The 278867-nt window shown below is 43.1% G+C and overlaps 6 protein-coding genes across 24 annotated transcripts; 4 read left to right on the top strand and 2 right to left on the bottom strand.

Annotated features, from left to right (window-relative positions):
- Positions 1–55491: 55491 nt before the first annotated feature.
- On the bottom strand, positions 55492–68627 carry C10H1orf116 (chromosome 10 C1orf116 homolog). Of its 2 annotated transcripts, none has more exons than XM_075987841.1 (4): positions 68448–68627; positions 62641–62832; positions 58997–59177; positions 55492–57832 (listed from the first exon to the last, which is right to left on the bottom strand). In XM_075987841.1, the coding sequence occupies exons 2-4, from the start codon at positions 62743–62745 to the stop codon at positions 56316–56318; spliced, it is 1803 nt and encodes a 600-aa protein (XP_075843956.1). In that variant the 5' UTR covers positions 62746–62832; positions 68448–68627; the 3' UTR covers positions 55492–56315. The 2 variants fall into 2 exon arrangements, with proteins under 2 accessions (XP_075843956.1, XP_075843957.1); XM_075987842.1 differs by having other exon boundaries at positions 55493–57832; positions 58997–59174; positions 68448–68626.
- A 7124-nt stretch (positions 68628–75751) lies between these two features.
- On the bottom strand, positions 75752–82679 carry Yod1 (YOD1 deubiquitinase). The gene is made up of 2 exons (XM_075987840.1): positions 82259–82679; positions 75752–81359 (listed from the first exon to the last, which is right to left on the bottom strand). The coding sequence occupies exons 1-2, from the start codon at positions 82584–82586 to the stop codon at positions 80656–80658; spliced, it is 1032 nt and encodes a 343-aa protein (XP_075843955.1). The 5' UTR covers positions 82587–82679; the 3' UTR covers positions 75752–80655.
- A 93-nt stretch (positions 82680–82772) lies between these two features.
- On the top strand, positions 82773–110304 carry Pfkfb2 (6-phosphofructo-2-kinase/fructose-2,6-biphosphatase 2). Of its 18 annotated transcripts, XM_075987823.1 has the most exons (18): positions 82773–83386; positions 84012–84156; positions 85320–85451; positions 91912–92037; positions 92516–92612; positions 92986–93052; positions 93185–93259; positions 93604–93660; positions 94760–94884; positions 97660–97867; positions 98240–98386; positions 99223–99327; positions 99967–100096; positions 100780–100842; positions 101267–101331; positions 101914–102093; positions 102707–102773; positions 108427–110304. In XM_075987823.1, the coding sequence occupies exons 2-18, from the start codon at positions 84129–84131 to the stop codon at positions 108447–108449; spliced, it is 1695 nt and encodes a 564-aa protein (XP_075843938.1). In that variant the 5' UTR covers positions 82773–83386; positions 84012–84128; the 3' UTR covers positions 108450–110304. The 18 variants fall into 18 exon arrangements, with proteins under 18 accessions (XP_075843938.1, XP_075843943.1, XP_075843949.1 ...); XM_075987822.1 differs by lacking the exon at positions 82773–83386 and having other exon boundaries at positions 84007–84156; positions 102703–102773; XM_075987833.1 differs by lacking the exons at positions 82773–83386; positions 84012–84156 and adding an exon at positions 84164–84244.
- A 1968-nt stretch (positions 110305–112272) lies between these two features.
- Positions 112273–123831, top strand: C4bpb (complement component 4 binding protein beta). The gene is made up of 6 exons (XM_075987400.1): positions 112273–112738; positions 113250–113420; positions 114839–115015; positions 115565–115658; positions 122963–123089; positions 123627–123831. The coding sequence occupies exons 1-6, from the start codon at positions 112687–112689 to the stop codon at positions 123780–123782; spliced, it is 777 nt and encodes a 258-aa protein (XP_075843515.1). The 5' UTR covers positions 112273–112686; the 3' UTR covers positions 123783–123831.
- A 9898-nt stretch (positions 123832–133729) lies between these two features.
- On the top strand, positions 133730–156682 carry LOC142858512 (C4b-binding protein-like). The gene is made up of 9 exons (XM_075987819.1): positions 133730–133911; positions 137949–138119; positions 138946–139128; positions 141188–141287; positions 142218–142303; positions 142456–142650; positions 145935–146117; positions 155718–155893; positions 156220–156682. Exons 2-9 carry the CDS (start codon positions 137954–137956, stop codon positions 156379–156381), a joined length of 1251 nt encoding a protein of 416 aa, XP_075843934.1. The 5' UTR covers positions 133730–133911; positions 137949–137953; the 3' UTR covers positions 156382–156682.
- Positions 156683–172101: 15419 nt separating this feature from the next.
- On the top strand, positions 172102–209416 carry LOC142858216 (zona pellucida sperm-binding protein 3 receptor-like). Its single transcript, XM_075987399.1, has 11 exons — positions 172102–172258; positions 173324–173503; positions 176996–177095; positions 186344–186429; positions 186602–186796; positions 188735–188923; positions 192587–192784; positions 199942–200142; positions 201178–201258; positions 208352–208557; positions 209207–209416. The coding sequence occupies exons 1-11, from the start codon at positions 172102–172104 to the stop codon at positions 209414–209416; spliced, it is 1803 nt and encodes a 600-aa protein (XP_075843514.1).
- The last annotated feature ends 69451 nt before the right edge of the window (positions 209417–278867 follow it).

The following is a 278867-nucleotide window of genomic DNA, read 5'->3' as shown; positions in this document are numbered from 1 at the left end:
CCTTGTTCAATTATATCTTCACCAGTTTTCCATCCTTTACTGCCTAAATTTGGCTGTCTTTGAAACTGAATCTCTAGACCAGACTGGCCCCAAATTCAGAGAACTGCCTGCTTCTGCCTTCCCAGTGCTGGGATTAAAGGTGTCCCCACCACACCCAGCTCTATGCTTTTCTTTAGTTGTTTTCACAAGTTGGAACTGAGCTGGGTGGGATCTTGCCCTGAGGTCACCACTCCCTATTTTCTATTTCTTAATCCATTTATCTCCTTGGACACAGAATTTGGCTCCATTCCACTTCCTGGTACTCTTTTTCTCCTCAAAATTTATATATGTAATTTGCCTTGCTCAGCTTGCTACTTTTCATTATAATTCTTAATAAGCATGAACCCTAGTATAGACATGATGGTCTATACTAGGCTGGTTTGGGATTTCTTCCGCTAACAGAATTAATCCAAAATTCTTCACTTCAGCCTCAGGCAGACTTTTCAGACAAGGACAAAAAACAAAAACCAAAAAACAAATAAAAAAAAACCCAACCACTTTCTTCAACAAAACATCACAAGAATGATCTCTAGGCAACATACTAAAATTCTCTGTAACCTCTTGAGTGAACCCCCCGACAGTTCAAATAACTCTTAGCACCTCTGTCTTTCATATTCCTATTAGTATAGCCCATTAAGCAGTGCTTCTAGCATTCAACTGCTTTCATAACCCAAAGTACCAATGCTTAAATTTTTCCAAATAAAAACATGGTCTGGCCTGTCACAACATTACCCCTGTCCCTGGTACCAGTTTCTGTCTTAGTTTTTATGGCTGTAAAGAGACACCATGACCATAGCAACTCTTATGAAGAAAACATTTAATTGGGGTGACTTACTTGCAGTTTCAGATATTTAATCTATTATGATCATGACAAGGAACATGGGAGCAAGCAGGCAGACGTGGTACTGGACTAGCTGAAATTCCTATATCTTACAGGCAGCAGGAAGCCAACTGAGACACTAGACAGTATCCTGAGCATAGGAAACCTCCAAGCCCAGCATCACAGTGACAGACTTCTTCCAACAAGGCCATACCCACTCCAAGAAAGCCACACTTCCTAGTCATAATCTCATCCCTATGGGATTATGGGGGCCAGTTACATTCAAACTACCATAGCCTTCAAGCTCTCCATTGACTTAACCCAAGAAGGCAAATTACTATTATAGATTGCTACTGTTAAGTCTTCATTTAACCATGTTTTTCTTTCTCATTTTAACCACCTAATCATAGGATGGTTATGAAAACAGATAGTTTAGTTCAGCATTTATACATTCTTTAAAAGAAAAAATAAGGACTTCTGAAGGAAGAGAAAAAAACGTAATGGTCCAGAGTGGTTAGGAAAGAATTTTCAATGATTCACAGGTTGTTAAGGAATTTTAAATAGGAATCCTTAGTTTACTTAAAGCACAATATATTTAAAGACTTATCTTTTAAAAAAATGGGGGAGGCAACTTTAGTTTGATTTTCTCCAGTGACAGGGAACTAAAAACCAAGTTTATTTTTATGAACAAGATTTTAAGAAATCCTACTTCATTTTAATTCCTACCTGTTGTATTGATACTACTTGTGTCTTTTGGAATGAGAAACATAAAATTAATTCTTTTCACTCTACCCCCACCCTAATAACCTTTAAAATAATTCTCAAGAGTTTCCTGTTTGTTTTCCCAAACATTCTCATTCTTCTGGATGAAAAATCCTAAGTATTATTGATGTGAGTAGCTATGTTGATTTCCCGTCTGCCAAATGTCTGCTTATACTACCCGTATCTAATTTTAGCCTTGCAGGAGTCATAAATCATTATTGCTGCCCCTACTACAGATATGAACCCTGAAGCTTCAGTCCCTCACCATCATCTGAGTTGTTCCTTTCTAGATGAATCGGTTTGACAATATATCTGAAAAACATTTGGGAATTGACATTGTGAAGTGGTTTTTAAGCAGGGCGGTTGACAGTAGACACCCACATTAGAAGAAAAACATTTGAAAAATGAAAACCTGTTAGAAATCTGTGGCAAAATCAGAGATGATAAGTTGGGACAGTTAGCTCAAAATCAGCATGATATCCTCTTGGTTTGGGAGGAGAGAGATCTAGGAAGGGGTGAAAAGAGACTTGAGGGGGAGCATGAGGTTTTAAGTATTTGTCAAGAATGGCTGTGCGCCATGCTGAGTGCTCAGAGTGTGTAGTTATCAGGATAAATGCATCCATTCTAATGATGAGGCCCATGGTCTGGTGGGGAGACAGATACAACCAGCACAGAAGCTGGGGTGCACAAATGGTTCTGGAAATTATTAGGAAGGGAAAGAGCAAGCACCCAGGAAAGTGACCTGCGACAGGTCTGAAACAGAAGAGCGTTCTTTGTGACCCTAGGAACGGCTGGCCATTCTAATCATGAGAAACCCAGCTCCTTGGTCCAGGTTCTTACTCCATGCAGTAATCACACAGCTTTACCCTTCTGGGAGTTTGGATGGCCCAGTCATGTTAAGGAAAGAAAGTTGGTGGCTTGAAAAGAGGAGATGTTGGGGGAGTAGACAGCACCATTATTTTCTTAGACCAAAGACTTATGCCGGCAGAATTTGGTATGCTTACAGTGAGACCTCTTGGGTGACCCAGAGTACATACTGACTGTCCAGCTAGCTCCATGGCAGCCTGGAGCTCCCCCATTGCCCTATATGCGCTCATTTGTTTTCTTCTCACAAAAACTAAATAGAAAGTTACCAGAGAACTTTGTTTTACAGGTATGGACACTGAGGTACTGAGGATGGTTTAACTACGGTTACACAGTTCACAAGTGGCCAAGAACAGAAACTACAGTCCTGCCACCATCCCTACACACCAACAGATCTCTGTGCTCCTGTGTAAACTCGGTGTGACTAGTATGTGCGTGGTTCAGCTATTTTTCTATTAAAATATACATATATGTATATTTTATTATATATTATAAATGTATTATACACACACACACATATATATATATATACATGTTATATATGTATTTGGATTTTCAAGACTGGATTTCTCTGTAGTTTTTGGTGCCTGTCCTGGAACTAGCTCTTGTAGACCAGGCTGGCCTCTGACTCACAGAGATCTGCCTGCCTCTGCCTCCGGAGTGCTGGGATTAAAGGCGTGCGCCACCACCGCCCAGCTATTTATATAATTTATGAAATTTTATATATTATATATTATAGTTCTCCTCCAAGCCACCTCCATCCTCTAGGAATTCTGCCTCTTGGTGTGAACACAGGGTCTCCCTAGTTCATCCCCACTGCCTTTTTCCTTCTAGCCCATCTCTACTCCTTTGTAACTCCTGCTAACCCACAGAAACACTCCCTACTAGGGACGCTCAGTTGCCACCGCCGGCTGACACCCAAACAGGAGACTTTTATCCTCTTTCATATTTTCCACTCTGGTACCAGACTCACCCTTAGTCCTGCGGCAGCTTGCCCCTTGGGATTTGGTCTCTTGGGGCAGACTCAAGGTCTCCTTATTTCTTCCCCTCTATCCTTTTCAGCCTCCTTTTATCTCACACCCTTTTCTTTGTAACTTCCCACCAACCCACAGAACAGATCTCTACCAGGCACCCCGCATGTGGCTGGGACTCAGGGACCCCATAGCTGCAACACATAGCTGGGACTCAGAGTAGTCAATAGCAACCAAAGAATGAAACACCCACCTAACAAAGATGAGATCAGATATCACAAAGGATCACTTCAAACATCGTAACTGCAGATGCCCACATCCCAGTGCAAAAACAGAAACATGAACAGCCATATATAACCATATGCCTCTCTGAGAAGTCAGAAACCCTACTGTGATGGGCCCCAAGAAAAACAGTTTAGCTGAAGCACAAGACAAGGACTTTAAAATAACAATTATGAATATGTTTAAGAACCTTAAAGAGAACCAGGCAGTGGTGGCACACCCCTTTAGTCCCAGCACTTGGGAGGCAGAAACAAGTGGATCTCTTGAGTTTGAGGCCAGTTCAGTCTACAGAGTGAGTTCCAAGACGGTTAGGGATACACAAAGAAACCCTGTCTCAAAAAACAAAAACAAACAAACAAACAAAAACTCAAAACCAAAACCAAACCAAAACAACAACAAAAAGAACCTTAAAGAGAGCTGGGCCAGGGCTGGAAGGGTGGCTCAGAGGATAAGAGTATTGGCTGCTTTTCCAGATGTCCTGAGTTCAATTCCCAGCAACTGCACAGTGACTGATAACCATTTATAATGTGATCTGGTGCCCTCTTCTGATGTGCCAGCATACATGTAGGCAGAACATGGCATACATAATAAATAAATAATTTTTAAAATACAATAAATAAATAAATATAAACTTTACATTAAAAAAAGAGCTGAATGGTGGTGGTACCTGCCTTTAGTCCCAACACTCAGGATGCAGACACAGGCGAATCTCTGTGAGTTTTAGACCAGCCTGGTCTACAGAGTGAGTTCCAGGACAGGCACCAAAGCTACAGAGAAACCCTGTTTCAAAAAACAAGAGAGAGAGAGAGAGAGAGAGAGAGAGAGAGAGAGAGAGAGAGAGAGAGAGAGAGAGAGAGAATATGAACAAATGCTTTAATGAAGACTGGGAAAACATGCATGAAAACAATTCAAGATATAAAGTAAAATTTAAGAAATAGCATCACTAAAGAAAACCTAAACTGAAATAATCCTGGAAATGAAAAAGTTTCACCAACATATTAAAAGGCATAGAAGAAAGGTTGAAGACAGGTTGGAGAAATGGAAATCAAGTCTAAAAAAATTTAAATCTAAAAAAATATTCAGGCATAAAACATCAAGGAAGTCTTGGACACCATGAAAAGACCAAAAAATAATAATAGGTGTTAGGTCTCAAAAGCTGTCTGCATGTTCAGAAGTGAGTTTAAATTGGATTATAGGAGGATTTCTGGCCATTAGGAAAAAACAGCATTCCACAGGAACTTGTGAAACTGGTTCCAATATGCCAAAGGAAGTCATTTCCCTTACCTCTGACAAAAGGGACATATGACTCTCTGTTGACAGGTACTGTGGTTGCATATCAAAACCCATGCCGGACTCTAGGATCCCTACTCAAAAGTACTTGTTATACATTTCAAAGTCCATGCTATCCTCCAACGTCCTTATCCTCATTATTCTCACTATACTGTACCATCTCTCTCTCTCTCTCTCTCTCTCTCTATCTATCTATCTATCTATCTATCTATCTATCTATCTATCTATCTATCTATTATCTGTCTGTCTGTCTATCTGTCTATCATCTATCTATCTATTATCTGTCTATCAATCTATTTATTATCTATCTATTATATATTATCATCTATCTATAATCTATCTATCTATTATCTACCTATCATCCATCCATTTATCATCTATCTATGTATCTATCTATCTATCATCTCTCTATTATCTATCTATCTATCTACCTGTCTATCTATCTATCTATCTATCTATCTATCTATCTATCTATCTATCTATCTCTTTCTGTCCTCTTGCTCTCTCACTATGTGCTATTCTCTCTTCTCTTGAAGATATCCCAGGCCATGTCCAATCTGCTGACTGCGTTCAATCTGTTTTCTTTTCTCTACATTCTGAATTCCTTCAGATGGCTCTGGGTATTTTCTTTCTCTTATGCACAATAAAAACCTTCTCCTTAACCATACCATGGAGTGATCCTGATAGCATATTCTTTACTACGCTCCTTTGTATACAATAGATATAGAAGTAGAAGAAACCCAGGTCAAAACACATAGAATATTTCGAACAAAAATCACTGTATAAAATCCCATCAATCTAATAAAAGGAGACACCTATCAAGGTATAAGAGGCATACAGACCAAATAGACAGGTCCAGAAAAGAAACTTCATATGATACAAAATAATCAAAACACTAAAAATACAGAACAAAGAAGGGATAGTATAGCTGCAAGGGAAAAAAGACCAAGTCACATATAAAGGCAGGCCCATTAGAGCAACACTCAACTTTGTGATGGGGACTCTGAAAGCCAGGACAGGGATGGATTTTCTACAAGCTATGAGAGACCACAGATGCCAGCCCAGACTCAACTACCCATAAAAACTACCAATCACAATTGACAGAGAAAGAAAAACATTTCATAATAAAACAAATTTACCAAATTCTGTCCACCAATACAGCTCTGTAGAAGGCATTAGAAAGAGAACGTCAGTCTAAAGAGGTTGACTAAATCCAAGAGGACAAAAGGAATAAATAATTTAGAACAGATAATCAAAAGAGGAGGAAAAACCCCATATCATCACAACAAAATAACAATAATCAACAAACACTGCTCATTAATAAGTCTTAATATTAATATTAATGGTCTTGTTTTTCTTTGCACAAAGTGGAACAGATTATCAGTCTATTCCTGTTTAGAGAAGGAAAATGCTACCTTCCGTAAGGCCAGTTTTACTATGATGTACATTTTGGGGGGGGGGTCAGAAAATTCATTTTCAGATTTTTTACACTGTTACTGTTCTGCTGTTAAATGATCCCCGTCCTCTACAATGTATGAGGTTGTAACATGATGGATATTGGAAATGTAAAATCCCTGTCCTATCATGTTTATGTGGAACATAAAAGGAGGGGGAAACTAATGCTTTGCAATAAAAGTTCAAAATACACCAGAAAAAGCAAGAAAGTTCTCTCCTCTGCCTGCAGCCTAAAGCGTTTTCCTAAAGGAGTTTGAGGTTTCAGTTATGGTTTCTGAACCGTTTTGAATTGATTTTTCTGTAGCGGAGACAAGGGAGGCTCAGCTTTCTTTTACAACCATTTGCCTAAAGGTTGATAAAGAAACCAAAACAAAGTGATAGATAAATCAAGTCTGCTTCTGATAAGGCCAAGCAAAGCCAGAGACAAAACGAGGTGACGCAACCCAGGCGACTTTATCTCTTGTGAGAGTGTGAGAGAATGGGGGAGGGCGGAGGGAGTGGGGAGGGAGACCGCGCTTGCGCGCACTTGCACTTGCGTGCGTTTGTGTGCGGTGTGTTGTGTGTGTGTGTGTGTGTGCGTGTGTGCGTGCGTGCGCGCGCGCGCAAGCATGCCCACGCTGATGTGGCTGGGATCATGTGGGGTGTTGGCAGGGGTTTGTCCCCCAATCTTCCATCCAAGTTTCCATCAGGGACCAACTCCTCCATTTCCTGTTGCTGTCCCCTCGATACTCTCTAGCAGAGGTCCACAAGCTGCTGGCAGGGCTTGAATTGTGGGCCGCTGCTGCCTCCTTGTGTCAGAACCCTCCATGGCCAGAGAGACTGTGGTGTCACGGACGCGACCAAGACTGAGCTTGGTCTACACTGGGAGCTTGCAATCATTGTATTGGGGTAGCAGGTGTAACTCAGGACTATCCCAGGGAGTCCTCTAAGAACAATGGAAGACAAGGCTTTGTTGCCGAATATTAGTTTACACTGTGAAGATGTGTCTTTGCCAAGGCGTCTTCTGACTGGCTTAATAAAGAACTAAATGGCCAACAGCTAGACAGGAAGAGGTTAGGTGGGACTTCCAAGGAAAGAAAGGACTCTGGGAAGAGGAAAGGTGGAGACCGCAGCCACCGTGAATGAAACTGTATGAGCAGTACAGAAAGATGAGGTGAAGAGCTACACAACAAAATGTAGATAAGCTGTTTGTGGAGAGGTGGTGCATGCCTTTAACTCCAGCACTCGGGAAGCAAAGTTGGTGGATCTCTATGAGTGTGAGTTCAAAGCCAGCCTGGTCTAAAAGAGCTAGTTCCAGGTTCCAGGACTGGCTCCAAAGCTACAGAGAAATCCTGTCTCTAAAAGCACACACACACACACACACACACACACACACACACACACACACACACACACACACAAAGCAGATAAAATGAAATGGATTAATTTAATATTAATAATTTAAGTTATAAGAATTATGGGACAAGCCTAAGCTAAGGCTGAGCTTTCATGATTTATAATAAGCTTCTGTGTCATTATTTGGGAGCTGGCTGGCAGGACAGAAAGAGACTCATTATATATGGCATCCAACATGGGGACACATATTTTCACATAGAACCCAAGAAAGCTTTTTTAAAAAGTTCTAAAAACACAAACACAGAGATAAGGTATTGCAACAAAATGTAGATCAAAATAAAGGGATTTATTTAAGTTATGAGTTAGTGGGACTAAGCCTAAGCTAAGGCCAAGTTTCATAAGTGATAATAAGTGTCCATGTCATTTGCAGGCTGATGGTGCTGATGAGAAAATATCGCTACAAGGCTTTGCTGGGGAAAATGGGGCAGGGTTTCCTTATTTTCTAAAATTTCTTCCCGGCATGAAGCCTCCTCTACTACCTTGGCCATCCTATGCCTCATACAGTGTTAACCGTATATGAAAGACCTTTGAGTTCTTCTGACACACACAAAAAATAAAGAAATCACAATTATGACTACTTAAAAAAAAAGACTTTCTATACTGCATGGGGACAAAGCAGATACCAAATACAGTTGCTTTGCTTTGACTTTAAAGCTGCACTTTAAATCAACGAAGCACCAAAGAGCCCAGGAGGGGGGCCAACAACGCCTTTCCATAGATGGGTGCTCAGCGGAAGACAAATCAGAAGGAACCAGACAACCTGAAAGCCTCCAGCCCGAGAGTGGGTGGTCAGGGAGGAAATGGAAATGGGGGTCTATGCGGAAAACGACGCAAGGTTTTAAATGCTAAATGTTCCTAAGGACTTGTGGCAGGAAGAAACAAGGAGTAATTAAGGCTGCTATTCAAAAGTTAGCTTAGCTTTCATTTTTGTGTTTTTAAATAAAAAAAAGAATCCTAGAAAATCGGTCTCCCCAGTCGTGTGTGTGTGTGTGTGTGTGTGTGTGTGTGTGTGCATGTGTGTGTGTGTGTGTGTGTGCATGTGCATGTATGCTGGTATTTTCAAAACTGCCATATATGGAAAGTTAAGATAAAAGTTTGTATTCGAAATGAGACTAAATGTTAAATTTTGTTCCAGTATATCAGTTAATAGAAAAAAATCTTTTATTTTCTTCGTTTTCTTACATGAAGCTTAAACTGTTATCAGCCTGGAGGATTCTGTCTTACTTCTTCTTTTGGTGGTGTCTGGGTGCATGTGATTGCTTAGGTGTCACCCCTGTCCTTCCTAGACTCTGCTGACTAGTCATGTGATGTCTGATGAGTTCATCTCTGGAGAATTCACCTCTGCCGTAGATCCTATCTGGCCTGGTAAACTGAGCATGAGATGATGACTATCTCACACTGAACTTCCTAAATAACATCTATCCTATTTCTATTGTCTTCCAGTCCCTGATATATGCGGGGACCTCAGCTGCCAATAACCGAGTCTCCCTGTTGTTCCATATGAGTGAGTCCATTGGGGATGTTGTCCTTATATTGCCCTGGTCCATACAGCACAACTCTTAAGAATGGATGGGTACAGCTGGGCGGTGTTGGCGCATGCCTTTAATCCCAGTACTCGGGAGAAAGAGGCAAGAGGATCTCTGTGAGTTCAAGGCCAGCCTGGTCTACAAGAGCTAGTTCCAGGACAGGCTCCAAAGCTACAGAGAAACCCTGTCTTGAAAAAAAAAAGATTCTATGGTGATATGCAAGATATTCATCAGTATGGCAATAGGATAGGGTCATTTCAGGTTCCCTATCCTTAGCTGCCCCAGGAACTAACTGGTGACATCGCTCTGGGCACCTGGGAGCCCCTCTAGGGCCAAGTCTCTTGCCAACCCTAAGATGGCTCCCTTAATTAAGATATGTGCTTCCCTGCTCCCATATCCAACCTTCCTTTATCCCAATCATCCCGTTATCCCGTTTCCCCAAGTTCCCCCCATCCTTCCCTTCTCACTTTTCTCTCCCCATCTCCCCTTACCCCCCTCCCACCCCATCCCAAGATCCCAATTTTTTGCCCTGGTGATGGATGGAGATAGAGACAGAGACCCACACTGGAGCACCGGATTGAGCTCCCAAGGTCCCAATGAGGAGCAGAAGGAGGGAGAACATGAGCAAAGAAGTCAGGACCACAAGGGGTGCACCCACCCACGGAGACAGTGGGGCTGATCTATTGGGAGCTCACCAAGGCCAGCTGGACTGTGACTGAAAAAGCATGGGATAAAACCAGACTCTCTGAATATGGCAGACAATGAGGGCTGCTGAGAAGCCAAGGACAATGGCACTGGGTTTTGATCCTACTTCATGTTCTGGCTTTGTGGGAGCCTAGCCAGTTTGGATGTTCACCTTCCTAGACCAGGATGGAAGGGGGAGGACTTTGGACTTTCCACAGGGCAGGGAACCCTGACTGCTCTTCAGACTGGAGAGGGAGGGGGAGAGGAGTGGGAGGAGGGAGAGGGAAATGGGAGGCTGGGAGGAGGCGGAAATTTTTTTTCAATAAAAATAAAAATTAAAAAAAAAAGAAAGAAAAAAAGAATGGATGAGTGGATGAGTACTTATATTATTTGAATGTTCTGCTGTTTTCTGCTTTCATAGCACTTATATTGATCTGTTCCCATGTCCTGCAGCATCGGTAGCCACTCTATCCTAGCTCAGCAATCGAGGTGCCAAGTACCCGCTGTCCTCATATACTGTGCTTGTGTGCTCCATCTCGTGCTGATTCGCAGATTTCACATTCTTTTCTATGGAACATCTGGCCTGAGGGGTCTTCCATTGCTTCTGGCATGTATTCTTCTTCCTTACTCCTTGATTCTTCCCTCAGGGACAGGATTTAGATCCCAGGAAGGTCTCTGGAGCACAGACATAACCTGCATTCTCTTTTCCTTCTGTCACCTTAGCCATAAAGAGACTCCATCCTCTCCCCTGTCTGACTTACCTTCTGGGTTAGAGGCTCATTGACGGACGCTAGTCACATTCCTTTTCCCATTGTAATTCCTCTTTGCAGTTCAGCTCCAGCTGCGCATCTTACCATACAGCAGTGGCTTTGTAACCACTGTCAACACTTGTCCTTTATGTGGTACTCTCAGAGACTGTAACGCTTCCTTTAAACCTTCACCATTCTCAGGGCATCTCTATGCTTGTGTAACAGACCCCACTCAGCAAGCAAACATAACACACCACACCACAGACGAAGATGGCCAGCCTGTGATCTCTCCATGGACACTCCACTTCCCAAAGGTTCAGCTTTAGTTATAGCTCTCAGGATCCATAGTGAGACTCATGCATCCAGTGACACAGTAAAAAACACACTAGTGCACATCAGATAGGGAAAGATGGTCATACCGGGATTCTCCCCATAGACGTCCCACCCTCAGTTACGTGCCTTGCTACCTGTAGGGAACCATGCAGCCTAGTCTGTCCAACAGGTTTCCTCGGGACAAGGCACCCGCGGAAACAGACTCTCATTTGGCAAGGACTTGCAGTCCACGGGACAGCATAGGAATTTGCAAAATTCGTAGCGCTTGCAGGTTCTTTTCTCTCATTATATTGTGGATTCTTTGGGTGGTTTTTAGTTTTATTTTGTCAGTTGCACATGCAGCAGCTATAATTTTCCCTGGAAATTCTGTTTTTTTTTCTCAAATATTTTCCCCTAAGATTCAGCAGGGGAATAATGCTTCTCAGTATCTTATCTGGAATTACTAATGACAACTCCTAATCCTGGGAACTTGGCTGACTCAGTAGAGACAATGAGGTACATATGAGAAAAAAAAACACTTGGAACATCCACCATGACTCATAGTTCTGGAACGGAGAGTAAAGCATTCATACATAGAATAGGGAAAAGGTCTCAGGAATACACATAGGGCCAACTGTTGAAAGTAAGTTCCCTGGAAACCAAGTATGTAGAATCAATGACAGAATCTAGTATGCGCCAATGGGGGAAAATACAATGTAAAATATGGGATGGACCAGCAACTGATGGAAGCAGATGCAGAGATTCATAGCTAAGTACTAGTCTGAGCTTCTGGGGACTGGTCAAAGAGAGGGAGGAGCGATAATATGAGCAAAGGAGTCAAGACCATGATGGGGACACCACAGACACAGCTGACCTGAGCTAATGGGAACTCACTGACTCTGGGCTGATAGTGGAGAAATCTGCTTAGGCTCAAACTAGGCCCTCTGAATGTGGGTGACAGTTGTGTGGCTTGGGCAGTCTGTGGGGCCATTGGTCATGGAGCCAGGATTTATCCCCAGGATTTGAACTGGGTCTCTGGAGCCCATTTTTTTGGAAGGATACCTTCCTTGCTCAGCCTATATATAGGGAGAAGGCCTTGGTCCTGCTTCAAAGTGAAGTGTCAGACTTTGTCGACTACCCATGGGAAGCCTTACCCTCGGGGAGGAGGGATGGAGAGGGGTGTAGGGGGAAGGTGGAGAGAGTGGGAGGAGGGGAGGGAGTGGGAACTGGGATAGGTGTGTAAAATGAGAAAAGATTGTTTTAAAAATAAATAAAAATAGAATAAAAATATGACATGAAGAAATTCGTATTTACCATACACAGTTGCTTATATTGGTGGAAGATACATGGTATAGTGGAATGGGAAAGAGCGCCTTCTCAGAGTCTGCCTTTTACAGAGAGATGGAGACACGGGACCCTTTTGTGGAAAAGGGAACTGTATAAAAGCATGCCTTGCAGACATGAAAGAATGGTTTGGGTTTGACTATTGTTGTCCTTAAACATTACTTTTTAATTTCATAACTGCAGGTAGCAAACGGTCAGCTGGCATAAGTGCGGCAAAAGCAGGCTGTGTCTGGGTCGGTATTTAGCTCAGTCTGCAAAAACGTGAAACTCTAGGCGTAGAATAAGGTTTTTTAGGGGGTGGAAAAGTATATTTGAGGAAGCATAAAGGGGAACAATGGGGGCTTTCATAACGATTATGGTATATTTCTTAAAAGATGATATATTTTTTTAAAAGTCAAAAATAGGGGCCAGAAATAAAACTGTTTATGTAAGTCTGGTAGGAAAAACTCTGTTAAAGTCTAAGTATAGATGGCTCGAGTTATTGGGGCCACATGAGTGCAATCCACTCTGCTTCTCCCATCTCAGGTCCTGAACCTGACCGAGGCTAGACCCTGGCTGCTACCCATAGCCAGTACCATGCAATTCACTCCTCCCAAATCATCTTTGGTTCCCTCGGTCCCTGTTTGGGTGTCAATTACGTTGTGTGACACTATTCCTAGGAAATCACAAACACATTCCTATCCACCTCAGATAGGGGACCAATGACAGATCAAAGTAAGGGTGCCACCAGAGTCAAACTTGGTGAACCAGTAAGTATTACTGGGGTTCATTCCTGGAGCTTAACTGACTCACAGACAGCTACATCATCAAAAGCTCACCCCAGCATGGTGATGGCATATAAAAGCTGGGAACCTGGAGCGCGCTGCATGACCTTAGGGCAGCTGGACAGGTTGGAGAGTATCTTCTCTAGGTTGTTCAGTCTGTCCGAGTTCTCCCAGACAGCTGGGTTGGTCGGAGAGTGTCACTCAGCAGTCCTTCCTCTTTACATATGCTTGTGGAGGGGGAGACCTAGTGACTCTGGTCAGTTTTAGGGATTTCCTGAAACTATTGAGTTGTTTCCTGTGCTTAAGGAGTTTCCCTGTAGGATGGAATGTTTCACCAGTACCTGAGTGATGGAAGCAGGGAGATGGGGAGATCTAAGCCAGTGAGACCCCATCTTAAAAAGTCATTATCAAAAGAATAGCTTTGTAGTTATATTTAGAATATACCAAGACCCAGAGAATAATTTGTCTATCCCTCTGTCATTTAAAGACACAGTCTGAGCACTCAAGGTTTATTTCACAAAATTGAAACAACCTGTAATAATTCATGCCTCCTGAGCCCAGATGGCGGCACTCCCTACTTCAACTCCTTCCCCTGTCTCTGGGACCTCTCCACAGCTACTTCTCCACATCATCTGCATTTTCCTGGGGGAGTGACAAACTTGTCAACAACATCCAAAGAATACTGACATCCTGATGAAGGCAGTAGGAGATGTGGAAGCCAGCCATGATAACCTAAGTATGGGCAGGTCACCCCCCCCAAAAGTTCTTTACTTCCAACCATTATCACCTGCCAGAGAAGAACTTGGCCATCGATAAATTTAATAAGAGGCCCGAGTCTGAATAGCTTACGCTGAGGCAATGCCTGGTTGCTGGAGGAACCACAAACTGAGATTACCAACCACCACCCAAGAACAGACCATTCAAAGGAAACACCTAACATTCCAACCGCTGTAGATAGATCACCTGCCAGTGCACTCACCAGGACGCCCCTAGACAAATGTCAGCCAATCAGGGGTCTTAAAACCTCAGAACCCCCCACCCCCATCTTTACTACTATAAAAACCCAATTTTAACTGAGCTTGGGGCTCTCCATTTATTCCAATACATTGGACATGTGGAGAGACCAATTTTGCAAACTTGCTTAAAATAAAGGCTCTTAACATGGAGCTCAGTCTCCCTGTTGGCTTTTGAGGGCATAATAGGAGACAGTACAAAGAATAAATGATGGTTGGATACTCACCAGGATGCCCCTAGACAAATGTCAGCCAATCAGGGGTCTTAAAACCTCAGAAACCCCCACCCCCATCTTTACTACTATAAAAACCCAATTTTAACTGAGCTTGGGGCTCTCCATTTATTCCAATACATTGGACCTTGGAAGGGCGTCTCAATGAGGGATATCTAGATCAGGCTGGCCTGTGTGCATCTGTAGGGGAGGGGGAAGAGTGTCTTGATCGCCTTAACTGAAGTGTGAGGACCCAGTCTGAAAGTGAGTCGCACCATTGTTTGGGATCCCGAACTGTGTAAGAATAGATAGAGCCAGCTGAGTACTAACATGCATGCGTTCTTCCTCTCAATCTTCTTAACCAAAGAAGTGGCCAGCTGCCTCGAGTTCCCTGTCCCTTCTCCTCCCTCCTGTCGAGGGTCACCTGGAAGTGTGGGATAAAGTAAACTCTTTCCTAAGCTGTCCCCCCCCCCCCCCACAGGGTGCTTTATCACAGCAAAGAGATGAAGCTGACAATGCTAATTAATATATAACTAGACATCAGGATTGCCTATAGAGGGTGCCATTGTTCCTACACAGCCCTGCTGTTTCAGCTCTGCTTCCAAAGTCAGAGCACACATTGATGCCATATAAGTTTCTCAGTTACTGATTCTCAAGATGACTAAAATGGCATTACTTGTAGATTTGGTACATGAATGATTATTCCCCCATGACAAAATTTAAAAAGAGTTTATTGGATTGCTTTTTAAATTTTTTTTTCATGGAAGCTTTGTTTAATTGAGATATGGAAGGTTTTCATTCTATCGACTATGTTACCTGGTAAAGTGAGTTTAGTTTAGAGTTGCTTTGAATTGTTGGCTAAATTATTTGCATGGGCCACTAGGGGGAGACCAGCAGAAAGAAAAGGTTTGGCATCTTTGCAAGGTAGGTGATAGAAGACAAAAGACTTGCTCTGGCTACTTTTTAGTTAACATATAATTTACTCAGCAGCTCGCTGGCAAACTGGAACACTCTAGAGAATGCACATAGCTTAATATAAATATGATCAGAAGCAAGTAATCTTACCAATTGTAGACAAGTGAGTCACGGTTATTTATTTTCACTTTATGTATATGAGTATTTGCCTGTATGTATGTAAATATACCTTAGAAAAGGGTACCAGATTCCCTGGAACTAGAGTTACAGACAGCTTTAAGCTGACATTGGATGCTTATATATTAAATTAAATTAACCCATTTCTATTAATCTGTGTATCGCCACGAGGTTGTGGCTTACTGGGTAAGACTTTCTGGCGTCTCCCTGACTCTGCCTACTCTCTCTGTATATCCCTTCCAGCCTGGCTATATTCTGCCATGCCATAGGCCAAAGCAGCTTGTTTGCTTTTAATGCTTCCAATAATAGATATTATTGTCTCTACTAAAAGTACTTGAAGGCTGGCAAGAAAATTCAGTATCTAAAGTTCTTGTCACAGAGGCTTGATGACCTGAATTTGCTCAACTCTCAGAGTCCATGTAAAGGTAGAAAGAGAGAACCAACTCCCAAATTTTATCCTCTGATTTCCACACATATACCCTTCACACACACACATGAGAGAGAGAGAGAGAGAGAGAGAGAGAGAGAGAGAGAGAGAGAGAGAGAGAGAGAATCAAGTTAAAGCTAAAAGCTTGCGTTTAGATTTATAACATTCTTATTCTTTTGTTCTGGGAAGCTTAATAAATCAATGGCTTGCTACAAAAAGAGTCTTCTAGCCCTGTTTCCATTTGTCCCTGATTTGACTTGTTCATTGATTTCTTTGCCATCTCCTCTGACAGTTAGGGAGCATTCCACCATAGGCCCAAACCTCAAATGGTTTAATCAATCCCTTAATGGTTAGTAATAAATCTCTTTTGCTAATATAAATGGTTTCACTGAATGTCTGCATTGATTTGCCTTTTTTGTATCTTTTACCAGGAGTTATGGCGGTCGGATGCTTAAAAGACATCCCACACTAGCTCAGAAATAAGAAATTGATAGGCATTTATTAAGGGGTAAATTCATGAATCAGAATTCTCTGCTTGACCAGTTGTAAAGACCTCTATGCATAGTTAACTAGAGTGTACACACACACACACACACACACACACACACACACACACACATTGCCATTGTCCAATTCCAACATCATCCTGTGGTTTAAAATAGAGAAAGTGGGCCCAGTCAGAAAACCATTCATTTCTTTCCCACATGTATTTTTTTTGTTTATGTAGGCCTTCTTCAATAGTTTTTCCACAAATTATGTTTTTTCTATATTAAAGCCTTACATTCTTCTTTTTAGAGTCATTTTTTAGGTTCTTTAAAAAATATTGTTTATTATTTGTATAAAATGAATTAAAGCTATAGTATTAAAGATAAAACCAATATTTGCATTATTTGTTTACATTAGTCACTGCACCATATTTTTTAAATTATTTAAATGGATATGTAAATTATTGGAGTGAATATGTAAATTACTTGGTGTTCCCTATGTGGGATTCATATCATTGACAAATAACAAAAGGTTTCTTCTTAATATTTAGAGATTTTTTTTTTATTTTGTACGCATGGGTGTTTTGCCTGCATGTGTGCATGTGTACTATTTGCATACCCAGTGCCCTTGGAGGCTAGAAAAGGTTGTCAGATCTCCTGGGATTAGAGTTACAGACAGTTCTGAACTGTCATTTGGTTACTAGGAATCAAACCTGGCTCCTCTTCAAGAGCAACAAGTGTTCTTAACCTCTGAGCCAGGTCTGCTCCCCCCTCCCCCGCCAAAGTTTTCTTTTCTATTTCAAAACTATTATATTTTTTCTTATTATATTGAGCTGGCTGAAAGGTCTACTGTAAACTCTGCTTGCTCAAAATGAAGCAAAAATAAAAGTATCCTAAAACAACAGGACCAAAATTTGAATGCTGCCAGCATGAGAGTCTATGCGTTTTGTTTTTGCTTTTGTTTGAGAGAAAGTCTTGCCTTGCAGTTCAGGTTGGCCTTGGTCTTGCATATACTGTGTAGCTCATGCTGGCCTTGATCTTGCATGTACTATGTAGCTCACGCTGGCCTTGGTCTTGCATGCACTGTTTATCCAAGGCTGGTCTTGTATTTACAGCAATCTTCTCATGTCAGTCTTTTGAGCACTGGGGTATGTGCCAACCCTGGCATGGGCATGACATGACTGGACTGCAGTAGAGGTCTTAACTACACATTTACTAGAGTTATTAAGAAAGCATAGTAAAGTAGTCAAATGTAAAAAAATGACATTGACAAGAGTATGAAAGTCTTTCATGTAGGAAAAAACACATTTGGGAAAAATATGAGAGAAGCCCTAACTGAATAGAAAAACAATATATGTTCCTTTCCCACTAAAATATTATGAATCAAGAACCAGGCTGTCGATAGGTGCTGGGTCTTCTACTGTGTTAACCCTGGATCTCCACTGACAGTAACTGAGAAAAATAAACTTCTTGAGATAATTCACAGATGAAATGAGATGATATTTGAATACACTAATAGAGCATACATTTGAATCCATTGGATATTTTGACATTGCTTATTAAAGTATGCCCTGAAGTGAAGGGAAATAAACTTCAAACCAGGAGAATATTTGGAGTATTTAGCTATGGCAAAAGCAAAATGTAGGAAAATTTACCACAAGCCAGTGAGAAAAATGAAAACAAAGTGAAGTTGCCAGAAGACATTTTACTTTCCAACAGAGAGAACCTTAAAAGGCCTCAAAGAATGGGAGATGAATAAACAATAAATAACAAAAATACCACTTCAAAGCACAAAGAGATGATCTTGCCCACTCACTGAATTACCTAACATTTGCAGAGATATGATAATGTGTGTATATGGTACAAGAAACTGTATCTCTTAAATGCTGAAAACAGAAGTAGTTATTAGAATGAAGTTTTGGAAAAAAATTCAGCATTAACTATTATACTAACACTGAAATGGTATAAGAACTCATTGATTCCACCTTTTGGCATGTACAATCATTCTACACTGTCAATAAAGGATTGGCTCTACACACCACTCCCCAGTCACATGGATACTGAAGCTCTGTGAGAGTGACAGGCCACGACAGGGTATGTCTAAATATCACTTCATTCATAATAGATTCAGTGTGGTTCTTGGTTTGTGGCACATGTAATTTTGTATTTTGAAATTTTGGGCTTAAAAATATTTGAGTGGCTGATTTTTTAATAGTAACTTTGAAAGCCAGAACAGTTTGGATCTTTCAGCAACTTCTGAAAGAAGGCCATGGATGCCAGGTGTCAGAAGATATTATTATACCTAGCAAAACTATCTGTCACAAACAGAAGAAAGAACATGATAAGAACAGGTTAAAGGAATTTCTGACCATGGAGTCGGTTATACAAAGGATGCTGGAAGGAATACTTTAGTCTTTATTTTTTAAACAATCTTTTTCCATTTCACAGATCCACCTCCCTCTTTTCCTCCTGCTCCCACTATTACCCCCCCCCACCCCACCCGATCCACTCCTCAGAGGAGGTGAGGCTTCCCATGGGGAGTCAACAAAGTCTGTCACATCACTTGAGGTAGGACCAAGGCTCTCTTACCCTGTATTTAGGCTGAGCAAGGTATCCCTCCATAGGGAATGGGCTCCAAAAAAGCCAGTTCATGCACTAGCGATAAATACTGGTTCCACTGCCAGTGGTCCCACAAACTGCTCAAGCCACATAATAGTCACCCACATTCAGAGGGCCTAGTTTGGTCCTAGGCAGGTTTCCTAGCTGTCATTCCAGAGCCACTGAGCTTCTATTAACTCGAGTCAGCTGTTTCTGTGGGTTTCCCTGTCCTGGTCTTGACCCCTTTGCTCATATTATTGTTCCTCCCTCTCTATGATTGGACTCCAGGAACTCAATCCAGTGCTTAGCTGTGGATCTCTGCATCTGCTCCCATCAGTTACTGGATGAAGATTCTGTGATGATAATTAAGGTAGTCGTCAATTTGATTACAGGGGAAGGGCAGTTCAGGCACCCGCTCCACTATTGCTTAGATACTTAGCTGGGGTCATCCTTGTGGAGTCTTGGGAGTTTTCCTAGTGCCAGGATTCTTGATAACCCCATAATGGTTCTCTCTATCAAGACAGCTTTTTCCTTGCTCTCCTTCTCTGACCTTCCCCCAACTTGACCTTCCTAATCCTTCATGTTCTCCTTCCCCTTCCTCTTCTTTTCTCCCCACTCCCCTTCCACTCCCCTCCCCCTCTATGCTCCCAATTTACTCAGGAGATCTTGTCTATTTTCCCTTTCTAGAGATTTCGTGTATGTTTCTCTTAGGGTCCTCCTTGTTTCCTGGCTTCTCTGGAGTTGTGGACTGTAGGCTGGTTTTCTTTTACTTTATGTCTAATATCTACTTACGAGTGAGTACATACCATGTTTGTCTTTCTGGGTCTGGGTTACCTCAATAAGAATTTTTTTCTAGTTCTATTTGCCTGCAAATCTCCTGACATCATTGTTTTTTTACCTCTGAGTAAGTGAGTAAATGTACCACATTTTCTTTATCCATTCTTTGGTTGAGGGGCATCTATATTGTTTTCAGGTACTGGCTATTATGAATAATGCTGCTATGAACATAGTTGAGCAAATGTCCTTGTGGTATGAATATATATCTTTTGAGTGTATGCCCAAGAGTGGTATTACTGGGTCTTGAGGTAGATTGATTCCCAATTTTTTGAGAAACTGCTTGGCTGATTTCCAAAGCAGCTGTACAAGTTTGCACTCCCATCAGCAATGGGAGTTCCCCTTGCTCCACATCCTTTCCAGCACAAGCTGTCATTAGAGTTTTTGATCTTAGCCGGTCTGACAGGTGTAAGATGGTATCTCAGAGTTGTTTTGATTTGTATTTCCCTGATGGCTAAGGATGTTGAGCAATTCCTTAAGTGCCTTTTGGCCATTTGAGGTTCCTCTGTTAAGAATTCTATGTTTAGATCTGCATCCAATTTTTAAATTGGATTATTTGGTTTCTTGATGTCTCCAGGTGCAGTCAAGGCCAATGCTCAGGTGGTCACAGATGCAGTGACAGATGGTACTTTCCTTTTCAGAGAAGAAGTGCACCTAAGAGGTCACAGAGAGTAAACCAACAATCCCAGAACAATTAATCAAAGGAGGTCTAATAAAACACCACCACAACAAAAGAATGACAGGAATCAATACATAACCTGAATGTTAGCAGTTTTAATTCCCCAATAAAGACTAGCAGACGAGCAGAGTGGATTAGAAGACCCCAGTAGTAAAGGCATTAAGACCAACAACTGACAAATGGGACCTCATTAAAAGTTTCTGCAGAGCAAGGAACACCATCATCTGAGTGAAGAAGCAGTTTACAGAATGGGAAAAAAATTCTTTACCAGTTACGTATTGGACAAAGGGTTAGTGTCTAGAATACACAAAGAACCCAGAAAACTAAACATCAAGAAATAAACAGTGTAATTTTAAAATGGGGCATGGAACTAACCAGGCTTCTCAAAAGAAGAAATGCAAATGAGTGAGAAATGTTTTTTTTAAGTGGTCAGTGGGGTTGGAGAGATGGGTCAGTGTTTCGGGCCCCTGTTGTTCTTGCAGAAGACCAGGTTCTGTCCTCAGCACCCACATGATGGCTCACAACCATTTATAACTCCAGTTCCGGGGATCCAACACCCTCTGCTGGCCTCCACTGGCACTCAGTATGCATATGATAAACACATATATGTAGGTAAAACACTCATGCACATAAAATAAAACGATATGTCTAAAAATCATTTAATGTTTGATATACTTTTCCATCAGGAGAATGCAAATTAAAAGCGCTTGGAGATTCCATCTTACCCCAGTCAGGATGGCTAAGATCAAACAGACAAATGACAACAAATGCTTGATGGGGATTTGGGGAAAGGGGAATATTTAATCCCTGTTGGTGCCAGTGCAGAGTGCTGAAACTGCCGTGGAAATCAGTGTGGAGGTCCCTCAAAGACCAGAAATAGATGTTTTATGATAGACCTAAGGCAGTGTTGGGAATATGCCCGAGGGACTGTCTCCTACAACAGAGACCCTTTCTCACCCATGGTCATTGCTGCTGTATTCACAATGGGTAGGAAACGGAAGCAGCTTGGCAGTTCTTCACCTGATATTGGATAAAAACATGGTGTGCTTAAGCAGTGGAATATTATTCAGCAGTTAAGAAAATTGTGAAATTTGCAGCTAAAGGGGCAACACTAGAAATAATCACTGAGTGAGGGAAACTAGACCCAGGAAGACAAAGTCCACATGTTCTCTCTCATATGCAGCAGCTTGCTTTGATTCCATATGTGTGCTTAAACTGTGGTGCCTATGGAAGCCAGGAAACTAGTAAGGGGTGGGCTTTGAAGGGAGAGAGATACCAGGTAGTACGAAGGGGAAATGGGGAATAATGGAGCAGGAAGAGTTAAATAGGGGAGGGTGATGGGAAAGCAGGGTAGCCACGGTGTGGAGGGAAGGATAACTAACATTACCACTTTTGAAAATGCAATATGGAATCTATTACTGTAGACGCTTCTTAAAATATACATATATAGTAAGAGTTTAAATGAAATAACCCTGCAACCAATTGGGATTGTTGGGGACAGGGCCTCTCCCAGAAAACATGGGTTATCAAATCAAAAGCACAATGTGAGGTCACCTCTTTTTGAGTTGCTGGTCAGTAGGAGTACTATAGTGCCCCCAAACATTTCGGGTTATTGCTATTACTCTTGATTATCCTCCAGAACTTGACAGTATGACCCTCTTGCTGAAGGTGCCGCATATCTGAATCACAGAACATGGAGAAATGGTACCAGCCTAGCTGTCACAGTGCTAGAGGGCACAGGGAGAAAAGTCACCAACAGTCTTATCCAGCTGTGAACTCGGAGCTAGAACAACTACAGGCCTGGCAATACTGTGGCAATGGTAGCACGAATGTTATGGGAGCAACCGGCCATTTCTGATTGGATTTAAGGCCCATGCCACAGGATGAAACCTATACCTGGGTCCATCACTGGGGCAAGAACCTGTGGCTAGAGAGGTCATAGGCCCTAGGAGAGACAATACTACTACGTTTCTGCTAAACGGATATAGTATTAAACTGACTTCTAATGACGTATAATTATACACTTACCCATAGATTAATGCATCACTCAACCTTCATCAGAGATGCTTCTTTATGTAGTAAATGGTGATTAACACGGAGGCCTGCCCCTGGTCAAGGTGCAAAGAATAAGAGACTGTGGAACAGTCATATCTAACTGGGACATCTATATCACGCCCTTCCTCCAAAGGCTCCGGGATCACACGGGGTGGGTGTGTGGAGGGATTGTAAGATCCAGAGGTTGGGGGTTAAAGTGGAAGTCTTTTCCAGACACTTAGGAACTCTCAGAGGCTGCAACTGCATGCACAACACCTGGGCAGTATCAAGCCACTGAAAATTCCAACATGGATGAGAAAGATTTTAGGAAGTTTGAGCCCTAGCTGAGGAGTCATTGGTGATTGGTCGCTGCTGTGAGAGGGAGCCAGTTTTCGTTTGGGGTGCAGCACTTGTCTGGAGTTGCCTTCTTTACCACTCCGAAACCTGGGCAATGAGACTCTCCTCAGAAAAGTGGCTGAATGTGTTTGAGATGGCTTATCTCAGGAGGATTCTAGGTGTCACACACACAGATAGGCTGCACAATGATGACATTAAGAAACAGCTCCATCTACAGAAGGAAGTAAACGACGGGATACAGCCAACGGCATTTGAGATACGTCAGCCATGTTGTGAGAATGAGTGGCAGGTACCTGAAGATAGCACTGCTTGGAGGAGTGCACGGAATAAGGTGAAGAGAAAGGCCCGAAAAATGCTGGATAGACAGCATAAAGGAAGACTGTGGAACCTTAGGTATGACAATAACACAAGCATCTAGGACTGCCCAGGATAGGAACATCTGGAGAACCACCGTATATGGGCTGCTCGTGCATGCTTAGCATTGCCGGGCATCAGTAGTGAGTGTGATGAGAACCTGAGAGGCCATCCATTCTCCAGTAGATGGCGCTAGACCCATTCAGCACTACGTGGATTCTGAGGTTTAAAATAAAACCAATAAAATTGGGATGGAATATTGGTGGGTGGGATAGACAAAAATTTGGAGGGAGACAGTTGGCGTAGATTTAATCTATATATCTATCATCTATCTATCTATCTATCATCTATCATTTGTGTGTGTGTGTGTGTGTGTGTATATATATATATATATATATATATATATATATATATATATATATTGTAACTCTCAAATAAATAACAAAATTTATTTTCATTCTGCAGTTAGTTGAGCGTGGAGATGTAGACTTTTGCAGCTAAGAAGGCTGACTATACTCTGAACCCACAGAAGAATGTTTCTAGAAACATTGTGTGTAACAGAGAAAGACTGGGACTGACTTATCAACGTCTATCAATGATAGAATGCATTTATAAAGTACAGTATATATAAAGATGGATTACCAGCAGTCATAGACAGCAATACGAATGCATCTAAAAGCACCTAGGAGTTCCTCAGGGTTTCTGTTTGGGAACGTGAAATGGTGCGGTCACTTTGGAAACCATTCTGGCAGGTCAACAGAAAGCTAAACGTAGAGTATCCACGTGTCCCGGTACATTTTGTGAGATCTGCGTATATGAATGGACAGAGGCACGCTTGCAGGCACAGAGGAAACACAGTGGCTATCTGGACCATGCTGAACAGGACTGGAGAGCGGTAGTAAGTGAGCGTTGTATAACTGTTTCTGTATGAGCAATGAAAATGTCTGTAAGTGAATGATGGGTGCAAAACTTTATGAATATACCAAAAAAAAAAACCCATTGGGCACAACCACTGGGCTGTGCACGTCTAAGGAAGGAATGTTGGCTGTGCATGCAGCAGTAAAACTAGTAAAGCTATAATTAAATAAACATAGATGGCCTTGACGATGCGGTCCTGGAGTCACAACTGCTTGAACAGCTGAGGCAGGAGGATCACACATCTGAGGCCAGCCTGACCCATCTCAAAATTAAAAAGATAACAGAGGGTGTGGCTAGGAGATAGAATATTTTCCAAGCATGGATGAGGGCCTAGGTTCAGTCCCCAACACTATGAAGACAAAACAAAATCAGAGAAAGAAACCACACAACACCCCCCAAACAAAGCATAATATTGTGGGGTGAGGGGAGTGACTTGGCCAACAGAGCGGGAGGAAAATATTCCCCAGGTATTCATCTGACAGATTAATATCTGCAATATATAAGAACTCAAAAATCAAACACTAAAAGAGCAAATAAATCCATTGTCAAGTGGTCAAATGAATTGAATGGATATTTTCTAAGTGAAGATGTACAAATGACGAGTAAATACATAAAAATTGTTTAAAGGAAATGCAAATCAAAATGACATAGAGGTTTCCCAGGACCTGGTCAGAATGCCTGTATTTGAAAACAAATAGTCAGATGGCTCAGCAGGCAAAGGCACTTGCCACACAATCCTGGTGACCTGAGTTCAATACCTGGAACCTGTGTAAAGGTGAAAGGAGAGAAATGACTCCACAAACATACCATGACATGTGTACCAACCTATACATGCACACAGTAAAACTTAGCTCAAAATGAAACAGGCGAGCAAATAAACAAAAGGAAACACTGGTGAGGATGTGAGGGCCGAAGAGCCCGGCACAACACTCCTGTAATATACGCAAGTCAGTGCAGCTACTCCGGAAGTCAGTATGGACAGTCCTCAAACAGTTAAAAGCAGAATTACTTTGTCATAGACAGAATCTGAAAACAACCTTCTAAAATGCATTTCTTTCACATATATTATAAATGAGAGACATCATCCTTTACAATAGCCATAAATACCATAAGATATTTTGGAGTAACTCTAACCAAACAAATGGAAAACCGTGTATGATAAGAACTTTAAATCTTTGAAGAAAGAAATTGAGGACATCAGAAAATGGAAAGATCTTTTATTTTCTTGTGAAGATAAAACCAACATAGCAAAAATGACAATTTTATTGAAATTAATCTACAGATTTAATGTAAATGCCCGTTAAAATTATAGTAAAAGTTTTTACAGACCATGAAAGAACAATTCTCAGTTTTGTAAGAAAAGATAAAAACTCAGGATAGCCTAAACAATCTTAAAATCCTGTATAATTAAGGACCTTTTGAACGCACCATAATCTCTGACTTTAAAACTTTACTACAAAGCCATAGTATTGAAATTAATCCACCTTGGATACAAATTTACATGCCTACAAACAGCAGATTTTTGACAAAGAAGCAAAAAATCGTGAAATGGAAAAGAAGCTTATTTAACCTGGTTATTTATTTTTGATTGTCCTGAAGCTGTAGCTCTCTGAGGCTATCTTATTTTAAACCTGTCTTTTAGCTTCTAGTTGAGCTGTGCCGCATGGCAGGGGGTGGGGCATAGGCTCTCTCAGGCAGTCTGCTATCCCGAGCTCTGGCAGGGGGTGGGGCATAGGCTCTCTCCTTCAGTCTGCTATCCCAGCTCTGGCGGGCCTAGTTGTGTTGATTTTTAACTTTTTTTTTTTCCATTTTAACTTGTAATCATAAAATTAAGAGAATTTTTGAATCCTCTCTGCTGTTTTATTGACTTGTGGGATTAAATTTGTTTTCTAAACTTACTTTGTCTCTTGCTTGCCTTTCCCCTCAGGTGGGTTAGATTTAGCTGTCTATTGTGTGCACGTGGCGCCTCAATCTCAGCGGTAACCTAGGCGATTTTTAAAAATTTTTTTTTTACCTGTTTAGCAAGTGATAAAAGTTGTATCTCTGTGTCTACTACGCTTACAGATTTTAAATATTTTTCTCATTGTTTTTGTTTTATTTTAACATTTTAGCTATTAACATATATAACTGAATACTCTTCTTTGTCCACTTTATTATAGTTTTTTATTATAGTTTTTTAATTTATTTTTTATTTTTGAGTGTTTATTATTTACGTATCCACCTGTGGTGAAATTTTTTTGGTTTTTTTTTTACGGCTTTTTTTGGTACTTTTTTTCTTGTTTTTTGGGGTTTGTGGATTAGCTCCACGTTGGGCACCATTATATGGGGTGCAGTGCTAACCCTGACCATAAATTATTTCTCTGGACCAGACCCCAACATAAACTATCTCTCTTTGGGCCAACATGGAGGCGCGGGAATAAACAAACAACTCACATGGCTTTATCAGGAGGGAGCTTTTTAGTGATCCGTTATGAAATTTTGAGTTTACATCCTGGAGAATTTTTTTGTTTATTTTTAACAGCCTTATATATCAAAACTTAAACTGAGGAGGAAATCTATTAGTATTTTGTGTCCTAGGTAACCATGTGAATGACTTTTACTCACGTCCACACCTACCTGTGCTTGCTGTCACATTTTTTGGTCAGTATGCTAGCTCAGTCACGTAGGCTTGAATTAGCATCTCTATTTAGGCATCCTCCAAATTATAGGGAAAGGAGCAAAACAGCATCCTGACCTTTTGTTAGGGTAGCGACAGCCTGTCTAAAGATTACATGGCCACTTCAGATACTAACTGTGGCTTTAGAGCCTGGCTGCCATACCATATAAAAATATGGGAACCAGCTGCTCTACTGAGTACAAACCTGAGGGAATCCCAGTCAGGTAACTATAGAGACGCCTCACAGTCACATCTACCATAACATCGGTGACAATAGTCACACTGTAGAATCAGCTCAGTGGCCCATCATTGATGAATAAAGATAACGTGGTGAAAATAGTTTAATCCATCCTAAAAGAATCGTGGCGTTACGCTGTTTGCAGGAAGGTAGATGGAACTGGCCATGGTGGTGTGACATGTAATTCCAGCACTCAGGAGGCTGATGCAGGAGGATCATGCATATGAACTAGGCTACATAGTGTGTGCAAATGATGCTGCTTAGGCTCCGTAGTGAATTCCAGGCCAGCCAGCCCTACCCAGAGGGATCGTCTTCAAACACATAAGCAAATAAGCAAAATAATTGGATCTGGTGCATTATGTTTATTGAAATAAGCAGTCTCCCCAAGACAAGTATTGTGTGCTTCTGTTCATGTGTATGATCTATGGGTGAGGGGGCATATGAAAATAAAAAGAGGCTGGACTATCGGGAGAGGTAATAGATGATCAAAGTACATTGTGTACATATGAAAATGTCATAATAGAACATATTACCTTATATAGTTAATATATGATAATAAAAAGTGGCACTGGAAAATGTGCAAAATTACTTCATTTGTATGAAGAAAACATTTAAAAATCATCTGAGGGTTGTTTATAATAATAGGTATAAAAAAATTATTGGATCTGCCTGAGTCTGCCTCCCAAGTGTTGGGATTAGAGGCAGGGAAATCTCTGTGAGTGAGTTCCAGGACAGGCAGGGCTACACAGAGAAACCTTGTCTTGAAACAAAACAAGTAGAAGGGGATAATTAGCACAGTTTGAGACAGTGGTTACTTTAGCAAGAGTGAAAGATGTAAGGATGTGATCAGGGCCGGCCACTGAGAGTCACAAAGATGAGGTTGTCATAGCCTCTCTCTCTCTCTCTCTCTCTCTCTCTCTCTCTCTCTCTCTCTCTCTCTCTCTCTCTGTGTGTGTGTGTGTGTGTGAAGTGCATACTCACATGCTATAGAGATGCGTGTGGAAGTCAGAGGACAGTTTTTAGAAATTGATTCTCTCTGCTGAACCAGCTCACTGACCCTTGAGCTGATATATTTTAGTTCTTTATTATGGTTTAGAAAGATCATTTAGGTGGAGGAGGAAATACGATTAGTAAGTCTGTCGCTTTAAGTGATAGGTTGGGCTACTTTTCAAATAAATATGATAGCAAAACTTATAATGTTTACTGAATGCTGACTTAGGGTTAGGTACTAGTCTAGAACTTTGCATGGATTATTTTCTCTGTTTTCACAGCAGCTTTCTGAACCAAGTACTCTTATGTCTTCTTGTTTTGTAGATGAGGAAACCGAGAGACAGTGGTGATAAATAGCTTGCCCCAGATCTCAGAGACAAGGAAGCAGCAGAACCAGGATGTGAGGTCAGCCAGCCTGAACCCAGGAGCTCCACAAAGTCACCACCCTGAAGGTCCTGTAAACAGCGGAGGTAGGTGAGAGGGTAAGAGGCTAAAAGGGAGTAACACCTACACCACACTGGAGAGCTCAGTGAAGCAGCCTCCTTAGCTGGGAGGACAGACGCAGCCGGAAAGTCTCCCGCACCACACTGGAGAGCTCAGTGAAGCAGCCTCCTTAGCTGGGAGGACAGACGCAGCCGGAAAGTCTCCCGCACCACACTGGAGAGCTCAGTGAAGCAGCCTCCTTAGCTGGGAGGACAGACGCAGCCGGAAAGTCTCCCGCACCACACTGGAGAGCTCAGTGAAGCAGCCTCCTTAGCTGGGAGGACAGACGCAGCCGGAAAGTCTCCCGCACCACACTGGAGAGCTCAGTGAAGCAGCCTCCTTAGCTGGGAGGACAGACGCAGCCGGAAAGTGGAAAATGTCTCCCCACAGTTAGACAACGGCTGTGGGTGGTGTGAAGCCCACTTTCCGAGTGACTTCTCCAGCAGTGACCCTGACTACTCTGAGATGCCCCTCACAATCCCAAAGCAGGATCCCCAACTTTCCCCAAGAGGCATCTCCTACTGAGCTCTGTTGTTCACTCTTCTGGGACACCCTTCCTCATTGCATGGAGTCAACCGATTAATCTAATTTTGTCAGACTACATGTGTGACTGATGGTCTCTGCTGTTTGGCTATCACGTATATATGTGAATTCTTAAAGATTCATTTACTTGGCTTAAATTTGACTTTCTTTCTTTTTTTTCTGTTTTTTCGAAAAAGATTTCTCTGTGTAGCTTTGGAACATGTCCTGATACTCACTCTGTAGACCAGGCTGGCCTCAAATTCACACAGATCCGGCTGCTTCTGCCTCCTAAGTCCTGCAATTAAAGGCGCCCACCACCTCTGCCTGGCTAAATTTGACTTTCTAAATATGTGGAACACCTTAATGCAAACCTTGCCAGAAGCCAGAGTGATGAAAGAATCCCATAATTCCAGTGCTCTGATGACCGAGGCAGGAGGATCAAGAGTTTGAAATTCTGTCTCAAACAAATAAATAAATACAACGAAAGAAAACCGAGCAAATGCGACAACTTAGGCAGGTTAAAGTGTTTTGCCATCCAAGCACGGTGACCTGAATTCAGTGCCTGGAACCTTCATGATTGGCACGCATCTGTAATTCCTGCTTTCTCACAGAGAGACAGGAAGCAGAAACAGGGAGACTGGGCAGACGCTCACAGGCCAACATCACCACAAAACACAGCAACCTGAGGGTGTATGTATCTACCCAGTCTTCTGACTGGCCTTGGCCCCTTTCTTGTCTGCTTTCTGGGTACCAAATCCTTCCAAGAATCTTAATTTTAGATGTCAGTTTAAATCCTGTTTGGGCTGCTGCGACTGTCATTTCTGAGGTGATGATTACCTCCTCCTACTTCCTTCAGAAATACCTGCGGTGGCTCCAGTCACATGGCGCTTTAGAGTATGCATGCCTCAGCGGAAAGAGGGTGGTGTGGCCCGCTGGAGCATGCAATGTCCTCATTCTAAGCAACATAACTAAGAACTGAGCCTCTGCCTGTCCCTGACTGCCTTAGGGTTGGGGACAGGAGGATAAATCATCAGTGGGGAACCCAAGCTGTGTGCACTATGTTCTGAGCTCTTGTCTAGGAGTCCTTTGATGCCATAGTGAATCGCATGCCACTGGACAGAATTATTAGTATATGTAGTTGTTGTCACCGTTGACATTGTCGCTGAGACGTCTCCCAGTTGGCGGTGTATTTTAACTTTTCTCAGACTGGCCGCTTCATCTCTTCCCTTTCATCTCCTCATCTCACATTTGAAGAAAACAGCCAGAGAGGCTGTGGGTTTTGTCTACAGTAAAGTAGACAAGTAAACCCAAGCAAAGAGTCATTACAGTTCCTCGCTGGAAGAAAACCCTGACCACTGAGTGTTGGGGACTCATCTGACTCTGGGTGTCCGTGCTGTGGACATGCTCAAGGGTCGTGATGTACGGGCCAGTAGAACTGGAAACTGCTTTTTATTTCCACATCTGGAACTGAGACCTACCTATTAGCCCCTCCTCCGGAAGCCACCCAGCCCTGACAGGGGAATGGAACCATGCCCTGGACTGCGTTATGTAAGTGGTGGCTAGGCTGCTGCCAACTGTCTGGGCAGGGAGGGTAGAGGTGGGCCCCTAACCTCCTGAGGGTGAATGTGGGCACAGGAATGTGGTGAGGCCACTCGGAGTTAGGTGGGATGGGCCTTTGCAACCTGGGGACAGTGGGAAGACAGGTTCAAACCAGTTCAACCAGTGACTTAGCCTACACTTCAAAATGGGGTGGACATGACATTTTTCTACCGCTCCCCGAGTAGCTGTCCCACTGGAAGGAGGACATGGGGCAGCATAGTGTGTGCCAGGAAGATTGATGCTCAGCTGCTCTGAGCACCTCAGGCCCATGAACGCTGCAGACGCTTTAGTGGGCGTGGTTTAGACTCCTGTTTTCAACCCCTTCTCTTCTCTCAACTCTGCCCTTGCTCTTTCGGCTATTCTTTAGTCAAAATAAGCTTCTAAAATCTCATGTCTGATCGTGTCACTTCTCTGACCACCATCCCACACTGTAGAGCATATCCAAATCCTAGGCATGACCAACAAGGCCCGCAGGCAGCCGCACTCTGCTCCGTTTTCTGACTGCTAGGCAAGCCAGCTCAAGTTCTTGGCAAGGACCCTGCATTGCCTTGCCTCAGACCTTTGCACCTGCCGCTCCACAGCCTAGAGAAGCTCTCCTACCTCCACTCCTATGGCCTAGAGAAGCTCTCCTACCTCCACTCCTATGGTCTAGAGAAGCTCTCCTACCTCCACTCCTATGGCCTAGAGAAGCTCTCCTACCTCCACTCCTATGGCCTAGAGAAGCTCTCCTACCTCCACTCCTATAGCCTAGAGAAGCTCTCCTACCTCCACTCCTATGGTCTAGAGAAGCTCTCCTACCTCCACTCCTATGGCCTAGAGAAGCTCTCCTATCTCCACTGCTACAGCCTAGTGGGGTTCTCCCACCTCGACTCCTTCCTACACTTTGTTCCCATCTGCATAATTCCAGTATGACCACAGCATCTTCTTTCAGAGTTCTCTACCCACACACGGTATCCCACTTTAGGTTCTTAACATGCGTGCCCCATGCTCCACACTAAGCCTTCTCTGTATTTGTCGTAAGTGAATGAGGCAGCTGCTGTATTTGGTGGCAGTCTCACAGTGGGCTAAAGCGACTGCTTCACGAGGGACCAAAGCTCACTGTAGTTCTCCTCATTGTAGCTTCTCTCTTGGTGTGTGTGTGTGTGTGTGTGTGTGTGTGTGTGTGTGTGTGTGTGTGTGAGAATCCAGGGCTCAGATTCAGCAAAGACTTACCAGGTACCTCTATGTGTCCAACATTGTATCCAACATGCTATACCTTCACATAGACTCTTAATTAATTAATTTAATTTCCATATACTTCATGCCAGAGCTCGGCATTCTAGCGCAAAGCTGTCACACGTGTGTACACATGTATACATTCTTTGGGAATTTCATACTTTGGTTTTTGGTCATATGTAGCACCCTCCTCTAACTCCTCCCAGATCCACCCCTTTCCCTACCCTCTCAACTTGATGTCATCATTTTTTTTAAGCCATTGAGTTCAATTAGTGCTGCCTGTATAGTCCTGAGTGTGTGGCCACCCAGTGAAGTGTGTTTGACCTGCCAGGTACTACACCCTTAAAGAAAAACTAGCTCTCCCTCTCTGGGCAGCTGTTAATGACCAATAACTCTTTAGCCAGGGATAGGGTTTGTAACCACCTCCCTCCACCCCTCTATTTAGGGTTTCGTCTGGCTTAGCTTGTACAGGTCCTGTATACGTGCCCACGGCTGCTGCATCTTCCCTGTTGCATCTGGCCGCAGTCATCCACCATCTCTGGCTCTTACACTCTTTCTGCATCTGTACCACACTCACTCCTTACATTGAGATTTTGAAGGCTCGATAAACTCATACATTTGGAAAGCACTGGCTTGGTACATAGTATGTGTTCAGTGAATGTTTACTCAAAGGACAGAGCATTCTTCTGATGAAGTTGAACGGTTCCTTTCTAGCTGAGAAGTATGACATTCTCCAGCTCACAGGAGATGCTAGAGCGAGGGGTTGGTTTCAGGTCTGGAGGTGTGAGTTCAGATCTAATTCAGAGTCCCCAACACAAACGGCTCTGACTCTTTCAGGAGGTCTGGCTACAGAGCATTTAAATGGGGTCTGTGAGCAGCGTGTTACAAATTGCTCAATGGTGACAGATCCGCTGCCACCCTGGATCTGGGGTGGAGAGACTGGCTCTCAGAGACAGTAAACATGCCTCCGCCAATGTCCTCCCATTAGGGAAATCAAGGAAAATCAGAGGCTGTGGTTTGTCTTCAAGGACCCTTCGGGAAAGTGGATAATAAAAAGATATCAGCACAATAAACAACATGAAGGCATGGATCATGCTACAAAAGTTGACATGGCCAGTAAGTGAAACTGGAAATCTCTGAGCAGAGAGATCTCTAGAGAAAAGAGGGAAGCCTCGGGTTAGAGAGATAGGAAAGAGCACCCCAAGAATGAGATTATTGAATCTGGAGCAGAATTAAGTCATCAGGAAGAACCCCTTGTAACATGAAGTCCTGTTTGTTGGAGTTTCTGTCCTGCCTGGTTCCCACAGTCATTAGGTCCCAAAGAAAAATCACACAGAGAGTCTATATTAATGATAAACTGATTGGCCCATTAGCTCAGGCTTCTTATTAGCTCTTGTAACTTATATTAACCCATTATTCTTATCTATGTTAGCCACATGGCTCAGTACCTTTTTCAGCAGGGCAGGTCACATCTTGCTTCTTTGGTGGTCTGGCAGGACTGTGGAAAGAGCTTCCTTCTTCTCAGAATTCTCCTGTTCTCATCGCCCCACCTCTACTTCCTGTCAGGTTTTCCTGCCTATACTTCCTGCCAGGCTATCTGCCAACCAACGTTTATTTAAAACATAATTGACAGATACAGAATTGTTTCACACAAACCCCTCACCATCATGTTGAGCAGGTAGGAAAGGGGGTGGTTCTGAGAGGAGTTAGAGGAAGGGGATACCTATGGCCAAAACACAAAGTATGAAATTCTTAAAGATTTGATACATGTGTACACACACACAGAACACCACTTGTGTGTTCTGAAGAACAGGTGGGGGAGTCTGAAGGACAGGGCAAGCTGGAGGGCCCAGCATGGCAGACAGAGATGGCCACTGGACTTGGCAATGGGGATCCACTCAAGATTTGCCACCTCTGGAGCTGGCTGGCACAAGGAGAACTTCTGGAGGGAAAGTCCAGCAGTGCTGTTAGGGGAGGGTAAACTGCGAGAAACAGCACAGGAGGAAAGGAAGGCATGGCAGAGAAGGGAGGGAAAGATGGAGGGAAAGAGCAGCATATTTGTGGTCTGCTCTGTAGGTGCTGTCTAAAAGTTACCTCATTCGATCTTCTCAAGAACGGATGTCATGCACTATTGTCCCTGATGGGGCTGGAGAGATGGCATGGCAGTTAAGAGCACTGGCTACTCTTCCAGAGGAAGCCCACAGCTGACTGTAACTCCTGTTCCAGTCATCCATACAGCAGCCCACAGCTGACTGTAACTCCTGTTCCAGTCATCCATACAGCAGCCCACAGCTGACTGTAACTCCCGTTCCAGTCATCCATACAGCAGCCCACAGCTGACTGTAACTCCCGTTCCAGTCATCCATACAGCAGCCCACAGCTGACTGTAACTCCCGTTCCAGTCATCCATACAGCAGCCCACAGCTGACTGTAACTCCCGTTCCAGTCATCCATACAGCAGCCCACAGCTGACTGTAACTCCTGTTCCAGTCATCCATACAGCAGCCCACAGCTGACTGTAACTCCTGTTCCAGTCATCCATACAGCAGCCCACAGCTGACTGTAACTCCTGTTCCAGTCATCCATACAGCAGCCCACAGCTGACTGTAACTCCTGTTACAGAGGATCTGGTCCTTTCACACAGATATACTTGCAGGCAAAACACCCATGCACATAAATAAATAGACAAATTTTAAGAAAATATTCTCCCAGTTCAGCACAAAATGAAACTGGAGTTCAGAGAGGTGGAGCAATTTGTTCACAGTCATTTTCCTAGACAGGAATTCCTACTAATGCTCATGTTTTGCATCCAAGTCCTGCCAGCTTTCCTTAGGTTATAAGGTCCACTGGGCGAGGTACAAAGTTAGCGGGAGACTGCAGCAGAGGGCAGTGGGGTGCACAGCAGGGCAGTGGGGTGCACAGCAGGAGACTGCAGCAGAGGGCAGTGGGGTGCACAGCAGGAGACTGCAGCAGAGGGCAGTGGGGTGCACAGCAGGAGACTGCAGCAGAGGGCAGTGGGGTGCACAGCAGGAGACTGCAGCAGCAGGGCAGTGGGGTGCACAGCAGGAGACTGCAGCAGCAGGGCAGTGGGGTGCACAGCAGGAGACTGCAGCAGCAGGGCAGTGGGGTGCACAGCAGGGCAGTGGGGTGCACAGCAGGAGACTGCAGCAGAGGGCAGTGGGGTGCACAGCAGGAGACTGCAGCAGCAGGGCAGTGGGGTGCACAGCAGGGAAGTGGGGTGCACCACAGGAGACTGCAGCAGCAGGGCAGTGGGGTGCACAGCAGGGCAGTGGGGTGCACAGCAGGAGACTGCAGCAGCAGCAGCAGCAGCAGCAGAGTGGTGCTTTTGAGTCTAGAAAGGCTTTGGAACTAAGATGGGCGTGTCTATCTCTGGGGCCTGGCTCTGGAGGCAGCGTGGGAGGCTGAGGTAGCCCGGCTTGAACTAATTACCAATGAGGTCAGTGACAATGAAGGGTCACGCATGGAAGGAGTGTCCAGCTTGGAGCCACGTGGAGTGCTGACTCCAAAGCTAAGTCCCAGTCCCAGTAGACGTAGTGAGGGCAGCAGGAGAGCCTGGCTGGGTGCCAGGTGCTGAACTGGGCTCTGAGCCTGAATGGATGACTTTGGGTCTTTGTATCAGTCTCTTAACCTGGAGCCATTTTCACTTTCCCATCTGAAGAATAAAATCCATCTGAAATGCCATCTTCCCTGTCTCCCAGACCCCAGGGAGACTGACCAGGCTTGTTTGATGACAGAGGAGAAGCTGGGCCAGAGGAAAAGATGCTGCTGTCCGACAGCAGAATGGTGCAGGCAGCTCGATCCTGATTGACTCAGCAGCAGAGGACGGGATTGGATGAACACACTTGCTGAGCCATCTCTCTGCACTGTGCGTGTCATCACCCACTCCTCCTTCTGACTGTGACATTTCTAATTAGTTATTAACTAATAATCACCAGTTAACGATGGCCAGGACTCCTGACACTCAAATCAGTCCGTGACATGTGGGAGAGGCATCTGGGCTCGGAAGACTTCTGCTTCATGGATCCTGCACTTTCTTGCTTGGGAAGTTTGTATTTGTTATAATTTTCTGTAAAAATTCTCTTGAAATAATGCCAGCTTTGGTTCATCTGAACATTTGATGATGTGAGTAGAGCATCTACCACCTGGCCTGGACCCTAATTTCAGAAAGCAGGGATCCCCAGAGAACAAGATAGCAGAGGCAAGGCATGGAGTGGCTGTATCCTCAAGGTGGGCTGCTCATTTTTCTGGCCTGAGGTCTTTCTCTCCATATGCCTACCGGGCTTGGACCACTATGCATCTGCATGACTGGTTTAGTGGTGGTCAGCAACCCATGAAACTGGCCAAAGTGGGCTGCTGGCATGCTTGGGTTTTGATGAGGCCATTCCTCTCTTAGGAAATAAGCCATCATCTTCTCTCTAGGGTGGGCATGTCAGTTAGTCCAATCTACACACTCTATCCCCTCTTCATCAGACTCTATCCTCCCATGAGCAACTTGCCATGGCCTCTCCTCACCTACAGCTCCTTGGGATTGGAGCCAGGAAGCTGCTCGCCTTCCTCGCCTTCTTCACATGTTCTGAAAGCAGCACCTACCTCTGATCCGGCCCTTTGAGACCATTCTTTATCCTCTTCTCTCCTCGCCCAAGAATGCCAAGAATCCTTGCTTGTTGCTGAAACATCTTCTCCCTTCTCCAGTGTTTGTATCTCACTGATCCTCTTCTTCCCTCAGCTGCCAGGATGGCTTCTGGCCGTCTTCTGATACTTCTGTTTCCTGGAAGGAGGAAAACTGTGCACCAAAAGGTGCTGGAGCAGCAAGCAGCTGGTGGTGACAACCAATGGACCGAGAAAGTAACATTTCCGTGTTCTTAGATAACCCCATTTGTGTGGTGTGTGTGTGTGTGTGTGTGTGTGTGTGTGTGTGTGTGTAGGCTAGAGGCTGTCAGCCTTGGAACCGGGACTCCATGCCCTCAGGGACCAGGACATTCAGCAGGACTAGCACCACTGGCCCAAGAACCCTCTCAGATTCCTTGATCTGCTTCCTCTACAGTCCTGCACGAAGGCCTTCTCACCCCATATTCTGCATTTATCACGGCCATCTTCTTGCATCCCTCCTACCTTTTTGCTCGGGAAGGTTGTGAGCTTAAATAACAGTCACCTAGGAAATGTTGTTCAGAGTGCTGGCTCAGGGACTCACCTAGGAAAGGCCTTCGTGCAGGTGTGTTTGTGTGTGGGAGGACAGTGTATGTGTGTGTGGTGTGTATACATGTGTGTCTGGTCTGTGTAGTGTATGTGTGGTGAATGGTTTGTGTGTGGGAGGTGTGTGTGTGTGCATGTGTGTGGGGGAGGACAGTGTATGTGCGTGTGGTGTGTATACATGTGTGTCTGGTCTGTGTAGTGTATGTGTGGTGAATGGTTTGTGGGGGGGGGGGACAGTGTATGTGCGTGTGGTGTGTATACATGTGTGTCTGGTCTGTGTAGTGTATGTGTGGTGAATGGTTTGTGTGTGGGGTGTGTGTGTGTGTGTGTGTATGTGTGCATGTGTGTGGGGGAGGACAGTGTATGTGCGTGTGGTGTGTATACATGTGTGTCTGGTCTGTGTAGTGTATGTGTGGTGAATGGTTTGTGTGTGGTGTGTGTGTGTGCGTGCGTGGTCTATGGTGTGGTATAATGTGTGTGTGCATGGTGTGGTATGTGTACGGAGTGTAACGTGTGTGGAATAGCCTTCCCAGTGCTGATGCCCGCTCGAACTCATTCCTTGCCCTCATGTGGCTGAAGCTGCTCTTCATGCAGAGCCAGATAAAAACCTCCGAGTAATGTGAAGCCTTGTCAAAGAGACTGCCAGGAGCAGGGAAGAGTTCAGAGTCCAGGTAGCGCCCCCGTGGTAGAGAGCACATTCTGTGAGAGGACAGGGACCCTTTGCTCGCCATTCCTGGCTTTGTTGGCCTTAGGATAATCCTTATCTATAGAGAGGAAGGGTCTGTCTGCTGAGCTTCCTCCCAGAGGGTCTCTGTTGCCCAAGCAGAATGTTAGGCCATTGTCACTTCCCTGCTGGGACTCTGATGTAGGAGCCCTATCAGAGCCTCTCCTTTGATTTGTGGCCTCAGACCTTATCGGAATCCGGCTATCAGGTGGGACAGGCTGATGTGATTTGATGCATCCGTTCACGGGTGAGGGCTTGAAGAACTTTTCTTTTTCCTAAAGTGAAGCGCGTTCTATTTTCCTTTTACCCTTCAGGTCGAGGACTTTTCCCTTCAAAGTGGACTTCAGTATCATGTGTGATTGCTCACTTTCCTCCTATCAGCCCCTCCTGTCCTCTAGGCTTCACCCAGCAGGTGAGCGCCCACTGGGACTTGCTGTCCCACAGCAGAATGCTCTTTAATGGCCAAACTTCACCCGGGACCTCCCGTCTTTGCCCTTGTAACCAGAATGCAGTACACCCAGTTCTTCAAATGTTTGCTGTGTGCTAATTCTTGCCACACCTTCCCCAAGGACAGCGTTCGAACGATCTGTGTGGAGGACAGATTAAGCCAGGACAAGAAAGGAGCAACAGAAGAGCTAACCCCAAGGCTCTCTCTGGAGACTGCAAGCGATGTGTAGCTTTTGTAGTGCAGTGGCCAGCCCTTCAACAAGTCTGCCTCCACTGTAGTGCGCTCAGCAGGGGTCCTCCAGGCTGTAAGGCTGGCGCCTGCTATAAAGAGTAGGAGAAAGTTCTGAGCCTAGTCAGTTGCCCGCCTTCCTCTCTGTAATCCTTGGTTCTCCTGTTTGAGAATTGAACTCCTGGGTGAGAAATGTTTACACTCAGCCTATGGGACCTAGAGTAACGTTGGTTCTACCAGGCAGGACCACCACCCTGTGTCACCCAAAGGACTCCATAGCAGACTCCTGCTCAGATCGATTGTCACTAGACATGAAACTACAGTCCAGCTTCAGTGTGCGGTACAGCCCCTTTTACCTTCTGCCCAGGAAGCTTCCCAGCTTCCCGCATCTGAGATGACAAAGGGAGTGGGGGAGTGTGCGCCACATTCTGGGCCATTTCTGAAGTAGGTCTTGACCATGTAAACCCTATACCACGCCTGACTGCTTTTCAAGTGCGCACACTGTTTTCACACACCTTTTCTTTAAGCATGGACAGGAGGCCAGAGGAGCTTACACACTCTGGAAGGACACAAAGAAAGCAGAAATTTCACTTAAGGATGTAGAAAATCTGATGGTTGTTTCGAGCACTTATCTTGTGATGATTTGCTGTGGTAACTGTGGGTCGGTGAGTGAGGGGCCTCCTTCAGAGCAGCTGAGAGAGACACACAGCTAGCTACCTCTACAGGGAAATGATTGCAAAAGCCACCCCCCCCTTACTGTCTCCATGCTCTTGTTTTTTGTCATTGTTCCAAACTAAGTATTTTTCGTCCTGTTCACCATGACTCTTCTAAGCCTCCTCTCTTATCAAGCTCTTTATATTATGCTTAATTTATAAATTGTTATTAAGTTGAGTCAGAGACGGTCAGAGGGACAGCTCATGGGGGCTGGCTCTTCCTTGTGAGCCCTGGGGATAGAACTCTGGCTTGGCAGCAAGAGGCTATCTACTGAGGCATCTCTCTCTATCTCTATCTCTCTCAGTGTGTGTGTGTGTGTGTGTGTGTGTGTGTGTGTGTGTGTGTGTGTGTGAATATATGTGGATTCTGTGTTACCAAGAATTAAACCTAAGGCCTTGCACATGCTAAGCAAGTACTCTACCACTGAGCATCCCTCCCCCTCCCTCCCTCCCTCTCTCTCTCTCTCTCTCTCTCTCTCTCTCTCTCTCTCCCTCTCTCTCTCTCTTTTTCTCCTTTCTTTCTTTCTATCTGTTTGTTTACTTATTTATTTTGAGACAAGGTCTCACTAAGTTGCCCAAACTCATGTTAAATTCATTTTGTAGCCCAGGTGGGACTTGAACTCATGATCCTCCCGTCTCAACCTTCAGAGTAGATTAGCTGACAGATCTGTCATCACACCTGACTTCTCAACAAGGCCTTCACTTTGTCCCCAGTGTCCTCACTTTCAGTAGGTCACACAGGGCCTTTCACATTGAAAAGAAAAAAGCAATCTGTTAGAAGGAAGTTGCTTTCAATCCCTACTCTTTCCTAACCATGTTCCTTTTTCTTTCAAGTCTGTCCATGGGCTCTTTCTTCCAGACCTGGAGAAGGTGCTGACCTTTCCCAAGAACTCATTCTTGTTTACTAGATTATGTTTCCTCTGCTTTCATTCAAAAGCCTCCTTCTCATCATGGTTTCCCCCATATTCTTTATTTTTTTTCCTTTTACTGACTCTTTGCTTCTAGTACATGATCAAAATCAAGTCTGTTTTCTTAAAGTGAAGGATAAAAAGCTTCCTAGACCCTTGGTTAACAATTGTCCATTTCCCTGGCTTTCTCCCTCTCTTTCTAACGGAACTTAATGCTATGCTCACTGATTTCACAACACACTTAAATTAATTGCCCATGCTCACCTCTCCACTGAGCTGGGACTGGTGAAGCCCAAGTGCCACGCGAGTGCTTGGGAACCAAGGTGGAGAGGACTGTGAACTCTAGACTTACCTGGGCTACACAGCAACACCTGGCCTCAAAAAACCAAACCAATCCAAAGGACACAAAATAAACAAAATAAAGGCAATATACAGCAAGTCAACAGCCACCATGAAACCAAATGGAGAGAAACTCCCAGCGATCCCACTGAAATCAGGAACAATGCAAGGTAGTCCACTCTCTCCATATCTATTCAATATAGTTCTTGTGGTTCTAGCTAGAGCAATAAGACAACAAAAGGAGACAAGGGGATACAAATTGGAAAAGAAATCAAACTCTCACTATTTGCTGATGATATGATAGTTTACATAAGTGATTCCAAAAATTCTACCAAGGAATTTCTACAACTTAAAAACACCTTCAGTAATGTAGCAGGATACAAGATTAACTCAAAAAAAAAAAAAAACAAAAAACAACAGTAGCCCTCTTGTACACAGATAATAAATGGGCTGAGAAAGAAATCAGAGAAGCATCACCCTTTACAATAGCCACTAATAGCATAAAATATCTCAGAGTAACTATAACCAAACAAGTGGAAGACCTGTATGACAAGAACTTAAAATCTTTGAAGAAAGAAATTGAAGAAGAGACCAGAAAATAGAAAGACCTCCCATACTCTTGGGTAGGTAGAATTAACATAATAAAAATAGAAATCCTACCAAAAACAATCTACAGATTCAATGCAAGGCCCATGAAAATTCCAGCCAAGTTCTTCATAGACGTCAAAAGAACAATACTCAACTTCATATGGAAAAGCAAAAAACCCAAGATAGCCAAAACAATCCTGTACAATAAAGGATATACTGGAGGCATCATAATCCCTGTCTTCAAACTCTACTATAGAGCTACAGTACTGAAAACAGCCTGTTGGCATAAAGACAGACAGGAGGACCAATGGAAATGAATCAAAGACCTGGACATCAATCCATAAACCTACGATCACCTGATCTTTCACAAAGAAGCAAAAAATGTCATATGGGGAAAAAAAGCATATTCAACAAATAGTGCTGGCATAACTGGATATAAACATGTAGAAGAATGAAAATAGATCCATATCTATCACCATGCACAAAACTCAAGTCCAAATGGATGAAAAACCTCAACATAAAACCAACCACACTGAACCTCATAGAAGATAAAGTGGGAAGTACACTTGAAAGCATTGGCCCAGGAGACCACTTTCTAAATATAACTCTAGTAGCACAGACTCTTAGAGAAATAATAAATGGGACCTTCTGAAACTGAGAAGCTTCTGTAAAGCAAAGGACACAGTAAAAAAGACAAAACAGCAGCCTACAGAATAGGGAAAGATCTTCACTAACCCCAGATCAGACAGGTGTCTGATCTCCAAAATATACAAAGAAGTCAAGAAATTGGTCATCAAAAGAACAAATAATCCAAAAACAAACAAAAAACAAACAAAAAATGGGGTGCAGACTTAAACAGAGAACTCTCAACAGATGAATCTAGAATGGTTGAAAGACACTTGAGGAAATGCTCAACATTCTTAGCCATCAGAAAAATGCAAATCAAAACAAATCTGAGATTCCTTCTTATACCAGAAGAGCCAAGATCAAAAACACTGATGACAACTTATGCTGGAGAGTTTGTGGGGTAAAGGGAACATCCCTGCATTGCTGGTGGGAGTGCAAGCTGGTACAGGCCCTTTGGATATCAGTGTGGTAATTTTTTAGAAAATTAGGAGACAACCTTCATCAAGACCCAGTAATACCACTTTTGGGTATATAACCAAAGGATGCTCAATTGTGCCACAAGAACATGTGCTCAACTGTGTACATAGCAGTATTATTTGTCATAGCCAGGACCTGGAAACAACCTAAATGCCCCTCGACAGAAGAATGGATAAGGAAAATGTGGTACACAATGGAGTACTACACAGTGGAAAAAAATGATGAGATCTTGAAATTTTCAGGCAAATGGATGGATCCAGAAAACACCATATTGAGTGAGGTAACCCAGACCCAGAAAGACAAATTTAATATGTACTCACTCATGAGTGGCTTTTAGACATACGGCAAAGAAAGGCCAGCGTACAGTTCACAATCCCAGAGAACCTAGACAACAAAGAGTACCCTAAAAGAGACATACATGGATCTAATCTACATGGGAAGTAGAAAAAGACAAGATCTCCTGAGTAAATTATGAGCATGGGGATCATGGGAGAGGGTAGAACAGGAGGGGAGCACAGAATAATATAAAGCTCTATAAAAACAAAAACAAAACAAAACAAACTAATCTTCTCCACTGAAACTGTTTGTCTGAGATCATTACTTATTTCTTTTTCTTTTTCTTTTTTTTTTTTTGGTTTTTCGAGACAGGGTTTCTCTGTAGCTTTGGTGCCTGTCCTGGAACTAGCTCTTGTAGACCAGGCTGGCCTCAAACTCCTAGAGATCAGCCTGCCTCTGCCTCCCAAGTGCCATTACTTATTCCTTAATTTCCACCCCCCAGCGGAAATGTTTTAGTTGTATCGCGTGTGTCTGTAGCATTTCCATTGTTGGCCACAGCCTGTTTAGACTGTCGTAGAGCACAGTTTCATCTAACCATCAGACAAACACTTGCTGAAGACAGGTTACATGCCAAGAATTCTTCTGCAAGGTGTACAAAGCCTTTGTTTTCAGAGTATTTATGTTTGGTTTGTAGAAAGAGGAAGTAAATAAGACAACCAAATCGATAAATAAGGAGAGATAAGATTGTGGTGAGCCCCGTAGAGAAGCAGAGGCTGATACGGTGAAAGCAAAGGCCGACGCTGCCACCAGATTCAACACCCAGCAAAGACTTTTGGTTTTGCTTCTGGAGGTTTGAAATTTAACCAGAAACTTGAAGAGCCATAATGAGCTAGCTATAAAAAAGACAGGGAGATGCTGTTCTGCTCAGGCTGTTGGAAGCCACCCACAAGATAGCTTGGGTTCTCAAGGCATGGGCAGGCAGGAGGACATCCACAGGCCTGCCCGGCTTCTTGCAGTCTGGGGTGGGTGGATGCCATTATGATGAGCTAATGTGTGCTGGAGAAATGGGAGAGAAAGAGAAGGGGAATGTTTCTTGTGCTGTAGAAAGAGGCAGCATGGAGAAAGGGAAGGGATGAGGAGTAGGCTGATGTGGGAGGCCTGCCTGTCACCCAGGGCCATGGTGACATCCAGGCCTGGGCTACTGCCAAGAGTCATGTCTGGGTCCAAGGTTCTATTGCAGTCAGAATGTGAGTTGATGTCCTAGGCTCCTGTTACCATCAAAGGCTGTGGGGATGTCTGGGGTCTGGCCGACCACCTGGGGCCATGCTGGTGTCCAAGAGCCACGCTGTAACTATGGATACTGATCCGGATCCTGAGGGGCCTGCTCAGCCACCTGGGGCCAGAATAACCATGGATCCAGGCTGCTGCCAAAGACCATGTCTGGGTCCAAGGTTCTGTCGCAGTCTGGGTCTGTGTTAATGTCCATGGCCCATGTTGCCTGGAAACCCAGGGTCTGGACAGAGACCTGCTACCTTGTTGGCGTCTGAGGACCATGCTGCTGGGGCCATACAGATCTGAGTGGCCTGTGTTGCAACCCAGGGCCATGGTGTTGTCCAGGCCTGAGCTAAGCTGAGGGCCATGTCTGGGTCTGTAGCCGTACAGCAGCCAGGGTCTGAATTGACGTTTGATGGCCATGTAGATGCCTGATGTCTGGTCAGTCACCTGAGACCATATTGGTGCCCAAGGGCCATGCGGCAGTAGGGACTATACAGATCTGAGTAGCCTGGGCTGCTACCCAGTGCCATGGTTATATCAGGGCCAGCACTGTAACTGAGGGCCATGTTTGGGTCCGTGGTCCTACTGAAACCAGGGTCTGTGTTGATGTCTATGGCCCATGTTACCACAGGGGGCCATGGGAACCATATATGATTAAATCAGTGGGCCATGCTGAGCTGGTCCTACCCTTTGCTGGTCCTGGCCCTCACTGGGCACTCCTGACCTTCATGGGAGAGCTGGCCATATCCCTCCCCACAGGTATGGAAGAACTGGCTTTGATGACATGAGTGTAGAAGAGCTGGCTCTACCCCTTGCCTGAGTGGGCTGCCCCAGTTTCTCAGACTGACCAGCTCAACTTCCACAGAGGCCTACATCCAGGGCCCTGGGTTGGCCCACCCTAATATCTACCCCATGTGTATCCTTCTGGAGCCTGTGAAAGGACTGGTCCTGTAGAATGTTGCCTACAGGATCTCCATGACCCCGGGCGGCCTTGGTACATCTGAGGGGTTTTGGTGAGGACCCAGTGATGAAGGTGAACCAGAAATCAGAGACCTTGAACCAGACCAATGACTCATTGCAATGAACATTTGCAGGTAAGGCTAACTGAACAAAAGGGGACACTAGGGACACACTGGGGCTCCCAATGCCACCAGGATAAATGAAGAGGTGTTGGAGAGGTGGGAACGACAAAAGAATGAAGAGGGTTTTTCTTTTGGGTTTGTTTGTTTTTTGTTTTTTTTTAATCTTATTTTTTTTCTTTTGGGAGGATGCTGCAAGGTTGAGTATCAGATATAGGGGGAATAGAAGGTGAGTGGAATTGGGGTGCAGGATGTGAAATTCCCAAAGACTCAATGTGTGTGTGTGTGTGTGTGTGTGTGTGTGTGTATATGTATGTATATGCATGCAGAGAAAGAAAACTCCCACAGAAAGAGTGCTGGGGACAGAGCCCCAGAGCTGGCGCCAACTTGATGTACTTACTGGAGAACATGTGGGCACATCTTTCTGGAGTCCAAGAGGACAAGCCGGCAAGGAGTTTGCCAATTCTGCCAAAGACTACTGAGAGAAAAGACAAACAATAAACCCAAAGCACAACAGAGCCCAGGAGGTCTGCTGAATCTGCCAGAGTGGGCACCATTAGTGACCCATAAATTCAGTTTGGGGCTCTTAGGGTACAAATGTCAGTCTTAAGAGGGGTGAATAAGTGGTGCTCACCAAGTATTTTCAGGCAGAGCACAGCAGACTGACCAGACTCAGGATCGTACACACCACAGGCACATGGAAGCTCTGCTTTAGGTGCTGGGGGTAAGAACACTGTTTGCTCTTGCAGAGGACACTGGTGCAGGGCCCAGAACCCTTATCAGGGGTCAACCATGTGCAACTCCAGATTTAGGGGCTCTGATGCCCTTTTCTGCCTTTTGTGGGCACCTGCGCTCATGTGCACACACACACACACACACACACACACACACAAGTAAATCTCAACAGCTTTAGTTTCGATTAGTTAAAATGAAGCAAAGTTAAAAGTTTGGGCCCTAGCAAAGTGAACCAGCACCTTCTAGGTCTTTGTAGTTCTGTGTAGACAGTGGGTACTCACCTGGGCAGAACAGGTGCAGTGTGTTTCTGTCATTGAGGGAAGATCTAGTGTTCTAAAGCATAATCATGCTTTTGAGAATGTGAAGCTAAGGAAGATTTTAAATTTTTTTCTTTTGCTTGATTTGATTGATGTGTGTGTGTGTGTGTGTGTGTGTGTGTGTGTGTGTGTGTGTGCTACTAACCCAGGGCCTCACACATGGCAGGCAAGTACATTGCCACTGACCCAGGGCCTCACACATGGCAGGCAAGTACATTGCCACTGAGCCTCATCTTCAATCTTTTTTAACTTAAAAAATAATTGTATTTATTTGTTTTTTTTTTTTGAGGTAGGGTTTCACTATGTAGCCCTGGTGTCCTGTCCTGAACCTCTTTCTGAAGACCAGGTTGGCCCTGAACTCACAGAGATCTGCCTGCCTCTGCCTCCTGGGTGCTGGGATTAAAGGTGTGCGCTACCATTGCTGGGCTTTAACTTTTTGTTTTGAGATAGAGTCTCACTAAGTCACTCAGATTGACCTTGCACTCACTCCGTAGCACAGAAAGGCCTTGAACTTGTGATCCTCTTGCCTCAGCTTCTTAAGAGACTGGACTTATAGATGTACACACCACATCCAGTCTGACCACTGTCAGTTTTTCCATGCGAAGGAGACTAAGCACAGCGGTGATTATGTCAAAATGAAAGACACATACAGAAAATGAAAGACGCATACAGAATGTTAGATTTCAGAGGCCAAGGGTGACTCAGCAGGTGGGAGTGTTTATTTCAAACAGTGAGGGCATCTGTGGAAGGAAAGGGGGCAGCCAGAGATTATATGGGGAGGGGGTGGGAAGTTGACAGCTCCATTGGAGGTACGTGCCAGTCCCCACGCTCCCCCTCCAGGGGTTGTCTGTCCAGACAAGGCCGTCTTATCTTTTAGGAACTGCCTCGGCCTGGTTATCAGGATGCCAGGAGGCGGGTGATAGTGGGTGACTGAGTTAGGCAATGACAGAGAGGGAGAAGGGGCTGAAGTTCAACATGGGGGCAGGGAATTTCAGTAAGCCTTAGGTCAGGGTCTAGAAAAGCCTGTTCAAGGTTTGACTTCCTGTGAAGTTTTTTTTTTTTTTTTTGGTTTGTTTGTTTTTTCGAGACAAGGCTTCTCTGTAGTTTTGGAGCTTATTCTGGAACTCTGTAGACCAGGCTGACATTGAACTTGAGATCCTCCTGTCTCTGCCTCTGAGTGCTGGTTCTCTATGGATCCTGTCCTGGAACTCGCTCTGTAGACCAATCTGGCCTTGGTCCTCCTGTCTCTGCCTCCGAGCGCTGGGATTAAAGGCATGCACCACCGCCGGTTTAGCCCATCATTCTCTGAGAGGCTAGTTAACATTGTAAACACGCTTAGAATTGCTAACTCCACCCCGTCCATCTTCACTGGTTTAATTAAGCACCAATTTGGACGTCTGTGGACATCGTGTATCAGTGGGTAGAATGCTCGCGCTGACCCTCCTCCTAGACTGTCTCTGTAGGCTTTCATGAGTTCTTTGAGGGCTCACGACTAGATAGTTCCAGCTGGAAGACAGGGACAGTGAGAGGTTAGGAGTCTTCTTCTTTCTGAACTAGCCCCAAGCCTCATGAACTGGATCCAGAGGGCAATAGGTCCAGGACGCCCATACAACCGAGGAACACTCTCAGGTGGTATCCACCCCTCCTGAGCTGGCCAAGTTCTGATCTAGTCTCATCAGCTAAGCTGGAGAATGGAGGGGGCATTGCCAGACACTGTCAAATGGGCACTCCTATCGTGATGTTACAGATCATCAGAGCCAAGTGACCACAGGAGCAGCTTTCAAGAGGCCTTTCCTACCCAACCACCCACATTGAGTTGGACGATGTTTCTTGTTGAGAAGATGATGGAAAAGACACAATTTTAAGGGGGTTATTGAAAAGACAGTGCTCAAGGCCAAGTAGCTCATTAGTTGCCACTTGGTTGGGGAGAAATAAGTCTCTTAACTTCTTTATTTTTTAGTTTCCTAGTCTACAAAATGACAATAATATTCAGATTTGTTGCTGTAACAGATAACTGGAAGAGTCAATTTATAAAGAGAAAAGGTTTTTTTCCCCCTAGATAACAGTTTTAAAGACTCCAGCAATTGAGTTGTTTTTTTCCTCAGGCTTTTGATGAGGGACTGGATGGATGGAGCATGCAGTGGATCAAAACTGCCCCTCCTGTGACCAGGGAGCAAAATGGCAAAGCAAGAACGGGGCTTGAGTCCCACAGCCAACTTCCAGGGCAGCCTCCCAGTGGGTTCAACCCCTTCCACTAAGCGCTACCCACTCAGGTGCTCACATCTTCCTGATGGCATCAGGCTGGGAGCTAATGCTTCAGCATGTGGGCCTTCTCATTAGAAGGCTCAAGATACAACTTTGTCCACTCTAACTGCACCCTGCTGCCTCCCACAGCTCTAAGCATGGGCCTACAAAGTTGCTGTTAACATTATTGGTTAGGACTTTCCCCAACAACTCAAGGCCCTAGGTTGAGACAATGCCTACACATTTGCATACCAAGACCGACTTCCAAGATGACCACTGGGACCACCTGGTTACCTCCCACATGACAAGTCCCAGTGTGAATTGGGTGTATCATTACAAAAGAAAAAACAGGAATGAACCAGGCATGGTAGCACACACCTGGAATCCCAGTAAAAAGGCCGATGTAAGAGTATTGCAAGTTTAAGGCCAGCCTGGGCTACAGAGTGAGACTCTGTCCCAAATAAACAAAAGTAAAAAAAGATGTCCCTGTGACTTGGAGAATCGAAAGTGCCCTATGTTTTGTTTGAATTTTAGGAATGATGGGGTTTGTAGCACCCTATTTAGTCATGTGCTGTTCAAGAGATGTCACTGAAGATCTATTTCATACTGATCAACATGGAAGGTATGTTGTATGGCATTGCTTGCCCATCCTGTGGAGCTCTGTCTAACACAGGCACTGACATCATTAAAATAGTTATGAGCAAATGCTTTTGGAGGAGGCATACAGTGAGCAACACAGAGCAAGGAGCATTCCATGAGCTAGGTACTGGTTACAACTCAGAAGGAGAAAGGCAGGTTACAGGGATGGGCTGGGACTGTCTACTCAGGAATTTGGACAGTGTGGAGTCTGTGTTCGAGGTCTGATCTAGGGTCAGTGAGATGTCTCAGAACGTTAGGATTCTTGCTGCCAAGTCTGATGACCCAGATTTAATCCCTAGGGTGTCCTCCTATTTCCATGTATATCCTCTTGTTTCCATGTATAACACAAATAAATAAATAGATATAATTTAGAAAATATTTTGGTTGCCAGGCGGTGGTGGCGCACGCCTTTAATCCCAGCACTCGGGAGGCAGAGGCAGGCGGATCTCTGTGAGTTTGAGGCCAGCCTGGTCTACAAGAGCTAGTTCCAGGATAGGAACCAAAAGCTACGGAGAAACCCTGTCTCGAAAATCGAAAAAAAAAAGAAAAAGAAAATAATTTGGTTTGTGCCCTAAGAGTAGTGAGGAAATCAGGTCATGACTATTTCAGCTTTCTCTTCTGAAAATTTAAAACTATTTTGCAATAATGTTATTTACAAAAGTTGCAAAACACTTATCATAATATACAAAACTTGCAAATATGGCGTGAATTCTCACATAGTCTTCACCCAGCTTTCCTAAAAGCCATCATTTTCCAAGGCCCTGTTGCTAAATCAGCGTGTCCTTTTCTGGAGCAGAATCCAATCCGCGATCACCTATTGCATTCAAGTGTGTCTCTTTTGTCTCCTCCCTGAGGCTTTATTTCTCAAGGCCACGGCATTTTTTGATGAATACTGGCCAATGCTTTTGCAGAATGTCTCCAAGTTTGTATTTGTTTGATGTTTTCTCATGCTAAAGTCAAGTTGTGAAAATTTTTTGGCAGGAATGACACAAAAAAATAATAACTTTTGATGATCATTGAATTAGACTCATTTGCTAAGCATATCTTTGCAAAGATACTATTTTTCTTCATAATTTTGTTGTTTCTGAGACACGGTTTCACTAGGTAGCTCTGGCTGCCCTGTGACTTGATAGGCAGATCAGGCTGACGTCACACTCACAGAACTTTGCCTGTCTCTGCCTCTAAGGTGCGAGGATTTAAGGTGTGCACCAATGCCTGGCTAGAATTTTGTTTTTCTTGTTTTGTAGAAGCACACCCGAGATCATGCCAATATCTCACTATACTTTCCGCTCTGAGTCTCAGCATCCGACAACAAGCATCTATGCCACTGCAATAGTTTCTAAATTGGGCCTCTTTTGTTGCTGTCAATCTTCCTGCTTTTATTTATCAGAATTGTTGCATGTCTCTTTTCCAGAATTGAATTATTTATAAAGTTTTTTTTTATATCAATATGGAATCACTGGTCTTTATTTTTATCCCAGGTAGTACAATCCACAAGCTCCATTTATTTGCTGCTCAACTTCTTTCATGTTTAACCAAGAGACCTTTCCGTGGCCCTTCCATTCTTCCAACATGCCAGCGTCCCTCTTTGAGTATTTCTTTCCTTTCTGGTAGTATAAGTCATTTAAAGCTCATTTTGTCTTCTCCCTGCACCGGTGGAGAACTCTCCAAAGACTTGTCACTTCCTCTGGTAGAAATGGTTTTGAGAAATTAAGGTTTGGGTGTTAGATGTGCTCACAGCTCCAGGGGAAATCTTTTTTGTTATTTCAGGGAAGAGAGCTAGGAAAGATGTTCAAACACAAACATACACACGTCTCTGTCTATAATTATCTATCATGTGTCTGTCTGTCTGTCTGTCTCCCACCTATTCGTGCGTTAATAATGCCTCCAATTCCACACCAGCTCACAGGGTTTATCTGAGTCTCCATTTAGTAATCTCTAGCTCCCTTCCCCAGCAGAAATAAATTTAGCTTCTTTATTCATAACACAGTCACTTACTCACTCCTGAAATGCACAGAAAGTACTTTAAGAATTATAACCCATAGGGACTGGAGAGATGGCTTAGCAGTTAAGAGCACTGACTGTTTTTCTAGAGGACCCAGGTTCAATTCTCAGCACCCACATGACAGCTCACGATTGTCTGTAACTCCAGTTCCAGGGGACCTGACACCAATGTCAAAAACCAATGCATATAAAAAATAAAAAACAAATTAAAATTCCTTCTAAAAGTCTTTAAAAAAAGAATTATAACCCATAAATGTGAGACACATATTTATGAAATAGTTTCTGTCTTTTTGGGGGGAAAAAAAGCATAGCCAAAATATAGTGTATATGTGTTTACACTCCTGTGTGTGTTTACTCTTGTTTATGCTCGTGTGTATACTCATGTGTGCGTGTGCACATGTGTATGCATGCTCAAGCTTGTGTGTGCTCATGTATGGGGTACAATAAAGTGGTGCTTTCCACCTTATTGCCTTGAGTCAGGGTCTCTTCCTGAATTGGAAGCTGGCTGGCTGGCCAGCAGGCTCTCAGGATGCACCTGTTTCTGCAACTCCCAGTGCTATGGATTATAGACACTGGCTTTTTAATTCAGGTGCTGGGGATTTGAACTCAGATCCTTGTGCTTGCAGAGCGAGTGCTCTTACCCACTGAGCCATCTCTTCAGGTCAGCTTCCGACTTTAGTTTCCGTTCTTGTCCCTGCCACTTGATACAATTCCTAGCAGAGTAACATCAGTGTCTTCTATTGGTTGTCCATTTTGGATTCCACTTCTCCTCTGTCCACACTAAGAGTGTTGATATGCTTGCTTGTTTGTTATCTGATGGCCGTGTGAAATATACCAAGGCTTTCAAGTTTGAACTATGTAAAAAGGCAGGCCAGTGAATTCCCTTCTCTCCGTGCCCACTCTGCCTTATTTCCATGATTTCTCTGCATGATCTCTGTAGGCAATCAATTATATCCGTTTTTAGTTTGCTCTTGTACCCATGTACAAATCTGTGTGTGTTTTCTCAGGCGTCCCTCTCTCACAGTGAAATCTAGAGCAGCGGGACCGGAAGCAGATGGCTGATGCAGAGAAGCAGACATATTTCAGTGCTGTAATGGACCTAGTCTGCTTCTCCTGGCCCATGTATGAGGAAGACAGAAATTCCCTGCTCCAGGACTTTCCCGAGATACCATCACATTTCACATTGTTTTGAGCTCTGTATCCTTTGCAGATGAGGTCAACATGGATGAAGATCCCGCTCAGCAACAGGCAAGAGGATGACAGTCTAGAACGCTGTCTTTAACTCCTGCGTGTGCTCAGTGCCAGTGGCGACTGTCACGGCGACGGCGGCTCCTGTCATCCACAGGATCCCGACAGCAGAAAGGGCGAAAGAGCTCATCAATTGCACCCCTTCTCTCTTCCAAACGAACAGTTGATTCGTGCCAGAGAGATGCTAATCTTAGTTTTAGGAAGTGTTCCAGGAATCTGGAAACGTTTTTAGCTTCCATCTCTTGATTTGGGCACACTTCCTTACTGGTGCTTAAGTTAGCAGGAACACGAAGAAGCTGACAGTCTGGTCACAGACAGTCTAAGATTGGCAAGCGAGGAAGCGTTTTGAGGGTTCAGAAGCAGGAAGCATCAGGCTCAGTCTTGACAAGACATGAACATCAGATTCATGCGGATCTTTTCCTTTTGCAACTTCAGGAAACAAAATGTGGGCACAGTTGTGTCACCCAGAGGGTGAGCCGAAGAAGATTGGACTACTTTGGACTTCATATGTTGCAAGTCACTTGCAGAATTTAGTTTCCAGAGCACTTGGCTTCCAGCCTTGTATCTCTCCCGAGGAAGAGGAATTTTTATCTAAAAGACAACACTGATTTTTTGAGTTGCTACAGTGTGCCCAGGACTGTGCTCTGTTTATCCGGACAGTCTTAAACAGCTGGTAGTACTACTCCCATTTCACTTATGAAAACGATAAGGTTCCAAAGTGACACCCTCAGATTGCTCGATTGTTTTAAGATGAATATTAAATTTGAACATGTGTTTATGTGCCCCATAGTTACTCAAAGGCAGAATCTTCAGAGAAGCATTACATCTGTAATCCTGCCTAGAATGATGAAGATGGACATGATTTCACCTGCCCATCCTGGATCTATGAGAACCAGCCTGCACATTCTGATTGTATGCTCTTCCCCTGCCCACACAGTCAACCATCATGGAAGGGAGAGGGACACCTTCTTGCACCCACGTATCTTCACCCTTCACTTCCAGGTCAGACTCATCAAACCAGTGAGAGCCCGTACTCCCCCTCTTTAATCTGCCCTTCCTCCCATAAAACACACACCGGTGTTTGCACAACTACCCACCCACAGGTCATAGGATGACTTCTGCCAAACTCCACTTCCACCGTAGGCCTGCTGCGCCTCTCTGGAATCACAGCATAGTGTTCCCAGGGTAACACGTGAATTGTGACTCAGGGAGGCAGCTATCCAAACATCTGGGGGGCACGGAGCCCACTGTGCCAGGCTTAGAGGAGGCTTACTTCTATATTCGGAAGATGGCTTGCACCCAGCAGCAGCGACTCTGGTGGGATATGGCAGACATCTAAGATCCAAGTGAAAATAGAACAGTCGGTTTGGCTTTTAAAATTATACATAAGGTTTTCCAATCTCTTACACAAAATCTCTTGAAAAGAGAGAGAGGAACAGCTCTTAATCCACGCCACCAGTGCAAGACAATGACGGGAAGTTCTTCCTGTCTGGGTACAAGAGGATAGACCAGTTGGATCAGGTGGAGCCTCACCTTCTGGGTGGGGGCAAAATGGATGTTTTCACTGGACCTTTCTGCCCTTTTCAAAATGATGACGGCCAAGTTTGAATTGATATTCTTGCATCTTGAAAAACATTCTCTTTCTCTCTCTCTCTCTCTCTCTCTCTCTCTCTCTGTGTGTGTGTGTGTGTGTGTGAGAGAGAGAGAGAGAGAGAGAGAGAGAGAGAGAGAGGGAGAGAAGGAGAAAGAACTAAGATCCTCATGCTGGCGTAGCAAGCATTTCCTTCGGGCTCTCCTCAGCTCTTTAAGGCAGACTATCCTCAGAAGGACAGGCACATGGGGAAGCATGGCTCTTCAGATAAAACAGGAAGGTGTTGTTGACACTAAGAGGATGGGGGAAATGGGCCTGACACTGTGGGGAAGATGCAGAGGGGCGGGAGCAGGCTGTATGTGGCTCTGGTTGGTATGAGGCCAGCTTCCCTGTCTCCCGGATGGAGATGGAACAGGTGACCTTCTGACCAGCTCACGGTTAGTCTCGTGTTGTTCCTAGACTCCCATTAAACGTCAGTCTCAACTGAGGTATAACTCATGGCTCTCTCTTAATCATTCAGTGAGTGAACAGGGAACCAACTTGTGTCTATGGATGAGAGAGCTTGTCAAGTCACTCCCCTAGAACTGACCTTCTGCCTTTTGAGAGCTTCTAATGGTAGAGCTTGCTCAATGTTGGAGCCCTCACCAGTTCTGAGAGATCAGGTCTTCACCTGGAGCTAGGAACCAGGGAGCAGACGTTTGGGTGTGTGAGTATGTGGGGGTGTGTAGGGAGCGCACACAGAAACTGCCACACCCACACCCCACATACCATGATAGGGTGGAGTCATTTGTCACCCTTAATCCTAACCGTCTCATCGCTCTCAGAAGTTTTGATCAGTGATGGCAAAGGGTCCTTAAGGACACAGACAAGAGATGACCGGACTAAAGGGCACCTTCCAGCTACAGCCACTTACCTGCTCCCCCTTTCTGGGCATCTCCACGGGCTCATCGTCATCACAGGATAAACTACCGAGAGGAAGGCAGGAGGGTCATGTCCGGCCATGCCTGCTCACTTATGTCACAAGACTACACATTTCACTTAAGACATATACAGTGTGTTGGGAAACTTGGACGAAGAATTGCTCCGAATTATTAAGAATGAGCTACAAAGCTGGGCGGTGGGAGGCAGAGGCAGGAGGATCTCTGTGAGTTTGGGGCTAGCCTGGTCTTCAGAGCGAATTCCAGGGCAGGCTTCAAAGCTACACAGAGAAACCCTGTCTTGATAAAAACTAACAAACAAACAAAGCTACAATATATCCCCATGTTAAAGAAAAAAAACCCCAGCATCCTGGTGTTTTGGAAGGTGCTTTAGAATTCCGAGGGGCCTAAGGCTGAGCCTCTGAGAGAGACAAGGTTAAGAACCCTGGCTAAGGAGGCAGTGAGGCAGTACGGAGCAGCATGGCTGACAGGGCACGGCAGCAGGTGAGCTGTTCATGTGTGAATTTCAAGTCCTGGGGTCCAGCTTCAACCATGTTACTAAATGACAGAATGAATCTCCTTTCTCGGGAGGCTGGAGGGAGCTTTCCTGAGATTTCCCTCCATTCTAACAGTCTCTCTGTGTGTGGGTTTCCATCATTGGGACTGAGGAAACCTGAAAACTTTCCTAAAAAAAACCAAACAAACAACAAAAAAAACCCTCATACATTTTTTTTAGTTACATGAGTGTCTGTGTGTGAGTGCCGGGGTCCCTGGAGGCCAGAAGAGGGTGCTGGGTCCTTTGGAGCTGAAACTGGAGTTATAGGCTGTTGTGAATGGGTGCTGGGAACTGAACTCTGGTCCACCTCTCCAGCCCCCAGGAAACCTGCAGGCTTTTGAAGAGCAGGGAGAAATTCAGGAACCACTGTGTATTTATAAAGCCGCTGGGCTGGGCTTCCAGCTCAGTGATGACCTGCCCTGAAACCAGCCAGGGAGACAGAAAGCAGGAAGAACACAGGCCACGGCACAGTTTATTATGATATGCTTCAAGCCCATGACATGGTTTCTTCCAGGTAGAAATGGACGCGTGTGTGGTGTGGCCATTACTCGGCTTTCTCAGACCAGGGAGTGCCCCTGCTATCTGTGAACTATGAGATGTAGAGACAGGGATGTAGCCCACACTGCAAGAAACGACAGGGAAAGGCAGTGGGGAAAGAGATACCCGAGCAGCTCCCCTTGGCCTCGGGCCATTTCCAGAGGACCCTGAGAGAGAGGCACGGCAGACATGAGCGAGTCTCTATTACTGCAGAAACTCATCCCACAGCTGATGTGACCGTAGTCACGTGTGCGCTGCGGTTCATCTTTCTGAGTTTTCTACCTCCTTTGTCTCATTGGACTTCTCTTCTCCTGTTTGACCACTCTGCTCCGCTCAGTTCTGGACAGGCTGAACTTTATGCCTGTGAAATCTCAACCAGGAACAGAGCTCTGAACAGTGATGCCTTGTGTTACATAGTATCAATGATATGTAAGGCTTCTCTCTCTCTCTCCTCCTCCCTCCCACTCCCAGGAGACACATCTTTAGAATGATCTATGCAGGTACTCAATAGCGCAACTGCTTTGAGTACAAACACATGCTTGGACTCAAGCCTCTTCCTTCTTCACCTCAGACAGGGAAGATGGCAGCCCCGAGCTGTGAGGCCACAAAGGCTCTAGGTAGAGCCAGTCTCTTCTGGTAGCTTGGTGCTGGCTAGGCAGGTGGCCTAGCTACTCCTTCAGCAGTCCCAGCTTCTTCAGGGCCTCCTTCCTGTGTCCATCGGGAATGTCCTTTGGGGATATCTTGACACTGACGCAGGGGGATCGAGGAAGCTTGTCACGGCTCTGTCCTTGGAAGGCCAGCTGCTGGGAATGCTGGCTCTGCTCCAGGCCGACCAACTTGGCCCCCTTGATTTCTGCAAAGTCCTTTCCCATGCCCAACGAGGCGGGCCGGGGCCGGGAATTACGCAAGACACTAGGTGAAACCTTGTCCAAGACTGGGCTCTTTCCCAGAGATGTACTGGTTCGGCATTTGGAGTCTTTCTCAGCTGCCGAGAGATAGCTGCTCAGCCCCACACCTGAGCGCTCCAGGGTATTGGACTTGAAGTTTATCTGTCTCAGGCCAGGGATGCTACTCTCCTGGAGGGTCAGTCGTGGATCAGGCTTGGGCTGTGTCAGGGAACTGCTTCCCTTTGAGGCTTTAGGGATAGGAATGGGCATAGACTTGGCAGCTGCCACCTTCCCTGGAGGGGTTTCCTGGGCAGGAATCCAGCTCTTGCCTGAAGAGGCCACCGGAGTGACAGCCTTTACTGGGGAAGCTTTCCTTGCAGCAGAAGCAGCCCCTGGAACCAGAGCTGGAGATGCTTGCTGAACCGTGGCCTGGGCCTGGGCAGGGCTCTGAGCCCGAGCCGCCTTGACTTTAAGGGAAGTGGTACGCTTATTTATAAGTAGGCTGGGATCATCTTGGTCCTGGGGCAACCCTAGCTTTTCCAGAGCTTCTCTGCGGGCTTTCTTTTGTTCCTGCAGGGAAGAAGGGTCAGGCCCAGAGTCTGTAGCCTCGCTGTGATTTGACAGCCAGTTCTGGGGATGGCTGTGGAAACTGCTTCGACTGCTCTTCAATACGATATTAGGAGGCAGCCTACGGGGCTTTGAGGTTGTGGGGGGAGCCTGTTGGAGACTTGGCTTGACCCCCGATGGTAGGGGAGCCTCTTCAGCTCTTGTGTTCTGAGATGACTTGTCAGGGGGCTGTTGTGGTTGTTGTGAACCTTCGGTCCAACCTTGCTCAGTGGCTTTATGGGACATAGTTTCTGAAGATGTTTCCTCTTTCTTCTGGGAGCTGACCACAGTATGGGCCTGTGGTGTGTGTCTCTTCTCTCCTGGCTCTTTAGGTGGGCTCTCTTCCCCACTTTGCTTTGGCCTACTGTCTTGAAAAGCCTCCGGTGGCGGGATGAGAACTGTGTTCAGGTCAAGGGCAGTGTCCTGGGATGGGGCCCTTGGCTGGATGGGCTTAGCGTCCTGGCTGGTCTGCCCTTTCTCAGGCTCTAAGAACACCTCAGATGTTTCAGATACGTGGCTATTAGTCTGGGTGGTGCTTTCCCTGAGGTTCTGGCTTCTGCCAAGGTGGAGGTTTCTGGGAAGGCTGTAGGAACCAGACCTGAGGCCCAGACTAGGAGACTCAGGAGGACCAGAGAACTGGGATACTCGCGCTGGTGCAGGCCCGTGCTGAGAGTCTGTCTCCTCTGAGTTTCCTGTGGGGAGTGGGAAGAACAGGAGACGTGTCAACAGAGCGAGAATGCCGTTACCGAGCAGAGCAGAGCAGAGCGGAAAGCACACACTTCCCCAATGAACAGGGTTTGTCTGACTTTGTTTGACTTTTAACAGGGCAGTACTGTTTTCTGGAGGTCGTGTAGACTAATAGATCAAAAGAAACAGGTTCTTTTTGACTGGGAATTGATTGTTTTATAGGGATTGAAAGATATCGCTTCTTAGTTGCTTCAAAGCCTTCAAAGCCTTACCTCAGGCTCTCCCCACCTTCTATGCAGGTACCAAAGTCAGGGGGAGATTTGGACACGGTCTTCACACTATCTCATGGAGCCCAGGTTAACTGAGCCCAGTGGAAGCTCTTGCTGCCAACTTGACTGGCTTTGGCCTTCTGCTTTCACTTTCTGTGAGATCCTGGATGGTTCTGTGACAGCATCATGCCTGGCACCCTTGAGTGACATGCTATCTTGCCTAGCACTCTTGGCAGGCACTTGAGGTCCACCAGGCTCGGTGGATTAGCCTCGGGGTACGTGAAGTTTCCATTTCTACTCTGTCTAAATGGAGGGTCCAAGGCCGCGTTAAGTAGTTATAATTATTTAGGGAATGGATAACGATACCGTTGGGATTGTCCATAGTAGCAATGTTTTCTGTTTACCTTGGGACACATTCCCAACACCTGTGCGCCATCCCATCCTCCTCTACTGAAGTGGAATGGCGCTGTCTTTCTGCTGTCTCCTCACAGGGGCCTCTGGGTACCGCATGCTGCTGGGGCGCTCCTCTCTTATCTCCCGGTCTTGTTCTTTGGGTCACCTAGATTAGCTCCCTGTGCCAAATCATCCTCTCCAGGGCCAGCTGCTTAGGCCGCCCTGACTCCTCCCTACGTGCGGCATCATATCTCTTTTTGAATTCTTCCCTGACAGAAAGGGAGCTAGTCAAACCCCTTTCCCTCCCAGGCCTCTGATACTTCATAGAAAGTCACCAGAAGCTGGCTTCTCAGGGGTCCCCCCTCCTGTCTGGAGACAAGAATTTAGTCTGGCTGGGAGACTGCGGGGCTCCTTCTGCCTAGAAGCTAGCAGCAGAGCGCAAACAAGATGTCAACCGTTCAGAAGGAGACACTGGTCTGAGCGCTGCCTCCCTAGATGGTCTCTTACCCCGGGGAGTCTGCTGGGTGAGGGGTGGTGTTCTGAAGCTCTGAGGGCTGGTGGCTGGCTCTGACTCGTCTGTGGACAGTCCACTGTCAGCCTCGGCCTCCAGGGAGCCAATGGTCTTCTCCAGGAAGAGCAGACACTCCTTCTCTTCAGCAGACAGGAAGTCGTAGCTGTTGTCACCCTGCTGGGAGAAGGAACTGTGAGGTGGGGGTCCCGAGACTCCCCCTGCCGCAGAGGGAGAAGGCTGTAAAGCTGGCCACCTTGCCCCAGTTGGTTCCAGTAAAGTTGCCTCCTGCCACAGTAGGTACCGAGGAGGGTTGGCAAGGAGAAAGCTCACTGGGACTCAGTTCTGAAGACTGGGTAGGCAGATGGCAAGGGCGCTTTCTATTACTTAGTCCTGAGTAGGTAGAGTGCTTAGTGGCCCAGCTTAGAAGTAGCCCCAAGTTTTCATTCTAGTTCCACATGATCTTAATATTTCAACAAGCATGTCTCCCATCGAATTCTGATTTGTATGGGCAATGATATGGCTAACACCCACCGTCACTCCTTTAACCTCGCAGAGCACTTTGCCTCCTCTCGGCTGCTACCTGGCGGGTAAAAATCCAAAGGAGCTATGGGGACATAGGACGCTTGGGCTGAGCTTGCTCTTGGCATTTCCACACCTCTTCCTAATGTCTGTGACACTTCAGTACCGTTACTGTCCAGACTCACCAAGGTTGCCAGGCAAGGTTGCCAGAGAGTCCCAGAAATCCCCTGGGGAGTGGGGAAGAGGCTGTTAAACACCTCCCTTCCCAGTCTTGCCTGCCCCTTAAGTCAGCTGTCTGATGACTGCGCCTGTGTAACAAGGGAGACTCCCCCTAACAGCTCTTTACTGGACTAACGATCTGCCCTCTGGATTTCTCCTTTATAGATCCAATGGATATGACTAGTTATACTAGTGTCTGCCAGTCACAAACAGGATGCTGTCTTTGTGTCCCCGACCTCTCAAGTCACAAGGAAAATTTGCATGTACTGCCAGTACTTTGCTACCTCTGCCCCATTTCCATATATCAAAACTTATTAACTAGCCATCCAGGTGTGCTGGGCACACTACTGAGTTCCAGGACAACTGTCTCCAGACCAACCAACAACTATTGTAATGCTAACATTTGCTAGAAACCTTTTATAACCCTGTTTTCCTTTTTCATGACAGGGGCTTTCCATATAACCCTGGTTATCCTGGAAATTGCTCTTTACACCAGGCTGGCCTTGAACTCAGAGACCCACCTATCTCTGCCTCAGAAGTGCTAGGATTAAAGGTGTGCATTGCCACCACCCCAGTTTCTCTCTCTCTCTCTCTCTCTCTCTCTCTCTCTCTCTCTCTCTCCTTCCCTCTCCTCCTCCCTCCTTCCCTCCTCTTTTTTTCCTTTTGACGGGTCTCATGTAGCCTGGGCTGGCCCTGCACTTGCTGAGGATGGCCTTGAACTCATGATTCACCCCTCTCCACCTGGTATTCAGTTGGTTTTCTGAGGTGCCAGAGATCCAACCCAGGACCTCATGCTTGTAGGGTAAACACTTCCCCTGAGCTGAGTCTCCAGCTGCAGTCTAAATTCTCATCTACTTTTTAGGACACAAGACAATAAAGCTCAGACGCTTCACTACAATGATAGACAGCAAAGGAATGCTTACATTGGGACGTAAGCATATTTACTCCTTCGTCCACACCCTATAATATCCAGAATTTAAAATCATGTCCAGAAAAAAACAGCTTATTACATGCCTTTGCAGACAGGTAAGCATTGTGATTTTGGATGGTTCTATCTCTGTTCATAGAGGGCCATGTATTTTCTACATAGAGGTAAAAATTAAGTGCTTTATTTGTTTTATTATTTAAGAAGTTTTATCATTTATTTTGACTGTGTGTGTTTACGGGCAGGTGTGTGCTACTGAGTGTATAGCGGTCAGAAGGGAACACTCAGGAGTCAGTTTCTTCTTTGTGCCATGTGGATTCTGAGGATAGAACTCTGCCTTTATCTCCTGAGACATTTCATGAACCCTTTTCATTTAGAAAAAGTTTTACCATATACACCGGCTGCTGGAGAATATGGTCTCCCTACCTTAGCTTCCCAAGTGTTGAGACTGGACGTGAGCCAATACACTCTGCAAGAATAGCTTTTCTTCTTCTCTTATTGTATGAGGCACTAGAGATGGAATCGGGACTTGCACACACTAAGAATCAGTCTACTGTTTGGCAGCACCCTAGCCCTAGCTTTTGAAATGCTATTTAATGTTGCTTAGCTGTCCTCTAACACCAGACACTCCTTTTGGGGAAAGCTTAAGAGACTCAGACAGTTCACATAATTCAGACTGCACAGGAGCTCAGAAAGCTCCAAGATTCACATGGCCTCGCCCCAAGGTTATGTAGGCAATAGATAGATGCAGAGAGGGGGAGAAAGAGGGAGAGGGAGAAAGAGAGAGAGGGAGGGAGGGAGGGAGGGAGGGAGGGAGGGAGAGAGAGAGAGAGAGAGAGAGAGAGAGAGAGAGAGAGAGAGAGACAGAGAGATTCTTTCTTTCTGAGACTATCTGCAACCTGGTCAGGGAGCTTCAGGGATGTAGGTTTTAAGCCGTCACTCATGCTGAGAGTCACCTATGCTTCTGTAAGGAACTCTCCATATTAGGAGCCATCTCTTTGGTCTGCCCGTGCTCTGTCAAGCCTCCCCAGGAAGAGCCATACAGCAAACACATTACTGATTGAGGATATCTTATTACTCCCTCCAAGAACCATTATGATTAGGAGTTGATATTTTCCCTATTTTAAAACTGAGGGGACTAACTCCGTGTGGTGGTGCACACCTTTAATCCCGGTACTTGGGAGTCAGAGGCAGGTGGTTCTCTGTGAGTTCAAGGCCAGCCTGGTTGAAATAGTGAATGTCAGGCTAGCCAGGGCCACACGGGGAGACCACAAACAAACTACGCCAAACAGAGGAGACTGAAGCGGAGAGAAAGTGGTGAGATGCCCAAGGTCGTATGGCTTCTGGGGAAGGAATCTGGATATGTTTAGCTTAATAAAGGCTCCCAATTGTTCTCATTATATATATATATATATATATATATATATATATATATATATATATTTGTGGGAAACCGAAGCCATGTTATTTATTGCAGAAAAATTTAAGAGTCCATGTGAGCCGGGCAGTGGTGGCGCACGCCTTTAATCCCAGCACTCGGGAGGCAGAGGCAGGCGGATCTCTGTGAGTTCGAGGCCAGCCTGGTCTACAAGAGCTAGTTCCAGGACAGGAACCAAAAGCTATGGAGAAACCCTGTCTCGAAAAATCAAAAAAAAAAAAAAAAAGAGTCCATGTGCCATAGGAATCTGCCACCCAGTGTCCACCGTGACCTAAGTGCCTGTTCCTTCTCTCCACCTCATCCCTCTAAGCCAATGAAAATGGGCGTGGCTGGGTAGTGATACTTTTGCTCTCCCACCCAGTTCTCTATAGACCCAGAGGTGACTCAGAAGCAGCAAGAATCTAGTGATTCACTCACTGGCGAAGAAGATGAAGGAGAAGGTGCAGGGAGAAATGGTGGGTGGCGCGGCAGGGCAGGGCAGGGCGGGGTGGGACAGGTATGCAGAGCAGGCCAGGTTGCAAGAGGGAGAGAGTACGTACAGATCCAGAGTGGGTGGAGGTGGTGCTCATCATGTGGTCACAGCTGCCGATGTGGGTCACAGGTTCTGAGCAAGGCCCTGCTGGCCAAAGCTCCTTCTTGGGCATCGCCTGGAGCAAGGCGCAGGCAGGGGTGGTGAGAGGGGCCCCCAGAGGGGAAGTGAATGGAAGTGAAGATTATGTCCCAAGCCGGGCCTGAAAAGAGAACAATCAAAGCCACGTGTGAGCAGAGGCTTCCGCAAAGCACTGCTCAGGCCCCGGGGTTTTATGGCAGCAAGATACCAAGCAAGCACAGAGTTGGAAGGGGGCCATGGAGCAGTCACGTCGGAACTCCACCCCCAGTCTACGTGGAGGGACACGTAAGACGGTTCAAATGCATGCAGAAGGATGGATTCAGGGAGCAGAGATGCAGGCTAGTCAGAAAAGAGGTTCTGGTGGTTCCTCTTAGCTGCCTTTTTTTTTTCTTCTATGAAGCAAGGGACCCAATGTGTAATTTCACTATGCAACCCAACATACATTATAAGGTTCTGAGTTTGAATCCCAGTTGAGTCAAAATTGGTTACGTGATTTTAGGCAAATTACTTGTTAAATATAATTAATTTAAGGATTAAATGGGAGGCCAGTTAGCACACACAGCTCTGTTGGTAGCGGATAATCAGCAAGTGAATTAAAAGGATAATTATTGTTGTTGTTATAAAAATTGGACAGAATCCATCTCAGACCATATTAAACCCAAGCACAGGGACCAAGAGTTTTGGAAAGAATGTTTCTGTCTAAACAGAAGGTTATAGGCTTGAGAGCAGGAACAGGGCCCTTAATAATTTGCTTCTCAGAGTTATTATGAGAATAGGGAAAATGTATATAGAACAGTGTTTGCCCAATAATGCCAGCTGCAACTGTTGTTAATAATATTATAAACATGACACTTCTGTCAAGAAGGCTAAAATCATCTTTCTGCCCTGGGCCACATGACCATGGCACCTGCAGCGGTGGGGGGCAGGCCCATTTCCCCCACGTGACACTTGTGTTCTGCCATTTATGCGTTTGCAGCGAAGTTCCCTAGACTATATCAAATGACAGGAAAAATGTCCAGTGTAGCTCTGCTCAATCCCAGCTCCAATGGGGAGAAATAGTTCAAGTTCATTGTGGCAACAGCAATAGCAAAAACCAAAACAAAACAGAAAACCATCTGAATTGCTGCTACTGAAATACCCAAGGATTTTTCACTTCTGCCTGTGGGAAATAGTTCACCACAGCAGGGCAGGTTAAGACTAACTCTTTCTCTAGAAAATGAAAATTTAAAAGAATTACGAACAAAATTCAGTTGTAAGGGCAAAATATACAGTTAGGGGAGAGCTAGAACAACAATAAGTTTTATATGATTCAAATTCATATTTTGCCTGTAACACTAAGGCATATTTTAATCATTTCTGCTAGTCTTCTAATAGAAGGTAAATTGCCCCGGGACAGTATGTCTTATTTGAGATCTGGAGACTTGGGGCTTAGATGCCAGGGTACATATTCCTCTGCTGATATTTGTTCCAGTGCCAATGTCAACTTTGGGCTCGGTTAGGTAAATCAGTCCTCCAACCTGGTCATTCTGGCAAAGATAAGGCGAGGCCTCACAAGGCTCCTCCCCTGCTTAGGAGAGACCCATAAATGGGGTATGGGAGGGTGAGGAGGAGGCTGGGGAGAGAAAAGGTAGGGTCCTGAGCCCGACACATAGGTTCAGAGCCTCTCAGGAGGTGAGGAGAGAACCAGAAGGGAAGGAACAACAAAGAAGCCCCCCGTGCTAATCAACACTGGGTGGGGTAGCTCTAGGATTTCTCCCTGAGGTCAGCTCCTCGAGGTCAGGTTAGCTCCTTGACATCCCAAACCCAAAGAAACAGAAACTCAAGGGCACTTTTGACTAAGTCTAGTCACCTCAGCCATACATTTAGTATTAGTGATTGTTGGGGCTGAGAATGCACTAAGCTATTCCCAGCCTTCTGCAAGGCCACTCAAAGCTGGCGTCTGCAGAGACACCAGAGATACGTCTGCAAAGAGTGCTTAGGGGAGGCAGCAGCTGAGTTCTCAGTCCTAAATAAGACATTTATACTGTCCCCACCAAGGCTCAGGGAATACTGTGGAAGCGTGGGTAGAAAGGCCGAAAGCCAGAAATGCAGAATGCAGTGTGCGTATGTGTGTGTGTGTGTGTGTGTGCGCGCGCGCGCGTGTGTGTTAGGCATGGCATTTCCATGTACTCATGTCCTCTCCACAACTTCTGAAGACTGCACTGGGTCTGCACGAGAATAGGCCACCAACAGCCAAGCAAGGACGGAGGAGGCACTCAGGGTGCCCTACCCCTCACTGCTGAACTATTTTCTAGGGACACATTCAGGGAAAGGGGGAGTGTGAATTCAGTGTTTTCCCTGGTGATCCCACCACTGGTCACAAGAATGACCCTGGGTAAACTAAATGGGCTGCACGACAAAGTCCCAAGTCATGAACGTGGGAACGGGGCGGCTCGAGAAGAGGAAAGGGTCATGGGGTAGGAGGAAAGGGTGTGGGAGAGAGCAACCAGAATAGATTATATACATGCATGAAACTGTCAAAGAGCTAACGTAATTAAAACACAATGCTGTCTGAATAGCCTATAGGGTGAGTTGTTTGGATGGAGGCTTCCTTTTGGCTTCAGTTCACCACTGGAAGCTCTTCATAGTATTTTATTTCCCATAGAGTAAGTGACTCAGAAGAATTTCGAGAATGTTTGTTTAGATTAGCATTTGTGAGCACCTAATAGGCACGCTATAAGACAAAAAAAACATTATTTTCAAGGAGTCGGTGTGGATTCTAGGGGCTATTTTTGCCTACAGTTTCCCACGTTTGATGAGTAATAAGTCTTTAAGGTGGTTCGCTACGATTAGTGTGGTATTTTCTCCAAACGGGTGAGGTGGGGCCTCTTACTTTCAGAGACAATTGCTACCTTCGGTCCCTCGGGCGTACTTCAGGCTGCACTGTGGGTTGCTGGCCTCTGGTTCCTCCCAGGGAAGTCCACTGCACTCTTACTTCTACACCAGAAGTAACTGAAGAGGTGCCGTGCGCACAGCTCTGCTTCACACCGGCTGCACACTATCCCGACAAAGTGCTCTCAGATATGCTAATAGGACCTCCGATATGCTAATAGGATCTCAGATATGCTAATAGGATCTCCAAGAGAATGTGGGGGCATTTCCCTCCTTTCACAGCCGAGAAAACTGGGGGTCTCCCCAGATTCCTACATCAAGTAGGAATGACTCACACTTACATCCGACATCTCAAGATTGACTAGATGTCAGCATACTCAGGTCAGGGTCATCGGCTACTCCGCTACCCGAAGTCCACCGCATCATCCCTTAAACCCTATGCCTTGTCTGGTTCAGCTTTGTAGTTCTAGGTCACTTGTTTATCCTGACAACGAACCCAAGTAAAGAAACAGCCCTGAGTGCGGTTGCAGGTGATGCCGTGGATGCCACATAATCTCAGGACGAGCTAACACTCAGCCTTGTCTCCACACCCAGGGTTCTGACTCAGACCGTGTAAGCAGAAACCGTCTGTTCTTCTCCACCACTCTCCATCCCCGGCCTGGCCTCACCTCGATGTTCTGTTTCTGCCTACCAAATTTATAACCTTGAAACTTGTGGGCTGTATCAGGGCAGCAATCGAAACTCTAAGCATTTCTAAGCCCGATAAGAAACCCGAGAAACAAGCAAAGCAGTCAAGGTGAGAGTTTGGTATCTTTTCACCCTTGACCTTTTTTTTTTTTTTTTTTGAGACTTAAGGGTAAAGGAAACAAGCTAAGAAATGTGCACAGCCTATAGTCAGGGCCACCTATCCAAAGACACATTAAATATTAACTTCTTCTTTGAAACTAGCCAAGCCTTGCAAGAGTGTAAATAAATGGGGCCCACAGAGCCCTGGCATCCGAAGCAGTGGGTGTGGAGAGGGCCTGAGCGCCATTCTGGGCTATCTAAATCAGACCTCCTGAATAGAATCAGGTCTCCCCAGCACCCTCTCCCGCGAGCGCACCCTCCTGTCTCCTAGGAACCTAGCCCAGAGTCACAGAGGAATGCTGCTCTTCAGCAAGGCTCTGCTTTCCTGGACTCAGCATGAGCCTTGGCTGGAGAAAACCGGGAAGACGGAACAAGAGTGCCAGGGAGACTGAAATTTGTATCATCCCTACGATGTTCCTCTCTCTTTTATCAGTGCTTTGTGGGAGGGGCTTGACAGAAATACTGTCTGCGCAGAAGAGCCCTGTTAGACATTGCAGGTGACCTGGTGGCCCTTACTGCTGACATTTGCCACCTAGTCTTCAGTCAGTGAGTGAAGCTGGCTGCTTTTATGGGGTAGGGGAAAATAACATTTAAAGCTCCAGCATTCAGGACCAGGGCAATGGTTCTTAACCTATGAGTCGCGACCCCTTTGGCAAACCTCTGTCTCCAAAATATATTTACATTACGACTCATAATGGCAGCAAAAGCACGGTTATGACATAGCAATGAAAATAGCTCTATGGCTGGGGGATCACAGAGGAACTGTACTGAAGGGCTACAGTGTTAGGGAGGCTGAGACCCTCTGCTCTGGGGCTATGAGCTGATGTCTTCTCAATCCCCTCTGCTCTGCACAAGGCCAGAGGTCAAGTTAGCAGCTGCATGTCGCTCCCGCTCCTGCCATGATGGTGGAGAGCTTATGTGCTCTCCTGACTGGAATCTTTATGCTGCCTCCTCAGGCAGGTGCACCTGCCACACTATTTTGTCAGCTGGGACGCTTGAAGAAGCGCGAAGCAAGACCTCTGTTGGAGCCTAGTTCTCCTCTCTAAGGACTTTGCCGCATCACCTTGGCCTAAGCTCCACTTGGCAGTCTGGTTAGGCTTGGTATGCTGAGATGAAATAAAATGTGGGTGAGGCCCAGCATGGCCAAAGAACTTTCTGTTTTCTGGGGTCTACGTCTATGAGCAGGTAAAGCCGGAGATTTGACTAGACTAGTGAACTTGAGCTGAGTTAGGTTATCTGTGGGGTTCCCAAGGATGAAATGCTAGCCCGAGTTGGAGTTTTCTCAACATTTATTTCCCGACCTCAATTCCCATTGCGAACAGTCAAGCTCAGTTCAAACTTTACATATCCGCACAGAGCGTGCCATTATCTACGAACACATACACTGCGCCCTTTATTTAAATAAAGATAGACTCTGAGCTGCAGGAGAGTTTCCTTTCACAAATGTAATGGAAAACTAAGGTGCCTGGCTCACCTGCATGACCCTCCCCGCCATTTTGACTCTCTCTGCTTCAATTATCCACTTAGTCTCTTTCAAAATCACTGCTTGATCTTAGCTGCTCAGAGATGGAAATTTCCAAAATCTAAACAAAGTTGTTCCCCTCTCCCCCTTGAGACAGGTTTTTGCCAGATATGATAAGCTGGCCTGGAACTTGCTGTATAGCCCAGCAGCCTGGCTTCATACTTTCTATCCTCCAGCCTCAGCCTTCTGAGAGCTGTGATTACAGGCGCATACCAGCATGCCTGCCTCTGGTTTCTGTTTGTACAATACACTTATGTAACTTAAATAAGTAAATGGAAGAGATATTCCCCAGTTCTTCATAAAATACTTCAACTCTGGGGGGAAAAGTTCATCTGGTTTAATCTTAGGCTGACTGAGAGACTTGAGCAACAGAGATGGGACCCCTAGACTGGATGTGAAGGGCCGCTTTTGCAGCACCCAGTACAGCTCTGTAGCGTTCCCTTAAGATCCCTTCCCTTGCTTCAGAGTAAGCAAGAACTGGTTAGTGATTGACTCACCTTCTCTCGGTTGGGGTCTGAAGAGAAGAAAGGAATTCTCTTCTATTCCAAAGGGCAGAGATGGAGACGGCTTGCCTCTCCGCCGCCGCTCCTACTGTTTTTGACCTCCTCCTGACTTACCTAGACAGGTAAACGCTTCATCTGTGTAGCCTGGACACACCCTGCTGCTGACTCTCAGCCAATCCTAGTTTCCCTCCCTACTCCTCATTCCAGCTGTTGAGTCAGGGAGGGCTCGGGAGGGAAAAGAGTAGGGTGGTGCTTCTCTGCCTTAGCCAATCACCTCCTGCCCTCGCCCCGCCCCCTTTTGGGCTTAGAGCCAATAGAGAGCTAAAACAGAGAGGTAGGAAAAGGCTGGAGCTGGTTTGAGCCGAGAGTGAAGAGAGAAAAAGGAGAGTTTGGAAGGGTGGAAGTAGGCCAATGGTACTTGATTTTCTTTCTTGAAAGGAACACAGAGAAGTTTCTACACCCCATAAACCTCTCCACCAGACGCAATAATCCAAATCAGACCAAATCAAACCGAATTAGAAAAAGCCCAGGTTTAATGGTTACAAATGCTCCCGGATGGCTTTCCAGCCCTCCCCCCCCCCCCCCCAGGAGATGGTAAAGGTAGACCTCAGTTCTCTCGGGGATAGTTTAAATACCCAGTGAGAATGGTCTTGAGCATCTCTGGGGAGGGGTCATCGGTTGGCGGGCTTTCTCTGGGGCGGAGTCTGGACTGAGGCAACTCTCAGAGGAAGGGGCTTGGGGTGGAACTTCTACCTGAACATTCCAGACTTTTTGTGTATATGGATGACAGGGACTGGGGTGAAGCTTCCGCCCAAACAGGCACCATGTATTTCTATGGGCCTGCAGAGATCCGGCTTTTCTGTTTAGACCCTCCTTCCTCCACCTGAAGCTCAAAGTATTCTTCAGGCTAATATTCTGATGGTTAGTCTTGGAATCAGCTTTTCTAACTCTCGGTCACAGCCAGTTTCATATTCAAAGAAGGTTCAGGGATATCAAGGTGAGAGATGTAGCCGAGTCACCTGCTTGCTGATTTGTCGGCCTGGTCGGTTTCTTTCTGGGGAAATAAAACCAACTTCTCTCCCTCTAGGTAGTCCTTTTCCAGATTAAAAAAAAAGTAATGCTAGAGCAAACAGCCAGAAAGTAGAGAACTTGACCTCTGTCATTTGCATCTCTGGTCCCTTCGGCTGCTTAGAGAAGGTGACAATGGACAATAAAAACAAGTAAAGTCAGCTCCCCGCCAGTCTAGCAAGCACTTCTTTGGAGGAGAAATGTTTGGTGTGTTTGGGAGAGGAGACTGAGTGAGAAATCTCCCGCTTCCAGGAAGAAATCTCCCTCCAGGTGCAGAGGCCACTTAGGCCAGAGGGGACTGACTTCCGCTCTGCAGCTGCCTTATTCCCCTGAATGTAGCTTATCCCTACGAATGGCCAACTTTAAAGTATTTCACTTGCTGGCAGTAATAGGGCGGAAAGAAAACTTAGAATCAGTACTGCAAGGATTGCTCAGTTCAAACCCTTGCTGTGTGCTGGGTATTAAGTTTAGTGTTTCCATGTCTTCAACTTAAAAGCCTTGGCATTGTTACTATCCACACTTCATAGGGAGGTTAAACTTCCTCCATTTTATTCAGCCAGCATTTAGTATGTGTAGGGGTGTTCAACTCAATGAACTTAATCTAGATAAACCTCACAGGTATGCCCAGAGGCATGCTTCCCAGATGATTTTAGAACCTGATTCAAAAAGCAAGACCCTCACTCTGCAGTAGCAATTTGAAGAGACTAGTGAGACACTAATGAACAGACAGCAAGAAGAGCTGGCATGGCATTTTGGTAGAAAACAGTGGTTTTTAAAAGTCCCTGATTTTGAGAAATTCTTTTTCCTATATGCTGGTACCCAGAGAATTATTATCTTTGCTTTCTTCCAGTAGCGACTCCTCCCAAACCCCCAGATCTATTGGTTTGCAAGGAAAACCTTTTCAAATGACTATTCCGGGGCTTGAGAATGTTTCATTTTCTTTTGGTGGGCTCAGTCATGGTCACATAGCTGTCTGCCACTTTCCAGCTCTCAGAGTTTTGAGACAAGAAGGCACCAGCTGGCAGCTAGGGGAAAGAGGGCCTAGTGCTTTGTGCTCATTTGTGACTGAATTGCTCTGAATTCATCTGGTATTGAAGAGGGGCCTAACCATTCATTTTCTATACAGTCAAACTGACAACCAATCAACCATCACAGTTGCCAGACACCAGTATGATTCCAGTCTGCCTACACTTTGGGAAAAGATTCCCCAGTGGGAAGCATTAGGTGCAAGGATAATTTGCATACTCAATTCTAACAATTTGCTTCATCTTCTATTTCATTTCTGGCTTGCAGATGTTTCTGTTTTCTAGGATGACACATGGTTTCTCTTTTCTCTGTGATCATAGGTGGGAGGGAAGTATCCCGGAGCCATGAAGAGAAATAATGTGAAGGAAATCTGAGAACACTTGGGACAACCCAGGACCCTGTTGACATCGTATGGATCAGAGATGACTGAGGTCTTCAGGGCTGTGACTTCTGTTTCTAATTCATCATCAAACATATGTGATGTCGTAATACTGAGAAAACAGGAAGGGATCTCCACATCCATTCACTGCAACTGGAGCTCCATCCATGGCTGGGGTTGCTGGATTTGATCCAGATTTATATAGGTGAATGATTTATACATTTGCTTAAAATATAAGCAAAAATTCAATGAATCTCCCAAAAGACCACAAACAGGCAATTATTCAACTTACAATAAACTTAGAATGATCAGAGGGTCCCCTACCTTTTCCCAGGTGACTTTTAAATAAAATAAAATAATACTTTTATTTTCTCTTTCATCCTAGACATTTGTCTTGAGAAATAAATGTTTCAGGCACCTGGGCACAGCACCCTGCTGTATACCACATTGTAGCTGGAGTTATGTCTAAGTCTTGGCTCATCTCCCCAGTCCTCAAAGTACACATATGTCCTGGTTGAAATAAACTACTATCCTAACTCTGTTGTTTCTTGCTCTCCATTTCCTTAATTGTTTTCCCTGGAGTTGAGCATGGTTTTGCTTTGGTTTACTCTGTTTGGAAAAATATGAACCTTGAAGGTTCAGAGTGAATTAAGAAGGTGGCTTGGACGACAGACAAGGGAAGACTCCCAAGTCAACACTACGTGAAATGAAGCTCAATGGTCGCTGTAGGTCATTTGTGGAGAGATGCTGATGAGAGTGTAATGAATTCTTGTTTGATGCTCTGAATCTGACATCCAATTACAGACCAGCTTCCGGGACTCTACATTCATGGTCCTTGTCCTTGCGGGTACAGAGTTGTAGTGTGGCATAATGACCTCCTTTAAGACTGCTTTACGTTTCCTTCCTCAGTCAGCCTGTCTCTGTGGTGAGGCAGTCTCTTAAGTGACCCAAGTATGGGCAGGTGTGTGCACACGCACTCACTTTAAATCAAAATCAGTAACGTTGGCTCCTTGGGATTCCTTACAAAGATTGCAAAGCAGCTGTGGCCTCCATCCAAACTCCTCATACTCGATGCACATCGCCCTGGTCAGTGTCCTTCTTCCTTTTGACTTAAAGAAAAGCTGTTTTCTTCACTCTCAGGACACACTTGGTGTCCTGTCTCCTCATGGTGCTAGGTGTTGGGGCTCTAAGTGTGCCCTCTAACATACTGGCAGGAAGGAAAATATCAGTTCAAGTAGAGGCTGGGGAATGAAATAGCCGATTTTAAATAAGGAATAACTAGGAATGAGTTCAAAAGAGAGTATAATTTGGCTATAAATTCTAGAATAGGCCATAGCTAATAAACCACCAAGCTTTCATCAAAGTATGAGTCTTATTAAACCTAATATAAAAGGAAACTAAGTCATATACAAAGTAGACTTTAGTTCCTGACACTACTTAATTTCTAAGTAGATTCCAGGAGTTAGTTCTTTTCTGTTTTTGGAAGTTCCACTAGCCCACCTACTATGGAAGTCTGGAGTTAATGTTTACCGATTGTATATGGATATCTTCTTCCTACTGAGCAAGAAGATGGCTTCGTATTTTTTTACACAGTACTCTTTGTTCCTATCACATCTATGCCCGCATTCTCACCCCATATTCTCTCTCTCCTTTCTCACACAAACGCACACACACACACACGCACACGCACACGCACAGTTTCCTATTATTGCACACACATTGACAGCTGAGCTATGAGATATATGGTCACTCACCTTTCTATGTACCTGTCTCTACATCCTTCACCCCACCCGTTATGTAAATTCCCTCTCAGTATACTCACACATACATTGCTTTCTATCAATCTCATCCTGAAGAGAAATCTCCTTCAGGCTTCACATCTGTATCAGTTTGGGAAAGACTGTTGTGTAAGCTGGTCAGTGGCTGTCATTTTGTTATCTTCATCAATAACTGGAAGAAAGCCCCTTTCCCTTGAGTTATCTGGAGTGCAGACTTTCTTCCTTCTTAGCCCTCCCTTTGGCATAGCAGTTTCTATTAGTTACTTAAGGACAAATGCTTAAAATCCTTTATGTCTGAAATAACTTTATCTCTACTTGATTGGGTGGCTGCATACACAGTGTTGTCTGCTAGCTTCCAGCATTGTTTTTGAAAAGCCCCCAAAGTATTTGACTCTAAATTTTAGGCCCTTCTCCATTTCTAGTACTTAGAAATGATGATGAGATGTTTTTAAAAGTCAAAGACTTTATTTGAAGCTCTAGTTCTAGCCATATCAAAAGCTCTTGGACTTCCCAGTAAGAGCTAATAAAATTCCTTTGAGACAAAGTTCTGATGATTCACTGGAACGCCTTCATGCCCTTTTAGTCACTCTACAACAAACATCAGGGCCAGTGTCTCTTTCCTTAGACCCTGATTTCATTTATTCATATTCATTCAAACATTATATATATATATATCTATATATATATATATCTATATATATATATCTCCACAAGTGCCTGGAATAAGGGCTTAAGACAGTGAAAGACAGCACAAATCTGGGTCCTTGCCCACGTCTAAAAGCACCTATTTTCCTCTGTACTATGAGCAGAAATTAGGGAAATACTTGGGTCCCTCTCACAGTACTGAGTTTACAGATGCTGCCACTTCCCAGTTCGATGCTCCTCCTACTCTTTAAAGGACTAAATTACGACACAGAGTTTAGCTTTCATCCCTAATACTACGTTTCCTAAAAGGCTCTCCCAGACTCACCGATTTTAATTCGCTCTTCCCATCCCATTATTTTCTTCACGGAACCCACCTTCTAATTTCCTAACAGCATTGTATTTATTTTTCCTTCCAGTGCATTTAGCATCCAGGGAAGTTTCTGACACAATAGTGCCATTCAAGAGTGCACACTGAATGAATCTGCATTTTTGCTTATTTTTGGTAATCCTGAGAAATGTGACATTGTGCCCCACAAGTAGAATTACCTGAAATAACTTAGCTTCTCTTAGACAAAAATCATCTTCTCAGTTTTCATCTTTATAGTAAGAAAGACAAAACTGGAGATAGGCACGATAGTGCATGCCTATCCTTGGCACTCCTTAGGAAATACAAGGACAAACTCAATGAGGTTCTCAAGTGTGAGCCCGCAAACACACAAACAAAACCACAAATGGGATGCTTTGCTATTAAATGAACCTAGAGGGAGGGCACTTATGCAAAAGGTCCTAATCAGTCTGTCTCACACTCTGGAGGTTTAAGAACCTGACTAGTGTCTCCTGTAGTGGTCATGCTGTGGGAGAAGGAATTCATGAAGACCATAGCGAACACTGATTTCCTAGCCCCAAGAGGAAGCAGTTTCACTCATAAAAGGACTGTGGAATTCTAGTATCCGAATTTGACTACAATTTGGATGACTATTTCAATACAATAGCCACAAGGATGAATGTGCACTGTGATAGGTATGTTCATGTTACTTGCTAAGCACTTTTCCTTCTGGACAACTCTACATCCCAAATTGACAAATTGTACTTTCCCCCTTCTCCTCTATCTGCCATTTCCAAGTTATAACCCACCCCCTGCTTAAGTTTCATGATGATGGTCTGTTGATAACCATAAGGTAATGTTACAGGCATCCATTTCTAGAAATGTTGAACCAAGTAATCCAGATGAGCCTTCTGCTACATTCAGCAATGAAGAACCAAAAAGGCAATAAAGAATTTGGTAGAGTACTAGGCCTGGGACAGGGAAAAGGTAGGTATGGTGTGATATGCCTAATACTTGGGGCCAGGTTTCTTTTGGAGATGTCTATTCCAGACTGGGTAGCTGCCACGCTGAAAGGTCGAGTGGTACTTGTGGCAGCTGAACAGAACAAGGGGAACAAGGACTAGATACCCAGTGTAGGTTAAACTCCTGCGCGCTACACCCTGAACTGACCAGGAACTTGTTTGACCTATAGGGTTATTGTCACATTTAGTTACTCTGTAACCTGGCACTTGGTGCCATTGCAAGAGAGACAAAGACATCCAGATCAGAACAAAATTTCAAAACAAAGTATTTTGTGAACCTTCTGTTCTTGTTTGCCTTATTTCAGGTTTGGAGCGGTAAGAGCTGTATCTCTTCGGAAAGTATGCACCTGCTACAAACGGATGTCCTGCTTTGCACCTCTACCACAGCCAAGACACTCTTTCCCCAGCTTCATCGGGATAAGGGAAAGAAAAACCCTGATTTGCGTTTGTATAATATTGTAATACCACTTGAAATGAGGAAGAGGTTCTTTTGTAATTATTTTATAGCAAATATTAAAATATTTTTCAAGATGGTACAGACCGACTGACTTCTAGTATCATTTCCATAATGCACAAATCTTCACAGTATTTGAGTCTTTAAAAGATATTACGGCATCCATTTCTTTCTATTGTTGGTTTGTGTGCTGTGTGTATTTGTGGACTCAGATCAAGTTAGAAAACCTAAGCTCTGGCCAACCCTAACGACTCCAGGGTTTCTAGTATTTAATTGCTGACACTTAAAAATTATAGAGACGTCATCATTTTCCAATAGGTGGAAGCCCATCCAGGTCCTATTCCAGCATAAAACAGGCACGCTCAACCTTTCCATTTAAACAACCCATCAGCAAAGGGTTTAAACTGTATAAATACAGTCAGCGAAAGAGAAATTTTGAGTGACTTTCCGACATGAGAAAGAGAAACACTTAACTACTCAAAGGGCGTGGGAATTAGGTACACAAATCCAAGCTGTGGTATGGGTTTGTAATATGTAACTTGAGTGTAGTATTCTTTGTTGGCCCTTTGCCCCAACCCCAAAACATGCACACACAACAATGTTTTTACTTAATTTATTCCTTTAAAACAAGTCACTTCAGACATTTAGATATTGAAAAATCACATGTCATAAATAAAATGAATGCATCTTAATAACAAAGGCAAAATCATGAGTTGTATAAAATGAAGTTAGACATCTTCCAGGCAGCGGCAATGCATGAACTTTGAAAACTTGCTGGCAAACAAGACAAGGGAACATTTTGAAAGCAATACTGTCCATCTTCACTAAGAACACATTTTCTTATGCCAAGAAAACAACTCCTGGTTGTTTGGCCCCTTTGCAATTATGTTCTAGAGCTCTGTATTTCAGGCTTTAAAATTATTTTATTATTTAAGGAGCTCTGCCTCTTCTGTGTTAATACAGGCACTACAGACTATTTTTCATTCCTTATCATTTTAACATGCTATATGTACTTTTAGGCATTCTTTAAGGAAAAATGAATTTGGTATAAATATATTTCTTGTGACACCTTGAGTCCTGAATGGCACAAAATGTGAAATGGAAACTCTTGTCCTTTAAATAACTTGGGATTACACTCAACTAAACATTCTATACCAGTTCTGGTGGCAAACCACATCATCTCAGTAGAAATTCTCAACCTCTTGACCTATAACTTAACCAAATAATACCTTCACTATACTTAAATTCCTACATACAGGCTAATGTGTTTAAAAACAAAAGTAAAAAGAGTGCCATGCAAAATGCTTACTTACATTCATTACCTCATACATTTCCTTTTTAGTAGTACTTTTTTCTATTAAATTAAGACATATATCCATAATTCAGTATCAACATAATACTTTGTTTTCCTAATGAAATATTCAAAGCACTATAAACAAAATGCTAATTTTTGACAAAAAAATCTTTTATTACAATTGAGGACATCTTCCATTCATTGAGTTGTTTGTGCTGACGTATTACAGTGGTTATTAAGAATACATCCTGGGGCCGGGCGATGGTGGCGCACGCCTTTAATCCCAGCACTCGGGAGGCAGAGGTAGGCGGATCTCTGTGAGTTCGAGACCAGCCTGGTCTACAGAGCTAGTTCCAGGACAGGCTCCAAAGCGACAGAGAAACCCTGTCTCGAAAAACCAAAAAAAAAAAAAAAAAAGAATACATCCTGGGGCTAGGGATGCTGATCAGCGAGCATTTACTTACCCTAGCAAGCACAAAGCCCTGGTTTGATTCCTATCTGTAGGAGAAACAAACTAGCTTATTCAAATCAAGTGTTCCTTAAAAATACTGCTTGCATATCCTACTCAAAAAACAATCTCCCTAAAATATGCTTACTTTAAAATGAGCTATTTGACGAATCTAAAAAAGGTTTGATGAATTTTAAAACTCTGTGCTGTAAACAAATTTTGAATAGTGTTAAACAAGTGACAGCAATCTCATTAGAGAAGTAGCATTTCTTATGTGAGGGCACAGACCATGCTCCTAACAGTGACTGAAATTATACTTTCTCATAAGATACAGTAAATACTGATGGTAATAACTGATGAAGAGCTGATGGCTGGCAGCTCAAGGTTGATCTTTCCTGTCCTTGGGATCTCTAGAAGGCTACGTAAACTCCTATTCTCTAATTTAAAGTGCTGCAAAAAAAAATTTCAACACATGAAAAAAACGTAATTCTTAGTATATGTAAATTTAAGAAGGCCACCTGATTTTTAATATATAACATGTTATATAATTTGTGTCTATGGATCACTGTTACTTAATTTCACATATATCCTACTGTATATTTTCCAAAAGGACAGAAAATTCAGCTAGGGCAGCTTGAAGGGAGGAAGCTAGACAGACAAGCAAGTTGGGCATGAGCAGTGAGGGGAATATATAGGTAGTAAGTAATGCAACTTTTGGATTCTTGTTTTCTGGGACTGGAACTCGACAAAATATTCAAACGGCATAATGGTATTAGTTTCTAAAAACAGGGTTAGGTTGGCCAGTAGCCATTTCATTATGCCCACTTCTCATTCATGGAGAACAATTAAGGAATCAGCCATGAATAACTAGCAAAAGATGTGGTAACACCCGATGTCTTCATATGGCTGCCATATCACAAAATTTCCAGGGACGTTAATTCGGGTCAATACCATGATTAGGGAGAGTATCTTCATAAAAACACACTGAATCTTTAATCCAAAGAAAAGTGTGGGAAGGATGGGGTAGTAGGGGCAAGAGTATAATTTTTATTCTAGCAGTAGTATTCTACCACATTAATATAAGTTGTGTCATTTTAATTAAAAAAGAAATTCCTGCAGGACAGACAACAACCTAACAAACAAGAAGGTTTTCAGTAGGACAAAGTTTCTTTTAGTTATGGTGCAACTAAATTCACAGATTCTTCAAAATTCTCAAAATGAGTTTACTCACATTAATAAATATTTCAAGAGCTTAATAAGCACAAGAAAAAATACAAAACAACAACAAACCCTTTATATTGAGACTTACTAGCTTGTATTTAGAATGAACATAAATTAATAATTAAATAATTTGCATATAATGCTTCACTTTGAATGTTCTACAACCAGAACACTACCCTAACGCCAGTTCTCATGTCAAATAATTAAAACACCTTTTTGAAAGCCATTTGACTATCAGTGCCTACCTGGCAACTGGACAAACCAGGAAAAAGATTAAATAGGATAAGAAATTGTCCCTAAATAAATACTAAATAAGATGTATAAAAAACACTTAGAATGAAGGGTTTGATTTTTAAGACAAGTGCTCATTCTATTTCTTTACATTTACTAAACTAATCCTCTGTAGATGACATAGACTCAAATTTAAAGTGACAGGAATATATTTTCAAAAAATAGAACATGCCTGACACATTATAAGTTATTCAATAAATACTTGTTGCATGAACAAAGGTCTGGATCCAAAATTTTAGAAACATTAAATTTGGATGCTCAAGTGGTACAGGAAGGCAAACTTTTTAAATATGAAACAAAAAACTCGATTTGATGGATGTTACCCAGTGCTATATTTTTAATGTACAGTTTTAAATTAAATATCTTATTAAATTAAGTTAAATATCACGAATGCCAAATATTCAGTGTTCTAAGCTCATTGGTGCTATCTTTAAGGCTCAGTGAAAAAAAAAAAACAAAATTAAATATTTTCAATTTATGTAGTAACTGTCATTGCCTGACAGTGCACAAAGGGTATTCAAGAAAAGTCATCTGGCCAGGTGTGGTGGTCCCTGCTCGTAATCTCAGGAGGCTGAGGCAGAAGGATTACTTCAAGTTTGAGGAGCCTGGACTATATAGCAAATTCCAGGCCAGCTAGAAACACATGGGGAGACGCTGTCTCAAATCAAGGACTGACTGTCACCTGATGACTGAAGTGTACTTTGTGACTTGTTCAACTGTTCCTTAAAGGAACTTTCTCTAAAGTGTTGACTTTAACATTCCTTAATTTTACATTAAGTTACCATTACCAAGTAAATGGCTAAGGGTTGACCTTAATTTAAAAACATTTGCTAAGATACAAGGGAAAAGATGTGTCTAAAGTACGCCAATGTTTGTCTGAGCTACTTAATAAATATGGGATGGAAATAAGAAAACTTCACAACAGTATGCCTCTTTACACTGTATGACAGAATGCACAACACACTGTAACTTAAAGATCCCTGATCTTCACAAGAATTAAGAGGTAGAAGATTTTACCTGGAAGATTCTATAGAGAAGCTAAGTTTTGAGTGGGTGTGCCTTGAGGATCGATCCATCAAGCAAATGGCTACATATCTGATCTAGGTAGTAGGATTCTCAGAGAGCTGTATAAGGCAAGGATTTAAAAACTTTTCATATTTTGAAAGCGAAACAAACCCAATCAGTTATTTAAAAACTGAAAGTCAAAGATCACAGGTAAAGTACTAACTTGCAGAAATGTGGAATGTCGAAAAGAACAAAGTGGAGCTAGGAACACTGCTATCTATGAAAAAGATTGTTACGAAGTTATCAAAGCCTGCACAGCATTAATACTTTAGAGGAAGACCTGTTTGGAGGAAGGGCTTTGAGCAGAAAGGCTGAGGAAATGAAATCCCTCCAGACAAACTGATATGTAACACAGAAAAAGAAAACAAAAACAAAAAGCCATCACTCAAATTTCAAGATACTTCTTGAATTTTAAACTAAATTAGCAATTAAAAAGGCATACCCTGCTCATTTAAAAGAAAAATTATCTAATGTGACAAACAGCAACACATGAATTGCATTAAAACAAGAGGCCAACAGTCTTTTAAAGCTTCAGTAAGCTGCTTCAGGCACCTTTCCCTCTTATACATTCTACTTTTATATGCCAGAAATCTCAAACAGGACCCAATTCCTGTTTTAGACAACATTCTCAAGAAACACACGCATCCCTGTAAAATTGCTTTTTATGCACTCAGAAGTTGTTAGATACACTTATAAAGTCTACCAAATTGCAATATAAAAAGTTTTGACAATTCTGAGCATCTTCATTTGATGAATCAATTCAGAATTTAGAAACTACCAACTCATTCCAAGTTATTAAAAGGAACCCATTACTGGAGACACTGTGGTGCATGTCCAGTGACCCTCCGCAAGGCTTTCACATTACCTACAATAAGATGTTTTCTTCTGTAAGTTAAAGCCGCTGGGTGCTGGTTTATAGTAGACTCCAGTCTTCAGGTGGCCCAAGCCACCTATTCCATCACCCTAGTAGAAAGAGGGCATGCCACTAGCGTAGCCACACATCTGTAAACTTGCACACTAATTTTAATCTTAACAAGGAATTTCAGCGTCAGCCTTACTGGTTTAAGTCAAAAGGATGGTCCAAGCATGTGTTCTTCTATTCTGTAGGGTTATGAATAGCTTATTGGAGAACCCAGAGCCTTCTGGATCTGTGAGGTAGTAGGCTCCAACTCTTACCATGAACAGATCACACCTCTCCAAAGTTGGTGTGGCCTGTCTCCCTGGCATGGTCCCTTGCTTCCGCTTGTCCAGTCAACCCCTTCTGACATACCATGCATCTCAGGGTGAAGCGGTTTACATCAGTAAACTGTCTCTTTCTTCTAGCTTCATCAGCTAATTCCAGTGCTTGGACAAGAACAATATCATCATTTGAGGAGAAAATGGTTAGAGGAGGAGTGTCTGGATCAGGGAAGTTACGTTGAAGTGGATCATAGTGGATGCCATCGTAGATGAGCAGAACCCTTTTGGTATAGCCCGCATCTTCCCCAAAACGATCAATTCTGACTGTCTGTGTATCTACTACACATATTTCACATTGGTAGAACTTAGACAGAATGGATATCTCAATCGCGCCCCCCCAAGTGTCATCCCTTTTGATCCATTCACAATACTCTTCGTTTGTCTTTCCCAGGATCGCCTCGCTATACAAGTCTGGATTACTGGCTACAATTTGTGCTATGAGGCGTCTCATGTCAGGGGCACAACCTGGATTCAAGACTCCTCCTTCAACGACATAGTACACACTGGTAAAGAGGCAAGAGTTGTCTGCCGGGACTGCGGTTCTGGTAAGTACAGGCAAAGCTTCCCTGCTATAGCTAGGAGCACCACGTTTTGACAATGTAGGTGAAGCTTTTGGTCTGGTTTGGTCTTCTTCAACAATCAGCATGTCACCTGTGAAAAATAAAGCAGACCCAGAAGTGCAGAGGAATTACAGATGGGGTGTTTATTAGCCAACCTGGTAAATTATGAGCCAAGTGAGTTAAAGCATAAAGTGGGTTACCAAGGAGAACCCGACTCTATAAACAAGAGACCAGTAACACTTAAGTTCTGTTTGTTGTTTAGTCCACCGTGTCTTTGGAAAGGAAAACGGAGCAAAATGCTTCAAGCTGCATCTCAACTTAGTGAAAAAACTCTTATGTATAAAGATACGCTGAAAAACAAAATCTCCTGTATTTTGCATTTAAAAACCACGCATTTTTCAGATGTTCACCACAGACTCAATAGGTGACTAGGGTGTTCTCCTGGCACTTGGCATGACTAAACCAACTGATGTTTAGAGGGTCCTTGACACAGACTGGAAAAGCTCTTGATCAACATTGATGTTCAAGTTTTAATTCTGGGAACGAAACTCTACAGCTAATAAAGTCCAAGAAAAGTTGTACACGAAACAAACTATAAAAACAAATTAACAAAAGGGAAAAACAATAAGACAAAATCGGTATCTCAATTGCTGGCCTGCTGATCAGGACCAGAAGGTAAAAATTCAAAACAAAACAAAAAACAAAAACATCGTACCACCGGAAAAGGGTCCTGCTGTCCTTTGGAAAAACAAGAGGAAACAAAATGAATGAGATGGTCCCGAGGCTGACCTGGAAGCAGGCTTGGGGAACCAGGAACTTCAAGGCTCTGGGCTTTTCTCCCAACCACTCGGAAAGGACTTGACACTTGTCCCTGCCTTGCCGGAGCTCCGGTCCTCGAAGCCCCTAGCTGGCCCACCGGCACCTTGCCTTACTGGCTTCACTTCCCTCAACGTCCTCCAGGACTTCCCCGGCCCCAGCCGGTGCCCGTACCTGACTGGATGGGCAGGTCCCCAAGAGTGATGTCCCGGTCGCTGAGATCCAGGCACTCGGGCGGGTAGCCGACGAGGATTCGCTGACTACCCGGAGCGATGCCGGTGATAGCGGCGATTTGGCCCTGAAGTTCCCGTAAGCGGGTCCGGCTGGACAGCCCCTGCAAAACGTGGGTACCACCCTTGGCCTTACAGCGGAGCCGCCACATCGTGTCTGCCGGCCGGCCACCAGCGGGGCCGGCTTTGGTCCCAGCCGCAGCCTGGGAGACGCCGCCGGAGCAACCAGCGGGGGGGACTCCAAAATGGCCGCCTTTCGCGCCGCCAAACATCGCGAGAAGTAGCCGCGGTGGCGCTTCTCGCGACACCTCGGTAAGGGACCGGCTTCGGCTCTTCCCGGAGCTCGGGCTCTTAAAGTGGCAAGGGCGGCTGGAGCTGGAGGCTGGAGGTCGGCCAGCTTTCCCGGGCGCTGCGGTGTGGTGCCCTTGGCGTCCGCCAGCCTTTATGCTCCGGGGAGGAGGGCGGGGAAGGAGTTCCCGAGTCTAGCCGAGCAAGAGTGTCACCTTGCAGGGAGGTCGGAAATGATGAAAGCAGCCCTTCAAACACCAGGAAAAGCCGACTCACGGTTGAGAAGGTAAACACATGCCAAGGAAGGTCACAGGACCTGCCAAGCAGCCAGGGACTGCTGACGAGCCTCGTGGCCGCACCGAACTGATTCATCGAGGCTAAGAGGACCGGACGACCGGACTTCCTCAGTGAGACGAACTTGAAAGCGTCCCTCTGCCACCTCAGAAAGACTGTCTGAGGTCAGCAGCTGTGCCTAAGGCGATTGCCTCACTCAGGTGGTGGCAGTGTCAAAGAGGACGAACTGCCGTCACCCGGATTCCAGTCCGATTCCAGGGATCCCGACAGGAAGTCCTCTTTGTGGCTGAGAGGCAGAAGACGGGGAAGAAGACACACTAGACACTCCAGGCACACTAGCCATTGTCCAGCTTTGTATGCCGAGAGGCCGAGACTGAACACTTAAAAAAAAGTGCAGTAAACGCCAAATAATGACGGGGTTTATAGCATGCTCTAACACGCTGGGGTTGTAAACACACTCGGGCCGTCTGGAAGATGACCTGATCCCCAGGTAAAGAAGAAACGAGTAGAAGCACCTTCGTTCGTTCAGTTTTCAGCCTTTAGCTAAAGCAGTAACCACCCCACCCCGCTCCCACAAGGGACTGTCATGGAATCAAGCACCAACGGTGTGCTGGGGATAACTTTGAAAAGTAGTTCTGGAACGTTGGAAAACCCACTGAAACCCCCCCCCCCCCATGACTCAATTACAGCCAATCTTTTCCTCCCCACCCCGACACCAGAATCAGGTGCACTTTTCCTCCTTGGTTCTTCAATACGACCATAGATAATATAGTCTGGGTCAGGGTAGTGGGAGGAAATAAGGAACGTGATTTGGAGTCACCTGGGTCCAGGAACGCTCCTGGTTCCAAGCATGCGTGGCTTAGGTTCCAGGATCTGATCATAAGTTGTAGTTAGCTCTTGCACCCTAGTAGCCAGCAAGGCATATTTAAAAGCAAATGTCTACCTCCCCGGTCTTGGGAACCACCAAGTCTAGCTGGGATTCAGGAGTGAAGGCGTTAATCTTCGTTTCCACCAGTTACCCCCACTCAAGATGTCAGTCAAATAGGTCTCGCGAGAATAAGAAAAAAAGGTAAGGCTTTTTGTTAACCCCGCCTCCTGCTCAATCTGTTCCCAAGCAACGATGCCACCAAGCTCCACTGAGTCGGCTGGTCTGGGAACTGGCAGCCTTAGGCGATCACAGGTCCTCCCGAAGCTAAGTCGGCTTCTCCGGCAGCCCGCCTCCTGCCCTGCAGATGCTTCATTGGTCCAGCCTGCCTCCAGGTGAGGGCTGACGCGCGGGTGGGCGGAGCCAAACGGAGCACGTGATTTGCCCCCACCCCGGGAGCCGGGACTTGAGTCAGTCTGCCAGGTTGGTTCGCGGCGCTCCGGTGGCGACACCAGGTCCACAGCCGGGAGGGCGAATAGGGCAGGTCGAATAGGGTGAGCGATAGTTGAGCAGTCTGGACTCGAGGATGGGGTGCTGCGCGGGCGCGGTTAAGCTGCAGTGCGGTGGTGCTCAGCCCATTCGGGAAGTGTAGTTCTCCCGGCACTCCTGGGCGTGCAGACCTTCAGGGACGCTGAGCCCCAGCTGGTGTGAGCACTGAAGAATCTGTACTGTCAGGCGAGGAGCAGTGCACGGGTTTTATTTTATTTATTTTTTGGCTTTTTTTTTTAATAGTACCTTTTGTCTTGAGTGAGCGAGCTCCTCGGTATCTATCTGGGTTTGATACCTGAGCCCCGGTCCTTCCCTCCTTAGTTGATATTAGGACTCAAGACTTATTGTGCAGGTAAGGTAAGTCATTTTCTTCCGCTGATCCCAAGGGGTGAATAGGAGAGGGTAGGGCGGAGGACTTGAGAACGGAAAACACCGGAGGAGAACTGAGCCTGCTAGGGATATCCCAGTCCCGTTACAGTTCATCCTTCAGGGAACACGTTTCTGCCCCTGCCCTTCTATTCTCACCACTGTTCCCATTCTCATTTTTTCCTCTCTGCAAAATTGAGTTTTACCTTTGGCTCGAGATTGCTTTCCTGACAATGCCCTATTCCCACTCCACATCACTTCTGGTTCCCTCCTCTGTTCTCTTCATAGCCTTAAAACTAGAATGTGAGGTCAAGAAAATTGGAGAACTTTAGTTGGCTATCTTTGATTTGTTTATAAAGCAAAATGGAATAATCATGATAGGAAAATCTTCTGTTTAAAAGATTGTTGGAAGACTTGCAGGATCTGAGATATAAGTGTGAACAGGTCAGCAAGCAAATGCAAAGTTGGAGTGCGGCTCTATAGGCGAGCAGTCAGGTGTGTGACTTGTCCAAGAACAAGTGTCTGAGTTGGGAGGAAGAGGCTGGACCTGAATCTCCCTAAGGGCTCCTTGCTTGTATCACACTAATCTCTGTATTATTTTTAGGGACGCTTTCCTTGTATTTTCTTCTCTCTCTTTCCCCAGGTGTCTCCCGAAGAACTACCATGTCTGGGAATAGTTCATCTTCCACAGAACACAGGAGCAGCAGCAGTAGCAGCAGCAGCAGCAGCTGTAAATCTCACACCTCAAACCTTCGGAAGGCGGGGAAGAAATGCTGTGAGTTCTGGAAGACAGCCCCCTCGTAGGATTTTCTTTTTTCTTTTTGTCCTGGAATTGTATTTGTATTCTAGACGCTCTCACACTGTGGGAGCGAATAGTAATTCTTTGGCATGACAACTTACATTTATTTATTTTGTGACAGGGTCTTACTACAGAGCCCTGGCTTGCTGGGTACTCACTGTGTAACTCAGGTTGCCCAGTGACTCATGCAAGTCTCCTTTTTTAACCTCTTGAGTATGGATGTGTGCCACTGTGTCTGACATATGTTGGAGGGGGCCGCTCATTGGTTCTTGGCTGCTCAGCTTCGAAATAATCACACAGAAACTCTATTTAAATCACTGCTTGGCCCATTAGCTTTAGCTTCTTATTGGCTAACCCTTACATCTTAATTTAACCTATTTCTAGTAATCTGTGTATTGCCATGAGGCTGTGGCTTACGGGGAAAAGTTCCGGCGTCTATCTCCAGCAGGTCTACATGGCTTCTCTCTCACTCTGCCTCTGTTCTCCCAATATTCAGTTTAGTTCCCCCCACCCCCAACAGGCCAAGGCAGATTCTTTATTCACCGATGGTATTCACAGCATACAGAGAAGAATCCCACATCAGACAGAGGATTTAAAACAAAGTCTACAGTGGGCTATTTCCTGCCCCAAACAAGTAGGCTTAGTGAGTTGTGTCTTTGGAGCTTGACTGCTGTGTGGTCCAGAGTTTCTTACTGCTTTCATTAGATATGGGAGCACCTGCCTGATGTTGGAAGCTTAGAACAAGTTGTTATACACGTAGGATGGCCGAGTGTCAAGGTACAGGACTAACATGGGGCTGTCAGTCTCTCAGTTTCCCTTTATCTCCTGGACTGTGTTCTAGATCCGGGACACTCTGTTGCGGGCAGAAGCCAGGCAGGGTGGTACACACCCCTAGTCCAAGCCCTGGTGAGATAAAGGCGGGGTCGGAAGTTCAAGGTTGTACTCAGCTAGGTACTTAGCTCATAGTAAGCCTGGGCTACTTGAGACCTTGTTTCAGAAAACAAGCAAACACGTTGCAGGTGTAAACTCTTACAGGTCCTGTTACTTAGGGCCTGAGGGGAATGAGCCCTGACACTATCAGTGTCTTGGGTGCCTTACATTCTTACAGGGTTAGCCTTGCATTTTGCAGATTCTTTTACCTAAGTGCAGAGATGGCGGAAATGGTGGCAGGGGAATGAAGAATCTTTTCTCCTTCCCCTGACTTTACATTCCTAAGCAAGGTTCTAGAGTTCCCTAAAAGACTGGGGCATTGGTCCTCAGATAGTTCTGGAACCCTCAGAAGTGTTTTAGCACTCTTGGTCTTCGTTATGGAATACACCTTCTTTTGGAACCCTTCTGGTCAGTTCTCGCTTTAGGAAGAAGTGCCTATGTCTATAGCGGGTGGAAGGGGGTGGGGTCAGCATGAGACCAGGCACTCTACCCCAGAGGCTCCGTCGTGGTGTCATGCTCTTGTTTGTCTGTGCTCTTTTCTCTGCCATCCCTGAGATGTGTCCTGGATAGATGCAGTCATAGTACTGAGTTTGGCATACCTCTGTGGATGGATAGGGTCTCCCTTCTTTGCCAGGGCAGGAAGCCAGTCCCGAGGGCAAACTGTGAGTAAACTAGGCAGCAAGGTGCTTACTTGTAGCCCCTTCAGTCACACTGCTTGGGTTTGAATAGTGGTTTTACTGTTTCCTAGCTGTGCTCCCGTGAGCAATTTGTTTAACGTTCCTCTCCCTCAGTTTACTCCCCCCCCTTTGGCCTTCTATCCCCTGTGGCCCCCTTCTCTCCTTTCCTCTTTTCTTCCTTCGACAGGTCCCACTATGTAGTCCAGATCAGCGTTAAACATGTGATTTGCTTCCCTTAGTTCCAGAGTGCTAGGGTTATAGGTGTCCAGTGCCACTCTTAACCTAGTTTACTCTGTTATAAAGTGGAAATACTGAAACGGTTCTCCCGGGAGTGAGGTGAGAATTAGATAAGTCCATACAGACCAGCACTCAGATGAGCGCCGGAAGTAGCTGCTGCGTGTCATTTTTCACAAGTCCATACAGACCAGCACTCAGATGAGCGCCGGAAGTAGCTGCTGCGTGCCATTTTTCACAAGTGACTCTACCTTTTCTGTTTACTCTTGAAACATAAGTAGAATTAGACTCATTATACTCGTCATTTAAGAGCCTGGTAAAGAAGTGTTTTTCAGTGAAGAATGTTTCCTATTGTTTGGCAGTATTTTTACTCACATGTTCTGACCCAGTGTGGCTCTCTTAAAGGGAATGTACTCCTGTTACTAGAGTATGTAATCCCAAAGACAGTGGAGAGGGATGGGGGTGCCATCAGAGCCAGCTGGCTCACATTTCTCCCTCACTGTCCAGCTAGCTGCTCCTGCGTCCCTAACCCCTCCATCACTCTTCTACCTGGTGCTTCTGATTACGAAGCCAATTCTAGGTCTCCTTTATCTTCTCTAGACTCCTCCCTGCTCCTGGCCCTAGCTGTTCTTTTCTAATCTCTGCTCTTTTAAAATGGCTCTTTCTCCCCAGCTCAAGGACTCTGAGTTGTCATTTAGTACCCTGCCTTTCTTATCTCATGGTTGGACTGTGAGATTGTAAGATCCTTGGGAGAATATTAGTTTATTTTCTCTGCCCTGAAAAGACTCAGCAGTTTGAACGTCTTGTTCTGGTCCATCCTCCTAACGAGAGTAGATACATAGGCTCCTGTTCTGTTGTTACTGTGTTCTTTTTCTAAACTTCACTGAGCAGTAGGTATCATTCCTAAGTTGACAGACCTGGACTCACCATTCCGCCTGATGTGGAGAAGGTAGGTTGTTATAGACTCCCCGGCTGCCTCGTGCCGCTTTATTTATAGCTCAGCTGCTGTCTCTTTGCTGCTCGTTACACCTGCTTGCTAATTTTGAGTCTGGGGAGTGACTGGGCTTTGCTTCAAGGCCCGAGAATGACTATAAGGAGCCAAGACCTCTAAGGAGCCTTACTGGGACTTGAGTTGTTCCTGGGATGGGGTTGTAGGTGTGCTGGCTGGGGTCCTTTTAAGGTACCTAGGTGAGTGGTCTCAGGAGTCTCAGACCAGGAAGTGAGGGTTTTGTGTGCATTCCTTATTAAGCCTTTTTTTTTCTCTTTCTCATCTTTTGGTTTCCTTTTATTTTTAAAATATTTTGAATAGATCTGGAGAAGACAAGTGTATAAACCCTAGTTACAAAAGTAGTACATGTTGAGGAAAACTCACCTAATTCCAAAAGGAAACATGGAAAGTAAAATCTCTTCCAATTTCTCTTATCTCTGTTAAATTCACTTCTCTTAGGTGTTTAGTTCTGGTGTATCCCATTACCAAACATAGGTAGACTCATGATATACTTATTCTGTTGCCATTTCCTTTGTAAGTAGTTAGGACACTTTTTGCTCTTTTTTAGTTTTCTCATGTTGGCGAATCCAGATTGACCTCCTTCTACATTGAGTGAATCTCAACCAATTAACTGGAACTTTTCACTGTCCTAAAGAATGCTTCAGTGGACACCTTCATACTTCTGCATGTTCATATCAGCAGTGCTCTCTCAGAAGTAAAAGGAGCGTTATAGACCCAGTGGTGTTCCTTGTCCTTGTTGTATGTGTTCCTTGAAGCTTTCGGGCCTCAAGAGATGCTTTTGCTGGAGATTGGCTATTCCTAACTAAGGCTGCATTGCCTGACAGAAACCTCAGTTTTCTTTTTCTTAGTATTTGGGTACAGTTCTTTGAACTTGATTCTTTTATACTTATCAGTTAAAACAGCAGTAGATAATCAGGTTTTATAACTTTTAATGAATAAAATTAAGATAGCAGTAATGATAATGTTTTATGGGTTGCACATTCAAAATACTGGGCCTGTTTAATGTGGATAATGGAAAATGTCCTTGATGATGAGGGGACCAGGAACCGTCCTAATTGCTGGCCCCTCCCAGACATCTTCCCAGCTGGAGAACATAGTCATGTTTTCCACAGGACCTTTTGTTAGGTGCTAAAGTGATGGCCAAGAACTAGCAGATAAGGCTGAATAGGCAGTCATGAGATCAGTAATGTGGTCAAGAAGTCTGACCTTGACTTTCTTCTGTGGTCCTATGGGCCAAGCTCTTAAGTTCTCTGGGGTTTAGTTTTTCCATTTATGTGAAAGAAACTGTCAGGCTCTCATTTTGACTAGGCATGTTTATAAAGAGAAAATGAGTTGAAGCCTGGTAAACTAGGTAAAGAAAGTTTAACTCTGTATAAAAATGATAGAAGAATTTCAGGGTTGGAACAGTTTTCCACTCTACGTCAGGAGATGCTGTGTATCTCTAGGTCAGTCATTGTGTGAAGTCCCTGCATTCACGCTCAAGGGTGCTTCTACTTAACAGGATAAGCTCCCAGGGTTACCAGCTGGCAGTGTGAGGTGGGAATAGTCTTTGGGTTTTTGTCTTTGTTTTTTATTTTTTTTTTCCCCTAGAAAATGAGAAGCCCTGGTTTTAGCAGGAATGTGGGTGTGCGCGCACGCACATTCATGCTTGTGTGTGTGTATGTGTGTGTATGTACTTGCGCACACGTAGCTGCTCTAGGCTGAGGCAGGAGGAGCCGTGCTGAAGAGTAGGAATATGGAGTGCCTGTGTCCAACCCTGTTTCCTGCTGTTGTTAGCTTTCTCTGCCCAGCATGGGGAACACAGAGCAGCTCCTCCCTGGTTTCTCTCTGAGCAGCTCCTAAGCGTGCTTTCTCTCTGATCTTCAGGGAGGGAAGCATCTCCTCTGGGGGACGTGCCTAATGGGCTAGAAGATGTGGACAGAGAGGCCCGCAAGTGCGGCTAATGAGCCGAGTCAGCCATGCTCAGAGGAGAATGCATTGAAGCTGAAGAGCATGAAGACTGCTCAGACCTAATGCCAGGCAGGCTCTTGCCTGCTGGGGTCCATGCTCAGGGACTAGTGCCCACAGACCTACAAGGTGCTGTTTACTCACCTCTTAGCTCCTTGTGTAGTTAGACATGAAGGCTGCTTAGACTGCTCCGTGACCTGTGTTGCTGGAGCTCCTGTCCAGAGTCAGCAATTTCCTCCGTGCTACAGGGGTTGGACTCTTGGTCAGTGGTCTCCTAGTTCTTGTTGAAGGAAAGAATTCATAGAGACATTTAATAGAATGCTTAAGCAGAAGTTTATTTAGCAAAGCTAAACAAAGTAAAGACTCTAAGGAGACTGAAGTGGCTGTCTTCAAGGCGGGGAGCAGCCCAGTGGGTTCTGAACTGTGGATCAATTAGGTGGGTGCCTTTCTCCTCCCACATCATGGTGGGCCATATCTCCCTTTTAGGATGTTTCTTCCCGTGATCCCTGGAAACAGGGAGGTGTCCCAGCAGCAATGCACATATATTTTAACGAGGATGCAGACCCTTAGTACACATGTGTGGGAAAATGCCCCTCTGTCTTAGTTTCTGGCATGGTGAGACCAGTCTCACTGAAGCATTGAAGATGCCTAGCCTCAGAGTGGCATTGTCACCATTAGGTGACACATGTTGCAGGATCCCTTTGGAAAAGGAGCTGGAAGCAGAAGGTTAAGGTAGTTTTCCCCCCTTTTCTTGTCTTTCTCACTGGAGAGAGCCTACAGTCTAAGCTTTCCCTGGTAACATCAGCTTGGGGCTTGGCTTCAAGAAAGGAGCTGATGAGGTGCAAATGCAGGTCTTTTCTCCACCTCCGCTCAGGGGCAGCATGTGCAGGGAGGAGACAGTCCCGTGAGCAAACTGAAAACGGCCTCTTGCTAGGGAGCCAAACTGTCTGGGAAGCACAGGTCTGGATTCCAGTGTTTGTGCTGTACAAGTCACTAACCGTCTAAAGGAGAGAGGTTATCCCTACGGAGAGGGCACCACCGGTCGTCTGCCATCCGTATGAGCTGTCGAGGCACGCAGGCCTCCAGGTCTTGTGCTGGATCCGAACCTTTATGGAGTCTCTTCAGACCTTTATCCTGCAGGCTTTGGCTACCGAATATCACTGTGGTTTAGAGATTAAAGTGGAGGAGGAGTTAATGACCTGAGTGTTGTGGCCAAAACAGCTTGAGGCAGGGTTCGTTTTGCATCAGAGGTTTGCCTTGGCTCTGGAGGGATTTGTGGGATCCTCCAGGTAGGATCTGGGACTCTCTTAAAGTCACTCTGGTTTGGGGTGATAGAATCGTAGCTGCAGTGTTATTAGTATTCTCTCTCTTCCTAATCTTTACTATTTTTTTTCCCCATCTTGGGAACTCTCTGAAGACTTGGGAAAAAAATGCCTGGGTGTGGGTACTTTATGGAAGTCTGCATGACCTTAACTCTGTTTCGAGAGGATATGCCAAATATAGCTGCAGTTTGCCATCTCATTCTTCCTGAACCTTTGCCCTGTAGATTTCTGAGATGATGACTATGAAGTTCCTTGTGTAGACATAAAGCTCAGGAGACATGTAGTCATTTAGCTCTGCCTGTTTCATTTTCTTTTAGCATGGGCTTCCTACATGACCAACTCCCCAACCCTCATTGTTATGATTGGTTTGCCAGCCCGGGGTAAAACTTACGTGTCCAAGAAACTAACACGCTACCTCAACTGGATTGGGGTACCCACCAAAGGTAGGTGCAGGCCATTCATCCCTTGGGAAGGGGGTTGATTAGTTCTGGAGCCCCACAGGCCTCTGGGAGACTTAGTCTTTCTAACAGCGAGGTCCTATAATGCTTCTGATGAAAGTCAAGATTGCTTCCTCATTTACTGGATTTGTTTCCTGTCCTCAGACATGTCTCCTCCAGGCCTAGACAGATCATCCTAATTTTGATAGAAGTTTTCAGAATTAATGAGAATATGATATTTCAGAACCCTTAGCATATGTGCCCTGTCTTTGAACCTTAGTGGTACCCTGCTTAGACAGTAGCTGAGGAGAGAGAAGCTCAGCTTTAGACTTGCCCACATTCTTCCTATAAGTCAGGGCTTTAACCCAACTTGTCTTAGTTTGGTATTGTTTGACATACAATGGTGCTTTTTCCATCCCATGGGCCACTCTGTTAGGCCAAGACGTCTCCTTTAGTGGGGCCATTGTACTGTTTTTTCCTGCAGTGTTTAATCTTGGGGTCTATCGGCGTGAAGCAGTCAAGTCCTATAAGTCTTATGACTTCTTTCGTCATGACAATGAAGAGGCTATGAAGATCCGCAAGTGAGTCTTTTCTTTTTGTTTTAACAGTGTGAGACCGAATGTGTGAGGGCCCCCATTTTTCCTCCGGAAATGTCTTAGGAGCATTTTAATGGATGTGATTCGTTTATAAGATCAGCTTGGGTTAGGTGGGTAGCAGACAGGGCTCTAGAAGATGCTTTTGTGTGATGCCTAAAGAGGTATAAGGCCTATAAATTGGACAGGGAGGAAGTTGTAGGACGGTGTGTAAACTTCCATGGGAAAGCTGAAAGATTTAGTTAGGGGGAAACATATCCGTAAAGAAATCGAGTGGGAAGTGACTCCCACACTGTGTGTGTTGTCTCCAGCCTCGTTTGATCTTAGCTCTTTTTGCTGATTTCCTTTGTTCTCATGGCAGACAGTGTGCTCTGGTAGCACTGGAAGATGTTAAGGCCTATTTTACTGAAGAGAGTGGGCAGATTGCGGTAAGCCTCGTCTGCTTCCCCTTCATTGCCACTCTCCCAGCATCCTGGCTACTTATCTCCACCTGGAGTCCGCCTTGGGCACCGTTTCATTTTTCTCCTCCTGTTCATTTACTTTGTATGCTTTCTGCCTAGGTGTTTGATGCTACCAATACCACTCGGGAGAGGAGGGACATGATTTTGAATTTTGCTGAGCAGAATGCCTTCAAGGTAGGCTGACTCTATGCTTTAAGAAAAGGCAGGAGCGGGGTGGGAGCTAGGATGGAGAGGTGGGACTGTCGATCCCTTTGACTCTGATGAGCACAGGATTAGGATAGCTGTCTGGTTGTCCACTTGGGGCATATGCCGAGGCCTCAAGTGTTTTTGTTTAGATCCTTTCTCTGACCTTTATTTGGCCTGTAAGGTCCAGGGGATGTGGTAAGATCTGTTTTTAAAGGAAGAGGCCACTTTATGAATCTTGAAGGTGTGGTAGCTGGGTGGAGTATGTGAGTATGTGCTTTCAGTTAACAACCTGACATTTTGACGTGTTTATCATGCCTTTGCTCCATGGCCAGGTATTCTTTGTGGAATCTGTCTGTGATGACCCTGATGTCATTGCTGCTAATATTCTGGTGAGTGTCATCCCTGTCACCTGTAGTCACTCAGTCTCAGTCTGTGTGTGTGTGTGGTATATGTGGTGTGTGTGTGTGTGTGTGTGTGGTTTATGTGGTGTGTGTGTGTGGTTTATGTGTGTGGTGTGTGTGGTTTATGTGTGTGTATATGTGTGGTGTGTGTGGTTTATGTGTGTGTATATGTGTGGTGTGTGTGGTTTATGTGTGTGTATATGTGTGGTGTGTGTGGTTTATGTGTGTGGTGTGTGTGGTGTGTGTGTATGTGTGTGTGTGTGTGTGTGTGTGTGTGTGTGGTGTATGTGTGTGGATTCTGGGTAGTGAAAGAAGGAAGCAAACAGATCTTCTTTATCTGAGAATATTTTGTACCTTTATACTCTTCTTTTGGGAAAAGAACCTGGGCCTGCGGGGAATACACTAAAAATGAGTTGCTGAATGGGGAACACCTTAGACTGTGGGTGTTCTGGCTTTGTGTTTTGATCTTTCCTGCTGGTAAGACCTAGATATTGTGCCAGATTAGACTTTTTTCCTGTTCAGTCACCCTGATAGGAAGGTTATTTATTCAGTAGTTGTCTAATGTTCTGATCAGCATTGACTATTGCACTCTTATGCCCTGTGGGGCACAGCACCAGACAGTACTCACTGGATAGGCTTTTTTGTTCTGTGCCAAGTAGGCATCTTTGTATGCTTTTCTAGAGGTGTCTTCCCATCATAGGAACTGGAGTTACTTTATTTGAGGAAGAGGCAGTAATTCCTAAGTCAAATACCGGGTCATATACCCTATTCTGCGAAGCAGAAGGGGGAAATTGGAGCCCATTCTGTGTTTGCAGGCAAATACATAAAGGGGCCAGGGCTCAGAAGTAGTATTAGCAGCGTGACTCCCTCTGTCCTTTGGCCAAAGGCAGGCACATGACTCCCCAGTTGTCTTCTCTTTCTTGGTTGCCAGGGTCACAGGACAGGATGAGGGAGTCCAGTGAGTGGGGAATGCCAGTGCTCTAGTGAAAAGCTGTGTATGGACTTCTTCTGTTTTTAGCAGTGGCTGTTTGTCGGAGGCTGTTAAGAACAGAATTCTGACCAGGCCCTTATGTTCCTGTGCTTTCAGGAAGTAAAGGTGTCAAGCCCTGACTACCCTGAAAGGAACAGGGAGAATGTGATGGAGGACTTCCTGAAGAGAATCGAGTGCTACAAAGTCACTTACCAGCCCCTTGACCCAGACAACTATGATAAGTAAGGTTCAACACCATGATCTGAGGGTTGAGGCAGGAGGAAAAGTGTCATTCTCCCTGCTGGTCTCTAATTGTTTCTGGTAATCTAAACGTATGATATTTATGTCATTTTACCGAAGAAGGTTTTTATTGGGATACTCTCTTAGTTAGGTTACCATTGCTGTGATAAAATCCCATGACCAAAAACAAGCTAGGGAGGAAAGGGTTGTTAGACTTACACTTCCATCTTGTAGTCTGTCACTGAAGGAAGTCAGAACAGGAACTCAAGCCGGGCAGGAACCTGGATGCCGAGGACATGGAGGGTGCTCCTCATGGCCTGCTCAGCCTGCTTTCTTATAGGACCCAGTATCACCACCCCAGGGATGGTACCAACTACGATGTGCTGGACCCTTTCCCGTCAATCACTAATTAAGAAAATGCCCTACAGCCTGATCTTACCGAGGGATTTTCTTAATTGAGGTTCTTCCCTCTCGGATGACTTTGCTTATATTAAGGTGACATAAAACTATTCAGCACAGATATTTATGTGTGTTGTATATTTTACATATCCATAGTTAACCTGTGGGTTGGGACCTCTTTGTGGATAGAACAACCCTTTTACAGGGGTTACATATCAGATATCCTGCATGTTAACATTTTATATTATGATTCATAACTAGAAAAATTACAATTATGAAGTAGCAATGAAAATTTTATGTTTGGGGGTCACAACATAAAGAACTGTATTAAAGGGTCTCAGCATTAGGAAAGTTGAGAACCACTGCTCAAGAGCAAGGGTTTCCATCTAAGCGTTAGTGACATTTTGAACTATGGAATTCTTTGTTATAGGGACTACTTTGTGTATTCTTGGCCTCTGTCCACTAGGTGCCAGGAACACCTCCAAACTGTTGACAACTAAAATGTTTTCAGATATTGGTAGATGTCTCCTAGGGATCCAAATCATCTTAAGTTAATAAGTGCTGCTCCAGATTTAGCAAGTCTGAACTAGAATGCTATAGGATATCTCTTAGATGCATCATCATTTTAAAGTTTATCATACATAATTTGTATTTAATATATATGCTTATTACATATATATTACATAAATTCAGGGACACTGCCTGGATGAAGGAGAAATGTCTGATCAGTGCTAGCCATCAGGACTGTGGTAATGTCTCATGGCAGCGAGGCATGGAATATAGATTTATTTGCCTGGTGTGGGGTATAGTGAAATGTTAAGTCCATCTTGCAGAAAAGCAGTATATATATGGAAACCTGTGAGAACACTGGCTTATGAGATCGTGTGTTCGGGTTTTTGAGACACGGTCCATGCTGCCTTTAACTTGCTATATATTATATAGTATAACCTCGAATCCCTAACCCTTCTTCTCCCACCTCCTTAGTGCTGGGATTATATTTCAATGAAATAATATTATACCCACTGCTTTTCTCTTCACGATGGCAGAACACTTGGCATAGAAACTCTGGGAGGAGAAGTTTGTTTCGGATTGCTCGTCAGCGTGGAACAGCCCCCATGACAGGGAAAACATGGGGCAGGACGGGCTCCCACCCCTGCTAGTGGAAGGGAGCTGCTTGCTTACCTCAGGCTCAGGAAGCAGAGAAGTAGCGCTCACCTGACTTTGTCTCCCCTCTTACCCCATTTTTTGAGTCAAGATATCACTGTGTATGTGTATCCTTGAGCGCAGGGCGGTGCTAGTGCTGGGGGCACAGGTGTGAGGCCCCATGTCTCGCTCCATTTTCTCTCCTGATTGAGTCCAGGACCCTCGAGACCTGTCCAGTCAGGGTGAGGGTTCCTCCCCTATTTAGTCTCTGTGGAAACATTCTCACACACATACCCAGGGGTGTGTCTCTCGTGCCCAGTCAAGTTGATTATGAAAACCAGCCAGCACAAGTGTGCATAGCACAGTGTTAGATCACTGCAGCAAGCTCATTAGATTTTTGAGCTTTTCATTTTCTTCACATGGAGTTCCCAGAATACAAATATTGAGGAGCATTTCTATAATAAGTGACTGAACGGCACTGCCCTAGATGTGGCATCAGGAGATATTCCAGAAGGATATTTATGTTTATAAGTATATGTGATTATAGATTTTATCTCTGGTGGTAGGTCACTGGGTGATTTACCGTGTTGTACAGGAGAAAACCTGATCATTATTTTGAATAAGTGCTCATTACTTTAATTTTAAGAAAAATCCTATGGCCACAAAGCAAATAGCAGAGAGGTTGATTAGGTGGCTCAGGGTGCAATAGGTACCCTGGCTAACTCGCCCCCCTTTCCAGTCGTTGCTCTGTCTAGATATTGACTACGTCATGTGAGAGCCCATGTGTCTTTCTCACCAAAATTTGAAGTTAGCAAAATCTTCAAGTCACTTAGTGTAGGTCTGGGAAGCCTGGATTCTGTATTCCATACTTACACATATTTCATGGTACAGGATAAACACCAAGGAGAGAGTATATGCTTGTTGGATGTTCAATAAATTGTATGCTGTCTTAATTTAAAGATGTAATCTATCTCTTAACATTTGGTTGTTCTATAAATATGGCAGTGATTGGGAGAGAAGGAAGGGCTGATGGGGGTCTACCAGTCAGTATACAACTCATTCTCCCCATACACTTTGTTCATTTGTTTGGAGTCAGGGTCAAACTCGAGCCCTATTCCCTTAGCCTCCAAAGCGCTGTGTTTGTCAACAGGTGCTGATAGCCTTGCTCCCCTGACCGCCTCACTCCTGGCTTTAGATGTTCTTACTGTGAATTTCTTCTTCGTACCCTATCCCAGGGATCTGTCTTTCATCAAGGTGATAAACGTAGGCCAGAGATTCCTGGTCAACAGAGTCCAGGACTACATCCAGAGTAAAATTGTCTACTACCTTATGAATATCCACGTCCAGCCTCGCACCATCTACCTTTGCCGGCATGGAGAGAGTGACTTCAATCTCTTGGGAAAGATTGGGGGTGACTCTGGCCTTTCACTTCGAGGCAAGCAGGTGAGCAGTTAGCCAGCAGGCTGGATTTCCTGAGCTTAGAGTTAGAAGGGCGTGGTGGAGGTCATCTGTTTTATCCCCTCCTGCTTAAATCCCATTTGGGCTTAGGCTGTGGTTTCACTGACAGTGCTGAGGATGTTCTCTGCTTACTGTACCTAACTCTGGATTGAAGTGCGGGTCACTTGAGACCCTTTCTGCTGTGATCATTCAGCCATCAGAGATTACTGGGCACTATGTGTGACGTGACACAGAGCCCTCCAGCTGAATTTCATTTCCTCTTGGGTTTATAGTTTGACCATGGCTAGTAGTCTCTGTGTGTACTGTGTGTGTGGTGTGGTGGGTTTTCTTTGTTTAGCTTTTATTTCCGAACCCTAGTTTGCTCAGGCTCTGAAGAAGTTTCTGGAGGAGCAGGAGATCCAGGACCTCAAGGTGTGGACGAGCCAGTTGAAGAGGACCATTCAGACCGCTGAGTCCCTCGGGGTGACCTACGAGCAGTGGAAGATCCTGAATGAGATTGATGCTGTGAGTGGGGGTTTCTCATCGACACTTCCAGAAGTTACAGTTTGAGGAGCTTAGAGAACTAGAATCATCAACTAGAAACTGAGGAACCTGAATCCAGTCATTTCAGAGGTTAGACGAGGAAGGGGTTAACTACTCCTTATCAGGGCTTTCTGACTGCTCTCGTACCTGAACCCAAGGTGAGATTCACTCCAGTCTTTAACTGAACCGCTGGTGCTTGCAGAGACTGGAGCTAACAAGGACTTATTTTGTAATTCCTAATTACCCAGTTCTGTAATACTTGCTTTAATCATCCAGCCAGCAGTTCTGAGAAAATACTTACCCAGATTTTTCTTGGCATTCTTTATTGCTTAGCTCAAATATATATTGCTTTCTGTTTTATTGGTACCAGGACTCACTCTAATCCAGGTTGTCCTGGGTTAGAGCTAATGATCTTCCTGCCTCAGCATCCGAAATATTGTGCTGACAGACATGGACCACCATGCTCAGCTTAGCTGCTTCTCCTTCCCTCCTTCTCTTTTATTCATTCCACAAGGGTTCTCTTCCCCTCAGTTTCTCTCCTCTGGTTCCTGCTCCTCTTGTTCTGCAGACTCTTGCTGACCTGTGGCTTTCCTTGCAATAGTAGGACAGAGTGGCCGCTCAAGCTAGAGAAACCACCTCTCTCTGAAGTGCCTCGTTTCCACGGCACCTAGTGACCCCTGACTTGTGGCCACAGGCAGGTGCAGCACATGGTGTCCACACATAGTGAGGCACTGCTGTTCTTCAGTGTCGTGGTCCTCGTCGGGGATGTGTTGATGTCGGCCCGCCCATGTCCTGATGCGTCGGTATGGCTCTTGCAGGGCGTGTGTGAGGAGATGACATATGCAGAGATCGAGAAACGGTACCCAGAGGAGTTTGCCCTTCGAGATCAAGAGAAGTACCTATATCGATACCCTGGTGGGGAGGTGAGGCTTCGTTCACTTGGAGCAGCTGCCTGCTGCTTGGCTGGGCACTTTTCTAAAGGGGAGGAGAAGGGGTGACTTGACAGTCCTTTGTTCTCCTGCCTTTGGCCAGCCACACCTTAATTCAGCCTAGACAGTTAGTGCTTTACATTTCGTTAGCTTTTGAAGCTCTCTAGGGGACAGGGTGACAGAGAATGTTCAGAGTGAGCGTGATCATGTTGCCTCTCTTGTTCTCTTCCCTCTACTCCACTTCTACAGCAGATAGAGTGACCAAGTAAGTGTGGGGCATGCGTTTCTTCCTCACCATGTTTTAGCTGCTGTCCTTACTGAAATGGCTTCCTAACCTAGGGTACATGCCGAAGGTAAATGACATGTGATGGCAGAGCTTCAGGAAGCCTGTTAGTGTCTGTGAGTAAAAGAGAAGTACATTGAATTCACACTTGCATTTCTTGAACTGTGGTTTTGAGTCTAAATATTGCTCTTGAAAGCTCTGGATAGTCTGAGGGAACCAGGGCTGGAGCCATTAGGCAACACAGAGGCACCATGCCTCCCAGAGTAGTCTCTCGATTCTGGAGCATAGCCAACTACTTGGCTGCCAGCATGCACCTGGCCTCTCACCAGCTCTCCTTTCTTGTTCCGAAGTCATACCAGGACTTGGTGCAGCGACTCGAGCCTGTTATCATGGAGCTGGAGCGTCAGGGCAACATCCTCGTCATCTCCCACCAGGCTGTCATGCGCTGCCTCCTGGCCTACTTCTTGGATAAAGGAGCAGGTGCTGTCTGAGGGAAGGGATGGGGAGGGGATAAGCACACACAGAGGGACAAGGCTGGACTTGGTGGTACCAGGATTCTTGACCACTGGCTCTCCTTTTCTTCCACTCATATTAAAGTGCATTCTTGAGGCTGCAGTGTGGAGCTCCCAGCAGCCATTGGTCAGCCACTCCAGTCTGCTGCCACCAAAGCCAGCAGTGAGGATGTCTGATCTGATGCTTCCTGATGTGCCTAAGGGCCAGCTCCAGCTGGCATTGCTGGCAGCATCAAGGCGGGCGGCTGAATAGTTCAGTTTGTCTGTCTAGCTCTTGCGGGTTGGTTACTAGAACTGTCTTGAGCCTTCGGGTTGGGGTAGAGCACTTGTTTTAGAACAGCAGCAGGAAGCACTGCTGTGGCCTGGCTGCTTGAAGCCTTTGACTGCTTTTGAGTGCTCGGGTAGGCCACTGTCGTCCTTTCCAGGAGGCCTTGGCTGCAGAGCCCCTTCCTTCTAACTTGCATTTCAGATCTACATTGGCCTTATTTCCTTCCTTATCACTCAGCAGTTTGCCGAGTTTAGGGGAGGGGCTGTGCTGCTCCAGGGGATGGTCAGGGAAAAGAATTCTCATGAGCCCCTTAGGTCCTCCTTTCCTCAGATGACCTTATTCTGTATACTAAGACTTTGCTCACCGGGTCTTTCTTCTTTCAGATGAATTACCGTACTTGAGGTGTCCTCTCCACACCATCTTCAAACTTACTCCTGTGGCCTATGGTAACTATGAGCTTGAGCTGGTGAGAGGTGGGGACTGAGGAATGTCAGGATAGACGGCTCTTTGTAGAGCAGGATTGCTCTGTTAGTAGCTTGCACTTGAAAAGAGCATATGCATATGCAATTCTCTGGGAGTACACGTATGCCTCCAGCATATACTCGACCATGCTGGGACTGAAGTTTTCTTTGAGCTGTTTCTTGGTGGCTTTCTCTCTTCCTTGTCCTCTCTACCCCTACCCTCTTTTAGTTGGTTGTTTATTTCTTGGTTTTATTTTGTTTTGTTTTTTGGGACTAGTTGAGTCTAGCCTGGCACTCGAGGTAGTGTGGAACTCATGACAATCCACCTGCCTCAGCCTCCAAGTGCTAGAATTTCAGGAGTAAACCACCATGCCTAGCTCTGACAGCTTTTCTTTCCTGCTTTTTTCAGGTTGCAAAGTGGAAACAATTAAACTCAATGTGGAGGCTGTGGACACACATCGTGATAAGCCAACTGTAAGTATTTCCTGGTTGCCTTGAGTCTTTGAATCTTTGTATCCAGAGACTTGGGTTTCTTTTATGTACAAAGAAAACAAATCCAGAATTCGTGGCCTGTAAAGGTCTCCTTACTTCTGAGAGGGAAAGATGAAGGGATTTTAGTTCTTCTAAATGAGTGTCTCGTTGATGAATCTTAGCCCTGAGAGTTAGCTCCTGGGAATTGAGTTCAATATAGAAAGCGTTTGGCTGAAGTGAAATGCATCAACCCCCTTGCTGCAGTCCCAGGATGTCTCCCTTTATAAAGCAGGGTCCAGGGAGTCACTGCCAGCATAGTCAGCAGATGCAGGTCAGCTCCTTGGTCTGCTCTTGGTAACTTGTGTGGTCTTAAGCAAACGCCTTTGTTGACTCCCTTACTGCTCTTCAACGTGGTCCCCAGAGGTCTTCTGTGATCACCCTTTTATTCCTCTGGGGCCATGGGCCCAGACTCTGCCCTGCTTGGCCCGTGTGTGGAGAAGCAGGAGGAAGACGGTTAGGCTCAGGAGCGTGGGTAAGGTTTTGGTGTGGCTTTCACGTGTGTGGTGTCCCTCCATTTCCAATCAGCACAACTTCCCCAAGAGCCAAACCCCTGTAAGGATGAGAAGGAACAGCTTTACGCCTCTGTCCAGTTCGAACACAATAAGGCGTCCAAGAAATTACAGTGTTGGGAGCCGGCCCCTCAAGCCCCTCAGCCCTCTCCGAGCTCTGGACATGCAAGAAGGGGCGGACCAGCCGAAGACCCAAGTCAGCATTCCGGTGGTGTAATTGTGTGTTTCCCTCCAGCTTTGGCCTCTTGCCCTTGCCACTAATCAGCCAAGAAGTCATTTAACTTTACCCCACTCCCGTCCCAGCATTAATCTGAACATGGAATATGAGCTCATGCGTGTGCAGAGCAGCCTTAGACATTCTCTAGTGTAAACACCTCAGCCGGGGGCAAGATGGCAAGTTGGGTCTTTTTAGGACAGGTTCCCAGATGGGATGGTCTGAAGGACGAGGAGCCAAGCATGACTCATGGACTTGGTTCTTCTGTTTCCTCATGTCTGACCCACTAATGTCTCTGTGAAGTGTGTGTGTGGTGGGGGGGAGAGGGTGGGATGGGAGGGAGTGCTGAATAGAGGGAAATAGAAAACCCATGTGTCCTTCACCAGTGTCCTTTTAATCTGTCCCTATACTCCATTTGACTTCCGTGTCTTACAGCTTCGCTTTGGGTTGTCTGGGGTGATGCATGGCATTGTGGTGTCTTAAAGTAAGGGATGGCTGATAGGAGTCTGAGCCCCATTGTTGCTGTCTGCAAGTGGGTCTGGATCTGCACTGGGAGAGTCTTTTTCCTTTCCCTTCTGCCTTCCTCTCCAGCCAGGTCCTGCAAGGGTCAGCCCAGGCTGCAGAACATCCACAGAAAGCCCTGGAGTTTGCAAGTGGACAGGGTGAGAGCTCTTGCCTCTTTCCATGAGAAACAGCCCTGAGTTCTTGCTGTCCTGGGGAGCTGGCTCTAAGGATGTGGACGTGTTTTGGTTTGTGTTACTAACTCGAGGAGCCAGAAAGTCCTTTGTTGGCTGTGGAGTGGGGCTGGGTAGGATGAAGTCTAGTTCTTACAAATTCACGGTTCCGACTTTTTGTCCTGTGGCTCTCAGTTTCTTCACAATTCCAGTAGCTTTCATGCAGCCCCATGACCTTTGGGACTGTGTAAAGGACCAGGATCCAACATTGAGCCCTGAATGTCTCCAGGCAGAAGGCAGGGTGGTCAATAAGTTCAGTAAAGCTGCTTACCATTTACCAGTACTTTTAAGAGTAATTCCCTTAAGCTAAATTTTTACATGAAAAATTAGTTTTTGAGCATAAAAAAAGTTTTGAATTTAACCTCTCTTATTGGGGCATTTTGCTTATATTGAGAAACTATCTCAGTAGTCTAAGTTGTCTCCTGAGGCTTGGCTCTCGGAAGTTTATATGTATCTATTGCTTAAGGGGGATTTTCTCTACAGTGGCCCAGGGCCCTGTCTGTTGAGCTCAGTACCAGTCCACTGAGTTCACTTTTCTAAGGGACAGATCTAAGGGTCTCAGGAGACTCTTCAGAAGAGACAGGTGACTCCCTACCTCTCAGTTTGTCATGTGGGGCCAACTGGTGAGAGTAGGGTAGCAGTTTTCTGTGAGATTTTGTCTGGGGATAAAAGCTTTTTGCATGGTTCTTATCCAGAGACAGACCTCAGAGTGTTCTGGAGAATTTTTGAAAGACATACTTGCCTGGGTTCCCCTGGTCAGGCTGAGCACTGTCTCAGATCTCTGTATTGGAGCCTAGATATGTGGGTGTTTAAATTACTTCCTTAGTGGTCAGCACACTAAGGGTCAGAAGGTCCTTGAGGGGTTGGGGAGATGGCTCAGCTGTTAAGAGCCATGCTGCTCTTCCACTCCAATGCTCATGTCGGGTGGCTTACAGCAGCCTGTAACTCCAGTTCCAGGGAATCTGAGGCTCTCTTCTGGGCTCCCCAGGTGCTTTCATATGTGCAGCTCATACACACATAGACATAAATAAAATTAAACAAAATATTTTTTTTAAATCTCACTTTATGAAGCTGGATAGAAAATACCAGCGTATTGTTATCTTAGATAAATATGTATCAGACTGGAAATTCTGAATTCTTGGTTCTGATGCTGGAGCAGAGCACAGTTTTGAATGAGTTACACCCTCAAAGGCAGGCTGCTTTGTTAGAAAGGTATTTTAGGTTCTAGCCCCATCTTTTCCCTTGGCATTACAGGCGATGTGCAACACATTACTGACTTAAACATGTATCCTTGGGCCCACACTGAGAATTCATGCAAGCTGAAGGTACACGGAGATAGAGCCATGAGCTGATGGAGGTCATCATCACAGGCTACTGACTTCTGGCCTTGAGCCCTCCACCCTTCCATCCCACATAGCTGCTTCAGTCTGTTTCAGACGCCTAGATTCCTGAAACTTGGCCAAGACTAAGAAACTGGCAATTCCTGTTAGGTAGTGTTCATTGTCCCCTTTTGACCTTTGTTTGTGGGTACGGGCCTTAGTGAGGAAAACACAGGCAAAAAGATAAAACAAAACAAACATTTTCAATTTCCTTGCCCTGGAGATTACAAACAAAACAGCAACAACAACAAGCCAACCCTTAAGAGCCAGGCATGGGTGTGTGTGTGTGTGTGTGTGTGTGTGTGTGTGTGTGTGTGTGTGTGTGTGTGTTTAGGGCCGATCAATAGCGATTGGATAACCAATGGGGGCTTGTTCTGGAGAAGACTGAGTCTCCCTCTTTCAGTAACTGTTGATTGCCTGTGGCTCTTCATCTAGAGGGTTTTCATTCATACACACGTGTGTGTACGTGTATGTATGCATATGAATGCAATAACAACTAGGAGGGATTAAGAACTTGAAAGAGAGTAGGGAAAATTTTGGAGTTGGACAGGGAGTAGGAGGGCTAGAATACAGTACTCATGTATGAAATACTAAAAGTAAAAATAAAAAAGACAGGAGATGTAATTGATAAATTAATATTTGTAAAAGAAGCAAACAGGCTAGAAGAGCTGATTTGGGGTAGAGGATAGCCTGCCTTCTGGCTGTTTTCTTGTTCTATGGATGTGAAACCCCAAGGTTTGGGATGTCCTCTCACAGTGTGAGGATGAGATGTGGGCTGGGCTGGGCGGTAGGTCTGGCACTTTTACATGGTTCCCTTGTCTACTGCTTAGTCAGTAGCAGCTCTGGTCTAAATTGGCGTCCAGTCCTTTCTTCTGTTGCCAGGTAAGAGTAATTCAGAGCTATTGAGTGGGGAGAGGGAGAACCCTGACCCAAGAATTAAGGATCTAGTTGCAAGGGGAGACTTGCTGACCACCTGGAGCTAGGTTCCCCTGTTGTAAGAACCATTTATAGGGGCGGTTCACTGGGTGATCATTCTGACTCTGTCTACTCCTCGCTCTTTCGGTTTCCCCTGTGTTAGTTCGCTTCTGGTACAAGAAGAGCTGGGGTAGTCTTTTGTTATCCCTGGATAACAGGGAGTGGAAGTTGCAGCTGAGAAGCAGCAGGGGTTTCAACATCCTTGAGCTTTTAGAGCCAGATCCGTCAGAGGAGCAGAGCGGAGGAGCAGGAAAACATTGGAAAGGGCTCTTTCTCCAGAGTCGAGGGAAGTCCCACTTCTCATCCTTCCCGTTCCCCTTGTTACTTGCAGGTAGGAGATTACCCTGCTATGCTTGTGTCTGTGTCACAAGCCCTACAGAGAAGAGATGACTTGTGGGTACCCTGTGTTGAGGCTTTCAGTTTTGTTCTCGAGGGAATAGGTGAAGACTTGAATCTACCTATGTAAATTCTACCTGTGTACAATGGAAGAGAAAGGAATATTTTGTATTTATTTGTTCATTTATTTATTTTTAAACTCAAAGCTGAATGAAACCCCAAAGATTTTAAATTTAGAGAACTGTTTCTGTCCTATCTTGTTTCTACTGACCATCGATGTAGGGCCTCTTCCCTTGGTAAATGAGTCACCGCATCATCTCTAGACACGCTATGTGTGTGCTCGCCACTCCCGCTGGCTCCTAAGAGCATGTTTGTGTTCCCAGACCTAATGGTGGAACTTCAGGCAAGAATCTGAATAGTCCTCTTTGAAAGCCACAGTTAATCCTCAGGCACCTCATTTGAGAAAACAGTAATTGTTAAGGAATAAGTCTGCCTGATGAGTCTTCTGGGACACATGTGAGTTCTCTGAGTTCCAGAGCAGCTCTTTAGCCTGGAGTGACCGGTGAACAGGGAGTCCCATGGGCATTTGAGGTAGCTCCAGTGATGGGTTTCATGTGCATCCCCCCCACCCTTCCAGTCTCAGAAGAACATTGTACTTGTTGAAGTCTCAGCCACCCAGTTTTCCTTGTATTAGTTTTGTTTGTGTTTTAAAGCTTTTTTATTTTAAAATTATGTAACAGTTGAGCCAGGTAGCAGGCCTGCCACGCAAGATCTTGGCTTTTCCCTAGAAGTGATGGACACTCATTGGAAGTGTGGCTAAGAATTTCATTTTGTAGTGTTGAGAAGACGAGAGGTCTGTTTGCCTCCTGTCTCTCATGTCTCTGTCCTGACTGGTAGTCTATTTACATTACTGTAATTCCTTCAACGAAGGAACAATATTTTGCATGTTTCCTTTATGAAGAAGTTCTATACACTGGACTTTTTATAGATAATGACCAACTTCTCATTATTTTTTGAAAGATGATTTTGTAGATTGCGTGTGATTTTGTGAGTCTAGCTAAGGTAATGTCGTAAGAGCTGTGACTTATGGAAGTCACAGTAGCAGTTACGTTTTGACTCTGCTTGAAGTTGCTTCATCCGGTCTGCTGCTTACGAGGCAGGACTTCCCTTTTCTCACCGTTCCTGAACCTAATGTGTCCTCAGATGACCCTGTCACGGGCCACTGTGTCCTCACTGAGAGTGCTGCTGGTTTTAGTCTGCTGTGCTTGTCCTTAATCTTATACAAAGGGAAGTGTGCATTCACAAAGTGATCCCGAGAGTGGGCCAGAGTAGTTCTTTCCTTAAGCCTTTCACTGGTGTGACTGACAGTCAGGTGACTCGGTTTTTAAAGAGGCATCTGAATTGGGTGTGGTTTTTTTTTTTTTTTTTTTTTTTTTACTCAGATGTGGTGATTTCCCTGTGGCAAAAGCAAAGGACCAATCACAGTGGGGCATGTGATAAAGAGAGGGACTGAGCACTGCTGGTTTGGATGGAAATGGGCTGAACTTGGGAAGCCCAGTAACAGAATTTATTGCAGATTTCTTAGGCACAGCTCTGCTAAAAGTGAGGATATTAATCCTTAGTAACATTCTGATTTATTCTTGTGATACTGATAATGAAATATTGCATTGGGTCCATTTAATGTGTATATAGTTGTATTTAAAATGTGTTTTATGTGCATGCCTGTATAGAATGGGTTAATAAAGTCGTTGAATAACTTGACCTTATCTGAAGGCTTCTGGTATTATTTTTATTATTATTATGATAATGATGATGATGTTTGTATTTGAGTTCTTCTCATCTACTGTCTTCCAAAACTGTTTCATACTGGACAAAATGAGACTTAGCAAACCAGTGTTAAGTTCTCAGAATGCCTGGAGTCCAGGGTCATAAGCATGGCTCTCTACCACCACCTTCTGGGCGAAAGTGGGAAGGACATTATTGGCCGTGCATCAACTTTAGTTGTCAAGTCCCTTGCACCTTCTGTACTTGTGCAAGAATTAAGAACCACAATAGAACACACTACATGTAACTTTTGTTATATGTTGTAAAGAAAATTTTGGGAGTTTTTTAAGAATTTGCCAAGCAGTTGTTTCTAAAATATGTCCTGCCTGTTTCTAAGCAAACTTCAGCCAATGGTATGAGATGGTACCTAACTCCTGGAGGAGAAGACCAATGGGTGTCCACTGTTCTCTTGCCTTACCCCACAGGGCACTAGCAAGGACCCAGAGCTCACTAGTAATTCAGAATCAGAGGCTTCCTTCCAAACTTACTAAGCCAGGATTTTAACAAGATCCCTGGGTGACTGAATTCATAGGCACGTTTAATATTTCAGAAACAAATTTTCTAAGGGAAAGAATTTCTTACAAGGTAAACATTAAATACCATTTCATGGGAAGAAGTTGATCTGCTCTGGCTGCTGATTTCAGGGTGGACTGGGGTAACCATAACAGTTGTGACCCTCCTCAGAAGCCATATAGCCTGTGGCTACATTGCTACTGTGTGTGTGTGTGTGTGTGTGTGTGGTCTCCTGGCTGATACAGCATCCATCACCGCAGAGATCCAACCCACCTCTGCTTTATATCTCAGATATGTAACTTAGAGTCCAGTTCTGACACAGACGTGTACCCTACTGTTGTCATAAGGTCAGCTTCTCTGTGAAAGAAGCCATTACATGGCCAGGCCATTCAAGTTTACCTGAGGCCCCAGGGTCAAGGTGTGTGCGGGGATACCAGTGTGTCCTCACATGCGTTTGGATGTGGGCACGAGGGTTGGGGATGGATTCTTCTGGCTTTTCTCTGTTCAACTCTTGGCTGTGGTGTAATGGCTCTGCTTCTCTTTCTGATTCCTAGGAAGTTCAGAATGTGCTGACTGAGCCTAGACGCCCCTCAGTGGCGTCCCTCACACTGCTCTCCTGATTGTGTGAGCCGAGGCCAGACCTCTCCGAGGAACTGGATCTGCTAAAGAGCCTGGGATGCCAGCATCACTGAGGCTAGAACAGGAAATTAAGCGGGAGCTTCTCCTTTGAGGCTTCTGGAAATGAGGCCTGGAAAACCTTCACTATGTTTCTTCCCCTTCTGCGTCACAGGCTCATCACTGCACGGTGCCTCAGAACTCTTCAGCAGCCGAAATGGTTAACTCTTAACCTCAGTTGACCCAAGTTTGCAAATGCCATTTTACTTAGGCATTCAATATTCTACCTAGGACCGCCTGCATCCTTAGCTGGAGATTTGCCCGACCTGCGAATGCACTGCTTTAGGACTGGTTTCTGGGTGAGGATGAACTTCAGGAAGGCCCTTTTGCTCAGTGAGAGCATGCGTTGGAGGAGAGCAGGCTAAAGTGCAATAAGAGTGTCAGTGGTTACCTCTTGCCATGAGAGAAGAGACAGGTGACCAGGTAGAAGAGGCTGTCAGGAACTCGGCTCTCAAGTGCCTCTTCTCTGGTGACAGGAGAGTAGTATCCATGGCTCCCTTTTTATGTAGAGAAGTTTTTCCTGCTCCATATTCTTGGCAGGGTCTGGCTGCCAGGCTTCCCCAAAGGGGACCAGCCTTTACATTCTCTTGTAGCTACTGTTTTCTCTCTGAGGCTTGTGCCTCACATGGCCAGAGAGGACTGATTCCGTACCTCCTGAGGGGTCGGGAACGAAGGCTAGATGGGACCACCTCTATCCCACCGGGAAATAAAGATGCCTTCTTGATAATAAGTTACACTGGGGATTTTTTGCTTTTTAAATTTCAAAATGAGCAGAGGCAGACATGGCCCTTGTGGTCTCTGGGAAAGCCGTGGCCATGACCGCAGGAGCAGTGGCCCTGCGATGGGTGCCTCTGTCTGGCTGTCGCTACTGTGGCCAGCTGGTCTCCCCCATGATACTTGACAAATGCAGCGTGGCCTCCGTTTGTCAGTGAGTGGATGCCCCTTCCAGACGAATCCAGTTGCTGTAACTAGATCACTGTCAAACGTAGACACACTGTCACTCCTGATGCACCTCTGTTACGTATCCCCGAGGAACAATGCAGAAGCCACCGTGTATGGTACCTTACAAGTAGAATCTAGTGTATTGTCATTTATTTTTATTTGTTTCCTTTTCACTTGAAATGCTCACTTGTTGGGCAGAGAAATAGTATAGCAAGAAAAGTCCTGAAACTCAGCTTTTTCTACATTTTTTTTTAATACTGTGGACAATACTGGAGACGGTTACCCCAGTGGGATGGGAACTGCAGGCAGTTCAGTGTCTCCCAACTTGCAGCTTGCTTTATATGCGCATCACCTGCAGGGAAGCCCCATGCCCTGCTTGGTGTAGGCAGTTTTCCCTCGGCTGCTTGCAGCACATTGTAGGACAAGGGCTGCCTTCTGCATTGAAGTACACTCCTTTCTGATGATCAGATGGTATTTTTATGAAGCTATTTATTGTGTGTGAGGATTTTGCATGTATTTAATCAGAATGTCATGTATGTTCTGTGCTGCTAGCCGCGTAGGTGGCTTGAATCCTAAGCCTAATATCCGTAGTGGTATCACCTTGAGTTAAATCTGTAGAGCATAAGTGTCGAAGTGTGTAAAAGAATGACAATAATGTTATGGCAGTGCATTTTGAAATGTTTTCATTGGTTTTATTACAAACCAAGAGATGTATTTCTCTGGAGAAAAATTCTCTTGGATAGTAAAACCATGCTGAAATGTCTTGAGTTAGGTAAACTGCTTTTGTAATAAAATAAAGTTATTTTTAATTAAAAGGTGCCATGAAATGTTCAATTCACATACAAAAAGGCATCATTTGGTACATTACAGATAGACAAATGTTAGTATTTTCCAAAGTGTACTCGAAAGTTTCTAGAGAAATGGTTCTGAAGTTATTAAATGGTGTCTATGTCTCCAGCTATTACAGTGTCTGCAGTTGGTGACTGTCAGGATCCTCTAGCAGTTCAAAGTCAGCAGGCTGTGAGAGCCATGGCTAGACATTTATTCACTGATTTACAAATATTTAATGACTGCCTATTGATTGCCAGCTGATGACTCAGTCCATTTTTGGGAAGCCACAGACAAGCAGGTTAAATGTACCTCTTTAAGTTGGGGCTGGTATTATTAGTAGCCTTGGAGGCCTTTGAGGATGGGCTCTTCCCTCCTAGTTGACTTTTGAGCCCTTCTCTTGTTTCCTTGGTAACAATAGAAAGGCAAGCACCACAGGATTTAAGTCACTGTATGAAAAGTCATTCTTGAGGTCTATTAAGGTAAAGCTACTTCTTCCTGACCGAAGTAACAGGGTCTAGGTTTTACCTTTGCCCCTGGGTGGAGCGCTTGCATTCTAAGGCTCTCCAAACATTATATACAATAGTCTTCTTTTAAGAGTTAGCCAGCTGAACCTGTCAGTCACCGGGCCAGGAGTCCACCCCACTCCCGCATTAGGGAATCTGATTTGCTTGATGCCCTGTGAAGGAGAGGGAAGAATAGTTAATGGAACCAGGCAGCACCCAGGAAGAGGCGGGTGTAGACAGGGAATAAGGTAAAACCCTTGTAGAAGCCCCTCCTTCAGGCAGACTGCTTCCCTTAAAACACTGCAGAGGCACTGCAGAGGGCCGGGCGGTGGTGGCGCACGCCTTTAATCCCAGCACTCGGGAGGCAGAGGCAGGCGGATCTCTGTGAGTTCGAGGCCAGCCTGGTCTACAAGAGCTAGTTCCAGGACAGGAACCAAAAGCTACAGAGAAACCCTGTCTCGAAAAATCAAAAAAAAAAAAAAAAAAAAAAAAAAAAAAAAAAAAAAAAAACACTGCAGAGGCCCTCTGCTTTCAGAAACAGACACCTTTCCCTTCCTCTCTTCCAACCTGCCCAGAGTGAAGCATGTTTTCCCAGGCACTCAGGGATTCCTCATTCTTACTCTGAAAGTGCCCCGCCCCCAGTCCCCAGCAGTTGCTCTCCAACCTCCCCAACCTCCTTAGCACAGAACAGCTTTACTTCTTCCTCTCAGCCGCCTCCTGCCTCTCTGGAGTTACTTGTTCTGCTGCTCTTTCCTTCACACTTAAAACTGTTCGCAAGTTTCCTTCTGAGTCTGTTTTTAAATGTTTTTATCAGTCAGACTAAGAAGTCAAAAAGGAATTCTGTTTCCCAAAAGCACTTAAACTTCCAGTCTTCAGTACTGAGACAGGCCTGAGGTAGCTGGAACGTGGAAGCTGATCTGGTATGGATGGATGGACGAGGCATTCAAAACAAGGCTGCCTTGGCTCAGTGAAGGCTTGGCTCAGAGCAGGGCCACACTGCTGCCTCCAAGGAAGACCGCTACCAGAGCTGTTCAGAACGAGCTCTAGCTAGAACGTGGATGCCAGCTCAGGATAGGTGGTTGTGCGGAGCCATTTCTGATTCAAGCAGAAGACTGTCATTGCTTCTAACAACACTTCACTTATTCCAGAACACTGTAGCATTGAAACAATGGCCCGTGGAGAAACGCCTACCACCTGAGAAAAGTCACTCCTTCAGTTGCCTCTGGGTAGACTTTGTCTCTCTAGGCCTTTCCACTGTGACTGTGCTGCGGTGTCTGACAAACTCAGCTTCCCCCGTCTTGTGTCTTTGGTGCACTCATTCACAGCTTGCGTTATCTCACCTGCCCGTCAGCACTATCCCTGGCACAGAAGAGAATTTAGAAAAGCGGGGAGGAGGCGACACTCAACTTGGTCTTCACTGGGAAAGTGCCACTGATCCTTGCCCCGTCTTCTGTCCCCAAAGCTGGAGAGAGCTGTAGGCAGTGGACTAAACGCTGACAAATATTGACAGAAGTCAAGGTTGTCCAGGGCCATTCAGCCCATGCCTGCTGGGAAAGGCTAAACCTGCAGTTCAAAGGAACTGCTCAACGGGTTTGCGTTTCTAGAAACTGGGACATTTCTTCAAAGTTTGAATTTGGCAGTTCTGTAATCTTCTTTCGTGGTTTCAAAGCCACTGGACACACCATCTTCTCTCTGCTGCTCTTCCCTGGTACAGGAAAATCTTTTTTATTTCACGTTTGTTCCAGGAGGAAGCTGTAACTCCTTCTCTAGAAGGAAGCTGTTCTGATCGTTAAGTGGTCAGAAGGATGCTTTGGATCGAAATTGTGATTTAATTTCACCCTGGGTCAAGTAACTGCTCACCAAATGCTTTGTTGGGTTGTATGCTGTCTTGTGTGGCTGATTTCTGCCTTAGATGGTAAGTGTGATTTTCTTACAAGATATTTCATGTCAACGTGTGGTTTAAGAGGCATTCTGTGTAGGGTTTTAATGAAATTTACATTTATAGTGTTTATTAAAAATTCTCAATTAAGGTATATGCTCTATACTCATCGGGGACCTAGTTTATATTAATGGTGATCTTGCACCCTGGGATGGGTGGTCATTGGTGACTTGCTCTTTTTATTCTGGAACCCCCAAAAGTAACAATTTCAATATCCTGAGATGTCAACTATTAAAAACTCTAGGACTGAACTTGGGAAGGGATTGCTTATTCAGGATTGGATATATTGTGGCTGGATTTGACTACAGTGCCGATGATCTGTTTGGAAACGTAACTTTAGAAATTCTTGGAGAATGGGGGATGGGGATACACATTCCATGGAAGAGAGAGGATTAGTCTAGCACAGACTTGGAGGGAGGAATACAGTGAGATGTCCTTGCAGTCAGTGATATGCCAAATGATTCCATTCCTTTGTTCCTTTCCACAGAGAGCTGTTCCGAACTTCCTCCAGTGGATAATAGTGTATTTGTTGGAAAGGAAGTGGAAGGACAGATTCTGGGGGATTTCCTATGTATCAAAGGCTACCACTTGGTGGGAAAGCAGTCTTTGGTCCTCAATATCTCAGAGGAATTGGATGTCTCCCCCCCTGAGTGCCGCTGTGAGTTTGGTTTTTCTGTTCATATCACCATCTCCTTATCCTGTTATATCCTGCTTCCTGTAGGCCATGCTAAAATTGTACAAAAAAATCAATCAATCAATCATTCAAACAAACAAAAAAACCCCTCAATTTCTAACATGCTACTGTGCATTTCTCCCAGGTGATCTCTGAGACAGGATCTTGTTACGGTAGACCATCATGTTGGCCTGGAATTTGATTTGTAGCCCCCAGGGACCTGGAACTTCCAACCCCAGCCAGTGCTGGGATTTCAGGCATATCTCCAATGCCTGTCCATCATCTTACTTTTAAACTAAAGAAAACTATATCCTTAGTTTATGTATCTGATAAGTGGGAGTCAGGTGGCTTTCTCCAGGTGACAAAACTCACTGTGTGGTCTTCCGCAATGACAGAGCACAGTTTTTCCAGATTGCTCCTGTTGTAGCTATTTTCTAATAAGCTGTGTTAATTTTATGTAAACCTAACATTTTAAACTCTTTCATATGGAAAAATTTGCATCCCTCTCCATTGACTCCTTATTTTCAACAAGAAAGAAATAATTAAAACAGTAAGAAAAGAGAAAGTAAGACATGAATAAGTATATATATTTGGCTAGATGAAAGAAAAGGAAAGATCTACTTGAAACATGGACTTAAGAAGTTTGAACAGTGTTCAATAACAGCAGTACAATGAACATGTTACTGGGCACAGCCTGTCATATGCTTCACTATGTGCAATTCAGGTGTCACTCATTCTGCGTGACATTGAAAAATGCCTGCCCGTCCCAGGTACGGAACTAATGACAGACTCAAGTTAAGCCTACTACCAAAGTCCAGCTTGGTGAATCAGTGAGTTTACTGAGGTCATTTCCAGAAGAATGGTGAGGGCTTTCTTACAGGAGCAGAGATGACTCCAAGACAGCTGCATCGCCAAAAGCCCACCAGCTGTTATGACGGCTCACAAAAGCTGGGAACCTGTGTCTCTCTCTACAGCTTGCAGCTGAACAGGTTGAAAAATTTCTCTCAGGCCACTCAACTGGCGTGAGCAGCTCCCAGCAGTCCTTATTGCTGATATAACCTTAGGGAGAAAAGAACCTTGTGAATTTGGTCAGGTTCAGGATCTTCCAGAGGCTTCTTAGCTGTTTTCTTGCTAAGTTCTTTCCCTTGAGAAGTTCCAGAGTCTTGATGAGCCTTCTTTTGAAGGCTGTAGGTCTTAAGGAGCTTTAGAGGAAATTTCTGCACAGTGGTCTACTCCTTTTTCCACAGTTATAGTACCTTGGCCTTTATGGTTAGACAATACCTATCCTTTTAGATACACGGGCACCATTCTGTTCTGAGTTACTGTTATCTTTCTGAAGCTTGGGGACATGTGACTTTTACCTCTTCCTAGTCTCTCAGAGCACTGACTGTTCTCTTCTTCAGTGGGCCACTGTCCCGAGCCTGTACTGGGAAATGGCACGGCCAATTATTCTGGGCCTGTGAGTGCAAGAGACAAAATCACGTTTAAGTGCATTGATGGTTACATCCTCAAGGGAAGCAACTGGAGCCAGTGCCAAGAGGACCACACTTGGGCACCTCCCCTACCCATATGCCGAAGTAGTAAGTACTGATTAGTGTTGTCACTCTGGGTGACTGTTGCCTTGTGCTGCCATGTTAGTATATACATCGAGTAAAAACTTCACCTGCCATGTGAATTACTTCTCCTTCCACTGTGACCCAAATTTTCCTCTTTCCTTTCTTCCTCTTCCTTCCCCTCCTCTCCCAACTTCTGATCCTCCCGCTTTCACTTCAGGAGGGCTGGGATTGTAGGTGTGCCACCATTCTTGTTATCTGTTGCTGGTGCCTGGACCCAGGCTTCATGCATGCTAGGCAGGCACTCTGCCAGCTGAGCCATGCCTTCTGCCCTAATTTGCTGTCTCTTGCACTCCACTCCCGGTCCCCTGTAGCTGAGGGGGTAAGCTGGGGAAAGAGGCTTTTCCACAATGATTATGATTTCATGAGAACAGAATGAATGGAGGACATGCTCCTGGGTCCCACTTGTACCAGCATGAAGATGGTGGACTCCAGAGCTCACACAGTGTAGGAAGCACTGCCCTGTGAATTGCACCCGGCTCTCACAAATCTCACGCCAGGCCGTCTTCCCCTTAGGAGACTGTGACCCTCCTGGGATTCCAAGCCATGGCTATTTTGAAGGAGGCTCTTTTACTTCGGGATCTGTTGTTACCTATCACTGTCGAGACAGGTAAGCACAGAGCACCTTCATGTCCTTGTGCGAGCACTTCCCTTCCTATTGCTGGGACGAAGCACCACGGCCAAGGCCATGTGTAGACAGAAGGGTTGGTTTGGGTCTGTGGTTCCTGGGGGTAAGAGTCCATTGCTGTCACCACAGGGAGCGTGACAGCAGGTGCATGGTGGCTGGAGCAGCAAGCAGACAGCTCACGTCTTCAACTGCAGGCACTTAGCAGAGAGCGTGAACTCAAAATGGCATGAGTCTTTAAACCCTCAAACCACCCCTCTAATGACATAATTCCTCTGACAAGGGCACACCTCCTAAGCCTTCCCAAACAGCGCTACCAAGTGAGGATGGAGTATTCAAGTGCGGGAGACTATGGGGGACATCTGATCCAAACCACCACATGAGGAAAAGTGTTCATTTTTCCCGGTTATTCAACCAGTGGTCAGGCTGGGACTAACGAGAGAAAGGAAAAGGGTCCTGCAGGGAGACAGAGTTACCATTTGTTTATATGGCATGTCCCTTTGTGAGTAATTCCTACTATGGCCCATACTCGCTAGACCATCTTCCTAGCATGACAGACATAGCCATGGTTGGGGCCTTCTAGGGCTACGTAAGGTAATCTGTGAATGGCGTTACTTCAGTTTGGTTTGAGAAGAGTGAACTTCTGTCAGGTGTCCGTGCTGGCCAAATAAATCTGCCCCTTTAATTTGTAGTCTCAGTGCTAGGAGCTTGTGTTGGGTGATTGAGGCTCTATTGCTGCTGGATTTTCATCTTTGTTTTGGCCTTTGGTTGAGCATTCTCAATACTTTAGGGAGATAAGTGGGAGTCTACCTTGAATGGCTGATTCAGTTACTTAGTGTTTGATGGGTCCTGCTCCTGATGAGTCCTGATCCTATTGGGTTGAAGGGTAGATGGAAGACCTACACTGGGCCTTGGCTCCTTGCCTACTGTTTCACTTCATGACCTATAAAATGGTCTTGGCAATTTTAATTACCTAGTCGGTCCCATATGGAGAGTTCAGTCCAGTGGTTTACTACTTTTGGTTGACTCTTTCCTGACAAGCTTGCAGAAGTCTAGAAACAGTGTTAGCAATGTCAACTTAAACTGGGATTCCCCTGAGCTGGGTAGAGGGCCGATGTAGTGTATTTTCCGTCTGAGCTTGTGCTGTGGATATCACTGAAAACATCCCATGTATTTTTTTGTTAAGTAGGTACAACGTCTGTCCTGAGGGTCTCCATTGTGTTGTGACGGCCTGCATGACTGGCCCGTGTGCCCCATTCAGCCATGTAACCTCGTAGGGACTTTTTCAGTGTGACTGGCCTCACCATTTCCAGGTCATTGTAAGGATAGCTGAGCAGCAACTTGCTATCACATTTTTGATTTGCGTTTTTTGCTGCCCCTCATATCTCTCCGTGGCTCTTGTCCCCACAGTGGGTGTCTGTTAATGGAGCACTGCTGACCCTGCCAGCCAGGGGGCCAAAATGGAAGGCTCTGAACATGGCCCAACTCCCTGTGCTATGACTAGGACTCCTTGGACCTCACATTGCTAGGATCCATGCTGTGTGGCGGAATTTGGCCTCCTAAGTGCTATAAACTTGACCTTCATCAGCACAGAAGCTTTCTGCCTTTCAGTAGTAGGTTGCTGCCCTCTGTTAAGGTGATTTCACTTTGCCCATCCACCAATTTATCATTGCTCTCTTTCCTTCACTGATGAGTGTGGTCCAACATTTCACTGGGCATAGTCACGCCTTCTTTGCTGTGGAATAATTCTTTGTACATTGTAAAAATGCGTTGCTGTCATTGTTAATAAAAAGCTGATTGGCCGTAACTAGTCAGGATTTTCAGTGCAGAGAGAATACTGGGAAGAAGAAGGGCAGGCTGAGGGTCTTGAGCCAGACCAGAAGAATCAACATGGGAAGTTTGTAGATTAGGTAAATGTGCCTTGGGGCAGTACATAGGTTAATTTCTGCTAAGAAATTAATTTCTATTAAGAAATAGATTAATTGGATATATGAGCCAGGGGGTCATGATGGGGGAACCCACAGAGACAGCTGACCTGAGCTTGTGGGAGCTCATGGACTCTGGACCAACAGTTAGGGAGCCTGCATGGGACCGACCTAGGCCCTCTGCACATGTATGACAGTTATGTAGCTTGGTCTCTTTGTAAGGCTCCTAACAATAAGATCAGGATTTGTCCGTAGCACTTACCTGGCTTTTGGGAACCTGTTCCCTATGCTGGATTACCTTACCCAGCCTTGACGCGAAGGGAGGAACTCAGTCCTGCTTCAACTTGCTGTGCCAAGCTTTGCTCAAGCCTGTGGGAGGCCTGCCCCTTTCTGAATGGAGGTGGAGGAGGAATAGAAGGGGAGGGGCATAGATGGAAAGTGGAGGGTCTTGGAGGAGAGGAGGGAGGGGAAACTGTGGTCAGTATGTAAAATAAATGTAAAAACATTTTTTTTTAAAGAGCTGGTTGGAGACAAGCTTAAACTATTGACTGAATATTTATAATTAATATTAAGTCTCTGTGTGGTTATTTGGGAGCGGCTGGTGGTACAGAGCTGATCAGGGTCCCAGAGATAAACTCCACCTACACTTTTTCTGTTGGTAATCAATGGGGGTACCTACACTGTTGGAGTTCTCTACTGAGGGAGAATGTGCTATCTACATATCTAAGATAGTCTCACTTAACCCAAGTAGTTATCAGCGCTGTGCCCAACTGTGGCTGGGTGCACCACTAATGTATCTAGCCTCCAGTGTCTTGACAACAGCTTCTGGGCCAATGGGTTTTGTAGCTATTAAGACTTCATAAGTAGTACACCATTGTTTTCCCAACAGACACATGCATGGTCAGGACATTATTGGGAGTGAACTATCTTCACACCCTGTACTTGTTCCACCTTGTTTTGCTTCCTGAAATGCCGTGGAATAAGCTTCTGTACAGCCTCATACCTCTTGCTTGGCATTTGAACTGTAGCGTGGCCTTAGGTGGGAGGGACCAGCTATGGGAGGGAAGCCCTCTAGTTGTCAAGTAGCCTTACAAATTTCTGATTTGCTTAACCGAGACGAGAAGGAGGTTTGTGCCTCTGTGCCTTGTCTGTTACATCTGTGGCAATACTTCCTTTTTATCGTAATAGACGACACTCAAATATTTCATAAACAATCCAGGTCCTTGGACCCTGTTTGGATTAATGTCTCCTCAGTGTAATGCAATATTTGAACAGTTGATGGTTTGGTCCATTCCGCTAGGTCAGATATTGCTATCCCATGTCATATTGTGAAACTGTGTCAATAACCCTGGAGAAACGTGGTGAAAGTCCACCGATGGCTTTCCTAGATGAAGACAAAACATTCTCGCCTTTCACTACTATATGAGAGCTGAAGAAATCACTGGACAAATACAGTACATAGAACACAATGGTGATGGCCCAGTTGTGTTTCCAAGACTTAAACAGTAGAGCAGTGTTAAGTATGGGCAAATACTGAAAGACACTTAAGGAAATGTTCAACATCCTTAGTCATCAGAGAAATGCAAATCAAAACAACTCTGAGATTCCATCTTACACCTGTAAGAATGGCCAAGATCAAAAACACTGATGATAAATTATGATGGAGAGGTTGTGGGGAAAAGGGAACACTTCTGCATTGCTGGTGGGAATGCAAGCTGGTACAACCCCTTTGGATATCAGTGTGGCAATTTCTCAGAAAATTAGGAAACAACCTTCCTCAAGACCCAGTAATACCACTTTTGGGTATATATCCAAAGGATGCTCAATCGTGCCACAAGGACATGTGTTCAACTATGTTCATAACAACTTTGTTTGTCATAGCCAGAACCTGGAAACAACCTAAATGTCCCTTGACCGAACAATGGATAAGGAAAATATGGTACATTTACACAATGGAGTACTACACAGCAGAAAAAAATGACATCTTGAATTTTGCAGGAAAATGGATTGAGTAAGGTAATCCAGACACAGAAAGACAAATATCACATGTACTCACTTATAGGTGGTTTTTAAACATAAAGCAAAGAAAACCAGCCTACAAATCACAATCCCAGAGAACTTAGACAACAGTGCAGACACTAAGAGAGACTTACATAGATCTAATCTACATGGGAAGTAGAAAGTAGAAAAAGACAAGATCTCCTGAGTAAATTGGAAGCATGGGGAGCTTGGGGGAGGACTAAAGAGGGAGGGAAGAGGCAGGGAGGGGAGAAGAGAAAAATGTGGAGCTCAATAAAAATCAATAAAAATATTTAAAAAGTATGACCAAATACATCTTAATGTTCCCAGTAACCAGTTGTCTTAAACTATGTCCCATCAGGCTTTTGGATGGGACATGGCAACAAACTAAAAGGCTTACATACAAGGAGAGTGATGTTGACTCTCCCCAATTCATGGATTGTTTATACGATCTCTTGGTGCTCCCCCATACCTTTAGAAAATACTGGTATATGGTTTTGGACTCAGCGAGGTCACTGGTATGGTTTCTTGAGATTGGCTTTATGGCCAAGACATGTTTGTTGCCATGCACCTTTTCCCATGGTAGTTTGCAAACACTTTCCCCATAATATGTCCACTCTCACAAAATATCCAGGGATTATAGTATAGACCTGGGGCATATGACCCAGTCTCAAAGTGAGTGCAGGTGCTATTTGTCCTCCGGAGCTCTTAGTTCATGTTAAATGGCTCTTAAATATCTGGGTTTCTAGAAATGTGCATTTTTGACACCGGTAGCTATCTGAATAGTGACTTTTTCTGTGCTACAGGGAACTAGTATGCAGCCAACTCTATATGAGGAGTCTGTTTCAGGGATGCGGAACCTTGGAAGAAGTCTCTATTCTCTGTTTTCTCCAGAACCAGAGCCTCACTATACTGCCTGGCTCAGGGGAAACCCTGTCTCTCATGGCATTTCCAACTGGAGGATGGGCCTAGATTTTCCCTTTTATTTCCTCGAATACACGTGGGTGCCTGTTCTGGAGTTCTAAAGGTACACACTGTCTTAGGAGTTTGGAATCTTTTCTTGAGGGAGTTCATTTCCAAAGTTTTATCGTCCAAATTTGGCCACTTGTCTTTTTTTTTAAAAGTGCATTACTGCCTGACAATTTCGTACATGTAAATCACGCATTTTCATCATTTTCTTGCCCCCTTCACCTCCTCTCACTCATCTGTCTCCCATTCCCACCAAATTCCTTCTTTCCAGCAAGTTTCCCTCACACTCCTGTGTTGTGCTGGGGGTCTCCCTCTGAGTTTAATTAGGCTGTTTGCATCTGGGAGACTTCCCGGGCCACCCTCTTTCCCCGAGTGGCCCTCTAGTCTCTCGCCACTTTCACATTTCCTTATTCGGAGTACAGCTCACCCCTTTGTCTCTGTCTCCACCGAATCTGTCTGAGCTCCCTTTGGTATTGTTAGCATAGCACAGCAACTGCATGGATATCGGAGCCCATACCTGACTGGAGGTACCCAGTGCAAGACGCCATTTCTCATCTCTGCTTTCCAAGTCATTCTAAGCACCAGATAGAGTCAGAACACGCATTGCATGTTTCATACCAAGTCTCTTCACACATGACGGCAGTTCCTCTGAGATGTCTCTATTTCCTTTGGACTTGGACCAAGTGTGTCTAATGGCCGTCGTTAACCACACTGTCGGGAGTCCCGCAGTTACACTGCATGGCTGACGGTTGCTGTTGCTCAGCCCCACAGTCTCAGCAGGAGGCCCACACTCTGTTTGTGCTTGAGCTTGGCTCTCAGTTCCACTAGAGGAGTGGAGGGTGTTTTAGGAGGATGCGGGCAGCTGAGGCAGGCGGATTGAATCCTTATCTTCAGGGCATCTCCGCAGTCGGTCTTCTGAGTCTCGGTAGTCTGCTGCAGAATCACACTGTGAACTTGCGTCTGCCAGCTCCAGCTTCTTTGCTGTTGACTTGTGCCGATCTGGCATCTCTTCCTAACTTTGGTTCTTCCTATAATCTTTCCACTCATCAGCCGTGTTATTTCTTTGTTGATGGCTTCTTTGAGCCAGCATGATTGTTACACATTGGCTGCTGTGGGCACCCAGGTTTCCTTTTGGTTTCCCACAACTGAGTTGTCTGTTGCCTTCAACTTGGCTAGCAATCTTTCTTGGACTTTTGAGGTCTCCATGTACTCACAGGGTGCTTCCCGTAAATCACATAATGGGGACACACTAAATCACATAGGTGGTGCAGGACAGCCTAGGATTTCTCTGGTAGAACCCATGTCTGCATCCAGAATTTCCCGACTCTGTTCCCTCTTGGAATTTTGCTGACAAAACCGATTTTATGAAAACCCTCCTCAGAGACTTTAGGGGTGACAACTATTTCAAGATACCAAAGAAAGAAATCAGAGGACTCAATGGGAGTTTGGACATCTTTGATTATCAAGCAATCCTTGATAGCACTGGGCCAGAAACAAGGATCTACACCAAGCTAACAAGCATAGCAGCACCTGTATCCAGAGGGAAGAGAGGGAAGTTGGATTCCAGTACTCAACACTGCAGTGACGAACTTCTCATGGGTGTGATCCGCTTGTCTAGCAGGCCTTGCCTTCCTGCTCTGTCTCCTGTCTCCAAAGGAGAGAAATGGCCAGTATCTACCTCCCCCATATCAACAGGTATGCCTACAGTCTGAGAACGCCTGTAGGAATGGAGTTGCTGACTGTTTCAGATACAGATAATGGACTATTTCCCACAGAGTCCAAGAGCAGAAACCGTAAAGAAACCAGAAATGTAATGATTTAGATTTTGGACTCTTAAAGCATTGTAACAAGGGCTGGCTCTCCTTCAGGTGGTCTGGACTCCCTCCTTGATGGGTTTCCTGTCCTTTCTTTCTCTTGACTTAATCCAGGTCATGTAACTTCATCAGCCTTTGAATCCCACTTTTAGTTTTGGATTCCCTTCTGTTTCCTGATCACACACCACCGTTCTCATTTATCTATTCATCTGCGCTTGCATTTTAGACCTTAATACAGATGCCTGTTTAGGTTATGATCCATCGACCACTTCTTCCCTTGTCTGCCCCCCCCCAAAAAAAAACCCACCGGTCCTGAAATTCACACTTTCCTCCGTGTTATTCTGGGTTGACTCATCCCTTGGGTTTGCCCATCATTTCAGGAGAACTGTTTTATTTCCTGGCTGTTTTGTTAGGATGGCGATAACTGAAGCATACGCTAAGGCTCAGGGGCAGGAAAGTGGATTTAATCACAGTTTGAAACACTGAAAACAGCGACACAAATCCTGTCTCCATCACTCACCTCAGAAGCTGCAGAGGCTAAGTGTTGTTCTGGCATCTCCAGGTACCACTTAGTGGGCGCACAGAAGCTGCAATGCATTGATGGGGAGTGGGACAGTTCGTATCCTACCTGTGAGCCCATTCAGGAAGCCCCCAGACCGGCTGAGCAGATTGCACTCGAGAAAGCAATTGTAAGTAGGGGCTGTTTTCCATTTTGTTCTTAGCTGCGGTCTCGGGCCTGGCATTGCTCTTAGCATATGCTTAGTGAATATCTGTTCAATGCTGGGTAATGCTTTCGAATGGCTTAACCTTGGCCTGATTGCGGAAGGGGCCTCATGGAATACCAACTCATGTTTCTAGATAACATTCCCGTTCATCGCTATTATCAAAGCATCTCAAAAATCCTTCCTATGCGGTTTATCGCAAAGAAGGTATAGAATTGTACTCAGTGCCTGAGATCTGTAAATGCTGGCTGCTGTGAGAAGCTGCTCCAAGTCTAGATTCGAATACATTCTGAACACATTTATTTTCCTTCGGACTAACTTTGGCCTGTATTTATTCTTGGAGAAATATTAATGACTATATTTAAACCAGAAAATGTAAAGGACTGATCATGTCGAGGACTCAGACCCTCGTGAAGTTCCCTGGGTTTGCAGCTTCTTGGTTTCAGAGTAGAGAGCTGAATCTCAGGTCCCCATTTGTAACTTTAAAAGTTTTCCTTTCCCTAGCTTGCCTTTCAGGAGAGCGAGGACCTTTGCAGTGCCACAGAGAACTTTGTGAGAAGACTAAAGGAAAGCGGACTAACAATGGAGGAACTGAAGTATTTCCTGGAGATGAAGAAAATTAAGTTGAAGGCAGATTTTTTGCTGAAATATCATAGCTAAGCAAAATGGTAACCGAAATGCACCTGTGAATAAACTACTTCTGGAGGTGCTTGCAGGTTGTTCCTTACCGAGCTGAAATGGCAAGGTCACGTGACCGTACAGTTGATGTAGTGTGTGTACTCTGGGGTCAGGCATGGGAATTTGACTAAGAATGTAGAAGGGCCAGCACAGGGGTTATCTGCTCCAGACCAGAGTTGGCAGCTTGCTAGTGCAGAATGCAGAGCGTAATTCTTTGGCTGTGTGGAGAATAAGAAATCATGTACCTGATCTGAGTGTACCTCACATAAAACATGAATTATAAGTCAAAAAATTCTGAGACAAGAACTAACCTTTCATTCTGGAAAAATATACTTACAACAATTACATCTTTAAATTCACCTATTGAGTCCTATACAGCCCCCCTCACTAGAGATGATTGCCAGTGCTATTGATTGTTCAGACAACTTGATAGTAAGTCCCTATTGCTGAAGACACCACATACTTATGACATACCACATGGAGAAAAATATCTGGTATTTAACTGCAAGCTTCATCCCTTTTGGGTATTATTCACAGTGCTGGAAGAGGTGCTATACATGCTCCCAGAGGAGACAAGTAGTCATTAATATATCCTTCAGCTATGAACCTGCAAGCTATAATAACCATCTACATACAAGATTTGCCCCTTGGTATAATCGTGGCACAAACGTTATGGGAATAACCAACCACTTTTTGATTGACTTTAAGACTTATTTCATGAGACGGAATCTATCCTTGACACCGTGTAAGTGGCCAAGACCCTGAGACTAGATAGGTCATGGGTCCAATGGGAAAATGTACAACAAATATTCTGCAAAAGGACCATAGCAATAAAATGACTCCTAATGACACACTGCTGTACCTGTAGATCAGGGCGTCACTCAGTCCTCAGCAGAGAAGCTTCTTAAAGGAGGTGATAATTTGCACAGACAACCGGACAATATACAGAGTAGGGACATATTTGGCTCTCAATCGGGTATCTTTATCACACCACTACCCTTAAAACTCAGGCGTTATGCAGAAGAGAGTTGAAAGCTTTAAAAACCAGGGGTAGTAGATGACTTTAAGGATACAGCCTTTTCAGACACAATGGGAAAGATGCACCTATGAACTCAGAGAGGCTGTGACAGAATGCCGAGACCTACACAAACACAAGCAGGACAAAATCCAGCATGGAGGAAAGGAAGTAGGCACAAGTCCCACCCTCCGCTAATAAGCTGGTCTCAGGTAATAGCAGCTGGGAGAGGGGAAATCACTTGTTTTCAATGGAGTTACATTGTATAGCAACCACATTCCAGGGCAGGCCCTGTGTTCAGGAATAGTTAGCACAAATCAGAGTCCATGGTTTTAGTAATTTCTTTTCTTTTTGGTTTTTAAAGACAGGATTTCTCTGGTGTTGTGCTCACTGTCCTGGAACTCTATAGATCAGATCCGCCTGCTTCTGCCTCATGAATGCTAAGATTAAAAGCGTGAGCCACCATTGTCAGGTACCTTTTATTTTTTTAAGAGAAAGAAAGAACATGAAGTCTCGTGAGTGGGAGGAGTTAGGAGGAGTGGAGGATAGAAAAACATTATAAAAATAGACTATGTGAAATTCTCAAGGAGTAATTAACATTAAAATGCTTCCAACAAAATAAATAAAACGACCCGTTGAGACAGAAACAGAATTAGGCCCCAAACTCTTCCTACACCTGGGTTATGAAGCCAGGTTTCTAAGCCTTATGTGACAACACTGTTACTGCCTTTTGGATAACTCCCAGCCCCACATTACCGTGGGTCTGAGATGGTCGTGTACCATGAGTGTATTTTCTTCTCCTTATTTAAAGAGTAGGAGATACAGGAGCCCTAAGGCTTCCCTAAGGCGCTTTAATGTTTTAAAATGAATTTTTGATTCACTTTTTTTTTTCCAGAAAGGGTTGCTGAGATGCAGGAAAGATGGACTGTGTTCAGGCAACAGCATGTGACTCGGGTTGGCTTAAACATGAGCAATGGTGAAGGATAGGGAGGTTAGTTAAATCCAGCTAACAGGGGGTTTTAGAATGTATATTAGAGAATTTGCTCTTCTTTTTTAGGCAGAATACACATAGTTTCCAAGCAGTGAGATGAGAACAACACGGAGGATGATTTCTGACAGTGGCAAGGAAAACCCTCCATAGCGTGGGTGCAGGTGGAACATAATTGGGAAGGAGAAACGATAAAGGGTTACCGCAGTGCTTCAAGTATGTGCCCCAAAGCTCGTGTCCAGGACGACTCCAATGGGGCTTCTACTGCTGTGATGAAACGCCATGACCAAAAGCAAATTGGGAAGGAAAGGGTTAATTTGGTTTACACTTCCATTCAGTGTATCACTGAAGGAAGTCAGGGCAGGAACTCAAGCAGGTCTGGAACCTGGAGGGAGGAGCTGATGCAGAGGCTGTGGAGGGGTACTGCTTACTTGATGTGGGGTTCCCTTCTGTATGCTGTGAATATGTTTTATTACCATTGGTTAATAAAGAATCTGTTTGGGCCTATGGCAGCACAGAATGGAGCAAGGTGGGAATTCCAAGCAGATAGAGGAGAAAAGAAAACAGAGTCAGAGAGACTTTATGTAGCTGCCAAAGCATACAGATGCCGGATGGAACTTTACTGGTAAACCACGAGCCTTGTGGTAAAATACAAGATAACAGAAATGGGTTAATTCAAGATGTTAGATTTAGTTAATAAGAACCTCGAGCTAATAGGCCAAGCAGTGTTTTAGATAATATAGTTTCTGTGTGATTACTTTGGGTCTGGGTGGCCAGGAACAAACAAGTGGCCTCCGCTTACACTTACTGGCTTGCTTCTCATGGCTTGCAGAACCCAGGACCACCAGCCCAGGATGGAGCTCCCCACAATGGACTGGGACTTCCACTGATCACTAATTAGGAAATGCCCTACAGGTTTGCCTAGAGCCCCTTCATAGGGAAGCATTTTCTTAATTGAGGTTCCTTCCTCTCAAGTGATTTTAGCTTAGCAGTTCTCCACCTGTGAGTCGCAGCCCCTTTGGGAGTCCGACAGCCTCTCACAGAGCTTGCACTTCAGATGCTCTGCATATCAGATATTTACATTATGATGGATACCAGTGTTGTAAAACTGAATGAGGGAGGAGGGGTGTGTGTGTGTGTGTGTGTGTGTGTGTGTGTGTGTGTATGTGTATGTGTATGTGTGTGTGCATGACAAAATACACCATGCAGAGAGAGCTTGAGTGTGGAGCTTATATGAGAAGAGGGTGTTGGGAGGATAGTGGGGGAGAGAGGGAAGGGAGAGATACAGAAAGAGGGGGACACCAGGAGCTGCTTGCTTGGGCAAAAGAGAGATAAGGAGTAGGCGGAGCTTGTCTCTTAAAGGGACCTTTGCACTATATACAGTTGAACTGCTTGCTGTAAGCCCATGGGTGACTGTGCCCAAGGAGTAGGGCCAAAGTGTTGGATACTAATACTCTTCTTCTTCTTCTTCTTCTTCTTCTTCTTCTTCTTCTTCTTCTTCTTCTTCTTCTTCTTCTTCTTCTTCTTCTTCTTCTTCTTCTTCTCCTTCTCCTTCTCCTTCTCCTTCTTCTTCTTCTTCCTCCTTCTTCTTTTATTAAAAAGGTGAGGAGTTCGGCATGGCAGATTATGGGGATGAGGGTGTGGAGTTCTCACAACTGCTTCCTGCTGATTTGGGGCATGGGGGGACCTGAGACAGCTGGGGTGCTGCCATGTCATGGGGTAGCTGGTTGCTTTCACGGCTGTCCAGGCTCTATGGAACTGTCTGGTGTCTCTTGGACCTGACGGGGTACTGGCAGAGGAGAGGACAAGGTTAAGTTTAGGGGAAAAAATTCTTTAGGTCCTGGTGATTGAGGGAGGGGTGTCAGAACTAGGGAGGGGTGGGAGGCTTAGGCTCTTAGGGCCTGGTAATTGAGGGAGGGGTACATCTGACCTGTTCCAGGTGAATCCTCCAAGTTGGCTCCCTGGATTCTTTGAGCTTGTGGAAACCTAAGTTTTAGACCCTTTAGCATTACCATTTCTAATCTGTACTGAAATTTGTTTTGTAGAAATGGCAGCATACTCATGTCGGAAATGATGGTGACAAATGTCTTTTGCACAGTGAAAAGTATCTTTTAGGTCTATAGTTAGAAAACAACCAAAGAGAATTTAAAATCTTGATATTGCAGTATAGTAGTAGCAGTATTTCGTCAGAGCTAGATTAGTGGCTTACCAGAATTCTATTGGTTAATGTTAAGACTGTGGGCCCTAATATAGCAGTAGTATAATGAAAAGGAGATCTGAAACAGGTTTTATTTTTTTAAATGTCTCAAATCACTTGCCTTTGTCATTACTTAAACTTTTTATCCTCAGACCTTTATATCTTGCATGTACACACCTTAGTAACCTGCGTTTGCACACCTTAAGTCACTTTCTTGGACCCTAAGACATTCTTAGATCCTTGCAGGTTCAAGAGACACTGGACAGTTCCACACCACAAACTCTGGACAGGGGTAAAACTACCAGCTACCCCAGGATGCAACCAGCACCCAGCTTTCTCGGGCCTCTCCCCTCCAAGGTGAAGCCCACAAATAAGCAGGAAGCAGTCTTGAGAATCTGCCATCCCAATTCCCTCAACCTGCCATGCCTAACCCCTGCATTTTTATCATAGGAAAAAGATGGAAATGTTATTATTTTGCTGACTTTCCCTGTCACCTGTGTACCCTGTCCCTTTAAGAGACAAGTTCCACCCACTCCCTACCTCCCTTCCACTTCCAGCTGGGGCAAGCAGATCCCCCACTTTCTCCCTTTCTCTTTCCCCTCCATTACCCACTAAATAAACTCTCTAACCAAACTCTCTCTTTGCATGATTTATCTGTCTGTCTCTCACCTGCCAGGGTCTCGCACCTGCCTAGGGGACCCTCTGCTGCCCCACCGAAGCCTTGGGTGGCCCAATGCTGCCCCTCCTGGAACGGGTCTTCCTCCTCCCATGCGTTTATAAACAATAACACAGAGTTTTATAGATGCACAGTTGGATTTAAGTTGCATACACAGATACACATAGGTACACATACAGAGTTAAAGCTAGCTCACATTCACACATTAAAAATGAAAAGTGAGCAAGAGGAAGCTGGCTTCACCATCTCTGACTCGCACTGTGTGACAAGTAGACAGACATGTGCAGGTCTTTGGAGCAAAGAAAAAAGTGGAGAATCAAAGCTACCAGTGAAAAGCAGATCTGTTAAAGGGAGAGAGAGAGCTGTTACAGGCAGATAGAATCCCTGTGTAGGGGTAGACTGTGGTGCTTCCTGGGTTGGGGAGAAACCACATGAGTCTGTGGCTCCTCCCAGTCTCAACCTGGTGAAGTGGTGACTGGGCACATGGTCACTCATAGCAAAGATGGCAGATAGGTCTTCTGACCTTCCCTCTTTGCCCTTAGTTAAGATGGCAGTGGTCACATAGTCGCCCATAGTGAAGATGAAGGTTAGGTCCTCTGGTCTGCCTTCTTTGCCCTTAGTCAAGATGGCAACAGTCACTGGTCACCCATAGCAAAGATGGTGGTGAGCCCATCTACCCTGCCCTGTGCCTGCCCATGTGTTACAAGGCAGTTAGAATCCATGTGTCTCTTAGAGCAGTTGAGCAACAGATGCACAGGATGCATGAAACATACATTTAAAACAGAATCTTTTTTTTTTTTGGTTTTTCGAAACAGGGTTTCTCTGTGGTTTTGGAGCCTATCCTGGAACTAGCTCTTGTAGACCAGGCTGGCCTCGAACTCACAGAGATCCGCCTGCCTCTGCCTCCCGAGTGCTGGGATTAAAGGCGTGACACATCTGCGTGGTCACACACATTCTTTCATACATGAAGTAGACAGGAAAATTTCCCAGCGTAAACTGCCAGTCCACAGTCGGACAGGAAGAGGGACCCACCCTCCAGGCTGGATGGTGCAGCAGTGACAGAGACAGGATGGGGATGGAGAGAGAGAGAGAGAGAGAGAGAGAGAGAGATTTTGAACAGAAGAGTGAAAAAGAATGTTTCCAGGCAAAGGGAGGATCCTGCCCCAGACAGACTTAGACACGGTGGGAGGAATGTCTAAGGGAAGGAGGTGCAGTTTCCATGAGTGAGGTAGGAAAGAAAAGTTCAAAAGAATGAACTCCAGCTTCCCAGAGGTCAAGCTGGCCTTGGGTTGTCACCTACAAGGTTCAGGGGCTGTGGGAAAGGGTGGGCACAAGCCATACCCCTACATGGTCACATAGGGTCAGGGCCCAAAGGGTTTTAAGCCCAAGAGATGTGTGGTTGCCCAGTACAGTTCGCTTTTTAAGTAAACCACAGCTGAGATGAATCCATGCGGAGAGAACTTGAGTGTGTTTAAGAAGAGGATTTGGGAGGGTAGGGAGAAGGGAAGGGAGATGAGAGAGAGAGAGAGAGAGAGAGAGAGAGAGAGAGAGAGAGAGAGAGAGAGACAGAAAGACAGAGAGAGAGAGAGACAAAGACAGAGAGAGACAGAAAGACAGAGAGAGAGACAAAGACAGTGAGAGACAGAAAGAGAGAGAGAGACAAAGACAGAGAGAGAGAGAGACAAAGACAGAGAAGAGAGAGAGAGAGAGAGAGAGAAGAAGAAGAAGAAGAAGAAGAAGAAGAAGAAGAAGAAGAAGAAGAAGAAGAAGAAGAAGAAGAAGAAGAAGATGAAGAAGAAGAGAGACCTGAGCACTGCTTGCTTGGGCAAAAAGAGGGAGATCGGGCATGGGCAGAGCTTGGAGTCTGTCCAAGACCAGGCTGGCCTCGAACTCACACTGCCTGCCTCTGTCTCCCGAGTGCTGGGATTATAAAGGTGTGCACCACCACCACCAGACCAGAGCTTGTCTCTTAAAGGGGCCTTTGCACTATGTACAGAGGAACTGCTTGCCATAAGCCATGAGATGACTGTGCCAGGCCAAGGTGTGCCTGGATACTAATAACCAGTAGCAAGAGAACAGTTATGAAACAGCAACAAAAATAATTTTAAGGTCGGGGTCACCACAACATGAGAATTGTATTCAAGGGCCCCAGCTTTAGGAAAATTGAAAATACTGCTTTGGCTTGTGTCTGACATGAAACTATCCAGCACAGGAGGTGATTAGGGTTTATGGATTAGTGTCCTCAGAATGGATTGGTACCGAATATGTGAGTTATCACAGGAGAGCCTATAAAAGAATTGAGTTCAGTTCCATCCTTCTTTGCCCCGTGCCTGTCCTTTTGTCCTTTGCCTCCTACCATGAGACAAGTGCAGGCTCTTCAGTTCTTGACTTACAGACTCCACAGATGTAAGAAGTAAATCTTTGTTCTTTATACGGTACCCAGTCTGGGACATTCTGTGATAGGAACACAAAACAGACCGAGACATCCACACAGAAGATGCTGATGGTGTGAACTATTTCCATGGCAGCAGAAATTAAAATGGAACAGAGGCAATGAGGGTGTTGTGAAACTTATATCAAAACAGTCATGACCTGGTTTTGTTAGGGATGAAGTAAAAAACCAGCCCTGAATGCTGTGTGTGAGGTACTGAATATATCTCCCAGACAACAGTAATGTGAACAGAACTTATGACAGTTATCAAAGACAATGATCTACTACGGAATGGGCCTCCTACTGGGAATATTTAAAGGATGAGAAGTTCATTAAAGTGAAGAGAGTTTTGTTTCTTTAATAAAAAAAAAATAGATAGGCATGGCAGAGGCCAGCCTGGTCTATGTAGTGAATTCCAGACCAGCCAGAGCCACACAAACTCTTTCTAAACAATAAAATAATAAAAAAAAGAAGGTAATGAAATGTATCTATGTTTATGGATGAGAGGAAGGAAAAGGAGTTGTCAAAAATTAAGGGAAATTAGACGCATCAGGAAAGTTTAGGGTTGGTTGTGGGAGCTGTCTTAGTTTCTTCTGCTGCAGTGATGTGATACCCTTACACAAGCCAACTTTTTGGTTTTTGTTTTTTATTTTTGAGCTCACAGTTGCAGTCCACCATGACAGGGAACTAAAGCATCCTGAGCTTGAAGGAGCTGATCGGATCATGTTCTCAATCAGAAGAGGACAATGCATGTGGGTGCTGTCATTGCTCTGCGCACATCTTATTCCACCCAGGACCCCCTGACTAGGGAATGGTGTCACCTGCGGTGCCCACGGCTTTCCTTGATTAGCATTATCAAGATGATCACCCCCGAGACATGCCCCAAAGCCCATCTCGAGTTGACTCTAAATTCTGCCAAGTGGACAGCTCAATCACAGGAGTCAAAGAGGAAGGATGGTTCAGAAAGGAAATGTTTGGCAATTCTAAAGACTTCAGAGAAATGCTAGGAAATCAGTTGAAGGCGTTTGAACTTGCAGGTAAAGGCTGCATTCTTTAGAAGTGCAGCATCATATTCAAGAATGGAAAGGAGTTTGTAGTTTTGGCGAGATTGTAGGAACACTTCAGAGCAAGAGACCGTGAACATGAAGAGAAGAAGAGCCTTTTAAATCAGGATTGATAAAAGAGAAAAGAAATGACATGGATAAAACTAATAAAGAATGATGTGGAAAGTGAGACAAGATAGACCCCTTGGAAAGAAAACTCTGCCCATCATGGCACAGAGAGAGCAGAGAAAAGAACTTGAATGCATTGGAAAATGATACTTTGAAGACTGAATTTAAAGATGTCATTTCCTCCAATTCAACTTAACTTTGTAGAATTGTCCTTTATTCAGACTCTTATCAAATTAAATCAGTCTCTTACCTTTGTGAAGTGGGGTGCTTTCTTTACTTCTAATATCCTTTCTGCTTACCATTCAAGGTCCACCCTAAATCTCACATCCCTATCAAACTTCCCTGATGAGCTCAGTTTGTGGCACCATTAGTGTTTATAGTGTTCATTACAGGAAGTAAATTATGATGCCGCAAAGAGATTTTGTTTTGTTTTGTTTTTGCTATGCTGATCAAACCCAAGGGCCTTGTACATGTTAGACAAAAGCTCCATCACTGAACAACATCCTCAGCCCTTGATTTCCTAGATGGGATCTTCTGTGTAGCCCTAACTGATCTTGAGTTTATAATCCTCCTGTCTCAGCCTCCTAAATGCTACAATTACTAGCTTACTACATCTGGTAAGAACTATTTTTTTTTACATTTATTTACTTATATGGGGAGCATTCATGGCATACGTGTGGTAGTCAGAGGACTATTTGTAAGAGTTGACTCATCCTGTGATGATGCTCAGATCATTATTAGACTTGGCAACGTGCCCATGTACCCACGAAGCCTTCTCACTGCTCTGGAACTGCTTTTCAATAGCAGTCCTTTGGGCACCCAAATCTGAAACTTTGGGATTAGCAGATTAAACGGGCCATGTCAGGGCTCGACTTTATTTGTACATTTAAGCGGTATCTAACACTACTAGCCCCTCCACTGCATCCTTCTGAGTGGTAATCGGTGTCAGACCAGCTTCTGGAGGCCACTTGATGCCTGCCGGTGGGTTGCTAACAGTTGTTGAGCTCGGAGTATGTTCCAGGTATGTTCTCACACAACAGGAATCCAATAAAAGTATATTCTGTATTTGTTGTACCACCTTGTGATTCCTGGGGACAAGGAAAGAGCAATGCCCCCAGACCCGGGGTCCCTGAATGCCTCTGGCTTGCTGTCCTGGGAAGGGGTCTTTCTGAGAATGGGTCTGAACTCCTCAGGGTTTCTAGACTGGCTGGATTTTGAGTTGCATCACTCTTTTGCTTAGGAAAAGAAAAGGAAAACTCTGGCATCAAATTCCAGTCACCCTTCTAACTTAGGGGAAATGGTTGGCAGAGAAGAAAATAAATAATTGCAACACATGATCAAGAAATGAGGGCTGGTGAGGAAGGAGATTAGGCAAATACCACTGCTCCGGTTTGTTAATCATTCACCGGGCCGGAGGAGAGTTTCTCCCTGTCCATCTTTATTTAACTGCCTCTGACGGGCCAGCTGTGTGGGTGGAATCCAAGGACCATCTGCGTGGGGAGAATCCAGGCACTTTTTGGTGGAGTAATTACTGGCCAGCTTTAGGATATTATGATCTACTGTCATCTTGGGAGAAACTAGTAAGGTAAGGATTGAGGCAACCTCCCAGAGTCGTTTCCGCTGCTACTGCAGGTCAGTGAACTACTGATGATCACTTGGGTGGGGACTTGGGGGGTTGGGGTAAAGCTGGTCATTGGGCTCTCTGTGTTCTATTCTTTATTTATTTATAATTTAGTTACATTTTCCTATTCCATTTCCTCCCCACAAGTCCTCCCATACATCCTTTCTCGTTCTCTTTCAAATTCATGTCCTCCTTCTTCATTAATTCTGATTGATGCATATATTCCTAAATATAACCTGTTCAGTCCATATAATGTTACTTGTATGTCTGTTTTCAGGGTGGAACATTTGGTAATGAACGACTAACTGTGGTTCTTCCCTGGAGAAGACCACCCCTCTTGCTCTCAGCTTTCCTAAGTCACCTATAGCTCTTTGTGTACAATTAAGGTGCCTTGAGCTTTCCCCTACCTAGTTTTGTATATTCATTGGGATCCTCCTTGTTCAGCTCATGATCGGGAGGTCTTGTTGGTGAGCTGATATTACTAATTACAATCTCACAGTAAACTCCTTGATCCCTTGGCTCTTACAGTCTTTCTGTCCCCTTTTCTGCCATGTTCCCCTCAGGGACAGGAGTGTTTTGTAGATGTATGCATTGGAACTGGACTCCATAACTCTACATTTTGATTGGTCATGGTTTTCTGTGGTGGTCTCCATCTGTTGCAAAGTTAAGTTTTCTTGATGAGGGATGAAGACTATACTTATCTGTGGGTATAATGACAAATGTTTATAGATTATTGTTAGAGGTTATGCTAGTTTGGTAAATTAGTGGTTATAGATTCCTGTTAATAACTGTGACTTCACTAGCACTGAGAAATTAGTTAGCTGGGTTTACAGTACCAGACAGGGTTTTTCTCTTGTTGAATGGGTCTTAAGTCCAATTAGAGAGCTTTTGTTTACTGCCACAGTATGTGTGCTACTTCTACATCGTTAGGGTTGGTGTGCCATGTTGGTCATGGATGTGGTTCATAGGCATCATAGCTAAGTAGGACTGTTGGTTTGCTTCCTTCTTTTGAAAGCATGCATGGTCCCTTCTAGTACTACGAAAGCTATTCCCCAGGGAAGGGGAATTCAAATCAGTTCTAGTTCAGGGATCTCTAGAGCTTTTTTCTGAAGCTCATGGTGTTTTCAGCAATAGGGGCTTACCTTACACCTCTAGGGGTAACCAAGAGCAACAGCAATAGGTTTTATGGTTTGGGAGTCTCTTGGAAAGCCCTGGCCAAAAACTCAAAAGAGGGCTTCTCATGTCTGTTGGTTTTTGTTAGGTGCTCTTTGGGTCTTTGAGTAAGCACCACCAGCTAGCTCAAATAAGAAAAAGTCTTTAAAACTATATTTGTATGAGTTAAGTTATGGCATAGTGGTAAAGTGCTTGTCTAGCATGCAGAAGGCCTTGGTTTCAATCCTCAATATCCCAAAAACCCAAGCAAACAGAAAAGCAAATAAACAAAAACAAAAAAACACTAAAAAATCGTAACCTTTTGTTAGGTGGTGATGGTGTATGCCTTTAATCCTAGCACTCAGGAGGCAGAGGCAGGTAGATCTCTGAGTTTGATGCTAGCCCAGTCTACAGAGTGAGTCCAGGAGAGCCAGAACTACACAGAGAAACTCTGTCTCAAAAAAAATCTAACAAACCAAAAACAGACCAAACCAAACTAAGCCAAAAAAAATCAAACTATGTTTGTGTATTTATACATGGAATTATGTGTATTATGGGTTTTTTAAGGTGGAAAGTTTAGAGTTGTGTATAGAAGACACTATTGCCTTAGAGTCATCCACCACCTCTGTCTCTTACAATCTTTCTACCTCCTCTTCCCCATAGATTCCTGAGTCTTGAGGGGAGGGGTTTGATGAAGAAAACTCATTTAGAAATGAGTGCTCTGAAGTATCTCACTCTCTACACATCATCCAGTTTTGGGTGTCTGTGTTAATTCCAGTCTACTGCAAGAAAACACTTCTCTGATGAGGATTGAGTGAGGTATTAACCTATGAGTATTGCAATATCATTAGGAATTTTATTGTTATGTTCATTTAGCAGAATACTGGTAATAAGCTTTTTTTTTTTTTTAGGTTCATGACCGATCTAATCTCAGGTTCTTGGCCACTTTAGCAGTGTCATGTTTGGGTTCCATCTCATGGAGTGAGCCTTAAATCTAATTTCAAAAAGAGTGGTTGTTTACTCCCATAACCTTTGTGGCACTATTGCACCAGTGTATCTTGCAGGCAGATCTCGGTTGTGGGTCTCAGAGTTTGTATCTGGGTGATATTGGTGATCACTTTTCTTCTCTTATAGTGTTCAGGGTACCTTCTAGTACGATGAATGCTAGTTAGTAAGAGTGGAGCCTCTAGTTAGACATCAGCTCTGTTTTTCTATGTTTGATGACATAAGTATTGCTGTCTTCAGAAATGGGACCTTATCATCAGGTGGAAAGCAATCAATAGCCTTAGAAATAACCTGTGATATTTGGAGGCATTAGATGTCTACTTGGGATATTGTCTCCCCTATTATATGGTGACTCTATTTAAATTCTTTTCATATATATATGTATATAAATATATGGAAATATGCTGATATATATTATATATGTTATTACAACATACAATATATGTAATATATATTATATATCTGTGTTCTCTTAGGATGCTTTTACAGTAGCATGTTTCCAAATGGCCTTTAATATTAGTTGTCCCTCCCTATATTCTCTCCTTTACCCTGCTCTCTCATTCCCTCCCCATTTAATCCTCCTATTCTAGTTATTCTTTTGTCTATCCATAAGACCATGTTGTATAGGTTTGGACTTATTGGCATAGGAAAGGACATTCTGAACAGGATGCTGATTGCACAGGCACTTAGACCAACAATTAATAAATGGGGCCTCATGAATCTAGAATGCTTCTACACACCAGAGGACACTATTTGGGCAAAGCAACTGTTACAGAATGAAGAAGAAAACACCCTCTTTCAGGACTCTTTACCAGCTACACGTCTGGTGGAGGGCTAGTAGCTAGACTATATAAAGAATTTTAAAAGGCCCTGAACATCAAGAAAACAATCCAGTTAAAAACGGGGTACATAACTAAGCGGAAAACTAGGTAGAAAGTTCTGAAAAGATTGCACACAAATAGTCAAACACTTAAGAAACAGTCAACATTTTTAGTCACCAGGAAATGAAAATTAAAACAACTTTGAGATTTCATCTTACTCCGGTCAGAATGGCCAAGAACAATAAAGCAGATAATACCACCTGCTAGTGAGGTTTCCAGGAAAGGGGAAAAGTTACTCGGTGTTGGTGGTCATGCAAACTGATACAACCATTATGGAAAGTCAGTGTGGAGGGCCCTCAAAACACTGAAAATCAATCCACCCCAAGATCCAGCTATATCAATTTTGGGCACACACCCAGTGGACTCTATATGCAGAGATACTTATTCATTCATGTTCATTGCTGCTGCTCTATTCATAATAACCAGAAATTACAAATAGCCTAGATGTCCATCAACTGATGGATGGGTAATAAAATTCTGATCTGTTTACATAACGGAATATTATTCAGCTCTTAAGGAAGATAATATCATGAAACTCAGAGGTAAACAGATGAAGCTAGAAAAATGAATGATCCTGATCTAGGTGAGCTAGACCCCAAAAGACAAAATTGTGTATATCCTCTGAAGAACATGCTAGCTCTTCAGTCTTCAGTGTGTGTCTACAATCTGAACCACAGGGTTAGGTATCTAGTAAGGGACCAGGAGAGAGGAGGGGGTCTCCTAATTTGCCGAATTGAAACCCTTTCCTGCTCCCAGCTGACCTGGGCTCAGGTATCCCCCTCCTCTACAAACTGACTTCCTATTTCACTTGGAATGAATTTCTCTTCCCACGAGTGGCCTTTGTAGAGGTGAGTCCTCGTTCTTTCTCCTTGTCACATCTGTGCTCATGTCTCCTCTTCACATCCAGAATGTTTCTTCCGTGACGAGGTGGGTATCACAGCATTCATTCCAATGCTCTGTGCCATGTAGATTAAACGGCTGCTTATTAAATTCAGGGTTTTTTTTGACAGAACAAATGAAGGCAAAGCAGCCGCAGGCTATGTGCCCCACAAGAGCTCCACAGAAGAGGCTTCAGAGAAACAGAGATGCTGTGGCTTGGCTCTTCTCTAGGCTCTGGAGAGCCTCTGACCCGATTCTGTTCCAAATGACCATCATTGCTGCTCTCTGGGTGACTGTTTTTGGTGAGTAGTAGACAAAAGTCCAGATGGGCAACCAAGAGTTACTCACAAGACTTTAAAAATGAGATGGTTTAGCTAGTGGAGATCCAATTTCAACAACAAAGGATTAATTTGGTCAGCTGGGGTCGGGGCGGTTTCTAGGTATTTCACCTAGAATTTCTTGCCTAAGTTTCCAAAGCAACCTGTTTCCCAGCTGGAAATTGACATCAACCTATATTGTCTAGCAGCGACTAAACACATTCCATGACCTGGAGATTGGTCTGGAATGGAGAAGGGAAGAGCATACTTCTTCTGGGGCTCTCAGGGGACAGCTTAGTTCTCTATCACTGTTCATTTTCAATAGGGAAAGTAAGATTAAGACTTTTATATCTGAAGACTTCTATGCTTTCTCTTCTAGGTAGCCAAGGCTGGACTTAAATTCATAACCTTTCTTACAGATCACCATGCCTGGCTTATCATATCAGTTCAAATGAAACAGTAATGTTCTGTTAAGGCAAATCTACAGGAAATTTGGTTTTTTATTGATGCTCTCTGAGCAAAGATGGGTAATATATGATGACGAAATTTGTGACTGTCTCCTTTTTAGAAAAGTTATTTTATATAGTAGAGAAGAGAACAAATGTATGTCCTCTGTCATCATCATTATTATCATTTGTCAACAGGCATATCTGCACATTGCTCGTGGGTTTGTGACAAGGGGGATAGTACATTTACGATTTTGTTGTTGTTGTTTAGAGAAGAAGAGAACTGTTCTCCCTCTACAACTAGAGCACTAAGATGCTCTGTCTCAGGGTGTAACGTTTGCTGTTGCTGTCCTCTTGGCGTCTAGGTAAATGTGGTCCACCACCCGATATACCCGGTGCCTTGCTAGTAAGCGAGACAAACAAAACAGAGTTCGAAAGCTTTGAATTCCTGAAATACAGTTGCCGCCCTGGCTACATTAGAGCAACTTCAGGCCAGACTATTTACTGTGAAGCTAGGGGGACATGGACCGTTACTATCTCCTGTGTCAGTAAGTACCGGCATTTATTTTTCTCACCTATGCGCTTACCATTGGAACATTGGCTTGGGTTATAATTACTGAACCTTAAGTCACTAAGGAACTAGCAAATTCATCAACTAGTATTTCGAATGTACACAAGTATGAATCTTCTGAAAATCAGAAGAAAACAGAGTAGACGACAAGAAATAAGCTGGAGAAATGAAGAACGCTTTGCTATGCTGGGTAGATTTATGTCAACTCGACACAAGCCAGAATCATCAAAGAGGAGGGAGCCTCAGCTGAGAACATGTCTCCATAAGATCAGGCTGTAGACAAGTCTGTAGGGCAACTCATTAATTAGTGATTGATGGGGGAGGACCCAGTCCCTTGTGGGTGGTGCCGTGTCTGGGCTGCTTATCCTGGGTTCTGTAAGAAAACAGACTGACTAAGCCATGAGGAGCAAGACAGTAAGCAGCACTCCTCCATGGCCTCTGTATCAGTTCCTGCCTCCATGTTCCTGTCCTGTTTGAGTTCCTGCCCTGACATCCTTTGATGGTGAACTGTGATGTGGAAGCGTAAGCTGAACAAAACCTTTCCTCCCACGTCGCTTTGGTCATGGTGTTTCACTACAGCAATAGTAACCCTAACTAATTATCAGTCACGCAGTAGACACTTCTTTAAATAAATACTGGAACTAAGGCCTGGTGTGAGATAGTGAAAACCTTTGATCCCAGCACTTGGGAAGCAGAGGCAAGTAAGGAACTCTGTGAGTTAGGCAGTCTGGTCTGCATAGTAATTTCTAGGCCACCAGGGCTACATAGTGACAGATCATATCTCAAAGACGAAACACGAAACGAAACAAAGAGAAGAAAAGGAAAGGAAAGGAAAAATTGGGCCTAGTAGGATGGTTTATCAGGTAACAGTGACCTGAGGTGATCCCTGTAACTTGTGGAAAGGTAGAAGGAGAGACCTGATTCTTTAGAATTATCCTCTGAGCTCCACAAGCATGCTGTAACCAACTCCCAAGCAGCAATAACAGCAACAATAATAAAAATAGTAATGATAATAATAATGATAAAATATCCTGGGTTTAAGTGGCTAGAAAGTAGCAATCTTACCTCAAACACATGGGGAACATTTGCTTTTATATGCAGAATCTGAAAGTTTTTTTAAATATGTATATGTGTGTGTGTGTGTGTGTGTGTGTGTGTATGTATATGGGAAAGGAAGGTGACCACAGTGGCGGTGAATATGCTTAAAATACGACACTATGCCTATATGAAAGTGTCATAATGAAACCCACTATTTTTATACTAATTTAAAAATGAAGTAAAATCATGCAGAAAAGAAAATATTTTTTGGATTTGGAAGAGAAGCTAATTCACTGAGAGCAGGAAATGCAGTCTGTACTGTCCCCAACAGCAATGACACACTATGTCTGCCTGTTGTAATAAGAGCGGCGGGCTGCGTCCCCGGCACCCGGCCTCCCACATGGCTAGCTCTAGCTTATGCCCTGAAATAATTACACGGAAACTGTATTCTTTTAAACACCACTTGGCCCATTTCTATCTAGCCTCTTCTGGGCTAGCTCTCGCACCTGGACTAGCCCATTTCTAATAATCTGCTGTAGCCCACGAGCTGGCTTACCAGGAATGATCTTAACCTGCGTCTGTCTGGAGTGGGAGAATCATGGCGACTCCTTGACTCAGCTTCTTTCTCCCAGCATTTTGTTCTGTTTACTCCACCCACCTATGTTTTAACCTATGAGGGCCAAGCAGTTTCTTTATTACTTAACCAATGAAATCGACAGATTGATACATGACGCTCCCCCATCACTGCCTTCTCTTTTTTGTTTCTTTTTATACTCAAGAAAATGATTCCTGCTAAAATATACCAGAGTGTCAAAAAGAGATCAAACTTTGTGTGAAATTTCCCTCCAGAACAGAAATTCAGGAGTCTGATTTAGAGATAAATGCAACTCTAAACATGCAGGCCTTCCTGAATGTAGGGTCGACATGAGTCTGTTAGCTTCTAATGGTAGTACCGGTGAATCGTGGGATCATTTACCATCATGTTAATTTTTCTCTAGAAAAATCATGCAGGAATCCAGGAGACTTACCAAATGGACAAGTGGAAATTAAGTCAGATTTCTCTCTTGGATCACGGATAGAATTCAGCTGCTTAGAAGGGTGAGTGTGAGGTAATTTATAAAGAATTCCAAGTTAACTTTAGAAAATAACTACTTTCAAATTTTAAAGTGTTATCACTTCCACTCCATGTACCTTATTCCTTCCTGTGTTAAGAATTTACATTTGACAGTTTCTTTTGTATCTTTGCAGTGTTCCCTCATTCTAATTCAAGTCAAGAAATTAGCACATGCTCATAAATGTCCCTTTCTGATAACAGGTTTAGTTCATGTTTAAGCTTTCTATATAGGGAAGTTGGAAGGGTGAATAGTGATGTTATGATCATATTTCATTGTATACATGTGAAATTCTCAAGAATAATGAATGTGAAAAAAATCCCTGAATCCTGCTGGATTTAACGGTGCAGATCTTTAACCCTGACACTTAGGAGGCAGAGACAGGTGGATTTCTGTGAACTTAGGTGGGCGTATGAAAGGGCTCTAAACCCCTGAGCCATTGCTTCCTTGTTTTTTATAGGAGCAGCTGGTCCAGTTTTCACTGCTGAGTAATGTACAATTTTAATGTGTACATTAATTTAACTATGTAGATCATTTGTAACTTTCACTTGAAATGTATTTTGAAATATTGTTTTCTGCTACAATGTAAGGTGATTTTTTTAAAAAATTGAATTAATTTTTAAAGTTAGCATACCGAGCAATGGGTTCCATCATGACATTTTTGTTCCTATGTGTCACCATACTTTTTGGCTTTTACACTAATCTGTAACATACAAGGAGGTGGGCACATTATGGCATCTTCAAGTTTGTATCATTATACGTTGTTCCACTTCGTCCCTCTCTCCCCCAAACCCTCTGCTATGACTCCTTAACTGAGAAAACATCATTTCTTCATTTTAATATCTGTTTAATCACCTTTATACTCCTTTATTTAAAGTTGGGATTCCATTAAAATTGTTGACCTTCTTTTATCTAGGTATATCTTAATTGGCTCATCCACTAGTTATTGTGAGATCCAAAGTAAAGGAGTTGCCTGGAGTGATCCTCTCCCAGACTGTGTAAGTAAGTAAAGACACTTTTTGCCTTGGTTATACACATTCCTAGGGAATGATTCTGTGTGTCCTGCCTGACACGTGTGCCCTACACATACATTTGCAAGAATTTTATCACGGTTAACATGCCCCCCCTTTCTTTCTCTTCTACTAATTTCTCAGGTGTCAAGTGTAGGCCCCCTCCAGACATCAGCCATGGGAGGCACAGTGGTGGAGATGAAGACTTCTACACGTACGGCTCCTCCATCACCTACAGGTGTTACCCCAACTTCTCACTCATTGGCAGTGCCTCCATCACCTGCACTGTGGTGAACAAAACAGTGGGTGTTTGGAGCCCAAGCCCTCCCACCTGTGAAAGTAAGTCCCAGGGGAGAATTCTGCTCCCCACTCTTCACTTACGTTTTGCTTAAAAGAAAAAAAAAGAAGGTGCATTCATTGTGGGAAGTAACAATTTAAAGATAAATGAATGAGTGCGTATATGCATCTATTAGTTGACTAAGAGATACTCAAGGCGTTAGAGTGGCAAATACCAACAAATCACATTGGTTTGGGAAATTAAGAATATCTCATTCATCTATAGTCTGTTCTAAGGCGTTGGCTACACATAGACAACCTTCCCTGGAGAGCATCCTGGACATGCCAACAACTTAGAATAGAGCTCAGCAGTCCAAGTTCTTTGGTCTCATAGCATTTCCACATGGAAATGTGTTTTTGTGATCTCTTTGTAGAAGAAAAATAAATTCATCCCTTGACTGGGAGTGACTTTATTGCCGCCTTTTATTTAGAACCAGAAATATGTATGTGTTCTTATATCCTGTTCTCGAACTGGAAGTATTTATCAGATCTAAAAGTTTTCTGCGGAAGTTTGTAAAGTTTGTTTTTGTATTATTTTTTTTTTTTTTTTTTTTTTTTTTTTTTTTTTTTTTTTTTTGGTTTTTCGAGACAGGGTTTCTCTGTAGCTTTGGAGCCTGTCCTGGAACTCGCTCTGTTTTTGTATTATTATAGGACATGCCATCTGCAAACAGGAATGTTTTGACTTCATCTTTTACTATTACCATTTGCATAACCTGTTTTCCACCCAGAAATCTGGGAATGGACGTGGTTCATAGCCTGGTGATCTCTGCACTCTCTGTGTGGCCAGGATTCCCCCGGACTCTTATCTTTAGCTTGTTTATCTCAGTCAATCTCCAGTACTATCTCCACCTAGATCCTTGTCATGAGCATTGCTTACCTTGAGCCGACTGGCTCAGTTAATCTATAGAATCCATCTTTATGGAAGATATCACTTGTTCTTTACAAGAATTTCAATATAGTCCTTCTGAGCTGTAGGTGTTCCTTGACCCCCGACTGCCAGGATGCCTTTCTATTGAGCTGTAACATCCTGAGTCCTGTTGAACTGAATCTCTTGCCTCCTATGGATTTACAGTCTGCTGGCTGTGGTGTTTGCAGATACCCCCCCTCCACACACATATAATTTACTGTTTATAGCCTTTGTAATGTTGAGGTGTGCTCTTTCTATTCCTGCTTTCTTCAGGAATTTTATCATGCAGAGATGATGAGCTTTGTTGAAGGTGTTATGTATATCAGTTGAGATGATCATGGGATTTCTGTACTAAGTCTACTTAATATGCTGAATATATTACCTTATGATTTACTTACACTGAAACAACATTGGATCTTTAGAATGATGCCAGCTTCGTTACGGCATATGAATGCTTTAATATGTTTTTGGATTTGGCTTTTAAAATTTTATTGAGGGGGTTTTAAGTCTGTTTCGATCAGAAAAAATTGGTCATCATGTGGGCCTTTGGGATTGAACTCAGGTAGTCAGGCCTGGCTAGTAAGTGTCTTTACCCACTGAGACATTGACTTTTTTTTTTTTTTTGCCTACATGCTTTTGTTTATTGAGAAAGTATTTACAATAACGAAGATATTGAATCAACTTAAATGCTCATAAATAGAAGAATGGATAGAGAAAATATATACACAATTGAATATTATTGAACTATGAAAAAATGAAATCTTGTACAGTCAAATAAATGCAATTAGGCTATAATGTTAAATAAAATAAGCTAGACACAGAAATCAGAGTGCCACATGTTTGTTCTCTCATGTGGAAATCAAAGCAATCAATGTCCAAGTAGAATAATTTTTACTAGGGGTGAGGAATGATATGAAGGCACTGTGAAGATAAATAGGCAGATGTGAGACATTGACTATTAACCCTTTGCCGTTTTTAACATCTCGACTATGCCATGTACAGGAGAGAGTCCTTCTTATGTCTATTTTGGGTTCTAAATGCCTCTTGTACTTGAAATCTTTCCTCTAGGTTTGGGAAATTTTCTGCTGTACTTTCACTGAATTGGGTAGATTCTGTATGCTTTTAGGATTATTGTACTTGTTTCTCCTGTCCCAAGGAGTCTTAGATTTTTTCATCTTGGGCTGTGATGATTAATCTTACACATCAACTTGACAGAGTAGAGAGTCCCTGGAAGATAGCCTCTCAGGCATGCATGTAGGGGATACCTTCATTGTGTTAACTGGGGTGGAAGAGTTGTTCACCCATCCTCCTCTTACCCACAACTGCTGCTCTGGGCCTTTCCTCCCTTAGGACTGGAGCAGGCTACATGAAGACTCCCTAGCCTGGGGCTGGTTTGTTTTCCTTCACGTCCACAGAGTAGCTCAGTTGTACCTTTCAAGATGGTGCCTGTCCTGGGCTGCCTTGATAGTCCTGGGACAAAAGGGACTTTTCATCATGGCTGGCCCCGTCTTCCTGTCTCATCAAAATTCACAGCTGGACTTGAGGCTTGTCTGGAGAGTCAGACTTCCTGACTTTCTGTCTGACTTAACTTTTGGGTGCCTTCTGCTCCCCTACTCCACAGAAAACTGAGTAGCTGAGACTGTGTTAGGGTGGCTTCTTTATGTCAAGGGTCTCCCCCTGCCTCTTTTCTGGCATCCTTTTCAGTTACTTTGTGAATTTCTAAAGCTCTTTCTCTATTTCCAAATAAAGTCTATTTTTTCTTATTCCGACTTCTTCACGGGCCTTTCCAGAGGTATCCTCTAGTTATCTTCAATAAAATTCCTATTACTATTTATATTTATTCTCCAAGTTACATTTTTTGTGGTACCCGGGGCCTCATGCATACTCGGCAGGCATCCTTCCACTAATCCATATCCCCAGATCTCAAATTATCTGTGACATGTGTGTGTGTGTGTGTGTGTGTGTGTATGTTCATGCATGCACACGTAGGCAGGTACAGGAGTGCCATTGTATGTATGTGGAGGTCAGAGAACAAACTTGGAGGTTGGTACTGACCTTTGATCTGGAGGTACCCCCCTTCCACCCTGAAATAGAGTCACTCTATGTATGCCTTCCAAGGACTAAGATTAAAGGTGTGCACTACCATGTCTGGCTTTGCATCTATGCTGCATGCACCAAGATAACTGCCCTTACAACATTAGGGAAGTCTCCTGTCTCATCATAGGACTGCTGAAATTACAGATATATGCTACCATGCTAAATTTGTATGTGGGTTCTGTGGATTAGAATTTAGGTTGTTGTGTTTACTCTACTCACTGAGCTGTTGTCCCTATACCTTTTAACTTTTAAAATCTACTTGTCTTTGCTCATAATTCTTCAGGGATCAACTGTCCTCAGCCATATGTTTTACATGGAGTAATTGATTCTGGATTTAGAGCTACCTATAAATACAAAGACTCTGTTCGATTTGCCTGCCAGAAAGGGACCATCCTCAGAGGCAAAAATACAATCTCTTGTGAAGCTGATGGCAACTGGCATCCTTCTCCCCCCGTTTGTGAGCCCAGTAAGTATGGACCATGAAGGAATTTTATTGTTCCGCACATAAGGATATTCAGGTATATTTGTGTGGACAGACTTTCATGTCTAGATTCTGAGTCACAAAATTTTAAATTTGGATTAATAATTTTTAACCTTGTTTTCTTGTTGGAAAGAAGGACGACTTTAGTACTCCTTGCAAGGTCTTCTGTCATACATGGTTATTCACAATCCGGTCCTAAGGAGAAGCACTGGTGTTGTAGACATAGAAGATTAGTATACTTATATCATTAAGTTTTGGTAGTTAATAGTTACTTGTCTAACAAAATGGTGTTTGAAAGACAGGTAATAAAATGTCCTCTTTTAATTTGTACAGAAGTAATATATGGACTAGACACTCTAAAACAATTAACTTGTGGATCTTTTTTAATAGTGATAAAAATTCTAATGTTAACTTGGAACTAGTCTTGGTTCCAAAGGAGAGTTAAAGCAATCAGTCAATTGTGGACAGTATCATTACCCTAATTTGGCAGATGAGGAAACATTTTCAGAGAGTGACTTCTTAAGGTCACACAACTGCTAAGGGGAGGAAGCCTCTGATGTCTTACCTTCTGGGTTTCACACTCATGAGGCATTATGAGTCTTTATCTTGGGGAGTTCTGTGACATTGGTACACGTAGTGGGGCAGATCTCTATCCTAGAGAAGCATTTATTAAAGTAACCAAAATTAGTAAAGAAACCATTCAGTGTGTCTTGGAGAGTACTCAAAGGAGTTACAACAAATTAACAAGATTTTTTTTCCAGCAAATCCAAGGATACTGGCTAGAAATATTGAGAGACCACTGTATTGAGCTAGCAGTGACACCATCTCATTAAGAACTGCCCCTGTGAAGTCATAAATGGAAGCTCCCATCTGCTGTTGGGTGAAAGATATACTTTCTGCTATTGGATAGTGTGCGTTTTCTAAAGTTCCATGCTGTGAAAAGCTTATATTATGCAGATGTGAGCAACCAGGCATCAGGTCTGTTCCTCCATCCGCCTCCCATGGCATAGGATGGAGAAGCCAGGGGAGGGAGCTGCTCAGTTGTATCCTCCTGTTTCTGAACAGCTCTGTCTTAGAAGAGAAATGTTCTAGTAGAGTGGCCAGCAAACTGTTCAGTTTCCTCATTTTATAGACTTGAAAATGAGCGAATATTGATGGATGTCATGCTCTTGACTCTGGGCTGTAGACTATGTGTTCGTGGTGCTGGGTATAGCTGGATGCAGGACTCCTTACTGACACCCCCTTTTTCTATCTCACAGCCCCTATAATGCGAAAAGGGTTCTGGTGATGGAACTGACTTATTCTTTCCAGTTCTTGTTTATAGCCCAAGAAGGCTCCATTACAGGAATTAAGCCAGTCTCAGAAAGACAAACATCATATGTTTCCTTTCCTTTCTGGTTTTTATATTATGTATCAATGCATAAAATCTTCTATGAGTAGGTGCTGTAAAGGGAGAAGTGAAACAGGGACAAAGGGGACTAGCAGGAGTAGGAATGAGACAAGGCAAGTGGGGGTTGGGAAGAGATCTGCTCACTGTATATACTGTCCACTTGTGTGAAAATTCCTTTCTGTAGCACAGAACTAGGGCTGGTTAACAAACACAGGACAATCAAATAGAAAAGAAATTAAGACCGCTGTCTCGATTATTTTGCGTCTATGCTGAAGTTGTAATGGAATGTCATGGTGGGGCAGCACTGAACACTTACTTCATAGTGACCCAAAAGCAGAAGCAAGGGAAAGGGAACAAGACACATACTTCAAAGACTTGCCCACAGTGTCCACCTCTGACAACTAGGCCCTAGTTTCTAGCCTTTCTGTTAATTCACCCAAATGCCATCAAATTATGACTCGATAAATGAGTTAACCTCTTGAAGGAGCCAGAACCCTCATGATCCAGTTGCTTCCTTAAAGTGGCATTTGAACACTGTTTTACTGGAAGCCAGAACTTCAAATCCAGTGCTTTGTGAGGGAGACACATGGTGTTCAAAGGGCGGCATGTGACTCTCATGCAGAATCGACCAAGAGCGTGACCTCAGCTGTTCAAACGAAGGAGATGCCTTTTAAGAAGGAAAGCAGAGATGCCAGGTTTTGTTCTGCTTTAGGAGAACAGGCATCTAGCAGGCATCTCTGGGCTCAAGTGAAGCGTCTGTTCACCGGATCTGGGAGGTCTGCGTGGGCTTTGGAGTTACGGAATAGGAGGGTTCTTCTCGAGAACTTAGTGTAAAGGGACACTGCAGCAACAACGTCTCCACTCTCTGCTGTCATCTCCCCGTGCCGGCACAAGGAAGGTGTCTTCCTTAAGGCAAGTTTTATGACTTGCCAGAGGTGGGAAAACGGCAATTTAGATAGTCCTTTCTGCAGCTAGTTTCTCAAGTTGCCTTCACCTCTAAACGATCAATGTAGCAATCATATTTTTGGGTTGCATGTCCTTAACCCTCTCATCTTCTTATCATTTAACCATTCTACACTACAGTCCTTAAGGGAAGCACAGTTTGAGGCTGAGCAGTGAAGGAAGGCAAACTCATGCCTGCAATATTTGTCTATCAAAATAAATCATGGTCTTCCAGGGTAGAAAGGGTCTGATAAAGACAACTCGCTGCTGTGGCTTTTTGATTACTTCGGTTCTAGTGTCATATGGAGGACATTATTGATGGAATGTTGGAAAGCCAATAATGGTGACTGTTGCACGGAGGGCTGCTTGTTGGTTGCTGGCCACCTGGCTAGCTTAGACTGAAAATAATGACACAGAAACTGTATTAATTAAATCACTGCTTGGCCCATTAGCTCTGGCTTCTTATCGGCTAACTCTTATATCTTAATTTAACCCATCTCCATTAGTCTGTATATTGCCACATGGCAGTGACTCTGGCAGCGGCTCCATGGCGTCCCTCTCTCCACCTTCCTTCTCCCAGCATTCAGTTCGGTTTTCCCTGCCTACCTAAGTTCTGCCCTATTAATAGGCCAAAGCAGTTTCTTTATTCATTAACCAATAAAAGCAACACATAGACAGAAGGCCTTCCCACACCAGGTGACTGCATTTGGTGAATGGGAGTCCATGTTGTTGGTGCCTGCATGAGTTCCACTCAACCACCATGGAAACTGTTCTTCCCACCCCCTGATTCTACTCATTTGAGTTCACTAGTGCATAAAAAGACAATGACAGGAATGTTCAGCTTTAACTGGCAGATATCTACTCTGTCCTTTAATGCCTCTTCTATAGGGGATGTATTGCTATTAACACACACAAAACCTTCAACCTTCCTGCCCACTTCTGTGTTTCTACTTACCTACTTTGTTTACTTCATTGCTAGGTCTCTTGTGCCCAGTGTTCCAGTCTTTCTCCTTATAGTTATCTAGCCAGAGAAACCCTTCATTCTATCTCAATAATCCCAATCTAGTCTGCTCTCAGGCCTCTTTTTATCAGGTGTGCCACCTATAGCTTGTCTTATTAGGAAGGCTCCACTTTACTGTTGTCTTCTGAGATGACCCTGAATGGGTTTAATGTAACCCCCATTCATTTCAGCTTGTACACACATAACAAAATGCCCGTCTATGAGAGATGCTGGGACCTTTTCTAGCCCCGATGCTGAGTTAGAGTGCAGGATCCTATAGCCAGAAGTGTGAGCTAAGGCGCCCATATAGCAGCAGGGACTGAACTTTCTGGGGTGCGTTTTCAGAAGTGTTTGATCCCGGATGTTTCATTTCTATTTTATAATGGATTCTTATACTTGTCTGGCTTTATAACTTTGTACATTTGACAGATCTCACTCATGACAAATGGCTATTTGGTCACCTGATCCAAGGTCAGGAGCTTTGTCTAAGGACTAAGTAAAATGGAAAAATGCCAGGGGTTGTGTTTCAGTCAGCATGGAATTGTCATCTACAGTGCACATCCTTCCTTTAGGATCTTAGTAGTCTGTGATGTAAAGTCCCACCATTTGAAGATTCCCCTATGATAGCCAGCTTCAACACACGAAGTCCAATCCTATAGACTAGCATCAGCATGACTTCACTATAGGCTCATCCAGATCTTCTAAACATTTCTCTCCAAACAGGAGCACCACTCAAACCTGGCACTCTCCTTTGTCACCTAGATTAGGGGGTAGGGCAATATTCCCAAGTGTTGAGCATGCTGCCTCTAGATTCTGGAAAGAACTACTTGGTGAGTTTGGTGGTGGTGGCTCACGCCTTTAATCCCAGCACTTGGGAGGCAGAGACAGGCGGATCTCTGTGAGTTCGAGGCCAACCTGGTCTACAAGAGCTAGTTCCAGGACATGCTCCTAAGCTGCAGAGAAATCCTGTCCCGAAAAACTCAAAAAAAAAAAAATAGAACTTCTTGGTGCTCAGACTCTTTCTTATAGGAGGATGAGTAAGTGACAATCATGTGACCTTGACTTCAGTGGATGTCCTAACAGCTACTGAACCTTGAAAGTAAAAAAAACTTGTAAGTGTGGCAAGTCTTGGACTATTCATATTCTGTGCATTGAGTATCATCATGGTAACAACTTCATGCTCATCACTAGAACTGACGTGATGCCATTAATATATTGGATCAGTGTAATGTGCTATGGAATGTCAAGATATCTTTTGGCTCCACTGCAGTGATTCTCAACCTTCCTAATGCTGTGACCCCTTAATATAGTTCCTCATGCTGCGGCGATCCCCACCATACAACTATTTCTGTTGCTGCTTCCTAGCTGTAATTTTCTACTGCTATGAGTCATAATGTAAATGTCTGCTATGCAGGTGATTTTAGGTGATCTCTGTGGAGAGAACAGCTGCCCTACTAGAACAGACAGGAGAATAATCATAGCCCAAGACCCAAGCTGGAAATGTGTGCTCTTGGCTTTCCCAAGTACGCAAATGCTGTTCATAACCTCTTTTCTGATAAGGATGGGAAAAACAGAACTTTGCTAAATTAGTGATTTTATGTGCTCAAAGCTGAATTAATCTTTTATAGTAAATATATCACGTGTGGTAAAGAGGCTGTGACAGGACTCAGCTGTCGTTCTTCAGAGAAGACTGAGGTCTCCAAAATCCTAACTTTAGACTCAGGAAGCTGGAGAATTTAATAGAAATACGAGGAGAATGACCATTTCAACATATTTACCTAAGAGTGTTGCACCAGGTGGTGGTGGCTCACGCCTTTTAATCCCAGCACTTGGGAGGCAGAGGCAGGTGAATCTCTGTTGAGTTTGAAAACAGCCTGGTCTACAAAATGAGTTCCAGAAGAGCCAGGACTAGGACTGTTACACAGAGAAACCCTGTCGCCTTAGTCACTCTTCTATTGCTGTGAAGAGACACCACGACACGACCAAGGCAACTCCCATAAAAGAAAACAGTCAATGAGGGCTTGCTTACAGTTTTAGAGGCTTAGTCCATTGCTTTGGACTTGTGTAAAGGTGATAGATCGTGGCTGGAATGTAAGTTGGAACAAAACTATTTGTCCAATCATGAAGCAGAGGGAAGAAATAGACGAGAGGACTGGAGTTACACAGTCTCCATAAAGAGAAAGCTCCTAGTGACCTAAGATCCTCCCATGAGGCAGGGCCCTTGTAAAGTTCCCAACACCTTCCAATAGTGCCATCTGGAAGCTAAGCCTTTATTTAACTTATAGGTCACTCGAGGAAATTCATCATCCAAATTATATCAGCGGGTAGCTGAGACTTCCAGGTTCCTGAACCTGAGCCTTCCAGGAAGGTCATTCAAGAGTGTGGCTTTGGGCCAGGGATCTTATGGGCAAGGGAAAGGGAGGATAGAATGGAGTATCCAGGACGCACAAATCCTGGAAAGTGCCAGTTGACACATTTCGCAAGCTCATCTTTTCTCTTGTGTTTTATCATGAAGATTGCAATGTTCCTCCAAACATCACCCATGGACGTTATACAAAACCTACTGGCTACTGGCGAGGATTCAAACCTAAGGCTACATATGAATGTGATAAAGGATACAGACTAGTTGGAGAGGCAGACATCTACTGTTGGGATTCACAATGGACACCAGCACCTCCACAGTGTAAAGGTAACTTCCTCCTCCTTCCCACCTCACGACCGCATGGGTAGAATTATTGTCAGGAATGAGAGCAAAATTATTCCCTGACAGATGAAATATAAAACATTTGATTATTTTTCCTTGTAACTATATGATTTTCTTTCTTTCTTTCTCTCTCTCTTTCTTTCTTTCTTTCTTTCTTTCTTTCTTTCTTTCTTTCTTTCTTTCTTTCTTTCTTGTTTCAATACACACCAACCTGTTTTCCCCTCCCCATCCTTCCCATGCCCCCATCCTACCTCCCCTCTCTGCCATCCATTCTTCTTCTGTTTTCCTTCTGAAAAGAGCAGACCTCCCAGGAATGTCCACCGAACTTGGCATAACAAGATTGGATAAGAGTAGGCATAAACTCTCATATCAAGATTGGGCGAGGCAACTCACTAAGAGGAAAAAGGTCTCAAGAACAGACAAGAGACAGAGATACCTTCATTCCCACTGTTAGTGGCCCCACAAAAATACCAAGCTACCAAGCTAAAAACGATAACATATGTGCAGAGGACCTAGTGCAAACCTATTCAGGCTCCCTGATTGGTTCTTCAGTCTCTGTGAGCACCTACGAGTCCTGCTTAGTAGATTCTGTGGGCCATGTTCTCCTGGACCCTTGACCCCTCTGGCTCCTACATTTCTTTCTCCCCCTCTTCCATAGGGTTCCTGGAGTTACAAGGGGACAAACGCAATGAAGATTTTCAATTTGGGCTCTCTCTTCACCTAATGTTTGGCTGTGGGTCTCTGCATCTGCCCCTACCAGTTACCAGCAAGAGCCTTTTTGATGACTATTGGGTCAGGCACCAATCAATGAGCATATAAGGATAGTTTAGGAATCATTTTATTATTTGTTTCCTATCATATGTCTCTGGACAAGCTAGTCTCCATTTCCTGGTCATCCAGGCAGTTTTGGGCATAAGCTCCTTCTTGTGGTGTGGAACTCAAGTTAGACCAGTCATTGGTTGGCCATCACCACGAGTTCTGTGCCCACATTGTCCCGGTACAACTTGCAAGCAGGATAGAGTATAAGCTGAAGTATGGGTTGGGTAAACGGAAGTTTCTGTCCTGCCTGGTCCTTCAAACGTTCAGTCTCAAAGAGGCACCATTTGTAAACAAAGACTATACTTTCATTTCTTGGCTGCCAGACCAGAATAATCATATCAAAACTATATTTTTCTGTTTGGCCGATGACTCAGGCATATTTCTAGCTAGCTCTTACATCTTAAACTAACCCACTTCTATTAGTCTATGTATTGCCATGTGACTGTGGCATTACCTCAGTTTTCTACATGTCTTATTTTTTTGGCGGCTGGCTAATATCTGCATGACTCTGCCTACTCTCTCCCTATATCTCTGTTCAGATTTCCTGCCTGGCTTTTACTCTGCTAAGCCATTGGCCTAAACAGCTTTATTCATCAACCAATAAAAGCAACACATATATAGAAGGACATCCCACATCAGGTTAGTGTCCCCATCCCACCTCTGGAAGCCTTGCCTGGTTACAGAGGATGGTTGCTTCAGGCTCTGACTCCTCCATTATGAGGAGTCCTCATTAAGTTTACCCCCAAAGAATCCTGAGTTTCTCCTGGACTAGGTTTCCACATCATCTGCTCCCCATTGTGTAAATGTGTCATATTTTGTTTATCCATTTTTCTGTTGAGGGACATATAGGTTGTTTCCAGTTTCTGGCTATTATGAATAACGTTTCCATGACCATAACTGAGCAAGAATCTTTGTGGTAGAATAGAGCAGCCTCTGGGTATATGCTTAAGAGTGATGTAACTGCGTCTTGAGGGTAGATTGATTAGCAGTTTTCTGAAGAACTACCATAATGGTTTCCAAAGTGAGTGTATAAATTTTCACTCCCACCAGCATTGGAGGGGTGTTCCTCTGGCTTCACATCCTCACCTGCATGAGCTGTCAGTTGTATTGTTGATCCTAGCCACTCTGACAGGTATAAGATAGAATCTTAAAGTAGTTTTGATTTGCATTTCTCTTATGGCTAAGGATGTTGAATATTGCTTTCAATGTTTCCTCATTCACTTGAGATTCTTCTGTTAAGAATTGTCTGTTTAAGCCACATTGGAAGACCAGCAGCCAGCAGGGCTGATGGCTTCCTCAAAGTTGTATTAAAAAATAAAAGGATTCTCTGTTTAGTGCCGAAACCCATTTTTAATTGGATTATTAGGTTTGCCAATGTGTAGTTTCTTGAGTTCTTTATACCTTTTAGATAATAGTCCTCTCTCATGTGTGGGGTTGGTAAAAATCTTTCCCCATTCTGTAGTCTGCTGTTTTGTCCTGTTTACAGTGTCCTTGCCTTACAGAAGCTTTTCAGTGTAATGAGGTTCCATTCCTAGATTGTTGTTCTTGGAGGTTGTCTCCTATGCCAGTGTGTACAAGGATATTCCCCATTTTCTCTTCTGTCAGGTTCAGTGCATTTTGTTTTATGTTAAGGTCTGTTTCCTCTCTGGTAGGTGTGGTCTGTGGTCTCTGGAGTTGGGGTCTGGATTTCGGGAAGCAAATGTGGTCTCTGGTAGAGCAGGGAGCCTCCGCTCCAGTTGGAGGCTGTGGCAAGGAGGCTAAGAGGGTGCTAGACTGGGGATAGGGTGGGGGATGTTGATATAGTGGGGAGCTGGGAGGAGGGCAGCTTACCCAGACTTCTTGCAGTGGGCGTGGTCTCTGGCAGAGCCGATTTTATTTTAAATAACTAATATAAGCAGATGCTATTCCACACAAATCATAAAGAAACACACTTCCTTCTACTTCCTCCTCACAGTCACATCCATAAGTCTTCTTGAGGCAGCTCACAGCCTCAGTTTCTTATATATATTTTAAGAAATATTATAGAAGCAAAACATTTTATAATTACACCTGTGAGCCTTTAAAAAACATTCAACAAAACTTGTTCTGGCATGTGTACAGTCTCTTTTGGGCTAATTTCAAACATTAGGGTGACAGGTGTTGCCATCAGAACTTCTACCAAGGTATCACCCACCATGATGTAGATGTGGTGTGTTGAGAAAACACAGTGCCAGTTAGGGAGCAAGAGGAGTCAGGATTAAGTCTTATTATTAATATTAAGTTCCTGTAATATTAGTATAATTATAGTCACGATAGTGCATAATTTATTTGACATAACTGTCCCCACTGCTCACAGAAGAATATCAAAACTTCATGATGAGAGTCTTACAGAACTATTTACAGTAAGAGTTAATGTGTCAAGAGAGGATCTGGGATCACAGACACTTTTATAACTACCCTGTCATGTTATTTAAACAATTATAGCCATGGAAAAACTTCCTACCTTCTCCATTTCTGAGTTTTCTTCTTCATAAAACAGGAAAATAATAGACTCGCGTAGCAGGAGAATCATGAGATATACTGTATACATAGACTGTTATGCTCAACAACAGAAATGCTCACCAATATTTTGCTAACAAAATGAATGGAATGTGGAGTAAGTTCCATGCAAGTTCAGCTCATTCTCTTTCCTGCAGTCTATTATGTCTTTCCTCTCAGATCACAGTTATCTAAAACATGTTTTCCTTGTAGCTCTATGCCAGAAACCAGACATAAGAAACGGAATGCTGTCTGCCAATAAAGACCAGTATGTTGAATCTGAAAATGCCACCATCCAGTGTAACCCTGGCTTTGCCTTGCTTGGGTCCCAAAATATCACCTGTTTAGAGAATGGAACCTGGTACCCAGAGATGCCCAAGTGTGAGCAGGTAAGTGACACAAATCAAGAAGTCCTGTGCCATCAAACACTAAAACGGTGTTCCCAGCCAACAATGCTGCCCTCTGACCTGTTGTGAATCATTCCGAAGTCATTCAGAGAACCTGTTTTTTCCTTGAAGACTTTTGATAAGCTGGCAGAGCACCTTTTCCTGCTTTCATTTGAGGATGTGAGATACCGAATCCCGTAAAAGTGAAGTTCCATAGATCCAGGAGTACCGCCTCCTGTTTTTTCTAGACCATGTAATGTCATGCTGCTCTCTTTCTTGATGCTCATCTGAAGCCACTCACTGCTACCCCAAACCCACATCTCTTTCAGGATAAAGACTGCGAGCATGTGTTCGCAGGCAAGAAGCTGATGCAATGTCTGTCAAATCCAAATGATGTGAAAATGGCCCTGGAGGTTTACAAGCTGTCTCGGGAGATTGAGCTGTTAGAGCTACAGATAACCAAGGCAAAACAAACCGTCCTGGAGGGATGATGGCGGCTTCCTCAGGATGGAGGAAGAAGTACCTCACTGTCTTTCTGACTTCACTGTCACAACAGACCGCTTGCATGCGGCACCTTTTGTCACTCTGGCACCAATGCTCATGATAATAAATATCTGTTAGAATAATTCATTCAAGCATGATGTTTTAAGTGTATGAAATAATTAATGATCTTGTGGCCCGTAAATCTGCTATTCTAAATATAACAGGCACATTCTTTTTTAATTAAAAAAATCAATGTTGCTCTTGTATTCGTTTGCTATTATATAAAATCAATACATTTATTTAAAATATGTGCTACAAATTTCATTTCAGTGCACTCACACTGTTGGGTCCCCGGACTGCCTCTCTCTCAGCCTCCAGGTCCTTGGAGTTCAGCACACCCCATCCCCCACCCCCAACCATCCCAGTCCAGGCTACCCACTGAAGGCCTCCTCCGAACCAAACCAGAAGAGTGCCTCTTTCATTCGGACCTCACGTCAGTCATTAACCTTGCTGAAGAGGACTCACCTAGTCTCTCTCACCTTGCTCCACCCCAGAGAAGAAAGTTCAAGGAACTGACGACTATGAAGACCACATCAGCCACCTTCATCTTCTCCGGTCTTCCATCTGCTTTGATCACCATTTTCCTTGATATTGAACAAACATGGCTGGAGCCACTTCCCAAACACCGGAGGAGAAGCCCTGTGTCACCATCGTTTGTATCGGAGCTCTCTGCGGCATTATAGATTTCCAGGCACCAGCGCCTGCTCCCCCTAAATCTTCCTCATTCTTGTCCCAGTGTCTCCTGTTGTCTCTTCCCAATGGAACTCTGTGGAGAGCATGAGTCTTTTCGTTGACTTTCTCCAAACACCCTGCAAGGAGGCCATAATACACAGCACATTTCCAGTGGGCCTTAGATGAGACAGACGTGCCTGAGCTGCTGGAGAGGCACACGTGGCTCGGAAAACTCCTGTCTGCCGTCATAAAAGCCACTGCCCAATGCTAAGAGGCGACTTGGAATGTCTTTCTTGGATGACCGTTTCTGGTTTTCCTCAGATACAAGCATATGTGACAGCTGATTTACTTAGGTGGTTCTGGTCAGCACTGGGAGGGGATGGTTATACAGGAAAAGAAAGGGAACCAAAGAGGGACCGTTAGTGAGGGTGCTGTTGCTGTGGCTCCCAGGGACCCAGTCAGGCCGACAGCTCTCTGAGGACCTGTGGACCGTGACTCTGAGCTAACCTCCTCCTGGTGAGAACCTGGGGCATGTATCCACTTGCTCACCCCAGCTGCACTGACTCCCAGAGGCAGCAAAGCTTACTGCAGGGAAGGGGACCACTCTCGTGGAGGTGTTCGCAGGGAACTTCAGGGTGGACCACGGATGTAGGAGCAGAGTGCAGAAGACCTTTTCTAGAGTCACCTGTCAGTGACATGTCGTAGCTCGCCACTCTCTCTCTATACAGCTGTCGTCGTTCCTGTCAGGTCCCCGGTTGTCCCTCCTATTGCCGCTGACACAATTCCCTCCCAGTTTTCAGAGTGAGCCCCCTCTCCTTACAAACTGGCATATGCTGATTCCGCCTGCCTGCTACGTTCTCACAAATCCAACGTTTGCTGAACCCACTTGAAAAACAACTTAATCTATTAATAATTCAACAACGCACCGGACACCTTTGATGGCCACTTGGCTCCAGGTGCGGGTGTTATTCATGAGCTTTGTCGGTGCCTCTGGAGTCTCAGAACAGTGTTCCCTTTCCTCATCTCACCGTTTAGGCGCCTTAAGTAGGACAACACTCAACTAGTCTTCATGACTCACAATAGATAGTATTTAGAGAATGAAAATGAGCAATAGGAAAGGGATTTAAAAAAACCGGCCGGTAGAACTAAGAAGAGAAGGAGGACACATTCAACCATCCGCTCACTCGTCACTGATGCGAGAGGGAGGCGGGGCAGGGGATGGTAATTGATAGCAAAATATTAAATAAAAGTTAGAAAAATATTGCTATTGACTTATCTGGTGGTCTGTAGATATATATCACATTATAAATGGTTACATCACAGGTATCTGTTAGGGCTGACAGATTTAAACAAAGGAAACCTGAACAGACTTTCTCTGCACCCGCCAGCAGCTCTTCTCTTTAGCTGTTTTGAGTGCCTAGGGGGAAAAGAGCGCACACTGGCTGGGACTTTGGGGTCAAATACTAATAATTATATGGCAGGTTTTTTAAAATTTTCATATACCTGCTTTTGCTAATTCTTCCTCTGTATTTTGCCATCAACATCTGAGACTACATCACTCCCCTCTCCACACCAAAGGTCCCTGCAGAATATCTTCATTCACTAGATAATTATTTTAAAAACATGAGATTTGTTTTCTAGTTAGGTGTTAGTTGAATACTAATATTTTAAAGTTTTATTGTCAGTTATTACTTGTGCTACATTTTATTACATTATCCAATAGTCCAGAATATATTATGATTATAATTAGTTTGTGCAATATACAGTGCCATTTCATATTACATTTACATTATTAATAAGTTCCTACAGTATTGGGATGCTAATGACATATTAAATGCACAATATGCATAAATCCTTGCTGGTTATTTTTAGCTTAATAACTATAAAGTGGTTCAAAAAAATGAAATTAAATAGGAAATAGTATTTTCTCCACTCCCAAAATTAATTCCATAATTTTGTAAGTGAAATTAAAATTGCCCTCTCTGAAACACCACCTCCCACACTTTCTTACTATTGTTTTAGAATAGACAGCTGAGCACACTTCTGCCTTCCTGCTATCAATGTACTCAAAGCCAGCTGTAGTATTTGAGGCAGAGAAGAAATGCGTGAAGGCTTTGGTTCCTGGTTTTTTTCTTTCCTCACCACCTTCACGGGTGTGTGTGCCCACTTCCCTCTCCTTCTTCATGGGTGCGCATGCCCACTGCCCTCTCCTCCTTCAAGGGTGCACACACCCACTGCAGAGATGTTTGCACACTGCTAGAGTTAGTCTCCCATTTAAAAATGCAGACTTTTATTTAATTGACTCAAAAATTATCTAAAATAAGTACAGCATATCTAAAATAATAAATATTATTAGTAGAATAAAGGTGGGCAGAAATAGCTAATACCTATGAGATTTCCTTTTTTCTTTCCTTGCATTTTAAATGTAAACTTTGTGTTTACATTTTCACTTCTGTAAATAATCCAATCAATTGTACACCAGGATGCAAACTCACCTATTTCTTGACTTAATAGGCTAACATTTAAAAAGAACTTGAACTATAGCCACCTTTAAATAAATTATTTCTGCCTAGATCCACTCAAATTCTATTTTCTTACCCCTACAGAACCGGTTTTAGTTCTTATCATATGTCCTCTGAATTTATAGTCATATTTCAGAAAACACATTTTTTTCTTTTCTCTTTTATTTCTTCAAGCAAGGAAAAATGGGAACTGCAATGGTTATATGCTTCTTTCTGGTATGTAAGAAAAGTAAAATTGAAAGTTAAGAAATCATCGTCTATTTTGTGAGAAGAAGGGAAAACAAATGGGGACAAGGTCAAGAGCAAACAACCACAAATCTGGCCTTCAAAGAAACACATCACCTGTCTAGATGTACTATTGACTTACTGAAACATACTTAAAATCTATAGGCCAAATGTTTTTTTCACAGATGTCGCCTAAGACTAACAGAAAACACAACTATTTACATTGAGATTCATAACAATAGGAAAATTACAGTTATGAAGTAACAATGAAAATATTTTTATGGTTTGCGGTCATCATAATGTAAGGAACTGTATTAAAGCATTAACAAAGTTGAGAACCACTGGTTTAAACTGTCTCTATACTGTGTCTTCAGTGCATTAAACTGAACCCTTGCAACCTTGCATCAACCAGAAGATGAGAAGGCCACCTTAAATGAGACAGGCCTTGTGCTTACTAAAAGCCCAGATTCCAGATTCATGTACTAAGTCTTCAAGGCCTGAACTGTCTCTAAACTCCCATAACTCTCTTGTGCCACATGAAGGAGCCTCTGCCATGAGGACGCTAGCCACTCAATTTTCTTTGACTTCTGGGATCTTTTATTTCAAACAGGGTCGTGACTCACAAATTGAGAAACTTTGATTTAGAATATCTGGAGTGGTTGATGCTACGGACTTCCAACTAAGTTGATTTCTGCTCAGCCCTGGTCCTCCCGTGTGGATACTGCTCCTCATGGTAGCCTCAGATAAGCAAGCCACAGGCAAACCATCTCAACTGCTGTTTAGGGAACCCAATTCACGCAATATTTCCTAGAAATGAGCATCTTCTTTCCTTCTCTATCTACTTATTTGCTCATTGTTTTACTTGATGCTTCTAATTCTGAATGATTTCCAAAGAAGTTTTTTTATATTTTAGGCATAAAACTTAGTTATATGTATTATAATTATCTTATATTTTTATTTCCACAATCCTTAAAATCTGTATTAAAATTGAACATTATTCTCCCTTTCTTTGCATTTTTTTTGTTTTGTATTTGTTTTTTGGTTTTTTGAAATAGAGTTTCCCTGTATAGCCCTGGCTGTCCTGGAATCATTCTGTAGACCACTCTGGCCTCAAACTCACAGAGATCCACCTGCCTCTGCTTCCTAAGGGCTGGAATTAAAGGCATGTGTCATCACTATCCAGCCAACATTGTTTTTTTTTTAATGTGTGTGTCGTGGAGGATACATGCATGTCACAGCACACGTATGGAGGCCAGAGGACCCAGGGACTGAACTGAGATCATCAGGTCTGGCAGCAAGTACTTTTCCAAGCTGAGCCATCTCTACCAGCTCTTGTCTTCTCCTTTAATTATTTCCTTGATGTAATACTGAAAATTACCTTAAAAAAAAAAACAAAACCCATGTGATTCTTTACAGAAATGTATAGTGCTCCCAAGGATGTCTAGAAACAGTTCTCAGTATCTAAGGTTACTATTTCTCCATAAACTATGAGCAAGAATGTCTAGAAACAGTTCTCAGTATCTAAGGTTACTATTTCTCCATAAACTGTCCCCAAACATTTTTTGCTTTAATTAAACTAGTGTTTGTAATGCTTATTTTTTAGATTTATTTAATCATTTCATGTATGTGAATGTTTTGTGTGCACTGTGTGTCTATGCACCCACATAGACATGGTGGTCATGCCTGGTGTCTGGGGAGGTCGGAAAAGGCTCTGGATCCCTTGGGACCGGAGTTGCAGACTGTTGTGAGCCACCACAGGGTGCCGGAGTTGCAGACTGTTGTGAGCCACCATAGGGTGCCGGGAGTTGCATCCAGGTCTTCTGAAAAAGCAGTCAATGGCTTTAACAGTTGAGCCGAGACTCCAGACCCCTCAAAATTAATTTTAGCGTGGTTAGAGATTTCACAAAAGAGACTGTATACTGCAATCCAATTTCTGAAATCTGGAGGATTGCTAGACAAAGCCTGCACCTGTGGGTCTGCATGTACGAATGCTAATGGCATGATAAAATACTGTTATTATTCTCCAATATTGCAGAACTAGAAGTCACAGCCCGGATCACTGCTTGTGAGATCTGATTTAATGCAGGAATTGCTATCTTCAGATTGTAAGACCTAACCAGTTTTGTGTGTTCTGAGCTAGAGCTGGCGGGTACAGTTCTCATTCTTCAACAAAAAGGTGTTGACCACAGGACAGGAAACCGTGTATGCCCGGTTAATCTGGCTGCCCTCTCCACTACCGGAAACTTTTCTTCTGTGTCACAATAGATTGGGGTTTGATTAGGATTCATTAGATACTAATGGGTCATGTGACTAACATCCCCTGAGAGACATTAAATGCTCTAAGGAGGCCAGTGAGAAGTGCAGTGATTGAGCAGAGTTGGGGTGCTGTAGGTTCAGAGCCTGGTTACAATTTGGGGGGAGTATATTTTAGTCCCCTTAGTAGCTATTCCTTGCCCACTTTTGCCTTTCACTTACTGTTCTTGTGATTATTGTGTGAAACCTTTTGGGGTACATTAACTTAAGAGGTGACTGGATTGCATCAGCCCAGGAGATGAGAATATCCACAGACAACATCCAAGACCGAGAACAGAGGGGCCCTACTTTACAGTAACTCACTGAGATTTCTACCAATACATTTGGAAAGTGTTGATTTTCAAGTTTTTTTGGCTGTATTACTATACAACTTCCATGAAAGCATGGCCACACAGAAGCATGGAGTTGGGGAAACCATGCTCCTGGGCCATGGCTGCTGTTATTTGGCTCCAGAATAAATGATCTCTTACTGCCTTTGAGGTGAGAGCTGAGTTTCTGGTGTTTTGTTTTCCTCATTCAACAGTGTCTATGGATGGCTCTCATACATCCTCTTGTGTGCATTCTCTATCTTTTCTATATTACTTATAACAGCACAGGATGTAAGAGCTATGGAAACTCTCTTTATATGGTATTGTTTAGAGAATAATCAACTAAAGCTTGCACATGCTCAGTCAGCTCCAACCACCGTGTTCCTACTTACACAATCTACCGTTGGCAGACTGTCTTGTGGGCACTTCTGTAGAACCATTCTCCCCGTTGCCTCTCATGGGCAGGAAAGACAAAACCAAGCACAAATATACTTTATCACATTTGACGATTAGCTTAGAGGAAGAAGTGTTTTAATCTGTAATTAAGCATCTCCAAGAATAACGACCAACTCTGTGTCTTCTTGAGCATGTCCCCCACCTGACCAGTAACCACATCACTGGAACTTCTGATTTTGAGCAGAATGTTTGCCTGAAAGGAAAGAATGTTAAGGTGATTCTGTTCCAGGGAGGGGCAAGGAATGCCAGTGGCCAAAGATGCTTCATTCTGAGAGGGAGAAAAAGCACGGCAACGCTAGAGTCTTCCTCGGTCTTCCTCAGATACCCTCAGGTCAGTCATTTACTGAACACCCAGAGTATCTGGGGGGAAAGGCTGGAGTTTTATCACCTCGAGGAGTACAGAACTGGGGAGATAGTAATGCCCAACAAGGAAACAAGTTGCATAGTTGCTTAGAAATGTACAGCGCCATTTTTCTGGTTATAAAACACAATGTGTTGGTTGGTTTGTCTAGTCCCTGCACATGGGGGTAGGAAGGGCTATGGTATTGGCTACCCAGGGAAGTGAGGGCTGGAAAGGGACACACAGGGCTTGCACTCATACCGGAGGGATGGGAGCTGGCACCATTGCCAGGTCTCTCTCTTCATCTGGCCACAAAACTTTGAGAGGGAGAATAAGCTCACTGCTAAGAGGAAGCCGGTCACCCTCTATGCCATCTCTCAGGAAAGACTTTAGTCTTCCCTGTGTCTCCTCCTGTTCTTTTTTCCAGAATTAGCATTGTTCCCTGCTTTTCAAAATAAAAAAAAAGAAAGACTTTAAACCTAAACTTAAAAGCCAGGCCACTTGGGCCGTGGTAGCACATGACTTTTAACTTCAGCATTCGGGAGACAGAGGCAGGCAGAGGTCTTTGAGTTTGAGGCCAGCCTGGTCTACAGAGTGAGTTCCAGGACAGCCAGGGATGTTACACAGAGAAACCCTGCCTCAAAAAACAAAGCAAACAAAAAAAGCCATACCATGAAATTCTCACCAGAAGACACCAGCGTGAATCTTTACTTTTTGGCTAGACAGCAATTTCTTATATACGACATTAAAAATGCAAGCAACAAAAAGAGAAAAGTTGGACTACATTATAGTAATAATAATAAACCCCGTGTTTAGATACTCTCAAGAATGAATGGAAAACTGGGCCTATTGGCAGAATTACAAATTCCAGCACTGGGAAGTAGAGGCTAGGAGACAGGAAATTTAAGGCTAGTTTTGTCTACTAGGACTTCAAAGGGACAGCTTTTCTTCACAGGCTATCAACAAAAGGTGGTAGATTAAATTAAAGGCAGAGTTATTTCAATGCACATTTCTCCAAAGAACAGACTTACACAAACTGCATAAAAGTGTATGAATATATCATCAGGACCACTGATGACTAGATGATGAATAAAAAGAATTTAAATCAAACTCACAGTGAGACACCATGCTCACAGTAGACAGGGCTGGCATATCTCAAACAAACAAACAAAAACAAAAACAAAAAACAGTAAACACAAGCTCTGAGGGAAAATGTCAAAAATCAGAATCTTCTTGACTGTAAAATGATGGAGTAACTTTGGAAACCAGTTTACTATTGCTAAGAATGTTGGCAGTGTCACTGTCTGATCTAGGAGTCTCTTGCCAAGCTATAGTTGCCCTAGAAAAAAAAAATGGAAAAAGAAAATGTTCACACAGAAAAAATGTACACAAATGTTCATTGCAGCATTGTTTGTAATATAAATGATCTCTAGCATTTTCCTATAATTTTCAGAACTTATTTTTGTCAGATATACATGCCACAGAAACAATACTTTGAGTTTTGAAGTCTGGTGTTTTCCTGGGCTGGCAATAAACACAGTGCAGTGTGCTCTGGCCATGTTGAGCACCGATGAGGACCTGCAGCTCCAGCCAAACATGGGAGTGAGAGGCGGATGATTGATAGTCTGGAATGACTGTGCTACCAGGGGGGTGCTGGGTTGTTGTGTTTTATGGTTTTGATCCCGTAATGTCTACAAAATGACCCCTGTTTGTGTAGATGAGATTTTCAGCACTTTATTACAAGGTAGGCTTTGTATTAGATGACTTTGTCTTAGTGTTCTGAGTGTGTTTAATGTAGATTAGGTTAAGGCATGCTGTTTGGTGGGTATGAGGATTAACACTGATGTATCAACTTGACAGGATCTGGGACCTCTTAGGATAAAAGCCTCTAGGCACACCAATGAGGGTCACTTAGATTAGACTAGCCTCTGGCCATGCCTGTGAGGGTCACCTAGATTAGACTAGCCTCTGGCCATGCCTGTGAGGGTTACTTAGATTAGACTAGCCCCTGGTCAAGCCTGTGAAGATCACCTTGATTAGACAGCCTCTGAGAGACAGTGCAGATTAGGTTAATTCAAGTGAGAAGACCATTTGTTGGGCTAAGGTCCTGTGCTAAGGGAACAGGAGAGAGCTAGCAGTGCACAAGAATTCATTGCTCTCCCTTTCCTAAACACAGATACAACTTGGCTGCTCTCCCCCAACTCTTGCGGCTAGCACCTCCCACCTGACAGACTGCTCTCTAAAATTGTAGCGAAAACGAAGCCTTTCTCACTGACATTGCTGCCGTTAGGGCATATTATCACAGCAGCAGGGAAAGGAAACCGACGCGGCATGTCAGAGAGATAAAATGCACTTTTTTTAAAAAGGATTTTTAAAAATTATTTATTTATTTATTTATTTATTTACGCGGCATGTCAGAGAGATAAAATGTACTTTTTTAAAAAGGATTTTTAAAAAATATTTATTTATTTATTTATTATGTATACAATATTCTGTCTGTGTGTATGCCTGCAGGCCAGAAGAGGGCACCAGACCCCATTACAGATGGTTGTGAGCCACCATGTGGTTGCTGGGAATTGAACTCAGGACCTTTGGAAGAGCAGGCAATGCTCTTAACCTCTGAGCCATCTCTCCAGCCCCAAAAATGCACTTTTTGTTTATGATAACGGTTTTCAGTGGGACAGTGAGACACCAGGGAGCATCTTTAGTTTAATACATCAACAACCCGCATGCCTATTGGTTGAAGCTGAACGATTGCAGTGGGCCACACATCGTAGCTCTATCTAGGGCAGGGAGATCTGGAGACACAGAATTTAGCTGGTGGCTGCTCGGTTTGGGGAAGAGAGAAAGGAAATGCTTACTAATGAGAGTGTGACTTTGGAGGAAGTGATAAAGATGCCCTGAAATATGAAATATGTGAAATATGAAACCTCACAGAGCTGTATGCCCTAAGTGGACACGCTGTCCTCGATAGTCATACGGGGAGGGATATGACCGAATAAGATCATTACCAACAGAACCCCGTGGTCTGCGAGCGATTTATATATGCAGACAAGGTTATGAACTGCATGAATTTCTCCTAGGAGGCAGCGGAAGATGAGGGAGAGGACTGTGTGACAGCCCTATCTGCTCTGCACATAAAATGGTTCTTACAGAGGCCGCTGGACCCCAGACCAAGGGCCTCTGGTACCAATGCTATTGGGTGTTTCTTTGCACTGGAGCACACATAGTTAAAGTGCCCCAGTGATGCAATCACCCCTTATTATATTTTAAATCACTTCAGTGATGTTTTAATTTCTGAGAGTTCTGGTTTTGGCAAGGTCACGTCCTAATCTCAATTCTGGGACTAGCTTCCCAAGTCTTTTCTAACGGAAGAACGTATTTTCATGCTGCAAGAGTTATGCCAACTCCTTTCCAGAGGCTATCAGTGTTAAATTCACTCAACAGTCCTAACAGACATACGCAAAACCAACATTCTAACTTTATAAAAAGGAGAAAAGCCTCTGAGGGCACAGCGTGCTCTGTGATCCCAGCACTAGAAATGTGACCTCAGGGTGAGGCCATGGCAAATGCAGGACATGAAACGGCTTCTTTGTCACTAAGCAAATGTGCCTGGCAGCTGTCTGCCGGTAGGACTTAAGTCAGCTCCCGTGAGCAGAGTGGTGTCCAGAGCACCAAATTTCACCCTGCTCTCCCACCCTCTTGGACGCCTCCTCATAGAAGTCAGTTTCTTCCAGGCCTGCCTGCCTTTAAAACAGGCAAAATCTCTCAGCCGGTTACCAGGCGGTCTCACACTGGGATTCTCCTACTTTAGCTTCCCTAGTGTGAGAATACGAAAGACTGTTAGTTTTTTTTTAAATACACATTTGGTAAGTGATTTTGTGTGTCCATTGGGGGAGCATGGGGTGCAGTGCGCATATATGGAGGTCAGTTCTCTCATTCCATTGTATGGTTCAGAGACTCAAATCAAGGTCATCAGGTTTGGCAGCAAGCACCTTTACCTTCTAAGCATATTGCCAGCTCTTGTGCTTTTTATATTAAAACTAATTTTTTTCATATAGTTTGATCACAATTTCCCTTTCTGTCTCTTCCCAGATTATCCCTACCTCTCCTCCCATCCAATTTCATGCTTTCTTTCGCTCTCTCTTTAGGAAAAAAACAGGCAAACAAACAAACAAATCATAATTTAAAAAAGAAATAAAAAGCAGAAGAAACACACATGTACACACACACACACACATACACCAAAACAAAACCACGAAATCAGAAACCATGATACACAAGCCAAAGACCAGTAAGACTGAAAAAACTAAAGCCCAAACAAAGCAGTGCGTGACAAAAATAAATCTACACAAACAACACTGTGTTCATTGGTTGTCATCGGCCTTCAGGCATGGAGCCTCCCTTAAGTGTGGCTTATATACCCAGGGATGTCATTGGAGCAAACTAACTTTTCCTTTGCAAGTGATTGCCAATTGGAGGTGGCTGCTGCTTAGAGACAGAAGATGATGCCTACTTCCCCCTCAGCTCCGGGTCCCTGCCTACCTTGACCTCGTGCAGGCTCTGTGCCTGCTTCCACGGTCTCTGCGAGTTAGTTCATGTGTGCCTCCGTCCTGCTGGGTCTAGAAGAGTTTTCATGGTGTCTTCCAACCCCCCTTGTCTCTTACAATCTGTCTCCTCCTTTGTGTCGCTTCTTGAGGGGAGGGTTTGATGAAGAATCTCATTTAGGACGGTTTCAAGGTCTCTCACTTGACAAGTCATCCAGCTGCGGGTCTCTGTGTTCGTTCTCAGAGACAGCAAGAGGAAGTTTCTGAAATGATGCCCGGCTGAGACACTGATCTAATGTTTATTTGTTGTACACAACGATGAACTTCAAAAAGACATTCACTGAAGCGCATCATAGACGCCGACACATTCAACCCCTATGTCTGTCGTTCTTTCTCCTCTGACCTGACACTACTCCCCCCCTTTCCCAAACATTCTCCCTTTGCTTTCACGGTATCTCTATAACTGTGTATAAAGTCAGGATGTACAGATGAGAGAAAACGGATGGTATTTGCCTTCACATAATGATCTTCAGTTCCGTTCGTTTCCTGGAAAGGACATCATTCCATTCTTCTTTGGGGCTTAGTAAGACTCCACTATACACATACAATACAGTCTTATCCTCCCCGCACTCAGTCATTGTGGGTGCTGACACACAAACATTGTGGTGTGCCAGCATCTACTCTCTCAGGCATTTCCCCAGGAGCATCACCGCCAGGGCACATGGCAACTCTAGTTTTAGCTTTCTTAAGAGATTTCTATACTTTTGTCCATAGCAGCTGAGCTGATTTTTATGACCACCAGCAGTGTCTAAGGCGACACTTCCCCCATAGTGTCTTCATCTGTTACTGTGTTTTCTTTGTATGTACATATTCTGCATGCCAGAAGAGGGCACCAAATCTCATTGCAGATTTACAGGTGGCTGTGAGCCAGCACGTGGGTGCTGGGAATTGAACCCAGGTCCCCTGGAAGAATAGCCCGTGCTCTTAACTGCTCCACCCATCTCTCCAGTCCTGCTATTTGTTTTGGTTTTTATTGGTTTTTTATTTTTATTTATTTATTATTTTCAAGACAGGATTTGTATGTAGCTTTGGAACCTGTCCTGGAACTCACTTTGTAGACCAGGCTGGCCTTGAACTCAGAGCTCTGCCTGCCTCTGCCTCCAGAGTTCTGGGATTAAAAGAATGCATCACCACCGCCCAGTCCTCTATGTGTTTTCTTAATGATAGCCTTTCCATCAAGAAGAGATGGCCTCCTTGTGTAGTTTGAAATTGCGTTTCCCCAATGGTTGAGGACGGTGTGCAACTTTTCATCTCTCCTTCTGTTATCTGTGCTTCCTCTTTTGACAGCTGTCTGTTCACCAGCCCATGTGTTGTTCGGGGGTTGGTAGTTCGTTTGGTTGATGTATATATAAAAACTACTGTAGGTCTCAAATCTTTCATACTGGTACAGGATATGCATGTTTCTGTTCTTGTTTAAAATACTGTAGCCATACACTATACACCAGTGAAAAAGACCACAAGAGAGACTTTTGGTAAGTTTTTATATTGTCTAATAAGCAAGAGAGATTTTGATATATCATCTAAAAAGCAAGGAAAAAAGAGATGTAAACTATGTTTGCTACGGTTTCTCATATATACAAATACTAAATGTGCTTGTTAAAAGTTTGTCTATATAAGTTTTCTTGCTAGCATGGAGCTGAGACTTTTAAGCTCTGGTTAAATTTGGGTTAACATAAATTCAGATGACTTTTTGGTATAGATAATGTTAAAACTGCTATATGCCTTTTTTTATTAAAAAGCTGGCTCTAAAATTGTATTACAGATCTCCCTTTTTGAGACCCATGTTTTATTTACTTAAAATCTATGCATGGGTAATTTTAAAAAATATAATCATAATTCCATTTTGAATTTTGGATCGCCATTTTACTAGAGTTAAAAAATAGATGCCACATGATTTTATCGCCATCTTGATTAAAGGTGACCATGTGGAATGGGCCTAACAAATCTCCAAGATAGTTTAGATTAAGATAAATTTTTAAAAATGCTAGTGCCAGGTAATAGTCAGCAAAAGTACTGCTACAGTAAGATAAAACAGGCTAAGATCTAAAAGACAGGCTATGTGTATGCTGTCGAGGGTGGGACAAAAAAGTACTTTATTCTTAGTATTGCAAAAAGACATTTTAAAAATTTTAATTTTTTTTAAGGCTGTGAGACATCTGAGCAACATGTCCATACCCTGAGGCCTTTTGTCTTACCTTTCCTCTAGCGGTGTCTTTAATTCATTTTGAAATGACTTTTGTGTCCTCCCTGAGACAGAGAAACCTGGTTTCGTTCCTCTAACACCGGGGTGTCTGGTTTTCCTGGCACTGTTTGTTGAAGAGGTCGTCTTTTCTTCAGTGTATTTGTTTGTTTGCTTTTTCTTTGTTGAGAATCTGGTAAGTGTATGCAAGGAGGATTGGCTTTGGGTCTTTGATTCTGCTCCTTTGGTTTGCAAGTCTGCTTTTGCGCCAGCACCATGCTGTTTCTGTTACTGTGGCTCTCTGGTGTAATTTGAAATCAGATATTATGATGCATCTTGCATTGCTCTTTTTGCTCAATTGCTTGTTTACTATCTGGGGCCTTTTGTGCTCCCATATGAATTTTAGGGTTTTTTTTTCATTATTTTTGTTCTGTGAGGAATGTCTTTGGAATTTTGATGGGGATTCCTACTCTGTTGGTACATGAGTATTGAAAGTCTTTCAATCTTCTAATTTTTTTTCCCATTTTTCTACTGTTCTAAAGTTTTCATTGTAGAGTATTTTTGCCTCCATGGTTAGGTTTTTTTCCCTAAGTACTTTTGAAACTGCAGTGAATGAATTGTTTTCCTGATTCTCTTGGCACATTCACTCTTGATATTCAAAAACATGCCGATGTTGTATGTTGATTCTGTATCCTATTGCATTTCTGCAGTGCTTATCAGGTCTAAGAACTTTTGGGTGGAGAATTAAAGCCTCTTATTTATAGGCTCATCTCATCTACAAATAGGGATAAGATGACTTCTATTATTTGAATTTTTTTTGTCTTATTGCTTTGGCAATATATTATTCTTTCTTATTTCAAGTGCTCTATAGAATATGTTGGAGAAAATGGATGCCCTGGTCTTGCCCATAGGTACAGGGGAAGGTCTCAGTTATGAAATGTGGCTATATGTTTGTTGTACACAGCCTTTAATATGTCAGGATATATTCTTTCTGTTCTCAGTTCCTTTGGGGTTTTTATCACGAAGGTGTGTTGAACTCATTGCAGGCTTTTTATTCCTGCACCTGTGTAACAGTTGTGTGATTTCTGTACTTGTCAATTTGTGTTCTGCCTTATATTTATTGAATTGTGTATGTTGAACTACCCTTGCATCCTTGGAATAAAGACAAATTGACCATTGTACGCTATCATTGTTATGTTGCTGAATTGAGTTTCTAAGTTTTTTTTTTTCAGTTTTAGGGACATTTTTTTTTTAAATTATATGTATATATTCCACACTTTCTTCACCCATTCTTCCATTGAAGGACATCTAGGTTGTTTCCAGGTTCTGGCTATTACAAATAATGCTGCTATGAACATAGCTGAACAAATGCTTTTGTCATATGATAGAGCATCTCTGGGGTACATTCCCAAGAGTGGTATTGCTGGGTCCAGGGGTAGATTGATCCCAAATTTCCTGAGAAATCACCACACTGATTTCCAAAGTGGTTGCACAAGTTTGCATTCCCACCAGCAATGGATGAGTGTACCTTTTACTCCACAACTTCTCCAGCAAAGGCTATCATTGGTGTTTTTGATTTTAGCCATTCTGACAGGTGTAATATGGTATCTCAAAGTTGTTTTAATTTGCATTTTCCTGATTGCTAAGGAGATTGAGCATGACCTTAAGTGTCTTTTGGCCATTTGAATTTCTTCTGTTGAGAATTCTCTGTTCAGTTCAGTGCCCCATTTATTAATTGGATTAATTAGCATTTTAAAGTCTAGTTTCTTGAGTTCTTTATATATTTTGGAGATCAGACCTTTGTCTGTTGCCACTTCCAGAAGCCTTACACTTATCTCTCCATATAGAATTAACTGGTCTTCTGAGTAAGTTCCTGGGGGATATTATGCCAATAGAAGCTGCTGTGTGTTATAAATATTTGTATTCAATATGTTTTCTTGTAGACTCGGTTACAGTTCCTTTGAAGACAGTTCCTATGTTATTTTCAGCGTCCGACCAGTGACTATGAACTTTCCTGGTAGAAGCATCCTGGAAAGGCATCAGATCATGTGCTCTCCAAGAGCTTCGCATCCACTCACCAAGAGCTCCGCCCTCAGCAGAAAGGGAATAAAGACAGCTTGGTCCTTCCTGGAGCTGTGGAGACCCTCTCATTCAATTCTCTTCCAACTGACCTTGGCCACAGTTCTGATGGCTCCTGTTCTTGGTAAGTAATGGATAAGGGTGGGGAGGGGGGGACAAGCCAGATGTCACTACACCATGAGTCCATCACATACTTGCCTTAAGCAATGTCTAGTGGAAACACATTTTTTACATTGTAGGGTATATTAGATGTCTTGGGATTTAGGAAAATTTGTTATAATCCTGACTAAAGATGGTTTCATAGGTGCTTTCGATATTTATTTAGATCTACAAATAATCTAAATTCAAAGCAACTATGACCAGAAATAAATATATATTATGTGCCAGTCTGACCACAAAAATTCCCCACTGTTTAATTGACTATTTATATAGAATAAATATAGATAATTCCACTGGGCTATGTAAAAGGTAATTAGTATTTTATTTAATAATTCTTACTAGGAAAGTAGGATTAAGACTATTTTTTACCTAAGGGTTTATTGTAGTCTTCACATTGTGATGATTTAGAAAAGCATTTTTGAAGCAGACAATTCATACAAAATTCAAAAGCTCCAAGAGAACAAAAATGAAACACTTCCTTCTCATCTCTGCTTCCTGAGACATCTTATCTTTTTTTTTTTTTTTGGTTTTTCGAGACAGGGTTTCTCTGTGGCTTTGGAGCCTGTCCTGGAACTAGCTCTGTAGACCAGGCTGGTCTCGAACTCACAGAGATCCGTCTGCCTCTGCCTCCTGAGTGCTGGGATTAAAGGCGTGCGCCACCACCGCCCGGCTGAGACATCTTATCTTGCATAATGAAATATATTCTTGCAAAGTCAGCAAGAAATATTACTTGGCATGACATAGATGACTATATTTTGATTAGACAGATGTAAAAAATGAAAAAATAATACGTTTACTTATACTACTGAATAGGAAAGAGTGGGTGAAATTTCTATGCCTTCTTCATTGTCATCATTATTGTTTTTGGGAAGCATATGTCAGTGATTATCTATTATGTTCCTTGATTTTTGGGGTAGTGAGAGTCAAGATGAAAAAGAAACATGGTCCTTGCTTTGTAAAATTACTCCTCAAATGCTGAGGGTCTGTCTCCCAAGATGCAGCTTGTGGTGTCCCTTGTATTTTGGTCCAGGTGATTGTGGACTTCCACCAAATTTACCATTTGCTGCTCCAATCAGCCAGTTGTATGGGACAACCTTCCCCACTGGAACTATTCTGAAATACGCCTGCCGTCATGGCTTCAGGAAAATCAATTCAAGCCATCTTACTTGTGATGAGAATGGTTCATGGGTCTACGCTGTCTTCTGTGCCAGTGAGTATCCACCTGGATCCTCACCTGTACTTACTCTTCTCAGGAAGTGCTTGTAGAAGTGTAATAAATCCCTCAAGTCGGAAAAAATCATTTTAACAAAATTATATTAAAAATTAATATTGCCTGGGGCTGGAGAGATGACACAACCTTCAAAAGGATCAGGGGTGAATCCCAGCACCGGTGTAACAAGCCTGGTGTCCAGTTAATACCTCTAAATCTAATTCCTAGGACACTCCACCATCTTCTCTTAGCCTCAATGTACATTGTTGTATACTCCACATGCGTGCACGCACACACACACACACACACACACACACACACACACTACTGAAATGATTGAAATAAATACTTTTAAAGATAAACATGAACAATACTATTTGGTAAAAGGAAGTTGGGAGTGTTCCATATCCTATTTGTAAAACACTAAGGATTTAAAATTCTATTTTCCATTTTCTTCTGACTGTGAATAAGGGTAAACATTTTAAGTATATATTCAGGTATAAAACCCACCAAATGTGTTATATTCTATATTACATTAGTGGTTTAATAAAGCAAATTAAACTAGTACAATTGTTTTTCTTTTCAATGTGTCTCCTAACAATTGGCAATATATTTGTTTTTATTTTTCCTCAAAATAACAATTCAGTGAGTCAGGGAAAGAAACAAGCATTGGAATATACCATCAGCGCTATCTGGAAACAGGAGTTGAAATTAATTAAGTGCCCTTCTACATTTATTTTATTCTCTAAGTTTTGTAGATGGCTACCCTGTATCCTGGTCACATCCACCCCAGTTCCTCTCTAGAGTTCCCATTTCCCTCCCACAGCTTGCTCATCTTCATGTCATCTTCTCTACAACCCATGGAGCCCAGTTATCTGTATGTGCCCGTGTGTGAGGCGTGGACTGGTGTATGAGAACTTACCAATGGACACCACCCAGAGAAAAATGGTTCTCCTTGCCTCACTAGCCATAAACTGCCTCAGTCAGGGTGGAACAAGAGAGCCTTTCCCCAACTCCATACTGGAATTTTTAAACCGCCTTTTAATCTTTTATTTTTTATTTTTTTGGTTTTTCAAGATAAACTTTGTCTGTAGCTTTAAAGGCAGTCCTGGAAACTAGCTCTTGCAGACCAGGCTGGCCTCAAACTCACAGAGATCCACCTGCTTCTGCCTCCCAAGTGTTGGGATTAAAGGCATGCGCCACCACTGCCCCCGGCAACTGGCTTAATCTTGTGCAGGTCACCATAGCTACTATGAGTTCATGTGTCCAATAGCGATCGTGTCCAGAAGATAGGCTTTCACACTCCTCTTCCCTGTCCTCCAGCTCTTACATTCTTTCTGACGTTTCTTTACTAATGTCCCCTAAGACTTTTCAAGACAGGGTTTCTCTGTAGCTTTGGAGTTGGAGCCCATTCTGGAACTAGCTCTTGTAGACCAGGATGGTCTTGAACTCACAGAGATCCACCTGCTTCTGCCTCCCAAGTGCTGGGATTAAAGGCATGTGCCACTACTGCCCGACCATCCCCTAAGTTTTAAGGGGTGAGTTTGTAGGTTGATATAAATGCTCCATTTATCATAAATGGAGACTACTTGTTTGTTTCTCTACTGTCCAGACCCAAATAATCACATAGAAACTATATTAATTACAACACTGTTTGGCCAATAGCTTAGGTGTATTTCTAGCTAGCTCTTACATATTAAATTAACTCATTTCTATTAGTTTGTGTATCACCATGATGTTGTGGCCTACCACTCCTTTGGCAGCTACATGGCGTCTCCCTGACTCTGCCTTCTTTCTTCCAGCAATCAGTTTAGTTTTCCCACTTAGTTCTATTCTGCCCTTCCCTATGCCAAAGCAGCTTCTTTATTAACAAATGGTAATAAAGCATATTTACAGCATCCAGAGGGTCATCTCACATCAGCCGAGCACTTACACTCATTTACTGTCAATACTTCACACAGTTACGAGTCTCTGTGTTAACCACTTCCCTCTTCAACAAAAAGCTCCTCTGATCACAGTTCAGAGTAGCACAGGTTTATGGGTATAAACATAAATATTTAGAAAACAGTTTGACAATATGACCATTTAGCCAAGAAAACAATAGTAGGTTCTTCACTAGGACCCTCTCCTAGCCATGGACTTTTTACCAAGTTTACAATACCAGGGATGAATTCTCTTCTGGAGAGCAGACCTCAGATCCACTTTATCTAGGTTACCTCCTAACAGTCATGCTATTATTACAGCAGTGGGCAAATCATGCCTACTGCAAGGCCAGTACTATAGGCCCAGTGCTGGGAAAGAGAAGCAATGTCTTCTCTGTATAGCACCTTGAAAGCTAGCCAGCAGGAAAGAAGTTTCCTGCTTTATTTGAGATTTCTTTCTTTTATATCCCGTTGCCAATGTGTGTGGTATCTTCAGCAATAGGGTCTTACCTACTATGGTTATGGTGGGCCTATATTGTTTTGGACGCCTCGGGGATTTTCTAACCTATAACTCACAGGAAGTTTCACTGAGCCTGGCGTTGAGATGTTCACCTAATAACCCATGTGTTCTGGGGCAGCATTGTCCACCCACTTGGGGTAATTCTGTTTAAGCTCCTTTAAAGTTATGTTCACTTACAAATTAGTGGGGTTTTGCAAGGCTTCTCCCTACGTCCTTAGTTATGATTAACCTACTCTAAAGCCTTTCTTTCTTCCACCCACTCGTCACCATCTCCACTTAAACCATTTGCTCCCAGAATACCTGTTCTTTCCCTAGCATGTGTTATACTATTTTCTTTTATTAGATTTTTACTTGGCTTGCAAGGTCATAGTTTCCCGTGTATTTTCTCCATGCACTCTTCACTTTGGTTAACCCTTCCTTGACTTCCCCACTCCCATCACTCACTAGCCCCTGGGACCTTTCTGTCCCTATTATTTCCCCCTTCTTTCATCACCTGTATTCTACTATCATCCTCCCTAAATCCATCCAGCGGTGGCCTGTTTCTGGTTTCCTTGCTTCCACATGTACTTGGACTAAACAAACCTGAGAGCAGATTTGAAACTAGCACATACATTTGAGAGAAGACATGTTTTGTTTTTTGGGGGAGGAGACTTGGCAAACTTCACTCGGTAGGATTTTTCCCAGTTCCACACATTTAACTGCAAATCTCATCACTTTGTTTTTCTCTACAGCTGAGTAATATCCCGTGGTGTATATGTACCACACTTTCATTATCCTTTCAGCAACTGATGGATGTCAAGGGTGATTCCGCTTCCTTGCTGCTGTGTATAGAGAGACAGTGAATGTGGTTGTGACTGTATCTCTGCAGGAAGATAGAAAAGTGTGTGGGGTGTATGCTTAAGAGTGACAGAGCTGAGTCCTTTGCTCACCCTGTTTCTAGTTCTGTGACAAAACCCAACACTGATGTCCAAAACTAAGTCCTCCCTTTCCCATAGTTTTATATCTTGTGAGTATTTCAAACCACTAATCACCAGCTTAATTTTCCTCCAGAGAAACGGTGCAGAAACCCGGGCGAGTTGGCCAATGGGAACGTAGAAATCACGACTGATCTTTTCTTAGGTTCGACCGTAGGTTTCAGCTGTGGAAAGGGGTAAGTGCGAGTAAGGCAAGTAGGAAGCAATGTTTTTAATTAGTTTTATAAGGCATAAGTGTATCCATCTAGAAAGTTCTTGCTTCACCTCAGTGGTATTTATCCTTTCTTATCTGTCTCCTGACAAGAAATGACTTTGGCTAGTTTGTGATTGTCTTTTCAGTATTTATTACATGAACACAACTGAGGACAAATACTTTTGCCACTTTTATACACTGTTACTTGACTTTACATGCTGTTTTGAACTTTGGTTCCTCCCCTCTTAACTGCATTGCTTTGTGCTGAATGTGACTTGACTTACCCACACCCATATCTTCATTTGCAAGGTTTCTGGAAGTGAGTTCCTTTGGTTGTAGGCCCCCCTCCCTGCTTAAAAGAAGGTGTATGTGAGAACTGTTTTCCTCTGTATCTTTTTGTAACCTGGGAAGCCACTGGAACTCAGCCCCAGCTCCTAAGCTTCCAGCCTCCAGAACCACAAGAATGAAATATTTATTAAGCCATAATAATGAAGCTAAATATATACCCGAGATCCTTGCTCCTCCTGTTCCCACTGTCTGCTCAATCCCTGTTTGTGTTATGTGCTTGCTTGTGTGTAGTGCATGAGTTTTCCACTGTTGTGACAGAAAAAAAAACTGTGATTAACAATTTAAAAGGAGGAAAGAGCTGTTTGGCATTAACTCTAGAGGCTTCAGTTTATAGTCTCTAGGCGTCATCATCATGGTGTGCTGGGTGTGTGCAGAAAACTGCTCCCCTCATGGTGTGAGAAGGGACTAGGTGTTCACATATCCTTCAAGGGCCTGGCACTATGTGCCTATATACTCCCATTAGATTCTAAATTATCCATCTCTCCTAGTAGATCAACCAGCTCAGGACCACACCTTCAACATCTGAGTCTTTGGGAGATATCCCATAGCCATACTGTAGCAGATGAAGTGTTATCACAATTTATTCAATGGTCCTGAAAACAGACGTCCGTGCGTTTCTAATCTCATGTTATTACATACTGTTCTCAGATTCACTTTTCTCTAGATATGGCATCATGCACACACACACACACACACACACACACACACACACACACACACACGCTCTTCTAAAGGTTACAGCTTCCAGAATGGGATGGTTGTTCTAAACCAGTGATTCTTAACCCACGAAACGTTACCCCTTTGGGGGCAGAACAACCCTTTTACAGGGGTTGCCTAAGGCCATTGGAAGGCACCGATATTTGCATTATGATTCATAACAGTAAGAAAATTAAAGTTATGAAGTAGCAAAGGAAATAATTTGGTGTTTGAGGGTCAGCACAATGTGAGGAACTGTATTAAAATTTGCAGCATTAGAGAGGTTGAGAACCACTGTTTCTACACAAAAGGCACACTGACATTGGATAAAGCTTGGCAAGGGACTCTTCATAGACTGTTAACATTTTTATAATGAAAATCAATGTCTAGGGCTGGAGAGATGGCTCAGCGGTTAAGAGCGCTGCATGCTCTTCCAAAGGACCTGAGTTCTATTCCCAGCAACCACATGGTGGCTCACAACCATCTGTAATGATGTCTGGTGTCCTCTTCTAGCCTGCAGGCATATATGCAAACAGAATATTGTATCCATAATAAATAAATATTTAAAAAAAAAGAAAATCAATGTCTATTTATAAGACAAGCTTCCAATTCACGTCTCAGAGTGAACATTTCATCCAAGTTTAGAATGTTTGCTTATTAAGGCGATAAAGCCAAATACTCATTCACTCAAACTATTTGTTTATAAGAAATGACAGTACAAAATTTTCATGTACTGTTTTCACTGCCTCCCAAAGTTACATTCCCAACAGGAAAATAAACATTCGTCTAATCTGTTGGACACATTGAGTCCACTTTTTTTGCATGCACGTTTCTGGGAGAACATGGCTTATAACTTCTGACAAACGTGTGCACTTGTGTAACCTTTGCCGCAGTCAAGGGATGGATGGTTATGTCATAATTGTTAGCCCCTCGTCTCCAGCACTCACCCTCCCTTCTCCCCCTCTTTCTCACTTCTGCCATCTGCTGATGTCCATGTCTGCAATTGCGTCATTTCAAGAGTGTTCTATGCATAGAATCACATAGTATGTAACCTTTTGAGGTTGCTTTTAGTATGGAGGCTAATTTTCTGGACACCCACCAAGGTTATTTTGTGCACACACACTTCCCCTGTCCTCATGCAGAGGTAGTATTCTTATCCATTCTTCAATCGAGGGGCATTTATATTGTTTCCAGGTTCTGGCTATAACAAACAGTGCTGCTATGAACATAGTTGAGCACATGTTCTTGTGGCACGATTGAGCATCCTTTGGATATATACCCAAAAGTGGTATTATTGGGTCTTGAGGAAGGTTGTTTCCTAATTTTCTGAGAAATTACCACACTGACATCCAAAGGGGTTGTACCAGCTTGCATTCCCACCAGCAATGCAGGAGTGTTCCCTTTTCCCCACAACCTCTCCAGCATAAGTTGTCATCAGTGTTTTTGATCTTGGCCATTCTTACAGGTGTAAGATGGAATCTCAGAGTTGTTTTGATTTACATTTCTCTGATGACTAAGGATGTTGAACATTCCCTTAAGTGTCTTTCAGCCATTTTAGATTCCTCTGTTGAGAGTTCTCTGTTTAGGTCTGTACTCCATTTTTTAATTGGATTATTTGTTCTTTTGATGACCAATTTCTTGAGTTCTTTGTGTAATTTGGAGATCAGACTTCTGTCTGATGTGGGGTTAGTGAAGATCTTTTCCCATTCTGTAGGCTGCTGTTTTGGCTTGTTGACCGTGTCCTTTGCTTTGCAGAAGCTTTTCTGTTTCAGGAGGTCCCATTTATTAATTGTTTCTCTCAGTGTCTGTGCTATTTAGGAAGTGGTTCCCTATGCCAATGCATTCAAGTGTACTTCCCCCTTTCTCTTCTCTAAGGGTCAGTGTGGCTGGCTTTATGTTGAGGTCTTTGATCTTGAGTTTTTTTTTTCTTTTTCTTTTTTAGATTTTTAGAGACAGAGTTTCTCCGTAGCTTTTGGTTCCTGTCCTGGAACTAGCTCTTGTAGACCAGGCTGGCCTTGAACTCACAGAGATCCGCCTGCCTCTGCCTCCAGAGTGCTGGGATTAAAGGCATGCGCCACCACCGCCCGGCTTGGACTTGAGTTTTGTGCATGGTGATAGATATGGGTCTATTTTCATTTTTTCTACATGTTGATATCCAGTTATGCCAGCACCACTTGTTAAATATTCTTTCTTTTTTCCATTAGATATTTTTTGCTTATCAAATATCAGGTGTTCGAAAATGTGTGGCTTGATATCTGGGTCTTCTGTTCGGGTCCATTGGTCCTCCTGTCTGTTCTTATACCAGTACCAAGCTGTTTCCAGTACTGTAGCTCTGTAGTAGAGTTTGAAGTCAGGGATTGTGATGCCTCCAGAAGTTCTTTTATCCATACAGTGTTATTTTGGCTATCCTGGGTTTTTTTCCTTTTCCAAATGAAGTTGAGTACCGTTCTTTCAATTTATATTTAATTTTATGATGATAATTTTAGGAGAAGTTGATGTTATGGAGCTACCCTCCCCAAAAGTAATTTCAAGATATTTTCATGTATATTTGTATCTATATCTTTTTCTAATATGCCTGCAGAACCAACATGGTAGAAGGACAGATCTTATTCCTGCATGTTGTCTTCTTGTTTCCAGAATTACATGCATGATTCCTCACAAATAAATAAATAAAATGTTTTCTTAATGTAAACATTTATTTTAATAATATAAAATAAAACCTTTTAAAGACAATATCTTAACTTTAAGATATATCTGGGTCTACTTTTAGAGGCTTCTTATACAACAATTTTAGTGTGTTTATACATTTATATAATAAGTTCCTTGTTTTTGTTTTTATAATTCTTGTTTTCACAGTCATTTCCTCCTACTCTTCTTCCTACGCCTCCTTCTACTATCACTTACATACATATATATATGGATATTTGTATGGGATATTTGTGTTTCTGAGGTTTAATTTGCATATTGCTTTATATAACGTTCTTCATTTTGATATAATTTCTGCAGTTGAAATAATTCCAATCATTAGGACTGATTAAAACTCAATGATTTGAACACACACACACACACACACACACACACACACACACACACACTTCCTCACTATAATAGTTATTCTCATTAGGATGGGGTGGAATCTTAGTGTGGTTTTAATTGGTATTTCTTGATGGCTAAGGATGTGGGACAAGATCTAATAGCTATTGATTATTTGTACTTCATCCTTTGAAGACGAATTTATCTGCCCATTTATGGATTTGAATCCCCTGTTGAATGTACAATTGCCTGAGATCCTCTCACATCCTCTCTTCAGTCAGCTGTCTGTTCTATACTGCCGTCACTGTACAGGGCTCTTTACCTTCATGCAATCCCATTGATCAATTTGTGGGATTGTTTTATGAGTCATTAGAGTAATTTTGCAAAAAGCCTTTGTCTATTCTCATATCTTGAAGTATGTTTTACCTCTCTGCCCTACCAGTTTAAGGGTTCCACGTTTTCCACTTCTTGGATTTCATACAGAGTGAGAAAGGATCTAGTTTTGTTCTTCTGTAAATGGGGACACAATTTCTCCAATGCATGCCTTTTTCCTTTTTTTTTTTCAGCACTGTCAAACATTGAGAAGCTGAAGCTGTGTGGGTTTATGTGTCCACTACCCCATTCTTGCTTTATTACCTTGGCTCTGAGGTCAGTTATTGTGACATCCCTAGACCTCTCTTTTTGTTTAGGATGGTGTTGACTGTTTGGCCCTTTGTGTTTCCATGTGAATTATCACATTTGTATATTTCTGTGATAAATAAGGTTTTTGATGGGAATCTCATCCTACTTTTTCAATGCTCTGATAAGACACCATGGCCAAGGCCACGTAAGAAGAGTTTATTGAGGGCTTACAGTTTCAAAGGATGAGTCTATGTCCATCCCTTGTCAGGAAGGTTGACAGCAGGCAGGCAGGCATGGTGTTGGAGCAGTAGCTGAAAGCTCACATCTCGATCTTCAAACACAAGGCAGAAGGACCCAGCTGAGAACAGCATTCCGCACCCCCCCCCCCAGCAAAGCCACACTCCCTAATACTTCCCAAACAGTTCTCCCAACTGGGGATCAATCGTTCAAACATTTGGGATCCTATGGGTGCTATTCTCATTTAAACCACCACATACTTGTAAATGTATTTACCATTTCAACAGTATTCATTCTGCCAGCCCATGAGTATGAGAGGCCTTTACATTGTTGGTTCATCCTCAATTTCTTTCTTCATCGTTTTCAAAATTCCATCCCACTGGCCTTTTATTTCCTCGGATAAGCTTATTCCTAGGATTTAAAACAAAACAAAAACAAAACAACAATAACAACAAAAACATGTCGTGAATGGGATTTCTTCCCTGACAACTTTATCATTTGTCTATAGGAAACCTCTTGGGTTTCGTAATCTGATTTTGCATTCTGCTGCTTACTGAAAGTTCTGGTTAGGTCTAGGAGTTCTCTGGTTAGAGTTGGTGGTACAAGATCATGCCATCTGCAAACAGGGAAATGTCTTCATTTGTTTGGTTCATGTCCCTTTTATTTCCTTGTCTTGAGTTGTTGCTGTAGCTAGGACTTTAAGCCACATTGAGTAATAGTGAAGAGGGTATTCTTTTGTCTTGCTTTTGGTTTTAAAAGACATGCTTTTGGTTTTCTCCCTTTTAATAAGCTGTTGGCTACAGATTTCCCACACATAGACTTCATTCACTGAAATATGCTCTTTGTATTTTTAGTTTCTTTTGAGGTTTTTATTATGAAGGAAAGTCAAGAACATTTTTAGCATCTTTTGAGACAATCGTATGATTTCTGTTCTTGGTTCCCTTCTGTATTTGATTGCATTTATTGATTTATATATGTTGAACCAGCCTTTAATTCCTGAAATAAAACCAATGTGGCCATGATGTTGGATATTTAATGTGTTTTCAATTTCATTTATGAATGTTTTATTGAGGGAAATTTCATCTAAGTCCAACAAGGGAATTGGTCCCTAGATTCTTTTGTGTGTCTTTTGTTGGGTTTAGCATCACATCTTTTAAGTTTTACTGCATGATATTTGTCAGTATTCATAGAAATAATTTACTTGCTCTCTTTTCTATATAACTTTTAAATTGGTTGCTTTCTTCTTTTGAAGAATAAATACATTGTGATGTTCAGTTTTTGTAGTCAAAAGTTAGCTACGTCCATTTTTCTAGCCCAATTTTTTGTTTGTGTTTGTATGTGTTTCAGAATAATTTAAAAAGATTTCTCTACATAAAGGGGATAGAATGCTTCCTGAAATATACACACACGTTAAAAAAGTTTAAAAGGAGTTTCCCTATGACAGGGTGACAATGCCCTAGTAGGCACTATAGGCTAACAAATTATCAACCCAGAATAATTTAACTCTTTTCAAGTATTGGTTAGGGGGGTGCCACAAACCCCCAAACATTATAGGTAATTGACATAGAGAAAATTTGTAATATTTGTCTTGCTAAGCCTGACCTAATTCATTCAATCTGATCATCTCTGATTGCATTTCATTTTCCTGAAAATTAACTAGTCTTTATTAGACTAATTCATTATTATAAAGACTAATTATAAAGACTAATTAGTCTTTATTGCTGAAACACTTGTATTAAGTACACATAATTCTTTTTATTTATCTATTCTGCAGTTTTCAGATACCTATGCTGGTTCTATAACTTAATTGTTATGAATAGTGATGTTCTAGACATTGATGTAAAAATATCACTGTATGTTGACTTGGAGACTTTTGGGTAAATACCCAGTAGTGATACAGCTGGGTCGTGTGATAGTTTGAGGAATTGTCTACACTGATGGTCATGGTGGTTGGGGCAGCTGATGTTCCCACTGATGTATTAAGGTCTTTTATACTTTGCATATTCATCCACATTGGTTTTATTTTTTTTCTTGATGATACCCCTTCTGACTGGAAAGAGATGAAATCTCAGTGTAGCTTCAATTTGCATTTCCCTGATTGCTAGTGATGCTGGACATTTTTTCACATGTTTATTGTCTTAGCTTCTTATAAAGACCTTAATCTTGTTGGTTTAAAGCTCTTATCCTCATGAATCATAATTGCTTCTTTATACAAACTCACCAATAGTTGCCTGCACCATGTGACGATGAGGGACAGGCCCGTACATTTAGTTTGTGATACTGTAATACAGAATTCTCTTTCCTACTTTTTTTAAATTGATTTTTATTGAGCTCTACATTTTTCTCTGCTCCCTACTTCAAACCTCCCCCAAGGTCCCCATGCTCCCAATTTACTCAGGAGATCTTGTCTTTTTCTACTTTCCATGTAGATTATATCTATGTAAGTCTCTCTTAGTGTCCTCATTGTTGTCTAACTTCTCTGGGATTGTGGTTTGTAGGCTGGTTTTCTTTGCTTTATGCTTAAAAACCACCTATGAGTGAGTACATGTGATAATTGTCTTTCTGTGTCTGGGTTACCTCACTCAAAATAATGTTTTCTAGCTCCATCCATTTTCCTGCAAATTTCAAGATATCATTATTTTTTTCTGCTGTGTAGTACTCCATTGTGTAAATGTACCACATTTTCCTTTTCCATTCTTTGGTTACGGGGCATTAGGTCCAGGTCCTGGATACGACAAACAAAGCTGCTATAAACATAGTTGAGCACATGTCCTTGTGACATGATTGAGTATCCTTTGGATATATACCCCAAAGTGGTATTACTGGGTCTTGAGGAAGGTTGTTTTCTAACTTTCTGAGAAATCGCCACACTGACATCCACTCTTTCCTACTTTTAAACCTCCACCTTATCCTCAAAATAAACCCATTTAGTCATAGTATACTTTTCTTTCAAAGCAGTTCTCCTTGCTGGTGGATAATATTTTGTTCATAAAATTTCATTGATATTCAGGGTAAATGGGCATTTTCAATGTCTTAAAGGAGTAGGAATTGTCAAGAGCAAACATGATGTGATAACAACTATAAAGTAAATGGTTTATAAGGGTATGTGAAACTTCAAAATCAGAAAATTCAAATCATCTATCAAAATAGTTTATATCAGTGATATGTTTTGTTCATGTATTACAAAGGAAATATTTAGCAAACATAACTGAACTATGCATCTATTATACACCATTTGATTTGCAGCTTGTTCTTAAACAAATGTATGATAAGCAAAGTATTAAGATTTTAGGTACAGGCTACACAGATACCATCAGTAGGCTGGCCTTCAACTTGGATGGCAGCCTGGTCACTACTGCCCCCATGAACACTTGCATGAGCCCCTGGGACACCAGGAACATGTGATCCTGTCGGAAGGGTACCGGCTCCTCAGGAAAGCTCCTGGACCTGACAGACAGGCGACAGCCTGAGCATGCCCTCGAGGGCCTGCAACCTCCTCTAATGGCCACCCTCACACAAGAAAGTGAGGGACACTACATTTTTGTCAAGATGGCAGAGTGAAGAGGCCAATGGCCTCTGGCCACATCCCAGACCATACTGAGACCGGACCATTGATTACAAAAGAACTCTCCTTCCTACCTCCTCCAGAGAACTTGCTAAAGAATCCCCTTCCCTCTTCCCCCTTTCCTACCTTCTCCAGGGCACTTGCTCTGTTCTGCTTTGCACGGAACCCAGTGTACAGGACACCTGGTGAGAACCAGGGTACTCTTAAAGAAAACATAAAATTCTCTGACAAAAGAAGTCACAAGATAGTTATGGCGAGTTTTAAATTCCTGATGCATGGATGGAGCTTTTTGTTATTTCTTTCACTACAGTTTAATGAAACTGTGAAGGAATCAAGATCCTGTACACATGCACATCAAACTATGCTCTGAGGACAAATTATGTTCTAATGTGTGGGGAAATTTCAAATATTTTTTTAAGTTTCTAGCTAGTTATACTTCGTTTAAAAACAATTCTAGCAGCAAAACTGACATGTGGTCTTTTCATTGGCTGAATTATAAACACTTAGAAAACTTAGTGTCACAAATGGGTGAAAGGAGTTTTAGCATGAGAAGATGAACCCCTGCTCCGTATGATGAAATTGAGGAGCCTCGAGAAGGCTCTAATGGTGATTAGTGATCAATAGAACAACCATTGCTTTATTTTAAAATGACAGATAAATTTGTATTTGTTCAAAACCTTGAGTCTAGAGTAAACTAAAGATTCCAGATAAACCTTTGACCTGTCTTTCAGATACCTGTTGATTGGCTCAGCAACTAGTCGGTGTGTGGTCCAAGGTAAAGGAGTTGACTGGAGCGATCCTCTCCCAGAATGTGTGAGTAAGTAAAGACTTTTTTTTTTTCTGGCAAGATGATACAACACTTACACCACGTTAGATACTAACTGCTGTGTCTCCTTGGCCTCACTGACCTCCATTTGCAATTGACAGTCTTTTGGATGTACAGTGAAACCTTTCCTGATCACTCCTTTCTCTCTCCTTACTCATCTAAGTTGTCACGTGTGAGTCCCCTCCAGACATCAGCAATGGGAAACACAGCGGCCAGGATGACGATCTTTACACATTTGGCTCCTCCGTCACCTACAGCTGTGACCCCAACTTCACGCTCCTTGGCAATGCCTCCATAGTCTGCTCTGTGGTCAACAAAACAGTAGGTGTTTGGATCCCAAGCCCTCCTGCCTGTCAAAGTAAGTCCTGGGTGAATCCTACACTCAGCTGTTCTCGTTTATTTATAAGAATAAGAAACGTGTATGGGGGTAGTGACAGCAATTAAATATAAGGTAATGATTGGAATAATGAGGCAATTCATTTGTTCAGCCATTATGTTACATTCGTTAGAATGATATAGATTATATGATAATAATCTACATTACAATCCTGTACATTTTACAGAAAAAGATTTCTGCAGAACCTCTATTACTGCATTGCTAACCCAGGGAAACTTCTTACACAAGCTCACATTTACATAGTGGCCAGCCTTCTTTAGATGATCTTCAGGCCTTGATGGCAAAACTTGCACAACCAAATACAACAGAACACTGCAGAAGGAGAACAGACAGAAGCTGAGACTGCAAGTGTTGGCAAGAAGCAGATGAGGAGACGCCTGGTGTGTCACAGAGTTGTAGAGACACACATCTGTTCACCCCAGATGTGCACCAATGGACACAACAAAATGTGACTTCACCAACATCCAACTCTGTGGAACCAATAGGAGCTTACTAGGCATGCTTACAGAGTGGCTACAGAGCCTTGGGAAGAAGTTACCCATAGAGGGCCATTGGCCCCATAACAGCTGTATGGCGACCAAGTCCCACCCCATTCTGAATGGCAGCCTCGTGGAAGCCGGATCATGCAGTGCTGTTTTCAATTAATCGTTCACTTCCTATATCCTCTATCTGCAAGATCACATGCAGCTGAGGAGGGGACCCAGGAGCAGCGGCTGGAGTCTCCAGCGAGAGTCTTGTGACCTTGTACTTGAGCGCGTCAATAGCTCCCTCACTACCACCGCTGTATGTTCTGCTCTAGTTCCACCGTGGGGCACGAAGTCAGGCGTGGGGTTGTGTTAAGTCATCGGCAAAGCATCTCTGAGAGTCCACTCTCTGAAGGAGAAGGGAAGGCACGACAGGGACAGTTGGAAGTGGGACAGAATGTGGCTGACAGACATCTGTCACCATCACCTAAAAGAGAAGGGGCTTCTGTTGCATCCCTTTGGTGGTATGGAGAGAATAGGGAGGCATAAATGGCAGAAATGACAGGATTTGGTTGGGTGGGGACTGCGATGTGGGGTGGTGTTTGTCCTCTGCTGTGAGGGGCAGGTGTCTGATGCTCTGTCACTCCCTGACCTGTGCCACCACTATAGGCTGGTGATCTCCCACCAAGACATTCTGGAAACAACACCATACACCACAATATGGGAAAGATTTGAAGACTTGGAGTCTAGGCTTCGATATTTAGCTATTTCTAAACTTTTTTTTTTTAATTGAGAAAAATCAACTCTATCACAATAACTAGCAGGGTGGGCTCTCAGTTCTTTTTTAGGTGCCTAAAGAGGATATAATTTTTAAACATGTTCCTTGCATGCATCTGACATAAACTTATATTATGAACTGAGTTAAAATGTTACAGACCAGAGCCATATTATCTTGGCTATCTTTAGTCCTTTGAAAGTCATCCATTGCCCACCCTATGTCTGACGTAGCATTCTTGTGACTATCAGAAACTCAGTATCCTCAGCAAACAGCTAGCTTTCATGAATTTAGAGTTTAAGAATTTCATCGGATATTATATAAAGTCCACAGCATAGTTTTCCCGCTGTAATCATCTACCTGTGGCCCCACCAGCATGTTTGGTAAGTACATGGATTTATGACTTTCTTTGTTCGGTCACTGACAAAATCTCCCGTAACCACTTCCACAGTGGAGCATGTATAGGGAGGCCCGAGTCTGTGTTCCCAGGGCATGCTCACCCATACTGGGCTCCAGAGAGGAGCTGTCTTTTATTTCTTTTAAGGTGAGAACTGGGTCAACCACTTTTCCGGGAACTGTAACTCTCCCCTCCCCCCCTTGCCACCGCTCAACTGTCATTTCTCTTTCACGGCCTAGATGTCTTTTCCTGTGCTTCTCTAGAAATCATCTGTCATCAGCCACAGATTCCAAGTGTGGGGGGGGACTTGGCCCCTGGATTTCGACAGTTCTATATTTACAAAGACTCTGTTGAGGTCAAATGCAAGAAGGATTCTGTTTTCAGAGGCAACAGTGTCATCCGCTGTGAAGCTAATAGCGAGTGGTACCCTTCTGTCCCCACTTGTGAGGCCAGTGAGTAAGGACTATGAAGGGGCTGCAGTGTTTGCAACTAAGGTTATCCAGAATATGGGTGGGATACATTTATAGGTGCAAACCCACTTTGAATTTCATGTGTTTATTTGGTTACACACACACACACACACACACACACACACACACACACACACACCACTGTACACATGTGAAAGAACAACTTCCTGGAGCTTGTTTTCTTTTGTCATGTGGGTCTAGGGAATGGAACTCAGGATTTTAGTCTTAGTAGCAAGCACCTGAGCCCACGGAACTGTCTCAGTGACTCCCCAAACCTACGTTAATGCAACAATCACACACGTTAAATTTCTATTATACTTTTCTCCCCCACTTTTCTTGTTAGAAGGAAGACATTCTTGTCAGTAATATTCTACTGTTATTTAACACGTATATTACATAGTTTTCATGCCCCGAGTCCACTGGTAATATGAATTAAGTAATTGCTATAAAAATCGTCCTGTAGGATTGCCAGCAGGACGGCTCAATGACTAAATGTGCTTGTCTCCAAAAATAATAAATGGAGTTTGATCCCCAAAACCCACTTTCTGGAAGGTGTTAATGAAAGAAACAGCTCTCATCTCAAAGGAATGCAGATGACGGTTTATTCTAGGGCTGTCTATGAGTGGCCATGGCCTGAGAACACACATGTTGTTTTCCTCAAATCCCATGTTCTAATGAGGCAACAGTTCCATGAAGTTATTAGAGAAACAGAAGGGTATAAATCATGCTGGTTGTTCCCTCTGGTAGTCCAGTTCCATCACAGTGGGAAACCTCTGTTACTGCCTTGGATACTGTAGGATTGCATCTTCAGCCCTTTAGAAGGTAAGGAACTAGGGATCTGTTGAACTGTGGAGTTGACCATGATTGCATTTCAGGCATCAGCTTTATTAAGAGAAAGGAACTTTAGGGGAGAGACCATTAGAGAGGGACAGTATACTCAATTAAAAACAGTATGGCAGGACCTTAAGGGACAGAAACGTTTTCCCATTAAAACTAGAAAGGGCTTCTTTAAGAGGAATAGTGTAAAATGTGTGTGTGTGAGAGAGAAACAGAGACAGAGAGAGAGAGAGAGAGAGAGAGAGAGAGAGAGAGAGAGAGAGAGGAGAGAGGAGAGAGGAAGAGACAGACACAGTGATAGATGATAATAGAGATGTAGAGATAGATAGGTAGATGATAAATAAATAGAAAGATAGATGATAGGGATAGATTATAGAGACAGATGATAGAGATAGATAGAGATGGGTGGATAGATAGATGCCAGATATATGATAGAGATAAATAATAGATAGATAGGTAGACAGATGAAAAAGATGGATGGATGATATAGATAGAGATGGATGGATGGATAGATATAGACAGATAGACAGACAGACAGACAGACAGACAGATAGATATGGATGGAGAGAGAGAGCTGCAATGAGAGGGATGGAACAGCGAGGCACAGATGCATTTTTTATAAGTCCTAGGGCTTTTGTGGGAAGTTGTACACCTTGTGATTTAGTCTGGGACCCTTTATATGACAAGGAGCATGGAGGAGCCAGGCACGGCTCAGGACCGAAAATTAGGAGTTGTAAAATCATAGCACTACACGGTCTCTGAACTCCTAAGAAGAAAGATGCCACAGATGAAGGGTAAGGCTGATTTCTCAGACTGTGGGATCACAGGAGCAGGCCATGAGATAACATTTCCAAAAAGAATGAATTTATACATAAAGAAATCAGAGGAGGAGACATGAAGAATAATGGATAATGTACATCAAATTTGAGTCTCTGGCTTCCTCAAGCTAACTAGAAACAGAGGACTGGATTGTAGCCTCCTCCATCGAGCTGATAGTTGGGGGTGGGCTTTGGGGCAGAGGCTGACATTTGCTAGACTCGTGCATCAGGAAGACATAGCTCATTCAAGTCTGTGTAGTGTGTCAAACAGCAGTTGGGGTGATTGAGTCAACAGGCAGAATACAGAGGATACGAACATAAGGATGCCATGTCTGGGGACTATGAAGAGCTTGGAAATCCATTTTAAAAACAAATTTGATAAGACGAGGTGAGCTACATAGTTTGGTGAACGGTATATTTTTGATATTTTAAGGTAGGTTAGGAAAGACTGTTGAGAAGGCATCAGAGGATAAAGGCAGGCTTTAGTATGATTAGGCTTGTTCCAGATGTGTCTAAAGTTAATGTTATTAAATAGTTTCAGAGCCTCAGTCACAAGAATGCTGTCACACACAGAGGAAGGCAATAGCCTGACAAATGTTTTTAAAAGGGCTAACATATTCATCCCAGAATAACTTTGGCTTTGGATCTGTAGTGTTGTAACTCCTATAGATGCCTGTCACAGACATTCTACCTGCATAGGTAGAGCTTGTTGGAGCCTTGGCACAGATGTGGCCTCTTACTGGTGACATCACATTTTTCTGTGCATAGCACTGTTATCTTACCTCTCACATGGCCAGGAGCTGACCCCAGCCCTCATGACTGAGGCTGAGGAACCAGGAAGTCTTCAGGAAGAGAAACGATACCAGAACCATTGAGGAAGAAATTCCTGGATCATATGAATCTATTAATCATCATGACCTGGTGTGATTTTTTTTGTCCTCTTCATTTCAAATAACATTTTATATGTGAAATTTAAAAATTCAAATAATCCAGAACTCAATACGTCCTAAAGAAGAAATCAACGAAGGAAACAAGTATTTAGAATTAAATATAGAAGAGACCGAATCTAATTGTCTCTACCAAGTAATACAGGAAGTTTGGTAAGCAGATGTATATATGAATGTCCCAGGGAGGATTAATTCTGTAAATAAAACTTTCTGCTGTCCATCAGGCAAAGGCTATGCAGCAGGTGTTTTACCCTGTAGAATGACATATAAAAATTCACCTAAATATTATGAAGACACAGCTCAACTCTTTAAAAAAATTCAATAACCTTTGTGTGGCATTTAGAAATAGCTCAGACACAAAGCCCAGACAATTTTCCGTCGATCTCAAATTTGACGATTTCCCAGGAAGTAATCTTGATTGAACTGGGTCGGATCCCCTAGACTCGTGTTTGTCGGTCACAGTGATCAAACCAAAATGACCTTTAATCCTCAAACGAGCTCCAACTCAGCCTCCGTTTCTGCAGCATGGACCCTTTGCTCGGGCTTTCTGATTCTGGCTTAGGACTGTCTTGTCATGCTCCTTCTCTAACCATTTCCTCGTTCTTACATCCTCCTAACATCCAACTTTCTGCTTTTATTTTGTTTTGTTTTAACATCACGAGATACTAAAAATAAAATTTACCAACCTGGTAAGAGAGAATTACACTCAAATTACATTTGTAGCTCTAGTTGTAAGGGAGCGGTTAGGTGATTTTAGATCCTAAATTTTCCCACTAAGGTTTTAGATTATAAATTTTCCCAAGAAAGGCAGAAAACTTTGTCTGTTAACCCTTTAATCACTCGTTACTTTTACTACACTGTAAACAACTGTTCTGAATAAAATTATTATGTTTAAAGGGAAACCCAAGAAGTTTGTTCTGAATCACAAACACATCATAATAAGTTACTCTTGCTAAGTAAAGCTGTGACAGCCATCTTAAATCCCATTTTCATGGCTCTCTGCCAGTCCCAGTAACATTCTTCATAATGTTTTTCATGGCCAGATGGTTGTACTGACGTACCAGATATTCCCTATGCTTCCTGGGAGGGCAATAAGTTTCCCTTAAGAAATTTTGAAATATTTGAGATTGGGACCAAATTGAAATACCGGTGCAAGCCTGGCTACCGACCGGTTCTCATGGAGCCCCAGATCGTGACATGTCAAGAGAATCTGACGTGGACGCCTTCCAAAGGCTGTGAACGTAAGTGACCTTGAACTAGAGAAAGCCATTCATTGCACAAGTCTTTCTAGTTATCTATTGAATGGATTGAGCACAATCTTTGAAATTTCCTGGGGCCCGTTTCAGAACATAAGATATGATTAATTTTTATAAAAAATCAGTGCACATTTGAATAGATGCCTTATTTTGTGATTATTAAGTGTTCTATGTTAGTCAGTTAGTTCTGATTCTGTGAGGTTAGGATTGAAATCTCTATATCAGTTTCCACTGAAGGACCGATGACATGTTTATGCTTTATCTTTTAATCTTTAAAACATTTTTTGGTATCTTGAGATGGCGTTCATAGATGTGTGCATGTTTGAAATGGTATATCTTACTGATGTATTTCACATTTATTATTATGAAATGACCCTTTATAGCTGTAGTTTTTTGTCTTTAGGTTATATTTTCATATCAATACAGCTCACAGCTTATTTAAATTTGTATTGAATGACTTAGTTTTAAGATTTCTGTTGTTCAATATTTTAAATATGTTTTTCAAGCAGGTGAATGTGCAATTAACGTAATTAGTATTGCACTTGAAATTATAACATATAATTATATGACATATAATAGTAAACTATGTTTTCTGCCTTTTGTATTGTTATCTCCTTGACTTCTTTTGAATTAATAATTTCTTTCCTTTCTCTTTGTGTGTCTCTTCCTTTGTTTATTTTTCTACACACACACACACACACACACACCTAGCTTTTATTTGCTTTAGTATATAGTGAAAATTATAGCATGCATTTTTAGTTTTTGCTATAATGCCTTCATTTCTTTCAAGGTTAGAAAGACTTAGAGCCCTAATTTACTTATACTCAATTTAGATGCTATTTTTAATATATTTTAACTCTATGTAATTTTTAAATGCCACCTAACTGTTCTCATTGATACCTGCCATTGAATCTCTTCTGATTCTTTTTTTGTGTGTTGATGAATTTTATTTGCAAATTAAAAACAATGTTTCAAAGCTATTATCTTCTGTATGTGTTCAAAGACAAAATTAGCTATTTATGTTTATTTATCTCCTAAAACCACTAGTTATTTTTTATTAAAAATTTCCACCTCCTCCCATTTCCCTCCCCTTTCCCCCCCACTACCCCCTCCCTCTCCAGTCCAAAGAACTGTCAGGGTTCCCTGCCCTCTGGGAAGTCCAAGGTCCTCCCTGCTCCATCCAGGTCCAGGAAGGTGAGCATCCAAACAGACTAGGCTCCCACAAAGGCAGTACATGCAGTAGAATCAAAACCAATGCCATTGTCCTTGGCTTCTCAGTCAGCCCTCATGTCAGGCACGTTCAGAGCATGTGATCAAACCAGACTCTCTTCTGATTCTTTAGACTTCCCATGCCATGTTCCTTTCCCCAATGGATACTCTAGTCTCCTTTAGTGAGGATCTACTGGTTATGAAATGTCCTTTGTCTCTTGCCATGTCTTCACCTTACCATTTGGGGATATGTTTTAAGGGCAGACAAGTCTAGACAGACAACTGTTTTCTTTGGTCATATAAATTTTATACCATCTTGGCTTATTTTTGACATGAATTTTACTTTTGTTTACACTCATGATTATTTCAAAGGATTTTTTCCTGACTACTTGCTAGACGCTTCCTTTCCTCAGTTTTTCAACACTTTTCCTGGGTGTGTATTCTTTTGCTACACAAACATGGTGATCTGCATTGAGTCCCTGGAACCAACAAAGGTGAAAGAGAAAAACTGACTTCCTTAGTCTCAGGGGTTAATTTTAGATTATTAGGTTTGTGCATCAAGTGCCTTTACTCACTGAGCTTTTTCTCTGGAACTCAAACATATTGATTTTAACCGATAACCTTTTACCTCTTGTCCCTGCACGTTCTTGGTAACCTCAGAATACAAAGCCCAACTTTAAATTATAGAAAACCACAGCTAATCAAAATGCAGGGTTGTTGAGCCCAGTCCCAGTGGATAATCTACAAAACACTCCCACACTTAAGGCTCCAGGAACATTGCCAAGAAGACAGGGTGGAAAGAGTGTAAGAGCAAGAGGACCAGGGACTGTGCTGTGAGATTGTCTCTCCTAGGAATGTCAGAAGCTACAACCATAAAGTCTCTCCCGCATGACTGCCTACACATGAGCGGAAGAAGGAAAATACTGACAAACATGCCAAAAGGGACAGTGAAAATCCCATGGGGTCTCAACACTACACAAAGATCTACAGGCAACTAAGGATGCTGACAATGGAATAGGTAGTCTTCCCCAGGGAAGAACACACCAATTGGTTATTTAATACCAAATGGTCAGCCTTGATAACACACCACACACACACACACACACACACACACACACACACACACACACACACACACACACACACACCACATGCATGTAACAATTATTAATGACAAAAGAGGCCCCAAATTTAAAAAACAGCAAAGAAGGGTATATGGGAGTGTTTGGAGAGAGAAAAGGAAAGGGAGAAATGATGTAAGTACATTCTCAAAAATAAAAGAAAACAAGCCTCATCGTCTTTAACAGCTTCAATTTCAACACTGTTTAAAAGTCTAAGCACAGAATCCAGGCAGTCTCTCAACCGCGAGCCCCTGTAAGATATAAGTGACATGGTTCTAATGTCAATGACACATAATAATAATTTACATTTTAAATAGAAAAAAACCAGAGATTTCAAAAGGAATTATTAGATTCAAGTGATACTGAAACCCAGTATTGAAAACACTAAATCTTGTAGCTGTGGGTCTGGCATCTGGGACACATGAAGAAATCAGCTGGGCTCCCAGGGGCCTCCCCCTCACCGTTTCACACAGGGGCCTCTCAGTGAACTCCTCGTAGAGCCTCCAGCCCTGTTATATACTGACTGATCTTAGTGACTCCCTGAAACTTCTAAACAAGTCTTGCATCTGTCATGTTTCGAAACAAATGCCACGTGGATGCTGCTGCTAAGTTCTACTGTTAGTGAAGGATGGAGCCTGGCCTTTTGGACCACAGCTATTGTGGGTTTTGCTGCTTTGTTGGCTAAATCAGCCACTTTCCTAAGCAGTCAGTTTAGATGGGGGACCCCTGAGGCTTCAGTATTGGATTCCACATCTCATTTCACGTGCATTTGCATTTTCACAAATTGGCTCCTTTGATGGGTGTGGTCTTGCTTCGAAGGAGCCTTTCCTATTATTCCAAAGGAAAGAGTGGGGTTTCTTTTAAACATTTGTAGATGTTTTGTTCTATGCACTTTCCTTGCCTGAAGTTTTAAACTTGTGTGTGCAACTTTCCTTGCTACATTTCACATTCTTTTTAATATTTTTAATTTCTTCCTTTCCCCTTCCCCCTCCCTCCCTCCCTCCCTCCCTCCCTCCCTCCCTCCCTCCCTCCCTCCCTCCCTCCTTCCCTCCCTCCCTCCCTCCCTCCTCTCTCTGTCTCTCTCTCTCTGTTGTAGATCTGAACAAGAATGCTGAGAATTAATCATGTCATAGATTGAACATTAGGATGTCTTGAAATTTCCTGTACCAAAGACATTAGTTGCTTACTAATGAGTTAAGCATTGCTCAGTTTCTCAAGACACAGGCAGGGTGAAGCCAGATTCTTGGCCAGAATAGCAAAAATGGCCTCTTGGCTAGTTCCCAATAGAGCTGTTAATTGTTCCCCTCTGAAACTTCATAAACTGGCTTCCAGAATCTGCATCTGACATTCTGGTTTTACAGCCCCCACCATAATCATTCTTTAAGTTCTGTTTGCAGGGCTCTGGGTCTGATGTTCCAAACTCTTCCATATTGCTCTCAAAACCAGTTCTAAAACCCAAAGAATCATATGTTCACATTATAACAGCAAAGAACCTACTTCTTAGTACTAATTTTCTGCACTATTTTCTTTTCTGATTGCTGAAACAAAGTACCTTATGAAAGCAACATATAGGTGAGAAAGATTTGTTTTGGCTTACAGGTCTAGGAGCCGCCACACAGCATGTATAGGCAGGAACCAGAGAGCCTTGAATGCTGGTGCTCAACCTGTTCCTCTTTTATCCAGTCCAGAACCTAGGGGATAGAATGGTGTTGCCTGTATTCACAGGGTGTCTTTCCATCCCAGTTAACCAAGTCTAGATAATTTCTCACAGACATGCCTTGTCTGGATAATCTCTCAAAGGTCTGAGCAGAGATTTATCTCCTGGGGGATTCCAGAGCCCATCAAGTTGACAACTCTAACCATTACAATTGCCTAATATTCCTAATGCTTTCCTAATTGAGTCATTGAGATTTTCCTGTAAATGTGATAACATCATCTGTGGACAGTGGTGACAACTTCCCCTTACAACTTTACATTTTAATAAACTTTTCACTTGCTTCTTTGCTGTGGCTAGGTCTTCCAGTACTGTCTTGCCTCAAAATGGTGAACATGGATATTTTGTTTTATTTTGGATCCTATAGAGAAATATTTAAGCTTTACCCACTTAGGATTATGTTTACTGTAGGTATATTCCATATGGCATATGGTTTTTATACCTTCTTTTCTCAGAGATATTTGCATGAAAGTGTTTTTAGTTTTATCAAAAATTCATCTATATACTACAGTTTATTTATTTCATTTTATTGATGTAGTGTATTGTGATTGTTGATTTGCCTGTGTTAAACCATCTTTCCATTATTGGGATAGCTCTCAATAGATAATGGTCAATAGTCTTTTCAAGGTGCTGTTGAACTTGGCTTGATAAAATTTTGTTGAGGATTTTTGTCTCTTTTTTTAGGGATATTACCCTGTAACTTTCTTTTTTTGTGAGTCATTGTCTGACTTTGGAATGAGCATCTTATAAAAAGAGTTTGAAAGAACTCTTTTTGTTTTAGCTCTTACATTAGTCAAGAACTGGTATTAGTGAAAACCCCTGGAACTGTTCATGCCTTTGATAGGAGAGAGATTTTATTGTTGGTTCAGTCTCATTATTTACTGGTCTTCTCTTTCTTCATGACTCAATCCTTGCAAGGTCAAGTATTCAGAATCATATCTCCGAATATGAGCATTTCTTATGTGACTATTTTCCCTGCTGAGGCAGAGCAATCATAAATTTAAGGCCCTCCTGAACTGCAGAGCAAGTTCAAGACAATTATTGTGTTCTTTGGGCTGGTGGTGACTGCTGAAATTTCAACATTAGTTACCTTCCCAAGTCAAGGTTTACCACAGTCATAGACCCAGTCTTTATCAGTGTCTTAGCAGTTGAGGGTGCTCCAAGTCCACACTTGTCACAACCTGCAGTTAGTCTGAAGCTCAGGATGGTTGATGAAGGTTCTGAGGAAGGTATTCCATTCCTATTAGGTCCTGAAGACTTTGATTTCAGCTGGGGAAGACCTAGAATCTTCATTCACAGTCACTGGCCTGTAATTTGGTGCCATAGATTATGCCTGCAATGGACAGTGCTGTGGTCACCTGGCTAGTGGATCACTGGATCATCCTGGATTCTATTGCTTGTCGGGACCAGCACAGCACTGCACAGGACCAGGACCAAGGACCGAGACTCCATCTTCTAAGACTGCCTGCTATTGTCTATTTTTGGCCAGAGAGCACCCAGCCTGACAGAAATGAGCTCTATTGTACGTTCTACCCAAGCTTTGCTTGTATCTTCAACCCGTTCCCTTGGCAACAGTGAACCTAACTATGGGTACAACTTATGGACCAAAGATTCTGCCCATTGTATTCTGCCCATATTGGGTTTTAGCACAGCAGGAATTACAAAATAGAGTTTTGAGCTTGCTTTCTTATTCTGCCTTCAGTAGATGGAGTCTTTCCTTATTGAAGGTTAAGATAGTCCAAGGTTAAGAAAGGAAAATTAAAAATGACCCTTTGGTCACTAAATCTGATATTAATCTAGGTCACACTGGAAATTTATACCTGAACAGAGCCCTGAGAGACTGTTCTCAGGTCCATACTATGGCAGACAACAGAAATAAAATTGCTATGAAAGAGTTTGTCCTTTAGAGGTCTCAGATTTTCTATTGTCTACGGAGATTCTGTCCACAGATGCTGATCTAGAAGTAGGGGCCATGGAGCCCTGCCCAGTAGTGATCACCAAGGTAAACATGGTACAGGTTGTAGGGCATATGTCTAGTTCCCTCTCTTTCTTCCAAGTAAAAGATGGCTCTCTCCCTATAGAAGTGCTTGGGGGGGGGGGGATAGGGTGAGCTGGGAGTGAGTGGCTATGATATAGGCAACTCTTTCCCCCTTTGTTTCCTTCTTCAACACATCTTTTATTTTTACTAGGCTCAAACTTATTATAATGTCCTCCTGCTAGATTCTCCTAACTTTTTGTGAAGATATTCTTTATAATAATTGGGTTTGGGATTGTCCTTCCATAAGTATTATGCAGAAGATCACAGATAGCACCACTAAGGCTATTGATAGAGTTATGGATCAGGATATACCGACAGAAGACTTACAAAAGTTTTTGTCAGAGAACCTAGCACATTGCCTAGCAGTTCCAAGTATACATGTGGTGGTTTGAATACTTGGTCCCTGGTTGGTGGAACTGTTTGGGAACAATGTGGAGGTGTGGCTTTGTTGAAGGAGGTGCATCACAGGAGGAAGGCTTTGAGGTTTCAAAAGAGACACACCATTTTCAGTGTGCCTTCTGCCTCCCGTTTATGAGTTAAAATAAGGGTTCTCACCTGATGCTCCAACCACCTGTCACCATGCCCCCCTCTCTGCCATCATAGTCTCTAACCCCATGGGGCCATAAGTCCAACTAGACTCTTCCTTTTTAAAATTGACTTCATCATGGTATCTCATCACAGGAATGAAAAAGCAACCAACAATATGTTTTAACAGGGGAAATGATCAAATAAAGACTCATCCTGCCATCTTGACACAGCCCTTCTTTCTCTTTTCTTCTGAATCATGGTTATAAATACTAAAAGTTAAATATACTCCACTGATCAGTGTGTAGTGTTGCAATCATCAACTGCATTTCTCTACTGTTTTACACTGAATGTTTCTAGAATTTATTCAACTGAAACTTTATACCTACTAAAAGTTTTTTTCCTCTCCCCTGAAAGCAACATTTCATCCTGTTACCAGGAGTTTGATTATTAATGTCTTCCATGAGATAGAGTCACAGCTTCAAAGGTGTCTTTCCCATAAAATGAAGCATGTACATTTTCTTTTATCTCCCAGGAGCATGTTGCCCAACGCCAAATATGGATAAAATCAGGATTGTAAGTGAAAGGAGAGATTTAACTGGTGTATGCATCTATGCCTATGGAGACTATGTTTTCTATATCTGTGCTGAAGGCTCTTACCCTATGTCGACTGATGGGAGGAGTTCATGTCAAGCGGATGGAAGGTGGGAACCTGCAATGCCATCATGTCAGGGAGGTAAGACTGCTGAGGGAACTTGTCGTCATCATTCCCCAGATATCCCAAGTTGTAGTGATGAGGCAATCAGGCCTGCTTTTGTCCTGCCCAGCTCCTGCCCGGCTAACTTAGCCCCGGAAATAATAACATGGAAACTGTATTCATTTAAACACTGCCTGGCCCATTATATCTAGCCTCTTCTTGGCTAATTCTCATATCTTGCTTTAACCCATACCTAGTAATCTGTATATCACCACAGGATTGTGGCTTACCGGGAAGATTCTAACCTACATCCATCTCAGGCTGGAGCTTCATGGCGTCTGCCTGACTCTGCTTTCTTCCTCCCAGCATTCTGTTCTGTCTACTTCACCCACCTAAGGGCTGACCTATCAAAAGGCCAAGGTAGTTTCCTTATTTGACCAATGAAAGTAACATATAGACAGAAGACCCTCCTACATCACCAAGTGATTCTATGCAGTTTCATGAAGAATAATCTTCTTAAAAAGTAATTGAGTTTGGGCTAGGTGGTAGTGGTACATGCCTTTAATCGGGAGGCAGAGGCAGGTGAATCTCTGTGAGTTAGAGGCCAGCCTGGTCTACAAGAGCTAGTTCCAGGACAGGATCCAAAGCTACAGAGAAACCCTGTCATGAAAAACCAAAAAAAAAAAAAAAAGTAATGGGTTTGGGATTGTCCTTCCAATAAGTATTATGCGGAAGATCACAGATATTTATCCTAGCACCACCAAGGCTATTGGTAGAGTTATGGATCAAGATATACTGACAGAGGACTTACAAAAGGTTTTGTTAGAGAACCTAGGACATTGAATAAAATCCTTCAATGTTGCAGTTTGCTAATGTTCTTGCATATATTATCTGTTAATGTTATGGCCACTATTTTAGCAATGTAAAAGACTAATCCACGAGTCTCTGTATTTATACACCAAGGGGAAAACAATGGCTTATAGAATTATGAAACAATGGAAGATTTCTTATGGGCGGGAAGATTGTGTACTAGTGACTGACATCACCCTTATCCTTTTTCTCATTATGACTCAGAAATGCAATCCCATGGTGCTGTTACCTCACCAAATGTATCAGAAACAGTCACGAAGAGCAATAAATATCTATCTGATAATGGTAAGTCACTGAAAATATCATTGTAGAGTAATGTGGCTATCTTACTATGAATGATTCCTTACCTCAACATGACAGTCTATTGCACACCATAGTTTGGGTTAATATAAAAGCAAAGTTTAAGAAGATATAATGAGATCTAGCATAATTTTGTAGAATGTCATAGGAAATAGGGATGGGATGTGGAAAAGAATCATGATTAAAATAATACCCATCATAGTCTTCAAGAACACTATAAAGGAGAGTTGAAGTAAATTACCTCTGCGCTGGGGTTGTAAACTGACATGACTAGTCTTTCAGTACTGCCCATTCTGTTTCCTTTACTCAGCACACCCGTAGGCTTGGGCTTTCTGACAGCTGGGATATCTCCAGCTGTTAGTCCTGGTGAACAGAATTTCTTCATGCCTCAAAATTGCCTACTTAGTCCAAATCCCGCTGGTGCAACTCAACAGTGACTGTCTTGAGCTCCAGATATACTATTTCCCGAACCAGTATATATCAGACATCCTGACTTCTTCATCATGATATATCTTCATCATGATCACAGCTTATTGCCACAAAGTATGGTAATACTTACCCTCATCCAAGCTGTCCCAGTATGTAAAGAAGCCCAGAGAAATTTGCTGAGAGCTATAGCTTAAATATCAATGGTCAGCCTCAGTGTCCACTGCTTGGATTGTTTATATCAATGGACAACTTCAGTGTCCACTGCTTGGATTGTTTATTTCAATCATCAGCTTCAGTGTCCACTGCTTGGATTGTTATATCAATGGACAGCTTCAGTGTCCACTAGTTAGATTATTTTGCTTCTGGTCTTAGCAGCATACATAGTCTACTGATATAAAGATATAAGAAGAAAGTAAGTTATGAAAATATTATGCAAGTATCTTTGTAGGATTAATTTTGAGTGGCATGAACCATACTGGTCCTGTGTTTTCCCCCTATTGGTCACTTATACAGAGATACTGATCAACATCCTGGACGTAGCATCTTTATTCTGTTAAATGTGTGTGTTGTATGTATATATGTATGCATGCATATGTTTCCTGTTTTATTAATTTTTGAGGTTAAAATGCAAATCTATGTATGAGCTTGATTATGGAACTTCTTTCTATTCATAGTGTCATTATACTTTGTTCTAATTTGTTTCTTTCTCCTATAATTCTCTCTCTACCACCTACTTTTCTTTGGCCAGCTCTGTTTTTTCCCCTGAGAGTATCCCTGTTATGCTTTCATGTCACAAATACGATATTATTTTCTCTTTACCCCTATTTTAAGAACTCTTCCTCCCCTTTCATGACTCCCTTTCGAGTTGCACAACTTATACACACACACACACACACACACACACACACACACACACACACACACACACAAACACTTAAATAAAAGAAAGTCAAGATAAAACTCACCAATGCAGAAACAAGAGAAAATAGGAGTAAGCCTACTTTGGCTTTTCTTTTTTTTTAACAGAGCACATACCATGCTAAATGGTGTGTGTGGAGAAGAATTCTACCAGAGAAGTGTCCTGAAAGACTCAAAGCTTCTGGTGCAAGGAAAGCTACGGACCTGCGGACAATCTGTGTTACCAGAAACCCAAGCCAGAGGACAAATATCACAACCACAGAAGACAGCAGAAACACACTGTAAAGGGTGTAGAAGAATCTGAAACTGGAAGATTGCCAATGTCCGAATTCCCCTGTCGTCTCTATTATTGTATGGAAGGGCAGGTGGTTGGATTGTAGGACCATAGGACTAGCAGAACTGTTCACCACAGACTTAAACACAACCTGTGTGGATCAGTGCCACAGCACCCCATAGACACAGCCTAGGACTGAGAGATCTGCGATGCTCAGTATCGTCCTATCCCACTGTGCCCTGTGGAGCAGGGCATCCATCCTCGTGCATCAGCACTCAGAAGATGTGGCCTCCCAATACAACCGAGTGCAGCCTGCAAGGACTGTGGAGATCAGCAGAAGTGAGAGGGTCTGATGCTCACAGACTCGCAACGACCTCATCCTTGCCGTGGCAGGGAGGAACCGGACAGATGACAGGAAGTTTTTTATGCAATGTGTGGCAGAAACCTGATGGACAAAACTGAGGTCAAAACAGGCATTGAACTTTCCCCCAGCCATCAAGAAGCATTGACAGAGAACATAATACTTTTTAAAATAAAAAATATTAATTTATAATAACTTCTCAAAATTATGTACCCATATTTACTAAACCTAGACACTGTGCATCTCAACAAACTTCTATACATGTAGAATAGCTGTTTTGAAGCTAAGAAACCTCATATGTGATTTATACTTTAGTAATCAAATATATTTTATGCACTTATCCACCAACAGAAAATGAAATCAGTAGCTTTTCTATATACCAGTAATGAACTTGCTGACAAGTTATATAAAATATCCCATTCACAATAACTAAAAATAATAAGATATCTAGGAATATGGGGCTGAAGAGATGGGTCAATGGTTAAGAGCCCTGTTGCTCTCTTACAGTATCTGTGTTCAGTTCCCAGCATCCTCCATTCCTCTAGTTTGGGTAAGATACAAGATGTCCTCTTTTGATCCTCAGGAATCAGGCAAAGCATGTGGTTCACATACATACATGCAGACAAAACACTCACACATACGAAATAAAATTAACTAATTAAGAATAAAATTTAATATATATAGGACCAAACCTAACAAAAAAGATGAAAAACCTTAAAACAATGAAAAAAGAAATCAAAGAAGACATTAGGTGTTAAGAAAAAAAAAACCTTTGTCCTGGACTGGCAGAATTAACTTTGTGAAAATAGCTATCCTCTCCAAAGAAATTTATAGACTCAGTGCAATCTCCATGGAAATGTCAATGACATTCTTCACAGAACTTTAAAAACATTTTAAAATTAGCATGGAAACACATATAGAAATTTACAGGTAGCCAAAGTAATCCTAAGCAACCAGAACACAGTCAGAGATTTATTATCCGATCTCAAACTGTGCTATTAAGCCTTAGTGACAAACATAGCATGGTGCTAGTCCAACGGCAGACACATAGATCAACAGAACATAAGGGGCCTGGAAGTAAACTCACACGATATGCACCATATATAAACTCACACGATATGCACTCATGCATGCACTATATATAAACTCACACGATATGCACCATATATAAACTCACACGATATGCACTCATGCATGCACTATATATAAACTCGCACGATATGCACCATATATAAACTTACACGATATGCACTATATATAAACTCACATGATATGCACTATATATAAACTCACATGATATGCACTCATGCATGCACTATATATAAACTCACACGATATGCACTATATATAAACTCACATGATATGCACTATATATAAACTCACATGATATGCACTCATGTATGCACTATATATAAACTCACACGATATGCACCATATATAAACTCACATGATATGCACTCATGCATGCACTATATATAAACTCACATGATATGCACTCATGCATGCACTATATATAAACTCACACGATATGCACCATATATAAACTCACACGATATGCACTCATGCATGCACTATATATAAACTCACACGATATGCACTATATATAAACTCACATGATATGCACTATATATAAACTCACATGATATGCACTCATGCATGCACTATATATAAACTCACATGATATGCACTATATATAAACTCACATGATATGCACTCATGCATGCACTATATATAAACTCACACGATATGCATTATATATAAACTCACATGATATGCACTATATATAAACTCACATGATATGCACTATATATAAACTCACATGATATGCACTCATTATGCATATATAAACTTATATACTATGTGCTCATGTATGCACTATATATAAACTCATACAGATATGCACACCTAATTTTTGACAAAAGAGTTAAAATTTGTTTAAAAAAATCCAATTCAAGAAATATTGCTAGCTGGCAAAATTGGACAAGTACCTATGAAAGAATGAAATTGGACCCCTATTTCTCTCCCTGTACAAAAGGTAATCCAATGTGGATCAAATGTCTTAATTTAACACCAGAAATGCTTAGAAAATTATAGAAAAGCATGCTGAAAACATTTCAGAATACAGGCAATGGAATTCTGCCAGAAATAGCCACAGCTGTTGGCAAACGGGGTTACACGAAGGTAAAAGGCCTCTGCTCAGTGAAGGAAACTATCAGCAGAGCAAACAGACAACAAAGAAAATAGTGGAAGAGCCTTTCCAGCTACACTTCAGAGAAAGGGTTAATTTATAGAATTTTTTAAAGCTACAAACATTAAACAATGATAAAACAAGCTTCCATTCAGCAAGTAGACAATGAACTGGACAGACAGCTCTCAGAAGAAAAATATAAATGGCCAATATATATTTCAAATACACGTTCAGCATAGTCACCAGGGAAATACAAGTTAAGAGTATTTTGATATTTGGTCTCACCCATCAGAACGGCTTTCATCAAGAAAACACAACAGCAATGCCTGTGGCTGTAGAGAAAGAAGACACCTTGTTTCCTATTAGTAGGAGTCTAGACTAGTGTCACCATGACAGGATGGAGGTTCTAAAAAATAAAATTAGGTTGGTGGTGACACATGCCTGTAATCCCAGCACTCGGGAGGCAGAGGCAGGCAGTTCTCTGTGAGTTTGAGGCCAGCCTGGTTAACAGTGAGTTCCAGGACAGGCTCCAAAGCTACAGAGAAACCCTGTCTTGGAAAGCCAAATAGAACTAATATATGACCCAGCTAAACCATCTCTGAGCATACCCTCAAAGGAGTCCATATCTTACCACAGACATACATGCACATCCACATTTACTGAATCTCAAAGACACAGAATCAGCCTGGATGGCCATCAACAGATGGATGGATAGTAAAAATGTGCTACTTACACACAAAGAAATTTTATTTGGCTGTAAAGAGATGAAGTTCATAGTTAAATGGCTAGAACTAGAAAAAAAATGTTGTGAGTTAACAGGCTCAGGGAACCAAATTCTGTGTGTGTTCGTATGTGACTTCAACTTGTTCTTTTGTGTACTGATGTGTGAGTGAGTCTAAGTAGAAACCAGGAAACTGGTGCCCAGTAGAAGGGAGAATGGGCTTTTAGGTTGTAGACCACAGGGGACATGAAAATGGAAGGGGGAAGGGCAGAAGCTGAAGGGAGAAAGTAGGATGGGAGGACCTAGATGGAGAAGCACAGAAAAAACAATTCAGTGTATTTCCCCTACTGGCTTAGTTTTCCTTTGGTCCCATGTCTCCTTTTTCATACCTGCTTTCTCCCTTTGGTTTGAGAACATCTTCTCTCTACTGGTCCTACACCCCATGTTTGACGTAGAGAAACTGATTTTAGAAGCTCACAGATGAGGGGATTTGTCTCAGGTTTGTGACGCCTCGAGTCTCAAATGAGACTCTGGACTTTGTATTTTTAAGTTAGGACAAGTAAGACTTTGTAGTCATTTGTGTGGAATGATTTCATTCTTAAGTGTAAGAGACATGCCGGGCAGTGGTGGCGCACGCCTTTAATCCCAGCACTCGGGAGGCAGAGGCAGGCGGATCTCTGGGAGTTCGAGGCCAGCCTGGTCTACAAGAGCTAGTTCCAGGACAGGAACCAAAAGCTACAGAGAAACCCTGTCTCGAAAAATCAAAAAAAAAAAAAAGTGTAAGAGACATGAACCTATAAAGAAGGGGAAAGGTATTATTCAAATACATCCCCTGTACTTAAGTCCTGTGCTTGAAACCAGAGGCGAATGAGCCCTTATGACGAGATCCTGCGCTAGCCCTGGGGGTGGCTCAGCTATGCCAGGGTGAATTGTGGTTCATGTGAGCTGTTTGTCTGGTCTCTCTGGGTGCTTTATCCTTTCAAACTCACCACTGAAGCACGAAGGAGCCAAATCCAAACCCTATTCCTTCAGATTTGCGTGACGTGAACCAGACTCTAAGGAAACTCACTTCTTTGTGGATTACCCAGAGTACAGTGTTCTGTTATAGGAACAGAAAACAGACAGCCACCTCCTTACCCTGAAGCTTGGATGTCTGAGTGCGTTGAAGCATATATTTGTTGGCCATGCTATGTGTCTTGATGTCTTTTCATTGGGAACCGTTGTCTCTTCAATGTTACACCAGGCCCACTAGCAATGCGGGAAAGATAGGGTTACAAAGTAAGAACAGCAATATTTTCTGTCGTTCAAGGCCTACCTAAATCTTACCTTTTCTCTATTTATTTAATAACATTTAAGATATGAATAGTAAACTTAAAAAATTTGGCAAAAGGAATGTTAAAAATGAACACTAGTTTTCTTTCCTGAGCCCTAAGAGCACAGGTAAGCCCCATTGCCCGAGGCAGCCTCTACCGTTCAGCTGTTCTATGTCTTCCTAGATACTCAGAGGCAAGACTTGATGGCTTTGGTCTAAGAATCTATTTGCGCCTCTAGTAAACTTTCCACAACAACCCTCATTTCTTTCCAAGTATTCAAGAAAGAGGAATTGCAAGGATTAATACCTAGCTCATAAAGTGTTGCAAATTCCCACTAAAATATTATGATGGCCACGATCCGTCCATGGCCTTTCTGGGTCTGTGGGCCAGTGATGCTCCTGGCCGATGAGCTGATGTAGAATGAAGATGAGGTAAGAATGTGACTTCCTCTTCAGTGTCCTTTGTTCCTTTATCATTTTCCTAGCAACCAAAAGTCACTGTTTCTGTTGAACCCTGCATCATTAAAAGATTGAAGAGGACATCCTTAGCATCATGCATTAGATCAAGGTTGTGGGGAAGAAATGCAAGCATAGGTTGTAACACTTAAGGTATATGAGGTTTAGAGGCTTAACTTTCTCAGTTTTGTTGTTAGTCAAATGTTAATAACAATAGAAACTAATTAATAAAAGTATAGCAAAATTTATAAGGCAGCAAAAATTGAGCATGTAAATACGCATAGCACTTTTCTCAATAGATATCAGGACTATTATAATTATTATTGAAATCAGTAAGTTTTGCTGAAACCAAATGCAAGTATACACAAAGTTTCTCGTTATTTTCATTGTCTAATTCAATTTTGACATCTCCTTGAAAGGAGAAAGCTCAAGGGACGTTTCCGCTAGAGGTGTGTGCTCCAAACCGGTGATCATGCATGGAAGCCTGTCTGTGGAGAAAGAGCACTATTCAGAGATGGAAAACATCACCATTCAGTGTGACACCGGATATGACTTAGTTGGCTCCCCGAACATCATCTGTTTGGAAAACAGAACGTGGGACCCTGAGATACCCAAATGTAAGACGGTGAGTGGCACAATCCAGGGAACTTCCGTGATGTCACAAATATAGCAGTCTCTTCCCAGGGTTCTGTCCCAGACTGTGATGGTAGCACCTGGCACCTACCAGGATGCCCAGTTTACTAGATATGCACTTACAACCTTGTGAGCTTGAAGGAACAGATTTTTTTGCTCTATGGCTGCATCCAGAACTTTAGGATTGAGGGTTTCCTAGACCTAGTGCCCTGACCATAACTTTCCATGCCGGTGGTCTGTATACATTTGCTCTGCTTCTGGGGTGTGTGAAAGACCCCCCCCACCTCTCCTTATAGGGCCGCTCTGTATCCTTGGAGCTCCGTGTCTTTTCTTCTTCAACTATACTTTTCTGCTCCTCAAGAGGCATGTGTCTTATAGTCCTAGCAACCTGGTGGTGGGCATCGAAAGTCCTAAGCTCAAGTCTCTCCTGGGTTGTAAAATCCTGCCTGCGCACGCACATGTGCGTGCACACACACACACACACCTCTCTTCCTCATGGTGTGTGGCCTTCATGGGAACACCTGCTGGGGATGCAAAGTCCTGATTTTCTCTATGTCCATCAATTATATCAACCTCACTTTTTGCCAGGAATCCCTCTCAGACTGTACCCTCCCCCATTTATTTCTTTAAATTACCTGTAGGAGGCCCTTGAAGAATGCGAACAAGTGAATGAAGGCAGAAAGCTCTTGCAGTGCCTCCCAAGCCCAGATGAAGTGCAAAAGGCCCTGGAGGTGTACAAGCTGTCTCTGGAGATCAAACAGTTAGAACTGGAGAAAGGGAAGTGGATACGAGTCCACAGGAAACCTTCTAAACATATTAAAATGAAGGGGCCCCTTAGGCCTTTTGGTTAATGCCCAGGATCTCCATGCAGCAGCTGGACTGGCCCCTAAGCGCTACCGCTCTTGTTATGAAGTTTCTGGGACAGAAGAACTTAGGTGGGTTTTTCTCGCTTTGTTTTTGAAGCTATGTCAGTACTTATAGGCTAGTTATTGCGGTTCAGTTGCCTTCTCGGCTCGACTCACGGGAATGGATAAACATAAACTATTAAATGCCAAATGTTTGCGTTGTCATTCTGTTCATTATGTTGCATGAATATGACGGTTCCAGAACACAAATTCACTCTCTAACATGTCTGTAGGTAATTTTATTTCTCCTTTATTTTCTACCTTTCAAAGAATACAGTTCAGACTATCCCAACCCTATTCCTGCTGACTTGTCACAGAATGCCATGACTCTGTGACTCGTGTGTTATAGGAGGCCACTTGTTTTTTTCTGTATGCTTGGACCTGAAATAACCACACAGACACTATATTATTTGCAATACAGTTTGGCCAATAGCTTAAGCGTATTTCTGGCTAACTCTTATATTATAAATTAACCCATTCGAGCTGGAGAGATGGTTCAGTGGTTAAGAGCACTGCTTGCTCTGCCAATGGTCCTGAGTTCAATTCCAAGCAACCACATGGTGGCTCACAACCATCTGTAATGAGATCTGGTGCCCTCTTCTGGCCTGCAGATATACATGCGGACAGAATACTGAGAATACTGTATACATAATAAATAAATAAATTAAAAAATTAAACATTGATCTGTGTATTGCCACGAGGCTGTGGCTTAACGGCAAAGTTTCAGCATGTCTTTGGTGGCGGCTCCATAACTTCTCCCTGACTCTGCCTATTTTCTTCCAGCATTCAGTTTAGTTTTCCCTACCTAGCTCTGTTCTACTTTATCACGGCTCAAGACAGCTTCTTTATTAACCAATAGTATTCACAGCATACAGAGGGAAATCTCACATCACTCATGAGCCCAGCACCTGACAGTTCTTAACCTGCAGATCAATATCTGAATTTAAGGAACATTTTTTTTCTGGGAAAAAACAAACAAAAATCGAGAACCTTCTAAGACCGAAGAGGTTCTTTGGTGCCCCCTTCTGCTCATTTTTCACACTAACAAGTACTTCTGGTCTCCCTTTAAAGAAAATTCGTTTTGTGTGTTTCTCCACATTACAAAAATGAAATCAGATATATGTCCTGACTTGTTATTTTTTATTTTTGTTGAGCTGACACAATTTATAGTTATCTTAGAAGATGGAGCCACAACTGAGAAAATACTTCCGTAAGACTGACCTGTATGCAATAAGACTGACCTAAAGGCATTTTCTTGATCAGTGATGAGGTGGGAAGGCTCAGCACACCCCTGGGCCAGCGGTTCTGGGTATATAAGAAAGGAAACTGAGAAAGCCAGGAGAGCCAACAAGTAAGCAACATTTCTCCTCCACTCTGTATCAATTCCTGGCTCCAGGTTCCTGCCCTGAGCTCCTGTCCTGACTTCCATGGATGATGCAATAAGATGAAATAAAACCTTCTCCTTCCCAGGTTACATTTGGTCATGGCATTGTGTTCCAGCAATAGAAACGTTAAGCAAGACAGACATGATAAGTTATCTCAATTTCACCTTTTTCCATGAACATTTATGCACGTGTGTATTTTGCCACAATAATATCACATTGTATTATTTGCTATCAATGGCATTCAGTTTTGTGGCACTTAGGACCGTGTCACATTTTCCTTGCCTCAGGTAGACAGATACTACTAGGAATATTCTTGCATGTGTCTTCTACTAAACATATGAATGAAATTGCTGGCTAACTATGAAGATTCACGCATTTTCTCAGTAGTTTTCCACAAGGGTTTCACCAAAGACTCTTTCCACTTACAGAAAACCAGCGTTCAGTGAAACACATTCTTCTGCTCTTTCTTCTCGGGAAAGGCACCGAGTGTCACCACATTGAGCTTCTAAAGTGTTCTTTCCTAAAGATTAATGAGTTTGAACAACACGTGTTCACAGAAGGGGACTCTCTTCAGTGACCCTCAGTGCACAGCGGGGCCTCCATCCCAGACCCTGGATTGGGCAGAGACCACACAAACACCTGCTTTCATAGAGAGATCCTTTAGTAAGCCAGGAAGAAAAGTTAAAGTGGCTGTTTTCTGACTGTCAGGAAACAGCAGCAAATGACCTTGCTGGCGTGGTTTTTAAGAAGAGAAAGCTGGGAGGTCTGTGTTAGGATGGGTAGGATGCTGTGGGAGAGGAGACAGGGGACAAGAGAGAAGGGGAAGGGACAGGGGTATATTTATCCCAAAAGGACAAGGACTGCATCTGAACAGAGGGGAGACAGACATGGCACATAGGCAAATGGCGGGTTATAAAGGTAAAGGGGGAAACCCTGAGTTAGGATGAGGTGTTTAATTTTAATTGGTCCTATTAATTAGGTAAATCAAAGGGGACTTTTGATTGTTGGACTTTCGTAGTCAGCTTCAGGATGAAGAAGTAGCCAAGTAAGGGAATTGTCGTTGGTGGTTAGCTTTAGGAATGCAATCTAACAGTTTTTAGCTAGGCTAAGGGAATGGGAAGAAGGGCAAGGCCTGCCAGAGTCGAGCTCACCACACCTGTGCTGGTCCTTTCATTCACTATTCTTTTAGATATTATTTTCTCATAAAGTCTTAACTAAGATGTTTTACCCACTTTTCTATTGGTTTGTTCATTTACTTGTAATCCAGTGTTCAGATGTTTATGAATTCTGGATAACAGTCTGCTCTGGGATGGACATTAAAGCTCCTGATTCCACACTATGGTGTATCTTTTTCTTTCACAAGGTTTTATCCCTATATAAACATACACTCAGAACGTAAGTGCAATGCGGTGAACTCTGCAAAACATAACATTTACATTGTATTAGGTGTTCTAAGAGATGTAGAAAATTAAGACATACAAGAACATGTGTACAGCTCATGCACAAACATTTTGTGATTATGTAACATGATCTAAGTTATCTGAGTTGATTTTTTTTGGTGTCTGTGAGGAATCCCACAGCGATCACAAAATACCTGCATTTCCCATTCCCCTTTGACTACAAAAGCCCACACCAGGCCCAGTCCAAGTCCATGTCTGCCTGCGGCCTACAGATCAGGGCGTGAGCTCTCAGCCATGGCTGCTTGCCTCCCACCACACTCTCCACCATGACAGTCATGGGCTAATCTCTGCAACTCTGGGTAAGGGCTCAGCCAAATGCTTCTTTAAAGGTTGCCTTGGTCATGATGCATTACCACAGCAGTAGTAACTAAGACAGAAAGGTGTAATTTTACACGTTTCCTAGGCATAAATGTGAAAGTAAAATTACACACTTCTGTCTTAGTTACTATTGCCAAATAACAAATCTAAATATATGTGGTTGATTTGTTTGTATTAAAATGATTTGTCCTTTGGCTTTTGCTTGGTGATGTTTGATGACCACAATAATATCACATTGTATTATCTACTACAGCTTTATGATATTATGGTGGAATGCTAGTTAAAACCTGTGAAGCTCCACAATATCAAGCTATTGATCTTTTTTTCTGATGTCAACTGCGTTCCCATAGTGGTTGTGTAGAGACTGAAACATTCCATTTCTTAAGGAAGCTTCTTAAGATAGAAGGTAAAACACAAACTAGCTTCAGGAAGTTCACTAGGCCCCCTTCCCTCCCAGAGTAAGCAATAAAGACCACTAGGGGTCACTTTCAGACAAGCAATAAAGATCACTGGGGATCATTTTCAGACAAGCCACACTGCAAAGAATATTCTGAGACAGACAAGTTACTCAGAAGAAGCTGAAACCAGTCAAGCCCCCTGAAAGAGGTTTAGACCCACAGACTCTCCTGGGAAGGACACTCTCCAACCAGCTGAGATGCCTGTAGACTGTGCAGTGCTCCAGGTTCCTATCTTTGTGAGCTGTCATGCATGCTAGTGTGGGCTTTGATCATGTGGTCACCTTTGAGCCATTTCTGCCCCTGTTAGTCACCCCTCACCTGTATTCCTGTAATGAACCCAAATAAAACTCATTGGTTCACCAAGTTGGACTTTGGTGGTATCCATACTTTGATCTGTTGTGGGTTCCCTATTTGGGGTAAATAGACGTGTGTTGTGTCTCCCCAGGGAGAGTCTTGTCACACAACAATAGTATATCCTATTATATGACAGAGAAACAACTGCTCAGTATGTCCACAGATGATACATGTAGAAGAAGCCTGGTCACAAGAATATAAGCCAAATGCAGATGGGACTCCACTGCCAAAAAGGCCAATCACTGTATCCTCCATGATGGGAAGTCAAGTGATTGACTGGCCTCCCTTGGACATGGCCCTCTAATGGGTAGTGGTAGATAAGAATATCAGTTCTCCTTCTGGAGGCATCACAATCCCTGACTTCAAACTCTACTACAGAGCTACAGTACTCAAAACAGCCTGGTATCGGCATAAAAACAGACAGGAGGACCAATGGAAATGAATCAAAGACCTGGATATTAATCCACACACCTTTGAACATCTGATTTTTGACAAAGAAGCAAAAAAATATCGAATGGAAAAAAGAAAGAATATTTAACAAATGGTGCTAGCATACTGGATATCAACATGTAGAAGAATGAAAATAGACCCATATCGATCACCATGCACAAAACTCAAGTCCAAATAGATCAAAGACCTCAACATAAAGCCAGCCACACTGAACCTTATAGAAGAGAATGTGGGAAGTACACTTGAACGCATTGGCACAGGATACCACTTCCTAAATATAACCCCAGTAGCACAGACACTGAGAGAAACAATTAATAAATGGGACCTCCTGAAACAGAAAAGCTTTTGCAAAGCAAAGGACACGGTCAACAAGCCAAAACAGCAGCCTACAGAATGGGAAAAGATCTTCACTAACCCCACATCAGACAGAAGTCTGATCTCCAAATTACACAAAGAACTCAAGAAATTGGTCATCAAAAGAACAAATAATCCAATTAAAAAAATGGAGTACAGACCTAAACAGAGAAGTCTCAACAGAGAAATCTAAAATGGCTGAAAGACATTTAAGGAAATGTTCGACATCCTTAGTCATCAGAGAAATGCAAATCAAAACAACTCTGAGATTCCATCTTACACCTGTAAGAATGGCCAAGATCAAAAACACTGATGACAACTTATGCTGGAGAGGTTGTGGGGTAAAGGGAACACTCCTACATAGCTGGTGGGAATGCAAGCTGGTACAGCCCCTTTGAATGTCAGTGTGGTGATATCTCAGAAAATTAGGAAACAACCTTCCTCAAGATCCAATAATACCACTTTTGGGTATATATCCAAAGGATGCTCAATCATGCCACAAGGACATGTGCTCAACTATGTTCATAGCAGCATTGTTTGTCATAGCCAGAACCTTGAAACAACCTAAATGCCCTTCTACTGAAGAATGGATAAGAAAAATGTGGTACATTTATACAATGGAGTACTACACAGTAGAAAAAATAATGGCATCCCGAATTTTGCAGGCAAATGGATGGAGGTAGAAAACATCATTATGAGTGAGGTAACCCAGACCCAGAAAGACAATTATCACATGTACTCACACATAAGTGATTTTTAAACATAAAGCAAAGAAAGCCAGCCTACAAATCACAATCCCAGAGAACCTAGACAACAATGAGGACCCTAAGAGACATACATAGATCTAATCTACATGGGTAGTAGAAAAAGACAAGATCTCCTGAGTAAATTGGGAGTATGGGAATCTTTGGAGAGGTTTGAAGGGGAGGGGAGAGGTAGGAAGGGGAGCAGAGAAAAATGTAGAGCTCAACAAAAATCAATTAAAAAAGGAATGTCAGTTCTCATTTCTTGCAGATAAATAGAATGTTGTAGTGGCATCTTTCTCCTTCAGCGACTACGTGGCATCTCCAGATTTTATCTTCACGTATGCCACGTAGACGCTGAAGGAGAAAGATGCCACTACAAAATGTTTCCCTCTGAAGTTCCCTAAGAAATGTAGCTCAGTCTACAGGTAATTGGTCACCAATGCAAACTCTGCTGCCTTCTCTTCTTTTATGCATATCTAGTATATTCTGGGTTGCTTTTTATGATATTTGTTTGCAGTCAATTTCAAGGACTTCTTGGTAAACTAAGAAAGACCAGCAAGCCATTTTTTCCATTTACATATAGATATTTTAAAGAAAACATTTTGTTTTTTAATGTTTTTGAACATTGAATGCACACACATGTATACACTTTTTATTTCCTCACTATGTATGTGTGTGGGTGTGTGGGTGAGTGAGTGTGTGTCGTGGCACACACGTGGAGGTGGAGGACAACTTGTAGGAGCTGATTCTCTTCTTGCTCTCTGGGAGTCCTGCAGACCAAGCTCAGGTTTTAAGGCTTGACAGCAGAAGCCTTTACCAGATGAACAGCACTGTAGAACCATCATGGGTATATTTTCTCATTCAATGGATATCAATATTATCATTTGGGGTAGGGCACGCACAAGATGGACACCATCCACTGTTATCTCAAACTTTTCATGTGCTTCAAGGAAATATACCTATTACTATTTATAATGTTCTCATTAGCATAAAACTTAGAATTTCTGCACTTAGAAAACTGAGATTATTTTAGTTTCAAACTCCCTTCAACATACTCCTAGCTAAAGGCCCGAGTGACTTGGCCTTGTGGCTGAGCCACAGGACTCTCAGTAGGTTTACTGGCGATTTGGTCTCCCAGTAAAGCCACACTCTGTGGTCATTCCTACCACAGTAGAAGTGTGAGGCTTCTAGGAACACTGACCTAAGAGTCTGTCTCTCTCAGGGATCCATCCAGGAAACATTTGCAATTTAGTTCAATGAAGTGTGAAGAACTTGCTGCAGGTGAATTTAAGATTGAATTTGGCAAGTCGGAAGAAAGCTAAGTCTGGCCTTCTGTCTTTCTCTCCTGTCTGCAAAGCATGCTAATAGCACATGCACCTGTCCAGGAAACCAATGCAGTAATTTGTGGAAAGCTCTGGAACCTGATTAATAGGCAAAATTGACAAGGTGTTAAAATTATCCTGGTTCTTCCTTGGAAGATGAAGTAATCACAAGGCTTTGATCACCTATCTTTTGAGGGAGGCTGACATTTGATCACTGATATTTCAGAGAGGAGGGTCAGCCCACTGACTTCCGGGTAGTGCTCCTCTTTGTTTCTGGGAGCTATGCACTTGGTTGTCAGGATTGTATTGGACTTTGTGACAGCTCAGTGTTCACTGTTGTCTCTGGAAAGTCAGGTAACAAATGTTCACTGCTGGACCAAATGGTAAATCTCAGGAAATACATGTTCATAATGCCCTCCTCCTCTTCAAACAAGCTCAAAGCTATGGTCCGGGCATAAGATGCCTGGCAGGTAATCATGAAGCAATTTTAACTCAGAGAGTGATTAGTTAATTAAGTTTGGGGGCTAACAAATGAGCCCTCTACGACTTTTCTCTTAGTGCATTTGTGAGAGGTTTAATGTTGGGATAAAAAGGTCTTCGTCATGATCTAGCCACCAGCAAACATTTCTATAAGTTGGCATGTTCCTGTCTGTTAATGGTGTGGTGTTCGTTACCATTTAAGGTCCATGTGTAGTTTGCCTGTGTTTTAAACAGAACAACAACATATCCCTTTAGTTTTCAACTGATGTATCCCCAGGGTTGATTACTGTGATGTCATTGATGCATCAAGAATCCACACTACTCCTTCTGAAGAGCTCCCTAGTCTGAATGTTGGTATAGAGTACACCAGAGATGCATGGGGGAAAGGGGCCAGTAAGTGTCCCTGTTGTAAGGAGGAGGAGACAGTGAGAAAGTCTTGGGATTGGTTCTATGAGATGGTTCAGTGAATAAAAGTATCTGCAGCCAAGCCTTAGGACCTGAGTTTGACCCCTAGGACCCACGTCGTGGAAGGCGAGAACCCAGTCCTGTCTCCACACCGTGATTCTTATGCCAGCTCATGTCTCTGTCAGATTTGGGGTGTCATTGGATGACCCAGTCCAGTTCTCTTCTGTACTCCACCTGTTCAACTCTGCCCGTCCCTTTCAGTGACTTAAAGTGCTGGTCCTACTGGATTTTAGTCACCTGGCTTAGTATCAACTCATTAACGATTTCAAGTTCCGCTTTAATCTGACCCAGGGTATCTGAGAATGCTGTGTAAGGACATTGTCTCCGAGACTCAGCAGCCTGTAAATTACAGGTCATTTCCCCAGCCCACAGTTCCTCAGAGCCTTGTGCTCTACTCGGCTGGCCTACTGTCCTTTCTGCTTAAGTATGAAGTTACAGGAACTAGTAACTAGTTTAAATTAAGGAATGTGGAAGAATTCTTAAGAAGTAGTTAGCCAGTGGCTGCAATTCAGTTTCATGTTAAGTACAATTAAATATGTTTTTAAGGAATACACTTAACTATATAATTATAGAATCATTTGGAAGCCAAATATTATAACCATTAAGGTACTTACTTAGCAGAAACAAAACATCTGAGCCAGAAACAGCTTACTAGAGAAAGAAAATAGAAACAGAAAGGGTAAAGAAAGCTTGTGGGACGTGCAGAGCAGCAGTAAGCCAACAGAGATTCACAGTTTGAGCTTTTGGAGGAAGAAAAGATGATGGGAAAAGCCGCAGGAAGCATATGTTATAAAACAATTGTAGAAAATATCTGAAAGCTTGGAGAGAGACAAATACTTAAGTCTAGCAGCTCTCAAGGAAGATGCACACACACCAGTGATAAAAGGCACATAAGAAAGCTGTAAAAAAAAAGACATCTAGATTGTTCCCAGGTTCTGGCTATAAGAAACAATGTGGCCATGAACACAGTTGAGCACATGTCCTTGTAGTATGAGTGTGTATCCTTTGGGTATAAGCCCAAGATTGGTATTGCTGGATCTTGAGGTTGGTTGATCCCCAATTTTCTGAGAAACTGCCATACTGATTTCCAACGTGGCTGTACAAATTTGCACTCCCACCAGGAATTGAGGAGTTTCCCCTTTACTCTGCATCCTCTCCAGCATAAGTTATCATTGGTGTTTTTGATTTTAGCCATTCTGACTAGTGTAAGATGGTATCTCAGAGTTGTTTTGATTTGCATTTCCGTGATGGCTAAGGATGTTGAGCAGTTCCTTAAGTGTCTTTGGGCCATTTGCCCCTTCACTGAAGAAAGGATAAAGAAAATGTGGTACAGTTACATAGTGGAGTACTACTCTGCAATAAAAAGCAATGGAATCTTGAAATTTGCAGGCAAATGAATGGAATTAAAAAAAAGCATTCTGAGTGAGGTAACCCAGATCCAGAAAGACAAACATGGTATGTACTCACTCATAAGTGGATATTAGAAGTAAAGCAAAGGATAAACAGCCTGTAGGCCAAGACCCCAGAGAAGCTAGGAAACAAGGAGAACCCTAACGGAAACATACATGGATCCCCCTGCGAAAGGGGAAATAGACAAGATCTCCTGAGAAAATTGGGAGTGTAGAGAGGGTGGGGAGAAGGTAGAGTGGAAGGGGAGGAGAAAGAGAGAAGAGGAAGGGGAGGAGAACATGGGGGAACGGGATGATCGAGATAGGGGAAGGACCGAAAGTGTGAGCAAGGAAAGAGATATCTTAATTGAGGGAACCGTTATGGAGCTAGCAAGAAACCTGGCACTAGGGAAATTCCCAGGAATCCACAAGGATGACCCCAGTTAAGATCCTAAGCAATAGTGGAGAGGGTGCCTGCCCTGGCCTTCCTCTGCAGTCAGATTGATGACTATCTTAATTGTCATCAGAGAACCTTCATCCAGCAACTGATGGGGGCAGATGGAGAGATCTATAGATCTATTTGAGCACTGACTCTGAACTGACTGCAGGGGAACTAGCATAGTACCAAACTAGGTCCTCTGAATGTGGGGGACAGTTGTGTGGCTGGGACAGTCTGTGGGGTCACTGGCAGTGGGACCAGGATTTATCTCTAGTGTTTGAACTGGCTTTTTGGAACCCATGCTCTTTGGAGGAATACCTTGCTCAGTCTAGATATAGTGAGGAGGGCTCTGGTCCTGCTTTAAAGTGATGTGCTAGACTTTGTTGACTCCCCATGGGAAGCCTTACCCTCTCTGAGGAGTGGATGGGAGGTGATGTGGGGAAAGGTGAGGGGAGCAAGAGGAGGGGAGAGAGTGGGAACTGAGATTGGTATGCAAAGTGAGAAAAGATAGTTTTAAGAAAATAAATATAAGTAAATAAATTAAAAAACAAAAGACAAAGAAAGAAAAATCATAACAGAAGGAGATGACAAGCAGAGAGTTATCTATGGACTCCCATTGTGCTACCAGTGAATGTCCCAAGAGAAATCCAGGATGACAGAAAGATTTATATGTTCAGAGTAAAATAGGATCAAGAGTTGTCAGCCTGAATGCTATATCCAGGTAGGATGGCTTTCAGAAATAAAGGGGAAATGAAGTCTTTCACAAATAAACAAAAACTGAAGGACTTCCTCACTACCCACCCAGCCTCCCATGAAATACCGTAGGCTATGCTTCAACCAGAAGTGAAAGTGTGCTGATTACTTCCTTATAAACATGCATTTATAGAACACTACCAGAGTATTCATCATCATATTCAGAAAGCTTTCAAACTATAATAGTGGCTTGTAAATATTTCAGATTTCTAGTATAAAGAGTAAGCTTCTAGTATAAAGATTAAAATTAAAATGGTTAAAAATAATTGTAACTACATAAGTTATTATAGAAAATATGATACGGATCAGTGACAGGGCTCAGCAGTTAAAGACACCTGCTGCCAGTTCTGACATTCTGAGTTTGATCCCTCAACCCATACAGTAGGAGGAGAGAACCTATTCCTTCAAGTTATCATTTGACTACACACACACACACACACACACACATACACACTCACACACTCACATATATACACCACACACACTCACATACCACACACACTCACACACATGCACACACACCACACACGCACACACCACACATGCACACACCACACACACACACATACACCGCACACGCATACACACCACTATACTCACCCTCCCAGAAGATTAAAAAATAAAGTCTTTTTATAAAAAAGAATATACAATGTACACTGATGTAAATTGTAGAGACATAAATGTAAATTGTGGAGACAAGTAAATAGTATAAACCACCATGTAAGTAAGAAAGTAATACCATGTTAGTAAGGAGGTACCACATTCACAGTTTATTTTAAGGTATTTTATATAAGCTACATGGCAATCACGAAGCTGAAATCTATTCATGGAACACAAAACAGAGAAAGAAGAAATCAATATCTAACACAATAGAAAAGTTAGCAAATCACAAAGGTCAAAAAGAAGAAAATGCTCCAAAAAAAAAAAAAAACACTCCACAAAAGTAAGAACTTTACAATAATTGAAATGGTAAATGTTCTTATCTACCAGTCATTAAAATCATGAATATAAGTGGATCAAGCTCTTTAATCTAAAGTCATAGTGAGCCTGGCTTGGTAGCACATGCTTGTAACCCTAACTCTTAGGAGGAAGAGGGGCAGGAAGATTAGGAGTATAAATTCAGCCTCAGATTTGTAGAGAGTTTGAGGACAGCTTGGGTACATAAAACTTTGGCACAAGCAAGCAAGCAAAGAGAGTGGTTGAATGGTGTGGTGGCTATTCTTGGTTGTCAGTTTGACTACATCTGGAATTAACTAAAACCCAAGCAGATGGGCATACCTGTGAGGGATTTCGTTTTTTTTTTAATTAAATTATTTGAGAGGGAAGTCCCACTTTTAATCTGGGCCACACCTTCTGCAGGCAACCTATATAAGGGACATAGAAGAAGAAAGCTGCTCTCTGAAAAGAGCAGACAGGCCAAAAGCAGTCCTATAAAGCAAATATCCCCATCCACGTCGAGGGCAGTGTGGAGGGAGTCCATTTGCAATGACGTTTGCAGCACTTCTCATCTGTCCGCTGGGGGCAGTTGAGACTAATGTCTCATCCTCTAGAAAAGCCTTTTAATGATTTTCTGTGAAGTATCCCCACTCCTTCACCCACGGGATGTTTTCTGTGCTATCGATGAAAGAGAAAACCAACAAAAGAAAAAACAAAGTCTTTTCCAGGTACAGATTCACAAGACAGCATTAGGTAGCCATAGACTCATACAGCAGGCAAGTCACAGATACACCTAAAGCCATCTACTACAGACAGATGGAAGACACAGAATGAGAAGTGGACAATTCAATCTTGGGCAAGGAAGTGCTTGATTTCCCTCCCTAATGTGGCAAAGCCATATTTTGGCGACTCCGAGCTTGTCTTTAGGGTGTTTAACCACATAGTCATCAATTTGAAACTCTTGAAGAAATGTTGATTTCTGTTGTGCCCTTCCGGCACTTTTCCTACAACACGGAAGGCAGAAGTATGTCTGTCTTCATGGCTTTGCTGAACCATGAAGAGTCTGTGTCTTAAACAGAGACAGGGTAACAACTGAGATCTCTGTTGTGGATTTGTTAAGCACAGAACACATTGTCTCTGCTATCCTGGTGGCCCCAGAGATAGAATTCTAGCTGATGAGGCTTTCATAAGCTTCACTAAGCTCATCTAGAAGCTCACCCTGAATTAATGTTATTGTGTTTGTGTCTTGTGTTTAAGCAGCATAGGGTAAAATTTAATCTCCATTTAATGCCCAGAAATCACTCATGAGCTAACCTCTCGACACTCATTTTTTGAATTTTTAAAAATGTATTGTATGATAAAATTACTGATGGTAGCATGCAGACTTTGAATGCATATGTCCGTGTGTGTATGTGTGCGTGTGCATGTGTGTGTGTTGTGAAGATGGTGTTTGGACTCCATTATTACGTAGGAGCTGTTGCCTCTTACATCTTTTTCTATCTTTATTTTAAAAAATGGGTAAAATTCAGGAATTTAACTGTTAAGTATAGCATTAGAGACTAAAGACAAAGGTAGTATAAGACTTCACAGAAGGTAGGCCTAGCTACAACGGCAGATAACAGAAATGCCAATTTTTAACTTTTTCCTTTTTTCATGTGTCTGTATGTGTGTGGGGTTTGTGCATGCCATGGCCATACATGTAAAGGTCAGAGGCCAATTTCCAGGGGCCTGTTCTCTCCTTCCACTATGTAGGTCCCAGGGATCAAACCCAGGTCATGAGAATTGGAAGCAGATGTCTTTACCTGATGAACCATCTAACTGTACCCAAACTGGATATTTTAATACTGAATTTGATCAGTATGTGCCTTGTGGAATTACCAAGATGTTATGCTTTGTTAAGATAATCATTTATGTCTTCTGCTGGACTTTTCAGACTTTGGGTTTCTTAGAAACTATCTTACCAAAGTAAAATAAAATATTATTTAAATGTCTGTCTATGCGACAACATTTTAGATGACCATTTTATGAACAAATATTTAAAGAAAGTTTAATACATTTAATACCCGTCTGTCTGATCAGAAATGTGTATATCTACATCTGAAGTTTATGCATAAGTTTGCAAAGGCAAAGTCACATAAGTTTAATACAGGCCAAGTGACCATTAAGTAATCTCATTTATATACAATGCACCATGACCAGTGAAATTCTTTTAACAGTTCTACTATTTTTAACTAGTATTATTCTGATTTAAAGGAAAGACAACCCTACCATTTGGGAAGTCTTGCTATCGAGACACTGGCCCACCTGTATTTGCCTCTATTAAATAAAAATTACTGTATACTACAGGTGCACTTGTATCTCACAAAGGTAATTTGCCTGTGCTAACTAGCGCTATATTTAAATTTTTACAAAATTGACTATTTTAGTTTTTGTCAGTGCTATTAACCTATTGCCCTACTGGGATTAAGATTCTAAATTTCCCTTCCGAAGTCCAAGCTAAATTAATAAGTGAAGCACTTCTGTGTCGTTCATTTGCATAACGGGCTAAGTAGTGCTGGCTCCTCGGTATGCTAAATGTATTTGTGCTTCCTTCATATTGCATAAGTTCTGTCAGGTGCAAAACTTTGGAGAATACCTTACCAAGCAGGGTTACTCCAAACAGGAATTACTATAGACACCAGCTGTTCTCTGTGTTCCTAACTGTACCATGGCCAGTCTCGTTAGGCAAAGGTAATTAGACATCCCCAACACTGTGAACTCCCAGCAGGACCTCCTATAAATTCAAAACTGCATTAGACATTGTTTACCAAGCAAGTATATCTGTAAACAAGTACTTAGTTTTCAAACTAAATATTTCCTCTTGTTGCTTGTGTTTTTGCAAAGCTTTATAGCCGTTGCCTGTTGAGATTCCTTTATGTCTCTTAGCTACATAAAATTCATCCTAGGGTCTGATTGACGCCAACTCCTTTACCTCTGTCATTTCTACATCTCTGCATTGCAGAATCTAGTCAGACCAACAAGGACAGACTGTAAAGTGGTGGTGAGGAGCAGGCGAGATTGAACAAGAAGACGGTTTATCAGCGGTGTCTTTGGAGACAATTCTTCAGAGACAAGGAGGAAGATTATCAACATCAAGATGAAGTCACACTTGGGATGGTAGTGCTTGCTTATCTATAGTGCCACTCCTTAGGAGTTCAAAGCGGGAGAATTATGAGTTTGAGGCCAACCTAGGCTTTATAGTGAGACCTCATCTTAATGTCAACAAACAGACTAGTCGCCTGTGCTACTCATTTCAGAAGTAATGGAAGCTAAAGTATTATAGAGAAATGGTTCTTCTTCAAGTTACCGTGGCTGCTACTTGTATTCTGTTTATTATATTTATTTCAGACATAAGATTATTTTCAGAGATCTGAGACAGTGTTAATAATTATAACTATTTGGCAGGAACTACAATATTCTAAAGAAAGACACTTTGCACTCCCTTCCTTTTGGCTACCAGACTGTTATAACAATGGTCTTGAAGAAATTAATTTCCCCAGTTCTGTCACTCTGTGCAGCAAAACTATAAAACTTCATGCAACTACTTCCATGTTGGGGCGTGGAGTTGGGGTAACCTAAGTCTGTCTTCTGGGCTCTGATCACCCAAATGGCTCCAGAATAACCTATCTATCTCGGTTCCCTTAAGATAAGAGCTGTAGTTTAGGCTTCAGCAGCTTTGAGGGATTAGGCTCACACAAACCCATTTAAATCCACTAGACCAGTGAGTTACTTGTTTTTCCTGGGACTACAGCAGAGACTACTCATTGTTTTGCAGGATCGAGTTCCTCCTGCTAGCTCTTTATAACTCGGCCTTCCTTATTCCTTCATGCCGGGAAGAAACGTACTCGGCCACTTAGCTAGACGGTCTCTTCAAATAATCTTCCAATGTGTGCAATTTCACTGCCCCTTTCTGAGAAAGATGTATCTACTAGCTACTTCCTTTCTGTCACTCCCAAGAGCTAAAATGATGATGAGCTGGGTGACCCAGCTTCCACCCTGCTGATGAGGACAGTGCCCTAGGGAATGGGAAGTGTCAAGACAGGAAGGGATGTGGTCCGTGGGTGACATTATATTCTGAGTCACAGACTAAACCTGCACATACTGATGTTTCTGCACTGGCTGAGAGAGATTAATTTCTTCTTAGTAGATCATTGGGTTTAGTGTGTGTGGAGGGGTGTGGTGGTGTTAATTTCAGCAATTTACTATATACCCTAAGTGTGTACACCCTATTATATACTAATTATCAGTTTTTATTGCTAGCTCTTAGTAGCCATCTAGTTCCTTCAGAAGATTCTCCAGTATTTATTATGCTTATTTATTTACTTGAATTTCTGTTTTGATATCCTTTTTAAAAAGTTATTTGATCTGATTGTAATCTAATGTGTAAGGGTGTCTCTTAGTTAGGGTTTCTATTGCTGCAATGAAACACCATGGCCAAAAAGCAAGTTGGGAAGTAAAGTGTTTATTTGGCTTATATTTCCAGATACTAGAAGAAGTCGGTACAGACATTCAAACAGGGCAAGATCCTGGAGGCAGGAGCTGATGCAGAGGCCATGAAGGGGTGCTGCTGACTGGCTTGCTCAGCCTGCTTTCTTATAGAACCCAGGACCACTGGTCCAAGGATGGCACCACCCACAATGGGCTGGGCCCTCTCCCATTGATCACTAATTGAGAAAATGCCTCACAGCTGGATCTCATTTCCTCAACTGGGGCTCCTTCCTCTCTGATGACTCTAGCTTGTGTCAAATTGGCACGTGAAACCAGCCAGTAAAGGATGTTTGCCTCAATACCATGTGCACCATGTGTGTGCCTAGTGCCCGCTGATATGATAAAGGACATCTGATTCCCTGGAAGCAGAGTTACAGATGGTTATGGGTGGCCTTGTGGGTACTGGGAATCAAAACCAGGTCCTCTGGAAAAGCAGCCAGTGCTCTTAACTACTGAGCCCTCCCTCCATCCCTGTTTCCATATTCTTATTTAAACTAAGTATGATGGCGTATCTGTGTAATTCCTGAATTTAGGAGTCTGAGGTTTGGAAGGTTTTGAGTTTGAGGCTACATAGCAAACTGAACATTGATCTGACCTATAAAGTCAGAGACATTGTCTCAATAAATAAATAAACAAAAACAAAACAAAACAAACCTTGTACAGTCCTCCATTCTACCAACTAAGCTATCGAACCCCTAATGATTCAATAAAGAAGTTTAAAGAAAAGCAAATAATAACACACTTCCTCCAACAAGACCATACCCATTCCAACAAGGCTGCACCTACTCCAAGGAGGCCACACCTCCTAATAGTGCCACTCCCAACAAGGTTATGGGGGCCATTTTCTTTTAAACCACCACAGTTCTAACCAATTTAAAGAATATAATTGTTTTTATTGAACTATACATTTTTCTCCCCTCTCCTCCCTTCCTCCCTTCTCCCTTCTACTCTCTCCCATGACCCCCCCATAGTACCAATGTATTCAGATCTTGTCTTTTTCTCCTCCCTATATAGATTCATGAATGTCTCTCTTAGGATTCTCTTTGTTGTATAGGTTCTCTGGAGTTTGAGGTCTTCTATGCTCAAGATACCACCCAGTGTCTCAGTTCACTTCCTGTTGTCTGTGCAAGATGTAGAACTCTCAGCTCCTTCTCCAGCACCATGTCTGCCTGCATGCCCCCATGTCCCACTATGACAATAATGGACTGAACCTTTGAACTGTAAGCCTGCCCAAGTAAGTATTTTCCTTCATAAGAGTTATCATCGTCATGGTGTCTCTTCACAGCAACCGAAACTCTAACTAAGACAGTGATCAACACCTCTAATTCCAGAATTGGCAATTGAAGTCATGAGTCTGAAATGAGCATTGGCTAGATGGTAAGTTCCAGGCCAGCCAGCGCTACAGAGTGAGACCCTGTCTTAGAGAATAAATCAAAATAATAACAATAAATAAAATTTCTTAAGAAAAAACAGAACAAAACAAACTTTTCTAATATTTAATTAAAATAACAATTAGATTGAGTTAATTTTCAACCCCAAATGGGGAATATAATAGATCAGATATTTATGTTAATCATCAAAACATATCAGTTTTAACAAGCAAGAGGCCAGCCTGGCCCACGGAGCAAGATCCTCCTGCAAATAAAGGAGGAAAAGGAAACACTTAGGTTTACATTATCCTTGAATTCTGTCTCACACTTCCTCTTCCAGCCCGTTTCCAGCCCATTGCTCATCTTGCAGTGCCAAACCCACCTGTGTTCTTTCCTGAAGGAATGCCGCCGCAGCAGATGGGAGACTAATTGTGTTCATCAAGTTGTTTCTAGGGAAATGCATTTCCCTTCGCTGTGACTATTTCATCACTGTATTTCCTCAGCACCGGTGAATTATTATATCATGAGCACAGAGATTGCAAACCAATTGCTGAGGGTTCCTTTGGGGCAGAATTGAAGAATTTCTACTGTATATGCCTCATATTGCCCTGCCCCTATTTTCAGTTCAACAATTAGAAAATTGTCAAGAAAAAAAAAGTCATTCACAAGGTAAAAGGCAAGAGATACTGTTTTTCTATTAGAGTGATTCATCTTATTCTTAATTCAGTTTTGATCTCCTTTTTCTATACATCAAGCCATGCCCAGATTGGCTGATACTTTTAGTCACACATAGGATCCTACAGGTCAGGACACTCCCGTCTACCCACATCTCACTCCTTCTATTCAAAAAGAAACAAAACAAATCAAAATCTGTAAGGACCAGAAGCTGCAAGGTAGGAAGGAAAATGAACTAAGTAAAGGCACGTTTTCAGGAAAAGGACAATGTTTATCAAACCACAAGCCATGAAGCATGGCACAGAGTCATCCAGAATTGAGTCAAGGGATTCCTCTGCCATTGACCAATTGGGGAGAGGGAGGTATAACTTCCTAGTGATGAGATAGAACTTCCTACCAGGATGGTTCTGGTCCTTCTAGAACATTCTCTGAGCATCATCATGGGTAACTGCTTCACCAGCGTTCCCCGGGGAATGGAGCAGCAGTCTGCTAGGAAAAACTCAACAATATTAGTTTGCTACCAAGTCAGTGGGGTCGGTACAGATGGTGATCATGATCGTCCCTCCAGTAGTGATCTTAGTATAAAGATGCTTGGAGTTTGCATGTTGTTTTTGGGATTAACATTTGGCTTATTTGCTAATTCTCTAGAGATTTGGGGGTAGTTTACCCAATCTATCGAAATTGGTTTCTTCATCGATACAATATTGAAGATAAGAGCCACTTCAGGGGTGTTTATGAGGTCAATTATAATTTATGTTAAGTTCTGGTATATTGTATGGTTAAAATTAGAAGTACAATAAAATCCTTCTGATGATCTCATGACGTTTGCAGGTAAATACACCTTTCCCTCTCCTTGAAGAAGATTCCTCAGGAAACTGATGGAGATGATTGCAAACATCCACACCTGGCCAAAAGCAGAGACCTAACCGTGGACGCCCAATGCCAACTGACACAGCTCTAGCACGACCTTGGATTTGTACGGCTCAGGGAACACTGAGGGGAGGGGTGGAGACTGAAGAGACAGAGGCAGGTGTCTGCCGCTCCAGAGTGCTTTCTGCCTGTGACAGAGAAGCTGTGCCCATCGCCTCTAAGCAATATGGTCGCTTAAACAAGACTTTTACAATGGCAATATCAATTGACATGCCAGCAAGGATGAGGGGAATCTCACAGGGCCTCAAGCCTTGATGAAGGTCTATAGACCTATAGACAACTTTTAGTTGTTCAGAGGAGAATCACAGCAGCATCCTGATGGGTTATCTGATCTCGGAGTCAGACTAGACATGCACATACAAGCAAAACTAAGTGGACTCAGCACTGTGTGTGTGTGTGTGTGTGTGTGTGTGTGTGTGTGTGTGTGAACACAACAATTAAAGAGGAAGAAATCATGAGTCAGAGAGGGAGTGGAGGACAGGATGGAGTCAAAGGGGGAAATGATATTTACATATAAATATGCAGAGAACTCTCAAAGATGTTTTAAATAAAAAGTGTTTGCTTCACTAAAAATATCTGTCCCCTTTTATTTATTCTCTTTCTGGTATCCAGTCACAGACTTCTTAAGCTTTGCTGACTTGGGTACATTAAGAACAAATAGTTACATATTTTAAAAATCATAAGTATTCTTTCATTCATTTTTAAGAAAAAATAATTTATACTACTAAAATTTAATTATTATTTACGGGGACTAAGTTTTGGAGCATCATTTTTTTCTGCCAATTAATCTGTTATATACATTTCTGAAAGAAAAGTCTATTAAAATGTTCAAGTATTCTAGTATTTCTAATTTAAAATAATGAAACAACTATCTATCTGATTAGTACATTGAAACTATCTTTGTATTGTACTTCCCCTTTCTAAGGACTGGAACCTCAGTAAATCAGGATTCTATTTGTTCCATTGCTTTCTTAGAAGTTGAAAGATGACTCTATTTTCATCAATATTTTGAAGAAATTTTCTCAGTTACATTTTGAGAATACTTCCCATTTCTCTTTGAGAGATAAGCATTTTAGCTACTGTCAGTAACGTAGTAGTCTCTCTTCATAGCAATAAAACAGTGACTAAGACATCTACCAAATATTGTGGCTTCCAGTTTCAAAAAAGCAAACATAAAATGTAGGAGATTTAATTACTCTACTCATCTTGAGACAAGTCATCCAAACTTAAAATTAACAAGCAACAAACTCTAGGATTTTATACCACCAAACAAATTAATTTAATAGATGTATACAGAATATTCCATCAAACACGTAAATGAATAAAAATCCTTCTGGGCAACCCATTGATCCAACCTTATAAAATAATAATTTGTGACTTCAGCACCCAAATTTTACCTCTATATGGGCTACTCAAACTCAGTGCAACAAAGAAACCCGGATATAAACTATCCCAAAAACCAAACTTAAGAGGATGTATAGAGAACATTCTATCCAATACAAAAGGAATTAACATTATTTTCATCCTTAAAACAGACCACATTCTAGGCCCCAAAGCAAGTCTTAACAAAAAAGAATGGACATCATTTCGTATTTTATAGGAACATGTAAGACTAAAGCTAGACAGCAATGGCAGGAAAAACTACACCGAATGACACAATTCCAAATGAACGGTAGTGAGTCGTGAAGAAATCATGAAGGAAATGAAATACTCCTAGAATCAAATGAAAACTAGCATACAACTTCCTAAACACTGGGGACACAGGTAAGATAGTAAGAGCAAAGTGTACAGCTGAGTGCTTCCATGAGCATCTCAGAGAGTTCTCAAGAAAGTATAATGATGGACCTGAGGCCTTAGGAAACAAGAGCCAGCTAAACCCCAAAGCAGGAGGTGGCAGTCAGTTATAAAGGTAAGAAATATATTAATGAACAGACAGTAAAGAACAATAAATAAAATCAATCAAATGAGAGTTTGTTCTTTAAAAAGATAAACAAGATCACCTCGCGAAACTAGACAAAATAAAGGACCCCAATCAATAGAATTAGAAAGCTAAGAGATCGCAACAGATTCCAATAGAATCCATAGGACCATGAGGTAATTCCTTGAAAATGTAGAATGAACGGACACATGTGGCCTACTAAAATAAAGTCTAGAAGGTACAAATGACCCAAACAGATCCATAACAGGCTGGAAGCAGCTTCAAGGAGCCCCTGTGGCTCTGTGGATTGTATGGGTTCATGACTGAATTCCACCAAGCGTTCTAAGAGTGAGCTATCGTCAATGCTCTTGAAACTTTCAACCTCGAAGGAAGAGGAGTAGCAAATTCAGTCTATGGCAGTATCATCACTCTGACACAGGAGCCAGTGCCTTCCCCTTCTCACCCCTCACCATCTGCAGCAGGCAGGAGAGCTGGCTCTGGCCCTCACCAGCTCCTCTCATCCTTCTAATCTTATCAAAGAGCTCCTGCTGGGGACCAAGGCTTCAAATATATGAGCCTATGGGAACCATTCTTATTCAGACCACCAAAGGACATATGTTATTTGTGTCGCATCCTCTTTTCATGTTCATGTGTATGTGTACCATGCCATGTGTGTGGACAAACATACGTGCATGAGTGTGTGTGTGTGTGTGTGTGTGTGTGTGTGTCTGTGTCTGTGTCTGTGTCTGTGAGTGTGAGAGAGTGTGTGTGTATGTATGCATCTGAGATTGATGACAGGATTGTGCCTCAATTACTTCCACTTTATTCTTGGTGGTTGGATCTCTCAATCAAATCAAGAATACACCCAAACTAGCTATTCTCACTACCAACCTACTCTAGGGATCACACCTCCTCCTTCCCAGACTGGAATTGAAGTAAACCTTCTGCGCCCGTCCAGAATTTATATACATGCTGGGAATCTCAGGACCTCTTACTGAAATGGCAAGTACCTTAACAGTTGAGCCATCTCCGCAGCCCAGGTTCATGAGTCACATTCAGTGGCCTGCATTACCTCTTCTGAATTTATTTAAATCTGCTTTATGGGGTATAGAATAGCCATGCCAGCTTGTTTTTATTGTTCATTCACTGGGCAGTCGGCCTTCTGTCCTTAGACTCTGCCTGTGTTCTTGCCAGTGATGGGTGCACCATGGAGACAACAGATGGCTGGATCTTATAGTTGCTCCATTTGGCCAGTCTAGGCCTGTGTAGCTGGTGCGTTGAGAACATTCACACTTTTGGGAGAGGTATGCTGATCTATGTATTATCCCCACCCCAAGACAAGGTTTCTCTGTATAGCCCTGGAGGTCCCAGAACTCACTCTGTAGACCAGGCTGACCTTGAACTCAGAAATCCACCTGCTTCTGTCTCCCAAGGGCTGGGACTTAAGGCTTGTGCTGCCAGAGCCTGGCTCCTTTCTTCTCTCTATTGGCATTAGCCAATAATATAATTGTTGTGGGCACCACTCATTGTGGTGGGCATTATGGATTCTTATCCGCCCTCCTTTGTGTATCTGTCCCTTTAAATATATACACAGAATCTACGTGCAGTGTTCCTTAAGTATTTTCTGTAATGCTTAATTGGTTGTCGTGAGCTTCCAGTTCTGCTAAATTATAAATCCCAATGATTTCATTGATTTTTCAAAGAGAACTTGTCTGAACTTAGCAGTCATGGTTGGTAGTTATGTTCCAAGGCTTAGATTATCTCAAGTTCTCTAATCAGGGATCAGAAGCTACTCTCATGCCTAGATGAGTCAGTGGTTTTCTCTTAAAACCTTAAACGTTCTCTCTGTTCCTGGTTTCCTGGTATTCTTTTTCAGCTTGTTCTTGATGGTGACTTGAACTGTTTGAAATTGGATTCATTCTCCTGACCACGTCCAAGCCCAGCTTCCTGTTTGCTCTGCTTCAGTCTTGGCTTCTTCCTGTGGTTCTGTTCCGTTTTGCTGACTTAGAAGTCCCATTGCTGGCTTCTTTTCCATGTCACTGACTTCCCCTCAATGCTGTTGTCTTTCCTAGGATGTCCTGAGCTGAACTCACAGGCTTGCTTTGCTTTTCTTCTTTTCTTTCCTTTCTCTCTTCCTCTCTTCCTCCCTCCCTCCCTCCCTCTGTCTCTCTCTCTTCCTTCCTTCCTTCCTTCCTTTCTTTCTTTCTTTCTTTCTTTCTTTCTTTCTTTCTTTCTTTCTTTCTTTCTTTCTCTCCTTCTTTCTTTGTGTGTGTTTTATTTGTTTGATTTTTTCCAAGACAAACTTTCTCTGTAGTTTTAAGGGTCTGTTCTGTAACTAGCTCTTGTAGACCAGGCTGGCCTCGAACTCACAGAGATCCACTTGCCTCTGCCTCCTGAGTGCTGGGATTAAAGGTGTACCACCGCCCTCCCGGCAGGCTTGCTTTTCATCATGGGGGACTCCGATGATTTATGCTGGTGAACTTTGGCAGTCATATGGCATTTTATGTATTTCAGTAGTTGAAGAGAAATTGTTTTCAGGGAGAGACACATTGCTTTGTGTTTTTGTGTTTCTCTGTTCAATTTGCTATCTGTTGCTTTGAATCTCTTCCAGGTTTACATGGGGATCTTCTTGTGAGCAGCTACTTTTTAATTTTATTTATTTTTAAACACCTGCAATTACTCCTTGATGATTTCATCTATATATACAATGTACCTTGATCATATCTACCCCAGCTCCCCCTCCGTCCTCCCAGACACCCCCAGCACAGCCCTCTCCCACCTTAATACCCTCTCTTCCTTTGTAAATGCTTGTATGTTTCTGTAGCCCACCAATTCCCATTAGTGCTGTCTGTTGGCCTGACCCTGTGCAGGTCGCCCTAGCTCCTGTGAGGTCATCCTGCACCAACCATGTCATATCCAGAAGAAGGCATTTCCCAGCCTCCTTTCCACCCACTGGCTCTTCCATTCTTCCTACCACCCTTCCATATAACCTGAACCCCGGCAGTGTAGGGAAAGATGCCTCCACAGTGTGGGCACCCAAAAGTCACTCATTCCCATGGCCAGTTAGGAATCTCTGCAATAACTGCTTCCCAGCGCAGAAGGAGCATCTGTGAATCAGTTCTAGAAGGCAGTTTTACAATGTGCGGTCTCCACAAGCACCTTCACTCATTGCACGCATGCCCACCCATCAACACCCACGTACACATAAGTGGAAACGAATCTCAACTCTTACTTAGGATAATGTAGAAATAAGAACTCAACAAAATGAGGGAAGAAAGAAGGAAAAGCAACAAAACAAAACAGAAAAAGAGAATATGAAGCACAAGGAGAAAGAATAGAGAATAATGGTCTAGGGAGAAAGAGAAAGCAGAAAATTTAAATTTTTTTTTTTAAAAAAGAAAGGCAAAAACAGTATCTCAATCATGAGATTGTTTCAAGGAAAAATTAGAAAAGTGTAAGGAGAATAAAAACGCAGCCAAAATCCCACAGAGCTGTCAGGTAGTTCAAAGTGCTATGAAAAGTATAGCAGAAGGAAAAAAACCGGAAACAGGGCTCAAGAAAGGTTGCCCAACAATGAAGAGATGCCTAAACAAAATTAAATGGGCGCTTGGCTGAGCAAAACGAAAACAGTTACTTAAGGACATTAAAGTGAACTACTACTTAAAAAGCCGGGACACGGGGGTCTTTAAACAGCAGAGAAAAGCCTGAAGTGTCAGAGAGACACTGTGGGTTGTGTCATATCGCAGGTGGTTTAGGGGAACTCACCTGGTAACAAGCCTGTATTGACTCCTCCTGTGACAGGAGGGAGCAACGCTTTATTGGCTCCCATCCTTTGTGTTCTGGCGTCCTCTGCTGGCCACAATTAGCTTTGCAGTCGGCAGCACCAATTTTTCCTACATAGCCTTTGTTCTCATGTAGAGAGCCAAGCCAGTCAGTCTATTGTTTATGAAGCACACCTGATCAGACCAGTAAACACAACTCCTTAAACACAGCTTTTTATAAAAGCATGATAGATCTTACTAGAAGACTACAGAGCATTCTCCGTTGTGTTAAAGAGTAACACAGAGCCAGGTCAGCTGGGGCGAATGTTAGAGTAATACAGAGCCCGTCAGCTGGGGCACAAATCAGAAAACTCACAGCCTTTCTTCTTTGCACTAGTTGCGATTATGATTTGTGCTCTGTAGCACTGGAAGCCACATGCCAAGAGTTAGGCAAGTGAGGTACTTCCGGTGAGCATCAAACTTAGCCAGGAAGCTAAAAATCCCCAGTCACCAAAATAAAGGGAATTTTAGTGCACTCTTTCCTGTGTTCTTTGGACACTTTCATGCACGTGCCTGCTCAGTTTTCACCCTATCACACTTTTATCTCCACCACTGAAACCCTTCTTCCTTGGAGCAAGTCCCTCCTGCTTTGATACCCTTTTAAAAACTACATGGGTTCAATTATGTTTATTTGCTTGAGCATGAATGGAGGGTTGCTTCATGGAACGTGGGTAACTTATCAGAGGTTACACACTGAAGAAAGTGACTTCCTCTCCCCGAGCATCCATTAACTGCCCTCACCCAGGGTGGAGGCTGGATCGGCCTTGCCCCGTGCGGTGAAATGGTGACCTTCCCATTCTTGGTGGGAGGGTCTCTTGTGCAGATGTCCATAGTTCAGTGCGCTGGTGAGAACAGGACCGCTGGGCTGCACGTTCAGAAACCACCGTTCTCCAGAGGGCCTTCCCTGCCTCCGGAGGTGTCATTCCGTCTGTCCCTTTTCAAGGTGCCCTCTGAGACTTGAAGGTCATGATATACATGTCCTTTTTAGGACCAACCATGCCACAGTGACACTCTCTCTGTCTTCCCCTCTTCCACGGTGTTCTCTGAGCCCTGAAGGTCATGATACGGATGTCTTTTTCAGGGTCAAGCATGCCACAGTGCTTTGCATGTTACAGGTCTCTGCATCAACCTCCATCCACAAAACCCTTCTTTCCTGGAGGCTGAGCACAACACTAACCTGTGAGTGTCAACAGGAAGCATTGAGAAAGGACTTTGATACTAAATCCTTTCAACAGAACAGCAGCAGGAGCCTCTTCATGGGAGCCTGCGACCACAGGCTGACCCGGTTCACTGTGCAGGCGCGGGTTTCCTGCTGTGGAGCAGGTTTCAAATCTGATTGATAGATAGGTAGATAGATAGATAGATAGATAGATAGATAGATAGATAGATAGATAGATTAATAGATAGACAGATAGACAGACAGACAGACAGACAGACAGACAGACGGAAAGTCTTTGTTACCCTGGTAATTGTCATGCTGTTTTAGGCTGGTGGGCATAACAGGAGCTGGGTAAGCTCATTGAGGATTTTTCTCCTCCAGCAGCTGTCCACACAGCACCTCCTAACACTATGATAGCTAGCCAACAGGAAGGGAATTTACAGCTTGGCTGTTATTGCTATTCTGATCTTCAGGTTGAACCCCCGTATCTGTCTCTGGGTTTTTCTCATTCGTGCTAACCTAGGTACTGTGCATAGGGCATCAATGAGCACGGATGTGCGATATCTCTACAGTAAGAGACAGTATTGGGGTGTCTGCCCAGAAGTGGAACGTCTGGGTCAGAGCAAAGAAGGTTTTTAGCTTTCTAAGTCAGTGAAACAAACACCTACTAGTGTATTCTCCTGCCAACAGTGAGGAAGGGCTCCGCATTGCTGCATCCTTGTTGGCATCTGCTATATTTAATAGTAATCTCTCTAGGGCAGATGGAATGGCCTGATGGCTAAGGATTAACACACTTTAAACATATTGGTTAAACATTTGTATTTATTCTTCTAAGAACTCTGTTCAGTCCCTCAACCCATTTTAAAAATGGGCTGTTTTCATGGTTAATTTTTTTTAGTTCTTTGTATATTCTAGATATTAATCTTTGTCAGATGGAAAGATAGCCAAAATTTCCTCCCATTCTGTAAGTTTGTTCTTCACTAGATTGGTAGTTCAGAAGGGTGTGTGTGAGTGTGAGTGTGTTTTGCAAGGTCCAATCTATTAATTGTTCTCTTATTCCTTGAGTAAGTAGTATTCTGTTCAGAAATTCCTTATATATGCTTATATATTGAAGGGAATTCCATATTTTTCCCTCAGGCAGCTTCAGTTTCAGGTCTTCTGTTGAGGGTTCTTGTTCCATTAGGAGTTGGTTCTTTTACAGCGTGAGAGAAGAAGATTGCTTCCATTGCTGTACAGAGAACACCCAGTGTTCCTGGACTCTTTGTTCATGATGCTATCTTTCCTTTGGGGAATATTTGTGGTGTTTTGAAAAATTAGGTGACTGTAGCTGTTTGGACTTATATCTAGATTACATATTCTATGCATTAATGTGTCTGTTTCCCTTTAGCCAATGCCATCCTGTTTTTATTATCATAACTCAGCTGTATAACTTGGATCAGATATGGTGGCATTGCCTTTGTTCAGGGTTGCTTTGGGTATTTGGGGTCTTTGTGTTTCCATATAAACTCTAAGATTCTACTTCTGTGAAGAATGGCACTGGGATTTTGATTGATGCTGCATTAAATCCACAAATTGCTTTTGGTATGATGGCCATTTTCACAATATTAACCCCAGCAGTCCATGAACATGGGAAGTCTTTCCGATTTCTACTTTCTTCAATCTCTCTTCAGAGTCTTAAAGCTTTCATTGTCAAGTTTTACTTCTGGGGAAGATTTATTCCAAGGTATGTTTGTGAGGCTATTGAGGATGGAACTGTTTCTCTGACTTCTTCCCCAGAATGTTTAGAATTCCTTTATAGGAAGGCTATTTGCTTTTGTATTTGGTATAGAGAAAAGCTACTTGCTTCTCTGCTTCTGTTGCTGAAAGTCATTACTGGTCCTATAACCTTTCTGGTGGAGTTTTTAGGGGCTTTCTGTGCATCCTGTTGTCTTTAAATAAGGATTATTTTATTTCCTTCTTCTCTGCATCCTCTTTATCTCCCTCTCCTGTCTTACAGTTCTAGTTAAGACTTCAAGCACTACATGGAATAGGAGCAGAGAGAGGAGATGGCCTTGTCTTGTTCTTGAGCTTAGTGACAATAGTGAGCATTTTCTTCATTTAGCATGATTTTAGCTTTAGATTCATCTCATAAAGCCTTGCATTAAAAAAAAAGCAGGCATTACTAGTCTAGTACCTGACAAAATACACTTCAAGCCAAAACTAGTCAGAAGAGTTGAAGAAAGACCTTCTTTTCTGATCAGGTGAACAATTTTCAAAAGAACATTACAATTCTCAACATCTATACATTGAATAAAACTAGATCCTGTCTCTCATCATGTTCAAAGACTGACTCCAAATATATCCACGACCACACTGTAGAACCTGAAAGTTGACAGTGCCGGATGAGAGGGCAGGGAGTGCGCATTACAACACAGAAGTAGAGCAAGGGCTTCATAAAGAGGACTCTGACTGCTCAGGAACTAAAGCCAACAACCGAAAAGTGGGAACTCAGAACACTAAGAAATCTTTTGCCCAGAAACTCAAACAGTCCGTTGAGAGAGGAAACAGTCTACAGAATGAGAGAAACACGTTGCCAGCCATATATCTGATTAAGGATGAACATCTAGAATACACAAAGAGCCCAAAAAAGTCATAACATCAAGAAAACAAAACAATCCAAGGGGGAAAATGGTATACAGAGCATAACAAAGAACTCTCAAAAGAAGAAATAAAATAGCTAATAAAAATGTAAAGAGTGTTCAGTTTCATTAGTCATCAGATAAAGACAAACTAAAACTACTTTGAGATTCTATCTCACCCCAGTTGGGATGGTGACTATCAGAAAATCAGAGAAGAACAAATTCAGTCCATGACATTATGACAAAGAGTCCCACTTTTTGGTGGCAAGAGTGAAAACTAGTTTGACAACTGTGATGATCAGAATGGCATCTCCTCAAAGATTAGAAAAGATGGCTGGGTGAGTCAGCTGTTCCATTGCAGAGATGTCCCCTGAGGACTCTCCACTCTGCTGCACGGGTGAGACGCTGCATGGCTATTGATCATCCATATTCATAGCTGCTCACAGCAGACAGGAATGGGAGCAGGACAGGTGTCCACCAGCTAATAAATGGATAAAGAAAGCGAGGGATATACACAGAATAGAGTTTCATTCAACAGCAAAACAACTTAAATGTACAGATGTCAATGCAAAAAATATATAGCTCTCATTTTAAAGAGAATAAAAGGTAGTTTATTCTGGAGCCATTTTGAGGGACCACAGCTCAGGAACACAGACTTAGGTTACCTCAAATCCCATGTTCCTATATGAAAAAAGACTCATGAAGCTTCATAGTTTTATAGAACCAAGAGAGTCATAAATCAAGGCATGTCAGAGAGGGGGTGACAGCAAGCTAGGGAAAGCTCTCCTACAGGTTTCAGTGACCCCTGAAGACATTCTTAGATTTGGATCGGTAGAAGCTAGTGATCACCTAAGTTAAGATACTCCAAAGGCCTTTATCTATTAGCCATAGATCGCTAATTCCTATGCATGGGTGGACAATGGGTGGCTTTTCCAAGGGACGAAACGAGCTGAAAATAAGGTAATGAGTGTTTGGACCCATAACATTCCCGTCTTTCTACAGCACTGTGGTCTAATCAATCAGTCTCAGCAGACACAGCTTCTTTCCCGGAATTTTTGTTCACATAAACAGATGGATTGAATTACAAAACCTTGTATTTAATGAGATGATGCAGGCACTAAAAATCAATACACCGTGTTCTCCATTAGAGTGGATCCTGGCTTTGTGTTCAACTTGGACTGCATACAGGAGCTGGAGAGTAAATCAGCAGGAGAAGTGGGGTATAGAGAAACATGATTGTAAATAGAGATGCAAATATTGTGAGTTGAAAGGTTTAAGGAGGCAGGGGTTATGAATAAAGAAGAGATGGGGTGGGCTGTTCAAAACAAAGCGGACATGAAGGACCCACATGGAAACCTGATATCTCTTAACCAAAATTAAATTACAATTTATACATTGAAAGTTGGAAGGGAGCTACCTGGCACAGATGAAAAAAACTGCTCCCAGAAGCATGACAGATTTGCTTCAGTAGGAAACCATTTTCTAGGTACTACTCCTACAAATCCATGAACATAGGAGGTCTATCTGACTTCTGGAATCTTCTTCAATTTCTTAGTGTCTTAAAGTTTTCATTGTGCATGGCTTTCATTTCCTTGGTTAGATTTATTCCAAGATTTCTTTTTTGTTTTTTGGTTTTTTTTTTTGGATGAATGTGAATGACAGTTTCCTTGATTCCTTCCTCAGCACATTTAGCATTGGTACGTAGGAAGGCTACCACATCTTGTGTGTTAATCTTGTGTCCTATTACATTGCTGAACTGAATGTGTTCATCATCTGAAAGACTATTCTGGTAGATTCCTGAAGGTCATTTATATATAGTATCAAACCATTTGCAAATAAGATTACTTTGACTTCTTCCTTTCCTAGTTAAATTATACCTCCATCTACTCTTGTTGTTTTGTTCCAGCTAAGAGTTCCAGCATTATACTGAACAGGAATGGAGAGAGTGAACATCCTTGTTTTATTCCTGATTTGTGGAAATGCTTTCAAGTTTTTCTGCCCCTCCCCCACATAGGGAGCCTTGTTCCAAAATGGGTCTGATGACCTGGGATGCATGTGAGAAATTGACACCATAAAGAAACTGTGACCACCTGTTTCACACACATAGCTCTGGATAGCCTGGTCTATTTTTATTTACATAATTTCTATGAACAGTTTTACAATTATTTACCTCCTTTTCTTTCTAATAATGATTACAATAATTGGCATTTTTTTTTTACCTCATTCCCCTGTTGTCCCCCAACTTTCCAACCGGTAACTATTACCTGCTTCATTCATAGCTCTAATGTTAAACGCATAAGAACTATTGAAAGCAACAAAAGAAGTTTTCCTTTGTAGATTTGTAGATCATGCTGGCCTCAAACTTATGGAGATCTACCTGCTTCCACCTCCTGAGTGCTGGGATTAAAGGCATGTGCCACCACCACCTGGCAAAAGTTTTTCTAACTAGGCACACCTATAGGTAGAACAGAGTGCCCAGCTGGCAGCATTCGCAGTGATAGCCAAGAGCCGAGCTGTTCAGATTCTGCATAGGGCTATGGATAAGATATTTCCCGGAGCCTGAGTCTCTCAATGATGTAGTCACCAGAGAAGACTGCTTAGACATGGGTTTCAGCCAATAGAAAGCCTTTATTAGCCAGCTGGTGACAATAATGGATGTTTGGGATCCCAGTGTAGCCCCGAGCATTTTCAGGGTGAGCTTTTAAAGCACAAAACCCATGTACTGGGTTGGCCCAATTTAGTAAACAAGAACAGTTAGCTGAAGCAGAACTACAGAAGTTAAAAGTAAGGTTACTACATTTAGAGACATTCCCAGATGTATGGATTTGATGGATTAGGTCTTTGTTTTCATTTTGGCAGGCAGTGTTGTCTGTGTGCTGAGTTTCACAGCCTGAATGGTACTTCCACCATGGGATGTAAATTGAGACTGTGCATTGGTTTCCAGGCCACCCAGATACAAATAATCACACAGACACTATATTAATTGCAACACGATTTGACTGATGGCTCAGGCATATTTCTAGCTAGCTCTTATCTTAATTTAACCTGTTTCTGTTAATCTGTTGATCATTAGGCTGTGGCTTACTGGTAAGGTTCTGGTGTCTTCCTCTTTCGGCAGCTACATGATGTCTGCTTGACTCTACTTTCTTTCTCTCAGCATTCAGTTTAGTTTTTCCACCTAGCTCTATTCTGCCCTGCCATAGGCCAAAACAGCTTCTTTATTAACAAATGGTAATAAAATATTCATAGCATACAGAGGGGAATCCCATCAATGGAGTCAGTTGTGCTAAGGTCTCGATGCCTATCATAAACCAGAAAAGGAAGGGAGTTACCTGCCTTTTCTTGGAGATGCACCCATCACTCATCTTCATGTTCTCGTGTATCTGAAGATGCTGCTGTCTGTTCTAAATGCCTCCTTGGTATGAGGACAGCAGACATTTGGTGGGTGGCTAGCTGTCTCTGTTACACACCAGGCTGAGTTGGATTTTAAGTACTGAATCCTAGGAGTCATGACAATAACAGAGATACACCACCATGTTAGACTATGCAGGATGGAGATGGCAGACGATCAGGACACCTGCCTGCTGCACACCTCCTTGTGGGGAATATCAGAGGCGCCCCACTTTAGCATATCCCCACTTTACCTCTTCTCTCCGCCATGCCCAGCCCAAATCTGGCAATTCCCTCTCCTCCCTCCCTCCCTCCCGCATTAGCCAACAGCACCATCCATTAATCCTGGGGCTTGCTCTTGACAGGTTTTTTTGTCTCTTTTTTCCCCCCAAATTTAATGCATTTGCAAATTGATTTCACTTCCAAAATATATTTATTTGAAGTGCTCCTACTTGTATCTTTTCTGGCACTTCTCCAGTCTAAGCTATCATCAACTATGATGGGCAATACTTAGTATAGTCTCCTGTCACTTCCTGTTGGCCATAGAGACAACCAGATGCTAACAGATGTTCCTGAGTAGTTGCCCCCTACTTCAGAGCCTCTCATCAGGTTGGGATGGGGTGCTCCTAAGAGATGACCACTCAGACACAATGTACAGCCAATGGAAGTCTTTATTCCAGCAGGCTGGGACCATAGCCAAGTATTTGGGGACCTAGGTGTGACTCTGAGTGTCCAGAACACAGGGGTTTTAAGGGAAGAGACCTCGTCCAGGCATTTTGATTGGTAGTGGCAGAGGGTGCAGGGTAAACAGGTTGAAGCAAACAGTCTTAACAGAAGCTAAGATAAGCAGTTAGTTGGAGGTGGTTCTGCACAAACGAGCAGTTTACACAAAGGATAAGTTAGCAGGGACCTTTGGTTCCTAGATAGAGTTGGAATTTCTCCTTGATGGGATTCTCCATCAAGATCAGATTCTAGTTAAACTGGTGACAGCCTCAGCAAGAATACTAGATGGGGGAACCTCTGCACTGTCCTCCACCCCTCCCCTGCATCACAAGGCAAAGTCAGGATCTTTGCTTCAACACAGCATAGGATTTCAGGATGGGTCGGTATGAATAAATATTAAATTATTTAATATTATTAAATATTGATAAAGACAGAGCTAGGCTTGCTTTAGACTTGCTGGGGGTAGAGAGTGGAGAGAGACATGTTTTAGCAACAGCTACCAGATGTACACATGATATTTTTGCTTTTGAAGATGCAATCCTTAAAGAATACATTTTGCAACCAAATGCAAACAGTAAACAAAGTTTGAGATTTAAGTACAAACACACAAGGGGTGACTCACTTGCTTTTCTTATCTTAAGGAACTTTCTTTCATAGCTGAAACTGCAGGGCACTTTACGAGGTTGCAGCCCATGGCTAGTGCTGATAAGGTTAGGCTCAAAAGTTACATGCCCTCTGGCCCCACACAAGCACATTTCTTGCTTTTAATACTGTTCAAAGTCTCTTCAAAAATACACATCACCTCTGTGTAGACAATCGTCACTGACTTTGTCAATTGCATTGAGGGTCTTGACTCTGAACCACATGGAAATGGAAACCCCACACAAAGGTGAAACACCCTTTCGTCTCACCCTTGTCTCCTTAACTTCTCTGCCTTTGCACCAGACCACACAGAGCAAGAGAGCTTCCTAAAATATCGTCACAATCATCTGTTACTGAAAATTCCTGGTAGCTTTTTATTCAACTGAGAATGAATTCCAAACACCTGTAAAGTGTCATCGAACTCTTAACCTGTCACCCTGCGTGTTCCCATCCTGGAGTCCTTCCAGCACTGGCTGCTTGTAGGCCCCACATGCACCCTTTTCATTTCCTGTTTTGTAGTCATTTTCAGTTCTATCAATTCCTGCCCATTCTCTCACACATTAGTGTAACAGCCAAATCTTTAGAGTATGTTCATGACCCACACAGTCTACAGTGGATCCCCATGGCTCTCTCTCAGTGCCTTTCATCAGCCTTCATCGGAACAATGCATTTGACAATTTTATATTTATTTGTGCAGGGTCTACTTATTGTGTTATCCATTGAACTATACATTTCATGGAGGCAGTGATCATGCCTTTTATTCCCAAGTCTTATCCCAGTATTTAGTTTAAAAACAGGTATAGTGGATTAAGGAAAATTCCGTGAATCTCTGGAGTAGGCCAGAAATGCTTCAGGTCTCCAAGCAGAAGTGGGCAGTGGGTCCTGTGAGCAGCCAGTCCCAGGCAGGGATGGTGAAGTTCCCCAAGTGGCTGCAGTGGGCCATGAGGGGCAGCAAGTCCCACGAGGAGAGACAGATGGATGGGCATGCCATGAGACCATGCCACAGGTCTCTGAAGGCAGCTTGTCCTGGGCAGGGAGCCATGCAGCGGTGGATGAGAGACAGAGACATGGATAGGCATACCATGCAGAGTGAAGTGGGATATTTATTTAGTGGTTTATGGAAGGGAAGGAGAGAAGAGAGAAGAGGAGAGAGAGAGGTGGTTATCTTGGTTTTGTTGTTATATTGGGGTTTTATTTATTCATTTATATAGAACGAACTTAAAATTTGGAGAGTTGGGGGCTGGAGAAATGGCTCAGAGGTTAAGAGCATTGCCTGCTCTTCCAAAGGTCCTGAGTTCAATTCCCAGCAACCACATGGTGGCTCACAACCATCTGTAATGGGGTCTGGTGCCCTTTTCTGGCCTGCAGGCATACACACAGACAGAATATTGTATACATAATAAATAAATATTTAAAAAAAATTTGGAGAGTTGGGATAGGGAGACAACCTGGAAAGACTTGGGGGAGGGGAAGAATATGATTAAATTATCTTTAACTTTAAAAAATTGTTTTAAATAATAGAAAATTAAAACAAGACATCTTGATGCCAATATTAGTTATGCTGCAACTGTCACTGTGGGTTCAGTTTTTCTGGGGAAAAGGCACAAGTGTGGTGAAGGCGGTAGAGGACAGTTCACCAGGAGAATGTGGAAATGGAGTTCTGGGGCTTGGAGAGATTAAGGTCATGTGGGCTTGCTCGTTGAAAGTGAAGAACAGATCCGGAACACCCAGTGTAAGGACTTTCTATTGGCTTAAATTCCTGCCTAAGCAGTCTTCTCTGGTGGATCCCACAACAGCTCTTGCTCTCACTTTCCAGCCACTGTGACATGGACAGGGGAAGATGGTGGGCATTCTTGATACCATCACTGATACCATTCTACATACCTTCCCTGACTTTTGTTTTTTTGATGCCTTCCTATTTAACCACATTTCAATGAGCATTTTTTTCCCCATTAGAAGAAAGTGAAAGGCAGTGAACAGTGATCTGTGTGCAGGTGAGTGTGTCTGTGTTTGTGAGCATGGGCAGGTATTCACAGCTGTGCTTTCCTGCAAACACAAGCTCTTAGGAAGAACATGTAGCTGTTTGTCCAAGCTCACACTGGTGAGTTTTGTGGTGGTGGTGGGGGGTGAATCATGCATGATGCTTATTTTCTGCATAAAGCTTTTTAAAATATTAATTCTCCAAGAATTTCACATAATGTATCTTGATCAAATTCACCTCCCACTCCTCCCACTCTCCCCTCCTGGACTTAACCCCTAATTCCACATAATCTTGCAGCAGCCTTGGTTTTCTGCCTCTTACAATCTTTTCACCCTTTCTATGATATTCCCTGAGCCTTAAATGTAGGGGTTGTAATTTTTTTGTACTTTTGTTGTTTTGTTTTCTATGTCCTGTGTCTGTAGATTACAGGGACTTAACATGATGTTTCATGTGATCAGTCATAATGAGCACCTCCTAATCCAGGCAGCTGATTGACAGCTCTCCTTGGGGGAGATTAATGGAGGGATTAACCCTGACTCCTATCTAGACTGAGGAACATAACATGGACTGGTAAGTTAAGAAGCTGAGGAAACAGGTCAGAGGTGATATCTAAGTAGGTAGCTGAGACCCTCCCTGACTCACACAATCACTAGAAACGGGCTGACATCCCTAACATGAGAGACTCAGTATTTACTCTGAAGTTGGATACATCATAGGCAGATCAATACTAGCCAGTCAAAATTCAGGAAAAATCCAACAAGGTTACCAGGCATCAAAGTTAGCTTGGTGGGAATGGCTAGTCCAATAGGCTTCCTTTCCTGCTGGTAACTCAGGAAGAAGGACAGGAAGAATGGGGGTCTCCTGAGACTAATCTAACAGACTGCTCTCTCCTTAGAGTTGTTCATGAAGCCAGGGAAGAAAGAGGAAACTCTCCAGAGGGTGACTGAGTTATCATGGCAAACGCTGAGGTTTCCAGGTTCGCGCTCTTCTCATGATGTCTTCTACAGAGGCACATGGATCGTCACAAGAAAAGATCATTTATTGACAGAAGGCCACAGGGACCTGGAGGTGTTCCATGCTTTCCCTGTGGCCTGGCTCCAAGAAGCAAAGAGGGAGAGAAAGGAGGTGGAGTGAGGGCCCGCTGACCTTTTATGGGTCATACAGTCTTATCGGTGCTGTGACCTTTCATTTAGCATATGCCAAACTCTGGAATTTTCTGTTTTCCTGACTCATAAAACTTTTTTTTAAACTTTTTATTTCTTTTTAATTTACAAATGGAGAGCTATTTATCTTCAATGAAGGCTCCTCCCAACTACTTCCTTACTCACTGGGAACACTTCAATGCACAGATCTTAAAAACAAACAACAAAAAAATCAAAACAACAAGAACAACAACAAAAAAAACCCTCATACTTTTCTGATCTGAAATAACCTCCAGAGGGAGCCCCTTCTCCCTGATTTTGAGTAAGATTCCTGGAAAGAAGCTGAGTCTTCAAAGGCTGATAGACTGATTAAAATGTCACAGTGTGGAGAGGTTGAAATGCTGATCGAGAGCCTACTTACACTTCAGCCCCCTAAATAGCCATCCCATGCCTACCTGTGACTGACCTAACCTCCTGTGACTAACACGGAAAAAACCTTTTGGAATGCATTATTAAGAAACCAGAGTTTTCACCAACCAAAAGTCTAAGAGGCATCACGTAGCTCCCGAGGCCTACAGCTGAGATTTCTTTGACTGCTGTAACTTCCTTCCAATTATGATTTTTTGTTCTGTTATTATAAAAACTTAGGGGAATTGTTTGCTATATTAATGGAAAACGGAATTTGGAGTAAATAAAATTTGAGTTACTAGACAATAGTCACGCATATTTGGTTCCAAATAAACTATTTCTTATTCCCTTCCATAAAAAGGTATATAATCAAAGGTGCCATGTGCACAGCCCTTATTTGTTTTAGAGATATCCCAGACTCAAGCAAGGACTGCTTTATCCACCCACAACTCACTGCTTTGCTAATACCACAGGTTCCCAAGTTGCTAAGGACCTCCTGCTGGTACAACTACCCAGAGTAGGCAAAGGATTCTCCTTCTCACTCTGAGGGTCCAGAGCCCATCCAGAATTCATTTTCCCTGCTGAATATCCCTTCCACTCCTGTTCGTATGGGAGACAGGGATTTACCAGACAAAGAGAGACACTTGAATGGACATCCCTTTTCCTTATAATATCTGAGACATATAAAAGCTGATCTTGGAGAAGAGTCCCGAAGTCACTGTCAAATTCAGGGACTCATCTTAGTTGGTCTTGAAGGACATAGTGTGACTCCTAAAGTAGAGTCTGACTCCTAGCAGAAAGACTGTGGCTTTGCATGTTGCTGAAAGACACAGGACCAGAGGCATCTGAGCAAAACAGAATAACACAATGAGAGGTACAAACACAGGCAGAAAGCCTACCCTGTAGAGAAGAAGTGGTTCTGAGGTGGCAAGAGCAGGAAATAGGTCAGTGATGTTGATACAAATGCACAGCCCTCAATTCAAAAAGGAGAGGAGATAATTTATTCTGGAGCCAATTATGAGAAACCATGGCCCAGGAACAAAGGATTAGGTTACCCCCAAATCCCATGTTCCAGCATTAAACTGGGAGGGTCTTCTGTCTATGTGTTACTTTCATTGGTTAATAAAGAAACTGCCTTGGCCTTTTGATAGGACAGCAGCTTAGATAGGCAGAGTAGACCAAACAGAATGCTGGGAGAAAGAAAGCAGAGTCAGGCAGACATCATGAATCTCTGGCTCGAGACGAACATAGTTTAGGCTCATCCCGGTAAGCCACAGTCACGTGGTGACATACAGATTATTAGCAACAGGTTGAATCAATATGTGAGAGTTAGAAAATAAGGGGCTGGAGATAATGGGCCAGGCAGTGTTTTAAATGAATACAGTTACTGTGTTATTATTTCCGGGGTTACGCTAGCCCTGCTGGAGCTGGGTGGGATGAAAACCAGGCCTGCTTGCCGCATTACTACACAGCATGGAGTCATTCTCATGAAGCTTTTATAGTAACAGGACAGAGGAAGTCATACATCAGAACACTTTTCACATGTGTCAATGGTGACGTCAGGCAGGGCTGGCATTAACAGAGAAGGATCAACTATGGGCCTTGGATGTTTGTGATGACTCCTAGCCTTTTGGTGGGTAGAAAAGCATGGTTTTGTTGATACATCAAAAAATTTATGTGTTAGTCACAGAACATTAGGTCTGACAGAGAGGTGGGCAAGGAATGGCTACATAGAGGGCTAAAGATGGCCCAAGATCTGATGGAGGAAGGTCATTGGTTAAATAAAAAGAAACTGCTTGGCCCTCATTGGTTAGAAGATAGGTGGGAGGAGTAAACAGAACAGAACGCTGGGAGGAAGAGGAAGTGAGCTCAGACTCCACAGCTCTCCTCTCGGGAGCAGAGGCCTCAGGAGAGACACCACGCTCCTGTCTCCAGGGCGGACGTGAGAGCTCTGCTCTCTGAGGCACACGCGATGAAGCTCCAACCCAGGATGGACATAGGCTAGCATTTTTCCTGGTAAAACCAGTGCTACAGTTTATTAGAGATGGGTTGATCGGGATATCAGAATTAGCCAGTAAGGGCTAAAGCTAATGGGCCAAGCAGTGTTTAAATGAATACAGTTTGTGTGTTCTTATTTCGAGGCATAAGCTAGCCAGGCAGCCAGGGTTCTGGGTTCGCAGCCCTGCCGCTCCCTATTACTACAAAGATCATTGTAGTTAGTCCCTGGGCTGTGTGAAATATAAAAATAAAAATATAAAAATACCCTTTAAGAAGCACTTATAGGAATTAAACAAATCACACAAGAATACCAAGTAAAGGGGCATATAATCCCTTACACTAACCCTCAAAATATCCCAATGTTATTACAAAGCCAAATGGAAGGAGATGGAGACTTCTGCTAGACCAACAAGCCCCAAATAGGATAGCCATCTCAGTGGACGTGAATCCTCACATCCTGCGATCCCATACTTCACTAGGTCCAGCCCATTTTTGGGTCCAGAACCGCAGGTGCCTTTCTGAGCACCTCTGCTGTGTCTAACAGCCAGGGTTTGCTGATCTTCCAATGAGATGGCAAATACATGAAATGTGAAGGCCCAGAAACACCAAAATTCCTACATGGTTTTCTCAAACTCATAAGTGTCACGATATTTATGATTCTTTTAGGAGTCTGATTTCATTCAGGGTATGGCTTGTGGTCAGGGTCCTTCTAGAACAAAGGAGAGACAAGAGGCTTAGTCAGCACTGGTGTGTGCGTGTTCACCCTCATCACAATGCCATAGCAACCTGAACTCATTCCTATAGCTTAATATCATAGACTGAGAGGCATAGACACATGGAAATGTGCATTATTATAGGAAGGTGACAAAGGGAATAAAATGTATACAAGCTGAAGCCCTACTGAGCTTGGGGCTCAGCCTTCAGATGGGAATTTACTGAGCCAGTTTCAGCACAAATAAAGCTACTCCATGGCAGGAAGCCTGGGTGTCCCATTTCTCTGTTTGAGAGTCCCTTTGCAGATGACCTGTTCTTTCCTCCCTCACAGGATGCTTAACTCAAAGGTCAAATTTTCTTATTATAGCAACTAGCTAAGAAAGGCTACAAGGTATCAAAATACAAAATGCAGCTTTATGCACAGCAGGCTAAATGCCTGTGTTATATGGTGACTCCTTCAGGATTGCTAATGTACCATGTGAGACCACCACAGGAGAAATACCCCTTGCAGGATAAGGGTTCTGTCTGCAGCTAAGACAGTTAAGAACAGATCTTGTTTGTCCTCTGTTAAGTGCTTGCAAGTTAAGGTTCCCATTTGTAATAGAGAAGTTCCCATTCGCCCTGTGCAGGTAAAGGTTTCTATCTGTAGTTAAAGACTAAGTTCCCATTTATCCTGCGTGAAGCCCTTGCAATCCAAGTTTCTATTAGTAAATTAAGATTAAATTTCTGTTTCTTAGATCTGATGTAAACTACAAACATGTTTTTCAACCCACACTCGCTTTGCAGTGTCATTCACAGGCTGTATATCCTTCTTCTCCTTCCTTCCCTTTGTGGCATCCTAACAATGCCCACAGCCAACTCTCACCCCCGAACACTTGGTTACCTCTCCTACTACAGGGACTTCTAGAGGCCAGGAGGGGCTGCTCCTTACAATCCCCACTTAGAGAGAGGCAGCCAGACTGGCCAGTCCCAGGTGTACCCTCAAAAAGCTTGATTTAATTGGACAATTGTGGATTTGGCTTTTCTTCTTGCAGTTCTGAGGTTTAACCCTCTGAATGGTGTCTCTGTTATTAGTAAGTGCCCTGTACCCCAAACAAAAGAACAGCTAAAGGATACTAGGATGTTGTTGAAATTAAACTCCAAACTACTCAATCATTGCCCAAATACTATATAAGAACTGCAAACAGGACTGGATCTGATGCTGTACAGCCAGGCCTGGAGGAAAAGGTGGCAATTTAGGACTTAAAGATAGGTTTAACCCAGGCCCTGCCCTGAGGCAGGCAGTCTGCAGGCTTCTCTGTTTCCTTTGGTTCTTGACAAGGAAGGGAAGGATTGGAAAGAGGGATGCTGATTAGAACCATGAGGGAGGGGCCGTGGTGGAGGCTGTGGAGGGAGATGAGGGAGACGTAGTAAGCCAGACCCTGGGGTTCTCTAGTCCCCCTTAGCCAGTGGACATCTTCATAGCACCAGCACCGCCCAGTGAGGTCTACCTTCCCATTCACATCACACCAGCTGTAACCAGTGAAGTCTAGCTTCCCATCCACATCACACAAGCACCGCTGAGGGAGGTCTACCTTCTCATTCACATCACACCAGCACTGTTCTAGCTTCCCAGGAGAAGCTTCTGCTTTAGTCTCCCTGGAGCTCTACAACTCTCTCAATCCTGCAGCCTCGCCATGCCCTTCATTAGATGAACTAGAGGAAGAGGAGGATCATAGCTGTGCTCCGTACTCATATGCTTCTTGCTTTTAGGAGAGACATTTGAAACTGCTGTGGAAAGTGCAGAGCTGATTTTACTTACTGCTAGTTCTTACCTTTGAGATGCACAGGAGCATTCGGAGGCAGGATATGCACTCACTTCCACTCATGATGCAATGGTTTATGTTCTTTTGCTGATCAGTAAATCTGCTCAAGTGGATGAATTCAGAGCCTTAACCGAAGTGCCCCTATCAGAAAACAGAACAGCCATAACACACACACACACACACACACACACACACACACACACACACACACCCCAAGTCATCACAGATTTAGAGTGCTGCATGAGAAAGAATTTCTGAATTCCTCTGGACAGCCTTTTAGAGAAGTCAGCAAATCTCAGAATTTCTGGATGCCATCCATTTACTCAATTAGTCATTATTAAGATCCTAGAACATTCTAAAACAAACACTAACGAAGCTAAAACAACAACATGGGTGATGGGACAGCAAAGATGTCTGCGCTGTGTGGTACAGTGAGCCCTGAAGGACTTAGTCCTGTTCATTACACTCATCCCCAGCTTTCGTCGTGGTCATAAATGGTGCCCAAATGAGACACGGATGTTTGGTAATAGAAGGGGAACAGTTTCAATCTCCACCATAAGCTTTGGATGGGATCTTAATACCTCTAATCCTACAATACCTCTAAATGACTAATTTCCTCGTCCTCTTCTGGAATATATATGCATATATGTGTGTGTGTGTGTGTGTGTGTGTGTGTGTGTGTGTATACTTCCTGGGCATCAAATATATTCTTGGGGCAAATAATATTTTTGGGGCTTTCCTTAAAAATAACTCTAAAGATAAACTCCAGGTCTTCTGTTTGTCCCAAACATAAGACTGCTAAGCCACTATATGGGACCCAAGAGCATTTCTGTTAGGCCTCGGGAGTGCCTGCATCTAGAAATGACAGTCTTGGCTCAGCTCAGCCTGGACTATAAAAGGATTTCTGGTGGTTCGATAAAAGCCAGTGTCCTCACGAACTTGTGAAACGTGCTCCTTTCTGTCAAAATGAGCCATTTCTCCTGCTTCTGGCAGCAAGGACACATGGCTCTCCATGAATGGGCACCTGTGGCACCTGCCAGCACATCAAGGTCCATGCTATCCTTCAGGACCCTACAGTCCCCATTCACAGGGACCTTTACACAGTCAAAGTCTGCACTAGGATCCTGGCCTCTTTCACCTCCACCCCCTCCCCCCAGGCTTCCCTACTCTGTCAGGAGCGATTTCCCCCAAAAGTATTGCTGGGACCATTGTCTTGGGGATGTTTGAAAAACCCCCCCACCCCACCTGTATTGAGAACTGTTTGTTAGCAGAGCCCACCCCACACCCAACTATCTTGAGAGCTATCTGTTAGCAGAACCTGCCCCACATTCCAACTATCTAGAGAACTGTTTGTGGTTGGAATCACAAAAGGAACGATTCTGCTTGCATAGAGAACTAGGTGTGTCGACTCGTTACCTCCTGACCAAGGACTCGTGACCTAGTGACCGATGACTCCTGACCAAGTGTCGACTCGTGACCATTGCTGCCCCGGCAACATCCCTTGCCCCTGCCCCCTGCCCCCATCCCAAGCCAAATTCCTCATCCAGGGACTATATAAGTCACAACCATTACGCTAATAAACGGAGGCTTTGGCAAGAGAATTTTGCTTGTCCTCGTTCCTCTCTCTTGCCCATGTCTTTTTCAGATAGCACTTCTTCGGGACCCTGGAATAACTGACCTGCCAGGCGGGTTACAACCCTAGACTAACTGACCCGCTGGGTGGTTACACTCCTCTGATACCCATTCATTCTCTGTGTAATGGCAAGCGTTTCCCCTCCCCCACTACTCTCACGATTCCCTTTTGCTTCTTTTTCCTGCTTCCTTAGCCCTGGCCATGTCAAGTCTGCTGGCCATGGCCATGTTCAGTCTATTCGGTCTCTGCACCTGGATCCTTCCCGATGCCCATGAAGGTTTTCTCTCTCTCTCTCTCTCTCTCTCTCTCCCTCATCCACATAAAAATCTTTCTCCCGACATGGAGCAGCTATCTCAGTGGTTTATTTACTACACCCTTGGACACAATTTTTCTTAACTGAAAGGACCTTGGGAAACTTGGCAGTTAGACTTTGTCCAAATGTCTCTGATATAAGTATGTAAATATGTCTTAGTATGGATTTGTTTTCCTGTTGGGTTGATGCTTTTCCTGTTGGGAAGCCATTGTCTCAGCAGGGGAAAAATTGAGTTAGAAAGAATTATTTTCACATGGCACATACTATAGCTATCATGGAACTCATTTTACCAGACAAGTGTTTTTTGTTAAATTTGTTCTGTTATATAACAATTTCACTGCATTTACCACCCTTAATTCTTTGGGTTGGTTGAACAAATTAATGGCACTATAAATGTTTTATTGTAATCTTCTGGGTATGACATAGCCATTGAGATTATGAAACTGGGCCTATACAAGGCTGGCTCTGTCAACAGTATTGAAAAGAGAGGTTCATGAAGTCGTACCCCTCCACTATTGGCTAAGACAGCCTGTGGGAGAAGGGGAGTCATGGCCTTCAGTTAGGAACTCTGGGAGAGCTCACCAGATTCCAGTTGATAATCCCAAACCCATGGTCACTGGGTTAAACAGAGTGAATAAAAACAAACAAAAACCCAGAAAGGCATGAATGTGGGAGAGAGGTCTGTAGGATGTGGGTGTTGGCTGGGTGGGAGGAAGACAAAGATTGATACTGAGAGTAATGAGAAAGCATTACATACATGTATGCAGCTGTACAGACCTAATCAATAAAAAAAATTACATCTTCAAAACTCAAATTATAAGCTGACCAATGTCAGGGGATTTTTATGCTGATAATAGTTCCTTAGATGATAGACATAAAGTCTTTTTTTAGAGACTTTAATATTATACCCATTAATTAGCCGTGTGTTTCTTATATATGATCACCCAACCTTCTCATCTTATTCAAGTCAATTCTCTCTCTCTCTTTCTCTCTCTCTCTCTCTGTTGCTTTTGTGGTTGATTTTTTTCTTTATTTATTCTTCTCTAATACATTAAGTCCCTAACACAATTTCCTTTCTTTCTTCTCAGTCCCTTCTCACAACCTTACCTCTTCCCCAGATCCACTCCTCCTCCATTTCCCTTCAGAAAAGAGCAGGCCTCCCAGGGATATAAATGAAGCATGGCATACCAAGTTACAGTAAGACTGCAGACATACCCTCAGATCAAGTCTGGATGATGCAGCCTAGCAGGAGGAAAAAGGTCCTAAAAGCAGGCAAAGGAGTCAGAAATAGCCCAAGCTCCCTCTGTTAGGAGTCCCACAGGAATGTCAAGCTACATGGACATAACATATGTGCAGAGGTCAGACCTACACAGGGTCCCTGGTTGTCATTCCAGTCGCTGTGAGTCTCTGTGAGTATATTTAGTTGACTCTGTGGGTGGTGTTTTTGTGGTGTCCTTGAACCCTCTGGCTCCTACAATCCTTCCTCCCCCTCTTCCGTTGGGTTCCCTGGGCTCCACCTAATGTTTGGTTGTTGGTCTTTGGACCACCAAGCAAATTCTTTATGCTGGGAAACATTCAAATTCCCCACTACTGAGAAGGAGAACTCCCTTATTATTCAGAATAATTTGGATAAAGAAAAATGCCAGATGTTTCAACAAACAGAGCTTTCATTTGTCTGCCTAAAGGAATCTGTTGTCTATTTTTGACTCTCAATCCTTATATCCAAGTAACAGACTGCTAATAAATTCTCCTCTAGGGCCTAGGTGTTCCCCAACCATGCAATCTTGGGCGGAGTTACAGTATCAGGAACTGTTCTATAAAAAGGAAGGTCTTCCCCCTTTGCAACATGCCTTAAATCCAATAGGACAATCAATTGGCTATTCCCACCACATTTGTATCACTGTTGTGCCCATAGGCAGTCTTCTCAGGCCCATCATTACTGTATCTCACAGGGTCAGAGCTGCTAAGATTGTTGATGACTCCTCTATCTTGGCACCCTTTCTGGCACCATATGGTGCCATGAAAGCTAGCCAGCAGGGAATAAGCATCCGTGTGTGCACTAGTTTATTTTCTCCAAGTCCTATGACCAAAGACTGTGGTGATGTCAAGCAATAGCGTCATACCATCAAGTTCTGGTGGGGAACAGAGGGCAATGACAATAGGCTGCATTGCTTTGGGAGTCTCTGGGACACCTATGATCAATAACACAAACAAAGGTACCCCACACCTGTCACAGCATTGGTGTCTTCACAACCTATGGCTTCCGGGAGAAGCATTAACTCCAGAGCAGCTACATTTAATCTCTCCTCTCTCTCCTTCTCTCTTTTCTCTTTCCATATGTGTGTACACATACACATATTTATATTTATATTTGTAATCATACTCTATCCTTTGGTTTTCTTCTTATTATTTATGTTTGATGCTGCCAGTTCTCAGTGATTACAACCTTGCGCTGTTTCCCCTTTGAATCTGTTCCACCACTGGGTTCATTTTCTTCTCTTTAATTTCGCTACACTGTCAACAGATAACCATCACTATGGTGTTTCTTTGCTTGTTTTGTTTTCTTAAGCAATACAAGGGAACACATCCCTGGAATCTAACTACAGAAGATGGCTGTGCTGGATCAAGTATGGCCACCACTGTCCTGGCTCTTGCCCTTTCTGAGGCCACTGATTCCTATTGCTTAAACCCTGTAGTAAGATATATTACAACATCATTAAACTCCCCATGATACAGAGATCTCATCCAACTCCTACTACAAAAGAACCTGACGTCCTCCTCATGCAATAGAAGAAACAGCATGGAGTCTTAAGTCACTCTCAGGCAGGAATTCATCAGTGTGAATTACAGGAAAATGACTGAATATCCCCCTTCCATTCATCAAAAGAAACTGTTTTAGGAGCACGGTGCTCAGGGGTGAGATGTGGTAGCAGAAAGTTCCATGAAGAATAATGTGTAAAAAGGCTCATGGGTGTGCATGACCAAGCCCTGTTGCTGACCTCGTGACCCCACCCACCATCGGCATCTCTACTCCCATCTCCATACTAGGTGCTGTGGCAAGCGGAAAATCTATTTTCAGAAAAAAGCTCATCATCTGGGTGGCACTGAAGACCCCGCCTTTCCCTTCCCCTGACATGACCTTCCTGGGGAAATACCATTTTCTTTTGGTTCATGTTTTCAAAAGTCTGATAGGCAAAGGGTGGGCATAATTGCCTCTAGACTGTCTTTATTCTTGCCAGGAAGGCCAGACTTCCTCACACCCAGAAGCTCCTTTTGGTTGATTCATTACAGATGCTAGTTGCTATGTCTGCCCACTTCTGTGTTCTAAGTCAGTTTAGAGATAGGAGCAAGCAGGCCTGCTTTTTGTCCTGCCCGGCTCCTGCATGGCTAGCTTAGCCCCGGAAATAACAACACACAAATTGTATTCATTTTAACACTGCCTGGCCCATTAGTTTCAGCCTCATATTGGCTAATTCTCACATCTTGCTTAACCCATTTTTAATAAACTGTGTAGCACCATGAGGTGGTGGCTTACCAGGAAGGATTCAGCATGTCTGACCTGGTGGCTGGACCCATAGCATCTGGCTCCCTGCCTTCTTCCTCCCAGCATTCTGTTCTGTTTATTCCACCTACCTAATTTTCTGTCTTATCAAAGGGCCAAGACAGTTTCTTTATTAACCAATGAAAGCAACAGATAGACAGATGACCCTCCTCCATCTAGTCAGAAAGTACATAACTTTTCTTTTCTCATTTTCTTTTTTTTTCTGATTTATTTATTCTTATTTATTATTGATTTATTTACAATGAATAAAAATTTTACTCTTATAGTTTATTCCCTTTCCCCTTATCTTGACCACTTTCTATGTCAACATTTTCACTTAAAAAATTTGTTGAGTTCCCATTATTTTGACTATATAGATTGTTTTGTGGTCTAAATAAAGTATATATGCTGATTTAAAAAAGAGTTTATCTAAAAGGAAAAGCATAAAGGAGTTTAGTTCAATGAGGACACATTCAAAAGAGGGGCAAAGAGATTCAGGGAACTTACAAGTCCATCTCTGGGGTCTTGAAGGAGGTATTAAATATTTAAATTCAGGGCCAAGAATATGAACATCCAAGCACTGACAGCATAGGTTGTAAAGGTGTGGTCATACCCACCATTGACCCATCCCTGTTTGAGCTTCAGCCTCATCCTGTAAGGGGACAAGTTGTTTGAGCAATGTGAAGTCTCATTCTTTTTTTCAAACACTGGCACAGACGCTAAAGCTGATGACTGTGCTGGACTCAGAGTATTTCTGTTCTTCTCTGATGCCCTCCACCAGACAGCTCCTCCAGCTGCTTCCAGTGCTGAGCGCCTGCTTCCTTGAGCTCTAACTCAATACTTCTGACCTTTTCTTTCTTTTTCCTATTTTCCTCCTGGTGGGTGCTGAGCTCTCTAGCTTGCTTGCCCATTTATCTAAACTGTAATGATCACAAAGTTCATATGTAAAGCAGCCTCTTTACATTAGAAAATGCAGACATTCTTAAGTCACTTAGAACCAATGGCACAGAATAATGGCTGTCACGTGTTTTAGTAAATGGCATTAGTGCCTTTGACAAAAAGCAGGTAGATTTGAACAATAAGAGATGGTCTCATAATTCTGTCATACCACTCACCATTTCAGATACTTTGATAGATTATTTATTATTTCTTATAGCAATACCCTTTCCTTCTGGGAGGGAATAATTAGTCACTATTTGCTTTCTCAGTTTTCCATGACTACTATTGAGGAAAATTTCTAGAAACCATGGAACAATCTGTGCCTTTGATATATCTGGAGCACTGTATGTGTGTGTAATATATGAATAAGGATATGTGTGTGCCTATCCTGTTTAAGCAGAAGTCAGAGGTCAGCATTTGGGTGTCTTTCTCCATTGTTCCCAACTTTATTTTTAAGTTAAAAATTTATAATATTATTGTGCACATGTGTATGCATGATGTATGCACGAACTTGTAGAATCCAGAAGCCAACTTTGTAAAGTCAATTCTCTCCTTCCACTTTTATGTAAGTTCCAGGAATTAAAAACTTCTTCATCAGGTTTGTGTGTCAAATGCCTTCACCTGTTACAGATCCTTATCAGTGGCCCTCCCTCCTTCCTTCTGAGACAAGTTCTCTCAGTGAACCTGAATCTTGCTGGTCCAGTGAGCTCTGCTTTCTGCTGTCTCTGTTCCTTCTACTCCCTGACTACCCAGCTCCATGGTTACAGGCACATGCTTCCATGCCCGGCTCTTACATAGGTGCTTAGAATCTGAACTCAGGTCCCAGGCTTGAGAAAGTAAACATTTTACCCACTGAGCTGTCTCCCAAGGCCCTTAAGACTTCTAAAGCAATCATAGTTAAATTCTGGAGTGATAAATGGTCTTTATTTCAGGTTATTGTAGTGGAGATGATAAGGTCAGTGATTCTAGGAACAGTCAAATCAGTGAGGAATGCATTGTCCTTATATCCATGCCCAGAACTTCCTGGACATTCATCTACAAATATGGTGTGTGTGACTTCATGGTAAGAATTGGAATCTTTAGATGATTGATGACCAAAAAAAGTTCTGCTTTTGTCTCCCTTAAAGCTTCTGCTCAGGCTGCTGCTGAGCAACCTCCAAAGATCTCAAGGGCAGAGGCACCAAGTGGAGCAGGCTGCCATTTTGCACAGGTACCACAGGGACTCTGTAGGAGCAGTGAAGCCTACAATTCCCAAAGTGAGTGTCAGTAGGGAAGGAAATAAATAGATCTCAACTCAATAATGTTCTAGCTAGCTCTCTGTGGAAGAGACCAACTTCATGATGTCCTTAATAGTTACTTGTAGTGATGAGGCAAGCAGGCCTGCTTTTTGTCCCTCCCAGCTCGGGCACGGCTAGCTTAGCCCGGAAAATAATAACATGAAAACTGTATTCTTTTAAACACTGCCTGGCTCATTATATCTAGCCTCTTCTTGGCTGACTCTCAAATCTTGCTTAACCCATTTCTATTAATGTATGTAGCACTAGGAGGTGGTGGCTTATCGGGAAAGATTCTAGCCTATGTCTGTCTCGGGTTAGAGAATCATGGCAACTGCCTGGATCTGCTTCTTTCTCCCAGCATTATGTTCTGTCTACTCTGCCTATCTAAGCTGCTGTCCTATCAAAGGGCCAAGGCGGTTTCTTTATTAACCAATGAAAGTAACACATAGATAGAAGACCCTCCCACATCAGTTACTGAAGTTACAAGCCCAGCAATTCCTGGTGTTTCCTCAAACAAAGTTAAGGTAAAATGTGCTGGGAGTATTCATAATATAGTCAAGATGACAGCCCAAATAGGCAGCTGTTTAGAGGAATCATCATCCAAACAAAAGGGAAACTTCATCACTGAGGCAAGAAAACATTCAGGAGAGACAATCGCTTTATTTATAACGGAAAAACCTTAGCAGGGTTATATATGTCAACTCTGAGGTTTTCATAGTCTTTGCTTTTATTCTAGATCAAAGTTTATTTGTTTAGGAACAGGGGTTCCACTAGTGCCCACTTCTTTCTCTCCCTCCCAAATGTTGGGATTACAGGCATATGCAACCACACCTAGTTTGCAGAATACTTTAAAAAAAATATTATGTACTAGAAATAATTGATAGTCTATGAATATTACAATTTATAATAGAAAATGGGATAATGAGTTCCCTTTTCATTGTCCCTAAAGTTTAAATATTACATCCATAATTATAAAATTTATAGATTACTGACAGCCTCGTGACCTATTTTCAAGAGCTGGTGCATGAAAATAGCAATGGTCATGAGCCACTTGGCTGCCCAGCACTAGATAAATCCTGTCTAACAGACCTCCTCGCAGTGATGAGCTTCCTCCTGTCTATGCTCTTTGCCATGTGCGAGCCACATGGAATAGCCTGTAGTTGAAACATGAATCATACAAATGTGGTACTAAATTTTAAACTTGAATTTTCAATGATTTTAAAGTAAATTTATATAGTTCTATATTTCCTGCAGTTAACAGTCTCTAGATTCAGTGTCTAGATTGTGACAAAGAGATGTCACCAAGATATACCAGAATATCTTTTCATTTTTGTTTTGCTTGCCATGTGAATAAACAGGGCTTACATCCTAGTGGGCTAAGGCCTTGGCTGTTCCTTTGGGGGCACTTTTAGGGATCAGTGTCATCTCATTGTGAGAAAGAGGTAGATAAGAATCAACAGTGTTTGTAAAGGAGAACGCCGATGTTTATCTATTTTAACTGAAACACTATGGACATTATTGGTTTTAGTGGAATGGTGACCAGAATCACATGACTTCTTCCATTACACAGCCAGTTCACAATCATTTCTAAAGGAAGTTCCACTTATGCCAAACCCTCCTGTAGAGGGATCTTGAGTCTCATGAGTTTAAGGCTCTACTTGAGCATTTTATTTCTCTTATTGCAAGGTCAGGACTCAAAACAACTTATATTAAATATCTCCATTAAATCAAAATTTTTTTCTATGAGGTCCTCTTATTAACCACATCTCCTTTATTTATCTCACTACTCTTTGTTCCATATTATTTATGCAATTACTAAAGAAGAGCAGGAAACGAATGGACTATACCTCTTCTACTGGGGAGCAGCTATTTTGAAACAGGAGCTATATTTCTACAACACTGGGCACAGTTCTTTGTATAAAGTACTTTGTACATGGTGGTGGCTTAGTTTATTTGAAAATATTTTGTGGAGAGTCCTCACATAATTTAAATATTAAGCTTCTAATAAAAAATGAGTGAGGTAAATTCTTATCCAGTAAACTATCATCAGAATGTTATGGGGAACTCAGGAGAAAGTCCCAATTGTATTAATCATAGATCAGCAAAATATATACGATGCTTGTATATAAAATCAAGGATATGGTAAAACAGACTTTCCATCAGAATTGAGAGCTGGTATAGTTATTTTTGAAAAACAATAAGGGTATTTTATCAACATATTTTGTTGTAATATTATTGGTATTTGTGTTACCAACATGTAGAAAAATGAAAATAGATCCATATCTATTGTCATACACAAAACTCAAGTCCAAATGGATCAAAGACCTCAACATAGAACCAACCACACTGAAGAAGAGAAGCACCTCATAGAAGAGAAGCACAAAGTACACTTGAACGCACTTCCTAAATTTAACTCCAGTACCACAGACACTGAAGACAACAATTACTAAATGGAATGTCCTGAAACTGAGAAGCTTCTGTAAAGCAAAGGACATGGTAAACAATACAAAACTGCAGCCTACAGAATGGGAAGAGATCTTCACTAACCCCACATCAGGCAGAGATCTGATCTCCAAAATATACAAAGAAGTCAAGAAATTGGTCATCAAAAGAACAAATAATCCAATAAAAAAAATGGAGTACAGACCTAAACAAAGGAATCTAAGATGGATGAAAGACACTTAAGGAAATGCTCAACATCCTTAGCCATCAGAGAAATGCAAATCCAAACAACTCTGAAACCAGGCGACCATGTTGCTTGCCTTTAATCTTAGCACTCAGACGTAGAAGCAGGTGGATTTCTGTGAGTTCAAGGCCAGCCTGGTCTACAAGAGCTAGTTCCAGGACAGGCACCAAAGCTACGGAGAAACCCTGTTTTGAAAAAAACAAAGAAATAAAAGATAAATAAATAAAATTAAAAAAACAACTCTGAATTTCCATCTTATACCACCTATAAGAATGGTCAAGATCAAAAGCACTGATGACATCTTATGCTGGAGAGGTTGTAGGATAAAGAGAATACTTCTGCATTACTAGTGGGAATGCAAGCTGGTACAACCCCTTTGGATGTCAGTGTGGCAATTTCTCAGGGTGGCAATTTGAATACAAATGACCCCCACAGACTCGTCTGTGTGAATAGTTATTTACCAGGAAGTGACACTATTTGAGAAAATTAGGTGGTGTGGCCTTGTTGGAAGAGTGTCATGGGGGTGGGGTGAGCTTCGAGGTTTCAAAAGCTCATGCTAAGGTCTAGTCTTCTCTCTCTCTCTCTCACTCTCTCTCTCTCTCTCTCTCTCTCTCTCTCTCTCTCTCTCTCTCTCTCTCTGTCTCTGTCTCCCTACAGATCAGGATACAGTTCACAGCTACTTCTCCAGTGCTATACCTGCCCCCATGCTGATAATGAACCAAACCTCTGAAACTGGAAACAAGCTCCAATTAATACTTTCTTTTATAAAGATGCTTTGCTCATGGACTCTCTTGACAGTAATAAAACAGTAAAAGATCATTTCCTTTGCTAATTTTTAGCTGCATTATTGAAAAAGCCAGGCAAATATCATCACAGGCCCCTAATAACTCAGTTAAAAAAATGCCTCAGTTCCTGCAAGTATTAGTCCTGGGCCAAACACCATCCCCCCAATATGTGATAACCATATAAGGACAAACACCATCCCCCCAATATGTGATAACCATATAAGGACAAAGCCTGGGACTTGACCAGACTTGGGCAGGAATGGAAAAACTATAGCCTTAGCCCACCCTGCTAGCCCTAACCAATTAAAAATGTACTAATATGATTGTATAAGCCAATCCTAAATAGAATGGTTACACTGCTTTTAAAGATTCCTATAGTTAGCTGGGCGCTGGTGGTGCATGCCTTTAATCCTAGTCCTCGGGAGGCAGAGGCAGGCAGATCTCTGTGAATTGGAGGCCAACCTGGTCTACAAAGCAAGATCCGGGATAGGATCTGTTATGCCCAATTCCACAAAGTCCTCAAAAAGCCAACAAGGAGAACGAGTCCCATATGTAAAAGCAAAGAGCCTTTATTTTAAACAAGTTTGCAAACTCAGTCTCTCCATATGTCCAACGTATTGGAATACATGGAGAGCCCCGAGCTCAATTAGAATAGGGGTGAGGGGTTTCTGAGGTTTTAGGACCCCTGACATTTGTCTAGGGGTGTTCTGGTGAGTGTGTTCCAGGTGGTGGTCCTATCTATAGTGGTTGGAATGTTAGGCATTTCCTTGAATGGTCTGTTCTTGGGTGGAGGTTGGGTAATCTCAGCTTGTGGTTCTTCCTGCAACCAGATATTGGTTCAAGGTAAACTACTGAGACTCAGGCCTTCATTTAAATTCATCAATGGCCTGAGTCCTACCCTGGCAGGTGATAATGGTTGGAAGTAAAAAACTTCCTTTGGGTGTCCTGCCCCTACATAGCTTATTATCATGGCTGGCTCCAACAACTCAACAGCTACAAAGAAACCTTGTCACATACACACACAAAAATCCTGTAGCTGTGCTTAAAAGGAGCTCACAGGTCCCTCCTCAGGGTTGTCACCATGTTGTACAGGTGTGTGACCCCACGTGCATGTGGTCTAATAAATGCTCATGCTGACTGCATCATGACTGGTGGTCTTTTGGGGACTTCTTACAGACGCTAAAAATTATTACTCCATGTTGTGCTCAGTTTACGACCCCCAGAGAGAGACCACCAGAGAGGCCCAGACTGTAATAAGCAAGGTTTAATCAGCATAATATAAACATGTTTGGAACTCATCTCTGACCCCGCTGCAGTGAGGTAGAGAGGAGTTGTATCTCCTCTGTGGGGTAAGCTTTTAAAGGCATAACTACAAAGAGACTCTTTGAAGATGCTTTGGCATGGGTGCAAGAACTTTTGCTCCCTCCCATTTTGCCAAGTCAGCTTTTTCCTTGTTCTTTTTAGAGCAAGGCTACTGGTTTTGAGTTAGGCCATCTTTATCAGCCTGTACCAGGTGGCTGGCTGGGCTGACCTAAGTGACCTTGTGCTCAGAATCTCCTGGGTGGGAGAGAGGAAGGCCACTATCTTCCTGAAAAAACATTCTGCTAGGAAATTTCTTCTCGCCCCTTTGAGAATAAGGGGTGAGGGTCTTACACTCCATGGTTTTGTTTTGTCACATGGATCTTGGGAATTCCTTTTAGATTTTGGATATGAACATGTCATTAAATAAATGTTTTGCAAATATTAGTTTTCATTTTTTATCTGTTTTTCATTTTTAATGTGCAGATTTTAAGCTTTGGAAGTCTTCCCTGTCCATTCTCTTCTGTTTCTTGTGCTTTTGAAATCATGTCCGTGAAATCATGGTGAAGACCAATGTTGTAGACCTCTCAGTGCTTTCTGTTAGGAGCTCTAATGTCTCAGCACTTACACTCACGCCTATAATCCATTGTGTTGATTTTCTCATATATGAGGTAAAATAGGGATCGCACAATTAAATAATTCAAATATTGCAGAAGTGCATCTGACATGTGTCTCTTCCTCATTTACACTGACAAACTAGAAATAACCCGACTGCCCAACAAGAGGAGGAGGAACATAAGCTGACCAGTGAGAAACAGACAGTTTCATGACTAAGAGTTTTTGTTTTAGTCATAGTACAATATTAAGTAAAAATAAAAGGACAAAATGTTGGGAGAAAAGACAACAGAACATTGAATATCAATTAGAAATGACTTTTTTTTTTAAAAATCCCCTATCCTTTACATTTTTCAAATTCATTTAATACCAGTAGTATGACATCCAGGTGATTATATAATACATAATTTTGAGTTTCCCCTACATTTAGATGTCATTCTCATAGAGAATTAGGACAGCATTCAAACTTCTGGAATGCCGAGCACTTGAAGATTACATTTGGTTTTATTTATTTTTAAATTGAAGCATCTTGGTTTTGATGACTTGGCTGAAAGAGCAGCACTTTTGGGGCCGCAGGAGTAAAAACTCAGTTAGAGGTGAATTCCAAATGGAAGAGTGCAGGAAAGATTTCACAAGATCACATCTTAGCTTTATTAAACATTAAAAAATGGTTTGTAAAGGAATAATTGCCTACATTCAGGGAATTAGGGGTACTATAAATGTTAGGACTAGGCTATTAATCAGTTTATATCATGATGGAAACTGTAAGTCATATTTTTTTCATACTGAGCTATGAGAAAATGGATCATTTCTCTGCCCAGAAGATATAAAAAGTGGGGCTGGAGAGATGGCTCAGAGGGTAAGAGCACTGGATGCTCTTCCAGAGGTCCTGAGTTCAATTCCCAGCAACCACATGGTGGCTCACAACCATCTGTAATGTAATGAGACCTGGTGCCTTCCTTGCCAGCAGGAATAAACAAACAAATAAACAGACAAACAAACAAACAGATGTAAAATGTGGTCAGTATTTGTGCTGGAGAAAAAGAAAAAAACATCATATAGTAGGAAATGGGGCCTGGGGAGCCCAGATGCAGCGCTGTGTGTGATATGGGGGTCTGGGGTACTCCAGATGCAGTGCTGTGTGATGTGGGGTCTGGGGGATCCCAGATGCAGTGCTGTGTGTGATGTGGGAGTCTGGGAGAGCCCACATGCAATGCTGTATGTGATGTGGTAGAGTTTTGGGATGTCTAGACACGATGCTGTATATGATGTGGTAGAGTCTGGGGGAGCCTATGTGCAGTGCTGTGTATGATGGAGCAGAATTTGGAAAAGTCCAGATGCAGTACTGTCTGTAATGTTGTAGATTAATGTTCAGATGCAATGAAGTGTATGAGTCCCCAACACTAACAGTCCATTTGGAACCTGAATGGGCGTAAGTGCACACTACATTGAACAGAGAGCTCTGTGTGGAACAGACAATCACCAGCACCAAACAGCTTAAGGCTCAGGAGGCTCTCATCCACCAACTCTGAATGTCTGTTCTTTAGGATGTCATTTCTCTCGTCCACCAGCTCAGAAGGTCTGTTCTTTAGGATGTCATTTCTCTCGTCCACCAGCTCAGAAGGTCTGTTCTTTAGGTGTCATTTCTCTCGTCCACCAGCTCAGAAGGTCTGTTCTTTAGGTGTCATTTCTCTCGTCCACCAGCTCAGAAGGTCTGTTCTTTAGGTGTCATTTCTCTCGTCCACCAGCTCAGAAGGTCTGTTCTTTAGGTGTCATTTCTCTCGTCCACCAGCTCAGAAGGTCTGTTCTTTAGGATGTCATTTCTCTCGTCCACCAGCTCAGAATGTCTGTTCTTTAGGTGTCATTTCCGGCTGACTGCCTTTCCGAACAAGCTGCAGTGTAAAGAAGAGTGGCTCAACAGGAGTTAAAAATTATAGAAAAACTCGAGAAAGGTATAAACAGTCTTTTCCTAGAGGATTTGACATGTAAAACTGCAGCCACTTCTAATGCCAAGTATCCTTGGTGGCCAGCAACTATGAACTTAGAAGCTGCAGGGAGCTGGCTTCAGGTGCTCCCCAAGGGCAGGGCTTGTAGCTTTCCATTCATTAAGGAATCAAGTCTTGGGAACTGGTCCCCTGCCTGCATTGCCAAGGGAAGGAGGGAGAGAGAAAGGAAGGGGGGTTCAGGGGAGTGGGGGTGGGGGGAGGACACAAGAATGGCTAAGAGGATTTGGAGATATTTGGACAATTTATTACATCTAAAGCATCTAAGGGACCTAACTTAGAACAGAACAACTTGCCTCTTTGGGGTATCAGCGAGGAGCCAGAGAACACAATTAAGATCAGTAACTAGGGTTGGGAAAGGAACAGAAGATAAAGATGAAACAAAACTTTCTGCGCTGCACCCTTACAGTGTTAAACACCGTTTCCAGTTTTCTGGGCTTTTTCTGCCGTCCCTTCTCTCGCTCTTCCTGTACCCATCTCTGGGGTCTCGGGTAAAATTCAGAGGTTACTATTATGAAAAGCATTTCAAAATCACTTCTAACTTAAAGCACATTTCCATGGGAAACAAGAGTTTGGATGCCAGAGAAATGCAAACGTGGTCTCTACTCCATCATTTATTTCATGTTTGGACATCTGCTTAACTTCAGGATGAACCAGCACTCCTGAGGATGCTGAGCATGAGAGCTGAGCAGCTGGTGTAGAGCAGCCAATACAGCATTTTAGTTATCGCGTACTCAATAAATACGTATGCTTCAGGCTTTCTATTTGCTACTTAGTACAGAGCCTTATCTTCACAATCAATAGAAGACCAAAGCCAGAACTAGAGTGAAACAGGGAAATGTGGGCTGTTCAAGAGCCAATCAGAGACGAACAGAAATAGTATAAACAGCACTGTAATCCAGGAAATAAAGGAAGGAAGACACTCTATCTCCCTCATCCCATTCCCATCATTGTGTTTGCACACAAAACAAAATTAATTTATTTTGAAATAATTGAAAAATAATATTTTCTTAAATAAATAATTTTTAGAAGAAAGAGTTGTAGTCCAGTTAGAAAATTAAAAAGATCGTTGCAGTTTGAGCAGGCATTAAGTCCATGCCATTGGCTACAGCAAATGAAATCTGGATGCCGGCTTGCAATATGAATGAGTTCCCAGACACACGCAATCTAGCCCAGAGTCTGTTGCATGTATGTACAACGTATTATTCTTAAGGCTCCAGACCTAATGTCATAAAGTTTAATACAAAAGGGTAAAAAAGGAGTTTATGCCTATATTCTGTATTCTGTCTACATTCTCCTATGAATAAATCATTTGCTGTGCCACAGCTCTATGAGCTGCTGCTTCTGCTTCCAGTCTCTCCAGTGCACAGATGTGTGCATGACCTTCCCCCCTTGGTAGGACACTCTCAGGCCTCTGACCTGCTGATTTGATTCTTTGTAACCCAATTTCTCATTATGATAGTCTGGTCTTGCCTTTACTAACAAAAGTTTCCTATTTCCTCCAAACTAGCATGTCTGTTTATCTTAAGATAAGAAAGTAGCTAGTCTTCTACTTCCACGGGTTTTGAGGAAGAAATGAACATATATGTTTATCAATAAACATCAAGCTGGGAATGGACTCACACCTGAAATCACAGCACGTGGAAATGGCCTTGTGAGTTTGCACCACCTGTAGCTACCTAGTGAATTCTAGGCCAGCTTGAGGGGTGTGTGAATGACAAAAGCCTGAAGTTGGTTACTAGTGACCCCACTCAAACAGGGCAGGCAGAACTGAGAGGACAGACAGGATTGGGTTCAAACTGGTTTTCTTCCCCTCTAGCTGGCCAGGTGAACAGCTGGTTCTCACTGGTGCGAGAATCATCAAAAAAAAAAAAAAAAAAAAAACAAAAACCAAAAAGGTGACACCCTCTGCTTGTGCTGGACACCGAGTCCCCACTGAACTCGCTTTGCTGGTAGTGACTGATGGTGGCAGAGGGGAGGGCGGAGATGTCGGGGCAGCTCTGCACATCTGTGTTCATCAGCTGAGCACAGGCTATTCCAGATGTGATGATGGAGCAATGTGTATCCAATACGTTTATAATACAGATGATAAATCTCAATCAGAGTGTGAGGTTCGTGAGCATTAATCATGGAGAGAAAGATTTGGTGAGAATAACACTCATATTGGGCATTAAAGCTCTAGCTATATTTTAATTACAGCAGTGACAGGAATCAATTTGAAAAATGTTTTTGAAAGAAGCTTTACCTGCACAGTTTTTAAAAGTTTTGCATTTGTCAAAGTGACTGCCCATTTGTTTTTTTCCTCCCCAGAGTAATCACTGGGTTCTGGAGAGAGGATGGAATGCAGCAATCTACGGGATGGAGAAGGGGTGAAAACGCTTTGAGCTACTCCGGACATAATCATTGTTGTCCATGTACTGTTGTTATGAACAGAGGTTGAAATAAACTAATTATCCAACGTTAACTGCCCACAGGCACGTTTTTACAATTTGCATCAGTGCCTGCCTGCTGCATCCATAGCAGTATGCGGTGCATTTTCAGAAAGTCTACAGCTGGTCAGATGGTTCAGTAGGGCCGTGCAAGATTCCAGGACCTGGTTTTGAGCCCAGAATCGGCTCCTAAAATTTGCCCTCTGACCTTCGCACATGGTCTGCGGCATGCTCACGTGCACGGGCATGCTCTCTCTCTCTCTCTCTCTCTCTCTCTCTCTCTCACACACACACACACACACACACACACACACACATACACACACACACACGACATGCAAACGTAATACTCATAGTAAAACAAAAAGAGAATTCTAATGTTTCTGAAACACACCAATCAAACTGTTCACAAATTTCAGGTGCAAAATTGAAAAGAAGGGATATTTTTAAAAATGATAAGCCAGACGAAGTGCAGTTGAGTGCTAATGTAAATTACGAGGCACCCCGAGAAGCAAGCGGTCCCCACCATCTCTCCAGCTCTCCTTCTCTCCGCCCTCAGCAGAGGAGGTACTGGTATCTTACAAACTCTGGAGGAGTCAGAGTGCAAAGCCAGGCTGAACTGGTGGGCAGCGCCTTCTCCGAAAGCCTGAAGCTAGCAAGTGTGTGCTTCCTTAGTTTTCTAATGTGATTGTGTCTCTTGGAGGGCGTCTCTGAACTCTAGCCCTGCACAGCTGGGACTCCGGATACTGGCCCATGGGCATCTGAGAGGCATCTTCGCCAGCTGTGTCTTCATCATCCTGGAGGGCCCAGGGCCCGAGTATCCGATCGAGTCCTCCCACAGGACTCGCAGTTGGTACTGGCGGATGCTCTTGTGCTGAGCAGTGAGCAGTTTCTCTCTGCTTAGATAGGCACCGCCTAGGTAGGTGCTAGGTTCAGTGAATCCTGTGACGTCATCTAGGTTCCATGTGTGAATCTGGTGACGAAATTTAGGTTCAGTATTTGAATCTGGTGATGTCCGGGTTCTATGCGCGAATCCTGTGATATCCAGGTTCTGTGTGTGAATCTGAAAATACCAGAGATGGTATAAACATGGGTGAGGAACAAGAGAAGCAGACCCCCACTTACCTGCAGCCAGGGAACAAGAGAGCAGGCAGGGCTGTGCTGCAGCCTGCAAGACAATGAAGACTGAGGCTGTCCCGGATGCGCTCAGCAAGCTGGCGGGGGCTGCACCCTAGCTGTACACCACAGGCGAAGAGGAGCTGTGCAGTGGTGGCAAGGGTGCCACCAGGAAGAGGCGGTACAGCAGAGATCTATGTTGATCGACTCAGCTGAGGAACTGGGAGGAGACAGAACAGGAGATGGTGCCGAGAGTGTTGGGATCCTGCTTACAGTATGACAAAGTTCAGCTTACACTTCAAGAGAATGGAAAACCATGCAGAATATGTAAAGACTGACTACATGCTCCTGAAATCCCAAGAGCAAATGCTGATAAATATGAATACCGATTAACCGGGAAGTCCCTAGACCTTATATTACTAACCAGCATCCCCACCCAACACATTAACGTGAATGAGCGTTTAGTGATGTTCAGGGAGGCTTGTGGGAAGATAGTCTGCACGACAAAGTGACAGCATGCAAACCCGTCCCACCCTGAAGAGTGCAGGGACTGCACTACCAGCCCATCCAGGGAGTGTGTTCCACAGGCTTTGGACTTTGCCTGCCTCTTGGCTCCAAACCACCTTCCCAGCTGCCAAAAGCAGACTTTGATATGATTTTTATGGGACCACATAACCGAAGCAAATTCATCCTGGAGAGTTCCTGCAGACACACTACTTTCCAGCAGTGAGTGTTTCACAGAATCGCGTCTTACCAGGAGAATGACATGAACCCCTGGAGGCAGCCCGAATTCTACACCTCAGTACTTGGATGACGAGCGACAGGACCAGAGCTGAAAGAAGTCTCTGAGGATGTTCACCGCAAGGCACAGGAGAGCCTGGCTCAAGGGTTCAGGCGCCAGAAGCTCAACAGTTACGGAAAGTCCACCTGAGGCAGTGAAGTCTGAGAATTAAAAGATGGGGACACCCCCTCAGGAAGTGAAGTGAAACAGTCTTTATTAGGGAATATTCCAGTCCAGTGAGGAATGCGGGAAAAGGAGGGGCATGGCCAAAGTTTACAGATTTGACGCAGAAATCCAGCAGTAAAGTCGCACACAGGGTTCCAAGGGGCTGCCTCCGGGCCCTTGCGAGTGGCTGGCTGTTTATGAGAACTGTGTTTTCCACAGACCAAAGACTGATACCATTTCTCTGGGTTTGGTTAATCCTCCAAGCGCATCTTCGGCCCCACCAGTTGGGGATCCCATCCTCTGTGATGTTCCCCTAGCGCAGTCGGGGAGATGATTACAAACTGCTCTCACGTGCACTCCCACTTAGGGAATTGAGTGGTGCGCCTCTCGCCCATGTTGAGATCTGATTGGTCAGCAGTGACTGACCCTGGCTGTTGGCTGTTAGTTCCACCTGCAGCATTGTGACTCACTGTCCTTTGATGTGTGACTGGTCCAGGACCTTTGCTGGTGTCTTGTTGGCTGTTAATCACATTGTGTCCCCTTTGTTTAAGTACCCAGACCATAGTTTTTACCGTATTTCACTTTATCGCTGCGCACACCTAGGTCCAGCTAGAGGCACAGTTGGAAGCCTTTTAGAACTGAAATTCTCTCTTCATTGTCCCGCATCTTTAATGAGGGACTCATAAGTCATGGTAAGACCAAAAATATCCGTTAGATGTACTTTAGTCTAGAGTCCCCATTATTAAGCTTTTTATGGCTGTAACACATTTTCTGAATACAATTCATTCAAGACAATAGTTGACAAACATTCCAAAGGTAAAGATATGAATACAATGATACGACTACCTTACATAATATATGTTGTAATAAAACAAAAATCATAAAACAATAATAAAGACAAGATGCAGGCTAAATTATGATCTATGCGTGTATCTGAATCAGGCATGTGAATAGAATGGTGATAGGGGATGCTTGGCCTCGGAAGATCCAGCTTTAGGGGTTCAGAGAAATTCCAGCCCCTTGAGGGCCTTCCCTTTTCATTGTCTCCAGGCTACAATTTCTTCCTCCTTTAAAAGGGAAAGATAGTAAAAGAATAAAGAAGGAAACGCGAAAAAGCGCAGGAATATTATTATTATTATTATTAGAAAGGGTTTAGCTTGAATAAAGTCTCAGTCCCCAGACAACAGAGAAAAAAGTCGGTACGGTCCCATAGCGCCATCTACCGACCATGGGGTAATTCAGGAACGACAATTCCTGATCCCTTTGTGGCTGATTTAGCAGTAAAAGACCATCCTGGTGATGATCTATAAGTGTGCAACCTTGCGTTACAGTTGGGATCTGTGTCGGGGGTGGATGAGCACCCACTGAAGCTTCCAGCTACTGTGTCCAGGCGAAATAATTGTCCCCGAGACACAAATGACAGTTAGTTTGTTTGGTTTGGTTTTCGAGACAGGGTTTCTCTGTAGCTTTGGAGTAAACGACAGTTTACTAAGAAAGGGGTGGGCTCGTCATTTACACAGCAGCCTCACTCACTTTTCTTGTGCTCACAAATCGCAGGCTTTCCCAGAACACGCTCTACCTGTTACACGTAATCTGTCAGTCATCTTCTTTTACATGGTCATCTGATGTCTCTTCCTCCTCTCCACATCCCTACCCTCCTGCCACGCCCTCCACTTCCACCTGTGACCCCGGAAAGATTTAAGGAGCAGAAATGTGATAATTAATCTTCTGAATCTTCTTCCATGCTAATTAGGGGTACAAGCCCACCTGAGAGGTTCCCCCAAACTCACTCTATTTGGATAGATTGACTGCAGTAGAAGGCTAGGTACCTTTTCCATTAGGAGTTTATTTGGAAACACTGGATACCTTAGAAAACACAATTTTACCAGATTAGAATACAGGGTTTAAGAGAGAGTAACATGATTACGCCAACCAATAACTCTAGAGCTGTTGTTGTATCTTGCTCTCCAGGATGTGTCATAGGATTGTTAAGAAACAGTGATGATTATACATTAATTAATATATTAATATATTAATTATTATATTAATGATGTAGAAAAACAATTGTAAGGAGGAATCCAATGGAAGAAGAAATGAAAAACAAAACGATACAAGGTTGTAACCATTGAGTACCAGCAGTGCTGAGAGAAAAATTAGAGAAACAAAAATATGAGCAAGAGACACCCACAGACAGACCTGGGCAAATCTCTCTGCATTCTTTATGCCGTGGTTGATGACTGTGAGTCTCCTGCCTGCCTTTCCAGCAAGCTATGCTCACGCCTGAATAATGCATTGCTCCTCTTACAGCCTCGCCCACTTTCTCCTTTCACACTGTTGCTTACTGTTTTCTTTAGGGCTCTACTTTCCTGGGGGTGTTTAAGACGAAGCAGGTGGCCAAAAATAGCCATAGTTCTGTATAAGGTCAGTTAGGGGATTTTCTTAGGGACTGAGGAAAAATCCCAGAGGCTCCTTTGTCACTTGGGCTATCTGGTGGGATGGGTCAGGGTGTGGCTGACCACGTGATTTCCCTCAGAATTACTGTGGGCATTGTTTGTCGAGTTGACGCTGCTCCTCTGTGTTGTTGGGAGCTGAGCAGATCAAGGCTTTCTCAGAAGCACTGATGAAAGGACAAAGAGAACATTAGTTCCCTTGTCCAGGGGAAAACTTGGCAAGGTCTGGCCTGGGGCTAGGGCCAGGACCTCCAAGGTTAGGGTTTGGGTCCTGAAGAGAACTTGGATTCCTTAGCTTTCCCCTAAAGAGGCTGAAGTCGTCAGACTCAGGACAGCTGTGTGTCTGCCTGTGATGGACTCGAGACATCCTGTTCCCTTTGTGCAGCATGCTTAATTAGCTTACTGCCGACTTTCTCCCATTGGGTGATAGTTTCCTGCTCACTCTGTCCCATTTTCTCTGCAAACTATATCTAAGATGTTGTACTTCTTAATGAGCTTGCTCAGCATAAGACAGCTTGCCCAAGACCTCCTTCTCACAAACTTTCTCATCTTCTTTATTTTCTGATCCCTGGTTTTCCCCTCTGGATTCTGTCACTGAAGAAGAAACTGCTATGTTAGTCCTGGTCACTCTATAGCAAGTACATTGGTTAGAGTCTAACCTCTGGTGTCTCCCATGTGACAGGACAAGAGAGTGCAGAGGTTCCTCCATCTTGTATTTTTGCTGAGACTATTTCAGGTTTAACTAGAATCTGATCTCCTTTGATGGAGCATTCCATGGAAAATTGCCCGACTCTATTCTAGGAACCAAAGGTCAGGCTGTCCCAGCTAACTTTTATCTAAGCCTTTGCCAAAACTGCCTGTGCAGGCAGAACCTCCCCCAGCTTCCAGCTTATCTTAGCTTCTGTTAAAACTGCTTGCTTCAAACTGCTCACTCTGTGAGGTGACCCCTCCCCCTTGCAGCTGCTGAGCAAGATGCCTGGATGAGGTCTCTGCCCTTAAAAACTGCGTTCTGGATACATGGGGCCACATTTAGATTCCTGAACCTTGGGTGTGGTTCCAACCAGTTGGAATAAATAAATAAATAGTCAGTTTCAACTGACTGTACACGGAGTCTGGGAGGTGATCTCTGGTGAGCTCCCAATAACACTCTGGCCTCTTCCAGCAAGAGATCTATTAGAGCCATGCAAGATAGCTCAGGAAAACTATAGGAGGCAGCTAAAAGCAATGGTGGAATCTTGCATTGTTTGGGGCATCTCTTAGAATCCCCCCCCCCCCCCCAAATAACAACCTGAAAGGCAGTACCCATGCCCAGCACTGAGTGTCTTGTTTAGTCTGCAGGGAGCATTGCCCCAGATTTAGGGTAATTATTTTTTTAAGTTATGATCTCTACTTTTTAATTTATTTTTTAAAACAATCCTTTCTCATTTTACATGCCAATCCCATTTCCCCTCTCCCTCCACTCCTCCCACTTTCCCCACCTCCCACCCTCCCCACCCTTATCCACTCCTCAGAGAGGGTACAGCTTCCCATGGGAAGTCAACTAAGTCTAGTGTATCACTTTGAGGCAGGACCAAGTCCCTTCCCTCCATATCTAAGCTGATAAAGGCATCGCTCCAAAGAGAATGGGCTCCAAAAAGCCAGTTCAAACACTAGAGATAAATCCTGTTCCCCACAGACTGCCACAGCCACACAACTGTCCCCCACATCCAGAGGTCCTAGTTTGGACCTATGCAGGTTCCCCCACTGTCGGTCCAGAGTCAGTGAGCTCCCACTATCTTGGGTCAACTATTCTGTGGGTATCCTCATCATGGTCTTGACCCCTTTGCTTTTACTATCGCTCCTCCCTCTCTTCACCTGGACTCTGGGAGCTCAACCAGTGCTAGCTGTGGGTCTTTGTGTCTGCTTTATCAGTTGCCAGATGAAGTTTCTATGATGATAATTAGGGTGGCCATCAATCTGATTACAGGGGAAGGCCAGTTCAGGTACCCTCTCCACTATTAGGGTCTTAGCTGGGGTCATCCTTGTGGATTCCCAGGAATTTCTCTAGTGCCAGGTTTCTTGGTAGCCCCATAATGGCTCCCTCAATCAAGATATCTCTTTCCCTGTTCTCCCTCTCTGTCCTTCTTTCTTCTTAAGTATCCCATTGTAGTGGCATTTTATTTTCATTTTAATAAATAAAGATTTCCTGAAGATCAGAAAAGCAAAATAGCCACACTGTTATAGACCAGTGTTATAGACCAGGCAGCTATGACACACACCTTGAAGCCCAGTAGGCACACTAACTTGCCATAGAAACCAGGCAGGGCTGGGCGGTGGTGGCGTGCGCCTTTAACCTCAGCGTCGAGAGGAGAGGCAGGCGGATCTCTGTGAGTTCAAGGCCAGCCTGGTCTACAAGAGCTAGTTCCAGGACAGGCTCCAAAGCAACACAGAGAAACCTTGTCTCAAAAAAAAAAAAAAAAGAAAGAAAGAAAAAAGAAAAAAAGAAAGAAAAAGAAACCAGGTAGTATTCCCAGAACTAGAGAGGATTATAAAACAGGAGGAGACAGCTCTCAGTCACAGTTTCATTCTGAGATTCCTAGAGGCAGGATCACCATTTTCAGACTGAGGTCAAGGTAAGAGCCAGTGCTGGCTGTTTTGCTTCTCTGACCTTCAGGTTGAACCTCACTTTCTATCTCTGAGTTTATTAACCGTACCTCATCCCGTTCCCTCATGTTTTCCTCTCATTTCCCTTCTCCTTTCCCCCTCACCTTCTTCTGCCTTCCCTCTTCACCAACTACCAATTTTCTCAGTAGTTCTTGTCTCTTTCCCCCTCCCAGGGGATCCATGTATGTCTCTCTTAGGGTTCTCCTTGTTACCTAACTTCTCTGCAATTGTGGACTGGTTATCATTTACTTTATGTCTAATACCCACTTATGAGTGAGTACATACCATGTTTGTCTTTCTGGGTCTGGACTACCTCACTCAAGATGTTTTTTCTAGTTCCATCCATTTGCTTGCAAATTTCAAGATGTCGTTTTGTTTTTGTTTTTTTTTCCCACTGAAATGTATCATATATCCTTGATCCATTCTTCAGTTGAGGGGCATCTAGGTTGTTTCCAGGTTCTGGCTACTATGAACAATGCTGCTATGAACATAGTTGAGCAAATGTCCTTGTGGTGTGAGTGTGAATCCTCAGGTGTATGCCCAAAAATGGTATTTCTGGATCTTGATTAATTCTCAGTTTTCTGAGAAACCACCATACTGATTTCCAAAGTGACTGTACAAGTTTGAACTTCCACCAGCAATGAAGGAGTGTTCCCTTTACTCTGCATCCTCTCCAGTATAAGCTATTATCAGTGTTTTTGATCTTAACCACTCTGTCTTGTGTAAGATGGTATCTCAGAGTCATTTTGATTTGCATTTCCCTGATGGCTAAGAATGTTGGGCAATTCCTTAAGTGTCTTTCAGCTATTTGAGATTCTTCTGTTGAGAATTCTGTTTCGATCTGTACCCCATTTTTAAGTGAATTATTTTGTATTTTGATATCTAGTTTCTTGAGTTCTTTATATATTTTGGAGTTCGATGTGGAATTGGTGAAGATCTTTTCCCATTCTGTAGGCAGCCATTTTGTCTTATTGACTGTGTCCTTTGCCTTACAAAAACTTCTCAGTTTTAGGAGTCCCATTTATTTATTGTTGCTCTCAGTGTCTGTGCTACTGGTATTATATTCAGAAAGTAGGGAAAATATAATTAAACTTTACTTAGGTTACATCTTTTAGAATACATATACATTAGCAGACTTGCCTGTGACTTTTTCAAACATTTCAAATGTTATTTAACCCTTCCTAAAGTTGCACCTGCTTTACCCTCCCATTTGTCTCCCCACTTTAACCTCTTGTTTGTTGGACCCTAGAGTCCAATCTCCAAGGAGGAGGAGTCACACACACCCCCAGAGATGTTCTCTCACTTCCACGGCTGATGTAAAAGCATGCAGATTTTATTAATTCTGTTATGACAGGGTCTTCCAGCATTCAGGAGGCTAGGAAAGACCCTGAATGGCTGGTACAGGCTATTTTTAAAGGGAAACACCACTGAAGGAAGGAGTGTCTGGGGGTTGTTCTTTAACTATTATGATTGGCTTATTCAAAAGGGCTATTACCAATAATTGGCTGGAGAGTGGTTGGCAGATCAGATGAGGCAAGGGAAAACATCTGAGGGTCACTTTGTCCCTTTCCCAGGGCCTAAGTCAAAACATCAGTCAGTGAGTCAACACCTAAGGGTTATCTTGCCCCTATTCAGTAACTGAGTTCTATTTGGAGAACATTCACAAGGACTCAGGGAGATTGTGGAACATTCCCAACATTTCAGTATGTGTGTGGGCAATTGTTAGGTCCTTGGTTCCCAGCGGGAAGAGACTGAGAGTTGCCAGAAATGGCTTCAGAGGTCCACATGTTTTCCCACCTTCATTTTACCTTGGCGCGGTATCCTTCTCTTCAGATCACTGTCCTCTCTCCCAGTGGTCTATTTCTGGTCCTGGTTTCTACAGCTACTACAAGTTTTGTTATGCCCAGACCCTTGAGCCCCAGAGAGACCACCAGAGTCCGAGACTTGGATGCAAGAGCAAGTTTTATTCCAAAGCACAATACGAGCCAGGCACAGAATTCATCCAGCACTCTCAATGCAGAGAGGGCAGGAGGAGCTTCCCTCCTAGGGTTGCAGGGACTTTCATTGGCAAAACTCAGAGGACCTCTACTTTTCACCTAATTTGCATACTCGGACTTAATTGAGAACAGCAATCGGTTACAAAAAAGGTACCAAAATCAAAAAGAATGATGTCATCATGCAAATGAAGTATGGATATGAGCATGGCTTTGATTGGCTTGTTACAGTCTGTCCTTGGGGTATGTAAATGAAGCATAATATAATCATGTGTTTCTGATTGGTCAGTTTCTGGCTACTCCTGAGGCAACAGTATTCCAGGTGTGATCAGTCTCTACCAGATAGCCCTTGTTATGTGTTCTGTTTTTTCCTTGAAGTGTTTTTCATTTTAGCCTAAGCAGTAAGGTCAATTTAAGCCAAGACAATAAGTCATTTTGACCTCTTTTTTTTTTTATTTCTCTCAGTTTCATACACAAATCTAATGATACAGGGCTAGGATCCATATATTAGACACGAGGCATTTGTCATTTACGGTGTGGGTGGGTGTGACCTCCATGTGTTATTTTCTGGCTCAGTTCATTAACTGCAATTGTAATTCAGTTTTTCACAGTTGAGTAAATAAATGTCCATTGTATATATGTACACATTTTCACTATTCATTCATTAGTTGATGGACAGCTTACTGGTTTCCATTTTCTGTTGTGAAGAGCAGCAAAAAGCAAGAGTGAACAAGTATCTCTTTAGTAGGATACAGAGTCCAAAAGATGTGTACCTGATCATATGGTGTGGTGGTTTGAAAATGAATGGCGCCACAGGCTCATATATTTGAGTGCTTGGTCATTAAGGAATGGCACTGCTTGAGAGGAATTCGGAGGTGTGGCCTTGTCTCTTTGCTTGTGATGGGCTTGTTCTAGTTGTTGATATTTTCTTGGTTAAACTTCTGTGCTTTGCACAGAAAATCTAGATTTAGGTTTTTAAATAAAATTTCAATTCTTGCTAAATATAGTAGCTTACACCACTTGTCCTAGCGCTTGGGTGGTAGAACTGGGATTACTGACAGTTCAAAGCCAGTCCTGACTACATAGTGGGTATTGGGCAGCCTTGGCTGCTAAGTGAGAACCTATCTCAAAAAAAATTGTTGAATTAATGCAGGGCTATCTATCTAGGGTTTGTATTGATTATTGGACAAGGATTAAGAATCTGTGCCTTTTCATGAATTTGTGCACTAAATACATTAAAGTTGCTAACCATACTATCTTTACCTCTAGGCTTTACCTTAGAGTGCCATCTTCTTCCACATCACTGATACTGATTTTGTCTTCATTATTTGTCTGAGTTTTAGTTCACCCCTCCCCCAATCTAGCTTTGGGGATTCAGGATTTCTTCATTCCTGCTTCATTCCTCCATTCCCCCAGCCTACTTTCATAGAAAAAGAAAAACGTTCTTATGTACCCAGTTTTGCCTCATACTATGTAACTGATGACCTCAAACTTCTAATGCCCCTGCCTCCACCTCCTGAGTTTATGTACCACTGCTCCTAATTCATATGGTATTGAGCATTAAACCAAAGACTTCATGCTTGGTAGACAAGAACTCTA

This window comes from Microtus pennsylvanicus, chromosome 10, assembly GCF_037038515.1.
Source record: "Microtus pennsylvanicus isolate mMicPen1 chromosome 10, mMicPen1.hap1, whole genome shotgun sequence".
Lineage (NCBI taxonomy): Eukaryota > Metazoa > Chordata > Mammalia > Rodentia > Cricetidae > Microtus > Microtus pennsylvanicus.
The sequence above is the reverse complement of the archived record's forward strand: the minus strand, read 5'-3'. Positions and strand labels throughout refer to the sequence as shown.

Excerpts from the sequence above, each read along its gene's own strand:
- C10H1orf116 (XM_075987841.1), bottom strand. The coding sequence starts at position 62,745 with ATGCCCAAGAAGGAGCTTTGGCCAGCAGGGCCTTGCTCAGAACCTGTG. Across the intron at positions 59,178-62,640 it reads CCTCCACCCACTCTGGATCT|CAGGGTGACAACAGCTACGA; the intron begins GTACGTACTCTC and ends TCCTTCTCCCAG. Across the intron at positions 57,833-58,996 it reads CACCCAGCAGACTCCCCGGG|GAAACTCAGAGGAGACAGAC; the intron begins GTAAGAGACCAT and ends CACTCCCCACAG.
- Yod1 (XM_075987840.1), bottom strand. The coding sequence starts at position 82,586 with ATGTTTGGCGGCGCGAAAGGCGGCCATTTTGGAGTCCCCCCCGCTGGT. Across the intron at positions 81,360-82,258 it reads GGACCTGCCCATCCAGTCAG|GTGACATGCTGATTGTTGAA; the intron begins GTACGGGCACCG and ends TATTTTTCACAG.
- Pfkfb2 (XM_075987820.1), top strand. The coding sequence starts at position 84,129 with ATGCTTCATTGGTCCAGCCTGCCTCCAG. Across the intron at positions 94,885-97,659 it reads GACCCAGACAACTATGATAA|GGATCTGTCTTTCATCAAGG; the intron begins GTAAGGTTCAAC and ends ACCCTATCCCAG. Across the intron at positions 97,868-98,239 it reads TTTCACTTCGAGGCAAGCAG|TTTGCTCAGGCTCTGAAGAA; the intron begins GTGAGCAGTTAG and ends TCCGAACCCTAG.
- C4bpb (XM_075987400.1), top strand. The coding sequence starts at position 112,687 with ATGCTTTGTTGGGTTGTATGCTGTCTTGTGTGGCTGATTTCTGCCTTA. Across the intron at positions 113,421-114,838 it reads CTCCCCCCCTGAGTGCCGCT|TGGGCCACTGTCCCGAGCCT; the intron begins GTGAGTTTGGTT and ends TCTCTTCTTCAG. Across the intron at positions 115,016-115,564 it reads CCTACCCATATGCCGAAGTA|GAGACTGTGACCCTCCTGGG; the intron begins GTAAGTACTGAT and ends TCTTCCCCTTAG.
- LOC142858512 (XM_075987819.1), top strand. The coding sequence starts at position 137,954 with ATGAAGGCAAAGCAGCCGCAGGCTATGTGCCCCACAAGAGCTCCACAG. Across the intron at positions 142,651-145,934 it reads AAGCCCTCCCACCTGTGAAA|GGATCAACTGTCCTCAGCCA; the intron begins GTAAGTCCCAGG and ends ATAATTCTTCAG. Across the intron at positions 146,118-155,717 it reads TCCCCCCGTTTGTGAGCCCA|CTCTATGCCAGAAACCAGAC; the intron begins GTAAGTATGGAC and ends TTTTCCTTGTAG.
- LOC142858216 (XM_075987399.1), top strand. The coding sequence starts at position 172,102 with ATGTGCTCTCCAAGAGCTTCGCATCCACTCACCAAGAGCTCCGCCCTC. Across the intron at positions 186,797-188,734 it reads AAGCCCTCCTGCCTGTCAAA|AAATCATCTGTCATCAGCCA; the intron begins GTAAGTCCTGGG and ends GTGCTTCTCTAG. Across the intron at positions 201,259-208,351 it reads TAAATATCTATCTGATAATG|GAGAAAGCTCAAGGGACGTT; the intron begins GTAAGTCACTGA and ends TCTCCTTGAAAG.